The 288,358-nt window shown below is 36.9% G+C and overlaps 5 protein-coding genes across 25 annotated transcripts; all 5 read left to right on the plus strand.

Annotated features, from left to right (window-relative positions):
* The first annotated feature begins 4,238 nt into the window (after nt 1–4,238).
* On the plus strand, nt 4,239–15,365 carry LOC6042617 (calpain-A). 3 transcript variants are annotated; one of them, XM_038252605.1, is made up of 6 exons: nt 4,239–4,572; nt 11,878–13,392; nt 13,548–13,592; nt 14,070–14,454; nt 14,559–14,885; nt 14,945–15,365. In XM_038252605.1, the coding sequence occupies exons 1-6, from the start codon at nt 4,441–4,443 to the stop codon at nt 15,028–15,030; spliced, it is 2,490 nt and encodes an 829-aa protein (XP_038108533.1). In that variant the 5' UTR covers nt 4,239–4,440; the 3' UTR covers nt 15,031–15,365. The 3 variants fall into 3 exon arrangements, with proteins under 3 accessions (XP_038108533.1, XP_038108534.1, XP_038108535.1); XM_038252606.1 differs by having other exon boundaries at nt 14,070–14,442; XM_038252607.1 differs by lacking the exon at nt 13,548–13,592.
* A 3,323-nt stretch (nt 15,366–18,688) lies between these two features.
* On the plus strand, nt 18,689–24,855 carry LOC6042616 (calpain-A). Of its 3 annotated transcripts, XM_038255697.1 has the most exons (6): nt 18,693–18,842; nt 21,808–21,940; nt 22,011–22,186; nt 22,451–23,134; nt 23,189–24,581; nt 24,646–24,855. In XM_038255697.1, the coding sequence occupies exons 3-6, from the start codon at nt 22,082–22,084 to the stop codon at nt 24,705–24,707; spliced, it is 2,244 nt and encodes a 747-aa protein (XP_038111625.1). In that variant the 5' UTR covers nt 18,693–18,842; nt 21,808–21,940; nt 22,011–22,081; the 3' UTR covers nt 24,708–24,855. The 3 variants fall into 3 exon arrangements, with proteins under 3 accessions (XP_038111626.1, XP_038111625.1, XP_038111624.1); XM_038255698.1 differs by lacking the exon at nt 21,808–21,940 and having other exon boundaries at nt 18,689–18,842; XM_038255696.1 differs by having other exon boundaries at nt 21,808–22,186.
* A 5,640-nt stretch (nt 24,856–30,495) lies between these two features.
* LOC119766818 lies at nt 30,496–165,819 on the plus strand. The gene is made up of 3 exons (XM_038252781.1): nt 30,496–31,494; nt 100,477–101,276; nt 165,697–165,819. Exons 2-3 carry the CDS (start codon nt 101,088–101,090, stop codon nt 165,721–165,723), a joined length of 216 nt encoding a protein of 71 aa, XP_038108709.1. The 5' UTR covers nt 30,496–31,494; nt 100,477–101,087; the 3' UTR covers nt 165,724–165,819.
* On the plus strand, nt 126,816–238,616 carry LOC6042640 (MAP/microtubule affinity-regulating kinase 3). Of its 16 annotated transcripts, none has more exons than XM_038252763.1 (18): nt 126,816–127,667; nt 157,153–158,351; nt 172,537–172,749; nt 178,529–178,749; nt 178,822–179,103; nt 179,200–179,393; nt 189,062–189,174; nt 191,999–192,179; nt 201,762–202,059; nt 202,669–202,796; nt 203,400–203,574; nt 204,589–204,741; nt 211,264–211,343; nt 211,744–211,858; nt 225,268–225,303; nt 226,360–226,518; nt 226,585–226,703; nt 237,402–238,616. In XM_038252763.1, exons 2-18 carry the CDS (start codon nt 157,248–157,250, stop codon nt 237,458–237,460), a joined length of 3,630 nt encoding a protein of 1,209 aa, XP_038108691.1. In that variant the 5' UTR covers nt 126,816–127,667; nt 157,153–157,247; the 3' UTR covers nt 237,461–238,616. The 16 variants fall into 16 exon arrangements, with proteins under 16 accessions (XP_038108691.1, XP_038108693.1, XP_038108696.1 ...); XM_038252765.1 differs by having other exon boundaries at nt 226,363–226,518; XM_038252768.1 differs by having other exon boundaries at nt 211,291–211,343.
* Nucleotides 238,617–254,481: 15,865 nt separating this feature from the next.
* Nucleotides 254,482–272,974, plus strand: LOC6050180 (neurotrimin). Of its 2 annotated transcripts, XM_038254194.1 has the most exons (7): nt 254,482–254,564; nt 254,942–255,292; nt 267,202–267,370; nt 267,912–268,121; nt 271,653–271,916; nt 271,983–272,624; nt 272,689–272,974. In XM_038254194.1, exons 2-7 carry the CDS (start codon nt 255,281–255,283, stop codon nt 272,955–272,957), a joined length of 1,566 nt encoding a protein of 521 aa, XP_038110122.1. In that variant the 5' UTR covers nt 254,482–254,564; nt 254,942–255,280; the 3' UTR covers nt 272,958–272,974. The 2 variants fall into 2 exon arrangements, with proteins under 2 accessions (XP_038110122.1, XP_038110120.1); XM_038254192.1 differs by having other exon boundaries at nt 254,484–255,292.
* Nucleotides 272,975–288,358: the final 15,384 nt, after the last annotated feature.

Consider the following 288,358-nt stretch of genomic DNA (forward strand, 5'->3'; position numbering starts at 1 on the left):
CCATTTTGTATGATCAGCCGCCAAAATTGTATGTAGTATGTAAAAACTAATTGCTTCTTTTGAGTAAGGAAATGCTAACTAAAATTTGTGAAAAAATTGCGAAATTGGATTATATTTTTTTTACCTATTTTGAAATTTTGAACCAACGATTGATTAAGACGTTACTGAGCAATTCTCTACAATTTCGGCTATCCGATTCTCGTTTTGCATTTTAAAATCTGGCTGCAACTTTTTGAGTGCCTTCCGTATGCCCAAAAAAGTTTGTCCATATCATTTTCCATACCAATTTGGCAGTTGTCCACAGAAAAATAGTACCTATGTAAAAATTCGGAAATCTTTATCATTTGAAGACATTTTTTTGATTGATTTGTTGTCTTCAGTCAAGTTGTAGGTATGGGTGGGGACTACACTGAAACAAATTATACACGAAAACGAATGGCTTATTTTCTCAAATCCTTTTTTTATTTTTTCGATATGCTTTAGGGGACTTAAAATGACATCATTCCAGAAAATTCCTGAATGAACTTTGATCTATTGTTAAAAAAAAGGTCAAAGGATCTAGAAATGTTTTTTAATACATTTTTTTCACGATAGCGATGAGTAGCCAGATGCCTCGAAATGAGCACTTGACCGATTCTTCGGCTCCCTTAAAAAAAACCAGTTTAGCTGTGCCAGTTGATGTGCCTATATTAAATGAAGAAACCCCTACATGTTATTTATAAGAATTGATTTTCCTACAAAGAAATGTCATGTATAGGACTAGTGAATTTCACGGCAATTTCACGGTACTCTGAAATTTGCTTTAAAACAACGAAAGTACCGTAAACTGGGGTCAATCGGGACACATGGGGCGAATTGGTACAACAGTTTTAACCATGTTGGAGCACAATATTTTGATTTTTCTGATTGGTTTCGGTCAGAACAGACTTAGGCCAACAAAATGTGTAGGGGAACTATACCCTTTCTCAGCCTATTTCTATTATCGGCCTACAGCTTAAATAAAGTGTTTTTGACTGTTCCAAAGTAATAAATAGCTCAACTCAAAGTGAGCAAGCAACTCTTCATTGTTGATACATCTGAAAATGTTGATTTAATACCGGAAAACGGCAAAAGTGATGAGAATTGGTCGAACGGCTTAGTGTGATTAAAATGGGTATATTTCCCCTACATCCACTTCCAAATTTAAAAACTTAAAGTGCTCTTAAAACTGCTGTCCCTATTCAGACTGTAGTCCCGATTCATCCCAGATTACGGTATGTGTTACTTTAAAATAGTTGTGTGCAGGAAAGTTTCTGAAAAAACTAGCACTAGCTCAAGATACAAAAAAAAACCCTGGCACAACATCTTAATTGAAAAGAAATGTTTGAGCAGAATTTTGCGATTTTTTAAGAATTATTATTAGCTGAATTTATAGATCAACTACCGTAAACCGGGGTGCATTGATAGAATTCAAATTTATTTTTGAAATATTTTCCAACTGGTAAGGTTTGTTTTAAGATTACTATTTTCGAAACATGTTCAAGGTGCATGCACTATTTTTGACATAAAGTTTTTCAATGGTGTTTAAAAAAACTGGGACCCGTGGTGTAGGGGTAAGCGTGGTTGCCTCTCACCCAGTCGGCCTGGGTTTGATCCCAGAAGGTCCCGGTGGCATTTTTCGAGACGAGATTTGTCTGATCACGCCTTCCGTCGGACGGGAAGTAAATGTTGGCCCCGGACTAACCTAAAAAGATTAGGTCGTTAGCTCAGTCCAGGTGTACGAGTCGTATCCCTGGGTCCTGCCTCGTTGGTAGACAGTTGGACTCACAATCCAAAGGACGTCAGTTCGAATCCCGGGGTGGATGAAAGCTAAGGTGTAAAAAGAGGTTTGCAATTGCCTCAACAATCAAGCCTTCCAACACTTAGTTTCGAGTAGGAATCTCGCAATCGAGAACGCCAGGGCAATGCTGTAGAGCGAATAATTTGATTTTGATTTTTGATTATTTTTTTTAGATAGTTGCATTGAAAATTCCTCTTTTGAATTCCGGAGTGACTTTGATAGTAATAGTTATTCTTGTAAAAATCAGATTTAATGTGTTCAAATTTTGTGTTTACGTCAAATGTAGCGTCACTAAGGTTTTTGATACACCTTTTAAAATCAATGTTTATAAATAGTTAACAAAGTACATACAAATTTTAGGAAAAATTGTTAAAAAGTCAACATTTTGCCTAAAATTTGTTAAAACTAGTTTTGTTTATAAAATTATCGAATCATATTACACTCTCAACTGAAATCGAAGCAAGAATCAAAAGTATTAACATTTTGTATGACATTTGTTCTACTTAAAATGCCTATAAATTGGGAGATTTTTTTCGAATTATGTTTCAAAATGCATAATACAAATTATTTACAAACTTATTTTACCTAGTGGAAAATTGTCTAAAGAATCCGAAAATGCATTCCATTTTCCGATTCGAAATCATGTTCATTGAGAAAATCATGACACTTTCAGGATATTAAAATAATGCTATTTATCAACATTTTCTTAATTATAGCTAACTCACTTTTTGAACATTTCAAAATTTTATGAAAACTTCTTCTAAGAGTACTTTGAACACTTCTCTACCACGGTCAGAATGATTCCATACCATTTTGTACGTGTGAGTACAATCATTTTACGGAAAAATCTCAAACCTATTAAAATTTTACGGTATACAAATTTCACTGCGATTTAAAAAAATAATCTGCTAAAATATTCACCCAAATTAGAATCAGTAAATTAGGAGATATAACAATAAGTTTTTCGTTCTGGTTTTCAGCTAAGGTGAAATTTCGGTATCATTAAATAGTTTAGGCAAAATTATATTATAGCCCATTTATTCCATTTGTAAGGCTTTCTAGTTAGAAATTTACCAACACGCTCAAAGTATGTTTATGGGGATTTGTCTGCATAATTTTTTTTGTCAAGCCACTTCTAGCCAACATATTTCGCAGGGCTGTGACAGCTCGAGCTCGATCATAGAATTATCTACGTGCGCATGTTTTGCGTATACGTACACGAAAAAGATTGAGGTTAAATTTTTAGATAACTCTATTGTTTGCATCAGGACACTGTGACGAGAAGTTCGTCATTTTTAGGTTAAATTATATTTATTTCACTGGGCCTAGATTTGGCCTAGATAGCAAGATAACATTTGTTATTGATAATTCCAGAAAATTTGGATACGTTGCGAAATGCTTAAACAAATTCAACGTTTATTACCACAAAATTAATTTTTTTTGCTTGTTTTTTTCTCACGTTACTTGCAATTTGTATGTATGATCAGTGTCATGTTAAAATCAAAGCTTATTTTGCTATAAATTTACAATGAATTATCTGCATTTTGTAAAACAATACGATGAATAATAACCTAAAAAAAAGGTTTTCAATTTGCCATTCGGCATGCCACATTTTATTACTCCTCACGGTATGGTGGAAGCAAAGTATAATAAATCGAGAACCCCCATGGGAAAATTATATGTAAACAGTTGTGTTCCACCTTCCTTATTAAGAATATGTTCGATTCAAAATTTTCCAATAGTGAAAATTGCGTTTTAAAAAAAATATGTTTTTTCATACTTATGGAGACGCCTGGCTCAATATACAAAAAAAAATTTCGAAAGTTTATGCTAATCAAAGGTAAAAGAAATGTAAACATTTTGAAAACGACATAAGGCTTGACACTCAATTTTCAAATCATTTTCACTTTAGGCTGTAAATTATTGAAAAACACGACTTTTTTCGAATATACAAAAATGGAAGGGGTCATACCGCCCCCCAGTCACGAGATATCAAAAATGGAGCTCGGATTCGTGATCAGGGACAAAAATTACCCCTTAGGACAAAGTTTCACGCAAATCAAAAATGTTATCTGTATGACCAGCCCGAAAAATCGTTATTCAAAGAGAAAGATAATTATTAAAAGATTAGGTAGAATTGTGTTTCAAATGAGACTATTTTATGTTTTTGCATAACATTAGTGAAGAAGCTGTACTGAGCTAATACATGAAGTACGTACCAGCGACATTGTAGTTTTAATAATAATGATACAATCAGCCAACTTTCATAAAAATGCAGTCTATATCGGTTAATTACATTAAACAAAAAACCTCAAAAATCCATCGGACATTCAAGTGGTCTCTCTCTCGCACGCTACCCGAACGGATTTGAAGCATATCTCGCGTGCTCGAGTTTTCCACTCTCAGGTTCCGCCGTCCGCCGAATCAGTCGTTCGTTGGTAGCCGTTGGAGCTGTTCGGTACAGGCTCGCTAGACGCTACGCCGTCGAGGATTCTACGCGTTCAAGATTTGGTATCAAGTTAATCGTTTGTTCCGAGTTAGATTCTTTGTTTGAGTAAGTGTAACTTGAAAAAACAAAAGCCCGCCAAACCGTTCAAGCGTGGTTCGAGAAGGCCGGAACCATGCCGGAACAAGCCGCGCGTACCGCGATCGAATCGCTGGTCCGGGAGTTCAACGACAATAGCCGCAATGGACCGAAGAAGCTGCACCAATCCAGGACGCGGTTTATGCCCATTGAGTTTGGCCGGGACGGGGTGAGAGGATTAATGAAAGCTGATGGGACGTCGCAAATACTTAAAAGAAAGAGTGGGATTTAGTGCCGAGATTTTAATTTTAGAAAATTAACCGCCAAAGTGTGACTTATGAATTGTGTGTGTGCGACGGTTTATGAGGGATAATCATCAGTTCAAGTCTTAGAAGATGAATTGTTGCTCAACGAAAAAAGTGAAACTGTGAAAGACGGACCAAGAAAAAAAATCAATTTTAACTTCAAGTGCCAACTCGTTGAATCCCGAAAAGAACAGAAGAGAAGCCAAAACAGATTTTCTCACTGCCAAGGTCTCAAAAAAAGAGACGCCGGAAAACAAAAACCTGTTGAATGTGATTCACTCTGTCAAGTCGAGCGGAACATAAGGAAGAGTGAGAGAATGAATGTGAAAGGGCGAGTTTTGATCGCAACTGAGTTTTTTTTTCATTTCAAATTCAACGCTGAGAAAAGACGCGATAACGAGAGTGAGTTTCTTATCGGCGTCGACCAATATGGTTTTCGGTTAGGGCAAACCACCGCCAACATTCAAAATATTGTGATTGGCGAATCTGAAAAGCAGCTCACTCAATCGTTCTAAACGAAATAAATTAAGTTTTTGTGTGCTGCTAATTCGACCGGCGATAGAGCGTGGTGTTGTGAAGTGGATATGCTTCGTGACGAATTTCGTAATTTTCTTGGAAATTTAGAGCAGAAAATCGACATTGACTGACGGAAAGCTGCAGGTTGTCGCCAAAAGTTTGGCGCATGGCCAAGGATTTTTGAAAGGAGAAAACGAGTCGAGTAGTGAATGTGTTTTTGCGTGATGAATGAATGCAATCTTTCTCTTTTTGCACTTTCTGTCTGAAATCGACGCCAGTTCAGCTTGTGGATATCGATTTGTTCGTATATGATTAAAGATATTATTGGGGTATCTACCCTTATCAGTCACAAAATTATCAATTGTTGAATGCTGTTTACTTAAGGCGTTCCGACAATTGATATTTGGCATTTCATTGATGACGAATTTGTCGTTGACTTTTGACTTTTTTTCGATGCCGAATATGAACTATCGAATAATCGGTGACATTATTTTTCAATCAAACAAAATTTGTATAAACATCGATTAGGCTGGTACAAATATTTTTAAAAGTTTTTGTCACCCCCCCCTCCCCCCTTCAAAATTGGCCCGAAAAATCAGGGGGCAAAAAAATTTTTACAATAAACTTCAAAATTTCAATGAAAATTCAAGTGCAACCAGCTGAAATCAAATTAAAATACATTCTTCTGCGTTTAAAATCATTTTAAGCATGTTTGGGTTTATTAAAAAATCTCAAGATTTTTTGAAAATTTTCGATGCAAAATCTTTTTTTTTCGATACAATTTTTGTTTTTGTCAGATCTTAGATTTTTTGAAAACTAATGATTGCAATACAACTGAGCTAGTGTAAAATGCATTTTAAAACACTTTTTTCATTTAAATGTGAAGACTATGGCTTGTTATTTAATTTTTTATATTTTTTTATTTTTTTGTCCCCCCCCTTGACCTCGGCCAGGGCCGAGGGACAAAAACTTTTTTAAATATTTGCATCGGCCTTATATGAACTTAAAAAATCTGTGAAAAACGGGTATTCTTATTTGAAAATGATGAAGGAAGTTATTATTTTATTTCATTTGTTTATTTTAAAATTAAAATGTACTGAGTGGTTAAGAGAACTCGAATTTAATGTTAAAAACAAAAAAAAAATAAAAATACAAAACATATATTTCCTGTTTCCCGTGAAGTTTTAAAACTCCCAAAAATTCTTAAAATTTAAGTGGAAACATATATTTCTTCACTTTTTGGCTCGAATTTGATTTAAGGGTGCACAGAAACCGAGGAAGTAGTTATCTTCTTATTCCAAAATTGGCAATGGGAAAAAATGAAACTAAACATGAGCAGTTATTTTAAAACTAGGTCGACCTGAGTTTATTTTTACTCAGCAACCTTTTCATGACTGTCGTAATGAGTTTGTGAGTTTTTTCATTCTTTCAAATATGCACAGTTCTTCAAAAAAAAGTTCAACTTAAAATATTTTTAAGTAGAAACATGAAAAAGTATTGCTTATTAAATATTTTTATATTGTTCCTTCATGGTCTAATCAGATCCTTAGGAAAAACTGATTTCAAAAATAAAGCTGTATACACAAAAAAAATCGATCGTATTTATTTATATTTAAAAAAGATAACCCCTTTCGTCCTCAATTTACAAAAAGTTTCCAACAATTCGTGGGCAAGTTTTATTCAGAAGTCCTCTGAATTTTCAATGTGTACACATTTTTTACGTTTTTTATATTTCGACCATTTGTTCTTTCGACCTTTTGTCCATTCCTCGGGTGTGTTTTCAAAAAGCCGTAAGAGCCACCGTGACCTCCGACACTAATATTCGTATTTCTCCAAATTGCAACAAAATTTCATTTATTTCTAGTTTGGGGCACTTGATAGACGTGTAGATGAACAATCTTAAGCTTTTTTGATATGGTTTTCCGTAAGTAGGTCGAATACCGAGGCAAAAAAGGCTTTGTTTACCATTGGCTCTTACGGCTTTTTGAAAACTAATCCGAGATTCAACCTTTTGTCCACTTTCAAACTTTTGTTCATTCGACCATTTGTCCATTCGACCTTTCGGCATTCGACCTTTTGTCCATTCGACCTTTTGTCCATTCATTCAGCACACGTAACTTGTCAAAAATATGATTTTGTTGAACAATCGTTAGACAAATGTATTTTATACAACAGAGATATGAAAAGTTCATCGCAATTGAGAGATTCGACAGAAACGTGCACGCATCCTGGTGGCGAGTAGAAGCACTTCGCAACGATGTTCGGAATGACAGCGTGCTTGGAAATATTTTTTTTTTTTTGCAGTTTTTGATTTTTATTTCCTTCAAATATTTTTTAACGTCAATGAAAGTTATTGTAAAGTGTGGCAATCGCATATACGAATCGAATGATGTATAAATCATAGGGGCTGAGTTAATTTTTCATGTTTTTTCCTCAAATTTACCAAAAAGATCTTTTGAAAAATTGATTTAAATAAGATTTATTTGATTGAGAATTCTCCTTATGTGTGTATTATTGATAGAACAAACTATTAGAGTCATATTACAGCATAATTACAATATTTTTTTCAAAACATTGCCAGTTATTCGAATTTTTCCAAAAATTTCCAAAAAATCACCAAAATGCATTTTTAAGGTCAATATTTTGGTCAAACGGAAAGAAAAGTAAAGTTTAAACACTTTTACATAATATTTCATCATTACTTTTAACTTTTGCAACATTTAACTCAAGTTATCCAAAATATCGATCATCTTTTTAGAAAAATCGTTTAAATAAAATACCAGTCACAATTAATCACTACAAATCACCACGCATTATGATCGTTAGCGAAATTGCCACACTTTGCAATACCCCACTTTTCTGAAAATGCTTGATTTTTCATTATAAACGCATTTTTTCCCAAAAAACTTCTCAAACTGTATGGGGGCTGTCATTCCGAACACCGCTGGAACAACAGCGAACCTAGCGGAAAAAACGTCGTCGAATTCTTCAATATTTAAACCTACTTCTAAACTGCTGTACAACTTGAGCAAAAAACTTGAGTGGTAAAATCGAGCCAAACATTTCATTAGGGCACAAAACCAAAACGTAAACATTCGGGATTATTCCACTATTCCATTCATTAGTACACTCCCTACATGCCCTCCAAGAATCAGATTGATAACAAACAATTTCCTATTGAAAAAATCAAAAACTCAAAAGGGCCCATAACAATGTTCACTCCGAATCAGAAAAAAAGTTCAATTGTGCCCTTTTCTTTTTCGTTAGTTTTTCGTAGTTGAGGAACTTTCTATGTTATAAAGTGAACTTTTCATACATTCTTAACACTAATTCACTTCAAAACAACGTTTGGTTTACGTTTCACCAAAGATTTCTGCAGAAAAAAACTTCGCCGAAACTCAATATTTAATACGGTCCCGCGGATGCTGTTCAGTACACATTTGAAGAATTTTTATGTTTCACATGCCTTATTCTCACCATTCGATCACAAAACTTCACCAATTGACATAATGTTCGCTGAATTCCTCTTTATTTCTAACTGAACAAAAGGTCCCATAAACATCATTCAACACAACAATCGGATGACAGCGCTTTAGTGCCCTTTCAATTCTCTTTGAAATTGCATCTAGAAAGGGCCCATTATAAACAACAGTTGGAAAGTTAAAAGGGCCTAATAACGAGATTTTTTTAAATAATGAGTTTTATTGCGAAAATCAACATAAATTAAAAAGCATTCAAGCAGAGTTGAGGATAATGATGTGTTTTATCGTATCATAAGTAAAAATACCATCAGTCAAGCTTCTCTTTTTTAAATAGGAATTGAAACAAGTTGTGCACTTTTTGCAAGCGATTTTCTCGAATCGCGGTTTTTGGTTTTGTGCCCTAATGAAATGTTTGGCTCGAAATGATCACTGTTTTGAAATATCTGTAACAATAATCTTGGTGTAAAAATCTCTGGTTTATATGCACCATCATTTTGAAAAAGACGACAAAATGGCAGAACTTAGTTTGATTAAATTCAATTTAATCCAGCATTTCTGAAAATTTCATCTTACTCAAATTTTTGAAAAACTTACTCAAATATATTTAAAGTTTTTGCTGAATTCGTAAATTTACTGTGACTAAAAGTAATAGGGACCACATTTAGTTTTAGTTTAATCTGTAGCTGACCAATGACCTAAAAAAATATTGTTTATTAAAATAAATAAAATATTCAACCAGTTAAAAATAAATAAAATAAAAATAAAACAATCAATGTGTCTGATAACTCAACAAAACAATAAACTAAGTTAGGCACTTGAGAGCAAGTCTAGAAGCAGCGCATAACGATCTCGCATCGACCTTATCTGGGTCAAATATAAGCACCCAAGATCAATGAAAAATGGGGCAAATTGGGACACAAAGTTTAAACTCAATTCGTCTGGATCTTTTGGGGGATATCTGAGACTACCATCTGAGACTGAGAACGATTTGGGTAAGGCAGACATATAAAATAGAGACTTTTTCTTAAGGCAGATTTTACCAAATTTGATCAAATTCCTGAGCCATTTTCTCAATTGAATCATGAATAAAAATATTTATTTTCTTCCAATTATTCCAATACCCGATTCACATTTTTTTTTAAATCAGGTTCGTTTCCAAGAAAACTAGGTCACCCGAGAAAAAAAGATTCTTATTTTTGCCTTCCTCACCTTACTGAGGAAAGGCTATAAAATCACTTGGAAAATGAACTTTTAGACCTACCTTCATTTGTACATATCGACTCAGAATCACCAGCTGAGCAAGTTGCTATTTAAATTCATGCAGTTTTATCCTGTATTTTAAAAGTTATGTTAAAAAACTGTTTCACATTAAATTAAAACTATGGTAAAAAGGGTGTTTTTTTCATGAAACCCTCACATGTTATATATTTTTAGAAAGCATATGAGAAGACCTTTTAGGTGGAGTAAGAATTTTCAAGATCTGACTTACCTATCTTAAATTACAAGCAGTTTAAAAAATGGTCTGAATTCACATAACCTCAACTGGTCGGGTCTGATCGCCACGAAAAAGCCGTGTAGAGGGATGCCATTTTCCTCAAAGACCGTGTCTGTATAATCTTGACAAAAAGTCTGTAGGTAGTATGTTTTTTTACTCATCACTTATGGTGAAGCCGTTGATCATTTTGGATTAAAAATAATTATCACTTTAAAATGCTCTGTATGTCATTAAATTTAACGAATTTCTGCACCAAAATGAATCAGCATGTGCCGGTTGTTGCCTTCTTGAAGCCATTGAAGGAATTTTTGATCTAAATCAATTGTGCTTCAAAATTTATATAATTTTGTGGTACCGTCATTGACGTCCTAGTTGGCAATCATTGATTAATGACGATTTCCATAACTTCCCAAGGAATGGGATTATCGTTACCAAAATGAATCAGCATGTGTAGGGCACTATTCTAAACAACTTGTAGAAGAAATTTTGTCAAAATATTGATAGGGGCGCAAAATTTATATCTTTGAACGAAAAATCATGGCAATGATGGAAGTCTTCACGTTATTTTTATTAGGACTTCGAACGTTAGGGGAGATCCATAAACATGTGGACACTTTAGGGGGATTGAAATCACTATAAATGAGAGGAAGGCACCAACCACCTAAAGGTGGATTATGTAACGTTTTTTTTAAATTTCATTTGGTATAGAATATAAATGGATGAAGTTTCCTTAAACATGTTTGTATTATGGAATTGGCCCAGAAACTCAAATTTGATAAAATTATCTTAAGAAAATTGAACTCAGAGGTCTCCAGAGCAAAAAATTACACCTTAAAAATTCACATTATCAAAAAGCTGCCTTAAACTAACCGTTCTCAGTCTTAGATGGTAGTCATAGATGTTCCCTACAAGTTTCAGCTAGAATTGAATTGATATCTGGATGGAACCCTTTTCTATTTGAGTTTAAAAAATTTCCCTTTTTCAGTAAGGTGTCCTTTTAGTTTCAACCAATTGGGATGTTTCACACTTCATTTTGTTACATTTTTGTAGCCCTTTCAGAAGATTTTTGAATTTGGAAATTCAATTGAAATTTGCCTTAGTTACAGACATTTTAAGATTTTCAAGGTTATTAGGCGTTCAAAATTTGTGTCCAAAATTACCCCACTTATCATTAAGCTAGATGCTAGTTACATATGTCCAAACAACTCCTGAATATTTGTGGCAGATTGATGATGGACTGGTGAACGACCTCCCTATAGGGTATACCCTGTTCGTGGACAAGCTTTTAAAGATACTCAAATCATACTTTAAAGACTAATATCTCAACACTTGGTTAAATACTTTCTAATGAATTTGAACAATAATTATTTGAAGCTCCCAATCACATAATCACATGTATTTTTCAACTATTGCTCTAAAATGCACCCAAAGTCAAGCTTATCTCGTACAAAATACTCTGAACAAGCATTTTTGGCCATTACTTCCTCATTGCAGTACTCCATAGTAATTAACTCACTTTCGCTTATGTACTCCGCCTGCAAGACCACCCACAACGAAACGTATTTACTCGCGTAGCACTGTCGTAAAAACAATTGATTAACGATTGAGTGCGTTCCCGATATCGAACTCGATGTCTCATAATGGGGACGTGTCTAGAAACCTTAAAAAGAATTTGCGATGATCTCGTCAAGCAATTGTTCAAGTTCTATGCTAATGCGAATGATTTTTGCTTTCAGAAACCTCAACCCAAAAAGGGTCCCTCCAGCGCAGAGGCTCAAGACTTTTACGAACTCCGCTCGCGCTGCCTTCGCAGCGGAACCCTCTTCGAAGATCCGGAATTCCCGGCAAACAGTTCCTCGCTAACGTACGCCGGGGAGTCCAAATCGTACATCAAATGGCTACGACCGTCGGAGATCGCCGCCGATCCGGTGTTCTTCGAGAACAGCTACTCGCGGTTCGACGTGAACCAGGGCGAGCTGGGGGACTGTTGGCTGCTGGCCGCCGCTGCGAATCTCACCGAGGATCCGGATTTGTTCACGAGGGTTGTGCCGGTGGATAATGGGTTCAAGGAGAACTACGCGGGGATCTTTCACTTTCGGTTTTGGCGGTTTGGCCAGTGGTACGACGTGGTCATTGACGACAGGTTGCCAACGTCGCAGGGCAAGCTGGTGTACATGAGGTCGTCCGAGAAGAACGAATTCTGGAGTGCGCTGCTGGAGAAGGCTTACGCGAAGCTGTTTGGATCGTACGAGACGTTGCGTGGGGGTTCGGCTAGTGAAGCCATGGTGGACTTTACCGGAGGGGTAGCGGAAACGTATGAGATGAAGGATGCGCCGAAGGATCTGTTTCAGATCATCGAGAAGGGCTTCCGGAATCACGCGATGTTCGCGTGCAGCTTGGAGCCCGATCCGTACAAACCGGAGGCAGAAACGCCGCAGGGGTTGATCCGCGGGCATGCGTACTCGCTGACGATGGCAAAGATGGTGGACATTCAGACGCCGAACGTGAAGGGAAAGATACCGTTGTTGAGGTTGCGGAACCCGTGGGGGAATGCCAACGAGTGGAACGGAGCTTGGAGTGACAAGAGTGCGGAGTGGCAGTACATTCCGGAAGCTACCAAGCGGGAGATTGGGCTGATCTTCGAAGTTGATGGGGAGTTTTGGATGTCGATGCAAGATTTCACCAAGTACTTTGATCGTATCGAGATCTGTAACCTCAGTCCGGACTGTCCGATCGTTCGGCAGAAGGGAGAATATCCGTGGAAGCAGTCGGCTTTCGAAGGAGAGTGGGTCATCGGTAACACAGCCGGAGGCTGTCGGAACCACATTGAAACCTTCTGGCACAATCCACAGTACGTTGTAACCCTGGATGATCCGGACAAGGACGACGATGAAGCCAAAGCTACCGCCATAATTGCTCTAATGCAAAAGAACCGACGCTCGAAGCGCAACAAAGGCATGGACTGCCTCACCGTAGGCTTCATCGTGTACCGTGTTAGCGAACGTGATCTCGTCCAGAAACCACTACCCAAAGAGTTCTTTATGCGAAACGCCTCCGTAGCCCGGTCTACCTTCATCAACCTGCGCGAAGTTACGTGCCGCTTCCGGCTCGATCCCGGAACGTACGTCGTCGTCCCGTCGACCTTCGATCCGCACCTCGAGGGCGAGTTCATGATCCGGGTGTTCTCCGAGTGTCCGGACTGCATGTGCGAGAACGAAAAGTGCGTCGGAGTATGCGAACCGGATCCACGGGTAAGGTTTAGTTAGATGGAATGGTTGTATTGTGGTCCCTTAAACGCTTAATACCCTGCAAACGATCCCTTGTTGTGATGTAATCTAGATAGAGCATGTGTGCAAGTCGCTAATCTCTCTGTATATATCGCTGTTATGCCTGAATATTTTTTAAGGTTACACCTGATAGCAACAACAACAGCAAACCAGTAGCACCAGTAGTAAGTGTTGCCCCTATTTAATGTTGTACGTAAATTGGAATATACAGGACCCTTTGACCATTGACCATTGACCATTGACCATTGACCATTGACCATTGACCATTGACCATTGACCATTGACCATTGACCATTGACCATTGACCATTGACCATTGACCATTGACCATTGACCATTGACCATTGACCATTGACCATTGACCATTGACCATTGACCATTGACCATTGACCATTGACCATTGACCATTGACCATTGACCATTGACCATTGACCATTGACCATTGACCATTGACCATTGACCATTGACCATTGACCATTGACCATTGACGGATCATAGCCTGAAGAACCTAGATTGAAGATCACATACTGAAAATCAAAATACAGACCAAAACCACCATCCAATTACATTCTGAATATCTGTTGCATGTTTAATGTACTCCCAATCGTTTTTGCCACAATTAATTCCTCAATTTCCCTCCAGATCGCCGAGGACCTCCCCGATCCAACAAAACCCAACCCGCAACGAGCAGCCATGGAGCGCCTCTTCCTGGACGTCGCCGGCGTTGACGGTGAAGTGGACTGGATGGAGCTCAAGCTGGTGCTGGATCACTGCTTCCGCGATGACATTGCCGTCGCAGCCAAAGGAATCTCCAGATCGTACGCGGTCCCTTTGGCCGCCGAATCACCTTCCGATAGTAAGAAACTGCCCATAGCTGAGGGGGAACCGGTTTGCTGCGGCCTGTTGGCCATCCTGCAGGACTGGTACGTCAACATGGCAGGCGGGGACAATCGACCTGCGCAGAACACCTCGAATGATCTGATCATGTCCAAGGAGCGGGCTCCGCTGATGTCGGGTGAGATGCGTTGTATGTAGCTTTTTACTAACTTCTTAAAACTCATCCGGTGGCGGCCATCAAGGGTAAACATAACCTTAAAAAAACAAGCGCTCACTAATCCCGTTTTTCCGCAGCTGACGGCACCGGCATCGGGTTCTCCAAGGATGCCTGCCGATCGATGGTGGCCATGCTGGACGAGGATCACTCTGGCAAGCTTGGCTTTCTGGAGTTCCAGAAGCTGCTCACGGAGATTGCCCGCTGGAAGGCGGTCTTTAAGCTGTACGACCGCGATCAAAGCGGGCATCTGAACCCGTTCGAGCTGAGGGCGGCGCTGCAGTCCGCCGGGTACAACCTCAACAACAAGATCCTCAACAGTTTGATGCACCGGTACGGGTCGCGGGAGGGTGAAATCTGGTTCGATGACTTTATCACGTGTGCGGTGAAGATCAAGACCATGATTGGTAAGATAAAGAATGTTTCAATATCTTCTTACGAAAATTATAACGTTTTACATTTTTAGATATTTTCAAGGCCAAGGATATCAACGGAACAAACGTTGCGTCGTTCAACATGGACGAATGGATTCACAAAACTATCTATTCTTAAATGTATTAAGTTTAAAATAGTTTACAAAAAATCAAGTCGTCCTTTTCCTCTATTTGCTATTCAAATAGCAAAATCAATGCGTTAACAATTCGTTATGAGTGTTTGAAAAGGATTTTTGTTTTCTATTGTCAGAAAATGTACTAACAATGAAGTGAGTCGAAAAAGTACTATTATAGTTAGACTTAAACAATTTCCTCATTCAGTTAAAAAAAAAAACAATCATTTTTATCAAATAAAAAGCCAATTCACGTTTTACCAATGTTCTGCGTGTCATATTTTTGTCACATTAAATTATATTATACAAAAAATCGATTCAATAAATGTTACAAACTGTTCATATTTTTTTTAATCAACATCATCTAAACATTTTATTAACATCAAGGGTTGTCGATCCTTACAATGTTCCTTTTAAAGCTTCTAAGACCCCTTTTCGATTTCCGTGAAACTTTGCCCTAAAAGGTAATTTAGGCCCTTGATCCTGAATCCAAGGTCCATTTTTGAATATCTTCTATTCTATTATTTTTTAGAGTGTACCAATCTTCTACAAAGTATTAGAGGAGACAAAAACTAAAATGTTGATATAAAAACATAAAAAGTTTGCATGAATGATCAGAGTTTTATGAAAAAGTTTTTTGAAAACGTAATGATTTTGTCCATTTTTGATCAGTTTTTTTTTAAGTTTTTACACCTTGAAACATAAAAGTGTGCTTTGAAAAATATTTTATTTTAGAAAGTTCAGCAAAATTATGCATAAGAATGACCGTTTGCACGATTTTGTGCCTTTAACAAAAACATAAATTTTTGGCCCTTCTGAAATGTTAGGAGTGATTTATTTACACTCAAACCCCAATGGTTTGACAACAACTGTTGTCACTTTTTAGTTTGCCACCCCTTTTACACGGAGTTCACACACACACTACCAAACGTTTGTTTTGATAGTGTGCGTGAGCGCCGTGTAAAAAGTGACAGTTCGTCACTTTTTAGTTTGACTTTGACCAAAGATACTAAAAAACTGGGATGGGATAAACAAAGAGAAAAAAAAACCTATTGTCAAACTAAACCACTTTCAACATGGCCGCTTCTGTCAACCTAAACCAGTCCTTTCTTATGAGGAGGAAATGAGTAGTATTGTAATTTGAGTTGAAAAAAATAAAACAATAATTGAAAAAAAAAACAATACATTTCATGAACTGACGATTCTTTTGCCCATTTAAAACTATTGTTATTTTTTTGCGCGTTACATAAAAATGTCATCTAGATTGAACAATATTAAACCCGTTCTTCCTGTGAAATTAAAATGTGGCGTGACGGAACAACATCGTAGAACTGGATTTAAAAAGCAAACAAAAAAATGGCCACAGTTTAGCCTATTTGATTTTTTCGCACCTTTTCATTTCAACACGTTTCCACAAATTGAAAAACAAACTTTTGCTCTTTGAAGTGAACGAATTGGTACAAATTTGAATTTTTGCTAGCCATTTCTTTCGATTCTGACACCTTATGTCGTGCGACCTATGGAATGTTAACTTTCGCTCTAACAACATTAGTTGAGTAAAAATTGCCGCTGAATTCGCTTTGTAAATGCCGGCCCCGATGCTCTTCAAGTGTGCTCCTCTTTGGGGACCTGGGAAAGATTTATTTACTTTCTTTGCGTAACGGGACAACGACAGGAGCAGATCTAAGAAAAAAAATCTCCCCTCCCATTTAATGACATACAGGCTTTTTAGGATTTTCTTTAAATTAAAGTAAGAAAACGAACATTTTTTGACTAGTCGTGATCGTATCGTATCATTTACCTCGAGTCATCTTTGATTTGCCAACCATTTCTAGTGATTTGTATCCGGCAGCTCCTTAAGAACGGATCCACCGTAAAATGATGGAACATAAACTCAGGATTCTCCACCCACGTCTAACCATAATTTTTAACAACCAAATTCAAAAAAATCTGCGAGGAAAAACTAAACAACATTTCAACCAAAGAAAAAGTCATCCGCGTGCTTGAGCACTGAGTTGAAAAACATCATCAAGAAAATTTGAATTGTCAAGCTACCTGAATCACCGATTGCTTGATATTTGTATTCGAACATGAATTTTCTTGCAAAAAAACAGAAGAAGAATACAAACGTAAACACTCAAAAAGAAAACTCTATCCAGCCGTCCCGTCCCAGCTAAAAAAGTGTCAAACAGCTCGGGAGCATGTTGACAGCTCCCATACAAATTGAGCGTACCTCTTTCTGTGGGCCCAGTGGGCCTAAGATGGCGGCCTTTGATATTATCTAGCCAAACTTTTGAAAATGGTGAGTAGTTTGAATAAATATAGTGTTTGCCTTGTTTTGGTTTAAAATGACAAAGTAAGCAGCCTGGATTCATATTCTTGAAAAACTTTTTTAGAGATACGCCACGTTCAAATATTAGTCTAGAACAGTTGAAATGAGCGTGCCGCGAATGCCGTCACGAAAAAAAAACCCCAGGCAAATTTTGAGTTGCGTATTTAATGAGCGGACTTCGACGAGGCTCACTAGCCATCTGTCGCTGAATACGCACAACTCACGAAAACTGTCATCTTAGGGTCCGGCTGGTATCGAACTAAAAAAGTGACCAACCACCAAAGACCAAAGAAATATTTCCTAAGTCTAAAACGGAAATTGCAGATTTTTTCAGATTCGCTGAAATTTCGTTTATCCAAGATTAGATTGTCAGATTATCCGAAGGTTTGTGTAACTGAACAACGAGCATCTAAATCAAATTGGTTTAATTTGCGTTAAAAAGTTTGCCCAATTGCATTGATTTTTGATTAAAGATTGAATGAGAAAAAAGATACACTGAGAGAAAATATTGTTAAATACCATGAAAAAATCACACAAATTTTCGTTGATTTTGGCAACAAAATTGTTTTGTAGATTAATCGAAACATATTTCGTTAAATTTTGAATTAATGTTATCTTTAATAGAACCAATATGAAAGCGCTTTTAAACAAAGAATAGTGAACGAAAATTTAAAAACTTTTATTTTTTTTAATTTTATCAAAAATAATGGGTAAACAAAAACATAATTGTTTGGACAAATTTCAAATTCAAGTACAATAATGGAGCACCTGCCGTCGAGCAGTTTTTGCTTTTTTCTACAATGTATTTCTTATGGAGCGAACTGTCAAAAACTGCTCGACGGCGGGTACTTCATTATAGAAAAAAAAACAAATCGTTTTATATCATTAAAGTTTGTAGATAGTCTTAACTACACTCAAACCCCGATGGTTTGACACCAACTGTTGTCAAACGAACGGGGTCACTTTTTAGTTTGACACCTCTTTTACACGGAGTTCACACACACTTCTGAACGTTTGTTTTGATAGTGTGCGTGAGCGCCCTGTAAAAAGTGACAGTTCGTCACTTTTTAGTTTGGCTCTGACCAACCAACGAGGTACAAACTAAAAATGTGTCAAACGAAAAAGTGACCAACCACCGGGGGTTGAGTGTATTCATTGAATATTCGTTCCTACCGGTACGTTCAAAGTTTCTCCATCTCACAGTTCAACTAGTCTGCAATTCATTCATGACTACTCTGCATCGTGAACCAGCTTCATTCGCAAAATAGTAAACAACAAAACATGCATACGCCGATCTCACACAATCCTATTCACCTATCTGAACTCGCTTACTCATTCAGTCTGCAATCGCCAATCGGTTGACACTGCTACTGGAAGACAGTGTCGGTCGTTCTTCCAACTAGTGGACACTTGTTCGTATCGTTTAGTCACGATTGTCACGTCGGTCGGTCGGTCGCACGCTTCCAAAATTTGAATTGATAAACGGTAATTTTCGCGTAAAAAGTTCACAGTTCTACCGGAAGGCTTCTCGTCAAAGGATATCACAATCGGTGTCACGAGCTGTGCAAACAAGGAAAATCCTTCACAGGCGTCGCGACGCTTTGCTTCCATATGGTGTGCCTTGTCGTCGTCAGCAAAGTTATTGGTTCTCGTTTTTGCAAGCCTTTGAACAGCTGCCTCGATATGACGGGATGACCTCCTGGGAGTTAGTCGAGTGTTACAGAACAATTTTACTGCGAAGCATACGACTTTGTTCAAATGTTCTTTGTTTGCATAAAGTTTAATGACGTGGATGAGTAATTTGCGATGATTTTTATGCAATCAATTTGCTGTGTAGGCAATCTGACACAATTTATTGCAATAAAGATAAGACGTCGATAACGGGTCCAAAAAATATTTCTGCAAAATTTGTAGGTTAAGTGATATCGAAACCTTGAGCGTGTGTTATCAACTTTCACCTTAGACGCGGGAGGCATCGTTATCAGTGCGTTGAGACTATACGGTGGTATTCGGTTTGTGTTTTCAAACTTAAAAATACCAATACCGAAGCCGCATAAACCACTGTCGCGAAATGTCGAGCTGATAATGTGAGCACGACGTATTTGTGGCCCGGGCTTGGTGAAGCTTGCGAAGTTTGTAAACAAAACGCAACACAAGCACGTGGGAGAACTCTTAAAAGAGCAATGTTTTTTTTCCAGTACATACTATTCGCAGTGAATAACAGCATCAAAATTGGGAAACTTCAGTGAAGATTTAATTTACCATTATCTTGGGGAGCGTTCTTTTATTACGTAACGCGAAAAATCGGAGTTTTAGACCCCCTCCCCCCCCCTCGTAACAAAATTTCCATACAAATTTTAAAAATTTTGTATGGAGCGTAACACGGCCTCCGACCCCCCCTCCCCCCGTACTGCGTTACGTAATAAAAGAACGCTCCCTTGTCTCGGTCAGCCTATTTCTAATTTTGTTTATTTTTCCTTTTTTTGCCGTTTTATAAAGATTGAGACCGGACCAAAACTTTTATCTAATTGATGGGTTCTGATGGTTCTGTCACAACACTTCAGGAGTTAATAAATCGTTTTTATTCACAAATTCTACGTTTTCGCAACTTGCGCTTTTTATTATTTTTTTATCATTATTAAAAACAAAAAATAATAATCTTTTTATTTGCTTTTTTATTTATATAATATATATTTATTGAAAATTGAAAGTTACTCAATCAAATCATAGTTTCATTGAAGTGCTTTTTTCCCAAGTTTGTATGGAGAAACCAATGAGGAGCAATTCTCTACCAAAACCGGAAACGGATTTTATTTGTATTTTTTTATTTGGCTCAAACTTTGTGGGGACCTTCCCTATGACCAAATAAGCTATTTTGTGTCATTGGTTCACCCATACAAGTCTCCATACAATTTTGGCTGCTGTCCATACAAAAATGGTACGTAAATATTCAAACAGCTGTAACTTTTGAGTGAATTTTCTGATCAATTTGGTGTCTTCGGCAAAGTTGTAGGTATTGACTATTGACTATTGAGAAAAAAATAGGTACACGGAAAAAAATGCAGATTTTTTAATCAACTTTTTTTCACAAAAACTCGTTTTCCCAAAATACGCATTTTTTGATTTTCGAGATTTTTTGATATGTTTTAGCGGACAAAAACCCGCAACTTTTGAGCCATGGAGAAACATGGTCAAAAAATCTGCCGCCGAGTTATGATTTTTTGAAAAAAAATGTGATTTTTGGAAAAAAATTGAAATTTTATGCAAAAACAAAATTTGCCGTAATTTTTCAATGCAAAATTGAATTTCCAATCGAAAAGTACTCTACAGATTTTTGATGAAGGGCTCTGTTTTCAAGATATAGAAAGAAACAGGAAGATTGCAGTTTTCTAAGCCTCACCCAAACAACCCACAATTTTCTAATGTCTAAATCTCAGCAACTAATGGTCCGATTTTGAAACGTTCGTGAAATTTTCCGATCTTTTCGAAAAAAAATATTCTGAAATTTTTTAAATCAAGACTAGCATTTAAAATCGGCGTTATATTTTATGTTTGGCCCTTTTAAAATGTTAGTGCTGATTTAAAAAATTTCTAAATATTTTTTCGGAAAAATCGGAAAATTTCACGAATGTTTCATGTTTTAACATTCAAAATCGGACCATCAGTTGCGAAGATATCGACAATAGAAAATGGTGGGTTGTTTGGGTGAGACTTAGAAAACTGCAACCTTCCTGTTTCTTTTTCCGTGTACCTATTTTTTTCTCAATAGTCCTCATCAATACCTACAACTTTGCCCAAAACACCAAATTGATCAGAAGATTCACTCAAAAGTTAGAAAAAAATCCGTCAATACCTCGTTATTTTCAAAACTAATGATTGGAAAGCAACTGTACGCCTGTAAAATGCATTTTAAAACACTTTTTTCATCCAAATGTTAAAACCTAGGCTTGTAATTTCAATTTTGTTTTTTTTTTATTTTCTTTTAATTTAACGATGTCTTTAAAGCTATTTTTAAATTAGGTCCTGAAAACAAATTTAAATTTAGAGTGTACCCCTTTTATACCTTATGTTAATGTTATTGGGATACAATCAATGTTTAAATTTGTTTATATGACCTAATAAAAAAAGACATTGCATTATATTTTGGCCGCCATTTTTTTAATTATCAAATTTGTTTAGATCAGTTCGGAAAATCGAAACGAGACTGTTTATCTGATTTTCAATGTCAAAAAATAAAAATAAATAGCTTCTATTTTTTTTAAATCAATCTTGGGGATTTTATTTTGACTTATTTCATACTAATCATATCAAATTTACAAGCACAAAAATTAACCTTAAAACAAACCCTAACTTTCCGCTCTTCGAACATGCAAGAGTCAATCCCACAGACCTGTTCACCTTGGTCGTTCATCGTAGCTTTATGGCTAGATGTCTTGTTGTGTATTCCTAGTATTCGCCGTTATATTGGCGCGTGAACCTCAATAGCTTCCACTTGCCGATGCTAGTTATCACGCGGTAGTATCAGTTTAGTGAACACTTGGCTGTCAACGAGTCCAGACCGGGGACACCGATTGGGAATACTAGTTAGTATAATTGCTCAGGGGCGTTAAATTTGATGACCTGAAGATTACACATTCCCTCTCATTAAACCAGAGAAATATGGCGCCATAAACAGGAGAAGTTGCTTACAAGTCTACCCAGGACTTTGAATAAGGACCAGTGCAATGAAACGAGTTATCCGAGCGAGTGTGGCCGATTCCGAGGATGGTTCACCGACGCTCAGCCGAAGATCCTCCCGGTTTATGGTGGTCGACTTTACGAACGATGAGGTAAGACTTTAATTGTTATCATTTTTGGTGGTGCGCGGTCATTAGGTGCGATAGAGATTGATTTGCATCATTGTTACGATCTTAATTGGTATTCTAAAATTGTGTCGAAAAAATCAGTGATTTAAGATCCCATCCGATCAAAAGCAACCAATATGACCAGATTGATGATTGAATGTCATTTTGCCATAATGGCGGTCACTATAAAAACGTAAACTATATTGTCAAAATGAATAAAGTTGGAAACTGTATCATGCAACTTTACAGATCGCCCACAAGACCTTCAACAACCACCAGAACCCACCTCCCCAGGATTTCTACCAACTGAAGCAACGCTGTCTGTCCGAGAACTCCCTCTTCGAGGACCGTGACTTCCCCCCAACCCACGAATCGCTCACCAAGGACGGGTCCAATCCCGACCCATCGGTACAGTGGCTACGCCCGGGTCAAATCTGCCGCAAGCCCAAGTTCTTCGTGGAAGGAGTCTCGCGGTTCGACGTTCGCCAGGGTAGTCTGAACGATTGCTGGTTGCTTACGGCGACGGCGAATCTCACCGCAAATCAGCGAATTTTCCGCAAAACCGTACCGCTGGACAATTCCTTCGAGGAGGAAGAGTACGCAGGGATTTTTCACTTCCGGTTTTGGCAGTTTGGCCAGTGGGTCGATGTGGTGATCGATGACCGGCTGCCGACGAAGGATCGACGGTTGATCTTCATGAGTTCTAGTCAGAAGAACGAGTTCTGGAGTGCGCTGCTGGAGAAGGCGTACGCCAAGCTGTACGGCTCGTATGGGGCGCTGAATGGGGGGACCGCTAGGGAGGCGATGCAGGACTTTACCGGGGGTATTACGGAATCGTATCGGTTGAGGGCAAAGGAACCGCCACCGGAGAATCTGTTCGAGATCATCCAGAGTGGGTTCCAACGGGGGTCGATGTTTGCGTGTAACATTTTGGTGAGTTCGATTGATACCATCAGTAATCGTTTTCTAAATGACTTTCCATTGTAGCCTGATCCGAAGATTCCAGAGGCTCGTACACCCCAAGGTCTTCTAAAGGGTCATTCGTATTCGATAACTAAAACACACTTGTTCGACAAAATTCAGTTGATTCGGCTTCGAAATCCCTGGGGAGACGGAGTCGAGTGGAACGGAGCATGGTCCGATCACTCTAAAGAGTGGGATGCCATTCCGAAGAATCAACGGAAGCAGCTGGGTCTGACCATTGACGAGGATGGGGAGTTCTGGATGAGCTTCCAGGACTTTCTGCGGTATTTTGATCGCATTGAGATCTGTAACTTGTCCCCGGATCCGCTGGATGATCCCGAGGGTAGCAAACGTGGCTGGCAGGTATCTACGGTTGATGGAGAATGGGTGCGAGGATCTACCGCGGGTGGATGCATAGATTTTCTGGATACCTTCTGGACTAATCCCCAATACGTAATACGGTTGGATCAACCGGATCGAGATGACAAGAGTGGAATGTGCACCGTGGTAATTGCCTTGCTGCAAAAGTATCGCAGAGTAGAAGAACTCGCAAGTTTGACGATTGGCTTTGTGATCTATCGAATAACTGAAGAAGATCTCCGCAACAAACCTATCCCTATAAAGTTCTTCAAGAAGAATGAATACCGCATTGTAGCCAGGTCAATCTTCATCAATTCTCGTGAAGTAAGCTGCCGGCTGAAGCTCAACCCAGGACTGTACCTCATCTTGCCGTCAACTCTTCAACAGAACGAAGAAGGTGAGTTCCTGGTACGAATCTTCTCCGAACTTCGAAACTGCCTCGAGGAAAATGATTGTACCGTTTGCTTCGGCACCATGGACGACAGAGTATCCGGACCATTACTCGAGAACAAGGACTGGGAACAAATGGTTCGTACGTTCTACGAAATGGCCGACAAGAGAGGTGAAATCGACCACGTGGCTCTCAGTTCCATCCTGAACCAGTTCTTCTTCGCGCCCAAAACCAAATCAACCAAATCCTCTCGATCTTTCTGGAAGTCCATCTGCCTAAGTCTCCAGATCTTCCTGCTCTGCCGCTGGATGCCCTATCCAGCACCCAGCAAACCCAACCGTTCCGTCAACCGATCGCTTGTCCAGCAGATCTCCAAACATCTCATAGCCCGCGTCAACCCAAACAAATCGACCCAGCTCAACTACGACCAGTTTAAAACCATCGTTCGGGACATCCAACAGTGGCAGGCGGTCTTCAATCTGTACGATCTGGACGCCAGTGGACACCTGGATCGGAAGGAGCTCAAGCAGGCGCTCAACTCGTCCGGGTTTAACGTGAACAACCGCGTGACTAACAACTTGCTGAAGCGATCGCATGAACGTGGCATAGACCGCATGGAGCTGGTGGATTTTGTGCTATGTGCGGTGGAGAGCAGGAATGCTATTGGTAGGGATTTGTCTCTTGATATAAGTTTGTAAGTTTAAAAAAAAATGGTCTTGTTAAATTTCAGAACTTCATCAAAACATTGAGGAAACCGCTAATCGAATATTTGCCGATAAAAAGACGGACTGAACGTTCATGAAAGAAAAACTACGCCATATTTTACGTAAATAACAGTATAAAACCTAGCTTTTATAGCCAAATGTTATTAAATCAGCTATGATTTAGTGTGCTTTACATGTGGACAATCATCAAATAAAGAATGTTGCAAAAAATAAAACACGATTCTGATTTCACTGAAGAATATAAGCTAATCTTTTTTTTATAACTTCAGAATTTCATATCCCAAAAACCATTTTTCAATTTGTTTATGAGCCCGAACAAAATTTAAATATGTTAGGTATTTTTAATGAAAATTTATGTTTTGCTTTTTACTTTTGCAAAAACAAAACTACCGAAGATTCAAGCAAAAAAATGTAAAAGGACCAATGCGGTATGTAAAAAAGCAGTCTATCCTGCTTAAAACATTCATTGACGTTGATTTTTTAGGATGAGCAGGACACACCGTTATTACATTTCGTCTTTGACCCATTTAAATTGTTTTGCTTGAAATTGCAAACCACTGATTCAAAAAATCTGTATTATTTTACAAAGCTCTGCGTTCATCATACTCTGCAGATCTACTCCCGATTCAGACATCACTGCCTGGTATGCACAGACATTTCGCTCACGTTATTCCAACCTTTTAAAAAATCGATCTGCCTTCACTGGTAGTCGTTCTTGCAGTTTGTCTCTTTTGCTCCCTTCTCCTGCCACCCATTTTCCTGCACTTTTCTTCAGCACGCGCTCGTGTGTTTGTGAGATGGCTCAAAACAAAATGTCTACTCTCAGTACAAGGTACATAGTAAATTAAGGGTGTGACAAAAAAATACAAAATTTGCCTCAAACAAACGAACAAACGAAAAATTGGCGAAAAAATATTTTTGTCGATTTGTTAGAAGAAATCAAACAAACTAAAGAAGAGAACAAACTGTTTTTAAACTAATAGTCTTTAAATTTCATCATCCATTCCTTGCTTTTTACTCAGATGACTGTTTATTTTGTTTTTTTTTTCGCTTGATCTTCTCAATCAATCCATCAAAAAATCTTGATTTCATTATTTTTGTATATTTTTCTTTCATAAAATAATTTTTATTAGGTCCTTTTTGGGTGCTGGGACCTGGTTAGGATCGATTCGGCTTTTGTAATTACATTTCCAGAGTTTTTTTTTAAAAAGGACCTATAATCTATTGTCTTTTATAAGTTTATAGGACATATAAAACTCTAGATTTTACTTAAAGCTAATAGTAATTACAGAGGTTCTTGTGTGTAAATGTTAGTGGGAGGGGAGCCGATTTATTTTTGTATAAAAGAGTTCATGAAAATCTCTTACCAGTCATAAGTTAAAACGGTGAAAAAGCCTAAGACATTAGGGTATTACACCCCGGTTATATGGAACAAAAAAGTTGTCCAAATTTAGCGAGCACAGCAATTTTTCAGTTCATTTTGGGGTCCTAAAAAAATCCCTTAAGTTTGAGAACGATTCGTTTATTCCTCACGTTGCGCAAAGCGATTTAATTTTCCATATAAATTTGTATGGGAAAAACATTTTATTTGGGTTTTGATATTTATAAAATCCATGTTTAACGCTGTGCTAAAACCAGATTCATATTCGGATGCTCTGGAAGGTGCTCTACAACTTTTCCCAAGAGTGTATGTTGGTAACTTGCTCCTAAAAAAGAAACAGCGTGTTTTTTGCTCGAAAATCACTTTTAGACGACTTTTGAGGACGCTGTGTCTTCTTTCAGGAACAAGTTAGCACCATAGTCTCTTCGGAAAAGTTGTAGAGCACCTTTCAGAATCCGGTTTTAGTACAGCATTTTTGCTTACCAATCCAAAGGACGGGGGATCGAACCCACGCTCAAGCAACTTTGATTTTTCGTTCATATGTTCAATTACACCGACCAACAAAATTTCTGTGCAGGCTTAACTCGAGGGGAAGCATGAAATTTGGGGTCCCCAGAAACACCTGCGCTTCAAATAGGGTCCTAAAATTAGTCTTAAATTTGTGATATAAATTTTCGCAACGATGAAGCTTATTTTTCTGAGTACAATGATCCTTTGTACGGCCGCAAAGGATAAATGATAAATTTTTAATTAAAAAAAATAACATCGTGCCATTGTACATTCAAATTGACATAGGGGTTCAGGACCCTATTTTTCAAAAATATTTAGTCTGGGCCGAATGTGTTTTCTCCAAAGTTTGTGTGGAGAAATAGTGCTGTTCGCTACTCCCACATATTGAATCCAATTTTTTGCCTTTATGCAACAGTGACGAACCGCCCTAATTTTCCATACAAACTTTAGAGTAAAACTATTCGGCCCAGACAAAATATTTTTGAAATAATCAAAGTGCGGGTGTTTCTGGGGACCCAACAGTTCATGCTTCCCCTCGAGTTGAGCCTGCGCAGTAGTTTTGTCTATTTTTGTAGGTCAGTGTTACACCCATGATTCCGAGTTGAGAGAATCGTTTCTTCAAAATTAATTGAGGGCTCAGCGCCGAAATCGAGAGCATAATGCTACCAACTCACACCACCATGAAAAAATGAGTTCATTCGATAATTGATACAATAAATCTCCAACAAGTGTCAAATATCGACATCTGACCACTCCTTTTTCACCTAGCTGTGGTGGCCGAGGCAGTTAGGTCGTAGGGTTAGTGTGTCAAAGGTCTCTGGTTCAATTCCCGTAGTCGACATTTTGGTTTTTTGAACGGATGAACATATTTTGCAAATGAACCTCGAGAGAATAATTCTTTCGCCCATTTCGAGCTGTATTCTCTGTGACCGTAAATGGTACCACTATTCTCTCGTCTCGAGGCCATTATTCTCTCTGACTAATGCTGCCCAGTTTTGGGTGTATTAATTTCCTGTGAAAAAGTCGGAAATAACATTTTGAAATGGCTGTAACTCAGAATCTATACCAGCAAACCTTCTGAAACTTGGCTCAGATTTACTCAACAGTCATCAGAAGCAAATGGTATAGTTATCTCGAATTGCATATTCTTTATGAGGTCGATATTGAGAGGCAATTGTAGATTTTCTTAGACAAAATCGGATTGCCTTGGCGTTCTCGATTGCGAGATTCTTACTCGAAACTAAGTGTCCGAAGGCTTGATTGTTGAGGCAATTGCAAACCTCTTTTTACACCTTAGCTTCCCTCCACCCCGGGATTCGAACTGACGACCTTTGGATTGTTAGTCCAACTGCCTACCAGCGACTCCACCGAGGCAGGACCCGGGGAGACGACTTCTAAACCTGGATTGAACTAACGACCTAACCCTTTTAGGTTAGACCGGGGCCAACATTTACTTCCCGTCCGACGGAAGGCGTGGTCGGACAAATCTCGTCTCGAAAAATGCCACCGGAACCGTCTGGGATCGAACCCAAGCCAACTAGGTGAGAGGCAACCACGCTTACCCCTACACCACGGTTCTCGGCAAATCGGATATAACATCGTATATGGGCTGTATCTCTAAAACTACATCAGCGAATAGATCTTTATGACTTTTCGCGTACACACACTAGCGCACCATTTAATTTTGCTGGCCGGACAAAATTTAACCTCAATCTTTTTCGTATAACGTCATGATTAGAATTCCCGGACGCTTCGAAACCCGGACACTTCATCTTGATTTATCAATTATTTGGATATAAGTTCACATTATGAATGCCAAAACTGTATTATTTGATGAATATTCCAACATCAACTTTTGAGCGAGTTGTGGCGCTATAACCACGGTAAATAGTGTCCAGGGCATTCGTGGAAATACAATGTCCCATCCCAGAGGAGGGTCCCGAAGTACCAAACCTTCTTAGCATGGTGCTCCCAACGAATACAACCAAAAAGTCTCGGAGCGTATGGTGGTGTGTCCCCACGCTTCTTCCTCCCCTGTCGATTCAGAATTTTGTTGTTGTTCGAACACTCAGTGCTCAAACTCAACCCAATTACGAGTCATCTCTGCGATACGGCTTTACGCAGTAGGCCTGGCCGCATTAACGCTTGTGATGTTTCAATGCATTCTAATGCAACGGCGCACTACAAATGTTCATAAATGACAAGAAGAGTGCTAGGCGTCATCTAACCTAAGGAACTCTCCAGGATCCCTTCGGAAGATTGGCTGCGCTTGGGTCTGATTAGATTAGATTAGATTAGAATATTCCAACATCAACTTTCATTTAAAGTTGGTTTGAATGCTGTAGTTAATGCCAAAACAATTAAATACAATGAAATTATATGTTTACCAAGAATGCGAAACATTTCACTTGAAACATTTCATATGCGTTCGAAGCACCGGGAAGGCAAAGCAGAAATTTATGGTTTCGATTTCCTTAAATTCTAGCAAATTTTTATATAAACTATCGATTGTTTTGATGTTAACAGTTTACTTGAGACCTAAAGAATGCCATTCACTAACATTTCAGTCCAAAATTGTGCGATTCATAAGTAAAATCGAGTGTCCGGAATTCGAAGCAAAAGTGTCCGGATTTCAAATCAGCTTTTATCAGTGTCCGGAATTCGAAGAACAACAAGTCATTTTAATTTTAAAATTCTGATGAAAAATTGTTAGAAAAGACATATTTTGCATGAATTTTCTTGAAACTGACATTTCTACATTTTCAACTTATAACATGATTTCTTGCCAGCTATAACAAAATGATATGCTACTAAGTGTCCGGATTTCGAATCATGACGTTACTTAACCACCGACACCGACGTAACACTCAAGTAAAAAAGATGACCCTTCTTTGCATCACCCCTCCGGTAAGTCCGGTGAGCTGTCAAACGGTTTTTCGAAAAATGTATTAGCAAGGCAACACTGATTCTATTTTGTTTGTAAACACAAATCAGCTGATTCATTCATAAACTACGTTTTGTTTGCAAACAATGGGTCGAGCAGTGTTGCGAAATATATTTTTATCGGCAAGGGGTGATTCCAAGGAAGTAATTGGGGTGAGTCGTGCTGGGACACATTTCAGCAGATTTTTTACATGGAGTGTTACGTCGGTGTCGGTGACTTAACACTCAATATAAGGGAGCGTTCTTTTATTACGTAACGCGGTAGGGGGGGAGGGGGGTCGGAGGCCGTGTTACACTCCATACAAAATTTTTAAAAATTTGTATGAAAATTTTGTTACGAGGGGGAGGGGTCTAAAAGTCCGATTTTTCGCGTTACGTAATAAAAGAACGCTCCCTAAGCACACGTAGATAAATCAAATCTGGAGTTTTTTTGAAAAGGTCCAATATATCATATTTCCAGTTTTTGCATTTCGGGTGTTTTTGAAACCGCCTTGAGTCAGGGGTATTAAAAAACACCAAAAAAGCAAAAACTGAAAATTTGGTTTATTGGTCCTTTTCAAAAAAAAACTCCAGAAATTAACAAAAGCCCTTAGGTTTTACGCCGACTCGGTTTTGAGGTTAGAAATTTGACAGCTTGACTGCACTGTTTACATTTTTTGCACGTGTGTCTCTGTAAAAATGTGTGTGCGTGTGCGCTCGTGACGTCACGCTGTAAAACCTAACTGGTGGTGTAGTTGGTGTAAGAAATTGATAGATCCCAAAATCTCGGATTGCATATGTTTTCATAATAACGTTATTTTGAGCACCGTGATTGTGTTTCATATGTTTAAAGTTCCTTTAAAAAAACTCTAGATATCTTTCAGAAAAAATATTTAAAAAAAGAATGTTTAAGAAAACCTACCTCGCACCTTTAAATCACCTTGCCTCGCCTCCCAGAACTTCGTCTGTGTTCGTGCCCTCGCAAAACTGCAAGAAAAACTTCACATTCCTTCATTCCACTGTGTCCGCTCCGCCCCAGCCTGGTGGTGGCTTGTCGTCGTCGTTCGTGTCTGCTGCGCTGCTGAATTTGGCTCCGCCGCACACAGGCAGGTCAGTCGATTTTTCACCCAGAGAGAGTGCGGCGGTTTTGGTGCGGGCCAGCGTAGAAGCAAAGCAAAGTGGAGTGAAGTAAAGAAAAGCAGCAGCAAAAAGAGTTTCAACGTGTGTGTGTGTGTGCGTTCGCTACTCTCCCCGTGGAGGAAAAAAAAAGTTCCGTTTTTCCGCACACCACCGAAGAAGGGACCAGCGGCGTGTCGTGCGAAAATCCGGATTTTCCACCGGTGGAAACCCTTCGGAGTGTCGTCGGGCTGTGGCCATTTTGAGAGGTGTTTGCTAAAAACGGGGCATTTTCGAGCCAAAGTTGGCCATCACGAGCTCTCTGTGTCGGTGCGTGTTTGTGTGTGTGTGTGCGCGCAAGAAGGCTAGCAGAAGAAGAAAGAGAAGGCCCCTGGCCACACAAGGGAGAAGAAGAAGAGGAGCAGCAGCAGCTTGGAAGTTCCCTCGAAAGGGGAATGTTCCGGATTGTGTGGCGGAAAGGTGGTCCCCGTTGAGGAATCGGTGAAAAAGGTGGCCGTCGTAACCCGTGAGAGGGAGAGGAAATTGTCCGCGGAGGAAGAAGAAAAAAGTGGTTCCCTCTTGAAGGCGACGAAAAAGAGGCACAAAAAAGGGAAAAATTGTGTTGAATCGGCAATTTCGGTCAGCTTCAGTGTGTGAGCGTGAACACCGGAACCGTCGGAACGGAACCCAGCGGGGCGAAAATTTCGGAGTTGGCCAGATTGGTGACGCAAAGCGACGAAAAACGCTGAGCGAACGAAAAAAGCAAAAGATTCTCCGGAACACAGAGCGAGCGAGAGAGAGAGTGGAGAGCGCCGAGCGGAAGTGTTTTGGAGCAGGTTCCGGAGCGGAACTGTGTGTGTGTGTTGTGCAAACGGATTACCTTCGGAGTTCGGACCAGCTGCCAACTTGGAGGACGCGAAAAGAGGTAAATAACGAAGCACGTCGATTTGGGACGAAGAATCGGTGCGGATGATTCAGAGAAAAGGGGCCACGTTTGGGTTTGAGGGACTGACTGTTGCACGGTTGTTGTTGTTGTTCCGAGGTTGCACAACATGGCAGCAGTTTAAGGTTTTAGTCACACGAGTTTGGGTTGTTGCTATAAATGGGTTTTCGTACGTTATGTGAAGAATTTAGAGTGGAACGGAATTTACGCTGACGGAATGTAAATCAAACACGCCTACGGCGTTTGTGATAAGAAGATTGAACGGGCGAAAATAGAGTTAGAGAGGCGAGTTGTAATGTTGAAATTACATATATTATAAACAAAGAATAAACTAGATAATTTAAAATCTCTTATCATAATTTCAGTGACTTAAATGAAAATGATGCAAAACCGCGTTCCTTGATATGTCGCAAGCTATTCTAGTCAGTTTTGTAGCAATGGTCCAACGGAAACGGATTTCGACTACCCATGGTTCGTGCCCCAGTGACCACATTGGGTCTTTCCATTTTTTTCATTCACCATTTTTAAATTTCTTGAAGAGTTTTTGTGTTTTTCCCACAACAACAAATTTAGATGTGCCATTGCCAAAGCGAGGTAAGGTCATATCCAAAATTTGTTCTCAAACACCATAGAATGGTCAACCATTGTCCCAGATCTATCTATTCTACAAAGTTCCGTATTAAATCCAGAGCAAATTGACCGATCTAATATATTTACCCTAAATTAAAAATAAGAGTGCTCTGTCGTCTTCTTTGATTACCAGATGCCAGATATGGCCCATTGGAAAAAATTCGTTACATTTACAAAATTACCTAAATATGATGGAAACTCACAACATACACATGATAGATTTTGGAAATTCCCTTTGGCCCTTTTTCGCCCACTTTAGTGATCAAAAAGGAATTAAATAGAAACGAGAAATGGGTTGACAACCTGTAGATGTGACACCCTGTCTTCCAACAATGTTACAATGGAATAAGTTGCTTAACCACTTTTCCTAAGACACCATTTTGCTAGCTTGCTTCCTTATTACGTTAAAAAATTCGCGATCAAAAGCTCAAAAATTCCGACAGATGGCGCAAAGCATCGAAGAATGACGATTCAGATTTTCGCTGTTCGGTTACATAGGAATGCAAACTTAAAATTGAATTTACAGCTCATAGAACAACTTTTGAGAAAAAATTCAAGTAGTACGATTGTTAACTCTTTGCCCTCTATAAATTAACGCAATAAAAAAAATATTTGAAATAAAATAATTTTGAAAAAATTATATTGTTTAAAATGATAGAGCATCAAAAGTTAACAAAGTATCAGCTCGAATTTTTGTTCAAAAGTTGTTTTGAACGCTGGAATTTAACAAAACAGAATTCGCATACATAACCTCAAAGGGCGGAAATTTCAATCGACATTCTTCGTTCTGTTCTGCTACTCAACACTAGGTGTCGCATGTCGTTTGGCTCTTGAACGGCAATAGGATTTCGAAATATCTACCGAAGTACTGGCAGTGTTGGCAAGAAATATAATTTTCAGCACCTGTTTTTAAATGCCTTTTTTAAAAACTCTGTATCTTTTTTCAGAAGCAAGATAGAACCATACTTTCTTCGGCAAAGTTTTAGAGGACATTCAGGGCTATACTTCTACGGTGTTAGTTTTTAAATTGAGTAAAAAATGAAAATGATAAAAATTAAAATGTAAAAAAGAGGGTTTTCCCATACAAATTTCCATACAAATTTGAATCGCTTTGCGGAAAGCCAGGTCAAACCCAATCGCTCCCAAATTTTGGGAAATTGTTTGGGGGCCTGATTGGGACCGGAAAATGCCATAAACTTTGAAAAATATTTGCAACGGCCTAACTCTTCTAAAGTACTTTTCGATTGCTAATTCGATTTTACATTTAAAACTGAAATCAAAAGATTTCTCTTTTGATTTTGATTTTGATCAATCATATAACAATCATAACTTGCAACTACAATATAGTATAATTTATCGGAGAATTTTCAAAATTTACCAGTTGTATTTTGTTGCGAAATGTTGTTAAAACATTTTATCATGGTTTTGGACCACCTGGGATGTTCTAGTCCATCCGGAACTTCCGGAAATGTTGTGACCAAAGAAACAAGTCGAAACTTCAAGATTTTGACAACGGATCCTACCCTGTCTGCTTCAGTGAGTGTGGTAGGCTACGGATCATTATTGTAACAACTTATTGGGGGTCATCCAAGAACTCCCTGGAGTTAAGATCTGTGGGTCTACCGCCGTAAAAAGCCAGAGGTCGACCGTTTTTGACCCTGGAACATATCCGCATAGCTTCAGTGAGTATGGTAGACTAGTTTGCTGATATGTTTGGATGTTCTGGGACATTCAAGGACTTCCTAGAGTTAAGATCTGTAGGTCAGCCAACGTAAAACGCAAGAAGTCGACGTTTTTGACCTTGGGAAATATCCGCAGAGCTTCAGTGAGTACGATAGACTTCTTTGCTGTTATGTGAACATCCCGTTCCAGAAAGTCCTTGTTACAGCCGTAAACCCTCGTGTTATAACTCAATAGAGTTTTTGGATGAACCAAGACAGTCCAATACATTAGCGAAGTAGTCAACCATACTCACTAAAGCTATGCGGGTTTGTCCCAAGGTCAAACACCGTTGACCTCTTGCTTGCTACGGCGGTAGACTCATAGATCTTTACTCCAGGGTGTCCTTGGATGTCCCAGAACATCCCAACACATCATCAAAATACATGGTGTCGATTTCTGGAAAAGTCAGGGAAAACCTGGAATTGTCAGGGAATTTTATTTGACCTGGAAAAGTCAGGGAAAGTCAGGGAATTTTAAGCTGGGTCAGGGAATTTCGATGATCCTAAAAATATTACTACAAAATTTCATTTCTTTTTGAAAATTCTGAAATTCTGATATTTTGGAATTGTTGATTTCTTAATTTTTTTAAATTTTTATTCTAAAATTCTAAAAAAAATGTAAGGTCAGAAAGATTTCCAAAATTTCACTTTAGTAGACGTTATCTAAATTTTGATTTTTCTCAAAGTTATTGAACTATGATTTAAAAATGACCCAAAGTAATCTAATTTTGTGTAATCTAAAATGTAAGCAAAATAGTGATGGTGAATTAAAAATTAAAGAATTAAATTCAAGAATAAAAGAAATAAAACTTTTTTTTTAAAATAAACAGGGTAGTTACGGACGGTGCGGATTTCGCGCGGTAGCAATTTTAAATAAAAAAATATTGAGAGAGATAAAATTACTTTTAACTTATAAAGAAAAATATAATCAAAAATCAGGACAATTTTATTTTTCGTTGAGTTTAAAAACTTCGATTTTTTATTGATTGAATTTTCTTCCGAAAATTTTTGTTTGTATTTTCTCAATAAGAAAAATGATAATGAAGGATATAAGTCGGTTACTAACCAATCCAATCCGTCTCAGTTGAAATATACTATGGTCATGGCCAAGTCCTGCCAAGACGGAGATACTAATAGATACATACATACATACATGCAAGAAAAATGATAATGAAGGATTTCCTAATTAAATGTATTACTACACTCAACTCATTTTTAAACACACTGACTCAGAATATTTAATTTCTTTTAAGTTTTGAGTAATGGTTTTTACGCTTATTTATTGTTCTTTTGTTACTGGATACATTCAATTTAAATCTTATGAATCTTAATCATATTTTAAACTCTTCCTGAAGATACAGACGTTAGGATGTAACAAAAATTATTATGGGGCATGTTCCAGTGAGTGTGCTGTGCTTATATCCCAAATATGGGCTTGATTGGACGTAACAGAAGCTGACCTGATTGAATTTTAGATGGGATTTAACCAGTAGAAATATTTTTTTAAATTTAAACATTCTTGAAGAAAACTAAAAAAAATCAAAATATTAAAACAATACAGCTTCAAAATTGAATTATTCAGAAATTAGTAAATTAAATTAGGAAACATAGTTTTTAAAAAAAACCCATAAAAAATAAATAATTTATATTAAAAATATTAAAAGAGCAAAGAAAAATTAAAAAAAAAACAATCAAGAGAAAAAAACAGATACTTTCTTAAATTTTTAAATTCTTAAATTCTTCAATTCTCCAATTCTTCAATTCTTCAATTCTTCATTTCTTCAATTCTTCAATTCTTCAATTCCTAAATTCCTAATTTTCTAGGTTCTTGAATGCTGCCATTTTTGTAACCATCTTAGATTACAGAAAATCTGATAAAATTTGAAGTATATTTGGAGTTATTTTTTTTCGGTTAGAGAAATTTTGAGAAGAAGATGTAGGAAAATTTGCTTCGATTGTTTAAGTGACGCTTTCGTAAGATCATCGATTATGAACTGTATCTTAAGTTTAAAATCTCAAATCGAGGATTTATTACAATTTTTAAATTTTATTATTTTTCTTTATTTTGATTTGATTAGGTTTTTAGATCTACATTTCTAAAAGATGAATTTTTTGATTTTTTTTTGTCAAAATGTTTATTTTGGCTTTTATCTCTAGTTTACCTAATTTTAGCAAAAATATATTTTCAGCGTTGCAAGATTCTGAGATTACAAAATTGTATTTATTATGATACTCTTTTGATACTCTTTTGTATGGATTTTGCGCTGATTGGGTTTTGGGATGGCGCGGATTTTTTTTATTTCTCCGTAACACCCCTGAATAAAGGAATTTGAGAATTCAAAAATTTATAAAATATGGTCTCTTCGGAAAAGTTGTTTCAACTTTTATTAGGGATTGTACAACTACATTTTACATATTTTTCCCAATCTATTTTAACCCCGTAAACATGTACTTGAAAAATTCACACTTTATTGTATATTTTTCCTAGTTTTCCAGTTTTTTTAATCTTTCTTAAGGTCAATTAGTTTTGTCTCCAAAACCTTTAGTTTTTTTTTATAAAAACACAATCAAAAATTGCATCTGCCTTATTCGTTTAAAAAATCCGGCAAAAGGCATCAATTTTAAAATTAAACTTGACTTTTTTTAATTAAAATCAAATTTTCAATTGATTTTTTTTGGAAAACTTTTAACTTTAAATTTTCTTAAGGGAATGAAGTGAAATTAACTAATCGCAATTTGAAATTTGGGCAACAATTTTAATTATTCTTTATTTCTAGATATTTTTTTTGAAAAGGTCCTATAAACTATTGTGTTTCATATGTTTATAGGCCCTTTAAAAAAAACTCTAGATTTTTTGGTAAAGGGCAACATTTAAAATGTCATCAAAAGATTTAAAAACATAGGACATTTGTTTGGTTGCTCATTTTGGATGTTCGATAAGAAAAAAATATTGACAAAATAAAAAAATGTTTTTTAGTTTTTGCAGAATCCATCGTTGAAAAAATAAAATAAAAAAGTCATTGAAGTTTTTCAATATCTTAAATTTCCAATATTCAAAAAGAAAAATGCATGAAACCATAAAAACGCTCTAAACAATATGTTAGTTAAAATAGAAAATAAAAAAAAATGGTGGTCTGGAGAGGTCAGGGAAAAGTCAGGGAATTTTATTTTGGGATTTGGATCGACACCATGAAATAGTCAACCATACTCATTGAAGCTATGCGGATATGTTCCGGGGCCAAAAACCGTCGTCCTCTTGCTTGTTACGGCGGTAGTTTCATAGATCTTAACTCTAGGGAGTCCTTGGATGACCCAGAACATCCCAATAAGTTCTTACAACAATGCACTGTAGCCTACCACACTCACTAAAGTAGTCTGGGTAGGATCCGTAGTCAATATCTTCAAGTTTCGACTTTTTTCTTTGGTAAACCTCTTGCTCAAAATTTCCGGATGTTTCGGATGGACTAGAACATCCCAGATAAGCAATTCTCTACGAAATCGGTCTTTTTTCTTCAATTTTAATATTTGTATTTTTTAATCCGACTGAAACTTTTTTGGTGCCTTCGGTATGCCCAAAGAAGCCATTTTGCATCATTAGTTTGTCCAAATAATTTTCCATACAAATTTGGCAGCTGTCCATACAAAAATGATGTATGAAAATTCAAAAATCTGTATCTTTTGAAGGAATTTTTTGATCGATTTGGTGTCTTCGGCAAAGTTGTAGGTATGGATACGGACTACACTGGAAAAAAAATAATACACGGTAAAAAAATTTGGTGATTTTTTTATTTAACTTTTTTAACACTAAAACTTGATTTGCAAAAAAACACTATTTTTTTATTTTTTGATATGTTTTAGAGGACATAAAATGCCAACTTTTCAGAAATTTCCAGGTTGTGCAAAAAATCATTGACCGAGTTATGAATTTTTTAATCAATACTGATTTTTTCAAAAAATCGAAATTTCGGTCGCAAAAATTTTTTAACTTCATTTTTAGATGTAAAATTGAATTTGCAATCAAAAAGTACTGTAGTGAAATTTTGATATAGCCATTTTTATGTAACTTTTTTCGAAATAGTAGCAGTTTTTCATTTTTTAAAATTAGTGCACATATTTGTCCACTTTTGAAAAAAATATTTTTGAAAAGCTGAGAAAATTCTCTTTATTTTGCTTCATCGGACTTTGTTGATACGACCTTTAGTTGCTGAGATATTGCAATGCAAAGGTTTAAAAACAGGAAAATTGATGTTTTCTAAGTCTCACCCAAACAACCCACCATTTTTTAATGTCGATATCTCAGCAACTAATGGTCCGATTTTCAATGTTAAAATATGAAACATTTGTAAAATTTTCCGATCTTTTAAAAAAAAATATTTTCGAAATTTTCAAATCAAGACTAACATTTTAAAAGGGCGTAATATTCAATGTTTGGCCTTTTTGAAATGTTAGTCTTGATTTGAAAATTTTGAAAATATTGTTTTCGAAAAGATCGGAAAATTTCACAAATGTTTCATATTTTAACATTGAAAATCGGACCATTAGTTGCTGAGATATCGACATTGAAAAATGGTGGGCTGTTTGGGTGAGACTTAGAAAACATAAATTTTCCTGTTTTTAAACCTTTGCATGGCAATATCTCAGCAACTAAAGGTCGTATCAACAAAGTCCGATGAAGCAAAATATAGAGAATTTTCTCAGCTTTTCAAAAATATTTTTTTCAAAAGTGGGCAAACATGTGCACTAATTTAAAAAAAATGAAAAACTGCGACTATTTTGAAAAAAGATACATAAAAATGGCTATAACTTGAAAACGGTGCACTTTATCAAAATTTCACTTAAGTACTTTTTGATTGCAAATTCAATTTTACATCTAAAACTGAAGTTGAAAAATTTTTGCGACCAAAATTTCGATTTTTTGAAAAAATCAGTATTGATTAAAAAAATAATAACTCGGTCAATGATTTTTTGCACAACCTGGAAATTTCTGAAAAGTTGGCATTTTATGTCCTCTAAAACATATCAAAAAATAAAAAAAATAAAAAATAGTGTTTTTTTGCAAATCAAGTTTTAGTGTTAAAAAGTTAAATAAAAAAATCACCAAATTTTTTTTACCGTGTATTATTTTTTTCCAGTGTAGTCCGTATCCATACCTACAACTTTGCCGAAGACACCAAATCGATCAAAAAATTCCTTCAAAAGATACAGATTTTTGAATTTTCAAACATCATTTTTGTATGGACAGCTGAAAAATTTGTATGGAAAATTATATGGACAAACTAATGATGCAAAATGGCTTCTTTGGGCATACCGAAGGCACCAAAAAAGTTTCAGTCGGATTAAAAAAAAAAAATCGAATGACCGAAATCCTAGAGAACTGCTCAGATGTTCTTAAATTATGCTTACATGTTTCAATATCAATACTTAATAACATACAATTGATACATTTTGAAAACTCTCCGAAAAATTACGAATTCCCAAAGTTTCTTAATTTAAGTCATATTCTCGATTTAAGTCATGGGCATTCTTTTTTTAAGTCATGACATAAAAAAAGTTGCGTAAATCGAGGATCGTTTAAAAAAAGGTTACTTAAAAAAAGAATATGGTGTACATTACACCAAAAAAGTGGTAAAATTACACATTTTCGGAGGCAAAATAACACATTTTGAATGTTTACAAACCATTTTTGTATAGACAGTTGCCAAAATTGTATGGAGACTTGTACGGGTGAACCAATAACACAAAATGGCTGCTTTGGTCATAGGGAAGGCCCCAAATAATGGGTTCAAATTATAAACAAAATAAAATTTATTTCTTGAAATGCTCTGCTAAAACTTCCTTGGTGCGCAAAATCATTAAAGAAAACTGTTCAGATGTGTAAAAAACCCCAAGAAAAACGGTGAGATTTTTTTTCATTTTTATTTATGTTACCATTGTTTTTAGAAAAATTGTTAAAAAAAAATGTGCATGAACATTTTGACGTAAACCTCGCAGTTTCGTAAGGAAAATTCAATCAAAATCGCTCCGCTTGCCATTATTTGGAACACTTTGTCACGTGCAAACGATAGGGGAAATTCTCGTATGTTTGGTCGTATGTTAAGGTTAAGCACTCGCTCCTAATTCCATCCAATTTGCTGATTTTCACTTTTTAAACAACTAATTTTGCAAAACTTTTGATAGAAACTTGCTTGCTCGCTTCTCATTGAGCTATTTATCACTCGATTTCAGTTGAAAACGCTTTTAATTAGCTTTAGTTGATTGTCAAAGTTTTGACCTGCCAACATTACAGGTACGCTGGAATTAGATGCCGTTCCCCTAATATTTGTTTTCAAATTTGAGTTTTCGCGGAAAAAACCAACCAAAACCTTTTCGCGGAAGAAGTGGCCAGCGTAGCATTACGTCAACCAATTCCAAACTGTTTGCTAAAAATACTCACAACTTAAAAAAAAGAACGCGGAATCGACAAGGAGGAAAAATAGTTGACTAAAATTGAGAAACGTTCTCGCTCTTGTTACAAACCACTAGCGTGCCCAGGTCCTCAAGGAAGGTGGGGCAAAAATATTAGAGTTTTGAAAATTTCGTCGTTTATGGACACCCCCTGCCCAATTTTAGAACAAATTTCCGAGGATGGTGGGGCAACTGCCCCATGTTGCCCCACCCTGGGCACGCTAGTGTTACAAACCCAATACAACTACCGGTTGCCGGCTCTTTGTCGCACGACAAAAATTACTCTTGAATCAGTTTTTTTTGGGAGAAGCCAAAAAATACAAATTTAGAAAGAGTGCATCATTTTTGGCTCCCTCTCCCCCCGGTTTTGTGAATGTGTGTCGGGCGGGCTATTTTTTCCTTTCGGTCGAAGAAGCGGCAAAAAAACATAGTTCTAAAATTATGATCTTTTCAGACGAAAATTTTGCAAGACGTTTTAGTGTGTGTGTGTGTGTGTCGGAATGAGCTTGCAAAAACAAAATAAGTTCACGATGGAACGCATGCCAACTAAACCGGTGTGGATGTTTGTGTTTCTTGGGATTAGGGGTTGACAAATCTTTTCGAGAGTGTGAATAACCGTAAGGCAAAAAAAGTGGCACAAAAAATCTCACGCTTTGTGGCCATTATCGGGAAGTATTGATACTTGCTGTGTACTTATTTTAGGTGATGAGGAGTAAGTGCAAAAGCATGTTCGTGCACACTGATTCTTTATTGACCATTTTTTGAAAAATTGCGGTCAACTTTGGATCTACCTATAATCCAGGGTAAATTTGCTCGAACTTAAACATTTGAAGACCGACTAGGGGATCTTTGCCAATTCCCATCACTCTAAGCAGTGGTGTCTGAATTATGCTCGATAATCTGAAGTGTTATCTGAAATTTACTAAAACCAAGTATACCAACCAGTAGAGCAGCTTTTTGTGAACACTTCTGTTTTATTTGACTATAACCAATAGCTATTGCTATTTCTTTTACAGGCATTTTCCAAAAATATTTTCAAAGCCTATTCTAGTCGAGACGAGAGTGCTCTAGAGCCAAAGCAGTTTCTACTATCGGTTGAGTTCTTTTTGTTTCAGCGAGGTTTTTGATTTTATTTTTTAAGGGAATGTTTTCGTGTCAATGCAAATATTTTTCAAAGTTTTTGTCCCTTGGCTCTGAACGGAGTCGAGGGTGGGGCAATAAAATAAAAATGTAAATATTTTATTCAATTCAATGCACAGTGGTCCGAGAACGAAATCTAGCGTGACTTGTTTCTAATCTTTGTTAAAACTTTTTTCCTCTTTTACAGCCACTAGATCATTTTGTACATTTTTTGGCCCTTCTAGACAATTGTAGCACTTGTCAAAATGAACATTTTTATTCTTGAAAAACGAATTTTGGTCAATTCTATCAAAAGTTATGGGCAAAAAACGATTCAAAATGCTCATTTTCAAATTGAGATTAAATGAGATAAACAAAAAAGACCTCCGAGATATTTCCAGCAAAAGTACTCTAGAATGTGTACTTTTAGATGTTTCTAATAGCGAAGTCAAACTTCACATCCTTTTCAAGTTATGCACATTTCAAAATGGCGTCTTTTTCGTCGCATTTTGGCTATAACTTTCGTTTAAAAGGTTCGATTTTCGCCCTCTTGGAAGAATAATGTGTTTTGCCTTCCTCACCTCACTGAGGAAAGGCTATAAAATCACTCGAAAACTGAACTTCTTAAATAGGCCTCGTAGACGTGAAGGTGCTTCACGTATACCTATCGACTCAGAATCAAATTCTGAGCAAATGTCTGTGTGTGTGGATGGACGTAGATTTTTTTTTCTCACTCACTTTTCTCGAAACTGGCTTGACCGATTTTGTCCGAATCTGTGTTTTTAGATCCGTATACAGGTCCCATTATGTTTAGTAAAGTACTTCAAAAGTTATGCTAAAAAAGTGATTTTGACTAAAGTTCGCAAGATTGTAAAATGAGTGGTTTTTGTAAGAAAGGCCGAAATGCTATACATTTTTAGAAAGGTATTTGAAAGACCTTTCTAACGAGTCGAAAATACTAAAGATCTGATAAACCTATAAAAAGTTATTAGCACTTAAGTGTTATTTATGCACTTTTTAGAGGTGGGATCTCACATATTTTGATGAAAACGTTGTCCGCATCTTTCATGCGACCTATCGTTGAATAGGTAACCAAAAGACCTTTCCAACGCGTCCAAGACATTGAAGATCTGACAACCCTATCAAAAGTTATAAGCACTTAAGTGTTATTTATGCACTCTTTGGAGGCCGGATCTCAGATATTTTGATAAAAACGATGTGTGGATGTATCATGCGACCTGTCGTTGGATAGGTAATCAAAAGACTTAAGTGTTATTTATACACTTTTTGGAGGCCAGAGCTCAGATATTTTGATGATACGTTGTCCAAATATATCATGCGACCTATCTTTGGATAGGTAATTAAAAGACCTTTCCAACGAGCACGAATTGGATTGGAGATCTGACTACCCTATCATAAATTGTAAGGAATTTGAGGAAGGCACCTAAGGGTGGATTAAGTAACGTTTTTGATAAGGCCGATGCAAATATTTTTAAAAGTTTTTGTCCCTCGGCTCTGGCCGGAGTCGAGGGGGGGGGGCAAAAAAATAAAAAAATATAAATATTAAAATAACATGCCATAGTTTCAACATTTGCATGGAAAAAGTGTTTTAAAATGTATTTTACACTTTCAGTTTTCAAAAAATGTAAAATTTGACGAAAACAAAAAATTTGAGCATGAGCATGGTTGACTGCCAATGAGCTGCTACTCCGTTATTGACAGATCAGCTGAAGTTAAACAATGAATCAAAAATGATCAGTGGGAGCCAACCATCCGTTCACTGTTTAACCCCTGAAGACCCCGACTTTATTAGTCAATACCGGCGCCCTCCCAAGAAGCAGTTCAACAAAAGGGAGGAATGTTAGTCCGATAGTTGAAGTTGCAGACTCATCAAGCACATAGTTTTTCGCTATATACTTGTTGATACCGCTTGAGACCGTTGAATCCACAGCATCTCCTTCAAGCATCACGTGATTATTTTTTTTTTTTTGGTTAGTAGGATAAGGTATTGGCTTTTCGATGCCTCCCGAGCTACGATGCTATGGGGAGGATTTTCATAACAAAACCTCTCGATCAACGATGATGGAGGAAGGACTTGAGCAAGCCAATCAGGATGAAACACGAAATAAAATTCTTTTCTTTTCACACACAATGCCACATAATTGACCGCGCGTCACCACCCAACAAATTGAACTGATTTTCTTCTGCTTGTGGGCAAGCCAACCAGGATGAAACACGAAATAAAATTCTTTTCTTTTCACACACAATGCCACTGTTGGGTCGCGGACCCTATTATCGGTAATTATTTATCACCCCCCGTCGCACGGGGGGGTGAGTACGAAAGAGACGTCAGTGGTGACAACTGACGTCTGCTTGACTTGTTATTGTTTTGAATGTTGATTGTAATTTGTGTGAAATAAATTCGTTCTGTTGCGTTTTGACACCCGTTGAGACTGGTCGTCTCATCGGGACCAAGAAAGTCGTCGTGTTTTATTTTGTAGTACCGTTCTCCCAGTGGTGTCTTCGTCCGCCGTCGTAGTATTCGTTTCGTTTCTTGTTCCGGACGTCCCCGCAGTAATGCACAACGTAGGGGACTGGACGATCGGGCCGAACATTGGTGCCGTGACCAGGATGCGGGGGCTGCGCCGGAACATTTGCTGTTTTGTTTGCTGTCGATGGTAACGCAAGATGGTTTCAGCGCCCTGCAGCAGCTGTGATGTAAGGAGTGGAACTTGGTCGCGGAAGTTAGGTAGGACCTGACGGGGACTGGAGTGTTGATGGCGAAAGGTCACTGGCTGCTGGTTCCCGGTGTCGGACCTGAGGTAATCCGGCGTTCAAGGCTTGTGCTCGCGAGTCAAGTCTGGGGCCACAGAGCCTTTCCCGCGTACGGTCAAATCGGACCCAGGGATGAATTGACCGGAGACAAGGCCGGCAGCTTCCGGACACAAAATGGCTGCCCATTCATCGCTGCTGAAGGTGGAAACCATCGAAGGATGCCTGTCGCGCAAGAGGAAGATGGCGGTAGCGAAGCAGAGGACATCATGAGGACCGGAGCAGCAACAGCAAGAAGTCGTGCGAAGAAGTTCGTGGTAAAATGTGCCATTTTAGGGGACCGGTATGTTGGGTCGCGGACCCTATTATCGGTAATTATTTATCACCCCCCGTCGCACGGGGGGGTGAGTACGAAAGAGACGTCAGTGGTGGCAACTGACGTCTGCTTGACTTGTTATTGTTTTGAATGTTGATTGTAATTTGTGTGAAATAAATTCGTTCTGTTGCGTTTTGACACCCGTTGAGACTGGTCGTCTCATCGGGACCAAGAAAGTCGTCGTGTTTTATTTTGTAGTACCGTTCTCCCAGTGGTGTCTTCGTCCGCCGTCGTAGTATTCGTTTCGTTTCTTGTTCCGGACGTCCCCGCAGTAATGCACAACGTAGGGGACTGGACGATCGGGCCGAACAGCCACATAATTGACCGCGCGTCACCACCCAACTAATTCAACTCAAAATTTGACGAAAACAAAAAATTTAGCGAAAAAAAAAACTTTAGCGATAGTAGACATCGAAAATTTTCAAAAAATCAAAATATTTTTAAATTAACCCAAACATGCTAAAAATGATTCTAAACGCAGGGGAATTCATTTTTAATTGATTTTAACTAATTGCACTTAAATTTTCATAAAAATATTGAAGTTTTCTGAAAAAATATTTTTACCCCTGATTTTTCGGGCCAACATTGAAGGGGGAGGCAAAAATTTTAAATGATATTTGTACCAGCCTTATCAGTTCCTGTGAAAATTCCACGATAAGATTTATTTCAAATAATAATCATTGCTGAAGCATTCACAACTGGAAATAGATTTTGTTTATTTGTTGGGCAACAAAAATTGCGATATTATGGAATGCAAATAAAAAAACTATTATAATTTTGGTAAGATTTTAAACAAAAAAAAAAAATAAGGTACCACTTTCCCACCAAGATCAAAATGAGTTTTTTTTAACGTTTCTATTTACCCTGACCAAATTGGATGAAAATCTAATTGGCTCATTAAATGTATCAAAGAGGGTTGTGCATGAAAAATGTGGCTAATTTATTTAAATGTGTTCGCGAAAATAAAGTTCAAAGTTTAAAATTGGTAGGGCACTAAAGATACCAAGGCCGTAAGTGGTTTAAATATATAAAAAAAAACTTAACTGTCTATCTTGCTATGAAAAATTCACTTCGAAGGTTATTTTTAGGGTTAGTGAAATTTGACGATTTCGCGGTCAGCGTGAAATCCGCGAAATTTTTCTTTTTCTGCGAAAAGCTGTAACGATTTATCTCAAAATATTTTATCAAATTTAAATAGGAATAATAAAAATCTGAAGAATTACTGTAGATTTAAGCGTGTGAATACCCTTGTTCAATTACTAATATAGGATAAGTATATTTTGGCGATTTCGTGAAATTCTTGAAATTTATCAATTTTCTCTTATATATATTAATATATTTTTTCGAATAAGATTATAATACAAATTTCAACCATAAAGACTTGTTAAGTAAATTTCATTAGTGTTCAATTGAAAATCTTGGTATGCACCATTTGAAGAATCAGATTTTTCAGTTTTTTTTAGAAAATAACTAGTTATATTTTTATTAGCTGTGGTAAAACATGTAGTACTTTTTTATATGAAAGGTATAATTTCAAAAGAAATTAAAAGAATCAAGCTAAGTTTTATTGAAAATAAAATGAAGTATATTTTTATCTTTCAAATCACCTTTTAAAACATTTTTTTCTGAGTCCTGTTTGATTTTAACGACATTTGATTATTTGGGTTGATGATTCCAGTAAAAGTTAAAAAATACCACCAGAGAGCTGAAAGCAATGTCGCAGAAAATTCAAACTATTTTACTCATTTTGGCTGGACAAGCTTTTTATCTTTATTAGTTGAATATTAAAAAAGCAGTTCAATAAATGAGAATACGCTTGCCCTACATGTTGCTTCAAAATATATGAAGCATAAAAAGTAGTTTCTGTGATTTTAGCATAAGATTTTCATTATTATTTTAACATTTTTCACATTCTGCCAAATTTGCGTGAAATTTTGTGTTTTGAAACTGAGGTCCTCGTGAAATTTCGAGCGTGAAAAATCACTAAGCCTAGTTATTTTGTATTTTTTCCCTCTGTTCCCAACATTGAATTAATCACCTGTTGAAAGGTAGTCCACATCTCAGGATCAGGCTTAGGATAGTAACTCCACACAAAAATCTAATTCAAATCAAATTATTCGCTCTACAGCATTGCCTTGGCGTTCTCGATTGCGAGATTCCTACTCGAAACTAGGTGTCCGAAGGCTTGATTGTTGAGGCAATTGCACCTTAGCTTCCATCCACCCCGGGATTGCCTACCAGCGACTCCACCGAGGCAGGACCCAGGGAGACAACTCCTATACCTGGACTGAGCTAACGACCTAACCTTTAGGTTAGTCCGGGGCCAACATTTACTTCCCCGTCCGATAGAAGGCGTGGTCAGACAAATTTCGTCTCGAAAAATGCCACCGGGACCGTCTGGGATCGAACCCAAGCCGGCTGGGTGAGAGGCAACCACGCTTACCCCTACACCACGGTCCCGAAATCCACATAAGTAATGCTTAAACAACGAAATAAATGAAATAAAATGAAAATTCACTGAAGTCATTTATCATGCTGAATCATTAAAAAACTACTTATATGACCTATTTACGTTTTATTGGGTTTTAACGAGCATTTCCTAAGCTTGTTACACTTGCCCCACCTTCCCCAACTTAGACGTTCGATTACAACTTCTGAAAAGCGTTTTCAGCTGAAATAAGTTTTAAATAGCCCAATAGAAAGTGAGTGAGTAAATAGATAAAGGTATAAATCATGAACCTGCAAAAGATTTGGATCGCAGCAACCGTGCGCGAAGTCGGAAGTGAAAATTTTTAGCTGTCGTTTTTTCACCCATTTTTTTTTTTTTTTTTTTGAAAAAAGTATTTTAACATTATGAAGATCAACGCAAAATTTCTGATGATGACCAGTGGAAGTTTTGGAAGCGGAGCTTTCGCGATTATCTGGACCAGCTCTCTTCAATTCCTCAAGTGTCGTCGTCGGATGAAATGGCAGTTTTGGCCAGATGAGGTCTGCGGTCCGGGCCCCCTAGCTGCAGCCGTTGTTGGAGTGGAAATATTCGGAGCTAAGGAACACTTCCACCTCATCCGATCGGTCTGTTTTTTTTTTCACCAAGAATTTGGGATCTTTTGAAGATTTGCTGTTCCTTGGTGAGAGCTTTCCATCATTATTTGCTATTAGACTATATTCCCTTTTATTATAATATAATATTATAAATTCAATAACCCTCCTACCCCTTTCTCACTTTCCCATTCCCCAACCCCAATTTTCCCATTTCCACTTCCCCCCTAAAAATATAAATAATTGCCAATTTACACTAACACACCACACCCAACTTATTCGGAGCGTTTGGTACGGTATGTCCACGCATCCTTCCTCCCCTGTTGATTCTGTGAAATGTGGTCCGTTCACAGAATCTGTCTCTGCGGTTAATGCAACGCAGTAGGCCTGGCCGCTTTAATTTTTGCAATACATTTTCGGGGTAACTCGGATGTACTGCAATTATTACTATTGACAAGAAAGAACTTGGGGCGTAATCTAACCACAAGTTCTTCCAGGATGCTTTCTTCGGACTGGCTGCGCTTGTGTTCGATTAGATTAGATTAGATTAGAAATCATGAACCTGCAAAAGATACGATTTTTTCCTATAAAAGTAACAATTAGAGATTCTTAGAGACTAAATCTTACCGAAACAATAAAATATTCACCTTCACTTTGTTTCCAATCAAAATGAACAGCTCTCTCGGCTATTCAACAGAAGTAGAATGGTTAATCACCATGATTCTCGGGATTGCTCGATTTGATTCCAACTGTAAATATTTAATTCACCACTTCCACTTTCAATGCCCCCTAAAACCTTCAGTGTCATGGAAATTCTCGACGTCATTGCGAACCGGTTTTAAACATCGCGTTCATTTTGGGGATGCGAAAGTAATAACATAAATTCCAGGTAAACCAAGAGCGGCCAATTTCGTTTGCCAAAAACAGTATCGGAAAGATCACGGTGGAGGAGGGGCGCGCGGGGTGAGGTTGAAGATGCTCACCAGATGGGTTTGCCACCCCTGGAAGCTGCTGCTGCTGCTCCCTGATGACGTAAATGGGTTGATTTTATTTTGCTCTCGGTTGCAACCATCACCACCACCACTAACACTGTGAAATTGAGGGTTTTTTTTGTGTCTGCTGAACTTTGTTGTTATTACAGCGCCAGAGTTCGTCATCCCTCTTTGCTCTTTCTCTGGATGTATGTGTTTGAACTTTGCGGTTCTAAACTCATACAGTTAGAGGTAGAGTCGAGCGAGACTTAGAAAGGGAAAGAGAGAGGAAAAGGGTTGATACGAGCTGCTGGAGCAAAAACAACAACAGCAGCAACCCATGGCCGGGCAGGTTCGAGGACGCGCAGATTGTAGCTGGTGGACTCGAGGGAGATGAAAACTTTGTTGGAATTTATTGGTTTTCATTTTGGCTTTTAGGCCGATTTGTGTACACCTTCAACAAATTTTTTTATAAGATAACTTTAAAAAAATTGCCATCAAATTTATATTTATATCTGACGAATCTTTATATCTTCGAAAACGTAACTAATTGTATTCCTTTTCTCTCTCTTTTACAGGTATGTCCGACCAATTTTAGAAATGCCAATATAAGTCAAAAAAGTTAAGAACGGCGAGTCGCGAGCGAACAGGAACAGCAGAAAGCTGTGTTGCATTTTGCGTCTGAAGATGAGCGAAAAAAAGTAGGTCGAAACGTCGCAAAAAAATAGTGTTTTCATTGACACCGAACAAAACCATGTCAATTTCATCAATTAAAAATTGCACGGTGATTTTAACCAAATCAATATTTTCTATGTCTATCCTTTTCCTTAACAAATCTCGTAGTTTTTTATTGTTTTTTTTCCTTATCTTGCCAAGTCCTTTGTTAGAATATCTTATTTCATCAAAATGAAGCTTATAAAAAAACACGGAATTATGAATGTATTATTTACTAATAAAATTAATTGAATTGATTAGATCCATGACTTTTTTTAAATGTTATTTATAAAAAAATATGATTTTTTGAAAATATTGTCAAATTATTTCATAGATCGTTTTTCTAAGCAAGTTAAAGCCATTTAATGGTTAAATTTCTAACAAATGTTCCTTTTTTTTGCAGTTTTAAAATACCTCATCAAATTTCGCGTAATTTTCGGTTTTGAATTTGTTGATCAGAATGCTGGTTTGCTGAGATACAGCGCACAGAAGAAAATCAATTCTCGTAATCGTGAATTAAGTTCACGAATGTCAGAACCACGAAGGAATTTATTCATGAGTATGGTGCATTTGCACCGTGATCGTGAATATATTCCTTCGTGGTTCTCGCATTCGTGAATTTAATTCACGATTTCGAGAATTGGTTTTTTTCAGTGCGTCCTAAAGTTATCTCATAATAGGGCTTATTACACTGAGAAAAAAAATCCAATGTTTCACAAAATTTAAACTTTAAAAGACTGTACCTCAGCATCCAGCTGTCTGATAAACAAAGTCGAAAAAAAAAGAATAAGAAGAAATTTTTAGCTATAACGCTTTTTTTATAACGTATTTCATGGTGTCGATTTCTGGAAAAGTCAGGGAAAACCTGGAATTGTCAGGGAATTTTATTTGACCTGGAAAAGTCAGGGAAAGTCAGGGAATTTTATGCTGGGTCAGGGAATTTCGATAATCTTAAAAATATTACTACAAAATTTCATTTCTTTTTAAAAATTCGCCCTTGATGATGTATTTGAATGTCTTCCAGGCCAAGTTTTGCAACATTGATAATATTTAATTTTTAAATTGGTCAGTCCGGAAGGAACGCAGAACTCCATATAAAAAATGCTTAAGAAAAGGGTCACGATGAAAAGCGCGTAGCTTGTTTGCAATATGTTAAGGTTTAAAAATCAAATAATTTGGATTTCCATTCAACTGAAAATTACAAATTACTAGCGCACACAGGGTGGGACAATATGAGGCAGTTGTCCCACCATCCTCAGAGATTTGTTCTAAAATTGGTTTTTTGCTTAGCATATAGGGACCATAGAGAAAATCATACATTTTGTCAGAAAAATTGAATGATTTAAAAAGTCCAGTGTTAAAAAAATTCGAACATTTGAAAATTTAAAAAAAACCTAAAATTCTAAAGCATAAAGATTCTAAATTTATAAAATTTTGAAATTCTGATATTTTGGAATTGTTGATTTCTTAATTTTTTAAATTCTTATTCTAAAATTCTAACAAAATTTGTATGGTTAGAAAATTTTCCAAAATTTCACTTCAGTAATCGTTATCTAAATTTTTATTTTTCTCAAAATTAAACTGAACTACGATTTAAAAAATCATCCAAAGTGGTCTAATTTTGTGTAATCTAAAATGTAAGCAAAATTGTGATGGTGAAATGGAATTAAAATTAAAGAATTAAATTCAAGAATTAAAGAAATAAAACAAAAATTTATGGAAAACCAGGGTTTTTACGGACTGACTCTGAATATTTAATCTCTTTAAAGTTTTGAGTAATGTTTTTTATCCTTATTTATTGTTCTTTTATACTGGATACATTAAATTTTAATCTTGTGAATCTTAATCATATTTCAAACTTTTCTTGAAGATACAGACATTTGGATGTAACAAAAAATATTATTGGGCATGTTCCAGTGGGTGTACTGTGCTTCTTTCCCAAATATGAGCTTGATAGGATGTAACAGAAGCTTCTCCGCCTTTGAATTTTAGATGGGATTCAACAAGAAGATTTTTTTTTAATTTGAACATTCTTGACGAAAAATAAAAAAATCAAAACATTCAAAAATTACAGCTCTAACTTTGAAAATGGGGGGGGGGGGAAATAAAAAAAAAAACAAAAATCAAAAATATCAATTTAAAAAAAATATAATAAGAACAATCAAGAGAACAAAAAAAAATTATTTATAAATCCTGAAATTCTCAAATTATTAAATTTTTAAATTCTTAAATTCTTAAATTCTTAAATTCTTAAATTCTTAAATTCTTAAATTCTTAAATTCTTAAATTCTTAAATTCTTAAATTCTTAAATTCTTAAATTCTTAAATTCTTAAATTCTTAAATTCTTAAATTCTTAAATTCTTAAATTCTTAAATTCTTAAATTCTTAAATTCTTAAATTCTTAAATTCTTAAATTCTTAAATTCTTAAATTCTTAAATTCTTAAATTCTCAAATTCTTCTAAGATTTTGAGAAGAAGATGTAGGAAAATTTGCTTCGATTTTTCTAAGCTACGCTTTGGTAAGATCATCGAGTATGAACTGTATCTTAAATTGAAAACCTCAAGATCGAGAGTTTATTGCAATTTTTAAATTTTATTATTTTTTTATGAAGACTTCATTGAGTTTTAGATCTAAATTTCAAAATGTTGATTTTTTTGAAATTTTTTTGCCTAAATGTTGTTTTGGCTATTACCTCTAGTTTACCTAATCCTAGCAAAAATACATTTTCAGCGTTTCAAGATTCTGCGTTCTGAGATTGAATTTATTATGAAAATCTTTTGTCTGTCGCAAAATTATTTTTGTTAAAATGACGCGGATTTTGCGAGGATTGGGTTTTGGGATGGCGTGGATTTTCTGCAACAATTCTGAAAAAAGGAATTTGAGAGTTCAAGAATTTATAAAATATGGTCTCTTCGGAAGAGTTGTTTCCAGCATCCGAGATTTCATAGGGATTGTACAATACATATTTTCCCCAAACAACATTCAAGGGGTTACAAGGAGGAGTTCCCGTGGTCAGATCGAGCTTAAATTTGGGAGCTATTTCAAAACACCCAAATATCTAAGTTTAATAAACAATGACTTTTTGAAAAGCTCGAGCAGGTTGTATTTTGTTTTAATTGTTATAAATTGTATTGATCGTGTGAATGATCGTCTGTAGGCTCTGGTCAAGGTAGAAACTATAAAAAAAAAATATGGCAAAAATATTTTTTTTTTGTAAAATTATTTCAGAAGATGTTTTCTTCAAATATCCAGAAATCCGTTTACTTTAAATACAATCATTGTTGAAAAAGACCTAGATCTTTTTTAAAACCGTAAACATGTACTTGAAAAAATTTCATTTAATTGTATATTTTTCTTAGTTTTTCAGTTTTGTTTTAATCTTTCTTAAGGTTCTACAAAATTACATATTTTTTTTTAAGTTTTTGTATCCAAAACCTTTAATTTTTTTATAAAAACACAATCAAAAATGGCATCGGCCTAATTCGTTTGAAAATTCCGCAAAAGGCAACAATTTTAAAATTAAACATGACTTCTTACTTAAATTCAAATTTTCAATTGTTTTTTTAACTTTTAACTTTAAATTTTCTTTAGGAAATGTAGTAAAACTAACTAACCGCAATTTGAAATTTGCAACAATTGTAATTATCAATTATTTCTAGAGTTTTTTAAAGGTCCTGTAAGCTATTGTGTTTCATATGTTTATAGGATAGGACCCATTCAAAAAAAAAAAACTCAAGATTTTTTGGCATCATCAGATAAAAATAACACAGGGCAATTTTATGGTTGCTCATTTTGTATGTTCTATTAGAAAAAAATGATTGACAAAATAAAAAAAAAGTTTTTAAGTTTTTGCAGAATCCTTCGTTAAAAAAATAAAAAAAAAGTCGTTGATTTTTTTCAATATCTTAAATTTGCAATATTCAAAAAGGAAAATGCATGAAACCATAAAAACGCTCCAAACAATATGTTAGTAAAAAATTGAAAATAAAAAAAATGGTGGTCTGGAGAAGTCAGGGAAAAGTCAGGGAATTTTATTTTGGGATTTGGATCGACACCATGTATTTTTAAACTGTAAAAAACTAAACAAAACACGAAAAAAATCATCTTCAAATGAATTCAACTTGAAAACGATGCCCCATAAAAATAATTGTTCCCAGTTTGCATCTAAAAATGATTTTAAAAATTTTGTTTGACAAAGCCTGTGACTTGTTTCCCAAAAGTCACTTCTATTTTAAACCGTAACTCCGGTAGCAGATTTTGCACCGTCCTTAAATCTAGCGCAAACCTACAACTTTGCCGAAGACACCAAATCGATCAGAAAATCCCTTCTAAAAATACAGATTGTCGAACATTCACATGCCCGCAAAATTGTATAGAGCCTCTTATGACTTCTTATGACTTAGGAAATTCATGGACAAAATTTCACACATATAAAAAAAATCAAAATTCAAAATATCAAAAGAAAACACATATATTTATCAAAATTTATTTTTTCTTCATTAATAAAAGGTTCTTGGGTGATAAAAACAACGCTTTCATTGAAAGTTTATAAAAGTTTGTAACATTTATTAATTTTTATTTTTGAAATTATGGAATTTAGATTGCTGACGACTCTTCAATATGCAAAAAATTCAGTGATATTGACTGATCGTTTCACTAAAAATATTGCAAAATAATCAAATTCAAATTTAACATTTGAAAACTCATTGCAAATATTGATGTTTAACATTTTTTAAATAAGAGCCTTATTTTCATATCTTGAACATTGCTTGATGGAAAAGATCAGAAAGATGATCACATGTATGGTTTGTTAACATTGAAAATCAGAGTAATACCTGCCATGAACATCAGTGTGGCTAATTTAATGATTATGAAAAGTAAATTATCTTCAAAATGTGTGTCATTCTTAGCCCTCATTGAAGTCGAGGGTAGACATGTTTGTTCTCAACTTCAACCTTTCTTTAAAAAAAAGTATCACAAAACGCTGAAAGAATGATAATAACTGTGCTAATATACGTAAAAAGTTCGGAAAATGTCAAAGAATTCTTTTATTTTTTTTCCGGAAGTTTCAGTTTTCCTCCGATTAAAAATATAAGTTACCAATTCAATTTAAAAATGGAAAAAATAGTTTACATGTATTCTAAAAAAGTTTACAATCAATTGCACGTAGATCGTTAAAAAAATGTGTGAAATGGAGGTTGAATGTTACCTCTTTTATGATGTAATTTTACCTCAATTAAGCCTAACAAAGTGACATTACACCACAAAAGTGGTAAAATTACACATTTTCAGTGGTAAAATTACACTTTTTTTTACTGTTTAAGTTTAAATAATAATGTAGAGTTTTGGAAATATTTTTTTGCCTTGATTTTTAAAAGAAAAAAATGGGTTGGGGAGACAAAAGCTTTGTATAACAGAATTGTCGATTACTTGAAAAAAAAAAAAATTAAAAAATAGAAAGTTATTCATAAACATAGGTATTTTTGTGTAATTTTTTAGTGGATACTACTAAAACAAGAGATCTTAAAATGTAGAAGAATTAAAATTAACAAATCTTCTCTTCATTGTTACATTTATTGCCCACACAGAAAAAAATAATGTAAATTTGGAAGCTGTAATTTTGGAAGGTTGAATATTACCTCTTTTAAGATGTAATTTTACTTCAACTTAGACTGAAAAAGTGACATTACACCAGAAAAGTGGTAAAATTACACATTTCCAGAGGTAAAATTACACCTTTTTTCTGACATAAAAGATGTACCCCTTCCCAGATGAAATATTACCATGATTTTTTTTCTGTGCAGGTTAGGCCTACAAAACATCTGTTCAAAGGAATAGATCATTAAAATCTGAAATATGTCAAGCCTCAAAAATTGTGACTGTTTAGTCCAAAAATCGTTTTTTAGTAAACACATATTTTGAAAATATCATAAAACCTTTACACGGTAAAAAAATCATTGTTATATTACATCTTGGAAGGGATACATCTAATTTGTCAGAAAAAAAATGTAATTTTACATCTGAAAATGTGTAATTTCAGCAATTTTCTGGTGTAATGTCCCTTTTTCAGTCTAAATTGAGGTAGAATTACATCATAACAGAGGTAATATTCAACCTTCCAAAGTTACACCTTCCAAGTTTACACTTTTTTTTGCTGTTTTAAACCAACACCAAACAATATTTTCTTTTGTTTAAACATGCTTTTGTTTCTCTGCCACCAAACACTCTCTAAATCCTCACTCTTTTGTCAGCCGATGCTGTTGACTCACGTTTCCCATGGATCCAGTCCAATCTCACAGTCGAGCTTACTCACACAAACATATGCAGCAGCAGCGCCCCTTTTGGTCTGATAAGAACAGGGGCCATTTAAATGTTTGTACAGCCAGACTCGCAGCGTCGACTGGCGTTCCGGTACAATCAGCACAAATCCGGACCATCACAAATGCTGCCGGTTCGAACTTGTTGGAATTTAGGTTTTTTTGTTTTATTTAGAGAATAAATCTAAAAACAATATAAATTGACATTAAATTTTGAAGATTCTTGTACAAATGATAAACTTTAAGTTCAGTCCCCATTACTACACATGAACCACTACAACCCCAGCTGAAATGGGCACAAATTTGATTATTTGTGTTTCATTCGTTTTTCCGTAGTGGCTTAATTTTCACTGCCGCAACTGCTGTTACATCAAGTGTAGTGGTGTGATGCAGTTCACCAACAAACACAAACAAACACGACGACGGCATGAGTGGAAGTGCCCCCGAAAAAAAAAAAAAAACAAAACAACAAAAACATTAGGGCAAAGTAACCCTCGTCAAGAAGCTATGTGTGTGTGTGTGTGTGTTTACATCACGTGGAGAACCCCTGGAGAGCGGAGAGAGCCTTGCCAAGTTGCCTCCAGCTGGTGGCGTTAGTTGATTTGTTTTCAATAGTAGGTGCTGTTTATGTTGATAAGGTTTTCGAGGGGGACACGCTGCCCGATCGTGTGTACTATGTTAGTGGCCTTACTAAACAGTTGTGTGTTTGTGTCGTTTTAGTGTGACATAACCTGGAAAATTATATTTTGTTGCCACTTTTGGGATTCCCCGAACTCGTTACAATAGGGAATTACAACAACTAAAGTTACACTGTTGACGATGTAAATTGAAGTTGCGGATGAGAGACGCCACATGTGCATATCGCTATTAGAGTCGGTTGTTTGAGGGCTTCAAAGGTACGTTCGATCGGAAGGTTGGGGTTTACACTGCTGCCAGTGATGTCAGCTGTAAAAATTTGTCTTTTTCAAAGCGACGTTAAAACTTTGGCTAAACTTCCTTGAAAATTACGTTTCTTTTAAACCTAAGTGAAATTGAAAGATTTTTTTTTAATAAGTTGTAGCAATCAATGTTTTTTTTAGGGTTGTTACGGACGGTGCGGATAGCGCGGATTTGCTGGCTAAATTTAGTCATTTCGCGCAAAAACTTCGATTTTTTAAAAAGTTATCACTGAAACCACATTGAATTTTCTTCCGTAAATGTTAGTTATTTCTAAATAAGCAGCGTCGAAATAATCTTCAAGAAAAGATTATTTTTGTTAATGATTTCTTAAATAAATTTATTTTTACACTCAAGTCATTATTAACATCTGCTACAGGCTCCGAATATTTAATTTATTTTGAGTTTTAGGTGATGTTTTATTAACCTTATTGATTGTTTATTTTATACTGCATACATTTCATTTTGATTCTTTTGAGCCATATTTCAAGCTTTTCTTGAAGATATAGACATTCGGGTTACAAAAAATATTATTGGGGCGTGTTCTGACTGTGGTCAAATCTCAAATATGAGTTTGATTGGACGTGGACGTATTGGACGTAACAAGTTGGCCACTCAAGTCGGGAAATCGGGAAAGTCTGGAAAAAGTCGGGAATTCGCCAAAATCCGCAAAAATCGGGAAAAAGTCGGGAATTTATGATTTTTTGTCAAAAAGTCGGGAATTATAAGCATGCTTGATTGAAAATTATTTTTTAACTCTTGAATAATTTTGTAATATTTTGTACAATTCTCAAATTGAATTCACTCAATTCTGCTTTAATAACTTACTTTAAATTTAAGGTTCTTTTCACTATTTCAATATATTTAAGTATGGAAAAGCTGTTTAAGACATTCAAAATCCGAATTAATATTGGAGTCTTTGACACAGATCTTCATAATATTTTTCATGAATCATATGATCTCTATAAATTTTTGTTTATCATACAAGAGGTAAAGTTAATGAAAAACTAATATAAAAATAGAGCCCAATGGCCAGCTTAGAATTATGATTCTATTTCATTTTGTCACATAGATTGAATATTTGAAAACAGATTCCAACTTGAGTTTGGCAATGGTTTTTTGGTAAATATTTTTAATTGTTTAACTAAATTCATTTAGTAATTAAAATATGTTTTTTTTTAAATGTTGCCGTTATACTTTTTTTGTGAGTATGGTTAAATTACTACTATATATGAAGCTTGATTTTCAGTTTTCGGAAAACTTAAATATCGAATAAAATCAAAAATATAAATTTTTTTTTACGTTTTGAAAACATAAAGAAAATTTTGAAATTGCAAAAAATAATCCAAGAAATTTAGAGTTATTGCAAAAGTGTTTAAAAAAATGTCTTTTCAAACATTTTGCTTAAAAAAAGTGGTAAAACATAAAATCATATCTAACTGAATGTTCATTGAAAAAAAATACAGTTAAATACTGACCACTAGATAAACATTGATTTAAAAAAACAATATCAAAAATTACAAAATTAAAAAGGGACCAGGCAAATTTTTTTTAAGAATTTCTTGACATTTTTCTAAATTCTTTGAATGAATAATTTCAGCAATTATGTTTTAATCATTCTTTGATTTAAAATGATGATGAAGTTTAAAAAAAATAGGAACGAAATTTTAAGTTCAGTTATCTTTAACTTTTGGTCATTTCCAGTTGAAACGAAGTATCAAAACTATATTTTTGCCAATTTAAAAAATAACATGAATGTTATAAGTATTGTTGAACTTTCGATAATTTTTTCAAAGACTAATTGTTTGTGTTTCTACTCTGAATCATAATATTGAAGTTCCATTTGTGAAGTTTTTTTCAATTGTTGTTTAGTTTCTGTATTTACAAAAAATGCCTATATTTGGATTATTTTTAAATTCATTTAATTTTTTTTCGGTAATAAATATTGACTTTTCTTATAGACAGTTTTTTGTTTGAAATCATTCTTTAGATAAGAAATGCGTATTATTTGAGCATTCTGGAAAAGTCTGGAAAAAGTCGGGAATTTGAAAATGGGATTTGAGTGGTCCCCTGAGTTTGGTTTAAGATGGGATCTAACCCGTTATTCAAAAATGAAAGCACCATAATTCAAAATTCAAAGTTTAAAAAATTCAATAATTCTTAACCTTTTTGATTTTTATAGTTGTTTAATCCAAAAAAAAAAAAGATTTTTAAATATTCAAAAATAAATGATAGTAAAAGTTTCTAAATAGAAGAAAAATTAAAAATCTCAAAATTCAGGAATAAAACAAAATTAACGTAAAAACAATCCATTGAACAAAAACATATACATTCTTAACTTCCTATACCCTTAAACTCTTAAATTCTTAAACTCTTAAATTCTTAAATTCTTAAATTCTTAAATTTTTAAATTCTTAAACTCTTAAATTCATAAATTCTTAAATTCTTTAATTCTTAAATTCTTAAATTCTTAAATCGTTAAATTCTTAAATTCTTAAATTCTTAAATTCTTAAATTCTTAAATTCTTAAATTCTTAAATTCTTAAATTCTTAAATTCTTAAATTCTTAAATTCTTAAATTCATAAATTCTTAAATTCTTAAATTCTTAAATTCTTAAATTCTTAAATTCTTAAATTCTTAAATTCTTAAATTCTTAAATTCTTAAATTCTTAAATTCTTAAATTCTTAAATTCTTAAATTATTAAATTCTTAAATTCTTAAATTCTTAAATTCTTAAATTCTTAAATTCTTAAATTCTAAAATTCTTAAATTCTTAAATTCTGAAATTCTGAAATTCTTAAATTCTTAAATTCTTAAATTCTTAAATTCTTAAATTCTTAAATTCTTAAATTCTTAAATTCTTAAATTCTTAAATTCTTAAATTCTTAAATTCTTAAATTCTTAAATTCTTAAATTCTTAAATTCTTAAATTCTTAAATTCTTAAATTCTTAAATTCTTAAATTCTTAAATTCTTAAATTCTTAAATTCTTAAATTCTTAAATTTTAAATTCTTAAATTCTTAAATTCTTAAATTCTTAAATTCTTAAATTCTTAAATTCTTAAATTCTTAAATTCTTAAATTCTTAAATTCTTAAATTCTTAAATTCTTAAATTCTTAAATTCTTAAATTCTTAAATTCTTAAATTCTTAAATTCTTAAATTCTTAAATTCTTAAATTCTTAAATTCTAATATTCTGAAATTCTGAAATTCTTAAATTCTTAAGGTCTTTTATTATTAAATTTTCAAACTGTGAGCTTTTAAAAAAACTGTAGAACTTTTCAGTTCTTAAATGCTAAAATTTTGGTCCCCATCACAGATTACAGAAAATTTGATAAATTTGGAGCATTTTTGAAGTCATATTTAAGGTTAGAGATATTTTGAGAATAAAATAATACAAATTTCGTGTTTCTGATTTTTCTACATGACTTTTTAGCGAAGATTTATGCAACCCTGCAGGAGCCACCCAAAAAGGTTAGGTTAGGTGAAATCGCCTAAAACTCACCAACACCTTTCCTCGTAATTAAATTAAACTCATTCCTTCACCGCTGATTGAATATGACCGCTTTTCGGCCGCCACGACCTGGAAGCTATTCCTAGGTCCTCGTTATTCCTAACCCAACTGTTGGGCTGCCTCGCTGACGTAACCTTTGCTGTAGTCTCATGTTGTCGCCTTCAGAGCCCCCGGGAGCGAACTCACATTTAATCCCACTTTGATTAGGAACGACGCGCCAATACGAGCCCAGGACCAGCCACGCCGAGTTGCGCTACGTAGGATGACCGCCGGTTGATTTCTCATTCATGCAACTCGGCGAAATCCACCGCTGACCGCGGCACCACACGGTCAGAACTTGAACAGCTGCGTGAAGGTAGAGTTGCGTTGGAGCAGTAGCTCTGTTGCCATCTCCAGAAGCTACTAGGTAGATTTCGCAAGCGTAGCAATCAATCGCTGCTTTGAGTTCTACACGCTTGAACGCGATTTTTCGCGAAGACTAGGTAGCCAAAAATTTAATTAGTTTGGATGGTTCTGTTTGCACTTTTGCCGCCGGCACCACCCGGCTAAAACCTTTCCAATGAACAGCACACAAAAAAACTTGCAAATTCATTTCCAATTAGCTTGTATTTGGTTGAGTTGTCCGCTGGACGAGTCCAAATTTGTGTGAGTACAATCACCTCGAGCTTTTTGACCACAACCAGCCCCGATTGGACCAGTAATGACCGCGCTGCTGGTGAGTAGGAGGCGATACGCTTGTCTGGCACAGGTATTCACCGAGGCAAGGTCGTCCAAAATTGGGCAGTGTGGTACGATTGTGCGTTTCCGCGTGAATGTGACCAAGTGTGTCGCCAATGATACTATTTTTGTCTAGCTTATAATGACGTACCCAGAAGTTAGGAAAGCAGCACACTGCTAAACCTAGTGACCTTTTTTAACCAGCAGACCGTTTGTGTCCTCCAATCAAATTACTCAACCGTAAAATCCGCTCAATACCTTCGGTAACTGTACTTCCTTCACTCACAGCCCCACCAACCGATGAGAAAATCCTACCAACTCTTCCCATTATGGAGCCGATCGACGACTTCGTCCAATTGGCGCGGACCAGAAGGAAATCCAACACCTCCTACGCTGCCGCCGTCGACGATTGCGGTATAATGACATGTTTCAGCTGCTGTCGGGCGGGCTACCTTGCCACCAGAATCAGAGACCTTGTCCTAGGTATCCATTTCCAAACCGGCCCCCCAACCTGAGCCAGACAGGCGACTGCGGCTCCGCGCACGTTGAGATGTCGTCTTCAATGGAAACTTGCTCGACGTCTAGCGGTAGCTTGTTGTCGTTAAGGGATTCCTACGAGAATCCCTGCAGTCACGTTGTTGAACCGATTGCTGGCTGGGGTTAACCGCAGCGAAGGAATCAATCGAGCGATATCAAGTCCTGTTACATGGGTTGATGATATCTAAAACAGTGCCATTGTTGTTCAGCGATTCGAACGCCGTATAGGTGAACGGTCGGTCCTTCATGAACTCGGAGGTCGACCCGAAAAATATCTCATACTCAAATGCGACAGCTTACATATGGAGGTGACCTCGACGTGCCGTTTCTTCAAAATATGAATGTGGAGATTTGTTTCTGTGTTGACGCTACACGACTAGATTTAGGACCGTCAACGAGGACGGCGAACTTCCTCCTCTCGCGGCGGCGCCAACAACTGCTACCATTTGGTACACCATTCCGGACAGTCTCCTCGACATGGCAAACGCGTTTCTGTCATTCGTCTTGTTGTGCCAGTTTGACTAATTGGGAACAATCGAACTCTGTTTCGATTTTCGACAACAACAGACGGGGTTGTAGATGGCTGTGTGTGTCCGGATTGTACAGGTGTTACGGCATGGACAAAGAGATAACCGTTATTTTCGCAGGACCAAACAAGTCCAAGGTGGTTCAGCCGTAGGTCACTTCCAAGTTAAATGCTGTGTGCTGGGTATCATTTTGTACACAGTAAAAAAAATCATTGGATTATTACATCTGGAAGGAGTACATCTTTTATTTCAGAAAAAAAGGTGAAATTTTACATCTGAAAATGTGTAATTTTTCAATTTTTCTGGTGTAATGTCACTTTTTCAGTTTAAATTGAGGTAAAATTACATCATGAAAGAGGTAATATTCACCATTCCAAAATTACAGCTTCCAAATTTATAAAAAAATTACTGTGTAGAATACTTTTAGTACTTCCAAGCTATTCCAATGTATTCGACCTTGCATTCTATTTTGATCGCCCAAGTGACCCCAATATTTACTATTTAATTATTTTCCATTAATACCATTCTTTAGTCACAGATAGCAAACCATTTCCCTGCTTGGAATAACTGTATACCTGCTCAAATTGCATTTTCCACCAATTCTTTCCGTACCTAGCAGCGAAATAAGCACGAGTGCTAACATATCTTTATGTCTGCGCCAGTTTCCATTGCAGCAATGACCGGGGGCTCCATTTATGTTTCGTGACCAATTCTACCGCCCTATCGGGAGCCCCGAGAGAAAGCAATACCATTCTCAAACTTCTTTTCTTCTGTTCTATGTTCTCCTCCACCTTGAATGCCTCAAAGTCAGTAGCACAAGAAAAAAAGAAACAGACACAAACACGCACGTGAGAATCGTTTTTCCCAGAACTTTGTCTGTTTCGCGTTATTGTTATTGTTTTATTCATTACCGGCCAACTTCTCTCGTCTACTTCTCTTTCACTTCCTCTTGCTATCTTTCGTCTTCCTACTCTTCTTGGTAGGTGGTTAGAAAAAAGAAGCCAAAGTCCATCGGCCATTTCGCCACTTGTTTTATTGGTTGGCCTCTCTACTCTTTGTGGATATGTGTGCTGGTATCTGAGAGTCCAGGTTACCTTTTCCACGCGGCACGAATCGGATGTGTACATCAACGCGTGTCTTACCACCGAACCGAAGTCTGTTTCTTTTTAGCGTGATGCACGGGTACCGTTAGGAGGGGTGAAATAATCTTTTTCTACGTACTTTTGCGTTACTTTTTAAAGAAAATTATCTGTTACAAAAAAATATATAAAAAAAGATAACTCGTGATGTTTATAAGCAAACCCCTTATGTTTATATATATATATATTTTTGTAATTGTCTGCTTTACTACTTTGTAGAACATTGTTACACTCTAAAAAATATCCCTGCAAAGTTAGAAAAAACACGAAATTTTAAAATGAAATTTTAAAATTCTTAATGAAAAAATTACCCTTCTATAGATTCGAAAAGTACATTAAATTTCCCTCAAAATGACATGTTCCAAAAATGTTTACAGTCAAGTAACGGAAAATTGGAGAATTTTTAAAACTTTTTTAGAGTTTTTTTGATGAAAAATACGTTTTTTTGGAATTCTGAGTACGTTATCAAATCGGGCGTATAATTTTACATCAAAGTCCCTTTAAAACCAAATTTCTATCTCATCACCGTTTCAGGCTGCAAATTAAAACACATCTTTTTTCGCATGTTCAAAAATTGAAGAGGTCGTACCGCCCCTCCGTCACGAGATATCAAAAAACGGACCTCGGATTCGTGATCAGGGACAAAAGTTACCCCTTAGGACAAAGTTTCACGCAAATCGAAGAGGGATCGGGGCAAATTTTCCCGATTTCGTGTGAGTTGGTAGAGAATTACCCATTACAAACTGCATGTACATTTTTTGTAAACTCAAAAAAAAAAGTTGCAACCGATAGGATTCAAACCCAGCACCATCAGTAAGGACTGGCGCTTTAGCCCGCTCGGCCATCAGACCGATGATGAACGGAAAGGATAAACGCATATATGAACTTGAAATTTAGGTCAGGTAGGTTTCCCGTACTGATGAGCCTCATATTTTAGTGTGTAATATTACATAGAATTTCATAAAATAATGCAAAATTTATTTTACGCGCAGCTGGATTACAACTTTTTTTTGCTGTGTACACATAAAGAGGCCATGTGATTAATCACATGTAAACTCAATAAACGTTAACTTGAAATTCGACTTAATCTGCTGAATCACACGTAAAATCTCGTATGATTTGTTGCAATTTTACATCGAATTGCATTAAAATTTTATGGCGATGGCGTGCAAAAGTGTTACATCATTAATGATGTAACATTCGATTTTTTTACTATACAGACAAATCCTTTGATATCTTTTACAGAAACGCAAACATCAAACGTGATCTTACTTTTGACAGTAAAAGTTGTTGTAAATGAAGCTGCATGTGGTAGTAAAATTATTTTTGGATTTCTGTTATGAAATTGTATGTAAAATTACATGATGAATAATAGATTCTTCCACAGTATGGATTGGTATGCCGTCTAAGACCTCTCTGTGAGGACTGGATATGAATCCAGAAGGTATATTGTTGAATGGAGCGAAATTTTTTATTCAATGTGTAACATCTTCATCAAATGAAGGTGACATGCATGATTTTACATGCGATTTGAACATCTAAATTTGCTGTGTAGTGAGATGAAGCATATAAATTTATTTCATAGGTTCAAAATCATATGACGATAATCAGTATTATTCGATTTTTTTTTAATTTTTTTTCCAAATTTGAAGGCATTTTCACTGATTTTTTTTCAGTAGAACAAATTTTATACAAAATGTGAAAATTTATGATTCGTGCTTCGATTCTGACTTTTTAACAATTTTATCTATAATTTATACACAGCAAACAATCCGATGGTAAAATCGCATGCACATCACCTTTGTGAGCAAAAGCATGTAATATTGTATGCGAAAACGTGTACATAATAAGCATGTACAAAAGAAAAATAAATTAATGTTGCACACCCCAAAAATAACATCAATCTGTTGAGAGTCATATCCCGATTACCAAGTCCGCGCCCCAACCGTCTCGGCTATCTCACCGTCTTGTAAATGATGTGTCCAATGCCGATGTACCAGTAGGTTTTCCGTACGTCGTATACTGAATTAGCTGCATACGATCACAGCAAAAAATCCGATGGTAAAATCGCATGCAAAAGCATGCACATAACCTTCGTCAAAATAAACACTTAATATTACACACTGCATGTACAATTTTTGCAAACACAAAAAAAAGTTGTAACTGACGGGATTCAAACCCAGCACCAACAGTAAGGACTGGCGCCTTAGCCCACTCGGCCATCAGACCGATGGAAAGCTGTAAGGATAAACGCATATATGAGCTTGACATTTCGGTTAAGTAGGTTTCCCATACTGATGGGCTACATATTTCAGGGTGTAATATTACACAGAATTTCATAAAATAATGCAAAGTTTATTTTACACCCAGGCCTTTTACACGCAGCTGGATTACTACTTTTTTAGCTGTGATGTATGGGGAACATACAGCTACATCGGTGTTGATCCAGCTAACTTCACAGCGGTGAGATAGCCGAGATGGTTGGGGCGCGGACTTGGTAATCTGGATATAACTCTTAACAGATTGATGTTATTTTTGGGGTGTACAAAATTTATTTATTTTTCTTTTGTACATGCTTTTTATGTACACTTTTTCGCATACAATATTACATGCTTTTGCTCACAAAGGTGATGTGCATGCTTTTGCATGCGATTTTACACAGATTTTTTTACTGTGTAAGTATTTTGTCAAAAAGCTTATAAACTTAGTTAATTAAATAAAAACATTGATTTTTCATTGTTGAAAACTATATCAGCAACCTTAGGGATGGTACATTCAACGCAAAAATAAAATTTGAGCACCTTTAACCTGATTTTAACAACAAAAACTATGACTTATTAAAAGGGTTGAATTTTAGATTAAAGATTTTTTATAGTTTAAACTTACCTCTTTTTCGGTGTAATTTATCCTCACATTTAGTGTAAAAAGTATAATTACATTTTTAAAGATTTTTTACGGTACCCCTCCTTGTCCTCTACCTTTCTCAGGTCGGTGACTCTCTTCTCGCTGGGGCAAGAAAAGATCCGAAACTCGTGCCCCAACCGACGCTCAGACGGACAGGTAGACCGGAATCGGAAGATTAGCTCTATAACTGTAACTTTCCGCACACGGAGGCGCTCTCAAGTCTTCAAGCTTTTGCCTGGCTTTGGCCAGCAGTCCAACTCTGTTCGAACTTTCCTCTGTGTCTTATTTTTTTCGCAAGTTGCGGATCAGGTTGGCCATTTCGAATTGGCTCGTTGCGTCGGATTTCGCACATTGCGGAAGGTAGCACGTGTGAAACACGGTGAAAAAAAGTAAAATTACATGACAAATAAATCGTGTAACTTTACATGCAATTCTCTTACAGTGGAAATCATCACGAAGAGAGCTGCAAAACCATGGCTGTGATCAATTTAATAGGTAGAGCAGAGCAAGTTGTGTCAAGCCGATATGTGTGACAGTAGCAACAGACACAACTCACACACAGGTTGCGGTTTGTACCAAGACTCTGGAAACGCTGACTGTGCGTACCATCGCTCAAACAGGTTTCCTCAAAGCAACACTCCGTCGTCGTAAATTATGCCTTCGCGTCCCGGCTGTAAACAACAAAAACAACCCGCCGCCGCCTTCTTCGAGGTTGGGGCTCTGTGTTTGTTGTTTGAGGGCGGAAATGATCTGGTTATGAACCGATCGAAGCTAGATTTGTTGGTGGAAGGGTTGCTGTTGATCACGTTAACGTTGACTTAGATCATATCCCCCTGAAGAAAAGTAATAAAACGCATTCACTGCACTTGTTGGTGGGTTGGTGAGGGGAGACAGGATGTGTGATGGTGTAATTTGCTTCATGGTAAGCAGTAATAGTAGTGTTGTCATTATTTACTCTAAGAGGTTATTGAAATTAATACTCCTTGGGTGGTGTTTATGCAAGAGATCGAACGGATTCATCAAAAGCATAGAATAATTTGTTACGGTCATATTGTCGGTCATACTGTGAAGCAGTTTTGTAAAAAGTTTCGTAATTTTGTAACTTTCATGACACAAAAAGATCAATTCTCGCGCATTTTTTAGAGAAAAATCCATACAAACTTGAACCACGTAGACCCATCTTCACGTATCATTTCTGTACAAATATAAAATTTAAAGATTTGTTAATGAGTTAATATAATCAAAATAAATTATAATTAAAATTCATGGTTTCAACATTTGAATGGAAAAAATTAAAACACATTTCTGAGGATGGTGAGGCAGTTGCCCCATCTTGCCATACCCTGTGCACGCTAGAGACAACGAGTTTCTCCGAGTTGGATAAATACGACAAGTGCTGATAAAATTAAGTTTTGCAGAAAGTTGCATGAAACTTTTGTTCAATTCCGAAAAACGCCCCTTTTATGGAATTTTTAAGTCAAATGTCCATGTTTTCAATCAATCCACTGCAATGGCCTAACTCAATTTATAAAATCTGATCAAAATGTTTAGTTGAGAATTTTTGCACTGATATGAGTGCTACACAGTAAAAAATTGTGTAAATTTGGAAGGATGAATATTTCCTCTTTTATGATGTAATTTTACCTCAATTTAGACTGAAAAGTTGAGTTACAGCAGAAAAGTGGTAAAATTACATATTTTCAGCGGTAAAATTTAACTTTTTTTTATTACATTTAAGTTGTACCCCTTCCTAGAGAGGAACTCTCTACGAAATCGGTATTTTTTAAAAACTTTTTTGCTGCTTTTGAAATGCTCAAAGAAGCCATTTTACATCATGAGTTTGTCCATATAATTGTCCATACAAATTTGGCAGCTCTCCATACAAAATTTATAAATGAAAATTCAAAAATATGTATCTTTTGAAGGAATGTTTGATCGATTTTGGTGTCTTGGACAAAATTGTATCATGACATTTTTTATATGTTTGAGGGGACATCAAACTTTTCAGAAATTTCCAGGTTGTTCAAAAAATCTTTGACCTAGTTATTTTGAATTTTTGAATCAATACATTTTTTTCAAAAAATCGAAATATTTGTCGCAAAAAATTTTCAACTTCATTTTTCGATGTAAAATCAATTTTGAAATTAAAAAGTACTTTAGTGAAATTTGTATAAAGTTCACCGTTTTCATGTTGAAGCCATTTTTGAGTAACACAGCTAAAAAAGTAGTAATCCAGCTGCGTGTAAAAGACCTGGGTGTAAAATAAACTTTGCATTATTTTATGAAATTCTGTGTAATATTACACCCTGAAATATGTAGCCTATCAGTATGGGAAACCTACTTAACCGAAATGTCAAGCTCATATATGCGTTTATCCTTACAGATTTACATCGGTCTGATGGCCGAGTGGGCTAAGGCGCCAGTCCTTACTGTTGGTGCTGGGTTTGAATCCCGTCGGTTGCAACTTTTTTTTTGTGTTTGCAAAAATTGTACATGCAGTGTGTAATATTAAGTGTTTATTTTGACGAAGGTGATGTGCATGCTTTTGCATGCGATTTTACCATCGGATTTTTTGCTGTGAACTTTTTTGAAAATAGTTGAAGTTTTTATTTTTTTTTTAAATTAGTGCACATGTTCGCCCACCCTCGAAAAAAAATTTTTTTTGAAAGCTGAGAACCACCATTTTCTATTGTCGATATCTCAGCTCTTTTAAAATTTTTAGATCAAGACTAACATTTCGAAAGGGCCAACCAGATCGGAATATTTCACGAATGTTTCATATTTTAACATTGTAAATATTTTTTTCAAAGGTGGGCAAACATGGGCACTAATTTAAAAAAAAATTGAAAACTGCGACTATTTTAAAAAAAAAAGTTACCTAAAAACGGTTATAACTTGAAAACGGTGCACTTTATCAACAATTCACTAAAGTACTTTTTGATTGCAAATTCGATTTTAAATCGAAAAACTAACTTAATCCACCTATGTGGTTGTTGCCTTCCTCACTTTTTACCAACATTTGGTGATATGATGGGTTTGGACACAAATTCTTTCTATCTTTTATATATATACAAAATTTCGACGGTTTTGTTCGAACGCGAATCAATTCAACACGGAACGTCCGATCGAGGTCTTTCTTGCGTTGGGTTCGTATGGTAAGTTCGTGAGTGCCAAAAAGTTACAACCGATTCCGGAAAATTTGCAGATTGTATGGGAAAGGTTAAAATTAAGTTTTGATCACAGGAGGCTGAATAAGCAAAAAAGTCAAAAACGTCAACAAACGAAAAAAAGGCAGAACGAACTTTGTCAGGTAAGGCTTTTTTCTCAATAAAAAAAAATACACAAATGTCACTTAAGCGGTCATAACTTGAGACTGAGCGTTGTCTGATATTCAATGTTTTGGACTCATTAGAAAGGCCTTTTGATTACCTAACCAACGATCGGACGGAAGATGGATCCGGACATAGTTTACGTACATTTAAGTGAGATCCGGCTTCAAAAAAGTACATTAATATCACTTAAGTGGTCATAACTTGAGACAGGGCTGCCAGATCTTCAATGTTTGGACTCATTAGAAAGGCCTTTTGATTACCTAACCAACGATCGGACGGAAGATGGATCCGGACATAGTTTACGTACATTTAAGTGAGATCCGGCTTCAAAAAAGTACATAAATATCACTTAAGTGGTAATAACTTGAGACAGGGTTGCCAGATCTTCAATGTTTTGAACTCATTGGAAAGATCTTTCGATTACCTATCAAACGATGGGTTGAATGATGGATCCGGACATAGTTTACATGCATTTAAGTGAGATCCGGCATCAAAAAAGTACATAAATATCACTTAAGTGGTCATAACTTGAGACAGGGTTGCCAGATCTTCAATGTATTGGACTCATTGGAAAGGTTTTTCGATTACCTATCCAAAGATGGGCTGAATGATGGATCCGGACATAGTTTACATACATTTAAGTGAGATCCGGAATCAAAAAAGTACATTAATATCACTTAAGTGGTAATAACTTGAGACAGGGCTGCCAAATCTTCAATATTTTGGACTCATTGGAAAGATCTTTTGATGACCTATCCATGATGACCTATCCATCCGATGGGTTGGATAGTGGATCCGGACAAAGGTTACATACATTTAAGTGAGATCCGGCATCAAAAAAGTACATAAATATCACTTAAGTGGTCATAACTTGAGACAGGGTTGCCAGATCTTCAATGTATTGGAGTCATTAGAAAGTTTTTTCGATTACCTATCCAGAGATGGGCTGAATGATGGATCCGGACATAGTTTAAATACATTTAAGTGAGATCCGGCATCAAAAAAGTACATAAATATCACTTAAGTGGTAATAACTTGAGACAGGGCTGCCAGATCTTCAATGTTTTGGACTCATTGGAAAGGTTTTTCGATTACCTATCCAACGATGGGTCGGGTGATGGGTCTGAATGTAGTTTACATGCATTTATGTGAGATCCGATTCGCAACTGTGACATTTTTTTATACGTAACTTTTGAACTACTTATCGGATCTTCAAACAATTCAATAGTGCAGTATGGGGCACCAAACCGGATCGAATGCAACTTATTTGACTCAAATCGCATCAGCCAGTGTCGAGAAAACTTGGCAAGAATTTTGAGCACCAAGGGGAATACGCACACACATACACACACACACACAGACATTTGTTCAGTTTTCGATTCTGAGTCGATAGGTATACATGAATATAGGTCTACGAGCTGTTTTTCAAAAGTTCATTTTTCGAGCAGGATTATAGCCTTACCTCAGTGAGGAAGGCAAAATGAAGTTGAAAATTTTTTGCGACCAATATTCGATTTTTTGAAAAAATCTGTATTGATTCCAAAATTCATAACTCGGTCAATGATTTTTTGTACAACCTGGAAATTTCTGAAAAGTTGTCATTTTATGTCCATATAAAAAAAAACATATAAAAAAAAAAAGATAAAAATAGTGTTTTTTTGCAAATCAAGTTTTAGTGACAAAAAGTTAAATTAAAAATCACCAATTTTTTTTTACCGTGGACCATTTTGTTTTCAGTGTAGTCCTCATTCATACCTACAACTTTCCCGAAGACACCAAATCGATCAAAAAATTCCTTCAAAAGATACAGATTTTTGGATTTCCATACATCATTTTTGTATGGACAGCTTTCCAAATTTGTATGGAAAATTATATGGACAAACTAATGATTTTTTTTTTTTTTTTTTTTTTTTTTTTAATTTATATTTATTCAAATTTTTTTTCCATGTACATTCATTCAGTTAAAATATTATTGAGTGTCCAATCACAATCGATGACTTTTCACCTCAATTTTAAATACTAGCAACTTTCATTTATTCATGAAATATTGTAGCTTTCGCTATTCAGTGATTTCAAATGTAGGAGGTCCTACATGTACAAAAGGGAAAAGGGATACCTTAAAACTAACTTATAAACTATATAAAGAGCGGATCAATGCAGCTGAAGACTGCAATGATTTTTGTCGAAATGCATCAATTATCTTATTGGACATAACATCCAAAGTGTCAACTTCGGCTAATTGATGAAGTTCACTGGTGCTGAACCAGGGAGGAAGTTTCAGAATCATTTTCAGAATTTTGTTCTGAATCCTCTGAAGTTTTTCTTCCTGGTTAAGCAACAGCTTGTCCAGATCGGCACAGCATAAAGCATGGCAGGTCTGAAAATTTGTTTATAAATTAACAGTTTATTCTTGAGACAAAGTCTAGAATTCCTGTTTATAAGTGGATACAAACATTTAATATATTTGTTACATTTAACCTGGATACTTTCAATGTGATCCTTGTAAGTAAGGTTTTGTCAAAACCAAGTCCAAGATATTTCACTTGATCCTCCCACTTTAAATTTACCTCATTCATCTTTATAATGTGATGACTTTTTGGTTTAAGAAAATCAGCCCTTGGTTTGTGAGGGAAAATAATAAGTTGAGTTTTGCAGCATTTGGAGTAATTTTCCATTCTTTCAAATAAGAATTGAAAATATCCAAGCTTTTTTGTAATCTTCTTGTGATGACACGAAGGCTTCTGCCTTTGGCGGAGATGCTTGTGTCATCAGCAAAAAGTGATTTCTGACATCCTGGGGGCAAATCAGGCAAGTCAGAAGTAAAAATATTGTATAAAATTGGACCCAAAATGCTTCCTTGAGGGACGCCAGCACGTACAGGTAGTTGATCAGATTTGCTATTCTGATAACATACCTGCAGAGTACGATCCGTCAAATAATTTTGAATAATTTTCACGATATAAATCGGAAAATTAAACCTTTTCAATTTCGCAATCAAACCTTTATGCCAAACACTGTCAAATGCTTTTTCTATGTCTAGAAGAGCAGCGCCAGTAGAATAGCCCTCAGATTTGTTGCTTCGAATTAAATTTGAAACTCTCAACAACTGATGAGTAGTTGAATGCCCAAGGCGAAATCCAAACTGCTCATCAGCGAAAATTGAATTTTCATTAATGTGCGTCATCATTCTATTAAGAATTATTCTTTCGAATAATTTACTAATAGATGAAAGCAAACTAATGGGCCGATAGCTTGAGGCTTCAGCAGGATTTTTATCCGGTTTCAAAATCGGAATTACTTTGGCATTTTTCCAACTACTGGGAAAATATGCCAAATCAAAACATTTGTTGAAAATTTTGACCAAGCAACTTAAAGTTGCTTCTGGTAATTTTTAATTAAAATGTAAAAATGCCATCCTCACCAGGGGCTTTCATATTTTTAAATTTTTGATAATAGATTTTATTTCATTCAGATCCGTATTAAAAACTTCATCTGATGAAAATTCTTGTTCAACAATATTCTGAAATTCTATTGAAATTTGATTTTCAATAGGACTCAAAACATTCAAGTTGAAATTATGAGCACTCTCAAACTGCTGAGCAAGTTTTGAGCTTTTCCCCATTAGTTAATAGAATATTATCACCATCTTTTAAAGAAGGGATGGGTTTTGAGGTTTCTTAAGAACCTTTGAAAGTTTCCAAAAGGTTTGGAATAAGGTTTAATTTGTTCGACATCTCTTGCGAACTTTTCATTTCGCAGGAGAGTGAATCTGTGGTCAATAACCTTTTGCAAATCTTTTGAATTCGCTTCAGTGCAGGATCACGAGAACGTTGATACTGTCTTCGGCGAACATTTTCAGACGAATCAGAAGCTGAAGATCGTCATCAATAATGGGAGAATCAAATTTGACTTGGACTTTAGGAATAGCAATATTCCTAGCATCCAAAATTGCATTAGTTAAAGATTCCAAGGCTGAATCAATATCAGCTTTGGTTTCTAAAACAAAATCATGATTTAAATTATTCTCAATATGATGCTGATACCTGTCCCAATTAGCTTTGTGGTAATTAAACACAGAACTATTGGGTCTGGTAACTGCTTCATGAGAAAGTGAAAAAGTTACTGGAAGATGATCAGAATCAAAATCAGCATGAGTCACTAAAGGACCACAATACTGACTTTGATTTGTCAAAACCAAATCAATTGTTGATGGATTTCTAACAGAAGAAAAGCAAGTTGGCCCATTCGGGTATAAAACCGAATAAAGACCAGAAGTGCAATCTCTGAACAGAATTTTACCATTGGAATTTACTTTTGAATTATTCCAAGATTGGTGTTTGGCATTAAAATCACCGATGATCAAAAATCGAGATCTATGCCGAGTAAGTTTATTCAAATCCCCTTTGAAATAATTTTTATTTTCCCCAGTGCATTGGAATGGCAAATATGCAGCTGCAATCATAATTTTCCCAAAAGAAGTTTCAAGTTCAATGCCCAAACTTTCAATAACTTTTAACTTAAAGTCACGTAACGTGCTATAAGTCATACTACGGTGGATAACTATTGCAACTCCACCGCCATTTCGATTCATTCGGTTATTAGTTATAACTTTATAATCTGGATCACTTTTCAAATAAGTGCCAGTTTTTAAAATGTTTCGGTTATAACAGCAACATGCACGTTATGAACTCGTAAAAGTTGAAAAATTCATTTTCTTTCGCTTTTAAAGAGCGAGCATTAAAATTCATAATATTGATGGAATTACTTAGATCCATGATTAAACTTCAGGGTAAGAACAACATCATTCGCAAATTTTAATCCAATCTGGATTGCTTCCATCATGGATGTAGCATTACTCATTGTTTGAATCAAACCAAACAGTGAGTTTTGCAAAAAGTCATTTTTCAAACGTAACATCGCCGAGATCAGAAGATCCCAAAGCGTTGCCAGCAGAAAAATTTTCAAATGAGATTTGAGGTACCTGCCCAATTTCAGAAAGATTGGTAGAGGATTTAAAATTCGTGGATGAACCCGAACCCGAAACGACGTTAGCATAAGAAATGCCATTGTTGTTACCTAACTTTTCCACGGTAGGGGTATTTCTAGAATTGTTCGAGTGAGACAGCACGAACGTTTGATTTAAAGATGCAGGTACAACCTGACTTTGAGAAAATTTCGGTTTGGATTTCGGCTGATGCTTAGCACGAGAATCCAAAACCTTTTTCTGATGGGGCAATCCCAGAAATTTGATTTGTGATTTCCACCACAATTTGCACATTTAAATTGGGTGACTTCTTTCACGGGACAATTGTCCTTGTCGTGAGAAGAATCCCCGCAAACCATGCATTTTGGAACCATGGCGCAATGATCAGTACCGTGACCGAATGCCTGGCAACGCCGGCACTGGGTCAGATTCTGGCCATTACCGCCATGTTTCTTAAAATGCTCCCACTTTACCCGTACATGGAACAAAAACTGAACTTTGTCCAAAAGTTTCAAATTGTTGATTTCATTTCTGTTGAAATGAATCAGATAAAATTGTGAAGTCAAACCAAAGCGAGAAATATTCCCGTTTGATTTTTTCTTCATTGGTATTACTTGGGATGGGGCAAAGCCAAGCAACACCTTAAGTTCGTTTTTGATCTCATCCACCGACAAGTCGTTGGAGAGACCTTTCAAGACCGCCTTGAATGGACGAGCATTCTTGGTCTCATACGTGTAGAAATTGTGTTTGTGGTTTTTCAAATAACCAACAAAAGTTTGGTGATCTTGTAAAGATTCCGTCAACAAGCGACATTCTCCTCTTCGACCAAGCTGGAACGAAACCTTCAAATTGCAAGTTTCCTTGCAATTCTTCAGTTGCGTTCGAAAGCTGGCCAAATCGGAGACGGAAGTCACTACAATTGGCGGAGCCTTTACTCGTTTCTCGACGGCAGAAGGCTCAGTACGAGGAGAAGGTTCCTTGTCATCAGTTTCGGATAAAACACCGAAACTGTTTGTCAATGGAATTGGAGGATTGACCTCACATTCAGAATCAGAATCAGACCTCAGAAGAGGCTGTTTTCTTTTTCTGTTTCCGTTAGCCGGTTTAGCGTTCAAACGCTTCACCGACGTAACGACCAAATCTTCAGAAGATTTGCGTTTACCTTTGTTTTGACGCATTTTGCAAGCAAAGTTCTCTTTAAAAGATGGCTTCGTTTGTAAAATACAACAAAATTTCAGGCGGGGTTAGTCTTGAAAAGACTGTTAAGAATTTTGGAAAATAACTCAGGTAGTCTTTAAAAAGACTGTGAATTTTGTTTTGAAATAACTCTGAGCTTAGGTAGTAAAAAATACCGCAGCTCTAGTGTCCGTTCACCACGAAGGTTCGCAAGACACTGGACAAACTAATGATGCCGAATGGCTTCTTTGGGCATACCGAAGGCACCAAAAATGTTTCAGCCGAATTAAAAAATATAAAAATTTAAATTAAAAAAAAGACCGATTTCGTAGAGAATTGCTCAGATGCAATATTAACATGATTTTCGTTGGATAAATGTTATGTGTGATGACAAAATCATCATTTTGCTACTTGTTTTACAGGGAATAAGGGATTGACGCTAAAAAAAAAAATGGTTGCAACAGTTGAAATTTCAAAAAAAGTGTTCGAATTGGCCCCAAAAACAAAGAGCAAACCTCCTCCCAGGTCACTTGACCTGCTCCGTCCAAGTGGCAGTATTGAGCTTTCATCTTTGAGAATAATGGCAGACAAAGTCGTATCGGCACTAATGGCTGTATTAGTTCACAAAAACGAGGGAAAAGGTAGAATTGCAATTTGCAGTTTTGTCAAAGGAAGCAGGAAATTTAAAAAAAGCGCTCAAACTTCGTTCGTGAACCAATTCCGGGAAACGAGGAAGTCGTCATCGCTTTGGCCGTAGCGAAAGAGAGCGGGAGTTTTTTTTTCTGGCTGCCACTGCTGAACCGTGACGAAGGAAGTGTAGCGCGATAGAGACATTAAACGAAGAAGATACCGAATGAAGATGGAGAGAGAGAGGGACGGGGACGGTGTGGACTGGGTTGGTTTGGGTTGTTTCCTTCAAAAAGTGTTTTTTTTTTTTGGTAGATGTGACGGTGCGATAGACCTTGAACGTCCAACTTGTTTTAATGGCACTTTTGCTGTGATTCATTAGAGTGCCATTAAGTTTTCGCACGTATGCAACTTGGAGTTTGACGAAAAGTTAAGATTCAGTTGAGTTTGTACCATTTCGATTAAAATGAATTGGTGAGGTTGGACACTCAAGTGTTGCTGAACCACTTTAGCGCGGTGTTTTCCCTTCTCTGATGAGTAATCAGGTCGTGGCCGTCTGTGCAGGTTGGTTGGTTGGAAGAAGTCTCCGCAAGGTACCTCCCACTCCAGACAGCCCAGCCCAAATATGCAAATGAGTTGCAGGGAAAAAATATGGAAATATGCTGGCGTTTGCAAATTTGTTTAAATTCTGCAGAGTCGTTTCATTTGCGGGGGTGTAAAATAAATATGGTTAAGATCGTTTCTCTCTTTTGGGCTGAACTGATTTCCTCTGGGAATCTTGAATAAAGGTGGTGAGGTGAACATTTTTGGTGATTATTATGCCAACTAATTAGTCCGTGGCAAATTAAGGGCCACGGCCCTCTCACTTTGTTGTAGGTGTCGTGTTGCAAAATAGTTGTTTATACTTTGTTGAAGACAAAACATCAAGCGAGGTTAATCCCGGCAGCTTTGGTGCAAATAATGAATATTCATCGTCATGTTTATAGCTTTCTTCGCTGCCTTTTAAACATCAATTGATTTCAAGAAGCATTCAAACTAACTATTTTTTCTCTTTTTTCCATTTCCAGGTACGGTTGGTTACGTTCAGAAGCAACACATGGAACTTGACTCCCCTTTCCCAGCGCAAAGTAAGGACATCAAATGCATTGAGTTTTATTAATATTAAATCCCCTCATAAATCAATCATCTGTCGTTCGCCAAAAATAACTTCCGTTCGGTTTGATGGCGGCGAGATGACAACTATGCCGCTGACAATTTCACCTTTTTGGTGTGGGCCAGAGCTCTGCCAGACAGCTTGACGTGACTAAAAAACGATCACCTGAATGGTGACGAGCTACCAAAAATCGAAAAGGTAACCCTTGACGAATCAGAGTTGGTTTGATGGCAGAAAATTATTAAAAATTTATAGTTTACTGAAAATTTTCTTTACTTTGAAATAATCACACACTTTTAAATTTCTAATTTGAATTACATAATTCAACAACAGTTAAATACAACAGTTTGTATTTTACAATAATTTCTTAAAACTGAAAAAAATCTAGGGAAGATTTTTCAAAGTTTTATGCTTATAATTAATTTTCAAATTTCTTGTGAAATATTTGAATTTCTTTGCCATTTTTTCGGTTTTATTTTTGAAAATGTCTTAAATATAAGGGCCAAAAACTTGAAAATTATAAATGTTTTGCGAAGAAGTCTATTTTTCTTAATTTTTATATTGTTTGAAACATGAAGCGTTCTTGAATATTTTTGTTCTGGTTTTCAAAAATTACCCTTTTTAAATGTCTGATACAGAATTCATTGACATTCTTTCAAACATGAGCAGCGCTTTATTTTTTTTATAATTTCCTCGAGTTCTGGGTGATTGCGGTTAATGTTTTTTGTAAGAAATTTAAGAGGCCAACAAGGCTGTTTACATTTTTCTTTAGACATTTGCATTCCATTGACTTACAGCAGGTTATGTGTTGAAACAAATCGCTGAGAATTTGTTCCTTTATTGCAGGAGAAAAAAGTATTTTGTAATGAAATTTTTTATCATTTTACAGAAATTAAGGCCAAAATTATGATTTTTGTAAATTGATACTAATTGATATTGATACCAAGGTGTTGAAAATAATCCAAGAGGGGAATTGGTCGAAAAAGGTTGAGAACCGCTGCTCTAAAAATAACTTCGATAGTATTTTTTAAAGTATTTCCTATACAGTTTTCATCAAATAACTAATTTTAAACATTGTGACAATTGTAGAACATGTCAGTCACGTAAAAAAACATTGTCAAAATTTTTCTGAATTGGTTCGCAAAATTCTGTTTTTTTTTTTTAATATTTTTTGAAATTTTTTGATGTATGTTTTGAAAGCCCTTTTTTAGTTTTGTTGGTAAAATGGATTTTATAATCAAAAAAAGTTTACTTCAGTTTCCAATGAAAAACCAATTTGTAAAAGAAAAGTACTTAACAATTTTTGATAAAGTGCACCGTTTTCAAAATATGGCCTAATAAAGTTTAATATTAACCTAAGAAAAAAAAGGTTTTTTAATTTTTTTTTTTCAAATAGTGTTCATGAAAATATGCTGGAATACAGCGAAGAAAAAAAACAGAAATTTCTTTTTTTAAGTGCTATCCAAACAGCCTCTTATTTTTTAGTATGTACTTTGATAGGTTTGCGATTTTTCCACAAAATGAAGAGTATAATTAAAATACGTAAGGAATGGTTTAGAAACATACTGACCGTGGTAGAGAAGTGTTCAAACTACCTTAAGCAGAACTTTTCATAAAATTTTGACAAGTTTTAAAAGTTAGTTAACTATAGTTACGAAAATGTTGATGAAAGTCATTATTTTAAACTTCTCAAAGTGTCATGATTTTCTCAATGAACATGATTATTAATCGGAAAACGGAATGCATTTTCGGATTCTTTTGACAATTTTCCACTAGGAGAAGGTTAAAAAAGTTTGTAAATAATAAATAATATGTGTTTTTAAAACACAATATAAAAAAATCTCCAAATTTATAGGCAATTTTAGTTGAAAAAATTTCATGTAAAATGTGAAAACTTGTGATTCGTGCTTTGAATTCAGTATAGAATGCAATATAAATCGATAATTTTATAAACAAAACTAGTTTTAACAAATTTTAGGCAAAATTCCGACTTTTTAACAATTTTACCTTAAATTTATATGTATTTTGCTAAAAAGATTATACACTTAGTTAACTTAATATAAACATTGATTTTTCTTGAAAACTATATCAGCTACTTTAGTGATGGTATTTAACGTACAAATAAAGTTTGAACATCTTAAATATGATTTTATCAAGAAAAAACTATGACTATCAAAGTCACCCCGGAATTAAAACTAAGAATTTTTAACGTAACTATTTTTCTAAACATTATTGAAAAAACTATTTTCCGAAATAGTGCATGGACTTTGTGTAGTCTACCCCAGTACATGTTTTAAAAATAATAATCTTGAGAAAACTCGTACCTGTTGGAAAATATTCTAAAAACAAATTGAAATCATATCAAAGTCACCCCGGTTTACGGTACCAATATCTCAGAAACTAATGGTCCCATTTTCAATGTTAAAACATGAAACATTTGTGATTTTTTTTGAACTCTTCACAAAAAAATATTTTAGAATTTTTGGAATCCACTCCAACATTTCAAAAGGCGTTGTATTGAATATTTGACCTTTTTGAAATGCTGGGGTTGATTCTAAAATTTAAAAACTTGCCGGCAATTGTTTGGCCATGCTTTCTATTGCTCAAAAGTTGCGGGTTTTGTCCCTTAAAACATATATAAAAAAAGTAAAGGGGGATTTTGGGATATTGATTTCATGTAAAAATGCCTGTTAAAAAAATTGGCGATTTTTTTCCATGTACAGTTTTTTTATAATAGTCTTACTCAATACTTACAACTTTGCCCAAAACAGTAAACCAATTAAATTCCTTAAAAAATACAGATTTTCAAATATTTAGGTACGTACCATTTTGTATGGACAGAGCTGCGTCCCGGTCTGAAGTGTCAAGCGCATTATCTTTATGATTTAATTAAAGTTTTTGTCATAAACCTCAATTTTTGTTCCTCGCTAGATATTTTATGTGAAAATTATGGATCTATTTATCCTTTTTCTCTCACTTTTCTTGTAAATATCAAAAACTTCAATGCATCTAAGTACACCAAAAAATGCAGTGCAAAATTAAAGCGGCCAGCCCTACCGCGTTGTGTTAACCACAGAGAGAATTTATCGAACGGATTACATTTCACAGAATCTACCGGGGAGAAAGGATGCGTAAACGTACCGTTCCAAGCGTTTGTTTTGAAACCGAAGCCTACAAAAAAAAATCAACCAAGGGTTAAATCACGTAACTCGCTATATCGCGCGTCTTTGCGGTGTGTGTGTATTCACCGAATAATTCATCCTTTCAGTTTCGATTTCTTCCATTACTGGCTGCGGTTTGCTTTTGAAATGACACACACTTGAAAACCGTGAAGCGTTCGGTTCGATGATTCACCGAGGAGTCACGTCCAACTTGACGAAAGCAGAACCGAGTGGGATTGTATTATTTACGGAGGAAGACAGGTGAACATGGGTCGCCTGGTAATCACGACACACACAACGTAAACAACAGCGACAACCTCGACGACGACGGAAGCCGAATCCTTTTGACGGGATGATCCGAAGTGAAGGGGTTTTGGGTTCGCTCCGATTTCATATTCATAAACCGCTTCGTTAGAACCGGTTACGTAAGATAAAGGGGGTAGCAAGAAAAAGGATCCGGTGCTAAATTGGACGAGGATGATACTGTTACACTCAGTAGCGATAAAAAATATTTTTTGTATACAAATAAATTTGATATTATTTTCAAAATCATGTTGATTTAAAATTTGTTCAAATTGAAGTTATATTTAATTCAGTAAATTTCTTAAAATTAACCGAGTGTACTGCAGTGAATGAATGGACTTGGACACAATCAATATTGGAACGTGGAAAAATCGTTTGCTTTTTGACCTTTCTCAAAGGAAGGGGATTTAAGCGACGATCGAAGAAGGATTATTGGGTCTGATTTGTTGTGTTTGTGCAAGGTTACCCCATCAATCAGTGGGTAGCGGTCACAGTGATTGGGTAACGTAATATATGATTTGGAAAATTATTAGGTTTGAAGTAACTTCTCCAACTTCATTAATAATCATACCCAATTGATTTGAAAAATCTAAATGCATTATTTTATGTAATTCTATGTAATATTACACCCTGATGTATGTAGGTAGCTCATCAGTATGGGAAATCTACATGACCGAAATGTCAAGCTGATATATGCATTTATCCTTTCTATTTTTCATCGGTCTGATGTCCTAGCGGACTAAGGCGCCAGTTTTTACTGTTGGTGCTGGGTTTGAATCCCGTCGGTTGCAACTTTTTTTGTGTGTTTACAAAAATTGTACATGAAGTGTGCATGCTTTTGCATGCGATTTTACCATCGATTTTTTTCTGTGTACAAGAATTGATTTGCAGATCCAAAAATAATTATATCGACCACCTTCTGGAAAACCATAAAGCTCTCCAAATCCACCTGGTCGTAAAATGATGGCCCCCGTTCTTTCCTCCCTCGATCCAAACGGATACGTTCCTTGTTCAATTTAATTAAAAAACAACCCCAGTCAGTGGAAACCCAATAAAATACGCTCCAGCAGCAGCTGGTCGCGTGGCCAACTTTTGTTTTCTTCTTTTATTATTATTTTTTTCAATTTTTTGTAACATGTCAAGCCCACCTGTGATCGGATTGGTCCAGTGGGGCATATTTTTCTTCATTACATGATACCACCCTTGTTGGAGGCTCGGTTCAATTGTAGCTCACTGTTGTTATTTTTTCTTGAGCTCTTGGGGTTTGCTCAACATCCCTCGGCTAGAGAAATAATGTTAGCAGTTAGGTCATTTTATCTACACTTTGCGATACCTTGAATGACGTCGCGGGTTCAAATGTGGATAGGCTATCCTTACATAACCGTGATCAGCTTTCTTTGACAATCGATTTCAAGGACGTAGTTTCTCCTAAGCTTTTTTGGGAATTTTGACATCATTTGTAAGCTTGTTTTTTCGTTCGGAAATAGAGATTTTGGTTCATTTAATGAATCGTTTGGTACGGTATGTCCACGCATCCTTTCTTCCCTGCAAATTCTGTGAAAAGTGATCCGTTTTCAGAATCCTCTCTGCGTTAAACACATCGCAGTAGGGCTGGCCGCTTTTATTTTTGTAATACATTTTCTGAAGCTACTGCAATGTACTTTAAGCGATTTCTCGATGAAATGAATTTTGTTTTTTATCAGCATCAGCATCACATCGAATGAAGTATGCTAATACGTCACTTCGTCAACATAGCCTCATCAAGATCTTCCCATGGTTTAATACCGACCCCACTTATGTCAAGTCCTACCTCAATAACAAATACGTTTCGAATTGCCCCGTGACTGTGTCCCACCACACACACACACACTCAATCGAAATCCAATTCAATCTCTCACCAAGTCACATTCAGCAACCCGTTCAAACCGTAAAATCCGAGTCCCTCTTCCACTCGAAATGGCTCCAACAAACCCTTAAACGGCTTCCAGAATATCAGCACCAGCCCTGATATTGTGTCCACATGAGTAGACACACACACTCGATTCGACTCGAGAGAGGCTGTAACGCGCAATACCTCGTCGGTACAGATCGCACAATCAGTACCTCAACAGTTTGGTTATGAACCTGCAAACGGCAGCTTTTGGGCGCCAGCAACACAACAATCCAACAGTCGTCATCGAGCGCTCCACCTCCGATTCGGTCCAATTTCCTTCTTCATTTGCATACAACAACAGCAACAGCCGAGAGTCCGCACAACCTGCTGCTGCAGCATCAACCGGCACCACGTTGACGCGCGCACACACAGTTCCAGCTCCAAATCGGAGCATTTGACGTTTCACGAAACAACATCACAGGCAGAAGCTCCAGTTTTTCCGCATGGCAAGTGGGTGGTTGGGTCGTTTCGCCGAATTGGCGGTTCGTCGAATGGGATCCAAATTAGTTCTAACTCCTAAAAAAAATTCATTTGTTTTACTTCTATTGGACCTGGAATGACTCAATAATAGATTAAAGCAAAGTTTCGGTAAAATGACCATTTCGGTGAAATGACAAATTTACCAAAAAGATTATTTTACAAAATGATACACTTGGAAGACGAATTGTACTTGAAATGGCCTAACTAATAAAATGTCCTTATACTTGATGCAATAAATCATTCGGTGAAATGACCCACTAAAGATATTTCATGAAATGACCCAACGCAATTGGCGCATATGATGGAGTTAAAACAAAAATTGTTGTTTTTTTTATATTTCTGTTTCATTAAACTTGTTTGTTGAAAATCTTTTTTCGATAAATGGTCATTTTCGGTGAAATTGCCCACCTTCCACCAAAAGCACACTCCCCTTTCTCAACCCTTCGCCAATGTCCCACCACCCACCACGTTCGCCCGATAAACCACGCACATTGCCACGTGCTTAGTCGATAAGGACGACCCCCTCCCTGCCCAATTACCACCCTCTTCAACGCATCCCCTAGCAACGCAAAAGCGGGCTCAGCTGAAGTAGGACGTCGAGCCTAAAGTGGTTATTTCTCTCAGTGTAGGTTGTAGAAAACTGAGTTTTGTCCCTTGGTCGTGGGCGTTCTGAAAAAAAAAGGTCCAATATTTTCTAGCTTCGGAACAAGTTCCTCAGAATTTGTTGAACACTGTGCGTGTGGAATGTTTCATATTCGCTGTAGGTTAACTCTTATTTATCACTTTTGGGGCTCTTTTGAAGTTGTAAAATATGAGTGGGTTGTGAATACCGTTCAGTTCGGTGAAGTTCTTGGAATGGTTGGACAAGCTTAAAAGCTCTAATTTTAGCATTTCCTAGCTTGTATTTCTCGATCTATTTGTCGATGAATTCTATCGACACTTTGTCAGAAGTTAACTTATTTAATTTTGTCTCTTATCTAGAATTATTCCAATTCTGAAAAATACACTGAAATAATAATAAAATAGCGTTTATGACATTTTTTATTTGAAGCTGTAAAAGTCAAATTTTAAAGGTGGAAAAAGCCTAAGATGTTTCAAAAAGCCTCATAAAAATACACGAAGGTAAATTCATTGGTAATTGGACGAGCTTGCCGGTAAAAATATGTTTGAGACTGAATAAAAATCACGGCATTCATATAGTGATGTAAGAAATCCACAAAAATGGCCATAAATCTTGTTTTTTCACACAAAAAATAAACCGCTGAGCAGTTCTCTAGGATTTCGGTCATTCGATTTTTTTTGTATTTTTTAATCCGACTGAAACTTTTTTGGTGCCTTCGGTATGCCCAAAGAAGCCATTTTGCATCATTAGTTTGTCCATATAATTTTCCATACAAATTCGGCAGCTGTCCATACAAAAATGATGTATGAAAATTCAAAAATCTGTATCTTTTGAAGGAATTTTTGATCGATTTGGCGGCAAAGTTGTAGGTATGGATACGGACTACACTGGCAAAAATAATACACGGTAAAAAAATTTGGTGATTTTATTATTTAACTTTTATCACTAAAACTTGATTTACAAAAAACACTATTTTTATTTTTTATTTTTGATATGTTTTAGAAGGCATAAAATGCCAACTTTTCAGAAATTTCAGGTTGTGCAAAATCACTGACCGAGTTATGAATTTTTAATCAATACTGATTTTTCAAAAATCGAAATTTTGTCGTAAAATTTTTCAACTTCATTTTCGATGTAAAATCAAATTTGCAATCAAAAGTACTTACTGAAATTTTGATAAAGTGCACCGTTTTCAAGTTATAGCCATATTTAAGTGACTTTTTGAAAATAGTCGCAGTTTTCATTTTTAAATTAGTGCATATGTTTGCCCAGTTTTGAAAAAATATTTTGAAAAGCTGAGAAAATTCTCTATATTTTGCTTATTTGGACTTTGTTGATACGACCTTTAGTTGCTGAGATATTGCAATGCAAAGGTTTAAAAACAGGAAAATTGATGTTTTCTAAGTTTCACCAAACAACCCACCATTTTCTATCGTCAATATCTCAGCAACTAATGGTCCGATTTTCAATGTTAATATATGAAACATTTGTGAAATTTTCCGATCTCTTCGAAAAAATATTTTTGGAATTTTCAAATCAAGACTAACATTTCACAAAGGCCAAACATTGAATATTACGCCCTTTTAAAATGTTTGTCTTGATTTGAAAATTCCAAAATATTTTTTCGAAAAGATCGGAAAATTTCACAATTGTTTCATATATTAACATTGAAAATCGGACCATTAGTTGCTATGATATTGACGATAGAAAATGGTGGGTTGTTTGGGTGAAACTTAGAAAACATCAATTTTCCTGTTTTTAAACCTTTGCATTGCAATATCTCAGCAACTAAAGGTCGTATCAACATAGTCCGAATAAGCAAAATATAGAGAATTTTCTCAGCTTTTCAAAATATTTTTTCAAAACTGGGCAAACATGTGCACTAATTTAAAAATGAAAACTGCGACTATTTTCAAAAAGTCACTTAAATATGGCTATAACTTGAAAACGGTGCACTTTATCAAAATTTCAGTAAAGTACTTTTGATTGCAAATTTGATTTTACATCGAAAAATGAAGTTGAAAATTTTTACGACCAAAATTTCGATTTTTGAAAAAATCAGTATTGATTAAAAATTCATAACTCGGTCAGTGATTTTTTGCACAACCTGGAAATTTCTGAAAAGTTGGCATTTTATGTCTTCTAAAACATATCAAAAAATAAAAAAAATTAAAAATAGTGTTTTTTTGTAAATCAAGTTTTAGTGATAAAAAGTTAAATAAAAAAATCACCAAATTTTTTTTACCGTGTATTATTTTTTTCCAGTGTAGTCCGTATCCATACCTACAACTTTGCCGAAGACACCAAATCGATCAAAAAATTCCTTCAAAAGATACAGATTTTTGAATTTTCATACATCATTTTTGTATGGACAGCTGCCGAATTTGTATGGAAAATTATATGGACAAACTAATGATGCAAAATGGCTTCTTTGGGCATACCGAAGGCACCAAAAAAGTTTCAGCCGGATTAAAAAATACAAAAATTAAAATTGAAGAAAAAAGACCGATTTCGTAGAGAATTGCTCCGCTGTATCTTCACCAGGATGGGACTTTAGACAATAGTCAATATAGAAACTTTTATGTAAAATTGTCAGGAGAATTGCTCATCGTCCCATGATCGGTTTAAAAAAACCTAAACAGTTTGTGATAAATGATTTTTTTAGGACGGACATATCATTTGCATTTTCATCAGTTTTCAGTTTTTCTTAAGCTTTCCATAAGCAGAAATTGTGGTTTGAAATGCTTTTAATGTGATCCAAAAAATGTAAACCTGCAAAACATCGATAAAGTTCCATAAAAGACAACTTTTGAGCTCTGACTTAGCAATAGTAACATTTTTTGGGAGTGCAACTTTTATCAAACCATATTTTTTGGAAAACTTTAAAAAACAGTCTTGAAAAATTTCACCTTATTTTCAGATGCAAAACTGGATTTTGATTCAAAAAGTAATTAACATGTACACCCAGAAATGAGCATCGGCATACGAGAGAATAAAGAGCACGATTCGGTAGTAAAATGGAACTGTGTGCGGACTGAGAGGATAAATCCCGAAATTACCGAGAGTACTTTACTCATGGGTTCATCTTCAAAAAAAGTTCATCTATAAAAAAAAAAGTACCGGTACCGAGACTCGAACCAAAGACCTTCGGCATATTGAACCGTGCCTTTGCTGCATGGGCCACCATGGTTCGGTGACTAAAAGGTGGTCATTTGTCCATATAAGCCACTCAATAGGATGAACTGTTCCAATAAACGAATGAACACGTGAGAGGACTATACTCTCGCAAAATAGCACTTTCCTCACGTTTCTTTTCGTGATGACTATCCTCTCGTTCTTTATCTTTGGGTGTAGAAATCTCAAAACTTCATGTCACAGAAAATGTTTCAAATCCACTGAAAAGATGATTTTCAGTCACTCCTAAATTTTTTGTGAAAATCAAAGAAAAAAATCTTTTAATTTTGTCTTAGATACTTTGTAAATTGGCTTTTTAGTTGCTGAAATATACACAAAAAAAATGCAACAAGACTAATTAGGTTTAGATATCAACAAAAAAGAACTAAATTTTGAAATGCGGACACTCAGTAACAAAAAAAATGTGAAATTTTATTAACATTAGACATTTGAAAAGGTCCTAAGATATAAATTTAGGCTCTTTTCAAGTGTTAGTCTTAAATTGAAAATTCAAAAAATAAAAAATAAATCTTTTGAAACTTGATTTGTGTGAGAATTCTCCTTTTTCATTATTTTGCTTTTGCATATAAATTTTTTTAATAAGTACCTGAAAAAGAAATGTTAAATAAATCGATTATTTTGTTTGTTTTATAAATGTTTTATAAATAGAAATAGTGCCTGTCGGGACGCGCAGTTCTGTTTTTTCTTCTTCTTCTTTTTTTCATTGTTTTTTTTTCGCGCGTTCGTGGCCGACGAGTTTTTTTGTGTTGTTCTCTTTTTATAGTTTTCGATAGAAACGTACCGATTTTTTTTGGGACCAGCTAGTCGTATTGCTGGATTAAGTCCTTTCTATATCATCGATGATCGGGAGGCACGCCGTCGAATATGTTTTATGGCTTATGATATAAAATTATTTTAATGAATGGAGCCCTTCCTACATCAACGTTGATCGGAAGGCACGCCGACGAAGAATTTCTGGAGAATCGCGGTCGAATTAATACTATATTTAAATCCCCTAAGATTTTTAAAATTTCAACCGATAAACAAATTGCTTATGGTCGCATCACCTACAGTGAATCCTGACCACATACCTAACTGACCCCTCAAAACTCATGTGATACTTTGTCGGAGATGCAGTCGATTGGGCGGTCTCTATCACTCAAGTATCTGCTCACATTCCCATCCACTTCCCCGTGTCTTACCACTGGTCGTGGCCGGCGTCGGTATTGATCAGCATGATAGGGACCTTTGAAAATTGCGAAGGGGTGATGATTGGTTCCTACTTCTCATCTGTGGTCCACGGAGCAATGTTTGGAGGTCCTGGTCAATAACGAAGTAGCATCTACGGGTAGACACCAATGCTATGCTATGCAATTTTGTTTGTTTTATAAATAGAAGATCTTCCGAAATTTTTTGATCAAATTCATCAACCCTCTACCGAACTGAAAATTCTGCCAAAAAAACAAGTTTACCCGATCATCGAACTGACGCTCCTCTAAACTTACAAAGATGTTCAAATCATTCAAAATTAATGATTTTTACAACTTTAAAATTTTAATGTTTCGATTACTGAGGGATATCTTGCTTGTTTCCTTCCCCTCCCACCTTTTCCTCCCACTCCCAGCTTCTCATCAAAGCACAAAAGCTTAGCCAAAGCTAACTGGGGCTGCCGGCTGCCGGTGGTGGCAACTAAAAGAGCAAAGCACACACAATTTCAGCCAACTGCGCTCGCTCTATTCGCTTCTATTTTTAGTGGCTCCTACTAGAGAGGGTCGACCGACGACACTCAGCCAGCCCGAGCCCAAGAGAGCCCCACACACTCTGAAACGAACTTATCCACATTTCCTTGCCGACGACCGCACTGGAAAATATTGATTTTCCACTTTTTCCACCCCCTTTGGGGGGCTACTCCGGGCGGGCTCATTGAGTGTGCTCCTTCAAGTGTGTGGATCCGAAGAGGGGGTCCAGGCAGCCTGTCGTCGACCGCAGTTTGGCAAAGTTTTCGGGGGATCGATTCTCGGCGTGGTAATTGAGGGAGAGGGATCCTGTTTTTTGATATTTTTAAAAGTCAGTAATCGTTTTTTTTCTAATTCTGTTCAAAAAGTAAAAAACAAATCTGATAAATTATTTTCAAACCTGCAAATCAAACTATAGGGTCATTTACCCCTCAAAATTTCGGATAAAACTGTCCTAAAAATACACGGATCTTGGTTGGAGATGGAATGTGATCCGAGCGAGCGGTGATTAATAATTCAGGAAGCGAAAGTTGACGAGCAAAAGCTGATGTAGATGCTTTGAATTTGCGTCGTAATTTTGAAGGATTTTCCGGGAAAATAGCTGAAAGCAACCTGATGCTGAGGATGTCAATTTGGTGTGTGAATTATAAATTATGCAATTTAATGTAAATTTGAATAGCTAGGTACTATTTTGTTAAACATAATATGTTGATAAATTAATCGTGCTACTATCTTAAAAGTTCACAGAAAATCATTTTTTGTAAGGACATTGAAATTAGAACGCTGGTTACAATGAATGTTGATAAATTACAAACTTGTAAGTGTAGTTTTACAAATTCTACAGATATTGAAGTAAAACTACATCGAAAAAAGGTAATATTCAACTATCAAAACTTCAACCTTCCTACATATTTTTGTTAACGCCCTCGTTGGAAACGTTAAATTTTTGTGTATTTTTGATACAAATAATATTGGAAAATTAATTTCACAACTAGTACACAGAAAAAAAAAGTTGAATTTTGGAAGGTTGAAAATTTGGTAGGATGAATATTGCTATTTTTTAACCCTTTTCAACCCATCCCCGCCTTAAGACCAATTTTTGATCTTTTAAAAAGCATTGGAAAGAAGAACTCTTGAAATTTTAGAAAATTTATGGGTTGGAAATTTTACTTGTTTTATGTGACTTTGCCAATGTTTTTTAAAAATGTCATTTTTTTAGGGGTAAACTTTGGCTGTGTTTTTTATTAAAATTTTCTATTTTTCAAGTAAAAAAAAGTATGCAGCAATTTTTCTAGTGTCCCGGACTATGCCTCTACGCATTTATTTACAATTTAAATAATAATGGTGCCATTTTATAGCCGAAAATGTGAAAACATGCAAAAAATTGAAAAAGTGGCTGTAAAAAATGAAAAAAATAGATAGGCAAAATGTAAGGATAGGAGGTCGTAGAATAGGCCAAATACTACCAAAAACAAACATAAACTAAACAAGATAAATGCAAATTAAAATACTAAAAATGAAGCAAGAAAAACATAAAACAAGAGAAGTAAAGTTTTTCGTAGAACAAAAGTTGCTCAAAATGAAAATTTTCGAAAAAAATTGGACAGCAGAGGGTTAAGTAATATTACATAGAAAATGTGTAAAAATGTGAACCTCATGAACCTCACCAGTTCCTGATGCAATTTACACATTTTTTTGACACAAAATCTATCATCATTTCCTGATGAATATTACAATTTTTTTTTCTATGTAGCTTATTGATTGATATTTTCGTATCATTGTTATTTATTTTTTTACACGTTTAAAAAATATGTAAGCACTGCGGAACAAGTCTGATTGGCACAGTAAAAAAACATGATAATATTACATCTGTTAATGTGGACAGATTTTGTGTCAGAAAAAAATGTGTCATGTTGCCTAGAAAAATATGTAAATTTACATACTACCTTGATGCAAAACTACGTCATTGATATAAAACTACACAGAAAAAAAAATCATGGTAATATTACATCTGGGAAGGGGTACATCTTTTATGTCAGAAAAAAGGTGTAATTTTACCTCTGGAAATGTGTAATTTTACCACTTTTCTGGTGTAATGTCAATTTTTCGGTCTAAATTGAGGTAAAATTACATCATTAAAGAGGTAATATTCAACCTTCCAAAATTACAGCTTCCAAATTTACATTATTTTTTTCTGTGTACGTAAAAAAGAGGTTTCACGAAAAAAAAAATCAGTTTATGTTAATCTGCATAGATATGGTAATATTACATATCGGAATGAGTAAACCTTTGTGTGTCAGATAGAAATATGTAATTTACCTCTAAAAATGTGTAAATTTACACAGAAAAAAAATCATGGTAATATTACATCTGGGAAGGGGTCTTTTATGTCAGAAAAAAGGTGTAATTTTATCTCTGGAAATGTGTAATTTTACCACTTTTCTAGTGTAATGTCACTTTTTCAGTCTAAATTGAGGTAAAATTACATAAAAAAATGGTAATATTCAACCATCCAAAATTACAGCTTCCAAATTTACATTATTTTTTTCTGTGTACCTCTACTGCGGATTATTGCCACATTTTTATCCCTAATCGAAGTCAACATCAAAAAAGAGGTCATATTAAATCTACCAATTTTAGACCTTCCTAAATACGCTTTTGAGGTACACTGTGAGGTGACTCTGGTTTGAGTAGGTCTGGCGTAAAAATTTAGTTAAAAAAAAGTTTCAATTTGATTGGTTGAAAATGTTATGTTTGAATATTATCTGATTTTACCTTAGTTTATGTGGAAAAAGTGCAATTGCTCTGTGATATAAAACAATATAAACAAAGTAAAATACTGAGAATGTGTCGAAATTAGATGTTAAATTATAAAAAATATATAAATATCTTGGTAAAATAAAAAACTTTAAAAATTTTAACGAAATAAACTTATTCAACTGGTCAATGTTCATATTTTCACACAAGCTGTTTTAAAAATAGAATAAATCGATAAACATTAATAAAAACTAAACAAAAAGTGAAAGGTATAAGATCTTAAAATAGTGAAGTAGTTGGCACACAATTGTTCATAAATAATTTATTTCCCCTGTCAAAATGAGCAAAGACACACACGTACACACTGCGCACGTCACGGTTCACCACTTCAACGCCCCCGCGCGCAAATTGGATTAACACGTTCGGTTGCGACTGCTTCTCACTTTTCCAAAAAAAAAAAAACGCCGCGGTTCAATGAGCATCACCGGCAGGTAATAATTACCCCCGGAGTAGTTGGCTGCATTGCCAATTCTTCTGGGTTCCATTACGGAAAGTGGTGGCACTCCAAGGATCTTTTAACGTCGAGGTTTCGGAGTGACTCTGGCTTTTGAGGGGTCTGGAGGTCGAAGACCTTTTTCGGATTTCAAAATTATGGACTTCGTTCTAAGGTGGTTTCATGCGTTCTAATACCCCCTTCAAGAAACATGACTGATTTTACCAACGCAACTTGTAATGTACCTTGGCCATAACTTGAAGTGCCTTAGTCGTGACCTACACGTGGCTGTGCATTATTGCAAACATTTTAGTACACGCACAACTGCGTGCCTAAACCGCGAAAAACATTGCGACTTTTAAGGGGTATTCAAAAACTACGTATCAATTTTATAATTAACTGATTCTACGTTCCTTTATATCTTCTCTTCGTTTTTTTCAGATTATTACGAAGAGTTACATGAAAACGTTACGTCATTTTTGTACTGCCCCGCTTGCGTGTGTTTACGGAGTATAAGCAAGGTCTTGGGCAAACATTAGCGTGAGTGTTCCTCCAAAAGGATGAGTTGAACACGAATGAGTCCTTCAGTTTCGAAAATCGCAATCCAATATTCGAAATTCTGCTCCAGGTCAAACGCAACGACGACGTGGTTAACTTCTATGAAATGTAGATCGCCAGGTCTCATAACCACACAGCAGTAACAATGGTTCGACGTAATCTCGGCCGAAAATTTATTGGCGCTAATCCTTCAAGTTGAACTACGAGTGCACCGCTTCGCGGTGAGCGGTTTAGAGCTGTTGCATTTCTCTCCTTTTTCTTTTTTTGGATTAAATTTAAAATTCAGCGTCTTGATACGCTCTCTGACACTCCACAAAAGAAAGGGACAGTAAGGGTAAAATTGAACTTATTTTAAGAAAAACAATATAAAAGTCTACAAATTATCAATTTTATTTTTACCAATTAAACAATTAAGGCCGTTGCAATTTAAAATGCAAATCCATCGAAAATATATTCAATTTTTGTGGACTTCCAATGCACATCACCGCAAAAAGTTTTTTTTTCGGCGAAAAAAAATCTCTTCAATACTTGGATTTTTTTGGAAACTACTGATTGCATAACAACTGGGCAGGTGTAAAATGTATTTTAAACACTTTTTGGCATGTAATTCAAAATTTTGTATTTTTTTAGTTTTCGATCTAAAAGTTTGTCAAAAATCAATTTTTCAAATAATTTTTTATCTTCAAAAAGCATTGGAAAGAAGAACTCTTACAATTTTAGAAAATTTTAGGGTTAAAAGTTTGACTTGTGTTATGTGACTTTTTGTCCTTTTTTGTCTCTTAAGGAATTTTTTTGATTTTTTTTTCAACTTTTTGACTAACTGATTACCAAAAAAGTGTCCACGTGGTTTATGGATGGTCCCAAAGTACGATTGCAAATTTAATTTTGTAGCCAAACAGAAATTTCGATTAAAGGTTCAATTTTGTATAAACATATTTTTTTTTTCAAAAGACCATAACCCTGCGGGAAAATTTTTGGCCATGTATTTCTGTGTCTCAAAAGTTGCGTGTCCCCTTAAATAGATACAAAAAATTAAAAAAATAATGTTTGATTTTGAATTCTTGTGAGAAAAAAAAGTTTATAAAAAATCGTTTTTTTTTTCGTGTACCATTTAAAACAAAAGTCGTCATCAATACATGTTTGCCGAAGACACCAAACCGATCCGAAAATTCCTTTAAAAGATACAGATTTCCAGCAAAAAAATTAAAAAAAAATAAAAATTTAGATTACAAGCCATAGTTTTAACATTTGCGTGGAAAAAGTGTTTCAAAATGCATTTTACACTAGTTCAGTTGTTTTGCAATCATTAGTTTTCAAAAATGTAAGATTTTACGAATACAAAATTTTTTGCAAAAAGAACATTTTGCGAAACATTGAAAATTTTGAAAAATTCAAGAGATTTTTAAATCAACTCAAAATTGCTTAAAAATGGTTCTAAACAGAGGAATGCATTTTAAATTGATTTCAGCATATTGCACTAAAATTTCCATTCAAATTTTGAAGTATTTTGAAAAAAAAAAAATTCGCTCAATTTTGAAGGGGGAGACAAAACTTGAAATAAAATTTGTACCAGCCTTAGCCTTAGCCGTGGATGCCTTTAGTTCAAATTTGCAATTTTTGCATCATTGCGTTTTCCATACAAGTCTCCATACAAATTTGGGAGCTATTCATACAAAACTCGAGAAAGGATTACCTGAACGATTTGGTGTCTTCGGCAAAGTTGTAGGTTATGATCATGACTATTCAGAAACAATTGGTACATACTACACAAAACCAAATTTGTCCGATTTTTATTTCACTTTTTATCACAAAAACTTGATTTTGGAAAGCTTGAAACTCATTATTTTGCAGTTTTGAAATTGAAGTAAACGTCGGCACAACAACAATAATAAAGGGAATTTTAGATAATTTGCTTAGCTATTGGAAGGTGTTTTGTTTCAAAGGGGTGAGGATGTACAATATTTTTAAAATATAAAAAAGACATTTTTTCGAAAAAATAGAGCAAAACATTTAATTCGAAAATCTTAATTATTTATCTATTCATAATTTCTCCAAAATAATTTTCGAGGGTTTTCCAACTTTTTTCAATAAACAAAAATGTGTAGCCTGGTGAAAAAGATCGTTCCCAAATACTTTAAATTAAAAACATGAAAAATATCGAAGCAGATAAAGTTTTTGAAAATCGAGTTTTTGTCATAAAAAGTTAATTTAAAAAATCGGGAATTTTGCTTTCTGTGGACTCTTTTTTTCAATATTGACCTGATCATAATCAACTTCTTTGCCGAAGACACCAAATCGATCTGAATATCTCCTTTCGAGGTATTGAACTTTTAGTATTTGTTTCAGTCATTTTATCTTAACTTTTTTTTATTTTTAAAGCGTTTTCCAACAATATAATTTTGTTTGGTTCTTGTTTATGAACTTCGTTATTTTAAATTTCTCGATTTTGAGAAATATAATAACCTTAAATTATCGCCAAACGTCCATTTGACCCCATTAGTCCCTTTTTGCTGCAACCGCAAGCCCAGAAGTTACAGTTTCAAATTCTGCTGACGTTGGGGCTTCATCAGCAACAACAACAACAATGATATTACTATCCAACAACGCCGACTCGGCGACTAGGCCCCGGTGCCTTAATACCAAAGTCGGCCAATTTGCTCGCATTTAGAGCGTTAATCGATGCGCGAGGCACTCGTTTTCGCCGCACAAAGGTTGATGATAATAATAACAATAATAATAATAAATGCAAGAAAAAAACAGAACTGTTATGGTAGCTTACCTTGGGGTAAAGTTGTCATTTATTGACATAGGTTTTATTCGATGTATTTTTTTCCTCAAATTCATATCCTGATTTCTGAAACGTTTAAACTTAGAAATAAGTTAAATTAGGTTAAAAATTATCACGTTTACCCTAAATTTAAGGCCGCACGATATGGTTTATATTTGCGGCCGGCGTTCAGGTGATTGTGCGCAGCCATAAAATGTTAATAATTTTATTCGTTTTTTTAACTTATAAATAAAATGAGTACACCAGTGTGCCGGTTCACCACAAACGCCGGTGGCGGTGCTGCTATCTAGTGGACCGATGGTAAGAGAGTCATATTTTGCTGGCAGACACACTCGTTGGGCGCATAAAATCATCGTGCCGAATTTATGAATCGCTAAAGCGAAAATAAAAGAAGTTTTTGGCAAAGTTTCGCGGCCCATAAAAATGCAAGATAAAACTCGACTATGACGGCAGTGCACTGGTTGCAGTTTTTTTTTCTGGTTCTGGTTTTGAGGTTATGGTTTGTTGAAAAATGATGAAAAAAATGTCTGCTGGAAGATTGTTTCGATTGCAGACTTAGAGTTGAAGAACCTCTCTCTAGAAGATTATTTGCAGACGTAGTCTATAATTTTGTCACAATTTTAAAATTTTAGCAAAATATTTTTTTTATTTTAAAAGCTTGTTAAAAAATATTTGTATGAGCCATTTCAAGAACATTTTGAAAATGGAATCCAACTTAACCAAACTTAACACGGTAATGAAAAACGCTCCCATTTCATCTTGAAAATCGCCAGACATTCCCGGTTGTTGGCATGTCAGATAAAAAGGCACTGAAACGTTGTGCGAAGAGAAGGATACACACACACTGTTGTCAGCTAAGTCCTCTTAAATTTGACAGTGAATAGACTAGCCGCAGCCGCAGTGAAAAGGCTCAGACATGGGAAGTGACGTGTGTCCGTTAGCAGCGATGGTTGGTGGCTTCTGCCGAGGGTTTGGGTTCGGTTTTTGTTTTTTGGCTTGTTTGATGGTATGAAATGAATGAAAAAAAATGTCAAAACTGTGCTTGAGACGGGATTTAAAGGGTACTCTCTGGGATGGGATGTCACACGACTTTTTATTTGATTCATTATGGGATTTAGAGTAACAAAGTTGATGCAAAGATGGACTGAGATTGGGAATAGAAAATGATTTTTTTTTTAAAGAAATCCAAATAAAAAAACTAAACAAATTATTCGCTCTACAGCATTGCCTTGGCGTTCTCGTTTGCGAGATTCCTACTCGAAACTTGGTGTCCGAAGGCTTGATTGTTGAGGCAATTGCAAACCTTTTTTTTTACCTGAGCTTACATCCACCCCGGGATTCAAACTGACGACCTTTGGATTGTTAGTCCAACTGCCTACCAGCGACTCTAGGTTAGACCGGGGCCAACATTTACTTCCCCGTACGACGGAAGGCGTGGTCAGACAAATCTCGTCTCGAAAAATGCCACCGGGACCGTCTGGGATCGAACCCAAGCCGACTGGGTGAGAGACAATCACGCTTACCCCTACACCACGGTTCCCGGATAAAGAAATTCATAGAATTTAATTGACGTCAATATGTCTTAATTATCTTGGGGTTTCTGCACCACGCGAAATGTATTCATTTTCCAAACAATAAAGAATCAGAACACGATGCACGGTTATTCTGCAATACTATTCAGAACAACATTACGATAGATGCAATGTTTATAAATAAAATTATAAAAAATTCAATATTTCAGATACAAAATCCTGCTTGTTTTTTTTTTAATTGTTTCAAACCCAGGACCATTGCTTGAAAAATTAAAAAAAAATATATGCAGTTAGCCAAACCAGATTCAATGTTTTTTTTTCAAGAGTTATTGTTTGAAAACAAAAAAAAACATTGAGTTTTATTTTAAAAAAATAATTACAAAATACTTTTGACGCAGTTACCTCTAAAAAATAAAAAAAAAAAAAAATGGTTTACTTTGGTAGATTGATAAATTTGATTATTGAACATTTCTCCTTTAACTATATTAAGTGAAATAATTAAATTACACATAAAAATATTTAAATTTTGCACTTTTTATAAGAAAATGTTGTCATTTTCTGAGACAAAATCTTCAACATTTCCTGTCTGAGAATTAACTAAAAACTGCCGAATAATTTCGAGTTAAATCAATCTTGGTTGGTAAAGTTGAACAACACATAATAACAAGTAATATTAACCATATTTTGAGGTTAAATCACACATTTTTACCACGGTTTTAACGGTGTTGGTAAAAATGTGATAAACAAATATATGTAGGAAGTGGAAAAATAATTGGGTTGTGAATTACTCTAATTGTAGACTGTGAAAAATACTCATTTATCGATGTAAATTTACACATTTTTAGAAGCTATATAAATTTTTTTTCGAGCTACATTTGTTAATATACCCAGATGTAAATTTACCATGATTTTTTATGTGTACATCAATTGCTGCAAAATAAAATAAATATTTTTTGCTTTACTTACATGTGTATTAACCTGTGATTATTTGTATTTTTTATTATTGTTTAGAATAATTTTTATTTACGTCATGAAAATATTATTTTTATGACATCATCACAGTAAAAAAAAATCTGTGTAAAATCGCATGCAAAAGCATGCACATCACCTTTGTGAGAAAAAGCATGTAATATTGTATGCGAAAACGTGTACACAAAAAGCATGTACAAAAGAAAAATAAATAAATTTTGCACACCCCAAAAATAACATCAATCTGTTGAGAGTCATATCCAGATTACCAAGTCCGCGCTCCAACCATCCCGGCTATCTCGCCGCTGTGAATTTGGCTGGATCAACACCGATTTAGCTGTACGTTCCCCATACATCGTATACAGTTAATTCAGTATACGACGTACGGGAAACCATCGGATTTTTTGCTGTGATGGTAAAAAAAGTTTTACCAAAATAAATGTGTAATGTTCCTCTAAAAATGCTTTTTTTTTTTTGTTAAATTTCAATCTTTTTATGTGTTATTCTCCACAGATTCTGATATTTTTCTAAATGAGGTCAAATCATCATCTTCTTAAAACTAAACTTTTTTAAGTTTATGTCGTCTCCAATTGCTTTCAAAAACAAAACAAAAAACTTCAAACATTTAAATTACAGGTTTTTAATATTTCAATGAAAAAAAGTGTCTGTCCAGTTTCCATAATTTCTAAGTATTGACGAAATTTTACGTACATGAAAAAACAAGTTTTTGCCGTGATGTACATTGAAATTACATAAAACCTCAAAATATTTATAAACGAGCCCAAACATGCTAAATATTATTATCAATGCAGAATTTCAATGAAAATAGAAGTCTACTCAACTGAAAACAATCTTAAATGCCCTTTAAGATTGTTTTCAGTTGATTAGACTTCTAGTTCCAGTGAAATTTTCGCGTTTTTTTTTTTTTTGAAAATATATATATATATTTTTCTGCCCTCTGATTTTTTGACCAATTTTGAACCAGCTCTGAAAAATATTTGCAACGGCCCAATTTAAAAAAAAATACTCCAACCTCACAGCAAAAAATTCGATGGTAAAATCGCATGCAAAAGCATGCACATAACCTTTGTGAGCTAAAGCATGTAATATTGTATGAGAAAACGTGTCCACAAAAAGCATGTACCGAAGAAAAAAAAATCAGGTCTACATCAATCCGGCGACAGTCAAATTCAGCTTACCAAGTCCACGCCTCAACCCTCTCGGCTATCTCGCCGCTATATATTTAGTTTGATCTTCACTGATGCAGCTGTAAGTTCCCCATACATCGTATGGAGTTAACACAGTATACGACGTGCGGAAAACTTTCTGTTACATTGGCATTGATCCGACCAATTTCATAGCGGCGAGATAGCCATGCGGGTTGGGGCGTGGACTTGGTAATCTGAGTATGACTCTCGCTAGATTGATATTATTTTTGGGGTGAGCAGACCTGATTTTTTTTTCGTTGGTACATGCTTTTTGTGTACACGTTTTCTCATACAATATTACATGCTTTTGCTCACAAAGGTGATGTGCATGCTTTTACATGCGATTTTACACAGATTTTTTTACTGTGTAATCTTACTAAGTATTTAATACAGATTCTATATTTTCGTTTAGCGTTATTTCGCAATAAACAATTTTGGTCTTTTTTATGTAAACTTCAACTGACATGAGCACACAGTAAAACACATAAATTATGACTTATTCAATGTCATAAAAACTGTGTGATTTCACCTCCAAAATGTGTTTATTAACCTATTTTTGATGTAATTTCACTTATTCAGTTTTATTCTAGGTATGATTACATCATTAAAAGGTAATATTAGACATTCTTATTTTGAACCTTTCTGATTCACACCACATTTTAACGTGCAGAATAGAAAGTTTGTTTGTTGGAAAAAAAAATATTGCCGCAGAATTTTAAGAGCATTCTTATGAAGCCTAGGATGAAAAGTTAGAGTTATTTTAAGATTTTTACAGATTTTTTGCAAAAAAAAATTACAAGGAAGCAAATTATAGGCTATTTTCTACTAATTTTTGTACAGATGATTTTTAATTGGTAAACAAAGTCCTTTTTGCATCAGTATTCGACCTACTTACGAAAAACCAATAACAAAAAATGCTCTAGATTGTTTATCTACACGCCATTCAAGTGCCCCTAACTAAAAATAAATGAAATTTTGTTTCATTTTCGAGAAAAACGAAAATAAATGTCAGAGGTCATGGTGGCTCTTACGGCTTTTTGAAAACTCACCCGAGATTTGACTCTTTCAGTCAAAAGAATTCCTGTTCACACAATGTACAGAACACGTAAAAAAACATTTAAAATATATTTTGAATAAATAATTGAAAATGCAGTGGAAGATTATAATCAGCCTAGATGTCTAAAGATAATTTGAAATCCAAGGTTTATTGTTAATTAATATTTCAAGAAAATTATTTTCGTCATTGCTTTGGAGAAAAGTTTTATTGATCAACACAGACCCACATCGGAGGGCCAAAGTCTCCCAACGGTATTTGGAATATCTCCGGTAGAATTAGACCATATCTTCCCTTTTTCTGGCAGTTAAGTGATCTGACAATAAGTGTCTATTATGGTCAATTCTACCAAAAAGCTAGAATATTTTTAAGAAACAAAATTGGATGAAAATTACTACCCGTTTGAGTGTTAATCTTGACAGCGATCTGCAGTGCTAAAATTTTAATTATAAATTAAAAATAAATTTCAAAAGTGAATCAATTGAACAGTTGCGCCTGGTGTCAACCTCGCTAACAAAATCCTTTTCTTTTTGTCTATTTCACAGGCTCAATTCTGACGGACAGTAAACTCCCTGGTAAGCAAATGACTCGCTAAAACACCCAGTCGCTCCTCCCACGTACCGCGGACCACACGACGAACGACTCCTCAACACCGGAACACCTCCCAGCTGTGCGGTGAAGTGTCTGCGGAAAACCAAAAATGCACCGCCGGCAAGTGCTGCAACCGGTTGTAGTTGTTGTTGTTGAACACGACCAGCACCATCGCCACCCAACAACCACCACGTGTGAAAAGTGATCTGCGCACACGTGTGGGTGTGTGTGTGCTTGTGTGCCGGAAGAAGAAAGTGTGCGAAGAAGTGGAGTGACCCCAAAATCGTTGGTGGAGGAGAAGAAGGTGGAGGTCTGTAACTGCCCCGCGTGCGATTAAAATCAATTTCAGCGTTCCAATTTGGGTGAGCCTCTAGTGTGAGCTGTTTGGTGTGAATTACTATTGTGGGTTTGTGTGCAAACAACTTGGCCGGAAGAGTTTTTTTTTTTGCCCGGGTGGTGGTATTAGTGCGCGAGAGGGGTCAAACTGACGGACGTCAAGTTGGCAGCAGTAGCAGCACCGGCAGTTGGTACGACGACCAGCAATAGCAGCAGCGCCACCATCACCATGTCGGCCACGATGCGAACCACGCTGCAGACCGTGCCGGAGTCGTTGCCGGCCGATCACGTCACAAATGCCGGCGCCGGCGCCGGAACCGGGGGCCCCGTCCAGGGTTCGGGCACGCAGACCGAGGTCAAGTCGCACTCGCACACCACGGCCTCGGCCGGCGTCAAGACGCGACAGTCGTCGAGCAAGGTGAGTCGAGCTGGGCAAAACTATTATCACTACATTTTATTTTTGTTTACTGTTGTTGTCATCATCTACCTGTGTGGTAAGGTGTGGGCGTGCGCCTTTATCATAACTTTGTTTACGTAAAATGCTTCGGAGAAGGTACCCGTGGCGTAACGGTTTTCCGTAATGTTGATGTCTTTAGTTGCAGAAAATGTCCAAAAGAAAGGTAGTCATATATCACAGTGTTAAGATTGTATTTTTGAGATTTTTTTTTTTTTAGCTTTACAAAACTTAAGAGTTATAGAGAATGTAACTATTTTTTATTCTCAGTTCATATTGATAAGAACATTCAACAATTTGTAAGGATTTTTTGAAATCGCAATTAAACTATATTTTGTTACAATTCAAAGATTGTTGAACCTTTGCTAGAGGTTGAAAAAATCACAAAAAATACAACAATATTTTCCCGAAAAGTCTCGACATGGAAAACCTGACCTAATCACCTATACTTGATATTGAGAAACAAAAAAGTGGTAATACAGCTGTTTTTAAAAATTTGAGTACATACTAATTTTGTCATTATTTCATGAAATTTTATGTAATATTACACGCCGATCACGGGTCAATATGGAAAACCTACATTCAGGTGTTCAGTTTTTATTTGTATTCAGAAAAACTATACATTCATATAATATTAAATGACCTTTCTGAAATAGGTGATGTGCATGCTTTTACATGCGATTTTACCAATCCATTTTTTTGGCTCTTATAGATTATTAGATTCATATCATTCTTAAACGTTAGACTAAAATTATACCTTTCTTGCCAGAAGACATGAGGGCTTTTGTTAATTTGATTTGGTTAACCGCGGTGGATTTTCTTGAAATAATTCGAACTGTCAAAAATCCACCAAAGTATCTACCACATTGATCGCACAAAAATCTGTGGTAGAAAAGTACACAGCTAAAAAAGTAGTAATCCAGCTGCGTGTAAAAGGCCTGGGTGTAAAATAAATATTGCATTATTTTATACAATTTTATGTAATTTTACATCCTGAAATATGTAGCCCGTCAGTATGGGAAACCTACTTGACCGAAATGTCAAGCTCATATATGTGTTTATCCTTACAGCTTTTCATCGGTCTGATGGCCGAGTGAGCTAAGGCGCCAGTCCTTACTGTTGGTGCTGGGTTTGAATCCCGTCGGTTGCAACTTTTTTCTGTGTTTGCAAAAATTGTGCATGCAGTGTGTAATTTTATGTGTTTATTTTGACGAAGGTGATGGGCATACTTTTGCATGCGATTTTACCATCGGATTTTTTTGCTGTGTATCCACCGGTAGATGCTTTGGTGGATTTTTGACAGTTCGAATTATTTCAGAAAATCCCCCGCGGTTATCCAAATCAAATTAACAAAAGCCCTATGATTTCGATTTTCGGAAATGAAAAGGAAAACTGGAGTTTCCAGGGAATTCAATTTTTCATAGAAAAGTCGGGAAATTTTGCAACGAAAAGACGAATTAGACACTTGATTTGGCAACAAAAAATATGTAAATTTTAGAGATGGTAGTGTAATACTACCTTTTCCATAATGTAATATTACCTCAATTTAAGATGATACAGTAGAGCTACTTAGTAAAAGAAGTATTATTACACATTTTCTGCGGTGAAAAAACTTTTTTTACATCAGGGATGTTCCAATTCCCAGATTTAGCAAATATTCCCATGTATTTTTATACTATGTGCATTAAAACTCAAGAAATATTGACCGTAAAAACATGTTCAGAAAAGAAAAAAATCAAAAAGGGCTAAGTTAGTCAAAATTATTTTTTTTGTGATGAAGAGTAAAAATATTATTTTACAAGGACTGTTACAATTTTTACTGATTTATCCTTGTGATATCTACAACCTGTAGCATTTGTTTATTCTTAGTGCATTGCAAATCCCCAACAAAAAAAATATGATAGACAGATTTTCTTATAAATTTGATATTTTCTACAAAATTAAAGTTTAAAAAAATAGCTGATTTAGCTGAGTATTTTTTAGTTTCCATTTTGTCGAATTAGTTATACTCAGAAAAAAAAGAAATACAGAAAATAACTTTTTGAAGAAAAAAACAGTTTTGGATAAGTGACATAAAAGCCATACACATTAAAAAAGCGATTTTTAAAATGTTGAAAATTTAGATGTTGAATCTTTTTGAGAAATTTTACCTTAGTAATGTGTAATAAAGCGATATTCACCAGGAACTGTAGAAAATTTCATCAGCCCTTGATGAAAATAAATCTTTTTTTTTTTACACTGATTCTGTCACCATTTCCACATGTAACATTACCATCATTTTTTTTTTGCTATGCAATTTTTAATCATGACTATTGTCAAAAATAATTTGGTCGTGAAAGTTTGACAAAAGAATGGATGGCAGTTATTTAAAATGATTTAGAAATTGAAAATACTTCTAGTCATACACAGTAAAAAAAAATCTGTGTAAAATCGCATGCAAAAGCATGCAGATCACCTTTGTGAGCAAAAGCATGTAATATTGTATGAGAAAACGTGTACACAAAATGCATGTACGGAAGAAAAACAAAATTTTGCACACCCCAAAAATAACAATAATCTGGTAACCATCTCGGCTATCTCGCCGCTGTGAAATTGGCTGGATCAACACCGATGTAGATGTAAGTTCCCCATACATAGTATACAGGTAATTCAGTGTACGATGTACGGGAAACCTTCTGGTACATCCGCGTTGAACACAACAATTTCAAGGCGATGAAATAGCCAAGATGGTTGGGGCGCGTACTTGGTAATCTGGATATGACTCTCACCAGATTGGTATTATTGTTGGGGTATGCAAACTCTATTTTTATTCTATTGTACATGCCTTTTGTGTGCACGTTTTCTCATACAATATTACATGCGTTTTCTCACAAAAGGTGATGTGCATGCTTTTGCATGCGATTTTACCATCGGATTTTTTGCTGTGTACACATTATTCAAAATAAAAAAAATTATAAAGGTCATATTTCTGTGCGGTTAACGCTCATATATGTTTGGATGAAAGCTATCAATTTCAATCGAATTCTCGTGGGAAAAGCCTACAGACATTGGCCAATTTCCATACAAATTCAATTATACAACATTCCTCGCCAATCAATCATCTTGGAAATTCTTCTGGTCCAGATGCTTCCGGGAGAACATAAATAAGCTTTAATGATGTCAATCAAGTCCGAAGTCACCATGCGGAAAGGACAAGAAGATCCTGCAGTCCATTGATGTATAAATATCTCCTCATCACCAGAGCAAGGAATGTTTCTTTGGGATTCGATGCATCATTGATTGAACTTGGCCGATTGGGTGTATTTTGTTACGATATCTATGTTCTAGGAATGTCCTGAAATAGCTCTTTCTCTTTATTGAAAGCATTTCTTAGAATGCTGAGAGGTAGGTGGAGGTAATTGAGTAATTATTGGGGAAGTAGTTTTTGCGTATAAATAGTTTGATTAGATTTAGTTTCTCAAAGAACAAGTTGTATAATCAAGCTCACGCAACGCGGTATTTGTTGAGCCTCTTAAATTAAGTTTTTCATTTTTAAACTTTTTCCTTCGAAATCTTCATCTGTTTTTATCCCCTCGAGCAAAACTCAGCACCAGTCCTTGATAACGATTCTTTTTCACCACCCCTCGATCGGTCGTATCTCATCGGATTTTCACGCCCCAGAAAGCAATTTGATTGGAAACCTTCCCGGTACCGGCTTCGCTCTCTGTTTTGCAATGCTGGTTGGTGGTGCTTGACTTAGTTTTCCACCGACCGCCGCGCAGCAGATATCTCCACAAATGTGATGGGACACGCCCAGAAGCAGTGGAAGCCCCAAAGATAGAACCGAGGCGAGAGCTCTATGTTATTGGATTACTGCTGCTGGTGGCCTTCTCACGAGGGCGAATCTGTGAGCTGCATCCTTCGGAGAGGGCGACACAGTGCCAATTCCACGTGGTTGAAGGTTTTTTTTTTTTGCTTCGTTTTTCTTTAAATAATTTATCTGATGAGGGTCCAATCATGCTGAATTTTATTTCCATGAAGCTTCTTAAATTTCTGCTATAAAAAAATAAGAAGAGCTTTTATTCTAAAAAAATAATAATAAAATAACCGTTAAGCGCCCTTCCAAACTGTCCGAAGCAGCCAAATTTGGGTCTTCCGGTCAAATTACGGCATCGAAAAGAATTCCCAACGGAGCGAAATGCTGTCACTTGCAAATCCCTCCGAGACACATGCGAGTCATTCCAAAGAACTGACTTGGCCGAAAAAAAGGAAGCCTTCCTTCCAAGAAATTTCACCAAGGTTGAGCTGACGAAGCTTGAATTGGTGAGTAGGTGGAGGATTTTGAAGCTTTTTTGTCTGTTTTACTCTCCTTACCGAAAAAATGCTGCAAAATCACTCAAAGTTACAAAAAAGGGGCAACTTCAAATTTGTTTCAAAAAAATTATTGATGATTTTGCATCACTTTATAAAGTTATGAGCTCATAAATCAAAATTGCGCTTTCAAACCCAGTTTTTGAAATTTAAGTGACTTCCGGAACATGAGTTTTGTACATCTTCCCGATAAGTCAATAATTTTGAATGTCTGGCAACACTGCATAAATTTATGAGCACAAAAATCAAATTTGTGCTTTCAAACCCAGTTGTTGAAATATTAATGACTTCCGAAACATATTTTTTGTCATTAATTTTTAATATCTGACAACACTGAATACAGTTATGAGCATTTAAACCAAATTAGCGTAAGCTTGCAACTAAATTTTAGTGACTTCCGGAGCATATTTTTTTACATCTTCCCCGATTAGTCAATAATTTAGAAAATTTGGCAAAACTTCATAAAGTTTTTAGCACTTAAATCGAATTTTCATAATCTTCGTAACGTAACTAGTTGAAAAAATTTGAGCATCATCTGAAACATAATCATGGTACATCTTCCTGATTAGTCAATATTTTTATATGTCTGCATAAATTTATGAGCACAAAAATCAAATTTGCGCTATCAAACCCAGTTGTTGAAATATCAATGACTTCCGAAACATATTTTTTGTCATTAATTTTTAATATCTGACAACACTGAATACAGTTATGAGCATTTAAACCAAATTAGCGTAAGATTGCAACTAAATTTTAGTGACTTCCGGAACATATTTTTTTACATCTTCCCAGATTAGTCAATAACTTTGAAAATTTGGCAGAACTTTATAAAGTTATGAGCACTTAAATCGAATTTTCGTTATCTTCGTAACGTAACCAGTTGTCAAAATTTGAGCGACATCTGAAAAATAATTATGGTACATCTTCCTGATTAGTTAATATTTTTTAATGTCTGGCAACACTGCATAACGTTGTGAGCACGTTAGATTTACGCCTTCAACCCCAGTTGTTTAAATTTTAGTGACATTCGAAAAGAGATTATTGCACATTTTCGCGATTAGTTAATGATTTTGAATATCTGGCAACGCTTCAGTAAAGGTTGGTCGATATTTTTTTTTTCATTGTACAAAATTTTTTTTAAGTCTTCTTTTTTGTGAGGGAGGCCTCAACTACCTACAGATAAAGAAATAAGTTCTCTTAAGTCTCTCAAATTAAAACTCATTATTAAAATTTACTTTCTTATGTCTAACTAGTTTATTTATAAAAACCCTAAGGAATGATCTTATTTTATGATCAGAGTGGTAATAAAACACCAAAGACTATCCATTCAAATTCGAATGGAATTCCCAATGAAATTGTGCAATTCTTATGAAAGCGATTTCTCGATATCAGCCATCCCAAGTACCATAATTATCATTAATTTTCTGATATACTTTCCTGGGCCGCCCGAGACCACCCGGGGACTCTGTAATTTTTGTCGGATAAACACGCAAAACGGGCCACAACTCGCGTCACAAAACACAACCCCCTTTGAGTAGACTCTCGGTTGCCTCTGTACTAAACGACTGTTTACACAACTTTTCCTCCCTGCGGCGAATAATACAAAACTGTCAACTTTGTCCATAACCGGCCAACCGTTCGTCCGAGCATCAAAAGTCAACCTTTAGTGACCCTCCCCCCCTTCCCTTAAGGTCCCCCACATCCTTTCGTCTTCATGAAATAGCAAAAAGTTTAAGACAATACTCTTAAAAGAGAGAGAGACCTCCGGTCTTTATGATTTCATTGAAGTCCGTAATTGAAGCCCCGGCGGCGGCGACAACGGGCTTGCTCGTAAAAGTCAGCCATGTTAAAATGAAAAATCTCTTTCCAGTGTTGCGTCATCAAGTGCCCCAAAGTGTTGTCGTCTTTGCGGGGTTGTTACGCTCCGGGTTGATATCAGCAAGAGAGCGATTGTGTTGTAAAAAAGGAAAATTGTAACTAAAAGTCAGCTGCAAAAAGAATCGAGTAAATTATATTGGAAAAAGTTACATCGAATTCATGTACCTAAACGTACCATGATAAATAATGTAAACTTAAATGCAGGTTGCATGTAATTTTACATGAGATTATATGGAAGATTACAAATTTGTATGAGATTTGACAGATCACATTGAAATTCATCAAATACATCTCCATTTAATTTTACTTTTCCATGGAAAAATACATGTTTTCCTCTGCAATGAATAACAGTTTTTCCTGCAATACTGGATTACACTGTAAAATCAATTATGCTCTTAACTGGAGATAAAAATTCAATAAGTCGCTTCTAAACCCGCAAACGATTGCAAAAGTTCGAGGCAAGGCGGTATTTCAAGAACGCAAGAGCAGCCTCCAATGGCAACGAGAACACTTCATTTCTCGGGGGCTTGTGGTAAGAACCTCGACTTCCCGGGAAGCTGTTTCATCTTCCTAATTATTACTCACATAATTAAGATGCATAGTTCAGCAGCAGCTGCGCTAGCTGGTGGCGAAGAGGCTTTTCCGAGCGAGCTTTTTTCTCCGTGTAAACTTGAGTGATTTAATGCCGCTTTTTGCACACTCTCATTTATTCATGACTGACTAAGTGGAAAACTATGGCACCTGGGACCAGAAAAGCTTCTGCTCGCGTTTTTAAGTTTATCGACGCGAAAAACATCTCCCAAGTAACACAACAGCCTGACATCGTTGAGGGCTTAAAACTTTGCGTTGAAAAGTACGTGACGGGGGGGTGACCCGACGTGAAAATCGCTACGCAGAACTTTTGTCGCGCCGAAATGTTGGGCGTTCTGCGCCCTCCTTGTTTTGTTTCGCCAACTCAAGAAAAGGATTCCGACCGACCTCAAAATAAAAGTTGTGGAAAACTGTGGAAAACATTTTCCACTTTTATTTATTCTCATGTGCATTTTGCTCGTCGCGTCGAAATCGTGCGCCAAGAGGCAAACTGTTTCTCGGAGCTCGGTGGAGTTGTGTCGTAACACACGGGGTGGGGTTGGCACACGTACATACTCGGTCACACTGAATTGTTGAACAACTGACAAGAAATTGAACGAATGTGCTACTTCTTAGTTTTTCGGGGGGTTAGTGCACCTCAAAACCCAAATTTTTGAGACGCTTATTCAGAACACGTGCTTAAATTATTGTTTTTATTAACAGAAAATTGAAAATAACAATGTTTTGAAAAAAAACTTTGCATTCTGACACTCTTGAAAGTTTCAGAATTTCAGTGTACATTCCAATGACCTTTTGACTAGTTCCAGAAGGCGTGGCTCGTGATTTCATGAAGATCAATATGTCGCATGATGGATCCATACTAAAATGGCCCGTTGGCGACCTCTAGGGCTCCGGGAACCGGTTCCGGATTGACCAGGTATGGTCCGATTGCACTCTAACCTGCTACGATGAGTTGGGCTTTCAATTTCATGAAGATCGACACGTCACATGATAGTTTTGTAACAAAATTGCCATTTGGCCTCCTTGGAGGCACCTGGAACCGATTCCGGAATGGTCAAATAAGGTCCAATGGCCTTTTGACCAGTTCCAGAAGGTGTGACTCGCGATTTCACGAAGATTGATATGTCGCATGATAGATTTATACTAAAATGGCCATTTGGCCACCCTCAGGGCTCCTGGAACCGGTTCCGGATTGGATAGATATGGTCCAAGGCATTCTAACCTGTTCCGATGAGTTTGGCTTTCAATTTCATGAAGATCGACTCGTCACATGATAGTTTTGTACCAAAATTGCCATTTGGCCACTTTGAAGGCACCTGGAACCGATTCCGGAATGGTCAAATAAGGTCTAATGGCCTTTTGACCAGTTCCAGATGGTGTGGCTCGCGATTTCACGAAGATTGATATGTCGCATGATAGATTTATACTGAAATGGCCATTTGGCCACCTTAAGGGCTCCTGGAACCGGTTCCGGATTGGACAGATATGGTCCAAAGGCACTCTTACCTGCTCCGATTAGTTTGGTTTTCAATTTCATGAAGATTGACATGTCACATGATAGTTTTGTACCAAAATTGCCATTTGGACTCTTTGAAGGCACCTGGAACCGATTCCGGAATGGTCAAATAAGGTCTAATGGCCTTTTGACCAGTTCCAGAAGGTGTGGCTCGCGATTTCACGAAGATTGATATGTCGCATGATAGATTTATACTAAATTGGCCACGTGGTGACCTCCAGGACTCCTGGAACCGGTTCCGGAATGGCCTGGTTTGATCCGATCGCATTCTAACCTGCTCCGATAAGTTTAGCTTTCAATTTCAGGAAGATTGACACGTCACATGATAGTTGTGTACCAAAATTGCCTTTTGGCCTCTTTGAAGGCATTTGGAACCGATTCCGGAATGGTCAAATAGGGTCCAATGGCCTTTTGACTAGTTCCAGAAGATGCATGATAGATCTATACTGAAATGGCCATGTGGTCTCCTCAGAGCTCCTGGAATCGGTTCCCGAATGGCCAGGTATTTCATGATGATTGATATTTCACACGATGGCTTTACTCCAAAGAAACCATTTGGCCTCTTAAATAACACCTGGAACCGGCTCCGGTTCCGGAATGGTCGGATATGGTCAAGTTTGACTCGAGAACATCTAAAGGCATACCTCGGATTTGGAATTGAGTTTTGTTATCAATTTCAAACTAAGAAATGTCTAATTTAACCAAAACTAACAAATGCTGTCAGTTTTCCCAATTTTTTAAGCAAATGATGCCTTCAACTAGTTACTTCCTGATGTTTACCCAACACGTTCCATCCTTTGCGGTAAACAACCCTCGCCCAGTCTGCTGTCAAATCTCACCCGACGACGTTGTCAACCTGGGCTCGCTTGATTGACAGCCGGTCATCTTTTCGGTGTGTGTGTGTGTGTGTGCCTGGCTATTTCTACCTCGCGGCACGCCACCACCGCGCCAAACATCTATATTTCTGTAAATACAGCAGAAAAAAGCTGCACAAAAAACACAACAACAACAAACGAACGAACCAACCAACGATGATGACACGAAATGGTGTTCGTTTCACTTTCTACAAGCCGGGGGGGTTGAGGCACGAATCTGACAGGCTGTGAGGGAGGGGAAGACACAACCAAATGGCCTTGCGCCTATCGGCGGTCCTCGTCAACCTGTTTGGTGGAAAATTTGCGTACAGGTCGCACAGTCAGTCAGAACGCGGTAGAGGTGCTAAAATTAAACTGACAGCATTTGGTGCGCAGCACGGAAAAAGCACGTGCACGGCGTGTCCAAACGCGAGTGACGTCAGCGAGTGGTGGTGTCGTGTTTACGTCCCGGTTGGGAAAGCAAGCAACGCACACACACATGCTGGCAATAAATTTAGAAGAGAAGAAAAAAATGCTGCAAGTCGATGGGGAACCCGTTAAGTGATGCGTGCTGTCAACGGACGCTGCTGGATATTGATATTTTCGTGTGTAATTAGCAGCTTTGAGTGCCGCTATATGCATGCTGGCAGTTGTGCAAGCCGACGACGATGGTTGGAAACTAATTCTCGGCCTCTCGGTAATTGCCATGCCGCGCCGAAATTGGATTTTGAAGTGGAAACTTGTTGCCCGGCGAGGCCAGTCGAGAAACCAATTTCCTTTCTCATGGCCCAAAATTGTGACGCACGTGCAGGCACTCTAATAACCTCGAAATGGACAAGAAAAACTCATATGCAGTGACTGACAGGACAGCATTTTGACAGCATCGCCCTAGTGCGTCATACCACTTGTTTACGGGTTCGCAAAAATGCTGCCAGTTTTCTTCTCATGTTCACACGGAGAAAAAAAAATGAACCAAACTGACAGCACCGTGTGCAACCACTCTCTCGCTTGGTTTGGTTCACTTTCTTTCGACCATGTCCAATAGCCGGCGCCGGAGCCTTTCTACGGTGCTGACCTGGATCAGTTTGGAAATTTTTACACCGAGCTTTTGGTTGCGTAATCTCGGTAGTGATACCCGAATTTGGGTTTTGCGTACAAACTCTCGCGCGTGCGGAAGCTGGCAAAAAGTGTTGCGGCTGGAGAGAGTGAATTTTCCGCGTAATTGCGCTGCAAGTGTGATTTGACGCTGTTTATATCAATAACTGTGATAAAGTGAAATGCTGTCAGCTACTTTTCTTGAAAATGTTTACTATCTTATTTAACTTTTTGTTCCAAAAGCTCGATACCGTTGATATTCATGTTCTACGAACTGTAGAGTCATCATGTTCCATTTTAATGTCAAATGCTTGACAGTTAAATATCATGTTTGAGATTCAATAAAAAGCTGTCAAAATGTTGTATTTTATTTATTCTTAATTTATTAAATTGAAGCTTTACTGTTGTCAGTTTCTCTTTTACTGAATTGGTAATAAGTTTTCCATTAGCACAATTTTATTCAACTTCATTTTCTGCAAAATCGAGAAACATGTTTTATTTGGCTGTCGATTCCAAAATCAGCTTCAGTTCCATGTACGAACAACCCCACTCACACGCTGCCACAGTAAATTGCCAATCGAAACCGGCTTCGGTACAGTTTTCCACCGCCTTTCGAAGCATTTATATCCAAAATTCATAAAATTGCAACAAACCCCCCAATGGCCGCTACTCCTCACCCTCTCTCGTTCCACCCATCAACTGACAGCATCACCCACCGCAGTGGAGCGCATGCTCCAGTTATCCGCGTAATTGCGCCAACAGTAGCCCCTCATACCTTTACATATGTGCAGTGTGCCACCGTTCGCACCAGCTGAAACTGACAACATTGATTGCTGTCAAGTGGGGGAGGCGCCATCATGTCCAATTTGCTGTCTAAAAATCATTTTATCGGAAAGCAAAGTGCGGTCATCCATTTGATGACAATGTATAGCGCCATAAAATGCGTGCTCATAAACAGATTTCATTGGTGCTGTCACTTTGTTTTGCCTCCGTCATGCGTCGACTAGACGCTGCTTGGCAACATCAATATTTACGAGACGGTTTCATCGTTTAATGGCATCGTTTTTATGCATCGCTTATTGCTTCATTTGGTTCGCGAGGCAAACGGAGTGAAAGAGCGAAACTGACAGCACTCCCCGTCTACCTTCCCGGTGCATTACTCATGCCTCGAGTCATCTTCACGTGTTTTCACCTTTTTTGTGGCCATCCAACGATTAACCTCGTAAACTGCGAAGAACGGGGCTAGCAAGGCGCAAACTGACAGCATCGGCTCTCCTGATGCTTCTCACACGAAAAGCTGTCAGTTTTTACCATTCGTTCCTCGTGCGCTCGTTTTATGTCTTTTCTCGCAACAAAAAACCGGCGAAAGTTGTCACCGGAGCCTAGCATGCTGTATGTTATTATTGTTTTTGCTGTGAGCTTCCTTTTTTTTGCGCTACCTTCGCACACACTCAACTTTTTGCCGACTCTTGCATAAACCCTCCGCGCTGCACCTCGCTGACGGTCGCTTTCTAATGTGTGTGGTGTATTGTAAGGTGGAGGAGATATTTCGAATGCCGCACCGGAGAAACTGCCAGCGTTCATCTTGTGCGCGCGCGAGAAATCGCTGTCATTGGCGGTCGATTGATAGATCATGTAGAATCGACCAGCATTTTCGCGCGAAACCACTTTCGATGGCCACCGACGACTTTCAGTAATGCGTGAAAATTGCGGCAATCGGACAGCGTTAAGGAAAGTGACAGCAAACTGGTCGTTATGATGTAACGGTTGCTGATGCCGGCCTTAATGGATGGTGGTGACGTTTTGGAAAGCTGCGCCTGCGAGAGTTGTCGTGACGAATGTGTGGACAGTTGAGACGGTTCAAAACGTCTGGAAATGGTGAATTTTCGTCATGCCTAGCTGATACAACACTTCATCTTATTTTGACAGCATGATGAATGCATCTTTTATTTTAGGGATCGCTAGTTTAACAAGTGGTTTAAAGTTATTGATGGCATGAGTCGCTAGGTTAACATTAAAATAAATATACAAAATGCTGTCAGTTTAGAATACCTTTTCTATGGCTTCTACCTGTTCTAATGTACCAACCCATGCATGGTCTTCTAGCCAAACCATTACCCAATCACGTTCTGCAAGACCAGTTCCCCACCGTGTGTCATTCAGGCATCGCGCAGACACCGCGCAACGATCAACAAACCCGTCGTCACTCCCCCCCTTCTTGCCGTCCTTCTTCAGCGATTCAGCACCTCCTCGTCGTCGCCAATCCTTCGTAGGTGCGCGCACAACCTCGCATGAGTCATATCCTCGAAGCCACAAAACCAGATTTCAAGCACACACACAGCAATCTCGGCTCAAGTGCTTGTGCGCCTACTCAACCGTTACGGAGGGGGCTCCAAGCACTGACCAGCAACACACACACACACGCGAACGTGCAAACTTGAACCGAAAACTCGTTTTCTCCACCTTACCTTTTGAAAGAAGGAAGCTGACAGTCTCGCGCAAGCGAGAGAGCGAATGCTGTCAGCTTGCGCTGAGATTGCTCTCCGTAAAATTTTCGCTCGCTCTCTTTCAGAGAGCGGGCACTCACTCTCTCGAGTTCTCTCTCGCATGCTGTGAGTTGTGCTGTCAGTCTGGTGAGTTACGCTGCGGGGTAGCATACCGATAGGCGTTTTCCCGGAGGGCATGCTGTCAGCGGGTGGTGGGTCAAATCGGGTTTTTGTTTTGGTGTGGACTGCGACGAATTGATTACTTTTGAAGTGGTCGTCGTCGCAGCAGATGTCGTTCGATTATGGTTATGACTTTTTGATGGAGATAGCAGACGATGGCGGCGTCGTTTTTCTGGGGTTGTCAATTTAAAATCGGTCAGATTCTAGCTGTTTGTGGGATTCAGATTGAATTGCGGAAACTTTTCCAGAAAATGCTGTCAGTTTGATTGAATCTTTGAAGCACCTTCGCGCTGCAATTCAAGATGCTGTCACCTCAATTGAACCTAATTAAGTGACAATTGCCCAGCAGCCCGTCTGGTTGTCCAACTATTCTTGTCGCCAATTGTCGATTGAGGTTCACAATGCAATCAACAATGTTACAGCCTGGTACACAAACAGAGTGACAGCGAAATAACGGGTGTGAGGACTTCCCTTTTCGGGGTGGTGTTTTGCATACATTTCTAGCAGCAGCGTTGACGTCGATTTGCATGCACACGGCGGTTACCTCGCATGAATCTCAATTAGAATACAAACAGCTCACAGCAACGGCGGGTAGACACGAAGAGTTGACTTCCCTTTCGAATGGAGAGGAAAAAAGCTGCACTTTCTGTTTATTGTGTCACGGTTTAGTTTGTTTTGTTTCGGGAATAACTGTTGACACCGTTTTTGTTGGGTTAAACTGACAGCATGGAAACGCTACTAGAGTTTAGATGTTCCCATTGATGTTTGTTTTGTGTGGAATAGTGTTTTTCGTCTATTTAACTCAATTTTACATTTTCCAGCGTTTCGGCGTCCATTAGTGCCTTCCTTAAGGTGAACTTTAAATAATTTATTTTGACAGCATCACATTTTTTTTTAATTAATCGAATGAAACCTCATACGCTCACTCTACAATGTAACAACGGTCGTACATGATGAATTGATCAACCTGCCCGACTGACAGCACCCGCTCTATGTCCCTCGAGTACAATCCGAAGTCATTTAGTCACACAACGATAAGCAGTAATCGCCCGAAGCACGTTGCCATATTAACAACCCCGCGTGCGTCCTACGACCTGTTCCGCCCTCCATCTTCCGGAGACAATCCAAACAGACACACGACAGATAAGCGCACAGCTTTGTGGATTGTACAAAGAACGTCGTCGTCGTAGGGAGGCTGTAAATCACGTCGTCACAGTCCCGCACATTTTCAGCACTGTTATCAACACGCCTGTAAAGTCTATCCCTCTCGGGATACCGGCACCCCTCTCGGCTGTCAGTTCCAATATTGTCGGAACTGACAGCAGGCAACTCCAAAAAACCCCTGCCCTGCGCTATAAATAGACTTTCTACGAAGTATTCAATCCCCGCGCAGCAATTCTCGGAATCTTGTCGTGTTCTGGAAATGAAGAGGCACACGTGTGCGAGGCCAATTTGCCAAGTTGACGCATTTTGCAAAACTTCTTCCGCTGGAGACGACGCCGTCCTTGAACGTGTCCGGAATACCGGCGCCTTCGGGGAGGGGGGAAATTCCGGGCCGATATGGGGTGGCGAAACAGCCGGCGCCAGAGCTGATGATCAGGTATTGATTCACTGTCACAGTTCGTGACGAAGTGGGTGCGGTTGGAGTGAAAGGAATTTTGATTCACTTAGATGCTGTCAAATTGATTGCTGGGTCATTCAAAGTGTCCCGGAATACGTACCTGTAAGTCTTCCACCTCTTGGTCAAACTTGAACTATGTGGCTCAGTTTTGGGACGGTATCCAAAGCGTCCTGAAATTCAGAACTTCAAATCTGCCGCTGTAATTTACCAATTTTACTAAGTTTAGAAGAGTTCTTCATTTCCAGAGCAGTCTCCACGACCTTTTGGAAACAATTAGCCTCTGTGGCTCACATTTGGAGTCTTCTGGGTCTTCCAAAGTGTTCAAAAATTTTGTAGAATTGGAAACCCAAATCATCTAAAAAATGATCATCAGGGTTCATCGCGTTATCGAAATGAACTTGCTAAGAAGCATGTTGTAAACAGTCCTTCTGGGTTTCAAAATTTGTTCCAAAACTTTGCTGTCAGTTTTAAAACAAGCCAAAATTTCAGCACATGTCCAGGCCAAGCCTTCCCTCAATCTTATCTCGTGACAAACAACATCTTTCGAGATCTCTCACACGTCCGGAACGTGTGCGTTGTTTTGAAGATGCGTTATCAATTTATTTGAACAGCTTAAAATAGCGCCACCTAATCAGCGTTCTCCAAACAGTGTCCACCACAAGAACCGCAAATTTGTCGGAAAAAACATCCCAATAAATGTCCAATTAAAGCGTGTTTTCCAGTCCATTTCCCTCCACCGCAAATAATCGAATTACATCCCGATTCTGGTTTCCTCCCCCTCAGGCCAGTTGACCTTCGCGGAGAGCCCTGCTGAACTTTTTTAAAAATTCCATTTAACTCGAGCGCAACGCGCGCTCGCTCCAGCGTGTGTCATTCGATGTTATGAATTTTAATTAATTTATAAAAATACAGAAACGACATCCTACCTCCCGGGCGTCAGTTTCGCGTGGATGGCGTTATTTTTGCACGCAGCATTTCTGTCCGGTCCGGGTTGTCCTCTGCAAATGGTGATTCAACCCGCGGAATTGCCCGTTTTGGGTATAAAACGAACGGAACGCCTCCACACACCGGCGCGGAACCGTGATCACAAGAAGAGCTGTCATTTATGGTGAGCATTTGCCACGGAGGGAAAAAAGGTTACGTTTGTTGTGAATTTTGCACGGCGAAAAATGGAAACTGACAGCCCTCAAGAAAATAAATTCGTGAATATTGACAATTAGCTTTGAACAGATTTCAAAAATATTGTGTAGTTTATGGGAAATTGACGAAAAAAGAAGCGTAACGCCTCCGTGTACTCACTTTATTCATGAATACTGTTCATGTTAACATGAACACAAGACACTTTGATTAATTAACACTGCCTCAATAGCAACGTTCTTAAAACTCTGTCCAGTGTTTTTATTCATGATTTCATGTGTTCATGTTTACATGAATAGTATTCATGAATAAAATGAATACACGGAGGCGTTACGCTTCATTTTTGGTCAATTTTCCTTAAACTCACATTTTTTTTAAATCTGTTTAAAGCTAATTGTAGATTGAAACAAGACTAACTAATTACAATTTTTCTTCGTGCGTTCCGAGTTCAGCACGGACGTTTTCGCGGAATCTTCGCGAGCGGGCTGCAGCCAAGTTGAACGCCTCACGCTTAAGTAACGCCTCGATCACCTTTCCGAGGCATGACTAAGCTCGTCAACTACTGGACAAGCAAGATTCACCACTTGTCACAACGGCAAACAACCGAACGGAACGTGTCCGGTGCAAGTCACGGTTCAGATTTCGATTGCGTGCTGTCCGGACTACGGGCGTTGTTCAACCGAGCGGCAACGTCTCGGTCCCCCCCGAGAGGTGACCTTCTTCAAGTTGACCGCACGGTATATCCGAACAAGTTTTAGGTCATTTCGACGAGTCACTTTTTCAAATTCGATGAAATGACCCACCGTGCAGGTTCGCGTGTGCACACCGTACCGGCTTGCGATTCATCTTGACGCGGAATAGCACAGGTCATCGCGACACGCCAACGACTTCCGACCAGCCCGAGTCGCCGTCACCAAGTTTGAGATTTATTGATTTAGGTGAAGGACTCGCGATAAGTCCGTACCGACGATGATGATGCAGAAAGGCAGCAATTTCAGTTATTCCTCGAGGTCGACCCGGAGGAAGGTCAACCTTCTCGGAAACTGGGGCACCAACCAAGAAGAAATACGTACAAGTTGGCATTAGGCGCGCACCGTTTCTCCAAGGTGATTCTGTTTCCGTTTTCTGCATGCTTATCGTCGCGGCGCGTAATCATCATCTGGTTTTATTATGATGAAGCAGCGGAAGCAGACACCATATCCGACCGAACCGCAAAGCAGGCATAAGAGCAGCGAATTTCTGCACGATGAGTGTTGTGCCGCGTGCGCGCTTTGTACCTACATCACAATTATGCTTGATTTATTTTATTGAAGCTTTCTTCTTGGCTTGTTGTTACTGATTCCCCCGGCCCTCCCATATTGCTCTCAGAATGCTGACTGAGGAAAGGCGAAAATCCTTGACGCAGTTTCGTACAGAATGCGTGGCCTTGAAGTGCGAGTTCGAAGTCGTTTGGTTTGAGTTAGATGTTGGTACACCCAAATGAAAATTGTCTACAATTAATGGCATACAGAATTCCAATATCCAATAACTGTGACCGGCTACGAAATTATGGAAAACTTTAGGGACCATCCATAAACCACGTGGACACTTTAGGGAGGGTACGGCGATTGTCCACGATCCTTACAAAAAGGTTAATTTTGTATGGACAATTGTCCACGAAGGGGGGAGGGGGGTTACAGAATCCTAAAAAAGTGTCCACGTGGTTTATGGATGGTACCTTATGAGATTTCGTCTTGTGTATACATAATTTATTAGTACAGTCCCAATATCAATTCAAATTTGACTAAAATGAGGTCGCAGAAATCGTATTCAATGTTTAAAATAAGAAAAGAAAAAAACGAAAAAAGTTTTTTTTGGGCGTTATTCGAATATCCGGAATTCCATATAAACCTTCGGATAATCGAAACTTCGAATAATCGAGGCTTCGGATAATCGAGTTTGGGCTGTAACAAGAAATCTACGGGTTCAAGGTTCAACTAACAGTAGAGCGATTCTCTACGAAATCGGTCTTTTAATCCGACTGAAACTTTTTTGTGCCTTCGATATGCCCAAAGAAGCCATTTTGCATCATTAGTTTGTCCATATAATTGTCCATACAAATTTGGCAGCTGTCCATACAAAAATGATGTGTGAAAATTCAAAAATCTGTATCTTTCGAAGGATTTTTTTGATCGATTTAGTGTCTTCGGCAAAGTTGTAGGTTCGGACAACAATGGGAAAAAATGTTACACGGTAAAAAAATGGTGATTTTTCATTTAATTTTATGTCACTAAAACTTGGTTTACCCAAAAAAAGACTATTTTAATTTTTTTTCATTTTTCGATATGTTTAGAGGACATCAAATGCCAACTTTTCACAAATTTCCAGGTTGTGCAAAAAATCTTTGATCAATTTATGATTTTTTTAATCAATACTGATATTAAAAAAAAAATCGAAATATTGGTCGCAAAAATTTTTCAACTTTATTTTTCGATGTAAAATTAAATTTGCAATCAAAAAGTACTTCAGTGAAATTTTGATAAACTGCACCGTTTTCAAATTAAGGCCATTTTTAGGTGACTTTTTTGAAAAAAGTCGCATTTTTTCATTTTTTTAAATTACTGCACATGTTTGCCCACCTTTGAAAAAAAATGTTTTTGAAAAGCTGAGAAAATTCTCTATATTTTGCTTTTTTGAACTTTGTTGATACGACCCTTAGTTGCTGAGATATTGCCATGCAAAGGTTTAAAAACAGGAAAATTGATGTTTTCTAAGTCCAACCCACCATTTTCTAATGTTCTAAATTAAAAAAAAATAAAAACTGCGACTATTTTCAAAAAAGTCATCTGAAAATGGATTTAACTGAAAACGGTGCACTTTATCAAAATTTCACTACAGTATTTTTTGATTGCAAATTTGATTTTACATCGAAAAATGAAGTTGAAAAATTTTTGCGACCAATATTTGGATTATTTGAAAAAATCAGTATTGATTAAAAAATTCATAACTCGGTCAAAGATTTTTTGCACAACCTGGAAATTTCTGAAAAGTTGGCATTTGATGTCCTCTAAAACATATCAAAAAATGAAAAAAATAAAAATAGTTTTTTTGTAAATCAAGTTTTAGTGACAAAAAGTTAAATAAAAATCAACAATTTTTTTACCGTGGTACATTTTTTTTCCAGTGTAGTCCGTATCCATACCTACAACTTTGCCGAAGACACTAAATTGATCAAAAAAAATGGAAAATAATTATGTTTCAAGCACCTTAAAGCTCAAGCATTTTTGCTTTAAACTGTTGGTTAAATCAATATTTCCAGTACAAATTTTAAGTTCGAATGCTGGAATTGTGATAAACTGGAGAAAAATTAATTTTTAGGGAAGACCTTGACAAAAAAAAATCTTAGAAATATTCTCAATTGTCCCAAATATTTGTTTTAAAATTGGAAAGTGCAATTTTCCTCTTTTTTGAAATCTTAATCTACATTGAAATAAGACACATTTTTCAAGTAAAATGACATACTTTTCTGACATAAAATCTGTGCACTATACACAGAAAAAAAAATTATTTTGAATGGTTGAAAATTTGATAGGTTCAATATCACCTCTTTTTGCGTAATAAACAACGCGTAAAAATTTGACCCTGATGAAAATTCACCAGTTCTTGATGCAATATTACACTTTTTTTTTGACACAAAATCTGTCATCATTCCCTGATTTCAGATGTAATATTGCATTGCTTTTTTGTGATGGGTAATAGTATTTTTGAATTGAAGAAAAAATTGATTTCCCAGGATTAGAGAATGATGCATATTTAGACGAGAACTAATAGAAATATATTTAAAATCAACGTTCTATATTTTCAACAGTCTCATCAAATGATAGAAGTAAAAAACTTGCAAAAACCAAGAATACGTGGATGTTTACTTTCCAGAAAATTCATCAAAAGTGAGCAGACCTTGGAATCCAGATCAATCCCAAATCATACTCCAGTTTCTTGGAGCAGGTGCAAGCCAAAACCGGTTCTCCAGGGGCAGTTCTTCGCAGCTTCAGCTGACATTCACCAAAAAGTGCAAGTTCTTGCCAGCTGCTGTGTTTCGAAAGCGGTATCAGCCCAGTATGTTTGCTGTTGATAAAAGTCAAAAAAGGGGGCGTTCGGATTCTGCGGTTATCTGTTGTGACGCAAGAGTGCTGTAAACACATGTAATTAGTTTGTTGCATTCAACCAGAAAACTGTTGCGTTAAAATCGGGAGAAAAATGCTCTCGACTGACAATTTGAGAGCATTTTACTCTCAGATGTTTTGAGTTGTCTAGACGTTTCCAGAACTGGCAGCAATCACCTAAATCAACATGTACTCAACCTCTCGGACTAATCAACCATCACCGGACAAACCCGTAAAATCTTCCATTATTCGAGAGTGCTTCGAATCCCCCGAATTTCCAAATCTTCCATATTTGCGGTTCGCAAACATCGTTTTCCGCTGGTGTCTGTCTGCAGCAGCAATACGTCAATGCGGATTAGCCCGCGCCAAATCGTTGAACTCGCGTTTGGACTCGGAGTCGCTTATCACCGGACGCCTCTCATCAATATTGACATATTTTCGTTCAAGTCTCGGGCGGCTAAGAGGGAAAGAGAGACTTCCTGAAACTTTCCCTCTCCACAATCAGAGTGCGTGCGGTTGCAAAAAAAGATTTCCGTTCGAACCAATCATGTCACGCGGAGAAGTGCTGACAGATTTGTTCAATTTCAATTCTGTTGTTGCCAACTTTTGCAGAAAAACAACCTCCAGTGTGTTTACCGTAACGTTTCGTGCGCTTGGTAACTGTGCCGCTGTGTTTGTTTACCGTGTGCGCGAAGAATTCTGTAGACTTTAAATCTGATGGTATCGCACTCTCTCATTTCCTCCTCTTTGGACTTCATGAAGAGGTGCAGATTGATTGTTTAAATAGCATGCGAGGAAGAATTCGAAGCGAAGAGGAAGAAGCAGTGCTGCCAGTGTTTAAATTCCGTATGCATAAACAGTTTTGCAACTCTCTCGGTTCCTCGCTCCCCTTGTTCGGAATTTCAGTCCGACAAGTTCGTCATAAAGCTGAACCTCACCAAATTGTGTGAGTTTGGGTGACAGTTTTTTATTTCGAGAGAATGACCACCAACCCAACATCAGTCAGCACTATCTCTCCATTCTAGGCCAATTTAGTTACCGTCGTTGACGCGGTCGCTGTTTTTGTGAGTCAATTCTGATCAATTTGCTGTGTTGCACTGCGCCGCTCCTATACCTCTACCTACTCTAACGATGAGGAAGCGGTTATAGAACGCGCGAGACTTGCTGCAAACAAGCTTAAATTAGCATAGTTTATTAGTTTGATACGCGATATGAGTCCGTGAAGGCGTGTGTGAGAGTGTGGTTGTTTGACGTCTGATCTTTGCGCTCTCGCGAGAGCGAGCGCGAGAGTCAAAACAAACTTTTGTCCAACAAAAAAAAAAAACAAAACGAGCGGAAAAGTTTCACATGTTTGTCACCACAGCGCTTGAACCTGCAGTGATCCGTTGTAAAGTTTGGGGTTGGGTACACCTTGCTCGTTCGCTCTCACTCTCAACGTTTGACCTCTCGCCTCTCTCAACTCTCACCTGATTCACGAGACAAGTCGTGAACGTGATCTGGCTGAGGCTTGCAATGTACGGTAAACATACGAACTCTCTTTGACTCTCTTGATTCGCTCTCCCCTTCTTTGTGCTGTGCATAGTGGAATAACTACTAGCTTGTCGATTAGATCAGATCGCCAACAACTGACCGTGCCGTGGTGTTTACATGTGTTGTTTTTGTACCTCCCTCGCGCACCGACTAGGTGTGTGAGTTGTTCAACCGAAACCGTGGTTGATGGGATGTGGAGACGGTGGTGTATTTTGCGGTATTTTATTCCTAAAAAATTATTGTTTTACTTATCACCTACAATTTCTCTGGCGGTTGGATTCGCAATCTAAACGTCATCCAAGGTTCCTTGGAGTAGAAGGAGTTTGGGTGCTCTCCCCATTCGAGCCTTTGGACAAAAGACCGGAGGGTCGTTAATGTGTATGGTTTGACTTTTTGTTATAAAATTCAAAATTAGTTTTAATAAATACTTTATACGGATAAAAAAATCAGTTCAAAAGAGCATTTTTTGATTAATTTTATTACAAAAACTGAAATTACCAACAACCGTATATATTAGGGTGGGTACGTTTTTGAAAAAAAGTTCTTGGATCAAGTTTTAGTATGGTTCCCCTTGTAGGGCAAGCCCATAGGGACTTTCATGCCAAATATCAGCTCATTTGGTTGTAAACTGGCTGCGCGCATCAGGGTTAAATTTTACTTGGGAATTACTATGGGAAATTGGAACTTTTTCTTCAAACGCTCCTACAGGTCTGGGAAAATCACGCGCCAACTTCTGGTATGGTCAGGCCTATGGGGAATGGTCTGGAGAACACTTTTCCCCAAGAGAGCATATGGATTCGTTGTCCCTAGACCTGGCGCATCGACAAAACATCCGATGTCTCCGGAATCAACGGTTTTCCCTCAAAAAGCATCAAATTTTCCTTAGCACGCTATGCAAGCTTGATGAACATCGCGACGCCATACGTCAGGCAGCTACCACGTGGTTGAAATATTTGCAAAAAAATACTAATTGCTATGCAAAGATTTTAAATTCGACTAAATAATATCAGGATTACTCGAAATGATCATTTTCTACTTAAAAAAAGGTTTGCAATTAAATATTCCAGCCGTTTCTCACCCACGTGGTAGCTGTCTGACATATGGCGTGGCGGTGTTCATCAAGCTTTCATAGCATGCTAAGCAAAATTTGATGCTTTTTTAGGGAAAACCGTTGATTTCGGAGACATCGGATTGTTTGCCGATGCGCCAGGTCTAGGGACAACGAATCCATATGCTCTCTTCGGGAAAAGTGTTCTCCAGACCATTCCCCATAGGCCTGACCATACCAGAAGTTGGCGCGTGATTTTCCCAGACCTGTAGGAGCGTTTGAAGAAAAAGTTCCAATTTCCCATAGTCATTCCCATGTAAAATTGAACCCTGATGCGCGCAGCCAGTTTACAACCAAATGAGCTGAAATTTGGCATGAAAGTCCCTATGGACATGTCCTACAAGGGGAACCATACACAGCTAAAAAAGTAGTAATCCAGCTGCGTGTAAAAGGCCTCGGTGTAAAATAAATATTGCATTATTTTATGCAATTTTATGTAATTTTACACCCTGAAATATGTAGCCCGTCACTATGGGAAACCTACTTGACCGAAATGTCAAATCCATATATGTGTTTATCCTTAAAGCTTTTCATCGGTATGATAGCCGAGTGGGCTAAGGCGCCAGTCCTTACTGTTGGTGCTGGGTTTGAATCCCGTCGGTTGCAACTTTTTTTTGTGTTTGCAAAAATTGTACATGCAGTGTTTAATATTAAGTGTTTATTTTGACGGAGGTGATGTGCATGCTTTTGCATGCGATTTTACCATCGGATTTTTTGCTGTGTACTAAAACTTGATCCGAGAACTTTTTGTAAAACGTACCCACCCTAGTATATATTTTGTATGTTTTAGAAGACCAAATAGGCATCCTCTGAGCACTCTAGGAGTATGAAAAAAAATCAAAAGATATATTATTCTGGAAAACAAATGATTTTTTAAATATTGAAAACAACTCAAAAAATCATAGTATAAATAAAAAAGAGATTGAAAAAAAGCCCTTCAAAACAAGTATTTTGGATGTTTTCAAACAGTGCCCATGTTAGTCGATGCATTTTTTATATTTAAAAAAATTCGTGAAGAATTTCTTTAAATACTACAAAAATTGGACAAATCTCTGCTAACATTTCAAATAGCCTCATAGAGCTTCGAACAGACTTTAGGAAATGATTGGTTTCATTTTCATTGTTTAAAATTGTTGTTATTTTAAAGAAATATCAAAAATCATATCAGTAAAATAAAGTAATTTTGTGTCCAATAGATTTTGTAAATAGAAAAATAAAATAGAAAAAAAACGTTTAGAAAATTTGAAAGAAATCAAATTATAAAAATGACAAAATTAATTTCCAATAATTTGTATTTAGCCTATTTCAAATATGTATAGGCCAATGCCAATGCAATTGTTCCGAAAAATAGGGGGCAAATATGTTAGTTTCTTAAAATGTAGATTTGTTATTGAATAAGATCGATCGATTAGGAACTATTTGAAATAAAGTGTTTTACGTTTATTGTTATGTTTTTAATTAAATAATGTACATGCACATTTGCATAAATTTCTTGGTATTTTTTTTTCTATTAATCGAGCAACAAAAACTTAATGTTAGGAAAATTTCGAAAATTAGCCTCAAAATGTTTGTTTTGAAAAGCTTTTAATTGTTTTTTTTTAAAGACTGATTGTTTATGATAACTCTATAAATCACAGTAAACGATGGTAAAATCGCATGTAAAAGCATGCACATCACCTTTGTGCAAAAGACACTTAATATTACACAGTGCATGTATTTTTTTTTGTAAACACAAAAAAAGTTGCAACCGACGGCATTCAAACCCAGCACCAATAGTAAGGACTGGCGCCTAAGCTCGCTCGGCCATTAGACCGATAAAGAATGGGAAGGTTAAAAGTATTGCCAAATTTCACAAAATTATTCAAAAAAAATTAAATGCAGTCCTTTTATGCGCAGCTAGATTAGTACTTTTTTACTTTGTAAATTAAAATGGGCCGAGAAAGGGGAATATTTCCCCTAATTAGTAATTTTTATTTAAAAATTTTGTTTGATGGTTTTTTTTAATGTTTTTTATGAACAATTTTTGTTTTGAAATCGTTTTTTGTGTAAGGAATACCTATTATCTGTAACAGTCGGGAATACTATTCTAGATTCTGGAAAAGTTGGGCAAATTTCTAGAATTCGAATATGGGATTTGAGTGGCCAAACTGTTTTTGGCAATGACAGGTAAAATTCATTGGCAATAGAAATCCTTTTTGCAAAATGTTATACAGATATTATCCAAAATTTTATTCAGAGATAATCAAAATTTTTCTCACAAAAATATGGGGCAGTATATTTTTTTGTAAAGAACATGAATATTCTGGAAAAAACTTGTACAATCAATAAAAAAAAACTATAAAGAATTTGTGATAATAATGTCAATCCAATGAGGCAATTTCAGACTTTTCACAAATTGCAGATTTTGTGACCACAAATACTAAAAAAAAAGTCGTACGAATTTATCATGAATTCAATTTGCAATTTGTTCAATAATTATCAAAACATTTTAGGATAGTTTTGCTCCAAAAACTAGTAAGTTATGGTTGAAAATATGTTTGATTTTCATTAAAAAAAGTACCAATTTTTTTCTAAACATAAAAAAATCCTTTATCATTGAGTTCATTGAACTCTTCTCATTCCCCCAAAAACATCTCAAAATTACACCTTCCTTCGAACCCACCGTGCCTCTCGTTCGTTGTTTCAACCGATTAACTACAACAACTGTTATAAGGGGAGACAGAGAGAGAGACTCTCTCTCTCCACATCCGCAGCAGAGAGCCCCTCAACCTGGCGGGGGAAGAGGGCACGCGAGGGGGGTCAGCCCAGTCCAGCTATTGAATTGAAAGAGAAACCGTCCACACACTAGCCCAAGCAACTATTCAAGCCGACCGAGAGGGCGGAATCAACCTCGACCATGCGAGTCTCGTCGCGGTGTGAACGCGCCCCAACCAACCGAAGCACGGAGAGCGAGAGTGAGTCGTGCTCGTGTGGGAACGACGCTGTGTGAACGCTGCTCTCGCCAACCCAAAACAACGGAATCCGCGGCATTCTGCCCTCGGTAGGCCTTCGGAGTGGGCGAACCAAACGTACGCGCGCGAGACGGTCCGTAACGAAACGAAACTATACTCTACAAGGAGGAGGAACCTGGCCTGGCTGTGTAACACGCGACGGTCAACGGAATTTTTGTGGGAGCAGGTCGAGCGAGCGAACGAGCAGTGCTTCCCGTAGAGGCGTCCAGAAGTGCGTCCGCTAGGTCCGTGATCCTCCGTGGAAATAGTGCGTGGAGTGCGAGCGAGGTTATGTAACAAACCCTACGACGGTAGCAGCAACGCGAATCTCCGCCAAACGGTGTCAATTTACAAGTTTTACCAAATTTTTGAGTAGTTCGAGTAGTGTGGGTAGTGAGAGTTTTATATACCTGTGAGCGATATCTGTGATCCCCGAACTTCCCGCAGGGAAGCGAGTTTTTTTTTTTTAATTGAAACGAAGAAGAGCCAGCTTTAATAACGAGCGAAGATCAAACGAATCAAGAAATTCAGCTAGAGAAGCGGGCGAGCTGTTTATTATTCCAGTGTGGGCGCGGATCACCTTGATACGAAGATCCAGCAGTGGAACCTAGAAGTGTGTGTAGTGGGGCACGAAAAAGCTTGATAGCTCTGTGTTTGTTGGCAGATCGTGTGCACGATCGCGCGCGGGATTAAGCTAATTTACAATCATTCCCAACCCGGCGCGAGAGATATACTCGTCGCGAAGAAGTCGTCGAGTGCAATTGTACGCGCAGAGGAAGCTCAGGTGTCGAAGTCGCTGTCGGAGTTGGCGTGATTAAGTCAGCAAATATTTGCGTTTTCAGAGAGCTCGAGCTACACGGGGCAACACCAGCATCAAGTGAATATCTCCTCAAGTTGCGGATCACACTCGATTCCCATCGTCCGAATGGAGCACAACAAAGGCAATCTTTCCACGCGTTCATACCTGTTTTTGACCCGTAGACCGCATTCCACAGGGATCCGTCTCCAGCTGCTGCTGATAATTATAACGAGAGGGCCGAGAACCGGTTTTTGAAACGCCCCAAAATTGCACACCCCTCTGACTCTGTGCGACACGACTCGGACCCACAACCCTCGGTTGAAACTTAAGACTATCATTATCCAATCGACCGTTTTATGGGGCTATCATGCGACATCAATCCAGCGAAGAGAGACCAAAAAAATCGTCATTTTTGTGGGGAGGCTGCTGCAGCAAAATAAAACTCCTGTGACGACGACGAGTTCTCCGTGTAACCTTGACCGGGGAACATCTGAGAGCAGCTACCTCCTACAAGAAAAAAAAAACAAACGAACCTCCAACTTTGCAGCAAATTTATTCAAATCGGTTCCTCCCCCGGGTAGAATTGGACGTGGGCCATCTTCGGCCCGAACAAAAAATGGGCCATCATTTGATTTTATGAGAATGTGACCTCAATCACTCTGAGGTGGTGGAGTTTCGGATGGTCGGACGGCTCCCCTCCCCGCCAAAACTTGCGCGAAAACTAACTTTTTGCCGGTGGGGTTGATTGTTTCATAATGTATTATTTATGAGCCGATGCGACGTTCCGGCGATAAATGACTTACGCGGGTCATTTGAGGCAACATAACCTCCTTGCAAAAGTTTGCGGGTTCTCTTTGCGGAGCAAAGATACTTCTTGGGAAGTTTTTCCCGGTCGTTTGGGAATCGATCGATGGAGAAGACGTACGGACGAGGCACGTGTTTGAAATATTGCAGTGTTTTGAGGGTAGCAAGGATTCAGAGAAGGTTTTGGCAGAAGAAACAGAAAATAAAATAAATGTAACTTGTTAAACCCTACTAATCCAAAAAAATGGGATTAAATTAAAACCCTTTTTTAGCTTACCGCGTTGTAAAAGAATGGTTTGATAGGATTTTGTTGGGCTTTTAATAAATTTGAAAAAAAAAAAGCAAATGAAAATTTTCTTTGCCGATTTGAAGAACTTCGGATCGAAGAACACACACAGTAAATATTGTGTAATTTTGGAACATGGAAAATTTGTCGGTGTAATATTATCTTTTATGATGTAATATTACCGTAAACCGGGGTGAATTTGATAGGATTTCAATATGTTTTTGGAATATTTTCCAACCGGTAAGGCCACACAAAGTCCATGCACTTTTTTGGAAAAAAAAAGTTTTTTCAATAGTGTTTAGAAAAATAGTTACGTTAAAAATTCATAGTTTAAATTCCGGGGTTACTTTGATAGTCATACTTTTTCTTGTTAAAATCATATTTAAGATGTTCAAAATTTATGTGTACGTTTAATGTACCATCACTAAAGTAACTGATATAGTTTTCATGAAAAAAAATCAATTTTAACAATTTTAAGATTTTAACAAAATACACATAAATTTTAGGTAAAATTGTTGAAATGTCAGAATTTTACCTGAAATTTGTTAAAACTATTTTTGTTTATAAAATTATCGATTGATATTGCATTCTATATTGAATTCGAAGCACGAATTACAAGTTTTCACATTTTACATGAAATTTGTGCAACTGAAATTGCCTATAAATTCGGAGATTTTTTTAATTGTGTTTCAAAAACACATACTATTTATTATTTACAGACTAATTTAACTTTCTCCTAGTGGAAAATTGTCAAAGGAATCTGAAAAGGCTTTCCATTTTCCGATTCAAAATCATGTTCATTGAGAAAATCATGACACTTTGAGAAGTTTAAAATAATGACTTTCATGAACATTTTCTTAACTATAGTTAACCTACCTTTAAAAATTTTATGAAAATTCCTTCTTGAGATACTTTGAACACTTCTCTACCAAAGCAGTATGATTCTAAACCATTTCGTAAAAATTTAATTGTACTCTTCAAATTGCAGAAAAAAATCGCAAACCTATCAAAGTCCCCCGGCTATCAAAGTCACCCCGTTTTACGATTCCTCAATTTAGATTTAAAAAGTGGCAAAACGCTGGAATAGTAATGATTTTACACATTTTGAGTGGTTTTAGTGGTTTTGTGACATAAAATATGTACCCATATTACATATTAAAATGATTTTTTACTGTATAGCTGAAAATATTTTATCTATAATTTTTCTTGATGTTTCACGTCAAAATCGTAAACATCAATTAACAGGATTCTCTGGAATATTTTTTTTAAATGTGTGTTTTTTATGCAAAAAACACACAATTTTGAGATTACGCTTATTTTGCTACACAGCAAAAAATGTTGAATTTTGGAATGTTGAAAATTTGGATGGGAATATTACCTATTTTTTGAGTAATATTACTCAAAAAATGTGTTAAAATGTGAACCTGAAGAATATTCTTCAGAAACTGATGAAAATTCACCTATTTTTGATGTAATGTTACACATTTTTTTTGACACGCAATCGATCACCATTTCCTGATGAATATTACCATTTATTATTATATTACCCTAAGCGCAAAATAAACAAAATCAAAAAAATCTAATTATTTGCTCTACAGCATTGCCTTGGTGTTCTCGATTGAAAGATATCGACGTCGTCGTGCTATCTTGTCGTACCCGGCATTTTGACGTTCCGAGAAAAACGGGTTTTAATGTTTGACCTTGAATATACAAAAACGAGAGCACGCAATGTAAACAATAACAAACACGTTTTGTTTGGCTGACCATTCTGTGCATTGTCCCGAAGTTTGGTTGAAGTTGGTTGCTGGAGTCCCGAGTTATAATTAAAAATGTTTACGATAGTCTAGCTTGCACGTGCGACAAACGCATCCTGACTTTCCTGGCCTGAAATCCCTTTGGCCTTTTGTCGCACTTACATCAATTTTCATGGAGTGACAACATAGCACGACAAGATTGAAACTACTTTCATATGTAAAGTGACAAAAATGCATCTCAGGATTGAAATCGAATTTTGGGGATCTGTGAAGGTCAAAAGGTGAGGCATTGTGAGCTGCACAAAATGGCGTTCTTAACTCAATTTGGCCAAAAATGCACGTACGACAAGTTAGCACGATGGCGACGATATAATATTTTTGAAAGTTTTTGTCAACAAAAAAATGAAATAGCAAGCCATAGTTTCAACATTTGCATGGAAAAAGTGTTTTTAAATGCATTTTACACTAGTTCAGGTGTTTTGCAATCATTAGTTTTCAAAAAATGTAAAATTTGTCGAAAACAAAAATTTTAGCGAAAAAAAATGTTTTGCGATAATAAACATCGAAAATTTTCTAAAAATTATTTTTTTTTTAAAGCAACCCAAACATGCTAAATATTAATTCTAAACGAAGGGGAATGCATTTTAAATTGATTTCAACTGATATAACTTTAATTTTCATTGAAATATTGAAGTTTTTAAAAAAAAAATTGCCCCCTGATTTTTTAGGCCAACTTTGAAGGGGGGAGGGGGGTAGACTTAAAAAAAATGTACCTGCCTTAACATAAAATTAATATTTATAAAGTGAGTAACGTCAAAAAATGTTTAAAAAAGGCCTTTGATTTCTTAAATCGCTACTAGTTATTGAAAATCGATAAAATTCATCTGTCAAAATTACACGGAAAAAATCAATACTCGAAATCGTTAATAAAATTCACGACTGCGAGAACCACGAAGGAATATATTCACGTTTATAGTTCAAATGCACCATACTCATGAATAAATTCCTTCGTGGTTCTCACATTTGTGAACTTAATTCACGATTACGAGAATTGATTTTTTTCTGTGTAGAAGTATTGCAAGTCAGACTTAAATCGATAGTTTTAACTTAATTGGTTTGCTAGAAATTTAAAAACAATTGTGAAATATTGGTAAAAATCATTGATGGTATACACAGCAAAAAATGTTGAATTTTGGTACGTTGAAAATTTGGTAGGTAGAAAAATAACCTCTTTACCTCTTTTTTTGTGTAATATTACCTAAAATATGTCTAAAAATGTGAATCTGATGAATATTCACCTGAAACTCGTAAAAATTCATCATTTTCTGATGTAATATTACACATTTTTTCGACACAAAATCACGATTTCCTGATGAATATTATCATCATTTTTTCAATGTACATCAAACAATATTCTACATGAAGTACCTAAAAGCTCAAAACTAAATGTAACATGATTTAAAATATTTCGAATCGAATTAAGATAATAGTATGCTTTAAAAAAAGCTAAACAAAAAGATTTTATTATCTTCCACCATTTTGTTTGGAGAGACAAAAACTGAGAGCAGAAGAAAAATAAACTAATAAATTCAAAGATGTTTTATTTTTGTAAATTAAATTTGATATAACAAAGTTTAAATACATAAAAAACTGAACACCTGAATTTTGCATTAAATTGTTAAATACTTCACAATTATTGTACTCTAACGATAACGATTCAGAGTATATTCAAAACTGACATTAATAATATGTTCATGTTTTAAATACATGTACAATTAACTACCGGGACCGTGGTGTAGGGGTAAGCGTGGTTGCCTCTCACCCAGTCGGCCTGGGTTTGATCCCAGAAGGTCCCGGTGGCAAATTTTGAGACGAGATTTGTCTGATCACGCCTTCCGTCGGACAGGGAAGTAAATGTTGGTCCCGGTTTAACCAAGAGGTTAGGTCGTTAGCTCAGTCCAGGTGTAGGAGTCGTCTCCCTGGGTCCTGCCTCGGTGGAGTCGCTGGTAGGCAGTTGGACTCACAATCCAAAGGTCGTCAGTTCGAATCCCGGGGTGGATGGGAGCTTAGGTGTAAAAAGAGGTTTGCAATTGCCTCAACAATCAAGCCGTCGAACACCTAGTTTCGAGTAGGAATCTCGTAATCGAGAACGCCAAGGCAATGCTGTAGAGCGAATATTTTGATTTTTGACAATTAAATAGAGATTGCTTTTTCTGCTTCTATTTTTATTATTTCCTCAATAAAGTTGAGTTGTTGTTTCAAGATGAAACTACTTATTCATGGAAAATTTTAAAATCAATCAAAACTAAAATAAAAACAAATTATTCAAATAACATGCAAATTTCATCTTCGTGACATTTGTCTCTTAATGATCTAAGATTTCAAAAGTTTTTAAAAAATGTTTTCTCAATTTTAATTTAGGTCTCCAAATTATTATAGTTTCATGGAAATTTTGAAAGCTCTAAAATTAATTATAATTAATTCTTACTTCGAAACTGTTGAAACTGTAAAAAATGCCAGTCAGACATATGCAAGCTTTTTTGGAATACCAAAAATGAAATCATCATTTCTTTCTTGCTTCTGTCTCTGAAACAAATCAAGATCAGTTTTGATAGTTTCTTTGCGTTCCAAATATCCAGTTTGATAATGTTTGCAGTGAATCTAAAATATTTGATTGAAAAGCCAAGCCCCTCGTGACTGTTGGTTCTGGCAGCACACTTGACATCGTGGACGCAACCATTAGCAAGCTTTCAGCATAAATCAAATCATCCACTCGAACAGCACAAACAAACACACATACACTTTTACATTACGTTCATCATCATTACACTAATTCGCCCTAATGCCGGCGCCCAGATTCATTGGGCCGAGCGCAATAAATCAGTTGAATCTTGCAGAGTGCAGGTGTGCTTTAGCAAGCAGTCAGTCGTCCCCCAGCTGACCCGATGGTAAAATTTTCAGACCCCGAGCCCTGCACTCGTCAGCTGTGAGGGCCGGTGTGCTAGCCCCAGCACTCATTAGAGTTGCTGTTTATTTTTAACGACCGACGTCATTTTCGTTCTCGGGCGAACGAGTCGCGTTCGCCGCCACCAACCCGGAAATGACCTAGAGAAAAACGGGGAGGCATGTTTTATCGCGCCGGATCGAGGGGTTTGGCGACTTGCAGACTGGGTCGTTCCGCGTGTAAATGCAATGTGTAGTGCAGGCAGCACACTCACTTTACAATAATAGAACCAGCCCAACCTGTTGGGAGACCGACCTGAACCCGACGCTGGGAATGCAGCCGTAAATCATGGTGTGGGTTCGTTCTGTCTGCGTACCGGTTTTTTGAAGTCCCGGACTACCGGGTCGACGGCGGGAATGGCCCTCGACGGGTCTATTAAAATTGACTTAGGTGGGCGTTGACCCTTTGAACCGTTTTCGGTTATGATGATCTTGCAAGTTCTGACAAAATTGAAACAAAAAATAGTCAAGTTTTAAACCTTTTTGAAATGTTATCGTCGACATTCAAACAACCGGATTGAATAAGTTAAATTGAGCCAGAAACACTCCCCTACGCCTCGCGGCATTCAATTTTTTATACTTTCTAGTAATGTGTGCACTAAGGTTGGTTAGAATGCCAGAGCAGTTCCGCATTCGATAGAATAACTACTTCTCATGCATTTAATCTGACTGTTTGGACTGCGTAAGGTCGCTGCTAGCCTGAAATCAACTCATTCTCAGTTGTTTTGTTTGAATTGTATTTAAAACTTCAAAAATCATTGAATTATGCCGAAAAATCTAAATTCGAGCAGCTGCTCGAAACTGCTCGAATTTAGTTTTTCTTCTAATTTTGATCGCGCTTTCAACAAATCACGATTTTAAAACTATTTTACAGACTTTCTTAGCATACAGGATATGAAAAATCACAGCTTCAATGATTAAATGATGATCGAAACAGTTAAATCAAACATAAATTGATATTGATACTTCTAACATACTGTCGCTCTCGCTTAGATGGCACCAGCCAAACATCTGCTCGTGCCAAAAGCAGGCCTAATCAAATGCATAACGATCCCTCATAAAAGTTTAGCTCACATCTCACTGACCCACATTTTAAGCAGTGCCTCGCTACGTCGCATTGCGTACATCATCCTCGTCACATAATTCGGGGCGTCCTTCCGCCAGCATCCCAAAATCGGGACAAATTTATGCCCGACCGCGTTGCCAAATCACTCGTCATCAAGCAGTGATATTCCCCGCTATGGGAGCAATCAATAGAGAGCGGGCGTCCAATCAAAAATTGCCCCGCTGAATAATTCGCCCAAAGTCGACCCAAAAACACACATTTCACCCTCACTCCAGTGTGACAGCCTATCGAAGAAGCTCCCGGCAAGGACGCGCTCAATTATGAACCGCCACTTGGGGGTTTCCGAACTAATTTGCTCGACGAACTTTGTCGGAGTTGGTCCGGAAGTTCGAAACCAACGTCCAGCGGATGTGTCGAAGACAAAATTTGCGCCAACAGTGCTGCCAGACGCGACAATTGGCTAAAACGACGTCGTTTAAACGTAACAAACACTCGGCAAGTTGGCGTACTTTTTGCGCACGGGAGCTTCTTGCTCGGCGAAGAATTGTGGGGCCGTAATCAATATAAATAGGCACTAATTGAATAATGAAAAACAGGGACAAATGTATGGCTTTTAAATTGATGGAATTTGCCCCGGCCCGGCTCCGGTGTCGGTGTCAACTCCGACACCTTCTCCACGCTAATCCGGTTGCACGAATCTCCGCTATGTCGGAGTTGGTGGTGGCGGTGGTGGTAATTGGACGCAAATTTATGGCAATAAGCGCTGCTGCAGCAGCGGACAAGGTCGGTAAGATCCATCAACCGGGCAATGATTCAATTGACGCGAGTGTCGTACATTCTTGCGAGAAGCAACCTCCCCTCGCAGCACGCTGACTTTGTTCAAGATGCACGGAAAAAATGTCCCATATTAACGAAATTTCGACAAGATGTAAGCTTAAAAAAACGTGGAACATGATCAGTGAGTTCATATTTCTCGATTTCCAGCCAAATATAAAAATTCGAGCAGCTGCTCGAAACTGCTCGAATTTATATTTTCTTGCATTTTAATGACTTTTTCAGCGCAACAATACAATTTCATGCCTTCTCGTGCATTCTACGCACGCAAAAGAGTGTGCAAACGGTTGCGTGGCTTCGCCAATTACACCTCAGCTAGACACACACTTCTCAGCGGCTTATGTAATTCTGCTCTCTTCAACCTGTTTGAATCTCCAGCTGTACGCGGCCTAGAACCTAGCAGACCTTAGTACCGTAATTAGATTACGCGCAACGTTCTAGAATTTCACCGGGCACGCGGCTTCCGTTGCAAAAAAATGGCAAGTCGGTTGCGAAATCAAGGACGGATATTGATGTCCCGAAAAAAAAACTGCTGCCTATTGATGAGGTAATAGTTGTTTGTTACTCGCGAAAAGTGGATGACTAAGCGTCTTGCGTGTGGCAACCTGTCGGAGTGATGATTTTGCGGCTTGCTGCGGGATTTCCACGTTGATTTTCGTTAGTCAGATCGATTTCGCGGGATGACGGGATAATTTTTAGCGTGACATTTTGGCGTTGTCGTTTTCAGATGAAATAAAAATTTAGAATAGCTTCTTTAAACTGTGGGATGATATTAATCAAGCTTGAAACATTAGTACCTTTCAACCAATGTTAAATTTCAAGGTTATCAGTATTCTGCTCCGTTGAACATAGGCTTTCGTAAGCAGTCCAACCCTCGATTTGATATCCTTCAAATTCGCACACGGTTCAGTGAAGGTCAAATTTTCGCAAAATTAAAGAAAAGACCCACCCAAAAAATAAAACTAAACGTTTCGCACGCCTGCCAGCAGCACGGTCAGTCAGCTGGAAACACCCGCAAAAAAAAAAAACATCATTCAAACCGGTCTAACTGACAGGACTCTCGTCTACGGCGCAGTCAGTCAGTTTCGGTGAAAGGAACTCCACCGAAAAGGAAGTTATGGCAAAACCCAGCCAAAGTGCGCAGACTAACCGAGGGTAAATAACGTCAAAACATGATTTTGAGCAGGTCACGATACACACGGCGGTGGTGTAGTCATCAGCTGCTCGATTGAATTTTCGCAATCAGCCAACCCCTCAACGAAACGAAAAAAATATAAAAATCCGCTGGATTTGCCAACCAAAACCAACCGGCAATGCGACGGCAGCAAGGTAGAGTGCCTTGAGGGCATCGCCACAGAGCCCTCGCTAGAGCGGATGTGTTAATCAAATTCTTTCGATTGAACTCTCGGAAGAAACCGAGCAGTCACGAAAGCTGCTGTGGGGTGGGTAATAAAACACTGTGCCACCTCCATCACGAGCAGGAGAAAATGAAATAGAACACAGAAAAGCTAGAAGATCTATGACAGGTTTCGTAGCAGCGCACAACAGCGCAGTGCTCACATCGCACAAAGTGTGATATAACGCTAATAAATTGGATAAGAAAGACCTCGGCTGCGGCACCCCGAGTCCGTATCTTTTTTTTACGTTTTCGGACGCTAAGTGCCATAAATTTGTACCCTCCTTTGCGCAGAACAACTGTGCGGACGGTAGCACCGTTGAAAGTGACCGTTTTGTTTCATTTTGCAGCAGACTCGAAGAGGGGCGACCCAACGAGAATTTTACTGACTCTTGCTGGTTGATTGAACTCGGCAATTGGCTTTTCGGGTATGCCTAGCGGACAAGGTCAACCAGCAAACGCGTCAAAATATGTGAAATGTGTTCAGCACTTTAATATAAAACGAATTTCGACAAAAAATCAAAATTCGAGCAGCTGCTCGAAACTGCTCGAATGCCGTTTTTCTCACAATTTTCCGTTCTCACAAGCACATTATTGACGTTTCTTGAATTTAAAACCAATTTGCATGCCACCTGGGCACGCCAGCCGATGGTTTAGTCAATAAATCTTTCGCAACCGCGCGCCGTTCGACTTTCACCCACCAAGCAAAAACAATCGCTACCGCATAATTCATCCTCACAAACCTCGACACCTTTTTTTCGTTTCTTGCTGATCGTTGGGCGATGCACTAAATCATAACAACAAACACCGCGCTCGCGAACATCAACATCATCGCCGCCGTGCATGTGTGTGCAGCCGGGCAGGCAGTAAGGCATGCCAAGCAAAACATTATTATTTTTCCAACAAACAAAACTGCGCGCCGCGCGTTACGGCGTGCCGTTCACGGTGCCTTGAGCTTCCAAACAAACGGGTTGCCCCCCGACTTTCCGTTTGACGGCGCGTAACATCTGACGGTTGCTCGGTAGAACGGGTTTTCGACAACTTTTTCGATGATTTTTGCGCAAATCTGACAGTAACGAGTTGAGCATTTTGCACTGATGATGGTGAAACACATCGAAATTCGAACTGCTTTGAAGAAATAACCATATTTGTTGAAATCAGACGGTTTTCGATGAAAAACTGTAATTCGAAACAGCTCGAATTTAAATTTTCTAGGGTAGTTTGATATGTTTCTTGTTCGAATTGACCTACCAATTCCTCAATTTTGGGTGTACTTTCGTTGAAGAGCGTGTCCAGGACAAGAACCATCTGTCAGACCTTGACCACGCGTTTGAGTGAAAGGTGAACGAAACCGTTCGCCGTCCGCCAGAAAATTCCCAAATGGCTTATTTGTTTTGGAATCAGCTCCCCAGCTGTTGCGCTCTCCTCGGAATTCCAAACTGTTAATTATAAACACGCGAGCGCGTGAAAAACGCCAAGACTCGTGCGAACTAATTTCCTTTTCCAGCGCCACTATTTTTTGCCCATTACGAGCCGCCGACGATGAGTGTGTGGTCCTTAGCTCTTCCGGCATAGTTATCAGCACGCGCGCACGGGCCCGATCTTTGATTACAGGCCGCTTCAACTCCTTCAACATATATGGCCATGTTGCGCAACACGCGGCGTTCGTCCCTCGTCGAGCAAAGTTTTGTGCTAATTTTTATGCGGAAAACATCGTGGAGCCCGTCCAAGCGCGACTGAAACTTTGTTTTTCTGCTCCAAATTACAGTCATTAAGAAGTGACGCTGTCATTCCCGAGGCCTGTGCAGTTGGAAAAGTTGAACCCCGTAACCTGTTCAGCCGATGTCCCCCCCGAAAATTGAACGATAAAAAATTGTTACCCCCCAAGGGCATCCAGATTGGCGGCGTTCATTCAGTAGATTGCATCACGAAGCGGTTCGTTTTTTTTTGGGAGCTCTGCCCAACTGGTTCCGCGAATGTCAACTTTCTGATGCAATCCGTCACCCAGTTGATGACCTCAGGCTTGTGTGGGACGGCGCTGGTTGATGCACTCAGAAATGTTCATTTATGAATAGAAAGTGTTCACGTCAATATTGAACAAGCAATAATACAGTTCCAGATTCAACAAAACATGTTCATGACTCAGATTAAACAAAAAATGTTCAGAGTTCATATTTAACAAGAAATGTTCATGTTACAGATTTAACAAGAAATGTTCATGTTTAAGTATAACAATAATTGTTCATGTTTTCGATTGTTTCGGATCTAACAAGAAATATACATTGCTCAGATTTTACAAAATGTGCAAGGTAATCGATTTCACCTGAACATTTATAGTTAAACAAATTTGTTTAGGGTGTACATTTAGCCGTTAGTCATGCACGTGCAGTGATGTCGAAATTAAGGCTCCCAAATGTCACAGTAGAATGATTTAAGAGCAGTGAACTTTGCACAGGCATTCCAAGAATCTGTCCAATCTCCAAATTCTTCATCCAACGCAGTTCCCAACCATCCGAAACAGGTGCTCCACCACGCAAAACCCGCTCACAGGACAAATTTCATCACTCAGTGTGCTTCGCGATTTGTCAACTGTAAACCTAATCAAATTACTTTTCCTCCAACGACATCGAAATTCCTCTTGTTAGCGCGCGGCCGTCTAGCATTTTTCACAGTCCCGCTTACGACCTACTGCCACCTACTGCTAGGTTCATGCTCAAACTGAGAAACAGCCAGCTGATGCTGCTGCTATGTGTGTTTACATAACCGTTGGTGTGCCCCGAGATGGCAAAAAAAAAAACACACACACACACTGCACTGGTGGCACATATCTTCACAACCATGACGCTGGAGAATCATAAAAGCACTATCTTTTAAAGCGAGCTTGCAGCTCGTCGCATTCCTGTGCGGACTTGGCCCGACATCGCTGCGGACAAAAGACTGCAACGGAGTGCGAGATATGTAGTGGAGAGTGGGGTTTTGTGGTATTTCATAAATTAAAGTTGTGAAAACTCATTTTCCATGCCAAATTAGTCGATTTCCCATGAAAAATTTAAATTCGAGCAGCTGCTCGAAACTGCTCGAATTTACTGCTTCTTGTTTATTTTGGTGAATTGAGATGTTTGATATATGTTTCAAGAGTTTCAAATCAATTCGAAGACTAATAGTGAGATTTTTCCGTTATTTGTTCAGAACAAGCTTTAAAACTAAGTGGAAAAGTCACACCTTAACGATTTTCAACATTGTCGCTCCAACATGTTTCTTCTCTTTCGCAAGATGATTTGCTTGATTTCTTGACAAGTCATACACTTCGCATTCTCGCGCGCTGCAGCCTGTTAATGTGTAGGTGTCGATGTATATATGTGTGAGCAAGAAACAAAAAAAAATCCACTCTTATTAATGGGCGCTATTATTGTTATGACGGCATCCATGTTTCAAAGAGGGCTGAATGGGTATCTCCCCGAGTTAAGCTGAGAGTACCGCATGAGTCAGAAACTACAGTACGCTATTTCATGATGCATTGGGCACGAAATGTTAATGTAAATGCAAACCCTAGACGGGGGGCAAGAAGTGGCTGCCAGTCACTGGTTTCACTGCAATTTTAATAAATGATTCCTAGGAAAAAAGACTTTGCAATCCGTCGCTCGAAGGTGGATAATTAGCCCTGCTACCGCGGCTGCTGTTTTGCAGGTTCTGTGTTGCAACAGTTTCGCAGCGCCGTGTTTGACTAGCATTTTTGCGTACACCTCTTTCCAAGATGCTGCTGATGGGAGTAGATGGCGGCCAAGTGCCAAGTGAGCCACACGCCCCCCGGAGGGTGTGTTGTTTTGCAGAGAGTGCATTCAAAAGTAGGTCAGCGCAGGTACTGGTGCCTCGTTTTGTCTCTTGGTTATTATCTTCTGAAGTGAGAAAGACGGTGGAAAATGACGGGGTGGTTTCTCGGTGGAAAGTGAAGATTATGAGTAGCTTTTAGTTTAATAAGATGTTTTGTTGTTCTGCGTAGCGTTTTCGCTGATTTTTAGCCAATTCGAGCAGTTTCGAGCAGCTGCTCGAATTTGCTAGTTTTGCTGAAAATGGGTGGTAGCATATCTCAAACTTCCAAAAAGCAGTAAATTTTACAATTCAGTCACATCTGCTTTTACTGAGCATGAGCATGAGCATGAGCATGGTTGACTGCCAATGAGCTGCTACTCCGTTATTGACAGATCAGCTGAAGTTAAACAATGAATCATAAATGATCAGTGGGAGCCAACCATCCGTTCACTGTTTAACCCCTGAAGACCCCGACTTTATTAGTCAATACCGACGCCCTCCCAAGAAGCCTGCAGTTCAACAAAAGGGAGGAATGTTAGTCCGATAGTTGAACTTGCAGACTCATCAAGCACATAGTTTTTCGCTATATACTTGTTGATACCGCTTGAGACCGTTGAATCCACAGCATCTCCTTCAAGCATCACGTGATTTTTTTTTTTTTTGGTTAGTAGGATAAGGTATTGGCTTTTCGATGCCTCCCGAGCTACGATGCTATGGGGAGGACTTTCATAACAAACCCGTCGGCGAGCCTTCCGAGCAACGATGCTATGGGAAGGTCTTTCTAATTAGCACACCAAAACACTCGCGCACAGGTATTTAAATACTGAATAAATGTAATTTTTCATCACGATTACCCAGACGAAATTGATGATATAGGAAGGACTTTTTTACAGTCATTTACAGTAATACTTAAACTTATTTTAATGCAACAATTCACACGACGTCGTGCCTCCCGATCAACGATGATGTAGGAAGGACTTGAGCAAGCCAATCAGGATGAAACACGAAATAAAATTCTTTTCTTTTCACACACAATGCCACATAATTGACCGCGCGTCACCACCCAACAAATTGTACTGATTTTCTTCTGCTTGTGGGCAAGCCAACCAGGATGAAACACGAAATAAAATTCTTTTCTTTTCACACACAATGCCACATAATTGACCGCGCGTCACCACCCAACAAATTGAACTGATTTTCTTCTGCTTGTGGGCAAGCCAACCAGGATGAAACACGAAATAAAATTCTCTTCTTTTCACACACAATGCCACATAATTGACCGCGCGTCACCACCCAACTAATTGAATTCAGTCACATCTGCTTTTACTGAGGCGAATAACTAACTGCCGTAACTTAATATCATAAACCACGCAAATCGTCATAAAAGTGAAACACATTCCCCAAAACATAACTCCCGTCTCGGAAATCCACAGAATTATATAATCGTAAAGCCATCATCGCAACCAATTAGCAAAGTTTTTTTTGTTGCTCTGCCTATAGAGTGCTAACTGGAAGAGAGGCAAAAAATTTCCTTTAAATCGTACATGATGGCATAACCGAGCGTTCGCGCCCGTCCCAAAACCCCCTACCATAAAACCATAAATCCCACCCGGGGCCGCAAGAACTACTCTCTTTCTACGAAACGACACATTAATAATAATGAGAGTATAAATTTAGTGTTCGATGGCGGACCTGCGATAACCAAACTCCAGCGGAGGACTCACACGAAACTCAATTTTCTCTGCACGTTTTCTTTGTTACCTTGCCGCAGGGGGAGGATTTTCCCTCCTTCCCAGGATTGGGGCCAACTTTTAACTGCCCTCGCTCCCCTTAACCTGGAGAAAAAACGATTCCAGAAAGGTGCACAAGTTTAATCCCCACTTCGTGTGTCATGTTCACCTATATCTGGGGAGGTCATCCGCGAAGAAATTTGTACCAACTTGCGCGCGACACAAGGACTTGCACTTTGGCCTTATCGAAGCAATTAGCACGCCTTCGTGCCGAACGAAACGGTCACGGCACGAACAGAAGGGGCTTTTTTTGCTTCTTAAAGACTATAAATGACGGATTATAGGCCTCCGGGGTCGGGAAAATCTTGAACGGTGGCTTCTGAAAGAAAAACTCAATGGTTTTTTTTAATAGAAAAGCCTAAAGAAAGAATATTCGAGCAGCTGCTCGAATTAATTTACAATCCGTAATTGCTCTATGATTTATTACAGTTTCAACCCTAACCTAGCTAGCGTGTTCAAGATTATCGCTCATTACAAGGTTAGCGGTGTAGAAAATCAATGGAAATTATTTTTAACCTCGTCGACGGCGACCTTAGCGTTCCGTACAACGCGGCTTGTACCTGTAACGAGATTAGGGAAAAGCCATTTTTCATCGGCGTCGTCCTCGTCAACGATAGCGCGCAAACTTCACGGAAGGACCCGTGTGCAGCAACACAGGCATAATGTTCTCGTGTTCTAAACTGTGCCCGGACATGAAATTTCGTCACTCGTGTTACGAACCCAACGAATGGCGACGACCCCGCAGCAATTACTATTTAACTAATACTACTGGAGCACGTTTTTAGCACTGCATCTCCACATCAAACTTTGTGTAAAATTACATAACTAAGAAAACAATGTTTACCAGTGAACATTTTTTTTTTTTCGAAAAACATTCCAGTTGATCTTTCCACCCCTTTGTTGATACCTCAAAAATATGCCTGGAACCGCCGCTATGACGTGTTAGCTATCCTACCACCCAAACGGGCGGCGGCCATAAATTGTGCAAATGAGTATGGTAACTATTTGCTCGTTTGTGTTACCAGAGCATGGAGAACGCGGTTATCGCCGCGCGATATTCCGTAAATAGCCGGCTCCAGAGACGTTCAAAAGCCGTGATCACATGGACGAGATTTATTTTATCTTTCACACATACATTAACGTGAAAGCGCGCACACACACACACAGGCTCAGCTCTGTTTGCTCTAATTATTTGCATCTTCTACACGGAGTTATCTTGCTCCAAGTCATCTGCTGAAGCTACAACTAAAGCTCAGAATTGTCACTGTTGTTGTTGTTCGACGCGTTTCAGAACTCGTCGTCAAACGGCGAACGATTTTGATCTGTCACAGCGTAGTACAATTGCATAAATTACATCGAGGTTGAACAGTGCTGCAATAGTATTGGAGTAGTTAGGCAGAACAAATTTTCCCGCAAATTATGCAGATTATGGGTGCGATAACTCAATGGAATCGTAACTACGGCTGCGCACACGTGCGATATTTTTTTATATCAATTAATTTGCACTAAAAATAAGCTTAAGTTTTTTTTAAACATCGTTAAAAATGTTTGAATAGTAGTTTATGCAACAAGTTGCAAAAAGTGGATTTTTTCAGCACGAGTCGTACATTTATCCAACGAGGTTCACCGAGTTGGATAAATACGAAGAGTGCTGAAAAAATTAAGTTTTGCAACGAGTTTCACCCTCCCCTTGACCTCGGCCAGGGCCGAGGGACAAAAACTTTTTTTAATATTTGCATCGGCCTAAATCGTTTAAATAAAAAAAAAGTAGAAAAGTGTTGCTTTTCGAAACAAGTGTTGAAAAGTTCAACTTTTCAGCACCCATTTGAGTGCTGAAAAGTAGAACTTTTCAGCATTTATTTTGAAAAGTGTTGCTATTCGATTCTGTTATTTTTGGTACAGAAAAGTAGGCTATTTCGTCGTTCAAGAATGACAGGAAAAGTAAGTAGTTTTACGACGGAATTGCAAAAATGATTTTTTAAGATTAAAGTTTAAGTTTTTACACAAAACAAGAAGTCTTATAGTGTATTCGCTTGTACTATATTATAATGTTGATTATAAACTACTTTAAAATGGTCACTAAGTATTTTCGAACAATTTCGAGCAGTTTTTAAAATTCGAGCAGCTGCTCGAATTTTTCCGAATCGTCGTAAAGTGACCAGATTTTCTCAGAAATTATTCTTTCAACATCAAACTCACATATAACCTCCACAAAACCACTACAATTCCTCCATTTCACACACTGGCAATTCTTTCCAATCCAATTTGATCCCCTGAGAAGAACCAACACTCGCCGCGCGCTAATCGTTTTCGTCCATTTTTTCTCCATTGCTTTCCGCTAAAACACACGTTTCTTCGTCGTTACAACTGCTCTCTATACTTTTTGCTAGCCGGGCTTACTCTTTTAAGTCTACAGTAATGGACCGGCAGCTAATGATAGTACTCTCGCCGTAGTTCTGAACTACTTCTTTTCGCGCGCACACACACACACTCAAATCCAATCTTTTGCCTCAATGCAGCCGCCAGAGTTGTTCTGCAAAGGCCACCTCACTCCGGCAATCGCAGTGTGTATTAATGTATTTTTTATTAGATAAATTGTTCGGAAAAGTGGTAGAATCATTAATCACCTTGTGCTCGAACCTTGCCGCGCAAACTTCTGAGGCAATTCACAGTGCAAATAATGCATTATGTCAGCAGCAGTAGCACCGTCCGTAATGTAGTTTTCGCGAGCAACACGACACAAATGGGAAAAAGTTTGCGATTTTCCCACCCGATTTTCCTCGTACTCGTTCGCGCGATTAAAATGTGGGCTAATTGATGGGAGTGGGACCGTTTCGAGCACTTTCGATTAATGAAACCATGTGCTCGAATGGGTGTGCGCAAAGTTAATTTGGTTTTCATGAGAAGCATTGTTTTGCGAGATGCGTATATTGTACAAGGCTGGGTGGCCCACTTGGGGTTGTATTACACGGGTTTTGTCTCTTTTATGAACTCTAGAGGTGTAACCAGCTGTGGAGTAAGACTAGCGCTAGAGATTGTTTGATCTCGCGATATGTGGTATTTAATGGGATGATCGTACACGGCGATTTGCGTGGGAAGTCGATCGAATGGAGTTTGAGAAATGAAGCTTGTCCCACATTTTCAAGTGAAAATGATGTAGGTTTCTCTTAATATTTTTATGAGAAAATATGATTGAATGTGTTACAGTGCGTTAAAACAATGGAAAATGCATTGATCTATGTAATATATATTCAACATGGAGAGGACTCGATTTTTTGTTGCATTGTTATGGAGAGGAATCTCAAATGTGAAAGAAACCTCATTCTGAAAATGAACTCTCACGCAATAAAAAACAAGACTTGAAACTGCTCGAATTTAATATAAAACAATACTGGCACAATCTACGACTCTCATTTCTACCACTCGAATCCGGTTTGTCGATGAAAACCGCTCGATTGTTTTGCCTTGTTGTCTAACGCAGAAAGTAGAATCAAAACTTCAAAATTAAATCTTTAATCTTGCTTAAAAATAAATGTCCACAGTAGTGAGTCAATCTCAAAGATATTTTAAGGTATATCTAATTGATATCAGGTTTAAAGAAGTTTCAGCTGTTCCTTCTAAATGGAGCGCGTGATTTTTGAAGTGTTAATTAACTTCACTTTGTTTTGATCGATACATCAAACTAGTCCTTGTGACATTGTAGCGATCACTCTACCGATCATCGTCTAATCCCGGAACAAAGGTTCAGTTCACTTTTAAGCGACATTCATCAAACTGGCAAAGGTTGCCATTTTAGTTAATCACTGACTAGCCAATCGAAATCCATTACGCGGGACTGTCGCGCATCGCGCGATGATCACCGAGCTTGAACTCTCAGTGAGTGGGCAAGTCAACTCCACTAGTATAGCTGCTGCTGGCTAACTGGTCGGGGGAATGTAATTACTGTTCACCGAAGGTCGTGAATGCGATTAACTTGTTTCATCTATGGATTTTAGTTACAGCTGCACGTTAAATGCAGTTAAACAGTCCGACGACTTTGTCTATGTCGAGTTGGAAATTGCTGGAATATTTTTGAATTTCATTATCCGCGTTGCTTCCCAAGCTGCTTTGTACTGGGACAGAAGCTGTTTTATGGACGCAGCATAAGGCTCGACCGCCACACATGGTCAGCAGCGTCAGCTGTGTTCAGTGTCTTGCGAACCTTCGTGGTGAACGGACACTAGAGCTGCGGTATTTTTTACTACCTAAGCTCAGAGTTATTTCAAAACAAAATTCACAGTCTTTTTAAAGACTACCTGAGTTATTTTCCAAAATTCTAAACAGTCTTTTCAAGACTAACCCCGCCTGAAATTTTGTTGTATTTTACAAACGAAGCCATCTTTTTAAGAGAACTTTGCTTGCAAAATGCGTCAAAACAAAGGTAAACGCAAATCTTCTGAAGATTTGGTCGTTACGTCGGTGAAGCGTTTGAACGCTAAACCGGCTAACGGAAACAGAAAAAGAAAACAGCCTCTTCTGAGGTCTGATTCTGATTCTGAATGTGAGGTCAATCCTCCAATTCCATTGACAAACAGTTTCGGTGTTTTATCCGAAACTGATGACAAGGAACCTTCTCCTCGTACTGAGCCTTCTGCCGTCGAGAAACGAGTAAAGGCTCCGCCAATTGTTGTGACTTCCGTCTCCGATTTGGCCAGCTTTCGAACGCAACTGAAGAATTGCAAGGAAACTTGCAATTTGAAAGTTTCGTTCCAGCTTGGTCGAAGAGGAGAATGTCGCTTGTTGACGGAATCTTTACAAGATCACCAAACTTTTGTTGGTTATTTGAAAACCACAAACACAATTTCTACACGTATGAGACCAAGAATGCTCGGCCATTCAAGGCGGTCTTGAAAGGTCTCTCCAACGACTTGTCGGTGGATGAGATCAAAAACGAACTTAAGGTGTTGCTTGGCTTTGCCCCATCCCAAGTAATACCAATGAAGAAAAATCAAACGGGAATATTTCTCGCTTTGGTTTGACTTCACAATTTTATCTGATTCATTTCAACAGAAATGAAATCAACAATTTGAAACTTTTGGACAAAGTTCAGTTTTTGTTCCATGTACGGGTAAAGTGGGAGCATTTTAAGAAACATGGCGGTAATGGCCAGAATCTGACCCAGTGCCGGCGTTGCCAGGCATTCGGTCACGGTACTGATCATTGCGCCATGGTTCCAAAATGCATGGTTTGCGGGGATTCTTCTCACGACAAGGACAATTGTCCCGTGAAAGAAGTCACCCAATTTAAATGTGCAAATTGTGGTGGAAATCACAAATCAAATTTCTGGGATTGCCCCATCAGAAAAAGGTTTTGGATTCTCGTGCTAAGCATCAGCCGAAATCCAAACCGAAATTTTCTCAAAGTCAGGTTGTACCTGCATCTTTAAATCAAACGTTCGTGCTGTCTCACTCGAACAATTCTAGAAATACCCCTACCGTGGAAAAGTTAGGTAACAACAATGGCATTTCTTATGCTAACGTCGTTTCGGGTTCATCCACGAATTTTAAATCCTCTACCAATCTTTCTGAAATTGGGCAGGTACCTCAAATCTCATTTGAAAATTTTTCTGCTGGCAACGCTTTGGGATCTTCTGATCTCGGCGATGTTACGTTTGAAAAATGACTTTTTGCAAAACTCACTGTTTGGTTTGATTCAAACAATGAGTAATGCTACATCCATGATGGAAGCAATCCAGATTGGATTAAAATTTGCGAATGATGTTGTTCTTACCCTGAAGTTTAATCATGGATCTAAGTAATTCCATCAATATTATGAATTTTAATGCTCGCTCTTTAAAAGCGAAAGAAAATGAATTTTTCAACTTTTACGAGTTCATAACGTGCATGTTGCTGTTATAACCGAAACATTTTTAAAAACTGGCACTTATTTGAAAAGTGATCCAGATTATAAAGTTATAACTAATAACCGAATGAATCGAAATGGCGGTGGAGTTGCAATAGTTATCCACCGTAGTATGACTTATAGCACGTTACGTGACTTTAAGTTAAAAGTTATTGAAAGTTTGGGCATTGAACTTGAAACTTCTTTTGGGAAAATTATGATTGCAGCTGCATATTTGCCATTCCAATGCACTGGGGAAAATAAAAATTATTTCAAAGGGGATTTGAATAAACTTACTCGGCATAGATCTCGATTTTTGATCATCGGTGATTTTAATGCCAAACACCAATCTTGGAATAATTCAAAAGTAAATTCCAATGGTAAAATTCTGTTCAGAGATTGCACTTCTGGTCTTTATTCGGTTTTATACCCGAATGGGCCAACTTGCTTTTCTTCTGTTAGAAATCCATCAACAATTGATTTGGTGTTGACAAATCAAAGTCAGTATTGTGGTCCTTTAGTGACTCATGCTGATTTTGATTCTGATCATCTTCCAGTAACTTTTTCACTTTCTCATGAAGCAGTTACCAGACCCAATAGTTCTGTGTTTAATTACCACAAAGCTAATTGGGACAGGTATCAGCATCATATTGAGAATAATTTAAATCATGATTTTGTTTTAGAAACCAAAGCTGATATTGATTCAGCCTTGGAATCTTTAACTAATGCAATTTTGGATGCTAGGAATATTGCTATTCCTAAAGTCCAAGTCAAATTTGATTCTCCCATTATTGATGACGATCTTCAGCTTCTGATTCGTCTGAAAATGTTCGCCGAAGACAGTATCAACGTTCTCGTGATCCTGCACTGAAGCGAATTCAAAAGATTTGCAAAAGGTTATTGACCACAGATTCACTCTCCTGCGAAATGAAAAGTTCGCAAGAGATGTCGAACAAATTAAACCTTATTCCAAACCTTTTGGAAACTTTCAAAGGTTCTTAAGAAACCTCAAAACCCATCCCTTCTTTAAAAGATGGTGATAATATTCTATTAACTAATGGGGAAAAGCTCAAAACTTGCTCAGCAGTTTGAGAGTGCTCATAATTTCAACTTGAATGTTTTGAGTCCTATTGAAAATCAAATTTCAATAGAATTTCAGAATATTGTTGAACAAGAATTTTCATCAGATGAAGTTTTTAATACGGATCTGAATGAAATAAAATCTATTATCAAAAATTTAAAAATATGAAAGCCCCTGGTGAGGATGGCATTTTTACATTTTAATTAAAAATTACCAGAAGCAACTTTAAGTTGCTTGGTCAAAATTTTCAACAAATGTTTTGATTTGGCATATTTTCCCAGTAGTTGGAAAAATGCCAAAGTAATTCCGATTTTGAAACCGGATAAAAATCCTGCTGAAGCCTCAAGCTATCGGCCCATTAGTTTGCTTTCATCTATTAGTAAATTATTCGAAAGAATAATTCTTAATAGAATGATGACGCACATTAATGAAAATTCAATTTTCGCTGATGAGCAGTTTGGATTTCGCCTTGGGCATTCAACTACTCATCAGTTGTTGAGAGTTTCAAATTTAATTCGAAGCAACAAATCTGAGGGCTATTCTACTGGCGCTGCTCTTCTAGACATAGAAAAAGCATTTGACAGTGTTTGGCATAAAGGTTTGATTGCGAAATTGAAAAGGTTTAATTTTCCGATTTATATCGTGAAAATTATTCAAAATTATTTGACGGATCGTACTCTGCAGGTATGTTATCAGAATAGCAAATCTGATCAACTACCTGTACGTGCTGGCGTCCTCAAGGAAGCATTTTGGGTCCAATTTTATACAATATTTTTACTTCTGACTTGCCTGATTTGCCCCCAGGATGTCAGAAATCACTTTTTGCTGATGACACAAGCATCTCCGCCAAAGGCAGAAGCCTTCGTGTCATCACAAGAAGATTACAAAAAAGCTTGGATATTTTCAATTCTTATTTGAAAGAATGGAAAATTACTCCAAATGCTGCAAAAACTCAACTTATTATTTTCCCTCACAAACCAAGGGCTGATTTCAAGCTTCCCATGCGCCAGTGCCAACGCACACCGCGGGTTTGGTTTTCTAGCTTCGGTACGTGCCTGAACCCATTTTTGTATTGGTATCTTGGTACATCGTACCAGCGCACCACGACACTCTCGGCTCGCCCCATCGGTTTTGTGTCTGGCACTCACCCATGGCATGAACCCAGCGTGCCGTGGTACGTGTCGTGGTATTGAACCCGTTTTGTACCGCCAGCGCGTACCACGGCACGTCCCTCGGCTCGTGACGAGTGAAGCACCTTGGCTCATATACCGGGTTCATGCCAAGGGTGAGTGCCAGACACAAAACCGACGCGGCAAACCGAGAGTGTCGTGGTGCGCTGGTACGATGAACCAAAATACCCTCGGTTCGTGTGAGTCGGGTACGGGTGTAAACCGAACAAAGCAGGCGCAAAGCAAACCCGAGGTACAGTTGAACCGCGTGTACCGCACGGTGCAGGGAAGCTTGGCTGATTTTCTTAAACCAAAAAGTCATCACATTATAAAGATGAATGAGGTAAATTTAAAGTGGGAGGATCAAGTGAAATATCTTGGACTTGGTTTTGACAAAAACCTTACTTACAAGGATCACATTGAAAGTATCCAGGTTAAATGTAACAAATATATTAAATGTTTGTATCCACTTATAAACAGGAATTCTAGACTTTGTCTCAAGAATAAACTGTTAATTTATAAACAAATTTTCAGACCTGCCATGCTTTATGCTGTGCCGATCTGGACAAGCTGTTGCTTAACCAGGAAGAAAAACTTCAGAGGATTCAGAACAAAATTCTGAAAATGATTCTGAAACTTCCTCCCTGGTTCAGCACCAGTGAACTTCATCAATTAGCCGAAGTTGACACTTTGGATGTTATGTCCAATAAGATAATTGATGCATTTCGACAAAAATCATTGCAGTCTTCAGCTGCATTGATCCGCTCTTTATATAGTTTATAAGTTAGTTTTAAGGTATCCCTTTTCCCTTTTGTACATGTAGGACCTCCTACATTTGAAATCACTGAATAGCGAAAGCTACAATATTTCATGAATAAATGAAAGTTGCTAGTATTTAAAATTGAGGTGAAAAGTCATCGTTTGTGATTGGACACTCAATAATATTTTAACTGAATGAATGTACATGGAAAAGAAATTTGAATAAATATAAATTAAAAAAAAAAAAAAAGCGTCAGCTGTGAGTTTACGGTAGAGGGATCTATTGTCGATCTATTCGATAGAAGTTGCTCGAAAATATCCGGTTTGGAGTTCTTTTTTAAGTGAGGAGTCGATTGATTTTTTCCGACGTTTTGGTCCACTTCAGAACTTCTTCAGGATTACAATTAGAATATTAAAATCGCTTCACGACAATGCTCAACCAGTTTCGCACTTCAAAATCGATTTTTCATCCAATCCAAAACTACTCGAATTCCAACATTGCGCCACCCTACCCTACATTAACCATAATGCAATTTGCACTCCGAACCGGAAATCGGGCCGCGATCGTTCACGTGTGGTGGACACTTGCCATAATGCACTTTGGCGGCAACGGCAAAGGTGATAATAACAATAATAACCCTTTGCCGTGCGCGCTGTAATTACCTCAGCCCCTTTTAACGAGAGAGCGCAGACCGGGAAGTCCGTCTCTATCTTCATCGGAAGTGTGAGAGTGTTGGGTGCGGTGCGGGTTAAGTGAAATCAAAAGTCGAGTTCAAAGGCGTGAAAGGATGCGGGTGAGGAGAGGGATTGTTATTTGAGGTTATGTAAAATATGGACGCTCTTTTGTGATTTCTATCGTGCCCATGAATCAGCGCCTTTTGCGATATAGTTGGGTAGCAGCACTTGTGTACCTCCACCTACAACTATTAGCTACCTGCAATGCACACACAAAGCCTGATGGGCAGGAAATCGATAACAATTCCAAGATGGAGAGATTGGTTTAGGCATTTACGCGATTGAATTCTTTGGTGGGGAGTACGAAACACAGAACTCATAACAATAAACCTGAGAAGGTACGTGCCCGGAAGCCTTGCTCGAGCCGTGTAATGACCCCCACATGAGTTGATTATTTCATTGTTTCTGAGGAAAACCAGAACTGGAATATCTTCACGCTCTCTACACTTTTCAAAATCGCCTCCATGACCTCTACATCAAACGAGCTCAACAAACCCGCAAGGATGATGTCATTTGGGGATGCTAAATCGCTCTCCAGAGAGAGTGTCATTGTCATGACTTCAATCCTGAACAAAAGCTGCTCCACCACTCTGGTTCGGCACAATTTAGCCAAACTTTTATCTTCATCGCCATATACATTCCGCCAGCGCACACAATTTGTCCGAGCGACGAGAGGAGAGTTCATTAACATGCCGGCACTGAAGTCGTCTAGTTTCACCCCTGAAGCGGTTGCTGGTGTCATAACACACCACACGCCGCCGGTGACATCGTTTCGAAGCTCTCTGTGCAGATGAGGGTTTGGTTGTTTCGCCGAAAATAACTTGGACGTGAAACGAACCCCTTTTTAGTCATAACAGGAAACAATTGTCTCTTGTTGCATTTTTCTGACCTCTAAAATTATTTATTCAATCCCAAAAGCTTCAAGCGAACTTGATATGCTGATTTCCGGCCAAAAAGTAAAATTCGAGCAGTTTCGAGCAGCTGCTCGAATTTTGATTTCATCCTCGAAAATTGTTGTTATAAATTTTTAGAATGTTGTCCATCAATTAGAAATGTTAAAACAAATGTAGCGTTACAATTTTTAGTCTCTTTACTTATTTTTATAAGGGCGATTAATAGAAAGTTAACCTTTCGACGAATCAAATTTCAGTCAAATGACCCAATCCCAACTCAAGCGCTCAAGTCTGACGTACCCATCTCGGAATGTCTGATCTTCGGCACTCGAAGCAAAGAAATAGAACCTGCGCCTTGCAGTATTTGCATCACTTGCCCGACGACAATCGTACGTCAGCGCTCTGCTAGTCGTAATTAATTGTAAACAAAGGGGTGGCTACGTCTCTATTTTCATTCTAACCCCCTCCCAGTCGATTGATTAAAAATAAACTTTCACCCTGTGCTGTGCCGTCATGTTGTGGCACCCAAATTTGAGGCAGCGTGTGATGTACGAGCCCAAATCGAGCGTGAGATATATCGCGGTGTCAAATTAGTGTCAAACGGGTCTTGCTTCCACGAGTCGATCCTCGGCAAACAACTTTCCAAAGTCGGCACCATGCAAAGCTCCAAAGCTCCATGTTGGGGAAGGCCGGCATCGCAGATATCCAATTACATCGACCACTCTTCAGCGAACTCGACTCGCTGCAACTCTCTTCAAACCATGCATAAATTAAGCAAAATTAAAACTTCTTTGTCACGACTGCGCGGTAGCTTTTCCCCGTGCATCAGGGAATGAGGGTTACTGGCACAGGAGAGAGTGTGTGCTGGTGGGCGATGCAATTAAATTTACGTGTTAATTTCACCGACTACAGCGTGTTGCTGGGTGGTTTATGGTGATGCGGGTACGCAACTTGCGTTTGGTGAATTTAAATTATCGATTTCTAGCTTTAAACGTGAATTCGAGCAGTTTCGAGAAGCTGCTCGAATGTCAATTAAATCATCGTAAGTTAGTCTTTTTGATTCATACAATAATACTCCTCAGTGCAGTGCCAAATTATCGCTGGCTAAAGCCAGAAAAACTGCTCGAATGGAACAAAAACCACTGTTTACTGTTCTAAATGTCAGCCCACTTCCGCTCGGACGCGCGTTGGTCGCGTAATTTATGTCGTCGCCATCGTGCTAACTTGTCGTACGTGCATTTTGGGCCAAATTGAGTTAAGAACGCCATTTTGTGCAGCTCACAATGCCTCACCTTTTGACCTTCACAGATCCCCAAAATTCGATTTCAATCCTGAGATATTCAACAAAAACCGAAAAAACTCCGTGCATTTTTGTCACTCTACATATGAAAGTAGTTTCAATCTTGTCGTGCTATCTTGTCGCTCCATGAAAATTGATGTAAGTGCGACAAAAGGCCAAAGGGATTTCAGGCCAGGAAAGTCAGAATGCGTTTGTCGCACGTACAAGCTAGACTACCGTAAACATTTGTAATTATAACTCGGGACTCCAGCAACCAACTTCAACCAAACTTTGGGACAATGCACGGAATGGTGAGCCAAACAAAACGTGTTTGTTATTGTTTACATTGCGTGCTCTCGTTTTTGAATATTCAAAGTCAAACATTAAAACGCGTTTTTCTCGGAACGTCAAAATGGCGGGTGCGACATGATAGCACGACGACGTCGATGTGTCATGCAACCAGTGCGAACTGTTCCACTTGTCGCGCGACAAAGAAGCCGTTCCAAACCTTGGCGTGCAAACGTATCACAGTGAAATTAAATTCTTTCGACTTTCGCGCGAAGAGTTGACATTTGATTGAGCTATAAAAACAAACCGAAGAGGGTTCCTCCAGGCCTACATCAGCACTTCGCATCAATTCCTACCATGACGTGTATCGCTCCACGGAGTTTAAAAGCACCGTTAAGTGTCACCTCAATAGCGCGTTCGCGCGCTACACCGAAATGACATCATCACCATTCACCGTTCGGGTATCGATGTTGTTGGCGTTTTATTTCGTTTATTGTGCCATTTGGCGGCTTCGTTTTTTTTTCTCGCTCTCCTTCGCATTGCATCTTATTGCGGTCGTCGAAGGCAAGTGCATGGGCAAAGAAAAAAACGTGTTGTAGTTTTCGCTGACCATGTTTTTTTTCGCGTGCTTGCTTTTACTGCAAACTATTTTCCAACGTGTTTGACCACTTGAAAGCCACTCTCAGGCGCTGCCCAAAAAGATTCGATTTAATGGCCGCCCGGGAGGTTTGTGTGTGTGTGTGTGTTTGCAAAGTGCATCAACTCCGGCAAGTGCGGTCGACTGAAGCGCAGATGTAAAATGATTTGCGCTGGAAGATGATCGAGGTTATGCGCGAAACAAGGTCGAACCGCATCGAGGTCATGGCAGTGAATAGTTTTTTGTAGTTGAAGCAGCTAGCAAGCCATCTACTTCCAATTGTTTTGAACTATCGATTTCTGGCACTAAAACGAAATTCGAGCAGTTTCGAGCAGCTGCTCGAATTTCGATTTAATCAATTTTAATGATCCTGCTTAATGTTAGCAACGACCTTCTATAATTAGGAATGCCATATTTGAAGTCTACTACTAGAAACGCTGCTCGAATTAAAAACTAACTCTGTTTAAAGATGGTTTGGCCTTCCTCTTTAGCTAATACCACCTTAACCACAGCTACCATCATCTTAATTGCAAATTGAAGTCATAATACGTGTGTGTGCCTGTGGTTTATTATTTCCATGATCTGACCCCGACCATCCGGCCGTGCACTTTCAAAAGCTGGTTCCTTTCAAATCCGCGCGCGCGTCAACATTGCGCGAAAACCTTATGATCGCGGCGGCGGATCGAATCACAATTAGCGTTGCGAATCAAGAAACGCCAACCAAAGACAAAACAAACCCGCTGCAGCAACTTGCAGCTGCTGCAAGTTGTAGATCGCCGAGGAGTTGTTGCAGCGCGGGTCGTTGCAAGGTCGCCGTTTCTTCACAGCGTTTCTTAGCGGGTTCCTCCATGTATTCTTCAAATTACTGCGCACACACATACGCGCGCGAACTGTTGTGGAACTCAACCATGTTGGAGAGGAATTCAGCCCCACACGCGCGCGCTCTCGGGGCAGCTGGAACAAAACCTGTTTTGCAGGTTTTTGAGCAGCAATCCGGCCGCGGTGGAGGAGGTGGAATTGTGCTGGGTTTTGTTGTTGATGTTTTCCTTCTTTATTTCTCGATTTCTATCATTGGCATTCTGTATAGAGAACGTGGCGAGCGTTTTTTTACGACTTGTGTGTAGAGTTCTGCTGGTAAGAATTCATTCATAATGGAAATGAGCAGACGGACCACTTTCCATGTCGTTTCGGGAAGTTTGGAGAGTTTATTATCACGTCTGGATTGAGTTTCAAATTTTGTTTGTTTCAGTTGTAAGTAAAAAGTTACTCACTTCGTCAATACGTCCAATACAATGATTTGTGATGATTCATTCTCTTAAAACCGCAATAAACACAAATTTGATGAGTCATTTCGCTTACAAATTGCATTTAAAACAAATACAGCGTTTTCCTCGCGTAAAACGCCCATCCTAAGCCGATTCGAGCAGTTTCGAGCAGCTGCTCGAATCACTCGGAAAAAGCTACTAATGTTCACAAGCTCAATTTACGTTCTTATCTGATGAGTAGAACCTAATTAGACGCTACGATTAGTTGCGCACCGGTCAAACCTGTTGCTGTTCCCGTACGATACAGCACGTGTCACCGCGATGAATCATCGCGGTGCTCGTTCTGACTAGCAGTTAAGCGATATCAAGATCAACCGAGACAAAGGCACTTTGTAATGGGGAGGGTTCTCATTCGATGTGATGGGTAGGGAGTACGTTTACCGAAAACTGTTTATCTACTATCAAACTATCTCCGGTCATGTTTCGGAATGTACCGTACGGAATCGACACTCGACTTCAGACTAGCGAAAACCTACTTTTCCCCATAGCTATAGGACGCCAGCAAGTGTTTCCCGTCATTTATATAAATGGCACAAGACAACCAACGACTACACGCGAGAATGAAATGCATGTTGATTCCGTGACCGACATTCGTACGACTTCCCTGAAGCGACCTGTAACTGCTACTACCGTATGCAGGCTTGACCTTTATTTTTTGCAAAACAAAAAAAAAACTGCACGTGGAAAGATTGCCCCCGCGGAGAATCGAGTGTGTGTCCATCAGTGTGAAGTTGTTGTTCCGTGTATCACAATCGACACAAACTGTGTTCGCAGGTCAAGGTCGCGGCATGTGCCGAAGCAGCTAGTACGTCCCACGTGACCTCGCTTCCCCCCCTTCCCGGTGCCACGGGAAGCGGCGGAACTGTAGCATGTACGAGGTGGCAACCCTCGCGGGCAACAAACTAGACGCGGCGTACGCCATCAAGAGCTTGTCCAGTATCATGGGGCAGATTTCGAGCACCCCGACGGGGACCAACAATAACCACCACCACGCGGCGGTCGGGCGAAACGGGAAGAAGATCTACCACCGGCACTCGTCGGTGCAGCCGGCGCTGGCAAACATCAAACTGCTCAAGAAGGAGAACTCGTTCAGCGGGAAGGAGCACCACATCAAGGATCCGCTGCACAAGGCTCGGACGGAGAGTAAAAACATCGATCAGCTGTTGCTGAGCAACGGGGCGGCGGCCCCGCCCGTCAGTACCGCGACCACGCTGAGTAACGACCTGAACCTCAGCCGGGACGGAACCAAAGACTCCTGTGCCGTGTTCAGCTCGACGAGCAGCAAAGAGTTCTTCAAATCGGGCGAAGCCTACCACAAGACTGACGGTTGTTACTACAAAACGTTGGACAACGGTTACCACAAGTTACCTTCCGATTCGTACCACAAGATGACCGAGGGGTGCTACGTCAAGCTGCCCGACGGCAGCTTCCGAAGGTTAGACGACAAGGTACACTCCCTAGATGCCAACACCGTGCTCGGCGCTTCCACCGGCGAGAAACGGTCCACCGGATCCGCAGCGGATCACTCCACCACCGGCCGGAACGACGACTCCGGCGTCCAGTACCGGGTCAAGAACCCGATGATGAAGTTTCTCAAGCGCTCCAAGTCCCACACCCCCGCCACGATAGCCCAGCTCCAGAAGGAGAAGGAAAAGAACCGACTCAGTACAATCCAATCGCCGGCCGTGGACGCTGGTCGTCCGCCCGTATCCCACCAGCAACAGCAGCAGGTTCTGCCGTCGCACCAGCATCACCACTCGCACCATCACCAGCAGGACGGCGCCGCACCAGCGACGAAATCATCCCAGCATTCCAGCAGCAGTAGTCATAGTCAGCAGCCGGCGCCGAACCAGAACCGTCGCGTCATGGTCACCATGATCGACGGCGGGCTGCCGGTGGTCGCCAAAAGCAAACCCATCCACGATAAACCAAAAAGTGCCAAAGCCCGCGCCCAGGATGCCAGTAGAGATAAGGTAATGGGGGAGTGTGATGACTGGGGAGGGTTTTTACAAATTTACTATGACAATTTCAGGATTTTAACAGTGTTTAAAATGTTATCGAAATATTTTTGTTTCAAAATTGCATCTTTAAAATCGCTGTAACTTTTGACCCTTCATTTTTCAAAAACAAAAAGTTTGTTTTTTAGAGCTCTTAAAAGCTCACAACATCATTTTTCTCTAAAATTTAACCATGAATTGATACGTTAAAAAAATGATTTTTGAGGGTTTGCTCTGATGCTATTGACAAATTAGTCGTAGAAGGTGTAGATTGCGAAATAAAATGTTGGTGTCTTCGACAAAGATGCTTGGATTGGCATGCCCAACATAATTGTCGAAGAAATAAAAAATCCCATTGATCGCACAAAAATCTGTGGTAGAAAAATATCCACCGGTAGATGCTTTGGTGGATTTTTGACAGTTCGAATTATTTCAAGAAAATCCACCGCGGTTAACCAAATCAAATTAACAAAAGCCCTCATAACTTTGCAACTATTTGAGCAAAAGACTTTCTACAGGTTGCATTTTATAGAAAATTGTCCAAAGAATTCGATAAAAATAAAATTTTAACCCTTAAATGCCCACTAATATTATATTTTAACGTTTTAAGTATTAAAATTCAGCTTTGTCCAAATCCTTATATTTTTATTTGTTTTATTTAATCACCGTCGTGTTCCCAGGACAATTTTGCATAATAATCAATGTAGACCTCAAACTAAAATGAACTATTGGCGAGATATAGCGATTTTACTGGAAAAAAGCTTGATTTTGCGCTGCACTCTGTCCTTTGAATTCAAATCCGAAATAAGTTTCTCACACATAAAATCCGAACTATGCGGGATTCATCCCTTTTTGTTGAAAAGTACGCCATGTACACCGAGTACTGCGCAAAATCAAACTTTTTTCAGTAAAAACGGTGTATTTCGCCGATAGTTCATTTTAGTTTGAGGTCTACATTGATTATTCTGTAAAACTGTCCGGGGAACACGATGGCAATAAAATAAAACAAATAAAAATATAAGGAATTGGTCAAAACTGAATTTAATTTACTTAAAACACTAAAATATAATATTAGTTAGAACTTATGGGAAATCGGACGATCTTTCCGGTAAAAATATTTACGAGACTGAAAAACCAAGTCTGTCATATAGAAATTGTCAAAAAACATAAAAACCCGATTTTTCAACATTTTTATTATTAAAACCGCTGTATCTTCCCAAGGATTGGACTTAGAACAATGGTCAATATGGAGACTTTTATGTAAAATTGTCTGGGGAATCGAATGCCACTACCGGTTTTTAAAAATTTTGACGTTTAGACCACTTTTCAAAAAAAACTGTTTTAGTAAATGATTTTTGTATTTTTTTAGGAGAGACATACCATCCTGCATTTTTCGTCAGTCTTTTGGTAACATTTTAGGCTATTCTCTCAAAAATTTTGAGCGAAAAAAAATCGTGACATCACCTTTAAATTTAAGTTTTATACTTAAAAATCAAAAAATCTCATAAATGTGGCGTGTATTTTTGTTTCAGTGTATTTTTTTCAGAAAGCCCGTCCAATTTCCTACAAGTTTGTCTTTGACCACTTTTTGATACGACGCAACGGCTTCGAGATAAAGTAATTTTTAAATTACAAAATACAAAAATATTTAAATACCTTACGTCCTTCTCAAATGTTGTTTTCGAGTACTATTGGCTCCATATACACAAAAATGGCTTATATAGGCCTAGGATAACATGTCTACAAAGTTTCATTGAAATCGGAGAGGGTCGGGTACAAAAGTACCAGAAAAATTCCTGATTTAAGCTGGAATTGCTCAAATAAGATTCATTTATTTGGATAATAAGATATTTTTTTAAATGTGTTTTTTATTTATTTGATTAACAATGAAAAATATATTTTAAAAAATCAATCAGGCATCATTATAATTTATTTAAACGAAATTTGGATTCAAATCTTCTTTACAAAAATAACAATTCTTACGTTATTGTGCACTTTTATGCAAATATCTTCTTCGAATTTCTTCAAACGATTGATGCTTATTTTAAAAAATATTTTTTTGGCTGAATTTCTTGACTCGTTTTGAGACATTTTTCAATAATTCAAAAATATTTGCTGCGAACTTTGTTATGTGTACAATTAATTTGCTTTCTAAGCTTTTTCCTAAATTTTTTCTAGTTTTCTGAAAACTACATTATTTTTTGCTTACTCATTTATTTAAAAAATCAATTTGAATAAAATACCTCAAAACAGAAAAAACTAAAATTTTTTAGTAAACACATTCAAAATAGTATGAAATCAATAGTAGAATTATTCTGTACAACAATCCAGATTTTTTTTATCGTGTGTTTTAATTTTACGAAATTGATAATTATATTTGCTTCTTCCAGGTTTCAGTTTAATCCTAAAAACATCAATATAGAAATGATAAAAATTTAATTCAAACATAAGGCGTCATCCATAAAGTATGTCACGCTCTAGGGGGGAAGGGGCGGTCTGAGCAAGTGTGACATTGCATGTTATAAGTATAGGAAAAGCGTGACAAAGGGGGGGAGGGTGGGGTAAATTTTGGCCGATTTTAGCGTGACGTACTTTATGGATGAAGCCCAAAGATTTTTTTAATTTTAAACAAAAACATTGCTAAAGCAAAAAAAAATCTTAATTCTTTCATTTAATTTTTAGTTAAAATATGTAAAAATTTGATCTAAAGCTTATTTTGTAAAATAAAGATTCTAAATTTATTTTTCGAATGTTTCATTAACAGCCTTAAAGGCCAGTCATAGAATTATTTTGAAATGCCGTCGCGGGCCGGACGTTGGGCAGGCCTGTTCTATAAAATGCAGCCTGTAGAAAGTCTTTCGCAAAAAAGTTGAAAAGTTATGATAAAAAGAAAAAAATGTTTTTAGAAAATCGTCAAAAAAGAGGGCAGTGCCAAAAATAGAAGGATGGTCCAATCAGCACCAAACTTGGGATTCCTGTTAACTATCGATATATGAACGTTCCCTCCAAGTTAGGTCCAAATCGGTGAAGGTCGAGTCCAAAAGTGTACTCAGTTGGCCTGGAATGACCCATATAGATATCAAATGATTCGAAAATGCATTTTCACTGTTTTTAAATTTTTTGAATGAAATTCTTAAATTTTTACAAAATGCTGTATTTTTTCGAAAGCATTAAAATTTTTATAATTTAAATTAATTTGAGTTTTTTTCGGAACATTACAGTATTATTACAGTAATTTTAATAAATATTTCCAAAATATTAAAACACTGAAAAAGCATTCAAAATTCCGCTTCTTTTGATATCCATGTAGCAAATTATGAAAATTTGAGTATTCAAAAAATACGGTGTTTAGTGAAAATTTAAGTTTTTTTACAAAAAAATCTAACAAAATTGAAAAAAAGCATACAACATTTCGCTTTGTTTGATGCCCATATTGTTAATTATGAAAATATTTTTTTTTTGGTATTTATGCTTTGAAACTGAAATATTATATGTTCTTAGTGAAAGCATTGAAACTTTAACATGATATTGATTCATTAGGTCAATTTTAGAAAGAACTTAAAAATGAGCTATTGTCCGTTATCTTCGATAAGATTATCGCCGAAGAAGAATTATCGAAATAACGATAACGATAGATTATCATTATCGTCCCGACGCTAACGATTACCATTATCGCTATCGTTAGACGGTAATATTATCGACGATAATTCTATCGATTTGCAACCTTGGTTTCAAAATTTCAGTTAAAAACGAGTTGTAATATGCAATTAACACCTGGACAGTTGTGTTATAAATATTACAACCAATAGTTTTAAAAAAGTTTCAACGAAAACATATTTAAAACTGACAATACTGTCATCCTAAATGTTGGCACGCCTCAAGTTCGTCGTAACTTTCACTAGAAGGAAAAAAAAGAGTATCCAAACAACCTCTCTAAATTTCCCTGATGCCTCGTTGAGCTCTTGGCCAGAGTACCTGCCCAGCGTAGCCCATTCCTGGGAACCACCACTCCGCGCTGACTCCGCGCGTCAAAAGTAAGCCAAATAAACATTTTATAAATGAGTTTTTAAAACGGCCGCCGCGCTGTCATCATCAACCGCGCACGCGGGGTGAAATTTGCCCTGCGGCCAAAAAGTGGTGGTCGCCCCGAGTGTTGCCTTTTGCGAAAACCGCCAAAATTTGCACCTCCCTAAAAGGTCGTTAGCGGAAAGTCTCCGAAATCGATTCCAAGCAAGCTGTGTGGACACGACACGTGCTTCCTGGAAGTAACCCGGGCTTGATTAGTCCCGGTGGGACCGTGCCCAGAAATTGCCATTTAAATTCTCGATGAAGGTCTGCTCTGACAGGCTGCCTGCCGGCGAAAGTCCAAGTCCACATTGTTGGAAGCTTCGTGTGTCGGCACCAGAAGGATGAAGATGAACGGCCGTCTGGAGACCCTGTGAGATCCTTGTGTTTCAGCGCCGGAGAGCGGCTCGGTCATGAAATAGAAATTTCAATTTTCTTCGGACTAAGTGATGAAAAATCTGTTTAAATTTCGTAGAAATTGTAAATCGAACGATTTTCAAAACGAGTAATTTTTCTAAAAAAAATCGATTCAGAGTTTGTTACAATATTGTCAATTTTACTGTGTAGCACTAAACCATGACGGAGCCACACCCCGTGGTAGAAAGCATCATCCAGCATGATTCACGGCACAACCGGGCAGGTCCAGACACTTGCCAAGAAGGATGGAGAGGGCACACGTGAGCGTATTCTTGCTCGTGTGAGCGACGGCTGGGGCCCGCGCGTGGTTGATGCAGAATGTAAAAATGATGGTGGTCGTCCCGGGTTCTGGCTAATCATTGAGTATATATTTTTTGTGCAATTTAATACATCAATACATCATGTTACTGGCGGAGAAAGTAGAGAGCAAAAAAAAATATTTAAAAAAAAACGTGGCAAGCATTAAGCATTCTTATTTTTTAAAAACAAAAATAAAAAGATTAGGCAGGTAGCAAAATTTTCATATCGCGCGAATTAATTTTTGAAAAATATGTTCAATTTATTGTAAACATTATGATACCTTGGAAACACAAATTTGTATGACTGAACTATTGATGAAAAATTGTTTTTTTGTCAAAAAGAAATTACAAACAAAATTTCAGCCAATCAAGCTGGTACAAATATTTTTAAAAGTTTTTGTCAGACCCCCTTCAAAATTGGCCCCAAAAATCAGGGGGCAAAAAAAATATTTTTACAATAAACTTCAACATTTCAATGAAAATTCAAGTGCAACCAGCTGAAATCAAATTAAAATACATTCTCCTGCGTTTAAAATCATTTTTAGCATGTTTGGGTTTATTAAAAAATCATAAGATTTTTTGAAAATTTTCGATGCAAAATCTTTTTTTTCGATACAATTTTTGTTTTTGTGAGATCTTAGATTTTTTGAAAACTAATGATTGCAAAACAACTCAATTAGTGTAAAATGCATTTTAAAACACTTTTTTCATTTAAATGTGAAGATTATGGCTTGTTATTTAAATTTTTATATTTTTTTTATTTTTTTGCCCCCTCGACCTCGGCCAGGGCCGAGGACAAAACTTTTTTAATATTTGCATCGGCCTTAATAACAACCAAAAACTTCAAAGAATTGACAAATCTTTGCAAGAATCGCTCTCTTCAATGTTTTTCGAAAAAAAAAACCTTCATTTGAAGTTATGAACACCTCCGTCGGATTATGAGTTGATCCTAACGACGAAACCCGTGTGCTATCGTGCCAGTCTCGGTTAGTCTCTCAAGTTTGCTGCACAGCAGCGTCACATGTCAGTAAACAGAGCCTGCACACTTGGCTTTAACTGGTGCGACCAAAACACAAACAACTCATTCATCACGACGGTTGGAGACGACCTTGTCTTCTTCACGTTTTGAAAGCATAACTATACCGGTTTGATCTTAGTTTAGGTTCGTCTTAGACGGATTGCAACTAGATGGTATCAACTCGAAAGACCTCGTATGGACAGTATGCGTTAGCGTCAATAAATGACAAGTTTCCCTACGAGTTCCCCCGGAGTTCGAGGGGGTAGACACGCGAAAAAATAAAATCGACTGGATGATAATTTTCGAGTGCTCTTTTATCAGTTAACGACTGCGGGGTGGTCTTGGTGAGCGCGCGCGTAATCGATAGCGCAATTTCATATTGATAAGCAGCGCCGCACACAGCGGAGCGGAGGAGGTGCTCGCGGTTACGGCACGGCACTTGGATATGATCAGTTCGAGGTGCGCCCCTGGCGAACGCGAAAGTGCCCCCTCGTCGTCGCGAAGCGTTTACGGAGTTTGACGCGGGAATCGGGTAGTCGTCGCAAGTCGTAGATTTGTGGTGCCGCCTTTGTTTACCTTTTTGAGTGTGGCCGCGTTGACGTCAGAGATCATGGAAGGTAGCCGAAACCGTCCATTCATTACACGGGGTGTTGTCTTACCTTAAAGATCTTGGCGCAACTGGCTGCGTGCGTACGTGTCTGTGGGGCTTTCTGTGTGTTCGTTACCAATACTAGGTCGTGACTAGCCGTAGAGAAGAGCGCTACTTAGAAGATAACAACCTGTGTATGTCTGCGTTTTCCCCGTGAATCGCGTTCGCACAGGTGGATGAGATCACACTCGGTGTGTACTGTAGACACCTTTCGTCGATTCGATACGGTTGGTCGATGGAGCGCTGAGTTGCGTACGCGTACGTGTGTGTCTGTGTGTATGTGTGTGTGTGCTAATAATTTTAATTTGAATGGAAAACATTTAATTGTTCGAGCTGTTGAGCGCGGAATCACATGACGTTTGTCCCTGTGCTCCGATTTGGAGGTTGCCCGGCTCTCTGAACACGCGACGGTGTCGAGGGTACTTTGGGATGAGTCCGCGCAGTGCAATTAAGTAGTCCAGCAAGTCCGGATCTGCCGAAAGGGTTCGGCCGGAAAGTGCATTCTAGCTTTGAACTACGCGAGCAACCTGCTGCCGGGCGTTCGTACAGCAGTGTAACACGCGATGTAATCTTATCTTTGGTGAAGGACTGTGTTGCAGCAGCAACGAGTAGATAAGATATCGTCGACAGGTCGTGCCTAGCATTTGTTGATGCAAGTACCGACGAGGTCCGCCAGGATCTCCGCTTAACGCTCCTATGTGTTCGTCCAACTATGTGTGTTTGTGCCTGTGTCCTTTGTACTCATCGTCCACAACGCTTGGAAGCATCCGGTGAAGGACATCAAAGTGTCACGACGCGTCCAGAACCCCAGCAGAACGTCACAACGTCGCGTGACAGCGTTTATCTAATCAAGCCGTTTTGTTGATCTTCCAGCTGCCGATCGTCGTTGCCATGTGTTGAAGTGAAAGTGAAGACTGTATAGGTTTGACTCGGTGACAGTGTGTTTGTGAACTCTGTTTTGAACTCAAAAAGTGACCAAGTGACCATGGCTTCGAAGGAGTTTGAGCGCGGTGAGCCGAATCGGCGCAGCATCCGGCTTAAGCCGAACAAGCTGGAAGTGGTGACCTTGGGCGAGCTTCCGCCGCTGAGCTCACCCCAACCGACGCGCGTAATCGTGCGGAACCTTCGCAACGAACAGCAGCACAGCAACAACCATCCCCAGGTCGACATCCGCGACGGGTACAGCCTTAAGCTTAGTGACATTACCGGATCGTCGGCTTCCTCCTCGTCCGGTTCAGCGACAGTCGTCCCCGAGGACCAATCCCTGTCCGTGCTCCAAACGCTCGAACGCCAAATCAACACCATGGAGTTCGATACCCGCATGAAGCAGGAACGCTCCGCCGAACCGCTGGAACCCAAAAAGGAACGTCCCGTCCACTACGGCGAACTCCCCAGCCTCCTCAACACCGGCCTCAGCGACGTCGCCGGCAACGGCTTCGGCTACATGGACAAAGCGGGCAGCGACAGCGACGAAAACCTCAACCCATCTTCCTTCAAACGCGGCGAAGACTCCCGCAGCTCCACCGGCGGAGCCATCGGCTCCTCCTCCACGTACGCCCGCAAGCTCAAAACGACCCGCACGGTCAACCGCACCGTGTCCGATTCCAAAACGCCGAAAACACCGCCAAACTCCTCCGCCAGAAGAAACCCCCGGCTCCGCGACCGCCGATGATCATCCCGACCACGTCGCCACCCCAAATCACCAAACTAATCCCCAAGGACGCCCAGCAGCGTCCCATACCATCAACCAACTCATCGGCAAGCTCGATGGCTTCCTCGACGGGAAGCTCGTCGATAGCTGCCGCAGCGACCTCCTCCGCGAAGCCACCGGTTCCGAGTAGCGGCGTCAAGAACGCCACCGAACGGAAGATCAGTTCCGAGATACTGAAGCACGTTGTTGGGCCGCAGAAAGCGCAGGTAACCGCAGCGAAAATTGGCAGACGGAGTTCACGATAAGGTTTCAGCCGATAAGGTTTGATTGACTTGGGAATGCTTTTCTTGTTTTGGTATAGGGGTAGTTGGATTATGACCTGGACGTGTGAACTGAGTGATTGATGGGCGGGTTCAGGGTTTTCTTGGGCGGTGTCTGGTTGAGTGACTTTAAAGATGTTGGTATTGCAAAGGGTCATCAACTTTTTGGGCAATATCTTTTGGACTGATCAGATTTAGTCCTTTTTAAAAAAGATTACAAAAACGTGAATTTTGTAACTCGATCTTGACATTGAAAGTTGTTTTGTTTATGTTCCGTTCACTTCAAAAGTTTCTCCATTCTAAATCACCCGACACAGCTATCCGAACTACGTTCCAACTATTAGAGTGTTGAAAGCAGTTTTAGTGCTGCAGCAGCAGTAATAGCACCAACCTAGTACGTAACTATATAGTCCCAATCTGTCCATGACGTCTTCTTAGATGCTAACAAAATAAGCGCGGGGTGGTTATTGGGTTTGGGGGATAGAGCGGGGCCAGCACTTAAACGATGATGCTCCGTTTACGACTTTACTAAGGATAGCCGTTTGGCGCCAGTCAGTAGAAGAGCATTTTGCCGATTCCGAATTTGTTTACGTTCTGGTATGTCTGTGGAGGGTGCAAATTTCGGCTCGAAATCTGAATCATCTGTGTAAACACAGCGAACTTGGATCTGCACAGAGTGGTGGTTACGGCTTGTTTGCTCTAATAATAACTGGGGCCCTTTTACTCTTCTCCAAAGACCGTCGGCGTCCTCAAGTACATACTTCAGTGATTAACCGCACATGTCCCGCGCTCGTTCAAAGACTACAAGGTATCTGTGTTTACTATTTGTCCGACCCCTTTCTCTCTGCTACGCAGTGAATCACGATGGAAAACTACTACTCGGCAGTGTAGCTGTTGTTGTTGTTGTTGACATTCCCTTGAAGTTGATCTAGTTGAACAGTTACAGAGTGTCCCTTTCGGGTGATAAAATATGCATTATCAAACAAACAAGCTAGACCAATCATCCATCTGTCCACACCCTAGGACTGTATCATTACCAGCCAAAGTTGGGGCGGGAGCTGGCGACCTCTGTTATCAGCTGGAAACAATCAACAGGCGATATCTAATCCGGACTGACCGAAAATAAAAAGGAAGAAGCACTCAACTTGATTTGCTACGAATACTTTTACGACCCACGCGGGGATTCCGTTATTAATAGTCCGACCCAATAAATATCATCTTTTCGATGTCATTATGGTTCCATTATCGTTGATTCATGCTGCGTCGTCGCAGTCTTTATCGATTCCGTGAAATTAAACGCTGTTACTAGTGGTGGGTGCTGGATCCTAAGTAACGAACCATGGATTTACTCGTGTAATCCGGGGCCACTCTCAATTTGATACCTGATGCTCCGTAGCAACCGTAAACGGGGAGTAGTGTTGGGTACATTGTGTGAAATTTGTGATAAAGTAATTAAGATCAACTTTATCTGCCGGTATAAAGGGGGCAGGTTGCTACTGCCACTCTGCGGGATACACAAAGTTGGTGAAAATCTGCCAGCTTACAGACACGCATACAGGACTGGTATCTAGATAACGGAGCCATGTGTTTGCTCACGAGGCATCGTATCGTAACCCTTTGCTGTTTTCGAGTTGACTTTTTCATTTTCAGGGATTTTTTTTGGCTAACTTGAATGCATGCTAAATCCCATATGAAAGGTGGTCCGGAGGAACAACAAAGGACTCTTACGATGTTAATATCGAATATTTAAATAGGTAGAAATTAGAGAGATGGTACGTAAATATTCTCAAATCTCTATCGCTTGAAACAATTGCCTGATCGATTTGTTATCTTGGGCTAAATTGTAGGTATTGAGGAGGACTATTCAGGAAATAATAGGCACACGGAAAAAATCTCGATTTCAAGAATAACTTTTATTTTTTAATACGTCCAAATATTTTGCTGCCGAGTTATTAGTTTGTTTTCATTTAAAAAAAAAATATATATGACCTTTAAAAAAAATCTATTTTTTTCCAAAGAATGAGATTTTTTTTTAATTTTGTCTAAGGGACCATACTTAAACCACGTGAAATATAAAGAAATCTATATAACAATAATCTATCGTTATCGATATCGTTATTTCGATAATTCTATTTTAAAATCTTTTTAAAATCAATTCATTCAACCATACCATAATAGATTTTCAATGGTTTCCCTAAGAATATATTTTTTGAAAATGTAGTAAGTTTCAAAAAATAAATAAGTACTCAAATTTGTTCACAAAATACCGTATTTTTTTCGAAAATACTCAAATTTACATAATGTGTAATATGGATGTCAAACGAATTGAAATTTTGTATGTTTTTTATTCAATTTATAAGAGATTTTTTCAATGCTTAAATTTTCACAGATTACATGATTATTTTACATGATTTGCAATATGGGTATCAAATGAAGCGAAATTTTGCATGCTTCATGCATACATTTCAATTTGTATATGCTTCATACACTTTTTTTTTTCGTTTGATACCCATATTGCAAACTTTGAAAATTTGAGTATTTTCGAAAAATTATGGTAATTTGTAAAAATTTAAGTATTTCCGAAAAAACTCTAATAAAGTGAAACATCATAATGAATTTCAACTCTTTTGTGAAAATTTTAGTATTTAAAAAAAATCCAATAAAGTGAAAATCTTACTAAATTTCACTTCGTTTATTGCATATTTTGAATATTTGAGTATTTTCGAAAAAATATGGTAATTTGTGGAATTTTTTGGATTTTCAAAAAAAATACTTTAATAAAGTAAAAAAGTATACAAAATTTCGCTTCGTTTGATATCCATATTGCATATTTTAAAAATAGAGTATTTAAAAAAATACGGTAATTTGTGAAAAATTAGTATTTGAAAACAACTCTAATAAAGTGAAAGCAATGTTTGAAAAAAAAACTTTGGGTAATTCTCTACCAACTCACACAAAATCGGGAAAAGTTGCCCCGACCCCCCCCTTCGATTTGCGTGAAACTTTGTTCTAAGGAGTAACTTTTGTCCCTGATCACGAATCCGAGGTCCGTTTTTTGATATCTCGTGACGGAGGGTCGGTACGACTCTTTCAATTTTTTGATCATGCGAAAAAAGAGGTGTTTTCAATTATTTGCAGCCTCAAACGGTGATGAGATAGAAATTTGGTGTCAAAGGGACTTTAATGTGAAATAAGACGCCCGATATGATGGCGTACTCAGAATTCCAAAAAAAAAAAACGTATTTTTCATCGAGAAAAACACTAACAATGTTTTAAAAACTCTGCCATTTTCCGTTACTTGACTGTAAATTTTTTTTGGAACATGTCATTTTATGGGAAATTTAATGTACTTTTCGAATCTACATTGACGTTATTTTTTAGAGTGTAACAATGTTCTACAAAGTTGTGCAACAGACAATAACAAAAATTTTAATATATAGACAAAAAAAAACTTTTTTTTCGTAAAATCGCGATAACTCGTGATGTTTATATGCAAACCCTTATAAACATCACGAGTTATCGCGATTCTACGAAAAAAAAGTTTTGAAAAAGTTACTTTTTGCGTTTCTCTTTGTTTCGTCGTCCGTGTCTGTCGCGGGTGACTATGAACGGCCATGATCAACGACGATCAACATTTTCAAAACTTTTTTTGCGTAATATCGCAATAACTCGTGATGTTTATAAGCAAATCCCTTATGTCTATATATTATTTTTTTTTGTAATTGTCTGTTCTACAACTTTGTAGAACATTGTTACACTCTAAAAAATAACCCAGCAAAGTTAGAAAAAAACGAAGTTTTAAAATGAAAAATTTTGTTCTAAATGAAAAATTACCGTTTCGAGTCAATGTCGATTCGAAAAGTACATTAAATTAACCTTAAAATGACATGTTCCAAATTTTTTTACAGTCGAGTAACGGAAAATGGCAGAGTTTTTAAAACTTTTTTTGTGTTTTTCTCGATGAAAAATACGTTTTTTTGGAATTCTGAGTACGCCATCAAATCGGGTGTCTAATTTTACATAAGTCCGTTTGACACCAAATTTCTATGTCATCACCGTTTCAGGCTGCAAATTATTGAAAACACCTCTTTTTTCGCATAATCAAAAAATGAAGGGGTCGTACCGACCCTCCGTCACGAGATATCAAAAACGGACCTCGGATTCGTGATCAGGAACAAAAGTTATTTCACGCAAATCGAAGAGGGGTTTTCCCGATTTCGTGTGAGTTGGTAGAGAATTACCCCTATATAATTTTACATTCCCTTAAGTACTGTCTACTAAGCTATTTACAACAAAATTTGTCTATTTTTCCAATCAAATTGTTGCCGAATTTGGTCCGTAAGTTTGTTAATTTTGGAATAAGAAGACAACAACTTGTTTGACAAGAAAATATACTTAGGTTGATCAGCTTATTACGAGTGCGTGTGTGTTTTCCAATCCAATACCCGCTGACCGGCTGCAAAATTATGGGAAAGTATAATCTGTACCAGACTTTATTTATGCTGATTCCAAAGTTTTATTTAAGAATTGCATAGAACATTGTTTGCCAAATTTCGAGGTTATTGGGCATAGTCCTGCCATGCCTTACAAGGATCAGGAACCAGACAGGCCCTTTATATATCTTTAAACTTCCAGTTGATACTTATTGCGAGAATAATTTATAAAACGAAGATTTATTGGTAGCGCAAATTTACAGAGATTTTGTTTATTACAGATGTTTACTTAATCTAAATCTGTTCTCCTAAATCTAAATAATTCATTGAGAATCTTTATGGACAAAGAATTCAAAAATGGCATTCCGGAAAATGCTTTTCCAGGAAAAAGGTCCAACAACCATCAATCGCTTTTCGCAAGGATGTTGTTGTGTGTTTTCGGTTCTGCTCACGGCCAGAGCTGTTTCGTACACACTTTTCGTTCTAAATATTTACGACCCAGAGTGCATGACGGCACGATGACCAGCAGTGTCCGCCGGAGTTCACGGCTTATTTTACGCTCGCCCGCTATAGTATCGGGCGATTTGCAACGCGCTGAGAAGTGAAAGAATCGACGTCGTCGTGCCGAAATTCATCAACACACATCCCGCGATACTGAAGGCGGGTGTTTAATTATAGCCGGCGGCCAATTACTGGCGGCGCTAAAAATAGTGTACGGTAATCTACGGGTTTTAAATACTGGCCGGCGGCGGCCATTCCATGAGGTGAGGTGTGAAATATGAGGAACGCGTCTGGACGTGCCCGAAGAAGACGCGAGTTGGACACAGGAAGAGACGATACTTGAGAATTTGAGAAAGAAGAGTTTGTGTCGAAATAAGAGAACGAAGGAATGGTTACTCTGTTGCGTCTGAGCGATGTGTACGGAAATACTGCGATTAGTCATAGCTGATGCATGCTTTGGGGAGATATGACGAGAGTTACGAGTTTCAAACATAATTTGAATTGAAAATAATAGATTTTTACTAATATATCAAATATTTTTGGAAAGTTTGTTAAAGTTCATCGTCGATGACCATCGTTGGAAGGTTGAAATGACAGGTAAAGACAGATTTATGAACTCAAGTAACGTTTAGGCTGAAAATAGATCTTTTCCTGAATCGTAAATCGTTGACGGTTGACGTCATTTCAGGAGGCATCTCTTACCTTACCACACAGAATGACACTTACTTTGGGGGCATATTTCTTCAAACCGTTCCACCTACACGCTAAACAACAACGACTAATATTTCTCTTTTTGTCATCCCTCCAGGGTTCACCAAATATGCAGATGCGCGGTACGGGCGCCCGGTGGCGGCCGGCCGAGGAGCACATCGGCAAGTACAAACTGCTGAAGACGATCGGCAAGGGCAACTTCGCGAAGGTGAAGCTGGCGAAGCACGTGCCCACCTCGAAGGAGGTCGCGATCAAGATCATCGACAAGACGCAGCTGAACGCGTCCTCGCTGCAGAAGCTGTACCGGGAGGTGAGTGTTGCGTGTTGCATTGATTTAGAAGAGATATTTGGATTTGATGGACATTCATTAAATGGGCATGTTACTTAATTTATTCGCTGATGTAGTTTTCGAGATACAGCCCTTTTAAGATGTTACATCCGATTTTCAATAAGAAAACCAAAACAATCAATACAATTTTAACATTTCAAAGAATATGCATTTCGAGATAATGATAATGATACTTGAAAGTTATATGAAGCAAAAAACATTATTATCTCGAAATGCATATTCTTTGAAATGCAAAAATTGTATTGATTGTTTTGGTTTTCTTATTGAAAATCGGATGTAACATCTTAAAAGGGCTGTATCTCGAAAACTACATCAGCGAATGTTTTTTTTTTTTTGCACAGAGATGCGCTATGGTGTAAGGAAGCGATAGACCCCAAAATCTCGGATTGCATATTTTTTTCATAATAACGGTATTTTGAGCACCGTGGGCTCTGCATTCCACCAGGATTCTCGTCTTCCAAATTTCCTTTCCTTGACTCCTAGTGTGCAGTGGAGATTGAAGTTGAATTTCTAATATTTCTATAGGGGTAATTCTCCGCCAACACAGCAGTTGCCTCGACACCTCTTCGATTTGCGTGAAACTTTGTCCTAAGGGGTAACTTTTGTCCCTGATCACGAATCCGAGGTCCGTTTTTTGATATCTCGTGACGGAGGGGCGGTACGACCCCTTCCATTTTTGAACATGCGAAAAAAGAGGTGTTTTTCAATAATTTGCAGCCCGTAACGATGATGAGATAGAAATTTGGTGTCAAAGGGACTTTTATGTAAAATTAGACGCCCGATTTGATGGCGTACTCAGAGTTCCGAAAAAACGTATTTTTCATCGAAAAAAACACTATTTTTTTAATTTCTCTGATTTTCCGTTACTCGACTGTAAAAATTTTTGGAACATGTCATTTTATGGGAAATTTAATGTACTTTTCAAATCTACATTGACCCAGAAGGGTCATTTTTTCATTTAGAACAAAAATTTTCATTTTAAAATTTCGTGTTTTTTCTAACTTCTAAGAGTGTAACAATGTTCTACAAAGTTGTAGAGCACACAATTCCAAAAATTTTGATATATAGACATAAGGGGTTTGCTTATAAACATCACGAGTTATCGCGATTTTACGAAAAAAAAGTTTTGAAAAAGTTGGTCGTCATCGATCCTGGCCGTTCATGGTCACCCGCGACAGACACGGACGAAGAAAAAAAGAGAAACGCAAAAAGTAACTTTTTCAAAACGTAAAATCGTGATAACTCGTGATGTTTATAAGCAAACCCCTTATGTCTATATATCAAAATTTTTGTATCAAATTTTTTGTGCTCTACAACTTTGTAGAACATTGTTACACTCTAAAAAATAACCCTGCAAAGTTAGAAAAAACACGAAATTTTAAAATGAAAATTTTTGTTCTAAATGAAAAAATGACCCTTCTGGGTCAATGTAGTTTCGAAAAGTACATTGAATTTCCCATAAAATGACATGTTCCAAAAAATTTTACAGTCAAGTAACGGAAAATGGGAGAATTTTTAAAACTTTTTTTTGTGTTTTTTTCGATGAAAATACGTTTTTTCGGAACTCTGAGTACGCTATCAAATGAGCGTCTAATTTACATAAAAGTCCTTTTGACACCAAATTTCTATCTCATCACCGTTTCAGGCTGCAAATTATTGAAACACCACTTTTTTCGCATGTTCAAAAATGGAAGGGGTCGTACCGCCCCTCCGTCGCGAGATATCAAAAAACGGATTTCGGATTCGTGATCAGGGACAAAAGTTACCCCTTAGGACAAAGTTTCACCCAAATCGAAGAGGGTTCGGGGCAACTTTTCCCGATTTCGTGTGAGTTGGTAGAGAATTACCCATAAACTATACTTTCCCATAATTTCACTGGCGGCCAGCGGGTATTGGAACAACATTGCAAACAGTCGTTTTACTATTCGACTTGGGTGGCTCCTTAGAACCAGACATGCATCGGCACTATGAGCTCTTTCTAACGGCACTCAGCTTGTTCTAGATGGCATTTTCGTTTAAAGCAATGTTATGCTTGTTGCTAGGTAAAAATCTCTTGGTTTTGGCTTGAATAATGTGTAGAAAACATTGGTTCATTGGAAACCCGATTTTAGCTATATTTTCATGCAAATGTTCTCTTAGCTCTCAAGAAGAACTTCTTAAAAGCTCTTTGAGTGCAATTAAGAGTTCTTAACCTATATCTCAGTTGGGTTTCAAAATAATCGCTCAGGGTCTTCGGGAGCCTTGAAGACAAGCGTAATTAGCGTATTCTAATCACTGGCACAACATGCTGGGTATCTTCTACGTGAAATGCCAAGCAAGTTCTTCTAAAAGAGGAGTTAGAGCGGATGCATGTCTGCTTAGAACACTCATCTTTCCAAAAACCAGCCATTTCCAAGCGAAACTTACTTTGGTAAATCGGGGAGAATTTCCTTTGTCCCCTTAAAAAGTAGAGTTGACGAATCACGTCGATGTCTTCGGCAAAGTTGTTCTTTGGAACACGAACTATCTCTAAACCGGTTTAATACCAAAAAAATGACAAAGGCCCAAAATGCATCGATTTTACGGCTTAAGAGCGAGTTTTTCACCGATGTGAAACAGGTCGTATCGAGGTGCTCCGATTTGGATGAAACTTTCAGCGTTTGTTTGTCTATGCATGAGATGAACTCATGCCAAATATGAGCCCTCTACGACAAAGGGAAGTGGGGTAAAACGGGCATTGAAGTTTGAGGTCCAAAACACATGAAAAATCTTAAAATTGCTCGCATTTCCGTAAAACATCATCAATTCCAACTCTCTTAGATGCATTCGAAAGGTCTTTTAAAGCCCTTCAAAATGTGCTATAGACATCCAGGATTGGTTTGACTTTTTTCTCATAGCTTTTGCAAATTACTGTTAAAAATTGATTTTTTGAAACCTTAATAACTTTTGGCAACAGCCTCCAACACCCATACTCCCATAGGTCAAAAGTTAGGGAATTTCATGGACTATAAGCCTACGGTATTAACTTTTTGGCCAATCGCAGTTTTTCTCATAGTTTTTCGATTTTTCTAGAACAAACATTTTACAACGTTAGTTTTTGCCCTGTAGGCCAAGAAGACGGCACTTTTGGCTCAATTTTGACATATTCGAATCCTCGGTCAATTTCACGTAAGTTAGAAGTATTGAGTTGTAATTTTGATTTAAAAATAATTAAATAAAACATTTTTGAAAAAAGAAATAGATCTTATTTACCCTATGATCAATACGTCAAATGCTGTATCAAGTAGGCGAAAACTTGTTTACCCCTAATCTGACAAAATTCTAAATAATATTTTAATTAATTCTAAATGGCATTTTTTCCAATCAAATTCAAAATTCCAACACCTCAATCTAATGTAAAATTTTTTTCAACCTTCATTTATTTATTTAAAAGAGGTTTTGCAATTCGAACCAGTTCCTACAAATCTAGCGAAATATTAGTTGATTTTACTAATTTACCAGCTGACATAATTTTGTCAGTTTTTAACACTCTTTTAGACAGGCTTCGTTCTAAAAATTCGCCCAAGAATCATTTTTCAACCAATTTTTGTTCTTCAAAAAGCATTTGAAAGAAGAACTCTTAAAATTTATGAAATTTATAGGGTTGGAAGTTGCTCTATGTGACTTTGCCAATGTTTGACTTCCTGGGAACACGGGAAAAACAAAACAAATATAAAAAAATAATAGTGGAGGTTTAAAGCCGCTTGTTTTCCCTAAGTCTGTTTTTATTGCAAAGATTTGAAGTGAGTACTTTTTTCGACTGTTTCAACTTTAATTTCATAACTCTTTTAAAACAAAAAGATTAGAAAAATATAGAATATAGTGTGAGAATGCAAAAATAAATAAACATCCAAAATACAAAAGTACCAAAAAAATTGAATTAGGCCGTTGCAAATATTTTTCAAAGTTTATGTCGCCTCCCTTCAAATTTGGTCTGAATAATCAGGAGGGCAACAAAAATATTTTCCAAAAAACTTCTAAATTTCCATTGAAATAGTAGTCTAATCAACTGAAAATAATCTTAAATGCATTTTTCTGCATTGATAATCATATTTAGCATGTTTGGGCTTGTTAAAAAATGTTTAGAATTTTTATGAAATCCCAATGTAAAACACCGCAAAAATTTTATTTTTCGAAAAAAAATAAAAATTTTGTAAATACTTAGATATTTCGGAAATTAATGATGGCAAAACGATTGGACAGGTGTATGATGCATTTTACACCACTTTTTTCATAAAAATGTTGAAACTTTGGCTCGTAATTTAAATTTTTATACTTTTTTTTTAATACATTAAAAAATTAAAATAGCAAAATAGCAGAATACGAAAAAAATACCAAAAATTACAGTAAAAATATTTAAAATATCTAAAATACTTAATTTACTATTTTTTTAATATCAAAATAATTTACAAAATAAAATACTCAAACTATTACTTCAGCCTTTCCTGCTCCTTATTAATGTTTACAATAACAAATCTGAAGTTAAAAAAAATGATTTTTGCAATTCCGTCGTCAAACTACTCACTTTTCCTGTCGTTCTTGAACGACGAAATAGCCTACTTTTCTGTACCAAAAATAACAGAATCGAATAGCAACACTTTTCAAAATAGTTCAAAATAGTCAAATGGGTACTGAAAAGTTGAACTTTTCAGCACTTGTTTCGAAAAGTAACACTTTTCAACATTTTTTTTTATTTTTAAACGATTTATTGACAAAATACATGAAAATTTTACATAAAATTTCACTCAGTGTGTGTTTTTTGGAATTGCAAAAAAAAATTGTATGGAACTCGTTGCAAAACTTGATTTTTCAACACTCTTCGTATTTATCCAACTCGGTGAACCTTGTTGGATAAATGTACGACTCGTGCTGAAAAAATCCTCTTTTTGCAACTTGTTTTCACGTAACAAGGTTGGACATATCAACGACACTGGAATTAATAGGTGACATCCTTACCTTGGTTTCTAGGGTTGATACAAAAAAGATGCAGTGAAAAGTATTATAGATCGTCTTTCCAAGAAAAGAAGAAAGAACTAATCTTATTTTATAAATTCCATACACCAAGCACCAGAAAGTTTTTCTAGTTGCCTCTGACCTTTCTACGAGATGTAATTAAGCCTTGCTAGACGATAATTAGTGATGATTCGCGCACTCTCTCATCACCACCTTCACGTGAGCAAACGCCACGCGACTTAACGTTGGTGAGAACTTGCATCAAATTGTCAAGACGCCACCACCCACTCACGCTAACTTGGCGAGGAAATAAAGTGGATTGTCACGAAAGGATCCTCTCGCTTCCTTATAATTTTTTTATGCATCCTTCGTCCTTAGAGCAGGGCGCTACACGCAAAGGCAGACGACAGTGTGCTGCGACCTTGGAACGTAATAAATCACTCTCGTATGGGGGGAGACAAGAGGGGGTGAATCTTAAGACTTTGAGTGAGCAACACGTTGCGTTGAAGGAGGCGGAGGGTGGTCGTAATTGAGCGGCATCTTGGAGCAGATTTGTTCTAATAAAGTTAGATGACGACGGCGTGGGGGACAATTGGACACGTTTCTTGGAATAGAAGCACGAGCTGTAGAGATGTGACAGCGGGTCCTAAGTGCAGAAATGCAACATCAAAGCGAAATAACTTTGATTAATGCTTTTCTGGGAGAGCTGAAATTAGAATCCATTTGTATAGGAATCTAATGCTGGTTCTATTTGATTCTTTCTTTCCAGGTTCGGATAATGAAGCTGCTGGACCACCCGAACATCGTCAAGCTGTTCCAGGTGATCGAGACGGAGAAGACGCTGTATCTGGTGATGGAGTACGCGTCCGGCGGCGAGGTGTTCGACTACCTGGTGCTGCATGGCCGGATGAAGGAAAAGGAGGCTCGGGCCAAGTTCCGCCAGATCGTATCCGCCGTCCAGTACTGCCACCAGAAGCGAATCATCCACAGGTGAGATTGTTTAGGGTGGTTCGTCAGAATTCATTGATCTAACAACCCGTCCTTCTCCACCTCATTTTGCAGAGATTTAAAAGCGGAGAACCTGCTGCTCGACAGCGAGATGAACATCAAGATTGCCGACTTTGGCTTCTCGAACCAGTTCACGCCCGGCTCGAAGCTGGACACGTTCTGCGGGTCGCCGCCGTACGCCGCCCCCGAGCTGTTCCAGGGCCGCAAGTACGACGGGCCCGAGGTGGACGTGTGGTCCCTCGGCGTCATCCTGTACACGCTCGTCAGCGGGTCGCTCCCGTTCGACGGGGCCACGCTGCGGGAGCTGAGGGAGCGCGTGCTGCGGGGAAAGTACAGGTGAGTTACGTGTAAAATTACATCCTGCTAAATTACATGAAATATTTTCCATGTTGGAGTACTTGTTCTTACTGTTGACCTTTCTCTTCCCTTCAGAATTCCCTTCTACATGTCGACAGACTGCGAGAACCTGCTGAAGAAGTTCCTCGTCCTCAACCCGGCCAAGCGGGCCAGCCTCGAGTCCATCATGAAGGACAAGTGGATGAACATGGGCTACGAGGAAGACGAGCTGACGCCCTTCACCGAACCTAAGCCCGATCTGAAGGATCAGAAGCGGATAGGTAAGACGGGTACTGTATTCCAGACTAATATCTTTCACTTGCTGGCGTAAATCCGTTGTGTTTTTGTGTTCTGTCTTTATTCTTCATAATTTTTAAACATTTACGATGAGAAGTCCGAATAATATTCTCGTCAATTCTACTCCACTCTACTACTACTAGCCAGTAATACTACTGCAGCCCCCGCCCCCTCTCTCCCCCTTCTGATACACACACACATATAAATAGTCTCGTTCAAGTCTAAACACATTTGTTTGTAACCGAAACCCCCCCTCCAAAACCTCAACCTCTCTTAAATGAAGAAAAAACAGCCCAGGTCGGATTGCGTCACGTGGTTACGAAGTGCTGTTCGTCCCCTTAATTCCACCCAAGTCCGTTGAAGCTTTTGTTTTTGTTTTTACCTTAACTCTCTACCCCCTCAACCTCCTCCCCCCCCCCTTCTGCAAGCAACCATTTGCAAATTGAGCAACGCGCGCGCGTATCAAATGTCCATCCCATTTTATCTGTTGTTTTAGTTCTGCGTTTTTTGCTGTCTCCTTAAGTTGTTCTATTTGTGGAACGGTTTTATCTTTAGCCTCTCCGGTCAATTTTTTTCGTTTCGTTGATTCGTCTTATTTGGTTACTGTTCGTTCATTTTTGCAGCGAAATTAGTTTCCTTCCATTCATTCAAGTCACTCCGAAAATACACACACACCCTCACATACACATATATAAATAGGAAACATTTGCGCGCGTCACCCACGGGGTTGTCCGGAATTTCGCGAACGTGACGTGTTTCCACTTCTTATTGCGTACCCGAAAAAAAATAGACGATTTCTCTGTGGTATTTGCGGACAATGGCATTTACCGGAAAATATGTTTTGTTTTGACGAAAGCAACACCCAAAAAGCTTCGCCCACCCCCTATTTAACCCCGCAAACCACAACCACCTACTACTAACTCCCCATAGAGAAACGTGCCGGAACGGGAAGGACCACCTCGGCCAGTGTTGTCAACAACAATTCCGGCAGTAATTGTCTTCAGCCGACCAGGAGCAAAACTGTAACACTCACAACTAAAACATCGTTTGTCTCTTCCACGGTTCTAACATTTACTTTATAACATTTATAAAATTTTTAAACTCCTTTCCACAACCCCCGTAAAATTATCTGTTGCTCACCTCCTTAAAAACAACATCCTTCTTTTGTCCAATTCCCATTTTACCCCACATCCCCTTCCAAGGAATGACTCCCAAAAAAAAACAGTATTTTGTCTTATTTCATTATTTGTATCTTTCTAAGGAATGCCCAACTTGAGAATGTTGTTCGTTATTTGTGTTTTGGTTTGTCGGAATGCCTGTTTCTGTTGTTCGGTGTCGTTTACATGTTGTTACCCTGTTCCGGGTCTGCCAGTTCATGCAGTTCCCAAAAACGAGTTTCATTTCCATAGAATAGAGAGAATGTTGGAGCGAAGAGTCCCTGGAAGAATCTAAGAGGTGGCTAGTGGATGGATTTGTTGGTCACTGGAATTGTGATGCTTGAACAGCTGCGTGAAATTCTTGACGATTTTTTATACATTCAAATTTTCTACATTTGTTCAGTCAAAGTATAATTTGTTAACCAAGCAAATAAAATGCATGCCTTGCCTTTTAAAAAAATTGCTTTTGATTTGCTTTAACAAAAACCTTTTTGCAACTCCATTGTGAAACTACTTTCTTTTCCTGTCATTCTCGAATGACGAAACGGTCTAGAATCGACAAATAATACTTTTTGGTGAATTGACTAAAAAAAAATTAAATAATTAACTAGGGGAACTATACCCTTTCTCAGCCTATTTCTATTATCGGTCTATCAGCACTTTGATCATGAATTACAGCTTATATAAAGTGTTTTTGACTGTTCCAAAGTAATAAATAGCTCAAAAAAAAAGTGAGCAAGCAACTCTCCATTGTTGAAACATCTGAAAATGTTGATTTAATAGCAGAAACGGCAAAAGTGATGAGAAATGGTCGAACGGCTTAGTGTGATTAAAATAGGTATATTTCCCCTACCTACAACCTGCACCTTGAGATATTTAAAATTCTGCATCAAAAGATCGCACAACAAAAGATCGAAAGCAAAGGAAAACAAATTGAATTCAAGTCATCTTTTCAGAAAATTATTTATTGGAATTTCTAAATTATGCATCATAAATATCTTTGAATCATAACATACACAGTTAAAAACATACATGATAATATTACATCTGAAAATGTGTAAATTTGTCACCTTACCAGTGTAATTTCACTTTTCAATCAAAAGTGAGTAATATTACATCATAAAAGAGGTAAAATGAAACAATCTGGGCCAGTAATTTGAAGATGCTCCCTTCAAGTCTGAGCCACTTTAATTCTACACAGAAAAAATATGCGAATTTACTCGACACGTAAAAAATGAATTACATGTAAACTCAAATGATGTAAACGTGAGATTCGACGTAAACGGTTGAATCACATGTAAAATCATGTTTTTACGTATAATTTGTTGCAAATTTACATCAAATTGCATTTAAATTTAAATGTTTAATGACGTGCAAAAGTGTTACATCATAAATGATGTAACATTCGGAAATATTTTTTTGTGTGTAGGTCATCCATGCCACATGGCCTGGTTATCACATCAAATCAAATAATAAAAAAAAAAACCTTAAATTTTACACCTTCAAAAATTACATTCAACTTCGGAAAGGAAATTATTATGCATCTAGTTTTTTAAGAAGCTGAGAAAAAATGTTTAAAATTTCATTTCGGGCCTCTTGAATTTTCACTGTCCTTACACTCATTCGACTTTTTTTTTCTCGAACATTTCATCAATATGTTATTTATTTTTTTTTTTTGAAGATTGCAAAAATGATCATTGAATATTTCTTCTTTTCGTTTAAAATTACACAAACAAAACCTTTTTTAAGAAGTATATATTGAACTTTTTTGTGACAAAAAAAAACTTTTTAATCTCTGGTGCAATATTACCGAGTAAATTTACATGTTTTCGTGTGTAATTGCAATTTTTTCACATAATTTGTTTTAAGAGAGTTATTATTTTTTGGTAAGTTTTACAGTTTTTGTATTTTTTTCTGTGATATTTTGCATTCTTCTAAGAATGAGTTTTTTTAAATATTTAACTGATTAACTTTGGAAAGGGAGTTCTGTATTCTTTAAAAAAGATCCATCTGATAATGTATGAAGCTGAAAAGAAGAAAAAAATTTATTTTTAAATTTTGAACAGTTATTGTTTGAAATCTTATTTTTTACTACTTGAATGATATTTGTATTTACTTTTTTCTTGCACATTAAAAATGTTTAATTTTTGGAGATTGAAACATTTGATCGTTGAATATTACCTCTTTTCGTTTTAATTTTGCCTCAATCTATGTTAAAATATTAAAAAATTCACAAAAATATGCAAATATACACATTTTAGAAGTATCACCACATTATAATCTGACACAAAATCTTGCATTAACCCTGATGCAATATTACCATAACTTTTTTTTACTGCGTTTTATTTCCACTTCATAACTTTAAAATGTTCAAATAGATAAAATTGAAGGCAGTTTTGTCTTACGAGTAAATTTACATCTTTTTCTGTGTACTCTGTTCACTTCTTTCACATAAATTGGAGTCAAATTACATGAAAAGAAGGTAATATCACGCCATCAAATTAACAGCTTCCAAAGTCACGCATTTTTACTGTTTTAACAAAAAATTGACAAATGAGCCAATTTGTCTGAGATTTTTAGATGCTTTATAAGCAGAGCAGTTCTCTCAGATTTCGGTCATTCGATTTTTTTTTTTTGTATTTTTTAATCCAACTGAAACATTTTTGGTGCCTTCGGTATGCCCAAAGAAGCCATTTTGCATCATTAGTTTGTCCATATAATTTTCCATACAAATTTGGCAGCTGGCCATACAAAAATGATGTATGAAAATTCAAAAATCTGTATCTTTTGAAGGAATTTTTTGATCGATTTGGTGTCTTCGGCAAAGTTGTAGGTAAGGATATGGACTACACTGAAAAAATGATATACGGTAAAACAAATTTTGGTGATTTTTTATTTAAATTTTTGTCACTAAAACTTGATTTGCAAATAACATTATTTTTATTTTTTTTTATTTTTTAATATGTTTTAGAGGACATTAAATGCCAACTTTTCAGAAATTTCCAGATTGTGCAAAAAATCTTTGAGCGAGTTATGAATTTTTGAATCAATACTGATTTTTTCAAAAAATCGAAAAATTGGTCGCAAAAATTTTTCAACTTCATTTATTGATGTAAAATTAAATTTGCAATCGAAAAGTACTTTAGTGAAATTTTGATAAAGTGCACCGTTTTCAAGTTAAATCCATTTTTAGGTGATTTTTTTGAAAATAGTCGCAATTTTTCATTTTTTTAAAAGTTTGTGCGCATGTTTGCCCACCTTTGGAAAAAAATATTTTTGAAAAGCTGAGAAAATTCTGTATATTTTGCACTTTTGAACTTTGTTGATACGACTAATTTTTCGATTTTTTGAAAAAATCAGTATTGATTCAAAAATTCATAACTCGCTCAAAGATTTTTTGCACAATCTGGAAATTTTTGAAAAGTTGGCATTTGATGTCCTCTAAAACATATCGAAAAAAAAAAATTGTGTTTTTCTGCAAATCAAGTTTTAGTAACAAAAAGTTAAATAAAAAATCACCAAATTTTTTTTACCGTGTATCATTTTTTCAGTGTAGTCCATATCCATACCTACAACTTTGCCGAAGACACCAAATCGATCAAAAAATTCCTTCAAAAGATACAGATTTTTGAATTTTCATGCATCATTTTTGTATGGACAGCTGAAAAATTTGTATAGAAAATTATATGGACAAACTAATGATGCAAAATGGCTTCTTTGGGCATACCGAAGGCACCAAAAAAGTTTCAGTGGGATTAAAAAATACAAAAATTAAAATTTATGAAAAAAGACCGATTTCGTAGAGAATTGCTCAGCATTGAATAAGTTTGGTCCAAAAAACTCGAACTCGATAAAGTTTAAATTTGCGTTTAAATTAAATTAATATATCAGTTTGTTGCATACTTGTTCCACGTGAAATTTTGACAGATATTCGCTAGTTATTTACAATTATTTTAGAAAATCCTAAATTTAAAAAAATAAGAAAATTTCAACACCGTTATAACAATGATTTAAATAAATATAGAGCAAAATATTCAAGACATGATCATGAACAGAACCTATTGATTGTGACATAATTGATTGACTCTTAGTATTTCAAATACTTAAAAATTTCATAAAGGCGATAAGAAAAAAAATCTTCTGGTTTTAAATATTTTTATGAACTCTATACATTTTTGTTGATATTTGATTGCCATTTTTCAATATAATGATTTTAAATTAAAATGTTATGTTCTTTTTCTCAAGCGGTTTTTTGGAACCTGATTAAAACGAATTTTGTATCACTAGATAACAAGTATTTTTTGGAAATCGTATTTGAAAAAAAAAACCAGTCACGTTTCACAGCAAAACAATCAACTTTTTGTGGTTGTGTTTTTGCACAATACCTCAACCCTTAAACCGGACATTGTCTGGAATCTAGACTAGTCAAATATACAAAGAAATCAAAACACAAAACCTCGTGCATATCCTTAGTACCCACCCACGCTACCGTAAACAACGTGGCACGTTTCCAGTGCAAAAACAAATCCACCAATTAGTCTAAACCTCGAATCAACAAACCATACAAAACTGCTGCTGTGCAAACAGACGGACAGAGCGCTTTCCTCTGTTATCTGTTACTATCAACCTTCCCGCCCGAACCCCAAGTCGCCAGTGTTTTCCTTTGTCACCGTCACCGTTTCCCGCCCTCGTGACGTCTTTGTCTTCATCGCAGAAACAATTCATCCTCCTCCAGCAGCTGCCGCAGCTCCGATATCTTGTCGAGAGCTGGTTAACCCCCTTATTTTGCACAAACTAAATTGCCATTTCTCCGCACGCAAAACGTGCCACCACGTGCGCGAGCTTTCCCTTAAGAATCCGGGGCTACTTAGTAGCCAGCAACTGAGCAAACGTGAGCAATCTTTCTTCGCTTTTCGCTGTAATTTGCTAATGTGTCCCCCTCTCGATTTAATTTGCGAAAATTTCTCTCTCGAAAATGACCCCCCCTGCTTTAAAATTGGAGCGACTTCTGGAAATTAATTTGCCCGCAAATGAAATGGAAACCTTGTGCGTGGGCGGCGATGTAATTGTTTCTGCTTTGTTTCTCTCTCGGCAAGTGAGTTTCAAATTTGATGAATGAAAACGGTTCAACGTCCTCCGCCTCCTGCTTCCCTCTTCCAAATCCAGATCGTCGACAGTTTCGTGTGTTTGTTGTTTGTGAATCGAACCCCCGGAGGATCGCCAGCAAATCCATCTTTCTCTCTGTTACTAACCCAATATTTGGTATAAGTCCCCCCCCCCCTCCAATACACGAAATATATCGCTGATAATACACATTCATGTGAAATTGGGCAATTCTCTGCAAAATCGGATTTATTATCGTTTTTGATGGGTGACATTTTATTTAAACATTTGTCGAAAATCAAATTGCAAAATTATAAACTCAAATACCTGTACCATAATTTTTTTACATTTGTTTGAATTTCTAAAACTTAGAAATTTTTTTGCATTTTTTTTAATTTTATTTTTAATGAAAAAAAAAAGAAAAAAGAAACCAATTTGGTTCATCAGTATGTTTTATATAAGTATCTGTATTTTTTTGGAAAAACATCTGTATCTTGAGAAGGAACTTTCTCATCAATTTGTTCTCAGTTTCGGCAAAGTTGTAATTTTAAAAATATTATGACTTTTCGGAACACAATATTCACGCAGAAAAAAACATATTTTTACCGTTTATTTAATTTTAATTTTTATCACTCAATTTGGCCTATATTTCAATATCGATATCTTGGAAACTGTTGGATCGATTTAAAAAAAAAATATTGAGAGAGCACAATATTTTAGAAAAAATGTTTATTTAGGCTGATGCAAAAAATATATAAAAATTGAAATAACACGGCACAGTCTCAACATTTGAATAAAAAAAGTGTTTTAAAATGCATTTTACAGTAGTTCCGTTGGTTTTTGCAATCATAAGCTTTCAAAAAATGTAAGATTTGACAAAAATAAAATTTTTAGCGAAAAAAAACTTTTGCATCGACATTTTTTAATAATTCAAATGATTTTTGAATAAACCAAAATTAGCTTTAAAAAATGTCTCCACAGTTTCAACATTTGCATGGAAAAAGTGTTTTAAAATGCATTTCGTACTAGTTCAGTTGTTTTGAAATCATTAGTTTTAAAAAAATGTAAGATGTAACGAAAACACAAATTTCAGCGAAAAAAAAACTTTTTGCGATAATAAACATCGAAAATTTTCAAAAATTTTAAACTTTTTTAAATCAACCCAAACATTTAAAAAAAATTACTCTAAACGTAGGGGAATGCATTTCAAATTGATTTCAGCTGATTGCACTTAAATTTCCATTAAAATTTTGAAGTATTTTGATAAAAAAAAAAATCTGTTGCTTGATTTTTTGGGCCACCCTTGAAGAGGAGGAGACAAAAACTTTTAATAAAATTTGTAACAGCCTAAATGCCGAGAAAAGCATTTTAAATTAATTTTAGTTGATTGCGCATACGATTCTATTGAAATTTTTGAAGTTTCTAGAAAGTTTTTTCGGATAGGGTGACAAAAACTTTCTAGTAAAAATATTTGTACCAGCCTTATTAACTTTAAAAAATCGATCAGCAGTCAAAAGTAGTAGCCAAAATAAATTCAGTTGAAAAATGGGAACATATTTTGTGACCAGGGATGGAATAATCGCGAAAAAATCAATTTCGCTTGCGAACTGCGAACAATTCTCCTAGAAAATAAATCTGCTGATGATTTTTTTGTGAATTTCCTTTTCAGCACCAATAATATTTATTTCACTTTTTTTACACGCATTGCCCATCTACAAAATGTGACAGGTTATTTTTCGACGTGTGACGTTACACTTGCAAGATGAATAATCAAGATGATGATTTTTTTAGATTCTTTTTACCGTTCTTTCGTGCGCGAGAGAGGAGAGTCATGCTCCCTTCGGATTTTTTCTCTTGGTGAACATCCAAAAATTTTCTTTTGATGATGATTATTCCATCGCTGTTGGTGACCCAGAAAAAAACTGATTTTTTATTTAAAAAAAACTTGAAGAGGCTTTGTCGTACCAACCAGCAATCCAAGCCACTAAGTCTGAAAAGGAAAATTGTAGGAAATTTTCTCACCCTTTCGCATTTTGCCTTTTCCTTCCTAAATTTATAAATTGCAAAAAAAAATATCTTTAAACATTAATGTGGCATGAATCCACACCATTAACACCAATATTGTGAAAACTTTAAAATTTTGCGAAAATTATTAACCTTATCCACAATCATGTCAAGTTTGATTTACAATTTTAGAGTTTTTTTTAATAGATCCTATAAACATACGAAAAACAATAGTTTATAGGACCTTTTCAAAAATAAACCTCTAGAATTCTAAAAGTTATTTTTTCGTTTCAATTAAAAAACATGCTTTTAAAACCTCAGGTTACACATTTTTGAAAACGTATAATTTAAAACATTTGTTTTGGTTTTACTTTTGAAATTATTTGTCTAGAAAAATCTGTAAAATTTTAATTCTAGCGGATCGACCTTTTATAGTAAATAACTTCACGTGAAACCCTTTTTTTTTAGAAAATTTCAAATACTTTGTGTAATACCATAACAATTTTATTTTTTTTTGTCAATTTTCTGAAAGTTGACAATTTTACTTGTTAAGCTCACAAGTCAGAATGAAAGCATTTGATAGCATCTGAGGAAGACAGTGAGCAAAAGAGCAACTCTCTTGCTTCCATAATCTGTTCGTTTCTCTTGCTTTAATCTCTCAGCTGGTAACCGGTGTCCATGACATAGCCCGATAACTTTCTTGAAAATTAACTTATGTTGACATTAAGTATACACTTTTTCAAAATAAAGTTGAGCTTTTTAAAAAAAAAATTTATGAGAGTAGTAATTTGAGATAGCTTTTTGAATTATGGTTAAGTCAGGAATAATTTATAACAAGTTGGTTTTATCATAACATAATTTTTATTTTTTTATCATTCCTTTGACAATTGGGGAAACAATTATTCCGATTTCGTAGAGAATTGCTCATCTGCATTCGATTCCTTTTTCCCCATCCAACAACATGAATTCATTTTTCGTTTCTGCATTCTGGAATGGAAGAATCGTTGTTCGTTGTTGCCCGTGTATTACTCGTTATCGTGTTACAATTATCCGTACTGTATTCGTACCGTACCGTCGTCGTCTCTATGCTGAGCCGAAGAAGAAAAAAAAACCGTTCTAAAATATTTACTTTTGTTCTCTCTTTTTTGTCTTTTCTTATTTTTCGCCACCACCACCAACCACCACGAAACCACAATCATCATCATCGACCTGATTCAAAAAACAAAACCAATATCCAATATCAATCAATCATCAAAATCGTCGTCGTCGTCGTCTGGTCGCCATCACCAACCGAACCAAAAAAACCTGCAACATCGTCGTTGTCTTGGCTTCTGGAAACACACACAAAAAATAATCGAATTTTCCATAATCGAATAAAACAAACAAAAAATCTGCAGAAGCGCTAGTCGCGATGGGCTACAATAGGCAAGACATAGAAGAATCATTGACATTCACCCGATACGATGATGTATTCGCCACTTATCTACTTCTCGGAAGAAAGAGCACGGACGTAAGTTTTTCCCGCCAAAAAGTTTTTCTTTCCACTCTACCACTCTATCTATCTCTCTGTCTTTTGTGTAATTTGAGAAAAAAAAAATCGAGCGTGTTATTTTCCCCTTTTCGGCAGTGTTGATTTACCGTGCACTGACTTGCCCCGCTCCCCATCCTCCCACTCCTTCTTCTAGTATTTAAGTCAAAAAAGTTTGATTCCCACCTTGCTCTTAAGTTGTATCCATTAGTTCTAATTTCAAACGAAACCCGCGCGCCAACGCGAGTTGTTTTGTAGTCACCTTTTTTTCCACCAAGTTTTGCACCCACCGCGCGTTGGAAGTAATCAGTTGAGAAAAGTTGGCCTTCTTCCTTAAATTTGTACTACTAGCAAAACAAAAATCGAAAACCCAAAAAAAAGATACCCACCCGGAAAAAAGTTGTGTTTCATTCCTCTCATAGTTCGGATCACTTCTCTCTCTCTTTCATCTGTCAGTAGCGAACTCATGTTCTAAATGGTTATTATTTTTGTGTTCCTTTCTTAACTTTGGTTGATTAATCATTTAATCAGTTGGAAGTATATCTCTGTGGTATTAACTTCTTTATTTCCGGTTTTAGTTTGCCTGGTCACTTCCATCACACATACACACACGGTATCATGCTTTGAACTGCTAATTTGCACCGATTCCGTAGTGTTTGAGAAAAGAAAAAAAAAACAACTAGTGTTGAAATTAGAACTAAGGATCTCCAAACGAAAAGCAGCTGGCGCCACACACTGCGTTGAACGATTACAGGGTACAAAGGAACAAAAAAAAGTAATATTACATCTATATTTGAGTACATTTTTTCCACCTCAAAAAGTGTGTAAATATAACTTTTTAAAAGTTATTCAAATGTTATAGTTCGAATTTATTTGAAAATATAGTGTAATTTTACCTCAACAAGTCTGTAAATGTTACTTTTTTTATTATTATAATTATTATTCTTTTTTTACATTTGAATTTATTTAATTTTTGCAGTTAAAAAACCTAAATTTTAATGGTGTAAATTTTCAATGCCTGTTGAAAAGGATGAACTACACTAAAGTGATGGTGAATTTACACACTTTTTTAGGTAAAATTATAGTTTTACAGAAAAATGTGTATTGATATCTAGTTGTAATATTACATACCATGTTTTTTTCTGAACTATGTACAAACAATAGCCTCCAACACATGCCTAAGTTTTCAGACAATTATATGGTTATATAAAGCCATAAGAGAAATTTAAGTAGAATAAAAATTCAGTATTTTGAGAACAAATTGATTTGATATTATCGGAAAAGAATGCTTAACTTTTATGTGTAACAAGTATGATTCCTAGAAAATTATTTTTAGCAGGACGCATCAAAATATCATGGTTATATTACATTTGGAATTAAATTCACCTTCGAAAATGTGTAATTTTACCTGTTAACAGTTAACAGTGTAATTTTACTTTTTCAACTTAAACCTAAGTACTAAAAGAGGTAATATTACAATAATAATATTTTAACATAATTTTAGTGTGTAATTCTAATAAATACCTACTCTTTTTTCGAAGACTTCAAATCAATCAAAAGAGTTTAGTTTCTTATTTAAAATGACCAAAGTTTAATTACACACAATTTATAAGATTTTGTTTATCAGAAAATTTGTAATTTTACGTAAGAAACGGGTAAAATTTTCATCTTTTGTAATTTAAGTGAAATTACTGTGTACACAGTAAATATTGTGTAGATTTGTGAAGTGTAAAATTTGATAGTTAATATGACCTCTTTAATGTAATAAAATTACCTCAATTGCCTCATTAAAATAACACATTTCTTCTGGCATTATTTGTGTATTGTGTAAGATGAAAATGTATAAATTACATCAAATACAAAAAAACTTATAGGGAAATTCTCATCCAGTTCTAAACTTTTAACTGAACACACATTTTTTTTTTTCAAATTAATTTAGAGCAACTTATAAAACCCTGCCAAATACAGCATTCACGCCCACGAAGGATGTTTACTTCCACACAATAGCAGCCAGAGCCAGCCAGCCAGTAAATTTATCAAATCAAACAGTAATTGTCAACAGTGCGGCTTGTGGACGAGGCAGACTTTGAGCCGTCGCTCTGTCTCTTTCTCTCTGAGTTTAAGTAAATTGCCCTAATGAAGTGTCCTGAACACATCTTGCCGCTAGGGCATCTGCCTTGTGGCCGCATTCTAATAAATTTAAATCAACTCAACTCGGCGACTCACGTGTCCATAACACGCGACCTTGCAAAGTAGCTTGAAGCTCATGTAATCGTTCAACGCGGAACGCCGAATTAGGCAACCTTCAAAAGTTATTATTTGTAACCTTGCTCCTATAGAGATCTCCACGGTTTCTCTCACGCACACCATGATTCTGTGTTAGTATTTGTATTTGAAGCATTGTTTTGGTTTTGAACGATTGTGATTGGCTGAATTCCAAGCAGCTGATTTTGTTTACACTTTTTTTACGCAGACATAGGCAAATCGAGTAGATCAATCGTCTGTAAAAAACAGCTGTTTACCACGTGCTCGTGGTAGAACAAAGGACACAGCTGATTTTGACAGACGAATCATTCTACTCGATTTGCTTATGTCTGCGTGTAAATATTATTACAAACTAACACACTCTCGCGCGTGGATATCTCTATTTAGGGTTTCCCATCCCCCTCTCATCTATCCCTCCAAATCTTAATCCGGAAAGACCGATGTAACCACACTTGGAGTAGAGAAATACCTAAAAATATGTTCTTTAAATTGACACTAATCTCGATTACTCTTTCCCCCCCAAACAAAACAAAAAAACCAGCCGGAGTCCGACGGGTCCCGGTCCGGGTCGTCACTGTCGCTACGTAATATCGCCGGCAACGAGGGCGCCACGGCCGGCAACTCGCAGGTGCAGAGCCCGACGCACCGCGGAGTCCACCGGAGTATATCGGCGTCCAGTACAAAACCGAGCCGGCGGGCATCGAGTGGGGGTGAAACCTTACGTAAGTAGCAAGAGCAGGTCCCGCTCGCGCCGTGCGCCTAGTAGAGTCACTAATCTTGAACCCCCAAGTTACTAACTGTGTGGCAAACCAGCCGTGTTGGCAAGAAAGCGGCAACGCCCAGATCGGATGAGCGGATCCGATGTAACGCTTTTTTTGCAGCCTTCCCACTTGTCCCAAGCTAACAATTTCCCCCAAGAAAATGCACAGTGGTACAGATTGAGCAATTGATCAAGATATTTTATCCTAAATTAAGATATCGTCGGGTAATTCTCCGTCAACTCACACAGCAGTTGCCCCGACCCCTCTTCGATTTTCGTGAAACTTTGCTCTAAGGAGTATTTTTGGATCACGAATCCAAGGTCCACTTTCGATATCTCGTTACGGTGGGGCATTTGTGTAAAATTGGTTGCCCGATTTGATTTGATGGCTTACTCAAATTTCGGAGAAAACAGATTTTTTTCTTTTAAAAAAAATGGGTTTCAAATTGCTGCCATTTCCCGTTACTTAACTGTCAAAAATCGAGAGACCTTTGATTATACGGGAAATTTTATGTTATTTCGGAATCTGAAATAATTCAAAGAGTTATTATTTTCATAAAGATTTTTTTTTATTTCGAAATTATGTGTTTTTTGTAGAGGTGGGCAAACCCGCTCTTTTTTAGGAGCCGCTCATTTTTGCTGGCCATTAAACAGAGCGGCTCTTTCGCTCTTTTAAAAAAAATGGTAAAAAGGCTATTTTCAAGATTGGTGTGAATTTTGTAGTTTTGTAGTTTTTTTTATTTAACTTGTATAAACTCAACGTTTGCGAATTCATTTCTACATTCTGATTAAATCGATTAAGTCGATAACAGTTTAATCGAGCTAGAGAATTTGTTTTTTCCTAAAATCTCGTAGGCTATTTATCAAATTTTGGTAAAATTTTTCAAGTTTACGAGTTTGAAATACTCAAATTTATATTGAGGTAATGATAAAATTTACGGTTGTACAATGAAAAGATTTTTTTATTCGGTTCAGAAAATCATTCATTTTTTGAATTTCAAAGTAATCTGGAAAACTGAAAAATATGAGTTTGATAACCTTTAAGTAATTTGTGTGTTATCTTATGACACGTCTGCTGTAAAAACGTGTCACAAGATAGCACACAAGCGATGAAATGGCTGCTCTTTAACCTGCCGTTTTTTATCCAAAAATACTGAAAGAAATCACCGTGTGACATTTTTGAATTAGTTTTTTATAAGCATTGAAATTTATGAAATTGAATTTTCAATCACCAAATCAAATTTTTGGCTACAATTTGTTGGAAATTCTATGAACTGTTTTTTATAAACACAAAAATGACAAGTTTTCAAATCACACAATCATGGAACGGTTCTTTCAAAAGATCGAAGTTTCAAAAAGGATCGCGGCCCTTTTTTGTCAGCCATGATTCGTTCGCTCTTTTTAGTGAACCGGCTCTTTGAGCGGCTCGCTCTGCTTTTGCCCACCTCTAGTTTTTTGTAATTTTGCTGGGTTACTTTTTAGAGTGTGCTAGTGTTCTACAAACTTGTAGAGAAGACAATTTCAAAAGTTTTGGCTTATAAACATAAATGATTTGCATGTATTCTTCACGAGCTAGCCGAACCAAAAAAATTTTTTTTGAAAAAGAAATGATTTCGACGAGTTTATTTTAACCCTCTACAACCTAACCCCGCCTTTAGACGGGCTTTGATCTGAAAAATCGACAAAAATCCATTTTTCAACAAATTTTTGATCTTTAAAATGCATTGGAAAGAAGAACTATTGAAATTTTAGAAAATTTTAGGGTTGGAAGTTTTACTTGAGCAGTTCTCTACCAAAACCGGAAATCAAGACTAGCATTTTAAATGGGCGTAATATTCCATATTTGGCCCTTTTAAAGTGTTAGTCTTGATTTAAAAAAATTCAAAATATTTTTTTCGAAAAGATCGGAAAATTTCACGAATGTTTCATATATTAACATTGAAAATCGGACCATTAGTTGCTGAGATAGCGTCATTAGAAAAAAGGTGGGTTGTTTTGGTGAGATTTAGAAAACTTCAATTTTCGTGTGTCTTTTTCTTTAAGCCGCTGTATTTCAGCAACCAGAGGTCCAATCTTCAATGTCTCTTAGACAATTTTATAGCAAATTTTCTGAACTTTAAAAAAAAATATTTTTAGAAATGGTCACTCATGGTCACTATTTTTAAAAATTAAAAAACTACAAATATTTCGCTAAAATCAAACTTTCGGTGGCTATATCTTAAAAACGGAGCCCTTTATAAAAAAATCTGTAAAGTACTTTTCGATTGCAAATTCAATTTTGCATTAAAAAGTAATGTCAAACTTGTTTTTGCATAAAACATCGATTTTTTCCAAAAATCAATATTTAAGCATAAGCATAAGCATAGGTGCCCACCCGCAGTTGCTACTCCGTTATTGACCAGGACCTCCAGAAGTTACATCCACGAGCCGTGGAAGATAAGTGGGTGCTATCTTTCCTCGCTTCGCAACTTCTCAAAGGCCCCTATCATGCTGATCAATACCGGCGCCGGCCACGACCAGTGGTAGGGTCACGGGGAAGTGGATGGGAATGTTAGTCCGATACTTGAGTGATAGAGACCGCCCAATCGACTGCTTCTCCGACAAAGTATCACATGAGTTTTGAGGGGTTAGTAGATGGGTATGAGGTCAGGATTCACGAGTGACAGTGATGTGACCATGAGCATTTTGTTTATCGGTTGAAAATGTTAAATCTTAGGCAGCCGGCTGCGGAAAGATAAATAATTGATTATTTAAAAGTTTTTTAATCGAACGCGTGCCAACCGAGCAGTAGTGCTATGGGCTGGACTTATCAGTATATTTTTACTGTTTGTACAATTTAGATAACGCGAGCAAATTTCAAAATAGTAGATGAATTAATACTAAAGCTGCCAGTTGGAATAAATTATTACGATCAACGAATATAAACGAAAAGAAAACAGGACACCACGTAACCGATTGTAATGAAATTAAAACAATAACTTAAACGAACTTAACCGGCGACGTGCCTTCCTATCAACGATGATAAAAGAAGGACTTCTAAATTTAAAATATAAAAAGACTCCAAAAAATACGTTGCATAGTAACCGCGAAGTCCCGCTACTCACAATCGAATCCGAAAGATAGCTATCTAGAATTTTAAATATAGTATTAATTCGACCGCGATCCTCCAGAAATTCTTCGTCGGCGTGCCTTCCGATCAACGGTGATGTAAGAAGGGCTTTATTCATTAAAATGATTCTATACCATAAGCCTTAAAACATATTCGTCGGCGTGCCTTCCGATCATCGATGATATAGAAAGGACTTAATCCAGCAATACGACTTGCTTGTCTCGAAAAAAAAAAGAATTCGGATCGTTTCTATCGAAAACTAACAAAACAAAAATAAACTCATTGGCCAACGAACGCGCGAACTAAAAATAAAGAAAAAAGAAGAAGAAGAAGACCAATCACCCCATGCACACAAACAGCGACACAAAAGAGATGAAAACAACACGAATCAGAAGAAATCCAATCACCTCATGTACACAAATAGCGACACAAAAGAGACGGAAAATAACACGAAAAAATAACAGGACTGCGCGTCCACACAGGCACCGCACAACTGATGCCATTATTTAATTATACTGACCAATCACCCCATGCACTCGAACAGCGACACAAAAGAGACGGAAAATAGCACGAAAAAACAGGACTGAGCGTCCACACAGGCACCGCACTACTGATGCCATTATTTAATTATACTGACCAATCACCCCATGCACTCGAACAGCGACACAAAAGAGACGAAAAATAGCACGAAAAATCAGGACTGAGCGTCCACACATTCACCGCACTACTGATGCCATTATTTAATTATAATGACCAATCACCCCATGCACTCGAACAGCGACACAAAAGAGACGGAAAATAGCACGAAAAAACAGGACTGAGCGTCCACACAGGCACCGCACTACTGATGCCATTATTTAATTATAATGACCAATCACCCCATGCACTCGAACAGCGACACAAAAGAGACGGAAAATAACACGAAAAAACAGGACTGAGCGTCCACACAGGCACCGCACTACTGATGCCATTATTTAATTATAATGACCAATCACCCCATGCACTCGAACAGCGACACAAAAGAGACGGAAAATAACACGAAAAACAGGACTGAGCGTCCACACAGGCACCGCACTACTGATGCCATTATTTAATTATAATGACCAATCACCCCATGCACTCGAACAGCGACACAAAAGAGACGGAAAATAACACGAAAAACAGGACTGAGCGTCCACACAGGCACCGCACTACTGATGCCATTATTTAATTATAATGACCAATCACCCCATGCACTCGAACAGCGACACAAAAGAGACGAAAATAACACGAAAAATCAGGACTGAGCGTCCACACAGGCACCGCACTACTGATGCCATTATTTAATTATAATGACCAATCACCCCATGCACTCGAACAGCGACACAAAAGAGACGGAAAATAACACGAAAAACAGGACTGAGCGTCCACACAGGCACCGCACTACTGATGCCATTATTTAATTATAATGACCAATCACCCCATGCACTCGAACAGCGACACAAAAGAGACGGAAAATAACACGAAAAACAGGACTGAGCGTCCACACAGGCACCGCACTACTGATGCCATTATTTAATTATAATGACCAATCACCCCATGCACTCGAACAGCGACACAAAAGAGACGGAAAATAACACGAAAAACAGGACTGAGCGTCCACACAGGCACCGCACTACTGATGCCATTATTTAATTATAATGACCAATCACCCCATGCACTCGAACAGCGACACAAAAGAGACGGAAAATAACACGAAAAAACAGGACTGAGCGTCCACACAGGCACCGCACTACTGATGCCATTATTTAATTATAATGACCAATCACCCCATGCACTCGAACAGCGACACAAAAGAGACGGAAAATAACACGAAAAACAGGACTGAGCGTCCACACAGGCACCGCACTACTGATGCCATTATTTAATTATAATGACCAATCACCCCATGCACTCGAACAGCGACACAAAAGAGACGGAAAATAACACGAAAAAACAGGACTGAGCGTCCACACAGGCACCGCACTACTGATGCCATTATTTAATTATAATGACCAATCACCCCATGCACTCGAACAGCGACACAAAAGAGACGGAAAATAACACGAAAAACAGGACTGAGCGTCCACACAGGCACCGCACTACTGATGCCATTATTTAATTATAATGACCAATCACCCCATGCACTCGAACAGCGACACAAAAGAGACGGAAAATAACACGAAAAACAGGACTGAGCGTCCACACAGGCACCGCACTACTGATGCCATTATTTAATTATACTGACCAATCACCCCATGCACTCGAACAGCGACACAAAAGAGACGGAAAATAACACGAAAAAACAGGACTGAGCGTCCACACAGGCACCGCACTACTGATGCCATTATTTAATTATAATGACCAATCACCCCATGCACTCGAACAGCGACACAAAAGAGACGGAAAATAACACGAAAAACAGGACTGAGCGTCCACACAGGCACCGCACTACTGATGCCATTATTTAATTATAATGACCAATCACCCCATGCACTCGAACAGCGACACAAAAGAGACGGAAAATAACACGAAAAACAGGACTGAGCGTCCACACAGGCACCGCACTACTGATGCCATTATTTAATTATAATGACCAATCACCCCATGCACTCGAACAGCGACACAAAAGAGACGGAAAATAACACGAAAAATCAGGACTGAGCGTCCACACAGGCACCGCACTACTGATGCCATTATTTAATTATAATGACCAATCACCCCATGCACTCGAACAGCGACACAAAAGAGACGGAAAATAACACGAAAAACAGGACTGAGCGTCCACACAGGCACCGCACTACTGATGCCATTATTTAATTATAATGACCAATCACCCCATGCACTCGAACAGCGACACAAAAGAGACGGAAAATAACACGAAAAACAGGACTGAGCGTCCACACAGGCACCGCACTACTGATGCCATTATTTAATTATAATGACCAATCACCCCATGCACTCGAACAGCGACACAAAAGAGACGGAAAATAACACGAAAAACAGGACTGAGCGTCCACACAGGCACCGCACTACTGATGCCATTATTTAATTATAATGACCAATCACCCCATGCACTCGAACAGCGACACAAAAGAGACGGAAAATAACACGAAAAACAGGACTGAGCGTCCACACAGGCACTGCACTACTGATGCCATTATTTAATTATAATGACCAATCACCCCATGCACTCGAACAGCGACACAAAAGAGACGGAAAATAACACGAAAAACAGGACTGAGCGTCCACACAGGCACCGCACTACTGATGCCATTATTTAATTATAATGACCAATCACCCCATGCACTCGAACAGCGACACAAAAGAGACGGAAAATAACACGAAAAACAGGACTGAGCGTCCACACAGGCACCGCACTACTGATGCCATTATTTAATTATAATGACCAATCACCCCATGCACTCGAACAGCGACACAAAAGAGACGGAAAATAACACGAAAAACAGGACTGAGCGTCCACACAGGCACCGCACTACTGATGCCATTATTTAATTATAATGACCAATCACCCCATGCACTCGAACAGCGACACAAAAGAGACGGAAAATAGCACGAAAAACAGGACTGAGCGTCCACACAGGCACCGCACTACTGATGCCATTATTTAATTATACTGACCAATCACCCCATGCACTCGAACAGCGACACAAAAGAGACGGAAAATAACACGAAAAAACAGGACTGAGCGTCCACACAGGCACCGCACTACTGATGCCATTATTTAATTATAATGACCAATCACCCCATGCACTCGAACAGCGACACAAAAGAGACGGAAAATAACACGAAAAAACAGGACTGAGCGTCCACACAGGCACCGCACTACTGATGCCATTATTTAATTATAATGACCAATCACCCCATGCACTCGAACAGCGACACAAAAGAGACGGAAAATAACACGAAAAACAGGACTGAGCGTCCACACAGGCACCGCACTACTGATGCCATTATTTAATTATAATGACCAATCACCCCATGCACTCGAACAGCGACACAAAAGAGACGGAAAATAACACGAAAAACAGGACTGAGCGTCCACACAGGCACCGCACTACTGATGCCATTATTTAATTATAATGACCAATCACCCCATGCACTCGAACAGCGACACAAAAGAGACGGAAAATAACACGAAAAACAGGACTGAGCGTCCACACAGGCACCGCACTACTGATGCCATTATTTAATTATAATGACCAATCACCCCATGCACTCGAACAGCGACACAAAAGAGACGGAAAATAACACGAAAAAACAGGACTGAGCGTCCACACAGGCACCGCACTACTGATGCCATTATTTAATTATAATGACCAATCACCCCATGCACTCGAACAGCGACACAAAAGAGACGAAAAATAGCACGAAAAAACAGGACTGAGCGTCCACACAGGCACCGCACTACTGATGCCATTATTTAATTATACTGACCAATCACCCCATGCACTCGAACAGCGACACAAAAGAGACGAAAAATAGCACGAAAAAAACAGGACTGAGCGTCCACACAGGCACCGCACTCATTTCCAAAAATCAATATTTTTTCAAAAATTCATAACTCGGTGGCAGATTTTTGACCATGTTTCTCTATGGCTCAAAAGTTGCGGATTTTTGTCCCCTAAAACATATCAAAAAATCTCGAAAATCAAAAAATACGTATTTTGGGAAATTAAGTTTTAGTGAAAAAAAAGTTGATAAAAAATCTGCAATTTTTTTCCGTGTACCTATTTTTTCTCAAAAGTCCTCAACAATACCTACAACTTTGCCGAAGACACCAAATTGATCAGAAAATTCACTCAAAAGTTACAGCTGTTTGAATATTTGCATACCATTTTTGTATGGACAGCAGTCAAAATTGTATGGAGACTTGTTCACCAATGACGCAAAATAGCTTATTTGGTCATAGGGAAGGCAAAGTTTGAGTCAAATAAAAAAATACAAAAAATAAAAATGGTCGAAATCGGCCGATTTCGTAGAGAGTTGCTCACTTGTTTTATGTGACTCTGCCAATGTTTTTAAAAATGTAATTTTTTTAGGGGTCAACTTTGGCTGTGTTTTTTACTAACTGTATTTTAAGTAAAAATAAGTATGCAGTAATTTTTGTAGTGTCCCAGACTATGCCTCTACGCATTTGTTTACAATTTAAATGATAATGGTGCCATTCTATAGCAGAAAATGTGAAAAACAAGTAGAAAATTGAAAAAGTACTGTAAAAACATGAAAAAATTAGATAGGCAAAATGTAATGATAGGAGGTGTTAGAGTAGGCCAAATACTACCAAAAACAAACATAAACTAAACAAGATAAATGAAAATTAAAATACTTAAAAATAAAACAATAAAAACATAAAACAAGATAAGTGAAGTTTTTCGTAGAACAAAAGTTGCTCAAAATGACCTCCTGAACACGGGAAAAATAAAAATTTTCGAAGAAAAAATTTAGGCAGTAGAGGGTTAAGTTTTAGTCCTTAAAAATCAATCGTGTGTATTTGAATCTACAGGTTCAAGCCTCTAAAATCATTTTTTCAATCAATTTCAGATTTATAAAAAAGCTTTAGAAAGAAGAACTTTTGAAATTTTCAAAATTGTTTTGGTGATATATTTCTGGAGTCAACTTTAGCTATGTTTTTTACTAACATTTCTTATATTTTTTGTTAAATATGCAAAAAAAATGAAACAAAAAAACATAAAAAATTAAAAAATAAAGTTTATCGTATAACAAAAGAAGCACAAAATAACCTCCTGAACAAAGAAAAATATTTATAAAATTTTCGAAAACAATACTTAAGCGTTGTAGGTTTTTTCAAACGATCGCACAATTTTGAACTTTTGAGTAGGATACCCTAATTCTATTATATATTTCCAGAGTGAAATAAAGTTCCTTTTTTACTAGCGAAAAAATTCCGCTCTGTTTAATGGCCAGCAAAAATGAGCGGCTCCTAAAAAAAAGAGTGGTTTTGCCCACCTCTATCCTACTGCGTTGTGTTTACCGAAGAGAGGATTCTGTGAACGGATCACATTTCACCGAATCTACAGGGGAGGAAGGATGTGTGGACATACCGTATCAAACACTCCGATTCAGTTTTTGATGTGATTTGCGTTGTGTGTGCAATTATTGTAAGTACTGTGAGTTTTTGCAATTTGACAATACCAACAAAAAAAACTTGAGATATAAATCACGCGATACGAAATTGGTGAAATATTTCGTATTATGAATTAATTATTTAGTTCAAATCTGTTACTTACCACTGTGCATTTCCCCTCAAAAAATCCTTTTATCCCAAAAAAAAAGAAAGAAACACATGTGACCCAGTAGTGGCCTTCCCCTTTTTACTAACCCCATCTCCCGCCAGCTGCCCAGGGCTCGATGGTATAATCGGGAAAAATTTAGAGATCTTCCAACGCTTCATTGCAGGCGTCGGACCGGCGGCAGCGGTTGCGGCCGCGGCGGCAGCAGCAGCCGGCGGTGGGGCCGGCGTCGTCGGGGGAACCGGCGGAACCGCCGGCACCGGGTCCGCCTCGAGCGGTGGTGCCGGTGGGGCGGCCGGCAACGGAACCACCGGAACGGCTGGAGCGGGCAGCGGTGGTGGAGGCGGCGGCGGCGGAGGCACTTCCAACAGCACGACCGCCAGCAGCAACAACCACAGCAGCTCGGGCACCAGCAGCGGCACGTCGGAGCGGGCGTCAGTGTTAGTAGAACCGAATTTGTACAGCTTGGTTAAGAATGTTTCGTTGCTTTTAGTTAAGGAGCTTGTTAACTTGTTTCAGTGAACTTTGGTTATTATTTACAAACACTATAAAATGTTGAAATATCGTGGAAAAAAATAATTTGTAACATAAAAATTGCATTCTTTGAAATATCATGTTGCAAAAATAGATGAAACATTACTTTTTTTAGGCTAGCTCATCTATTCTTCTCGCCAAGATCTCAAAAAAGCTATACTAATGCAATTTTACCTTCAACAATGTGTAAAAATTACATAACACAGATTACAATTTTACCAGTTTCTGATGTAAAATTACACATATTTTCACTGCCACTATTTTTGAAAAATGTGTGAATTTACATCACAAGCTGAGTAAAATTACATCAGTGAGATCAATTTTCTCCTTTTTTCTATATGTAAAAGATTCATTTTTCGTTACATTCTATGTAAGCTGCATTTTTTTTTTACATTGCTTAATAAAACTTGAAACTGTTAGAAAGAGAATCGCTTTTCAAACTTATTTGTTCCGCAAAAAATAATCGATAACATCTCTCTTTTCTGCATTTATTTGCATTCTTTCCCAAACCACAGTAGCAGTAATTTCAAGCGACAGAACACTATAGACTCAGCCACCATCAAGGAGAACACGGCCAGACTAGCCGCACAAAACCAGAGGCCGGCGTCGAGCATAACCAAACCGATCACCTCGGCGGATAACTGTAAGTTTACTCTCAAAATTCAGTTTTTTTTTTTTGTTAAAAAGTTAAACTTATGTTTTATAAAAGTTGCAAACTTTTATGAAACAATTGTGCAACTTTTTGGAACAAGTTTGCAACTGTTTTGGAACAGGATAAATTACTACAGTAGTTGTTCGGTTAACTGGGTTGCTTTTTAACTGGGCGCTCGCCCAGTTAAAAAGCAGACAAACGTCAAAAAACCAAAACAAACCAAAATGACCGAGGGGTTAACGGATGCAAAAATCATATTCAATAAATAAAAAAAAAATCAAACTTTGGTTTAATTTCAAGCTACAATTAAAGAAATATGAAAAGTAAGCATTGAGTAACTTTTATTTTTATATTTCATCTGGAAAATATTATGCATCGGTGGTCCCCTCTTTATTTTTTGTTCAGCCCAGTTAACGAGCAGCATTCGGTGACTGGGCTACGTTTTCAGCCCAGTTACAGAACAACTACTGTATTATGTTCTATGGAAGTTGAACAAGTGTTTCTACTTTATAAAACAATCGAAAAAATAGGTTACACAATAGTTTCACAGAAGTTTTCTGAGTAACAATTTTAACAAATTACTCCGATCCCCAGCATCGATCTCCAGCCCGGCGAAGCCCCGTACCACCAGTACGACCAGCGGCAAGTTCGACCCGAGCAACGGCTCGCGGACGGTGGGCCCGAGCGCCGGCCTGATGCCGCGCCGGTCCACCACGCTGTACGAGAAGACCTCGTCCACGGAAAAGACAAACTCCACCACGGACTCGACGTAAGTACTTCTGGGGCCACCTTCTTTGTTTCTAGCAATCCAAACCAATTCTAGTCATTTAGTAACTATTAGCTAATTTTAGTGCCACATCTCAAACAAAAAAAAAACCGACAGAAACAAACAAATCGCGCGCCATCCACTGTGTGCTAGGGTCAGCCATTTTGTTTCCGCCATTTTGTTTTTTTTTTGGGTTTCGTTACAAAAAGTTCTTTTTCCGTTAGAGCGACATTCATCACGATATCGTTTCCATTCCACCGAGTCAGTTGTCCTGTCCCGTTTGTTACCAACTTTTTGCATTTTGCCACCACCAGTCCAACTATCGACGTTTCGGTCAGAATATTGCGTCCTTCTCCAGGAATGTTTTTTGAATTCTTTTTGGATTTTGAAATAGTTCTGTAGGTTGAGTTTTTTTTTCGAAATAGAATAGAATTTTTAATGAGGCTCCGCGAAATGCCTTGATTTTTTTTACATACAGTTTATGTTTATTAATAATTTTAAGTAGTTTTCCAGGAATGAGTGTCGTTTATTAGTTTGAGTCCATTTTACAATCGTTGAGCTGTACAAAGAGTTTTTTTTAAATTCCTTTTAGTCAATCAATGTTAGTCATTTACCATCGGCGACGTTCGATCTATTGTTCTATTAATCAAACCCATATAATTATTTTTTGTTTTTTAACACAAAAAAAAACGAATAATACCAACACAGCCTGCACACTAACGAAAGCAACCGTCTCCAATCGATTTTCTGTTTTTTTCTCTCCCTTTTTATTCTCTTTCTCTCTATTCCGAACCGTGTACCCCGATCGTAACTAAACCGTTGAAAACGAAAACAATCGCGTGCCCCCACCTTCGTCACACTCCTGTGTTTGTGTCTCTGTGTATTTGTGTAACACGACGCGACGCCGAATGATGACGTCACGCGCTCACGAACCTTGCCACGTGCCGGAATGGATCGAAATTCAAAACACACCCGCACACTACCAAACACAACTCGACACACACCAACACCAAACAGCTTCATTGGTCCGATACCGGAATTTACCCGCGGCAGCTCGGCCGGCGCCGGCAGTGGCAAAGGTCACGTGAAGAGTGCGTCCGTCTCGAGCCCGGGACCGTCGGCCGACAGTAGTGCCAACAGCGCCGCCACAACCGATCCCCTCCGTCAAAGGTATTGCTTGACCACCCAGAACCGCCATTACTCCTCCTTTCTCTTCCCTCTCTCAAAACCGTCGTCGTCGTGAGAGTGCCCACGTCACACACCATCACACATACGCATCAAGCTCCGTTTTTTGGTTTCTCTCTCTCTCATTGTCTCTCGCTCACCAATCTCTTTCTCTTGTATCACTCTTTTTTCTCTTCAATTTGATGGGGCTCTCTCGTAGTTGCCGAATCTGTCAGAGAATTCTCTCCCGATTTACTGGTTGCGCTCTCAGTTTACTCTCCTAAGTAACGAATGTTGCACAAAGGAAAAATTGAAAATACGCTCAAAAAATATAAAGTATTAAAAAACAACTACAAGATAGCTCCTAAAAATCACTTGTTGTATATTTTACAATGTTTTATTTTTGTTTGGTGGTTTGACACGACCTAGTGCCGTGTGAATTTTATTTTTCCATTATTTTTTGTAGACGTTTTTTGTTCTTTGTAAAATTATATTTTCGGCTAAAAGGTTTTCTTTTTCTGTACATATCATTACATAATTCTACTAAATGTCCTCATCCTATCAAAGCAGTACTAGATCTGTGGCAGAACTTCTATTTAGCTAAATATTAAAAATATGGCATATGAAAATTGTTTAATCAAAATAAATTGATGTGCTTTAAAAAAATCTTACAGTTGCTTTAAACGTGTCATAACTGATCATAGTTTTTTTTTACCATGATTTTTTCAATTCAATAAATAAACCTGCTTAAAAAATGACAAATAAAAAATCTCAAAACTGCCTGCTCAAAAATCGTTCCAGCGTAGTTTAAAAAAACTGATAAACATTTCACATTTGAGCAATTCTGTGAGACTTTGGTTACGAACTTTTTTTGTTATTCTTAAGTGAATCAAACTTTGTGTTTACTTTCTTTTCATCAAAAAAGCTATTCGGCATTATTAGTTCGTCCATAAAAATCCACAGGCGATGTCCAAACAAAATTCAATCAAAACCCTAGTACCTACTAGAAAATCTCTAACTTGATAACAGATTTTTTTTGATCGATTTGGAATCACATAGAATTCTTTACGATTGTAGATTTGTTAAACAAATATGACTTTTTTTCGAAATTAAGTTTTGGCAACTTTTTTTACTTTTCACTATAAAAAATCAAGTTAAAAACAATTTGAGATATTTTCTTATCCATATATTTCTTGCTGAAAATAGCTTAATTTCGATTAGAGTTTTTTTTTATTATTATTTGATAAGATTTATTACCAAAAATGGAAAAGTGACTTGTATTGACGAACTTTTACGAAAAATAAAATAAAATTAAAAGAAAATACTCACAAAGTTTCATCTAAATAACAAAATACAAAATTAATTGTTCATTTATATGTCTCATTAGCGAGAGAATCGCTCACTTGTCTTTCATCAAACTTTCGCTCTCTTTCTCTCATACTCGCGCGTGCACCGCCCACCACCACCACAACCAAACCAAACTCAAAAAATCCGCTCAGCTAATCTGCTGCGTGTGCTCTCTCTTTTTTCTCTCCCAAAATGATTTTTTTCTCTCTCTCTCAACACTCTCTTTCCTGTGAACCGGTTCAACTGCCGCAAATGAAAAAAAAACGGGTTTTTTCGGTCGCGATTTTCGAAACTAAAATTCCCCAACCAAAAAAACTGTCGCAAATCAAAACTAAATCCTCACACGCACAAAACTAACGCAAATCGGTGAGTCCAAAATGCTACCAAAGTGGAGTCAAAGTTTTTCTCGTTTAGGTTTTTCGTTATGACTCTTTGTTTTTTTTTTTATTCTCTCCACAAAGTTTCGTTCTTTCGCATCATAAACAAAAGGAAGAGTCGTTTTGTACTTTGCTTTCCCTCAACTTATTGTGTCTCTCTTTGCATTTTGAGTTGTTTCGTTTCTAGAGACTTGCTACCACAAAACGAAGTTAAAAATATTTTTTAAAGTTGTTCAGCTTTTAGTGAATGTTTTAGACGTTTTCTTCCCCTCTCAACTTCAATCATCACTTGATCGGTGTGGCATGATAATCGATGTTAGTCTGTTTTTCCCTTAAAACCTTTTTCAATACAAAGTATTCGGTGTTTAGATCAACCTTTTCTTCACGTTACTTCACCTCAAAAATCAAAAAAATCGATTCGTGATTCGAGAACAAATCGTGCGGATAGCGTTACCAGTTCACCTGTACCATATCAAGAACCCCAAAACTACTGCTGACTGGTCACCCTAATCTGTTTCACCCTAAAATCAAGCTAAATTCTCGATTCTGTTCATAATATCTAATCATCTTTTGCATGAGCCGCATAAGTTCATCTTTCATCTTTGGTTTTCCCATGTTCCTTCCATCATACGAAAAGAAACATCAAAAACTTATTCAATTTCGGTGTTGGTTATTAGTTTTTCTGTGGTGTTACTTCTTGAAGAGCAAGAAGCACTAATCGAATGATGACCAGTATACACGCAGAGCCCACCCCATCAACTCAAGTTGGGTCGTGTTATCGGATATGGAAATAAGTTGGTCCAGTGTAATTAAATCGCTGCCCCCTTTTTCTCGCTACTGAGCGATGAGTATAATCGAATCCATAATACAAGGCTAACTGAGGGTTATTTTTACGCTAGCTTAGACGTCATCATTTGGTTTTGAAATGATAATGACCCTACAACAAAGTCGATTGTTACCTTAAATCGTGACATGATTTATTTCTGGAAATTTTCCAGAACAAAAAAACAATTTTTAGAAGTACAAATAATTAAAGACGAACTTTTTTCTCAAAGTCAGCATTGTTTAGCCTAATTTATGATAATCACTCAACTCCAAAGTACATTTCTGGTACACCTGGGATGCCGCGACCAGACGAGCAAGGATGCATAATTAATTAAATCGATTCCTTGGTCGAACTTGGGCGCAACGATTTTCCCTTTTGGACAGAAATAAATCGACAATTTGTCGAGAACGACATTGACTTTCTTGGAAAGTATCGCCAGTGTCATCGTTTCGCTGATTGATTGATGTGTTTTGACATGATATTTTGTTTTTTTTTTACTTTGAATATTAAAATTGCAGGAAGAGAACAACCTTTGAAAAAAAAAACACAAAATAATAGTTTTATTTCTAATATTTCAAAAATGAACAATTTTTTACGTTGCGAACCAATAAAGTTATCGCTGATAGTTTTATTGTCTGGCAAAAACGATAAGGTTATCGTTATCGACAAGACGTTAGTTTCACAGAAAATGAAGTTTCCACATAAAAAAATTCGTTTGTTATAATTTTCGAATCTTTACACATCTAGATTTTTTTACCGAAAATACCTTTGTTGAAAAATCGGTGAAGTTTAGATCGGTAAACCATCTGTCAAAATGAACAAAATTTTACCAAATTTCGGTTGTATGATAAACAATAAACCAAATTTTGGTAAGTTTCTACCGAATTCGGTAATATTCAGTTTACCGATCTGTCCATAAGTTGAAAATTCGGTAAACTTTACCGAATTCGATACAAATATCTAAGTGTGTATGCCTTGCAACGTGGGTATCAATGAATGCAATTCCATTACAAATCTTTCCAAAGTTTACTTTTTTTTGATATTTCAAATGATTATTAAAGTATTTTCAAATTAATAATTTTACTGTAAAATCTAATTTAGTGAAAATTTTACTTTGTTTGTACCCTCACCTCAATTTTAAAAATTTGAGTATTAAAAAAAGGGTTTAGCGATAGTTTTAGTATTTTTTTCTGTAAAAACTTTAATCAATTGAAAATCTTAGGCGTCGTTTGAAACCCATATATCAAGTTATAAATTTATAAAAATCGTAATTACTTAAAATTTGATAACTTAGCGCTAAAAACTTTTGATCTAGTGTAAAATTAAACAAAATTTTACGGCATTTGATGAAACAGATTTTTTTTGTATTTATTAAGGACCTTTTATAAAACAGATTCATTATCTGCCAGTCACACAGCAGTTTCTCCACCCCCTTCGATTTGTTTGAAATTTTGTCTCGTGACGCTGGGGTGGTACGACCCCTTTCATTGTTGAACATTCGAAAAAAAAGAAATCCGAAATTTAGAGTCAAAGGGACTTTTGTGTAAATTTGGAATTTCATCGAATAAAACCAGAAAAAACTTAACACCGCAAAATATCGCAAATTATAATAATTTTATTACGTATTCATAAAAATACGATATTCTGTAAAAATTTGATCATTTTATAGTTCAAACTCAACTCGTGCAAATTATGGCAACATTTTTTGTCTTTTTTAGTATTTTCAAAAAACACGGTTTGTATTATGTTCATGTTTTGAGTAACAAAATTAAGTCTAATTTCTCTAAAACAAACAAGCAAAAACTATCAAAAAGCTATCCCATATAGCTATAAATGTCTAAGAATCCATGAATTTATGTTTTACTATACTCTACGTATTAACCGATCTGTGGCACTAAAATTCAAAATTTTCATAAATCTTCAATGTTTCTCATTTGATTAAAATTTTTAGAATGAACTATTAAAAATGTGTTTATTTTCATTTCAAAATTCATCAAAAAATAAATTTTCCAAGGTTCTCTCGATAACAATAACACGAGGATAGACACTGTTTCAAATTGAAAAATACGCATTCAATTACCTGAATTTTGTCTTTTGAATACAGTTTTGAAGTTACTGTAATGCTATATTTCATTACTTAATTCATGAAGAAACATTTATTTCAAAAAATGTGTTCAATAAAAAATAATATTTTTTCAGCAGCAATTAGCCATCAAATTTATCCTGCTTAAACCGATCAAAAATTATAATTAAATTTTATAGAAGTGTATTTTAAAGGCTCAATAAATAACATTAAACTCAGATGCAAAACTATATTTTCTATATTTATTTTGATAGCCAACAATGATAGAAAAAAAAATTAATATTGACACTTGAAAAAATGGAAAACTTATTGATATTACTTTAATTTAAGGATAAACTCCAACATTTCTAATATAATTTCCCATTTTCCCTAGCAAAATTGAAAAAAAAACATTCAAAAAACTTTTTCTTTTACTTCTACCTGATTTTTTTTTAAATTGAATTGCATTTAATCAAAATCTTCAACATTTATAAAATCATTACAAACAGAAACTACTTCTTCTAAATAAAATTAACGTGTAATATAAATAATATTTCATTTTTTTAAATGTTTCCAAATCCAAACGTTAAATTTAACAAAAAAGCCTCTTCCTGTAAATTTTAAAGATTTTGCTACATTTTTCTTGATGTGTCATTAAAATGAAAAATGAAAATTTGCTTACCTAATTTTCAGCAAACATGCACACTACACTTTGAAAAGTTGTTGCTGCATTAGGTTAAAAATAAGTGTAATCAAAATGCCTATTTCAGAGTTAAAAATTGCTTGCATTACCGAGAATTGCTTGCATGCAAATTCTCGAAAACTGCTGACAGAACTGAGTGATGCAATTGGTATTTTATAGCTTATTGGATAAAAATACACAAAATTTTAGTGATCAAAATATGAATATAAGATAAATTATTTTGTTCTGGCATCAATTCTTTATGAAAACCTTTTCACATGCATCAAACGTTAACTCCTTTCATACATTTCTCTCTTTTTCCACCTTAGCTCATTTTCTTCTTAGACTAGTCAGTAACAGTAGTACCCCTCAACAATATTTCCCCTTACTAACACCACTTTCCCCACCACAATCCCCTCCAAAAACCCCTTCAATTTGCGAACAATACGAGTACACGACTCCCGCAAATTTAAGCCCATCCCACCAGCAGAAATGTTGACTGTAAAGTTTGGCCCCTCCCCCCAAATATCTCTCTCTCTCTCACTCTCACTCTCTATTGGTATCTCCTCCGTTTGTTGTGTTAGTGTAACCCGGTTGTTAGCTCCGCCTCCACCGCCCCTCCAATCGATCATTTGCAAGTGTACATTGTAAACCCAGACATCAACTCTGGAGTTTTGCAATTGGTTGCAAAAAACCTTTTGTTGTATAAATCATCCAGCATCATCAGCCAGTCGTTGAAACCCTACCACCACAGGAGAGCAACTGGGTTTTTTTCTTCTCATTTTTATCGTTGGTTTTGTTTTCGTTTTTTGTTTTTTTTTTTTTTAAACTCTTTCTTCTGAATTATTCGGTTGTTTTGGCTTTTTGAGTTGAGTTTTTGGTTTTGTTTAGTGAGCGAAGGGTATCTTTTAAGTGAACAAAGTGAACATAGTTGTAAGCTAGCTTTAAGTTTGTTTTTGATAACCTATTATATCGCCAGTGAATTTGTTTTTATATACTATTTCTCTTGTTTCTTTTTTCTTCTTTCTTTTCCGTTTTCTCCGTACTCGTTGAACAAAATAAATCAAAAATACCTGAACCTCCTCCTGAACCACATCACCACATCGACCCCGAACCAACAAAAAAAAAAACTGTGAAAATGTGAAAAAAACCAACCTTGTTATATACAACCCAACCCAACTTCATCACCACCACCACAAACACTCTGCCCTCACAGCATGGTGAATCGCAATAGTCTTACACCAGCCGTTAATTCTTCCAGACAACCGGTTGCATTTCCCAGGAATGTTCCATCGCGATCGACTTTCCACTCGGGTAAGTGTCCTATCTCCCCTCCTCTCGACATCACGCCTACTGTGATGATGCTGCCTACCCCCCCACTACTACGAATGCAACACTGTTGTCACTGATACAAACACACGTTTGAGAATGCATCTCTCTTACACACATGCAAAAAAAACGAAAAAAAAAAGTTTGAAGAGTGTAGTGTAAATCTGTCGTTTTGTGAAGAAATGCTCTCTATCTCTCTATTGTTCTCTCCCTCCCTTAAACACTGTTTGTTGTTTTGTAAAGTGCAACTGTATGCGACAGTAACAAATGAGAAAAACTTGTATCATTTCCTTTTTTGAACCTTTTTATTTACCAGAAACAAAATTCTTACTTTACTTGCTTATACTAATCGTTTATTGTTCTCGTCCGCGCAAAATAAAAACAGGCCAAACCAGATCCAGAAACAGTACGGCATACTCCGGAGCGGGAGGCAACGTCGGCGACTCGCCACACACTGGCAAGACTTTCCTACAAAGACTTACTACCAGATTCAGCAAACGGTAAGTGCCACAGTGCTGCCAAATTTTCCAGTTTTTCTTTTTGACTTTCGTTATCTTAAAAAAAACAGCCATACATACCTCTCTACAACCCATCCTTCATCTTTCCCGCGAAAAATAATACGCATTTTTTTGACATAAACCTTAAAGTTTTCCCTTTTTAAAAATAAACCTTATTGTATCATCAAAACTCCCATTTTCGGCATCTCTTCCCCCTTTAAACTGGTTGTGACTTTCACCTAACTTTTAACCTTTACTCCTAACTTTTACCTAGTTTTGTTTTTGGCTTCCCTTTTTTCAAACCTACTAAACCTACCACCACTACGACACTCTTTTTAAATCTCTCTTCATATTTTCGCGCACACACACACACTTTTACTACTCCCTCTCTCCATCTTTCAAACTAACCCTAAACTAAAAGTAACCACAACACACTTCAAACATATATGCCCTCTACCCAACCCCGCCGAACACAGTGTGTTGTTGTCACACTACCACCCACTTTCGATCGTCTTTTGTCGTGTCGTGTTGTTTCACTTTTGTTTTGTTTGTTTGACTGTTTGTTTGTTCGAATGTGTTTGTTACAGTATACAGTTACGAATGGGGGGGTAAAAAAGGAGACACAATAGTAAAAGATATCACTGTGATGCGTCGTTGTTGTTGGAATAATGGGTAGAATTTGGTTTTAAGGGCATTTCACGGGGGGGTTGTTAAACGAAAATAGTATTTGATGCGCTATTGGTAACGAGCGGTGGAGATGCTCTATGCTTAAAATTCTTTTTCTAAGGGAGTTGGTTTCGTTTTGTTTTTGGGTTTCATTCAATGTTCGTGATTCGTTTTAAGCTTTTTGATTTGGATTTCACTGATATGAAAAATTTCGATTTCGATCAGTTTGTTGGAGTTTTGCAGCAAATTTTAACGTTTATCACGTCCAATAAAAAAATTAACTCACTTTTGCATAAAATATACTTTCGAATACACTATAGGGGAAATATACCCATTTTAATCACTCTAAGTCGTTCGACCAATTCTCATCCTGTTCCGCTATCAAATCAACATTTTCAGATGTATCAACAATGAAGAGTTGCTTGCTCACTTTTATTTGAGCTGTTTATTACTTTGGAACAGTCAAAAACACTTTATGAAAGCTGTGGTTCATGATCAATGTTCTGATAGGCCGATAATAGAAAAAGGCTGGAAAAGGGTATAGTTCCCCTAAATATGATATTAAATATCATTCTTGCGTCACAAGTGAACAAGTACACTTTCTATTATTTAAAAAAATAGTGAATCTGTAACAAGCGTCATACCTTGAATTCTAACTACATTTGAGTCACTGTGGTGGCCGAGGCAGTTAAGTCATTGAGTTAGTTTGCCAAAGGTTCCTGGTTAGATACCCGAAGGTGACACTAGTTTTTTGTTCTGACGGATGAACTTTATTGAGGCAATTAACTCGAGGGAACAGTGCTCTCGGCAATCTCAAGCTGTGTTCTCTGTGTCCGTAAATGGTGCCACTATTCCCTTGGCTTGAGGTCACCATTCTCTCGAAGAGTGCTGCCGAGTTTTGGGTGCAGCTCACAGAACGTACACCCTAAGTTGAAAATCAAGCGGATAGTCTTTCCGAAAAGAAACGAGAGGAAATTTATATTTGGCGTGTGTTCATTCGTTCATTGAAACAGTTCATCCGGTTGAGTGGCTTATATGGACAAATAACCACCACATAGTCACCGCATCATGGTGGCCGATACGGCAAAGGCGCGGCTTGGGTTCGAGTCTCGGTAAGAATCTATCGTTAACGTTATACCGATAATTCTATCCTCCATAATTTTATCAACGATAACGGACGATAACTTATTTTTAATATATTTTTTAAAATTATCTTTATCCAATCAAATAATGTTGAATTTTCAAAGCATACTCTTAAAATATTTTTTATGATATGGTAAGTTTCAAAGTATAATAACTAAATTAAATCACAAAATACCGTAATTTTTAAGTACTTAAATTTACATAATTTGCAATATGCTTTTTCAGTGTTCTAGTATTTTTGGAGTTCAATACTCAAGTTTCCCAAATACCGTATTTTTCAAAAACTATTTTCGCGAAATACCGTATTTTTTTCAAAAATACTTAAATTGTCAAAAAATACTATTTTTTTAAAGTGCTTAAATTTTCATAATTTGCAAAATGGGTAGCAAACGATTTGAAATCTTACCTGCATATTTAAGTTTCAGAGTTTTTTAAATTAAATGCTAAAGTTTTCACAAAAACCCGTATTTTTTATAAGTACTCAAATTTGAGTATTTAACGTTACAATTTAAAAAAACTCTAATAAGGGTGAAAAAGCCAGCCGGACCCTAAGATGACAGTTTTCGTGAGTTGCGCGTATTCACCGGCAGATGGCTAGTGGGCCTCGTCGAAGTCTGCCCATTAAATACGCTACTCAAAAATTGCATGGGAATTATTTTTTTCGTGACGGCATTCGCGGTACGCTCATTTCAACTGTTCTAGACTATTATTTGAACGTGGCGTATCTCTAAACAAGTTTTTCAAGAAAATGATTCCAGACTGCTTATTTTGTCATTTTAAACCGAAACAAGGCAAAAACTATATTTTTTCAAACTACTCGCCATTTTCAAAAGTTTGGCTAGATAAAATCAATGGCCACCTTCTTAGGCCCACTGGGCCCACAAAAAGAGGTACGCTCAGTTTGTATGGGAGCTGTCAACATGCTCCCGGGCTGGAAAAAGCATATCAAATTTTGCTTCGTTTGATACCCATGTTGCAAATAATGAAAATTTGAGTATTTTCGAAAAAATACGGTATTTTGAGAAAATTGGAGTACAGTCTAGACACGATTATCCGGAGCCTCGTTTATCCGAAGTTCGATTATCCGAAGGTTTGTATGCGACTTCGGATAATCAAATCACAAACAAACAAAATTTGTTTTCGTGTTTTTTTTATTTTTTTACTTTTAACATCAATTTCGAGTTCTGTAAACCCATTTTAGACAAATTTGAATTGTTGAATGCCTTTTTCATTAGAAAATGTTTTTCAATACTTTATCACCGCCATTTTGGCCGCCATCTTGTATTTAAACATTTTAAATCACTTTGGAGTAGTTTAGGGCTCATACTTCATAGCTCAACTTTTTTTTTTTCGTTATTCGATTATCCGAAGTCTCGATTATCCGAAGTGAAATTTTGCCAATGCCTTCGGATATCGAGTCTGGACTGTGTTTATGCTTGAAAATTTACTGCATTTTCAACAAGTTACAAGTTATTATATGCGATAGACGATAATATTATCGAGAATAATTGTATCGACTAACAACCTTGGACCGTTTTTTTTGCTTGGTCCTTCGGGTGACCTACCATGATCAAAAATATGATAATTTTCGTTGATTCTGCAAAAATCACATTTTCGAAAAATCGGACATTTTTTGTCAAATCATGAAGTTTTCGTAGGAATTGCTGTATTTTTTATAATTCAACATTGTTCGAAGACTTCTTCATGAGCTCAGGCTCAGCATAATTCCAAGCAATCCCGTTCTTATTATTTTTTAACTTCCATTATGCAAATAATAGAACCTATCAATGTTACTCCGGCTATGGTCATTTGTATTGACAAATTTTAATGTAGACTGGTTCAAATTCACAAATTAAAGACCAAAATGTGTTTAAATAAGTTCCACGAATATGCAATAATTTTACTCGAAATTTCTGCGGTAATTTTTTAATGAGATTCTGTAAACAAACCCTTTTGGTTTAATAAAACCCTTCTTTTTGTTCGCATTCATCCGGATGCGTGAATGCTCTCATCATGGTGGTGTGCAAAATAATTTGAATACCAGCGCATTCACACGTGGGGCGCACTGAATGTAAATATTTTTCTGCCCACGTGCACACGGTTTAAATGGCTTTATTTTTCAAAAAGAGATGTTTACAGAAATACCCTTGTGCGGGGAAATAAACGTTCATAATTTGGTAACAGCTATTTGTAAATATTATATTTCCGTTTTCAAGATTTTTTTTTTGTGTAAATGTTGCATGATGAAAATTATTTGCTTTAAACAAACTTGAAGAAATTATTATCAAATAAGGTGCCGGTACTTTCTCCTCCTAAGGCTCCCTTACTTTGTACACGTACTTAATGTTGCCTTGTTTTCTGACAACTCTTTTCCTCTGAATTTACACCGCTCTGTAAATATGAGCTATCTCCTTTTATTTTCACGCTGAAAAAAAAATCCAATCCACACCGCCCTCTTTCCTCCCTTTTTTTTCTTTATTTGCACTGGCTGATTTTACATTATTTTTTTATTTTTATTCTTTTTGCGTTTATTTTCTTTTTCTCCCCACTCCGTCTCCGCAGGTTTAGGGTGTTTAATTCTAAGGACACAGAAAAAGAGTAAAGTAAACAATAAAACACACCGTATTAAGGCAACAAAAACAAACAAAAAACACACGCACACATACATTTCCTCACGCACTCGTACCGCGTAGCACTAATAAGTCACCTTATTGGTGTGAGTGAGATGAGCGCGTTTGCAAGCAAATAAACCGACCGAAAGTGACCGCACAGAAAGAGGGGGACGCCCAGCGAAGATCAAAGAGGTGGACATTGAAATTTTTCGGCAATCTAAAAGTAGGATAAAAACCATTTTGTCGAAATCTGATTTTTGATTTGTTTTCCCTTTTGTTGGAGAAAGAGAGGAAAAAATCGTAAATATTTTAGCAACCTGTTTTTAAACCTAATCGAACATCTTTCAATCGAATCAAAATTGCCCCGCTATTGGAAGAAGCAAGAGACTACAGCGTTTAAGGAAAAATAATAATGTAATCAGCTCGAACTATTTATTTAATCTTAGCCAGCATGATTCAATACTGAAGTACGATATGTAATTTTGAACATTACATGGTTTCATGTTCAGCAAACCCTGTGTAAATGCTAGTAGTTAGGAAAAGGAAGAAATTAGACAATAAAAATCTAGTTAACTACTCAAAATGAGAAACAAATTTCTCTTTCTTTTTCGTTAAAGTTCCGACAGCGGAGAATATCGCACATAATCGCTTAAACCCTTTGTGTTGTATCTAAACCAAATCGACGATTCTTCCTGTGTTTTGTGCATGTGTCCTCACCAACTTTCTTGTCCTAACTCACCACAACCCACCATCACGTGTCCTGTAATAATCCTTCTCTTTTTTTTACGTGTGCTGATATTGAAATTCCCTTTTCCCATTTTTGTTACCTGAATCTTTCTCTCTCTACCCACAAACAAACACATTCAAGCCCATCATTCAGCAGCAAACAAATAACATATCAACATCCGCAACGCAACGCATTTCAGTCAGTAGTTCAAGAGATTGGAAAAGGTTGCACAATGATAGTTTCCTTTTTCGTTTGACTTCCCCCTCTACCACCCACAAACCATTTTTAACTTCATTTTGTTCACGGTAGTAATTGTGTTATTTCATATTTTTAAGTTGTCGTTTTTTATGATTGTTAGTTTTACTGTTAATTTATCTTTAAATTTTTCTCTGTTTTTTGATTGTTTACATTTTTCTAATTTTTCGTTTTAAACGCGCTCACTAACTTTTTCCGCAAAATTTATTCTATTTTTGACAAAAAAAATGTATCCATATCTGATTGCAAACAATTTAAATAACACGAATTTCAAATGTTCACAGCAAAACAAATGATTTATGAATACAACTTATTTTTTCAAACACACCGTAACCGCTTGCGACGCGACACAAATAAAGATGTATTGGTAAAAAACTGGAAGCTCTCGCATGCGCGTCGCTCTCTCTGCTCCACAGTTTGGTAATGTGGTGGAGCGTGCACTGCTTGCTCTTGCATCTCATTTGAACCAAAACTTTAATAATAAAAAATCATCTGATGACGATAACCGTCAAACACTTTGTTAAATTTCTTGCCCCTGCGATAGACATATTTTTTCGGTCAATAAACTTCTTGACAAGTATGAAAAAAAAAGTGCTATTTGTAAAAAATTTAGTATTTTGTACAAAAGATTTGTAAAAATCATTGCAAAATTTGAGCTCGGTTGAAACGCGTTCTAAAAATGTTTGTTTTTTTTTTTAATAAAGATAGATTTATGAAAATTGTAATATTGTGTTACAAAATACTTTATTCGTAAACTCAATGCAAAACTTTACTTCTATTCAAATATTTTTATTAAAAAGTACATTTTTTTGTGAAAATGTTAGTACAGTCCAGATCCGATCATCAGAAGGTTTGGAACTTTGGATAATCGAATCAATAAGAAAAAACAAAGTTTTTTTTATTTTCTGACAAATTTGAGCTCTGCGACCCCATTTTAGTCATACGTATTCTAATAACTGATTACCAATTAAATTACAAAATGCATGACCATTTTAGTACTTTTACTTTTTTTTCACCAAATAATTGAAAACTATTCATAAACGGGAATTAAATTTAAAATAATTATATTTGAAAGCACCAGACGTGATACAAATCAAAGGTGGTTGATTTAGATTTACATCGAGAATAACACAAAAATCTAAAAATAACATTAAACTGGGTAATGCACAGTGAAAAAATTAACTACGGCGAGTTTATAACTCAACCATAATAATTACCTTATTTTTGATAATTATAAGGTTCATGTATAAATTTAATATTTTTACAACAAAAAAGAATAACTTTTCACCTCGCTGATGTACACAGCAAAATAAAAATAGTAATCCAGCTGCGTGTAAAAGGCCTGAGTGTAAAATATTTTTTGCATTATAAAATTCCATGTAATCTTACGCCCTGAAATATGTACGCAGTAAAAAAAACATGATAATATTACATATGGGAAGGGGTACATCCTTTACGTCAGAAAAATGTGTAAGTTTACCTCGGAATATCTTTTTTGACATAAAAAATGCGATTATAAAATCGCATGAAAAAGCATGCACTTTTTCATGCGATTTTACAATCGCATTTTTAATTGTACCCTTCTGGGTGAAATTTCACATTTTTCTGTGTAATTTTTGCGCAGAAACTGAATGTTGTTTAAACAGTAGAAAAGTGTGTAAATTCGATATCATTTTGGAAGGTTTAATATTGATATTACACCAGAAAAGTAGTAAAATTACACATTTTCAGAAGTAGCATTACATATTTTTTCTGACATAAAAGATGTACTCCTTCCCAGGTGTAATTCCTATAAGCATGATTGTTTTACATTGTATTCAAGAAAAAGTTCATTAAAATAAATCTAGGATTTTTTCTCAAAATTTATTTTCCCTAAAAGAGCAGGCAGCTAGCAAAATCTAAACTTAGAAACATGTACCCTCCCTGTGAAGGCTTATGAATTGATCTCAGTTGAAAGGCTCTCCAAATCTCTGAATTGCAAATGTAACATCCTGGCGCAGAACTGTTAAATTCTAAAAAACACCAATTGAAATTGAAATTGAAAGTTCATTAGAAAGAAAACCATCAGATTTTCAAATAGTGGGATATACTTTTTTGCAGTGTGAAATTGATGCAAATCTGCATCTTATATTGCCTTTTTGACTAAAAATTAGTCCCATTCTTTTTTCACGACCCAGCGGTAAAAATAATACACGAGAATCAATCTAGCAACCACACAGTGAAAAATTGTTTAAAATTGGAAGGTGTAAAATTTTGAGGTTAAATATTAACTCTTTTATTATGTAATATTATTTCAATTTAGACTGAATAATAGGAGAAAAAAACACTGGAAAAGAGGTAAATTTGCTCATATTTGGATGTAATATTACACTTTTTTTTCTCACATAAAAGATGTACTCATAATTTTATTGTGAACATGGTTGAAAATCTAACACGATACCACCGCTTATTGCTTGGTATATGCACAGCTAAAAAGTAGTAATCCAGCTGCGTGTAAAAGTGCTGGGTGTAAAATAAATATTGCATAATTTTATGCAATTTTATGTAATTTTACGCCCTGAAATATGTAGGCATTCAGTATGGGAAACCTACTTGACCGAAATGTCAAGCTCATATATGCGTTTATCCTTAAAGCTTTTCATCGGTTTGATGGTCAAGTGGGCTAAGGCGCCAGTCCTTACTGTTGGTACTGGGTTTGAATCCCGTCGGTTTCAACTTTTTTTGTGTTTGAGAAAATTGTACATGCAGTGTGTAATATTAAGTGTTTATTTTGACGAAGGTGATGTGCATGCTTTTGCATGCGATTTTACCATCGGATTTTTTGCTGTGTAAGGAGAGGCAGATCACAAAGTTTTTTTTTTTTTTCATTGATGCCATCTACACAGCTAAAAATTGTGTAAATTTGGAAAGTGTAATTTTGGAAGGTTGAATATTACCTCTTTTATGATGTAATTTTATCTCAGTTTAGACTGAAAAAGTGACATTACAACAGAATAGTGGTAAAATTACACATTTTCAGAGGTAAAATTACACATTTTTCTGACATAAAAGATGTACCGCTTCCCAGATGTAATATTACCATGATTTGTTTTACTGTGTATCAGGCCGCTGCAAAGTGGGAAAGATTATAGCCAACATCATCTGATGAGCTACTATTTTCTGCGTGTAATATTACAACAAATTTCAAAAAATATTGAAATTTTGTTTACACACAGCCTTCTTAACGCAGCTTATTTACTCCTTATTTTTTTGTTGTGCACTAAACGCGGCAGCAAACCCAAATTGGATATTATTACATTAAATCCAACATCAAATTAACAAAGAGCTGCAGTCCAATCCAGTGGGTATCAACACTTTTGGTTTTTTTTTTTTAAAAAAGATATAGATTCTCAGAATACCGAACCTGAAACTTGTTTTTTTATTTGTCATATTAAATCAGGGGTGCTCAATGTTTTTGGAGGCCGGGCCAAATTTGAAACTCAAATGAGCTTGCGGGCCAAATCTACAAAATAAGATTTTTATTAAACATTTTTAATTGATTTCAGCTGATTGCACATCAATTTCTATTGATATTTAGAAATTTTATGATTAAAATTTTTGACCATGATTTTTTTAAGAATGGGAGGAGGGGAGGATTGTCGAGAAAGCTTTGTAAAATACTTGCAACAGCCTTATTCCTCCGTTTTAAATATTTTGTGTGCCATAATCCTGAAAGCCAAAATTTCCAAAAATGTTTGATGAAATTTTTGACGATTATTACTAGTTTTACTCTCATTGAAACTCGTGAAACTGTGTCCTAATATGGGGATCAAAACATTAATAAATCATTAGTTTTTTATCAACAAAAAAAAAAGATTATCATAAAATAGTTAAAAATAAACCATTATTTTGAAAGAGTCTAAAATCACTTCACAAGTGATCAACGGGCCATTTTACATGATTGTTTAAAACGGGTCCGCGGGCCACTAAAAATCACCTCGCGGGCCATACTTTGGTCACCCCTGTATTAAATGAACGGAATACAATTTTCTATAGAATTTCCTATAGGACTGCAATAAAAATCTCCACCGAATCGTGTCTATTTTAATTTTTTCTCGGAAACAAAAATTAAAAAAAAAAACAAGTAAAGAGTATGAAAATGAAATGTATAAAATTTAGTATCCAAAAAAAACAATACCTTTGTTTAATTTTAAATGAAAATTTAATTCAATAACAAACAAGTTAGACATCTCAATTTTTCATTTTCGTACTGTTTACGGTGTAAATAGATTTGTGAAATATGTATTTCAAAAAAAATAATGTTTTACTACAAACTGCATTAATGTCGTGCAATGAACCAACAAAACAGTCGAGTGTATATCGTAGGTTAGAAACCATGTTAGAATAGGGACAGTCATTGTGCATCCTCTTCAACTCTTGCCTATTGTTCAAGCTACAAACACACCTCATCAATCAAAAGTTTCGGCCAGCTATTACAGTAAAATTACAAACAAATCAATGTAGACAGCAAATCTCAAAATTCTTCACACAAAAAAAAAACCATCAACGCCTACTCTTACATATCAGACAGCAAACGAAAAAAACAAAAGCCAAAGCCTACTAAATGTTGAGTCTAAACAAAATCCGTAGAAGCAAAACTGCGCTAAATGTAATTCTTTTTCTTGTTTCACGCGTCGGCACCCTTCAAATTAATTCACAGTTAAAAAAATATCAAAAATGCTCTCTTCTATCTCTTTTTTCTTCCTCATTATTATCGTTGTCACCCATACACACACCTATACACATTCCGTCACCACCACTACAATACACAAAACATTATACACACATACACTCAAGCCCCTATCTAAAAACCCAATTACTACTACCACAATGATACCAAGATTTTCTCCCCCCAAAAACGAACCAAAATTGCCTCAACATCAACATACAAACAAAAACATTTTTTTATTCTGATTGCAACATTTCTTCTTTTTCTTCTCCATTCTTCTAGGCTGAATCATGAGACTAAATAAGATTATTAAAGTTAAAACAAAAACAATTGCAAACAAAAGTATCAACATTTACACATTGTATAAAAACAATTGTTAAAACAGGACAAGAGAGATGCAAAGTATGTAGAGTGAAGAAAGTAATTTAAAACGGTTAGATTTGCTGTTTAGAGAGATGCGAGTTTGGCGCAGAAAAGACACTCAAAACCACATTCGTTGTTTAGCTATTAGCAAGCGTGCGTGTGCGTAACTTGTTTGGACTGTGTTGCGTGGAAAAAAGCAGCAACACTAGAAAAATATAAACAAAACAAACAAACATATTCGGTGTTGTTTTTCTCCCTTCTTTGTTCTCTCGGAAATTAGGTAGAATAAAGAAATTTTTGTCATAAGTCAATTCTTGCAGTAAGCACAACGCGCAACACTCAAACGCATACTTTGGGCTGCGACGCGTTCAATGTTTGTATGTATTAGTGAGAGATTTGGACCATGTGCAACTAATCCACACGGCTAGAGGAAGCGAACTGAGTGCGTACTTAAACTTTTGTTAGGTTAAGAGGAATGAGAATGACTGAAGATACGATAAAAAAAAACGTTGGTGATCAGCTGTCAAAAAACGACAACGATATGCACTCGAATTGTTTTGTGTGTTATGATTTGAGGTTAGAAACGGACGTTTCGGTCGACCTTGGCGAGGAGGGGGGTTCGCGTTTAGCTTGCAATAAATTTCTACCCATTTTTGATCGCTTTCTAGTCTAATCGAGAGGTGAGTAACTCAATTTTGTGCTGCCCTCCGTAGCCTCTCGAAAATTATTTTGCTGCAAGAAAGCAAAATGGCCGCTGCCGCGTCGCCATCTTTGTTTCTTTTGTTTTGTCTCACTTTTTGTTTTGTGTTTTCGCTCACCCCGAGCACCTCCCAACTCTAGCAAAAACATGTTGCACAAATGTTTATAAAACCGGTTGTGCAACTTAAAAGATGTTGCACAACAGGTTATCGCAACTGCAGTGCAACAAGTTTGTTTTTTTGCAGAGAAAAATTTGCGCTTCTTCTTTTCTTTCCTTCCTCCTTTAAAGCCAGAAAAAATCACTTTCCCCCGTCATTTCCCTTAGTTTTTGTTACTTTAAAAAGCGTTTTTCTCTCTTCATTTTCTTTCTTTTTTCTCTTTTAGTTTCAAAATTAAAAACAATCGTGAGACAGGCGGCGAGTTAGACGCGCGAGTGTAACCGACTCGCGCTGCGCAAATATGCTGCAAATTAGAAACTTTTAGCATCGTTTTATTCTCTATTTAACCCCTCCCATCATCAGCAAAACAAAAAAAAAACAAGTTAGATTGACATGTTACAAGTAGGCTGCAAAAGTTGTGCGAGAAACGATATCAATTATCAATCATGGTATTTTTTAGTTATTTTTCCTAGTTTAATGTTAATCAAGTTTGGTCAAGTTTTAGCGAAAATTTAGTATTCTACGTTATAAATTATTAAAATATAATATATTTTTAATCAATTACGAATGTGCGGTACGATGTATACAATATAAAAAAGGCGATAAAGCTATCACCACCTTGAAACGAAACACACGCCCTCACACAAACACAATATTGAAAATAGAACCAGGCAATCTATTCTACTGATTTTCACCAATCACTAGCTTTTTATGTTTGCTTCAATCCCGCATTACAGAAAAAATACAAACTAGAATCAGACCTGTTCAAAAAGTGAGAAAATCTCACAAAAAAAGTCGATTTCACGGAATTACCAGCATTGAATGGTGTATTCCGATGATCAAGTTGCACAAAAGGTTATTAAAAAACAAAAAAACTACATTTAGGTGTATGTGATGTGCCTCCAAGTGTTTTTCGCTTCTGGTTAGAAAATTGTAGGATAAAAACAAAAAAAAACAATTGTTACTATTTTGGCGCAGAAAAAAAACATAGGCAAAACTGGCAACTGCTGTAACACAACCCGCAACACTAGCGCCTAGTTTCAACCCCTTTATATATTACTCTGTGTAACATTTAAGGCAATAAATCTATACGAAGCTGTATTTCACTAAAAAAAAATCAGTACAAACGCAAAACCCGTAGCGCATTTAATTACCCAAAAAATGACGACGGTCCCAAAATGCTGCGTCTCTTGCGTGCGCGCAGCGCCGCCACGTGTCCGGTGTCCAAACCTCAACCATCATCATCACCACCACCACCAAGCAACCGTTGAAATGGCGGATCGCTGGGCTTGCTCTCTGTGTCTCTGGGAGTGGTTCCTCTTTCTCTCTCTTTTTTCTCTTTAGTTTGTTTGATTTCGCTCTTCTCTCTGGCTTTTTGCACTGAGTTTGGTTATATCTCTTTTGTTTTTGCACTTGAAACAATACACATACAAAGACAAACACCTTTAAATTATTCCGCCATTTGCGTTTATTTTTGTGTGTGTGCGAGTAGAACGCGTTTGCGCGAATGGTTCATGTAAATAACTTTGCTTTCTAGTATCATGTACTAAACTCGCTCTCTGACTTTCTCTTTCCCTAACTATGTTTGGAATGTGTGCTAGAACTGTTTTTTGGTTGAGGGAAGTTAGTCGAAACAGCAGAACCGCGTGTCCGCGGTTTGAGTCCATGCTAAATTTTCGAACAGGTTGCAGGGAACATGTTCAACTTGTAAGCAAGTTTCAAGAACCTTTTGTATTTCTTACCTCAAAAGATAGATGGCGACAATGAAAAAACATTTCATTCGTTCGCAACGCTCAAATCCAACTCCCAAGCTTTAATTTGTTTTGTTTGTCGAAAACCCATCTAATTTCACGTTTCCCCACAATCAACTAACACCTCTAATTTATCTAACCTTTATTTTTCGTTTCGTGTCATGTTCGTCTCCATTCTTTTCGCGAGAAAAAAAACGATCACCTCCACCCGAAATCACACCAAATCTCTCTATCTCTGTCTGTCTGTTCCTAACCTCACTTTGTTTTCGTTTTCGTTTCGTTGTTAACCGATATTTGCGTTTTTTCTCTTTTATTTTTCGTTCATTTTAGGCCCAACGAAGGCCAACCAAATACTTCATCAAATAGGTAAATATGATTGAATTGAAGAGAAACCGTTACACTCCCAATTTCGTTCGTTTTTTGTTGAGTTTTTAAACGATTAGCGTTTGATTTTACGTTAAACCTTTTTAGTACACGAACACACTTACACGTTGCCACTCTGTTTGACCAATAGAGAGAGCACACACTAGTTGAAACAAACACAAAAACACTGCTAGAGGGAGTTATCTTCAGCTGGGACGCAGTCGTGCACTGTGCTGCTATCTAGTTTTTCATCTTAGAAGCAATCAATAATTAGCAAAAAAAAAAGTGGAAGTTATTTACATGAACTTCATGTTGCGTCTTCTTGGACGCAAAAAACGCGCCTTTCACCTTTCCATTTCCTTGCCGTTGTGTTCATGTTCGTTTTCGTCTGTGTTATTTTGATGTCGTTACTCAGTGTTAGCCGTTACACGAACCTCTCCTGTCAATGATATCGGACATCGCGTTAACTTTTTCTTTAACCCACTACATTTGCCCCGATGACGCATTGCCTGTTATTGTACCTTCGTTTGGTTGTGTTTATGTTGCATGTAGTTTGCGTACCCTCTAAGATTATACTAGCGACATCTATATCCGAGCATTCACACGCCTAGCCAGCATTCGAACCCCGTTTGAGTTTGTGCTTCCACGCGATTAGTTTGCCCCAACCACCACACCACCCAAAACCAACCCCCATTTCTCAGCAATAGGTAAGCTAACTCCCTCTATCTGGTTGAACCGATCCGGTTCAAGTTTTCGGTTAAGTTTTGTTTCCAAAGACACCACCACCACCACAGACACCAACCACAAAGTGAAGTCCCAATCCTTTGTTTTGCCCTGACGCGAAGCTGTCAACCAATAGCCAAGTTTATGGTTCGGGCCACACCTTTGGAATGCTAACCGCAACGATTCTCGTTTCTCTTCTCTTTCTTCCCGAATTCCGTCCGTAAACCTTCCTCGAAACTTCGAAACTTGTGTCCACTTGCATTATTGAAATAAATTTAAAAAAAAAAACAATTGTAACAAATAAATGAAAACAATCGCCTCGTCAACCCTCAAAAGCAGTGGCTCGACCGGCGTCGGCGAGGAACCGGTGAAGCCCCGGGTGCTCCGGTTCACCTGGTCCATGAAGACGACGTCGCCGCGGCTGCCGGACGAGATCATGGCCGAGATACGGTCCGTGCTGGACAAGAACAATTGTGATTACGAACAGCGGGAGAGGTGAGAATGAAACACTTTTTTTTCTCGTTGAATTTTAAATTATAACTATTTTCGTATGGTTTTTAGGTTCGTGCTGCTGTGCGTGCACGGTGACCCGAACACGGACTCGCTCGTCCAGTGGGAAATCGAGGTCTGCAAGCTGCCCCGCCTGTCGCTGAACGGAGTGCGGTTCAAGAGAATATCGGGTAAGTGAGGGGGGACACTACAGTAGGGTCCTAAAGCCAAATGTTGATTTTAACATAAACCGCCAAAGGTATGATCATTAATCGAACGATCTTCTGAACGATTTTAAAAGCTTGAGGATATGGCAGCCCTGTCTCAAGTTATGACCACCTTAGTGATATTTATGTTCTTTTGATGCCGGATCTTTTCTAATTACCAAGCATGAAATAGGGTGTTTTCATAAAAACAGAATTTAAATTCAAAAATTTTAAAACTCTAAAATTTGAAAATTCAAAAATTTTAAAATTGAGTGGTTTTGTATGATTTTGCAAATCGCCTTTTTGTATTTTTTTCCATTTTTATGAAACTTTGTCCAAAAAGGTCATTTTGCATCATTAGGCCAGCCTCGAAAATTGTATAGTGTCTTGCATGGAAAAACTAATGATACAAAAAATAATTCTTTAAATTCTTTAAATTCTTTAACTTTTTTAAATTCTTTAAATTCTTCAAATTCTTTAATTTTTTTAAATTCTTTAAATTCTTTAAATTCTTTTAATACTTAAAATTCTTTAAATTCTTTGAATTCTTTGAATTCTTTAAATTCTATAAATTCTTTAAGTTCTTTAAATTCTTTAAATTTTTTAAATTCTTTAAATTCTTTAAATTCTTTAAATTCTTTAAATTCTTTGAATTCTTTAAATTCTTTAAATTCTTTAAATTTTTTAAATTCTTTAAATTCTTTAAATTCTTTAAATTCTTTAAATTCTTTAAATTCTTTAAATTCTTTAAATTCTTTAAATTCTTTAAATTCTTTAAATTCTTTAAATTCTTTAAATTCTTTAAATTCTTTAAATTCTTTAAATTCTTTAAACTCTTTAAATTCTTTAAATTCTTTAAATTCTTTAAATTCTTTAAATTCTTTAAATTCTTTAAATTCTTTAAATTCTTTAAATTCTTTAAATTCTTTAAATTCTTTAAATTCTTTCAATTCTTTCAATTCTTTCAATTCTTTCAATTCTTTCAATTCTTTCAATTCTTTCAATTCTTTCAATTCTTTCAATTCTTTCAATTCTTTCAATTCTTTCAATTCTTTAAATTCTTTAGATTCTTTAAATTCTTTAAATTCTAAAGATTCTTTAAATTCTTTATATTTTTTAAATTTTTAAAATTATTTATTTTTTTTTAAATTCTTTAAATTCTTTGAATTCTTTAAATTTTTTAAATTCTTTAAATCCTTTAAATGCTTTAAATTATTAAAATTCTTTAATTTTTTAAATTCTTTACATTCATTAAATTCTTTAAATTCTTTAAATTCTTTAAATTCTTTACAATTCTTTACAATTCTTTACAATTCTTTACAATTCTGTACAATTCTTTACAATTCTTTACAATTATTTGCAATTCTTTACAATTCTTTACAATTCTTTGCAATTTTTTACAATTCTTTACAATTCTTACAATTTAACTCCGCCTTTAGACGGGCTTCGATTTGAAAAATCGCCAATAATTCATTTTTCAACCAATTTTTGATCTTTCAAAAGCATTGGAAAAAAGAACTCTTAAAATTTTAGAAAATTTTTTGGTTGGAAGTATCACTTGTTTTATGTAACTTTGCCAATGTTTTTAAAAATGTCATTTTTTAGGGGTTTACTTTGGCTGTGTTTTTTATTAACATTTTCTATATTTTATGTAAAAAGAAGTATGCAGTAATTTGTCTAGTGTCCCAGACTATGCCTCTACGCATTTTTTACAATTTAAATGATACTGATTCCATTTTATAGCAAATAATATGAAAAACAAGCAAAAAAAATAGAAAAAGTGACTTAAAAACATGAAAAAATTAGATAGGCAAAATGTAATGATAGGAGGTGGTAGAATAGGCCTAATAGGGTATATGACCCTATTTTGGACCTAGTACCTATTTTGGACCTATTTTTATTAATCGAGGTAGTTCAGGCTTTTAAAGTACGAATTCACTGAATCCAACCAACAGAAAGTGTAGGCAGGATCGTTTTGTGTCTTACCTCTTCCAAAAATGTTAACATTTTTGATTATTTCCGCTTTTTCAGTCACTTTTTCCAACGCCATTCGAACTTCCTTTCATTTTCCTAGCACATCGATTAGGTCCAAAAATTCCGGCCTCGTTGCTTATCAGATTTGGCTCGCGACACCTTGATGATATTTTCTGTTTTGCACTGACACCAAGCAATTTCGTCCGGTTTCCGAGCAATGTAAATGTTGTTTATTTAATTCTTTCTTGTTTTCCGTCACTAAACCATTGAAATAACTATTCTATTATCGAAAAAAACTCAATTCAAAATATTTTGTCAAATCAGCCGCGTTGGATCAGTTTTTGGAGCTACTTTGCCGTCGGTTCAAGGCTATCACCAACACATGTATAACAAGATGTTGCCAGTTTTGTTTATCAATTTATTTCGATATTTCATTGAAATTGATTTTTCATGATGACCTAGCTGGTGGCCTGTGGAAACGACTCGTAAACCTTTGACCAGCGAGGGTCAGAGTAGAGGCGGCTAAAAGAAAGGGGCGCGTCAATGTGGGAAAGGAAGTAATTTGTGATTGTAGACGGTATTGTTTTGATTCGCAGTATGTTGAGTCAACTGCTGTGGATGTACCTGAGCATCGCAGAACGGGGTTTCTCTTCTTTCCATTTCAGCTAACAGCTATCTTCTGTTTATTTTGTTTCACTGATTTTCTAAAACGGCTTCTGTTTACTATCCTCCATTTGATTTACTTATTTGATTCTCTTATTTCTCAAACCTTTTCCACTCTATTTTACCAATTGATGCTGCTGTAACAAACTGTCTGCTTTCCCTTAATTTGACAGCGATGTCAATTTTGTTCATCATGTGCCTTTTCTTTATTTATCTATTTGAATAATTTCTCATCTTCCCTGTAAATTGCTCTCAATACAATCTAAGCTTGTTTGTTACCTCTATTTATTAACTATTGTTAATTTCTTTATCTACTTCATAAATTACTATCTTTCTTTCTTTAACTATTGATTCTTTACAAAGTATATTTCCTTCACTGTCCATTGTTTTGAAACTTCACCTTTTTCTTAAGCAAGTGAGGTTTGAGTCCTTACTCAATATATTAACACAAATATTACTATTGTACTTTTGTTAAACTTTTGAATAACATGCTTAGGTCAAAAACATTGTAACAAAACACCGCGACAGAAGAAATAGCAACAGATTAACACGATTCAACATTAGGGAAGATTTCAGGAGAAAACAGTACACAGTAAATAACAATTAGTTTTTGAATTCAAACTAAAATATAGAACAGTACTTGCTTTAATGAAAATTGATAGGCACACTATAAATGGTTAGGCGCTTATACTTACATCAAACCCTACGTAATGTACCACCCCCGGCCGAGTTAAAATGCGTAACCGGAAAAGAAGGTGTGCATGCCTGGCACGAACACTCAAAGCGTGTTCTAGCGTGCTGCTCGTACTGACTCAGAGCAAGGGTGAGATGTAGGTGTAAGGGCAGTGCGTGTTCGTCGGGAACCTAGTGCATAAGATCGGTCAAGGCCCGTTCTTACACTGAAAATTGCGAATTGCGAATATTTCATTGAAATTGATTGAAATTTTGTAATTTAATATTTTGAATTGAATTTCTTTACTGTAATTATTTGAATGAAATCCAAGCTTTAAAAAGCAAATGATTAACAGAAACAATGAAAATGTGTTTTTTAAACGATAAAAATGCAAATTGATGCTAGAGATTTAGATGATTGTTAGGACCGATTGCAAAGTATCCCAAAATTTAAACTGATGTTGATTTATTTTTGTCTTAACATCATTATCACCAATTTAGCCGCATATATTTTTAATTTTTGCTTCAAAAAATGCAAACTGGCTACCCTGTTGGAAATGAAGGGGAAACGATTGAAAAACCTAAAGGGTCTAGTTCATTAAATCGTCAGCTGTCACCGTGACAGGAGCTGTCAACATCGCTTACGAGGGGTTTTTGAAAAAGTCGTATGAATTAAATTTAAAAAAAAATCTTGAGTTAGTTTTAAAAAGATCCTAAGCGCTAGTTGTAAACAAATCAATTTTTCGATTAGTTCTCGATCAATTTACGAATTATAAATAAAAAATGCTTTAATTCTCATCTGCACGTTTTTTAAATCCTCTTTACTGGAAAACAAACAAAATTTGGTTTGGTTCAGAAAAAAAAATCAAAACTGTGTCGGAGATCGTGATGGCTTTTAAGACGTATTGCAAACTAATCAGAGAAATATACACATGGATAATATATTTTTTGTAAGTTTTATCTGATTTTTGCATATTTATCTATATATTATTTTTGAAAATACAAGTATAACGATTTTTTTTTCACAATGGAGCAATCTACGTGCGTATGTATTGCGTGTACGTACAAGAAAAAGATTGAGGTTAAATTTTGTCCGGCCAGCAAAATCAAATGGTGCGCTAGTGTGTGTACGCAAAACGTCATAAAGCTCTATTGGCAGCGTTGGTTTATAATAAATTACACTTTTAAATTTTACCGTGTCAATCATGTTAGAAACACAATTAAACCAGCTAGAAAAATAAAAACTTCGAAAAAAAATAAGCATAAGAGGTTAATGCGATATTAACATTATGAATTTTATGATTTGAGACAGCCGGGGTGACTTTGATAGGTTTGATATTTTTCCGCAAAATGAAGAGTAAAAATTTAATAGTACGGAATGGTATGGAATCATACTGACCGTGGTAGATAAGTGCTCAAAGTACCTCATGAAGAACTTTTCATGAAATTTTGAAAAGTTTAAAAAGTATGTTAACTATAACTAAGAAAATGTTGATAAATAGCATTATTTTCATCTTCTCAACGTGTCATGATTTTTTCAATGAACATGATTTTGAATCGTTAAACGGAATGCATTTTCGGATTCTTCGGACAATCTTCTACTAGGAAAAGGGTACTAGGAAAAGGTAAAATAAGTAATATAAATATTATTAAATATTATTTGTTTTTGAAACAAAATTTAAAAAAATCTCATAATTTAAATGCATTTCCAGTAAAACAAATTTCATTTAAAATGTGAAAACGTTTGATTCATTCTTTAAATTCAGTTATACATGTAATACAAATCCATAATTTAATGAACAAAACTAGTTTCAACGAATTTCAGGCAAAAATCTGAAATTTTAACAATATTACCTAAAATTTATATGTATTATATTAAAAAGCTTATAAACATAATCAACTAAGTATTGACATAAATGATTTTCTTAAAAATTATATCAGCAACCTAACTGATGGTAAGTTCGAAGTAAAAATAATGTTTGAAAACCTCAAATCTGCTTTTAAGAAGACAAACTATGACTATCAAAGGCACCCTGGTAGTCAAACAAAGATTTTTTTTCAAATACATATTACATTGTTTTTAAAGTGCAACATGTAGTTAAACTTTTTGTCAAGCAACTGTAAAGTTTAACATAACGGATGAGAAAGTTTCACACCAAGTTACAAGCTATAATCTCCCTTTAAAATTTCTTGATTGTTTAATAATATTTGAACAACAGCTCTGCGTAAAATTTAGAACCTGTTTTCATTGTAACTTGTTATGTATCTGTGTCATTCATTTAATTTTAAGATAAGGTGCTTTTATTGCGAGTAATAACGGGTTGTCTTTTATGTTCTAATGCTTGAACAATTAGGTTGTAAGAATATGCAAATTGTAAATAGGACAGAGACCTGCTAAAGATGCGTGAATTTCCATTCAATATGATTAAAACACGTTTTCAAATTCAAATCCATTGTTTCATCATAATTGTTTAATTTCTGAAATAAATATTTTCCAAATTATAATCGTGGATAGGCCCTTTGGTTTATCAAACCGAGTTTTTGTAAGTGTGCGTGTTGCCGCCGCACGCCGCAATTCAAGTTGTCCAAATTTCAACCAATCAGAGTGTGGGTCCAAAATAGGTTCAGCGATGTCTCCAAAATACATACAATAAGTCCAAAAAGCATCCAAAAAATGTTTTACTTGAAATGCTTATTACAATGGAATGGTTAAATTATTTTAAATTTTCAATAGTACACTTTGTTCAGCATAAATTAAGGCACAAAACAATCCTGAAACGAGCCAAATTAGTTAGACCGTTCCTGAGAACTATGCGAAATATGTTGACGCTTTGCATAGTAGGTCCAAAATAGGGCCATATACCCTACTATCAAAAACAAACAAAAACTAAACAAGATAAATGCAAATTAAAATATTAAAAATGACACAAGAAAATCATAAAATAAGAGCAGTAAAATTTCTCGAAAAACAAAAGTTGCTCAAAATGATCCCCTGAACACGGGAAAAAAGAAAATTTTCGAAAAAAAATTGGGCAGTAGAGGGTTAAATTCTTTAAATTCTTTCAATTCTTAAATTCTTAAATTCTTAAAATTCGTGAAGTTTTTTGATATCCTTTGAATTATTATATTTCATTTTTTTATTAATAAAAGTAAAAAATATTTTCTTTAAATTGTATAAATGTAAAAAATATCCTAAAAAAATAAAATTCAACATTTATTTAAAAAAACATGAAAAATTAAAAAAAACCAAACATTTCTTGAAAAATTTCGCATAGGGTATATGGCCCTATTTTGGACCTACTATGCAAAGCGTCAACATATTTCGCATAGTTCTCAGGAACGGTCTAACTAATTTGGCTCGTTTCAGGATTGTTTTGTGCCTTAATTTATGCTTAACAAAGTGTACTATTGAAAATTTAAAATAATTTAACCATTCCATTGTAATAAGCATTTCAAGTAAAACATTTTTTGGATGCTTTTTGGACTTATTGAATGTATTTTGGAGACATCGCTGAACCTATTTTGGACCCACACTCTGATTGGTTGAAATTTGGACAACTCTAATTGCGGCGTGCGGCGGCAACACGCACACTTACAAAAACTCGGTTTGATAAACCAAAGGGCCTATCCACGATTAAAATTTGGAAAATATTTATTTCAGAAATTAAACAATTATGATGAAACAATGGATTTGAATTTGAAAACGTGTTTTAATCATATTGAAAGGAATCTCACGCATCTTTAGCAGGTCTCTGTCCTATTTACAATTTGCATATTCTTACGACCTAATAGTTCAAGCATTAGAACATAAAAGACAACCCGTTATTACTCGCAATAAAAACACCTTCCCCATCTTAAAATTAAATGAATGACCCAGAAACATAACAAGTTACAATGAAAAAAGGTTCTAAATTTTACGCAGAGCTTATGTTCCAATATTATTAAACAATCAAGAAATTTTAAACGGAGATTATAGCTTGTAACTTGGTGTGCAACTTTCTCATCTGTCATGTTAAACTTTACAGTTGCTTGACAAAAAGTTTAACTACATGTTGCACTTTAAAAACAGTGTAATATGTATTTGAAAAAAAATCTTTGTTTGACTTTGTTTGATAGTCATAGTTTGTCTTGTTAAAAGCAGATTTGAGGTTTTCAAACATTATTTTTACTTCGAACTTACCATCACTTAGGTTGCTGATATAATTTTTAAGAAAATCATTCATGTCAATACTTAGTTAATTATGTTTATAAGCTTTTTAATATAATACATATAAATTTTAGGTAATATTGTTAAAAATTCAGAACTTTGCCTGAAATTCGTTGAAACTAGTTTTGTTTATTAAATTATGGATTTGTATTACATGTATAATGTCGCGATCATCACGCAAGATTTTCGTTGCCGTTTCCGTCTTTGTTGTCCTCCCGGTTGCATTTGTTTTTTTTTTTTTTTCTATCCGGGCGGTTTCGGGGAGTTTGACAGTTGCGTTCGAGAAGTTGAACGGTGCACGTCGTGGTCATCACGCAAGATTTTCGTTGCCGTTTCCGTCTTTGTTGTCCCCCCGATTGTGTTTGTTTTTCTATCCAGGCGGTTTCGCATTTTCGCATTTTATTTGGTTTTATCTTTCCACAGCCGGCTGTCTAAGATTGAATCATTTATTCTAATTCAATACCAAATAACCGGGAATAGTCTCTCCGCATCATCCGACTGTTTGCCTTGAGAACTCATAATCCATCACACTATTAAACAAAATTTATTGATTATTGGGTCGCATCATCATCCTCTATGATGAATCCTGGCCATTACCTTTACCCACTAACAAAATCCCAAGTAGAAGTAGGTTTTCCGGCACACGTGGGGGTGTGGATATCGTATAGAACCCACCCTTGGTAGCAACCTGTGCTAACTAACATTCCCGTCCCAATCCCCCGAGATCTACAAACTGACATGGCGGGCACCGTTGGTGGCCAACGACTGTTACCTATTAGCTCCAGATCTAGTTTTGATGATCTTAATGTTTTATCTTTTAAGCGCATTAATACATGCTGTTGATAAGGGAAACATCATTAGATCGTTGAAGCGTATGACCGGTTGTATTGATAGAATATTACGGTCCTGTTCAGCAACGGAGAAGGACAACCATGGGTGGTCTCTCATGCTCATGCTCATGCTCAAATGCCTTTAAATTATGAGATTTTTTTAAATTATGTTTCAAAAACAAATAATATTTATATTTCTTATTTTACCTTTTCCTAGTACCCTTTTCCTAGTGGAAAATTGTCCGAAGAATCCGAAAATGCATTCCGTTTTACGATTCAAAATCATGTTCATTGAAAAAATCATGACACGTTGAGAAGATGAAAATAATGCTATTTATCAACATTTTCTTAGTTATAGTTAACTAACTTTTTAAACTTTTCAAAATTTCATGAAAAGTTCTTCATGAGGTACTTTGAGCACTTCTCTACCAAGGTCAGTATGATTCCATACCATTCCATACGTATTCAATTTTTACTCTTCATTTTGCGGAAAAATATGAATTTGTTTTACTACTAGCGCTTAGGATCTTTTTAAAACTAACTCAAGATTTTTTTAAATTTAATTCATACGACTTTTTCAAAAACCACTCGTAAGCGATGTTGACAGCACCTGTCACGGTGACAGCTGACGATTTAATGAACTAGACCCTTTAGGTTTTTCAATCGTTTCCCCTTCAATTCCAACAGGGTAGCCAGTTTGCATTTTTTGAAGCAAAAATTAAAAAATATATGCGGCTAAATTGGTGATAATGATGTTAAGACAAAAATAAATCAACATCAGTTTAAATTTTGGGATACTTTGCAATCGGTACTAACAATCATCTAAATCTCTAGCATCAATTTGCATTTTTATCGTTTAAAAAACATATTTTCATTGTTTCTGTTAATCATTTGCTTTTTAAAGCTAAGATTTCATTCAAATAATTACAGTAAAGAAATTCAATTCAAAATATTAAATTAAAAAAATTCAATTAATTTCAATGAAATATCGAAATAAATTGATAAACAAAACTGGCAACACCTTGTTATGCATGTGTTGGTGATAGCCTTGAACCGACGGCAAAGTAGCTCCAAAAACTGATCCAACGCGGCTGATTTGAAAAAATATTTTGAAATGAGTTTTTTTCGATAATAGAATAGTTATTTCAATGGTTTAGTGACGGAAAACAAGAAAGAATTAAATAAACAACAGTTACATTGCTCGGAAACCGGAAGAAATTGCTTGGTGTCAGTGCGAAACAGAAAAAATCATCAAGGTGTCGCGAGCCAAATCTGATAAGCAACGAGGCCGGAATTTTTGGACCTAATCGATGTGCTAGGAAAATGAAAGGAAGTTCGAATGGCGTTGGAAAAAGTGGCTGAAAAAGCGGAAATAATCAAAAGTGTTAACATTTTTGGAAGAGGTAAGATACAAAACGATCCTGCCTACACTTTCTGTTGGTTGGATTCAGTGAATTCGTACTTTAAAAGCCTGAACTACCTCGATTAATAAAAATAGGTCCAAAATAGGTACTAGGTCCAAAATAGGGTCATATACCCTATTTAAAAAATGTTAAAGCCTCTACAAATTCAAACAAAAATACAAGTACAAAAATATTCAAATTCTAAAAGTTCTGAAAAAACATGAAAAATTCTAAAAATTCTGAACACTCAAAAAAAAATTTCTTTCAATCTTAAATGTTGTACAGTTCTCATATTTTATAAGTCAAAAATTCTGTACATGATTCGAAAATCCCGAATTTTGAAATTTTATAATTCTATGAACTTGAAAATGTACTTAAAAAATATACTTAAAAAAATTAAATATTCGTTTAAACATCCGAAAACTTAATACCTGTAAATTCTAAAAATGAAACATAAAACCCAATAATTAACCAAACGATAAAAATAAAGCGTCTTTTTGGAAAGTACCGTGAAATCAATCAACCAAGTTCAAATTTCATATTGTACGTTCAAGGGCCCTTATTTAACGAAACATCTCGCTCTAATGTTTGACCTTGAATAATCAAAAACTGGAGAACTTAAACACGAACAAATACGTCTTGCTGGACTGTTTTGTGCTTTGTTCCGTAATTTGGTCTCGGAAAAAAACAGGTTTTAAAACGTCACTAATTTTGTGAAACTGGCAAGAAACAAGATTCACAAAAATCTTGATGTTTGCATATCTCCTTTATCGATCAAACATATTTGAATTTTGCAATTGTCCACGCTCCATTCAAAAAAGTTTTTTTTTGTATGGACAATCTAAAAGTATTCACGTGGTTTATGGTTGGACCCTTAGTTATCTTACTTGAAGCAAATAAATAAAAAAAAACCTTCCCCTCCCATTCTCCTTAGGCACCAGCATCGGCTTCAAGAACATTGCCTCGAAGATCGCGTACGATCTACGCCTGTGACTCGATACAAAATCGGAGGAGTACCACTCGGTCGGTAGCGATGGTGGCGGCGACGACGGCCCGGACGATAGCGACCGAGGGGGTGGTGGAGAAGGCGATGGCGGTAGCGGAAGTGGCAGCGGTGGCGACGAAAACGTAAGTTCCCCACGAGGTGACGGCGGTGGGGAAACGCAGCGGAAAAACAGTGGTGGCGACGACGGCGAGCGGAAAGGTTCCGCGGGCGATTCTAGTACTACAAAAACGATGATGATTGGCCACGCCCACCAGCAGCAGCAGCAGCAGTACTACTACTATCAACAGCCGGAAAAGTTTAAATTTGGCAATCGAGAGGGCGCGGGAGGCGGCGGCGGCGGCGGTGGCGAAAAGGTTGCATATAACAGTATATTCACCTCGCTGCTGAGAACCACCACGCTGTAAATAAGGTGAGCTATATGTCGTGATTGTGAAGGAGGGAAACATTTAGAACTAATCTAAAGATTAGAGCAGAAATATTGAAAAAGAATGTTCTTTTTTACAACAGTTAGAGTAACTTTAAAAACATCCAAACATCCAGTAAATGATAGTATTTCCATCGTCGTTGAAGACTAACCAAATAACACAGACTTAGAGAGAAAGAGCTAAAATATTAGTGGCGAAAACCATGGTCTTCAGTTTCCTCACGTCGTCGTCGTCGTTGGTGAATCCATTCGTTTTAGGCAGCCACACAGTTTTACTCGAATCCAGTAGGGCACTGTTTTGTAGCGCAATCCTCTATTGTTTGTAGCAAAACGAGCGAAAGAGATTTAAAATATTCGCGTCTAAACAAAACAAAATAGAACATGTTAATTGCACAGTACAGTTTTAAATGTCAGAACTAAAACACACTCAAACACACCTGAATAAAGTAATATAACACACACACACTCATGCGGCTCATCACACGAACAAAAAAAATGCCTTTCAACCGACCACCTCAGACCACGCCCACGTTTCATTTCACACAAATCTTTCTCTCACGTACACTTTGTGGAAAAAAAAGTAATAACAAACAAGACTAACAAATCCAACCACGTGCGCTCCCATATTTTCGTCAACAACCTAGGAAAATATTAAACAAACAAACGAAAACGACTGATTTTATTGGTGAGTTTACCACACTAACAACAAACAAACAAAATATAATCGTGCACCCAAGCCACACCCCTTTCCGCGTGTAGTACTAGAGCAACGTACTAGTAGAGCCACGCCCCCTTTTCCTGATTTCTCTCCCCTCCCTCTGACGCGTCGCGTCGTCATCGTGTATGTGTTTGGTAGGTAGGTCGAATCTATCAAAACTGATTTTTATCGAGCGTTTGCACTACTCGCCGCTAGGGGCGTTAGCAGTTGCGCCATCAGTGTATCTGTATAGCTGTATATGTATCTGTGTAGCGGCTCCAAATATGATGCAAACACTAGCTGTTGTATTTCTTTCAAGCCCCCCGTCGTTGTGTGTGTGCGATCGAATGTGTGTAGTACTAGAATGCCGCGTAAATTTAAACCTGTTTCTTACTGTACTGTAGTACTAGACCGGTAAGACGTCGTAACACAGTTAAAGTAGTTTTTCAGTGTACATTTCTTCACGCACTCTCATCGACGCTTCTTCGCTCACAAACATGGCCGACGTAAGTAAACCTCTTTTCTCACCGAGTAAAGAGTAGCGTTTCTTTTTGCAATTTACGCCCCCATTTTTATTGCGTGCTCATGCCGCAGCTTGCGTTTGCTACCAAATTTAGTGCAATTTAGTGAGATTTTGGTTGGGAAAAACGTCCCCGAAAACGGCAGTTGGTGGAGCCCGCCGCCATTTTGAATTTCACGTTGCGTCGCCATGTCGCGCTCCATCGCTCGCTCTCGCTTCGAGACGCTAAACTCATTTCAAAACCTATATATACAGCAATTCCATTTGAAAAGAGCCTAAACCAAAAAAAAAGTTCTCCGATCGGGCTCAAAATTTTTCTGGGGGTTCCTTGGCCAAAATAATTAGACCCGTATTTTTTTGTTTGGCCATTAGGGTGGCCTACATCGTGCTAGGGTGGTTCAAAAATGGCAATTTTCGTCATTTTCGCAAAAACCACTTTTTCTAAAATCATATCTCGCGCCATTTCATCCGATTTTAGCTGTCTTAGACGCAAAGAAAGGTGATGAGTTTGGCTATTTGGGAAAAATAGTAAAAGTTCCAAAATCTAGCTTAACTATTGAAAAGTCGTATGAAAACTTAAAATGGCGTTTTGACCGTGTCTGGACCAAAGAGCCTATGTCTGAAAATATTTTATCGGATTCCTCGGAAAATTTCACATAACATATCAAAAATTGGCGATGTCGAACCGTACGTTTCGAGATATGATTTTTGAAAAAAAACTGCGTTTTCGACGCGCCACGCGCAAAACGGAAAATGACGAAATCGGCAAAATCAACTTTTTCCACTAAAACTGCGATAACTTTAAAATTTCAGCGATGACCTAGATGTTATGGTACCAAAAGTTGCGTCTCTCAATTACGAAAATTTTGGTACCCAGACATGTATAGGTCATCGCTGGTTATCGCAGTTTTAGTGAAAAAGTTGATTTTTGCCGATTTCGTCATTTTCCCGTTTTTGCGCGTGCAACGCAGTTTATTTTCAAAAATCGTATCTCCAAAACGTACGGTTCGACATCGCCAATTTTGATATGTTATGTGAAATTTTCCGAGAATCCGATAAAATAGGCTCGAATCAAAACGCCATTTTAAGTTTTCATACGACTTTTCAATAGTTAAGCTAGATTTTGGAACTTTACTATTTTTCCCAAATAGCCAAACTCATCACCTTTCTTTGCGTCTAAGACAGCTAAAATCGGATGAATATGATTTTAGAAAAAGTGGTTTTTGCGAAAATGACGAAAATTGCCATTTTTGAACCACCTAGCACGATGTAGGCCATCCTAATGGCCAAACAAAAAAATACGGGTCTAATTATTTTGGCCAAGGAACCCCCAGAAAAATTTTGAGCCCGATCGGAGAACTTTTTTTTTGGTTTAGGCTCTTTTCAAATGGAATTGCTGTATATAAAGTTTCATCTACTCACTCACTCACAAACACACACGTAACCGCAACAGTAAGCATGTAAATCTCATTAATCGTTAGAGTGAATAGAATATAATAATGAGTAAAAAATATGAGAAAAAAGGTTAAATGAACGAGAAAATTTAAATTTATGAGAAAAATTGCAGAAAACAGAAACTAGAAAAAATTTAAACCATAATATATAATTGATGAAATTAAAAGTAAAAGCAACAAAAACTGACTATTTATTTTCTAAAGTAACAAAAAATTGGAACGATATGTTGAACAAAACAAAACAAAAAAAACGCGAAAAAGATTTGTACATTGAGCGCGGAACCTACTAAAAATTAGAATGCAAAATTCACTAAACGTTCTTCTACGAAAACAAAACAAAAAGTATAACCAGCAGCGCAGACAACAGAAAAGAATATCTTCTTCAGCGTTAAAGTAAACAAAAGAAAAATACACAAAGTGATAAGCTCCCCCGTACGATGAAAAAAAGAAAGCTGGAAAAACATGAAACTTATGCATAAAAAACAAGCGAATTAGAATATAAACATTATTATTATTGAAAAATACAACAAAAAAGCTATATAAAAACTAGTTATTGTTAGACTACAGAAAGTGCAAGAATTAAAAAAAAACAAGTTTTCACGTACGAATAAAATTGAAAAGCTAACAAATACAAACACATAGTCCTACTCTCACACACCCACACTGAAACAAAAACACGCAGCAGATTTAACCGAAAACGAACACGAAATCTTACGAAATCCTGCAAATGTTTGAAATTTTTCTTTTCAAGCAGCACCACCACAAGAAAAAAAAATATCGACAACTTTTTTGTTCCTTTTTCAAAATTAATTTAAAAAAAGTTACCTCCCATGCCGAAAAATCGCTGGAGATAAACGATTAAACAAACAAAAAAAAACAAGTATCGTGTTTTTGCATTTCAACCAAAAAAGTAAACAAAAGCGTAAACAACTCAAGCTTGATTTGTAAATATTAAAAAAGAGCAAAACTGCAAAACAAAATTGCTGGGGAGCGAAGCCGCCGGCAGCAAGAGCGTGGCTTCAAAATTAGTAAACAAAAAAAAAGAGAAAATCCTTAGATGTAAACATGTTTTAAGTGTAATAACCTCCCCCCACACAGAAATCCCACTTTTCCCCAACACAACTCTCTCGCTCCCTTTTATTATTATGCGGTTTTATTAAGTGATTGCGCCTAAAAGCCGCGACAAATGTGCATCCTCTGACTGCGCTGACGTTTTCAGCAGGGTCGAACCTAGTTTAGTAGACAAAGTTTACTTTATATTTTATTGCCCGTCTTTGTTTCTGTTGACTGTTGGACCTACTTTCCCTCACCCAAGCTAGAACTCCCTACGGATTTCCTTCCCTCCTCCTCTTCCTCCCGTTTTTCTTTCCTGCTCCGAGTTTGTGTAACGTTTTTGCGCAAGAAAGAAATAAAAAACCATACTATTGCGTGTAAAATTATGAAAGTATCATTTAGTAAGAGAAAAAAACAAAATGAGGATCAAGATGTAATCAAAAAAAGGAATGAAAAATTATGAAAAAAAAAAACAAAACACAAGCGACAGAGATAAACAAGAAGAAGAGAAAAAAACACTTTGTGGTGATGGCTAATCCTTTTTTATAATTATGATTATGATTTTTTCTCAGAAAATAAATAAAGTGAAAAAATGTTTCAAATAAAGAAAATAAAAGCGCGGGTTTGAATGGGTGGAACTGAAAAAGAAATTTCCTTAGAAACTAAATTTATCTAGTGTCTTACAACTAAACCTTTTTCAGTAACAGTAACGGTAGTAACATTTCGCATAATTGGTCCAATAACTCAGAGACGTTTGACATAATTATTACTACCTTTTTGTTTGTTTTGTTAAATAAGTATTTCTCATTTTTGAAGAATAATATCTTTTTTCCTTTTTTATATTACTTAAAAAGATTTATTAGATGTAAATTGTTCCCTTTTCTGAATATTTCACAATAAAGCTTTGAAGTGAAATAAAAAAAACATAGTTTGAAGAAGGTAAAATCACTTGATAGCTTTACTTTTTTTCCCTTTCAAAATATTTTGCAATAATGTTTTTTAATGAAATTTTCCCTTATTTTAGGCTGGTACAAATTTTAGAGCACTTAAAAGCTTGAAATTTGGAAACCAATGCACTATTTTTGTTGCTCTGTATCTGTTCTATCCGAAACTTTTCAAAAATATCCAAATCTTGTACAGTAACATGCCTAAAACAGCTATTCGCCCCATGTGTCCCGTGTCGCCCCACACGCCATGGCTGAAGACAATTATTATTGAAAATGAATGTACCTAAAATGTTTTTTCATGGTAAGGTAGCTTTTCGATATCTGTGACTTAGCAAATATTTCACCGAGAGATTTTCTATTTTTTTTCATTTTCAGTTTTTAACTATATAAATGGAGACGCGCGGTACTTTAGGTTACTTTGCGGTTGCACAACACCTCCCAAATGCTTTTTAATGCAATGGATACAGGTCGAAGAGGTCGTCCATGAAATATTCCACAAGCTTAAAGGCCCTAACCAACTTTACAAAATAAAAACAGTTTTAGTCAATGATTTTTGTATTTTTTTAGGAGAGACATACTATCCTGCATTTTTCGTGAGTCTTTTTGTCACATTTTAGACTATATTCACAAAAATTTTGAACAAAAAAAACGTGACATCACCCTTAAATTTAACATTTAAACTTAAAAATTGAAAATTCGCATAAAATTGGCGTGTATTTTTCTTTCAGTGTATTTTTTTTCAGAAAGCCCATCAAATTTCCTACAAGTTTGGCGTTGACCACTTTTTGATACGATGCAACGGCTTCGAGATACAGTAATTTTTAAATTACAAAATACAAAAATATTTAAATAACTTTTGCTCTTCTCAAATGTCGTTTTTGAGTACAATTGGCTCCATATACACAAAAATGGCTTATATATGCCTAGGTTAACATGTCTAAAAAGTTTCATTGAAATCGGAGAGGGTCGGGTACAAAAAAAATCCCGATTTGAGCTGGAATTGCTCAATATGGCTAATATGGCTTTGGAAATTCTCTATAACTTGAATTTCTCATAAATATGCATTGGATGTAAAATTTTCTTCAAAACGATTGCTTTGTTGTTTGCATATTTTACAAGAATTTAGATAAAGTGCACCGTTTTCATGGTAAATCTAAATAAAGTTTGATTTAAGCGATTTTTTAGTGGTTCAGAAAATTTCCTACAATTTTGTCTTGGACACTTTGAAGATTCAAGACTAACATTTGAAAAGAGCTTAGAGAACGTTTTTTTATTACGTAACACAAAAAATTTGACTGTTTAAGTGATAACAAATAAAAACAAAATTTTCATGTTTTTATTTTGCTCCTAATTATTAAGGAACTTATATTCAACATTTATTTTCGTGGCAAATGTTGGGATGCCATTGTTGTGGCTCGAGTAGAAATCTTTACATTGAGACCACCAAGACCTGTGGTTTTTAAGGGCATCTTCTCGTTTTCAGTTTTAATTTTTATCAAATCATTTGAGCAGTTCTCTCAGATTCGGTCAATCGTTTTTTTTGTATTTTTTAATCCGACTGAAACTTTTTTGGTGCCTTCGGTATGCCCAAAAAAGCCATTTTTCATCATTAATTTGTCCATATAATTTCCATACAAATTTAAGATCAGTAGTGCGGTGCCTGTGGGGACGCGCAGTCCTGTTTTTTCGTGTTATTTTCCGTCTCTTTTGTGTCGCTGTTCGAGTGCATGGGGTGATTGGTTTTCTTCTTCTTAATTTTTTCATTTTTTTTTAGTTCGCGCGTTCGTTGGCCGATGAGTTTTTTTTGTTCTCTTTATATAGTTTTAGATCCTATTTTTGTTTTTTTAGACAAGCAAGTCGTATTGCTGGATTAAGTCCTTTCCATATCATCGAGAATCGGAAGGCACGTTGACGAATATGTTTTAAGGCTTATGATATAAAATAATTTTAATGAATGAAGCCCTTCCTACATCACCGTTGATCGGAAGGCACGCCGACGGAGAATTTCTGGAGAATCGCGGTCGAACTAATACTATATTTAAATCCCAAGATAAGTATCTTTCCGCAGCCGGCTGCCTAAGATTTTTAAAATTTCAACCGATAAACAAATTGCTTATGGTCGCATCACCTACCACAGTGAATCCTGACCTCATACCCATCTTACTAACCCCTAAAAACTCATGACTCACGGAGACGCAGCCGATTTAGCGGTCCCATCACTCAAGTATCGGCTAACATTCCCATCTACTTCCCCGTGTCTTACTTCTGGTCGTGGCCGGCGTCGGTATTTATCAGCACGATAGGGACCTTTGATAATTGCGAAGGGGTGATGATTGGTTCCTACTATTCATCTGTGGTCCACGGAGCAATGTTTGGGGGTCCTAGTCAATAACGAAGTAGCAGCTACGGGTAGACACCAATGCTATGCTATGCTATAATTTCCATACAAATTTGGCGGCTGTCCATACAAAAATATTGCATGAAAATTCAAAAATCTGTATCTTTTGAAGGAATTTTTTGATCGATTTGGTGTCTTCGGCAAAGTTGTAGGTATGGATATAGACTACACTGAAAAAAATAATATACGGTAAAAAATGTTTGGTGATTTTTTATTTAACTTTCTGTCACTAAAACTTGATTTGCAAAAAAACATTATTTTTATTTTTTTATTTTTTGATATGTTTTAGGGGACATAAAATGCCAACTTTTCAGAAATTTCCAGGCTGTGCAAAATTTTTTTTACCGAGTTATGAATTTTTGAATCAATACTGATTCAAAAATTCAATATTGGTTGCAAAAATTTTTCAACTTCATTTTTCGATGTAAAATCACGGACGAACGGACATGACACCAGGAACAAATTTTCTTCAAATTTCTGAATCAAACTATCACTAGCACCATCTACATTCAAGTTGTCGAAGTAGCATCGAGTGATTACTCATGATTTCTCAAAATGTCTTATGAAATAATTAATTAAAATATTCAGCATTTATATGTTACTAGAAACAGTTTGTTGGCATAAAGTTTGTCTTTATGATTCTAGGTAATTCATCTTTTTTTTATTAAATTTTCTATTAAAATTGCCGAAACATTGATAAAAATTGTATTTTTATTATAGAGCAATTCCAGCTCAAATCAAGAATTTTTCTGGTACTTTTGTACCCGACCCTATCCGATTTCAATGAAACTTTGTGGACGTGTTATCCTAGGCCTATTTAAGCCATTTTTGTGTATATGGAGCCAATAGTACTCAAAAATAACATTTGAGAAGGGCGTAAGGTATTTATTTTTTTTTAATTTAAAAATTACTGTATCTCAAAGCCGTTGCGTCGTATCTAAAAGTGGTCAGAGACAAACTTGTGGGAAATTGGATGTGCTTTCTGAAAAAAATACACTGAAACAAAAATACACGCCACATCTATGAGATTTTTTGATTTTTAAGTCTAAAACTTAAATTTAAAGGTGATGTCACGATTTTTTTTCGTTCAAAATTTTTGAGGAAATAGCCTAAAATATAATCAAAAGACTGACGAAAAATGCAAGATGGTATGTCTTTCCTAAAAAAATACAAAAATCATTTACTAAAACTATTTTTTTTTGAAAGGTTGTCTAAACGTCAAAATTTGAAAACCGATAGTGGGAATCGATTCTCCAGACAATTTTAACATAAAAGTCTCCATACTGACCATGGACAATGGTCAATATGGAGACTTTTATGTTAAAATTGTCTGGAGAATCGATTCCCACTATCGGTTTTCAAATTTTGACGTTTAGACAACCTTTCAAAAAAAAAATAGTTTTAGTAAATGATTTTTGTATTTTTTTTTACCAATCCTTGGGAAGATACAGCGGTTTTAAAAATAAAAATGTTGAAACAAATGGGTTTTTTGATGGTTTTTGGCAATTTCTATATGACAGACTTGGTTTTTCAGTCTCGTAAATATTTTTACCGGAAAGCTCGTCCAATTTTCCATAAGTTTGCCTTTGACAGCTTTTTGATTTATGTCGTTTTTATATTTACGTAATCAAATTTACTATCCTGATTTCTACACCCAAAGGAAAAATATATCTCAAAATCTGCAACAGTGAATTTGCTGCAGAAAATGTTATATTTTGTTACATTTTTTGCAGCAAGCCCATAGATCATTTTTGCCCGCGTGTAAACACGTCAGCGATCTGCAGTTCTCACCAACACATAGAATGCTGGCGCGTCCCCGAGCAACAATCTAGAGAGAACATTATGTTCGCGCTCTGTCCTCACCATTCATCAAGCGTCCATGGCGCGGTGGTAGCGTGTCGGATCAGCAACCTAGAAGTTGATGGTTCAATTCTCGTTCTGTTAAGGTTTTTCTGCAATACAATCAATCTGCCGTCGGTAATGTCGATAATTGTCGGTAACGGGCAAAAATGTCATACCCCTATATCGCAAAAAATGCATGAGGACAGTTTTCATGCAGATTCTGATATACTTTCATGCTGCCATGCATCAAAATCATGCGACCGCCGGTTGGGTGTACCACACTGAAAAAAAAATATTCTTTTTAAGTTATAAGCAATGTAATTAAGCTTATATCTGTAAGCCCTTACATCCAATCAAAAAGCTGTCAAAGGCAAACTTATGGGAAATTGGATGAGCTTTCCGGTAAAAATATTTACGAGACTGAAAAAAACAAGTCTGTCATATAGAAATTGCCAAAAACCACAAAAAACCCGTTTTTTCAGCATTTTCATTTTTAAAACCGCTGTATCTTCCCAAGGATTGGACATAAGAAAATGATCAATATGGAGACTTTTATGTAAAATTGTCTGGAGAATCGATTCCCACTACCGGTTTTCAAAAATTTTGACGTTTAGACCACATAAAAAAAAACAGTTTTAGTAAATCATTTTTGTATTTTTTTTTAGGAGAGACATACCATCCTGCATTTTTCGTCAGTCTTTTGGTTATATTTTAGGCTATTTCCTCAAAAATTTTGAACGAAAAAAAATCGTGACATCACCTTTAAATTTATGTTTCAGACTTAAAAATCAAAAAATCTCATAGATGTGGCGTGTATTTTTGTTTCAATGTATTTTTTTTTTTTTCAGAAAGCTCGTCCAATTTCCTACAAGTTTGTCTTTGACCACTTTTGAAATGACGCAACGGCTTTATACAGTAATTTTATAAATTACAAAATACAAAAAAAAATTTAATACCTTACGCCCTTCTCAAATGTTATTTTTGAGTACTATTGGCTCCATATACATAAAAATGGCTTATATAGGCCTAGGATAACATGTTTACAAAGTTTCATTGAAATCGGAGAGGGTCGGGTACAAAAGTACCAGAAAAAAATCCTGATTTGAGCTGGAATTGCTCTATAAATTGTTCAAAAAATTCACCTCCAAATCGATGAAAAAATTCCTTCAAAAGATACAGATTTTTGAATTTTTATACATCGTTTTTGTATGGACAGCTGCCAAATTTGTATGGAAAATTATATGGACAAACTAATGATGCAAAATGGCTTCTTTGGGCATACCGAAGGCACCAAAAAAGTTTCAGTCGGATTAAAAAATACAAAAATTAAAAATCTAAAAAAAGACCGATTTCGTAGAGAATTGCACATTCATAAAAGTCTAATGTGAAATAACTTATAAAATCACACAATTCTTGAAAAAACCCTTTTCATCCAAAATTTCAAAAAGGCGAAAGAGCCGTTCAAAAGTGCGGCTCTTTTTAATGAGCGAACGAAAATGAGCGGCTCCTAAAAAAGAGCGGTTTTGCCCACCTCTACTGAAAAAATATTACATATTCCTTTACACTTTGAACTCTCGTCTTTCCCTATGAACGAAATCGGAATATCTTCTCGCGGGTATGAATAAACTTATCACAACACCACGACTCAGCAGTCGGTCACTTCGACGGGATTAAACGAGTCAATTGTAATTCAATTAAGCTCTCTTTGTCGGGGTTGTTTGGTGCGTTTACAAACGCATATTAAGCGGGGACCAAAGGCAACCTCAACGGATTTGAGCCAAAGTGACGCCTGATGATCTGATTGTGTGAGGCGTCGTCGAGAGAGGTGATCAATCAAGGCTGACTTGATTTGGATCAGATTCGTTTTTTTTTGTTTGAATTTGAGCTGCCATGCTAAAGTGGAGCTTCTGGTGTTTGTCACCATTAGGGTCGGTTTTAGATTGGATTAGAATGGGCTATTGGTTGTGTATTTGCATTTGACCCGTTTCGTCAGAAGCACGCGTCGGAAGTCGACGTTGCACGTGCGTCTTGCTGACGAAACCCTTTTAGGATGCATTCATTTGAACAAGAAAACTACATTTAAGGGCTGGTTTCTGTTTGCTCATCACTCAACAAAATCCTTTGCAGCTTGTATCAACTTTCAAGGTGTGGATCAAGTTACCTTCTTCGAAATGTCCGAAATTAAAAAAAGCAATTATTTTTTTCGTATTTTTGAATATTTCCTCATTACTGTTGATTTTTGGGAAACATCAAATAGTTTGAAAGCCATGCTATACACAAAAAGAGTCATTGTCCCTAGTCAGAAATTTGGTCAGACTTTTTTACTAATTAGCCCATAAATAACAATGACCAAACAAATGGGACCCGCGTATTTCGTCTGTCTGACCGTTGAAAAGCATAATGAACTGAACAGAACAGCCCAGAATCATGTGGGCTCATTTTTAGAGCGCGTTTTTTTTCGTTAGCCGCCAGCCAAATTTAAACCCATCGCAAAAGTTGTGACTTCCAGATCATTTTCCCATAGAAGGCGTTCGATATACGGTTGGATAACATTCGTAAATTAATTAATTGACCAATTAGACGCCGCCAGTCTGCGAAAAAATTCTTCACTACCATACACGATCAAATGAAATTATACATTTTTAATTACATTTAATAGAAAGCCCCCTCACTCGGGCGCGGAGCGTTGCAAAAAGTGCAGTTTCCCACACCGTACACGTCTCCGGCGCCGGCCGCCCCAGAAATGACCGGGATTGTAATAAAAATTTATGATCATTTTGTGAAGTCGCCGATGATCTTGTCCAGTTATGGGGATGACCCTTCACGTCAGTGATGTCGTCCATTCAACCAGAGAGGAAGCAATTTTTGCAACCGGCTCACACTCTTCTTGGAAGATTATCTGCACCAAGTTAGAATAGAAGAGAAGGGGGAAGGGGGAGAAATTTAGCGTGACTTGGTGCGACACGCGAGTGACAATTAAATCATTAAAGAATTCTTTTTTTCAAGCGTGTTCGGGTTGTTTCTCATCAGACGGGCGATGAGTAAATATTTGGTTAATTTGCTGGATTGAAGTTGTCAAAGCTCAAACGATTGTTGACATTCGTTTGAAGATTTCTTGTTTGAAAATTTAACTTTTAGTGAAAAGTATTCAAAGTAAATTCATTCATAAATTCTTTCCAATAACTTGAAAAAAATGTTTAACATGACTCACTTTTCGAAACATCCACAATATTCATGAGCTGAAATCAATATTCAGGGTGGTCACTCAAGTCGGGAAATCGGGAATGTCGGGAAAAAGCGGGAAATTCGCCAAAATCCGCCAAAAATCGGGAAAAAGTCGGAAACATGATTTTTTGTCAAAAAGTTGGGAAATGTCGGGAATTCCAAGCATTCTTATTTGAAAATTATTTTTTAACTCTTGAATAATTTTGTAATATTTTGTACAATTTTCGAATTAAATTCACTAACTTCTGCTTTAGTAACTTACTCTAAATTTAAGGTTTTCACTATTTCAATATATTTGATTTTGGAAAAGCGGTTTAAGACATTCAAAATTTTAATAAATATTAAGCCTTTTACACAGACATTCATAATATTTTTTATGAATCATATGATCGCTATTAATTTTTGTTTTTAAAACAAGACGCAAAGTTAATGAAAAACTATTATAAAAATAGTGTCTCGTGGCGCAGGGGTAGCGGCTTCGGCTGCCGATCCCGATGATGCTATGAGACGCGGGTTCGATTCCCGCCTTATCCACTGAGCTTCTATCGGATGGTGAAGTAAAACGTCGGTCCCGTTTTCTCCTGTCTCGTCAGAGGCGCTGGAGCAGAAATCCCACGTTAGAGGAAGGCCATGCCCCGGGGGGCGTAGTGCCAATAGTTTCGTTTCGGCCAGCTTAGGGTTATGATTCTATTTCATTTTGTCATATAGATTGAATCTTTGAAACTTTTTTGTGAGTATTTGTAAATTACCTACTATAGATATAGAAATTTCAAAAACATTAATCCCAAAATTTTTGAGTAATTGCAAAATTTTTAAAATAAAAATGGTCTCTACAAACATTTTGCTAAAAATAAGTGGGAAAACATCATATCAAACTACAATTTTATTGAAAAAAAAAACCAAAACAGTTAAGTGCTGACCACTAGATAACTCAACATTAATTTAAAAAAATCAATATCATTAATTATAAAATTAAAAGGGGACTGATATTTTTTTTATGAATTCCTTCATATTTTTTCGAAATTCTTTGAAAGAATATTATCAGCAATTATGTTTTAATTGTTCTTTGAAAAAAATAGCATTGAAATTTTAAATTCACTTATCTTTAACTTTCCATTTCCAGTTGAAACGAAGTATCAAAAACTATACGTTCGCCTACGTCCGTACGTCCTAAAATGAAGCTTAGATTGCTGATATTATTGTTTACAGTGATAAAGCTTATTTTTCTGAATACAATGACCCTTTGTACGACCACAAAGAGTTTAAAATGGATTTTTAAATCAATTTTGTAAAATTAACCTCGCGGTCCTTCTTGACAGAAAGGCTCCTACTTGACAGCTCGTTCCAAGGGGACCATAGTTGATTCATCGAAAAAATGTTGTCATGCCAAAAAAAAAATTTGCATTAAAATGAAAAAAAAAGTGATCTGAAATTGTTTTTAATCGTTGTACACTCAACCCCCGGTGGTTGGTCACTTTTTCGTTTGACACTTTTTTAGTTTGTACCCCGTTGGTTGGTCAAAGTCAAACTAAAAAGTGACGAACTGTCATTTTTTACACAGCGCTCACGCACACTATCACAACAATCGTTTGGTAGTGTGTGTGAACTCCGTGTAAAAGGGGTGTCAAACTAAAAAGTGACCCCGTTCGTTTGACAACAGTTGGTGTCAAACCATCGGGGTTTGAGTGTACATAAAAATTGACATAGGGCTTTAGTACCCAATTTAAAAAATAACATGAAGGTTATAAGTATTGTTGAACTTTCGCTTATTTTTCAAAGACTTATTGTTTGTGGTTCTATTCTGATTCATAATAATTAGAGAACCTGGAGCTTATCAGAGAACGGCCATCTCAAACCAAAAGTACCAATCGAAGCACATGAATTGTCAAACGGAGGTATCAATCGAGCAAAAGACAAAGGATTTTGCTCGATTGGTACCTCCGTTGACAATTCATGTTTATTTAGACCGTTCTCTAATAAGCTCCAGGTTCTCTAATAAAAATGAATTGCAATTTTTGAAGTATTTTTATTTGTTGTTTAGTATCTGTGTTTGCAAAAATTGTAAATTTTTATTATTTTTTTTATTCAATTAGGTTTTTTTTCGACGGTTGACATTGAATTTTTTATAGATTTTTTTTTGTTTGAAATCATTCTTTAGATAAGAAATGCCTGTTATTTGAACTTTCTGGAATAGTCTGGAAAAGGTCGAGAAAAAGTCGGAAATTTGAAAATGGGATTTGAGTGGTCACCCTGAATATTGAAGCATACCGTTTCAGGTCTTTATGTCGTCGGGGGGTCTAGAGATACCTTTTTTGTTGAAGTTTTTTTTATCAATTTTATAAGATATTTTTTATGTCGTGTTTTATAAAAAAAAATACGTGTTTCAAATTTGTGTTTTCATGATAAAGATATCAAATGATCGGGAATTTTGCCTACATTTTAATAGTCACAGCATTCATGTTTTCAAAAATACAGAGAATCCTCTTTTGACGCGGTGGCGTTACGTTTTTTATTTCGTCGATTTCTCTTCAACCATACAATATTTTTGCAAGCTTCAAAATGCGTTTTGTAGATCTGATCAAAACCTACAAATTGCTTTTAAAAGACTGCAAAAATGTTGCGTCGTTCCAGAGTAATCGGCAATTTAGAAACATATCGCGTAAAAAGAGGTTTCTCTGTACTCAAAATTTGCAGAAAATTACGTATTTTCGAAAAAAACTCAAATTTTATGATTTTGTAATATGGGTTACCAATTTATCAAGGTTACCAAGCTATCGATAATTTCTCATAGAAGAAAGAAATAGCATTTTTGAATTGCTCAAAATTTTCTTAAAAACCTCGTTTAAAAGCAACTATTGTTTTGTTTCTGCAATTTTGGTTGAAATGATAGGAAATTTCTCCCAAAAACACCGAATTTTAGTTAAAAGTTTTTTTCAGTTTTTGCCGTGGTTATAGCGCCTCAACTCGCTCTCTGTAACAGTATTCCTAATTTCAGTCCAAGCTCACCAAGTCGTCATGGCCTAGTGGTTAGTATTTTTGCTTGTCTCGAGCGACTTTGATTTTTCGTTCATATTCATCATTAAAATTTTTGATGTTCTCAATTTTCTCGATGAGAGCAGATGGGAATGGAACCCAGAACCATTCGCTTACAAAGCGAACACCGTAACCAGTCAGCCACGGCCGCTCCCATACATTCTGTTGCGTTTAGAATCATTTTTAACTTGTTTGGGTTTATTAAAAAATCTATTGCAATTATGAAAATTTTCGATGTTTAGAATCGCAAAAAAAAATTTCGCTAATATTTTTGTTTTCTTCAAATCTTACATTTTTTGAAAACTAATGATTGCATCAATATCAAATTTTGAGACTACAGCTTGTTATTTCAATTTCAATTTCAAAACAAACGTTTGGTAGTGTGTGTGAACTCCGTGTAAAGAGGGTGTCAAACTAAAAAGTGACCCCGTTCGTTTGAAAACAGGTGGTGTCATACCATCGGGGTTTGAGTGTAATTAAAAAAAAATTATAAAAAATGTTCTGAAAAAAGGAAGTTTTGATTATGATTACTGCTTAAAATCTGTACAATTCTATTTTGTTTATATTCAGAAATTCCAGTTAATCTCGAAATTTTAAAATCATCCGAAATTTTTCAGGATTTTTCTTGCCTTGTTCTATTTTTTTATTTGGAAATTAGTGTGGTAAAAATAATTGAAATCTTAAAATGGATTAAAAATCATAGCTGCTTGTCATTCAACTGATTTTAGTTCAGTACCAAATAAATGTTTTTTTAGCAAAGCTTCAAAGCAAACATATTTCGAGGATTGAATAATCTAGCCTAGATTTTGAAAAGGTCGTATGAAACTTAAAATGCCAGGACTCTGTCGAAGAAGATTAATTGGCTAATTTAACACCAAAAATCGGACTCATTGTTACCGAGCTATCTTAAATTTAAAAATGTAGGGTAATTGTAAACACTTAGAAATTGTCATATTTCTTCATTTTAATTTTAGAGCATTTCAAAGTATAACCATAAACAATGTGAGAAATTTCCCAGCTACTTAAAAAATATTTTCAGGTTTGACCAACATCGCTAAATAACACACCTTTGGACTCACAATTCAAAGGTCGTTAGTTCCAATCCCGGGATGGATGGGATCTACTACACAAAATTTTACACACCGCTCACTGGTTCTTATTCAATTCAAACCACCAAATAACTGTTTTTTCTGATTTCGACATACTAAAAAAAGCATTCTCAAATCAAACAAAAGCCCTTTCACGTCCATTTCCTTCTTCTGTATTCATTCGAGATGCACTAAAACTGCGTATTGTAACGCGTCGCTGTCGATGAGAGTTTCAAATGTCGAAAACGGAACACAACGTGGTCATTCTCACTGCGGAGTCGCCTCTCGAAAGTTATTGTGGAAAGAGTATACGCGCGCAGATGAATGAAAGCTTCCAGACCGGGACCACCGGCAGTCAGTATCCATCTGGCGATCGGCGCGACAACACCCGCCTCTTCTAATTCTTTATAGTAAGGGAGGGAGGGAGACTCGTTTTCTAAACTGATTAAGGACACACTTTGGCACAAGAAGGCAGATTTAGTGCCAACTAAGGGCAGCTTATAAGGGCTAATTCCCGTTCGGAACTGATTCCGACAAAAGAAAAAGGAAGAAGAAACGGTTTAAAACGTGTCAATTCTACCGTGACCCAGAACGCAATGTAAAAAAGTGTTGAAAAAGAAGGAAAAAAAAGTGACACAATTTAAGTAAAAGCCGCCGTTGACAAACATATTACAACAAAAAGAGGGATTAAACGGTTGCGTGATTTTGTGCTGGTTCTGGCTGTTGCATTTCTGCTGGTGAAGTGAACCCGTATATTTTCAGAGTTTTTTTTTTTCTCGTCAAAAAGTCAGAAAAGAGATCGACGGCCAAAGTGTTGATGGGTTGAAGTGTGGAGGGAAAAAAAGAACAGTCAACCAGAGTCCCCGTACCGAAATAATTGTGGAAGTGGAATTATTTGTTGGATGGTGATTAATTACGGCGATCGGTTTCCTGCGCCGGGTGACAGTAATGTGACGACAAAGAGTATCAGCAGGCAGAACAGTGATCATTTTAATTCTGGATTTTGGAAAGCAAACTGTTGACTCTACAATTGAAATTTGTTTGTCGAATGAAAAAAAAGTGCGATGTAATTCGTAAACTTATTAGAAGACATTTTTTAAACAGTAAAATTTAAATTACACTTAAAATGATAAAACAGGTAAGTCAATTTAGAAAAGAGAGAGCAAAATTGAATGTAACAACGATCTCACCTAAGCAGAACATTATTCCCTATTTAATTTTGAGATACGGAAAAAGCGAAACGAAAAGATGTAAGTCGATGTAGATTTTAACCCTCTACAACCCAACCCCGCATTTAGACGGGCTCCGCCAAAAATCCATTTTTCAACCAATTTTTGATCTTAAAAAAAGCATTGGAAAGAAAAACTCTTAAAATTTTAGAAAGTTTTAGGGTTGGAAGTTTATATTTTATGCAACAATAAGTATGCAGAGCAATTCTCTACGAAATCGATCATTTTTTTAGAATTTTAATTTTTGTAATTTTTAATCCGGCTGAAACTTTTTTGTGCCTTCGGTATGCCCAAAGAAACCATTTTGTATCATTAGTTTGTCCATATAATTTTCCATACAAAAATGATGTATGAAAATTCAAAAATCTGTTTCTTTTGAAGGAATTTTTTGATCGATTTGGTGTTGTTTGGAAACGGAGATTGTTCGTAATTTGCGCCCTTTACCCTAACATTTTAGATCACATTGAAGATGAACCGTGAGAGAAGAGATTGAGTGAGAGAGAGAAAGAGGGACCGTACGGGAGTGCCCGACGGGTCGGTTTGTTTATCTTTTGGAAATAAAGTTAAGTTGCTTGCCGATACTCGACCGGCTCAGTTCAGTAGAACTCCGCGTACTTTGTACCGTTCGTTTGTCGCGCAATAAAGTTGTTCCGCACAACAACTTGTGTTTTTATTCGGCCTACGGGTGAAGAAAGTTTGGTGCGAGGTCGTTGACCTCTTGAGAAGTGCGCTCTGGACGAGCAGAAGAACTCCCCCGCAATACAGTCCACAACTTGAAGGCCTCGATCCGGAACATTGGTCCTTCGAACCGGATCGAAGTGGCCGGCCCGAAGTGGAAGGACTTGAGTGTTGTGCGCGCGTGAAAAGTGGCCAGTTCGCGGAATAGTGGCCATCGCGATTTGGACAGTGCGAGTTCGCGGTAGTTGGCGCCATCGCGCAGTTTATTGCGGCTTTGTGCTGCACTTTTTTTGCTGCTCTGCGAGGTGGTGCTGACGGGAAGAAGCAGCTGAAGCGTTCCTGGTCTGCGGCGTTGCTGGGAGCTGATCTACGGCGGCTGGCGGACGGAAGCTGCGACTGCTGTGAAGGAGAGTGTTTGCGTGTGCTGGACGCTGTCACCGGAGGTTCCTGGAGGATCTGCAGCGTACCAGGAAGTGTTTGGGTTGCATGTGGTGCATGAGGTGTGTGTGTGTGTGCGTTTGTGAGGTGTGTGCCATTTTGGGTTGAGTGAGTGAGGGTATTTTTCGAGCGATTTTTAAATAAAGAAGTTGGATTATTTTTTTACGCAAGAGCGTTTATTTCTGGGGTTGTGGTTTGGGTTGTTTCCTGCGCAAGCCCTGAATTGGTCTGTTCTCTGTCGGTCTTTCCACTGCTGGTACTCCACCTTGGCTGTCTCTCCCACTGTCAATCGGGTCGCGTAGAACGTGGAGTCGATCGTTTCGGTGTTCGCGGTTGCAGTGTTCCAGATTTTGGCGGTCAACGGTGAGTGAAGGCGGTAAAAGATGGACGAGTTGAAGGACTTGCAGAAGCAGGAGCGGCAGTTAATCCTTTCGATCAACGGTGTAGGAGCATTTGTTGATGCGTACAAAAAGGCTGAGCACGAGAACCAGATCTCGATTCGGCTGGACACCTTGGAGGAGGCCATGCGGAAGTTCTACAAGGTGCGCCGCAAGATCGAAGCCATGATCGACGACGAGGATGAGGACGAAATTGTTGGGGAGTCAAAGGAGGCTCGGAAGAATCGGTTGGCTGATCTGGTGGTTCAGCGTGAGATGGAGTACAACAAGGCTCTTCGTGACGTCGAGGAGAGGTACTTCGTGGTAAAGGCGAAGCTGGTCGCGCTGCGCCCGGTCAAGGTTGAGCCCACTCCTGCCGCTGACCTCAACGAATCCTGCTTCGATCGTTCGACCTCTCGCATTAAGTTGCCGGACATCAAGCTACCCAACTTCAGCGGCGCGCTGAAGGACTGGATCCCGTTTCGCGACACCTACAAGAGCCTCATCCACTCCAACATGCAGCTGCCGGACATCGACAAGTACACCTACTTGAGGTCCGCTCTGCAAGGTGAGGCACAGCTGGAGATCCTGTCGGTTGATTTCTCCGCAGAAGGCTACGACGTTGCTTGGAAAGCACTGGAGAAGAAGTACGACAACCACAAGCTCATCGTGAAGGCGTACCTGGACGCGCTCTTCGACATCGAGCCGCTGCGGAAGGAGAGCTGTGACGGTCTGTCTCACTTGATCAGCGAGTTCGAGACGAACCTACAGATGCTGAAGAAGCTCGGTGAAGGAACGGAAGCCTGGTCAACAATCCTGGTCCACATGCTCTGCGCGCGTTTGGATCATGCCACGCTGCGACTGTGGGAATCGCACCACAACTCGAAAGCTGTGCCGAAGTACGATGTTCTGATCGAGTTTCTGCGTGGCCAGTGTACGGTGCTGCAATCGATCAAGGCCAACCGGCCCAGCGAAGGAGACGGACGACAAAACCGCTCGAGAGTCTCGACCACTCACACGTCCTCGCAGTCACTACGACGCTGCCTGTTTTGTGAAGAGGCATTTCACATGCCGTTCAATTGCAGCAAGCTGAGGAACATGTATGTGTCCCAACGAGTGGAAGAAGTTAATCGACGGCGACTGTGCCGAAACTGCTTGACTGCTGGTCACTACGCTGACGGATGTTCTCGTGGTTCCTGTTCCCGCTGCGGCGGAAGACATCACACGTTGCTGCACTACGACACGCCGGCCCCTGCTGGCGCTCGACAAGAAAGATCCTCCGTTCCTAATACGCAAGGAGTATCCCACGAAGCTGGACAACAACAACAACCCACGAGACAGCAAGACCAGACACAGAACATTTCCACCCAACCAACCACAAGTTTCTACTCCGTGATCCAATCCACTTCTCGAAACACTCACCCACCACCACCCACAGACTTTCGTAATACCACCACCCTCAATGCGGCATCCCTCCCCGCACAAAATGCACCCACACTTTCTCGCCGAGTCCTCATGTCCACGGCTGTTGTTCGCGTTGAAGATCAGTTCGGGAACTTCTCGTTCGCTCGGACACTGTTAGATTCGTGTTCCGAGTTCTGCTACATGTCTAGCAACTTTTCGAAGAAGCTGAAGTTCCGGACATCACCAGATGTACTGAGGGTACAGGGCATCGGAAACGGCTCAGCGTTGTCGCTGGAGGCCGTATGCGCGAAGATCCAGCCACGGCTGGCTACGATCTCGATGTTCTCGAAGGAAATGCAGTTTCACGTACTGGAAAAGATTGCCAAAAATCTGCCCGCCACACCGGTTGACGTCAGCCAGATGATGCTCCCCTGTGACATTATTCTCGCTGATCCGCACTTTGGGAAGCCTGGTTCCATTGACATGATCATCGGTGCTGAGTTCTTTTTCGAATTGCTGGCGACTGGTCGTCGTAAGATCGTCGAGGACGGTCCGACGCTGCAGGAGACTGTGCTTGGGTGGATAGTCTCGGGGAAAGTTCCAGTGTCGTCACCCAGCGTCCCATGCACGGCAACCTACTTCAGCTCAGCAGTTGATCTGAATGAATGCTGCCATATTGAGTCGAGTCACGTCAACAGCGCCCACTCTGTGGAGGAGTCCACCCGCGAGGAACTGTTCAAGAAGACGGAAGGAGCAGACACGCTGAACGTGCGGCACGCAAAGAAAGTTCGGCAGTTCACCGATTCAGCTGGTGTCAAGGTGAAGAAGTGGATCTCCCACTGCCCAGAGCTGCTCAAGCAGCTCTCGAAGCACCTGAAGGACGAGCGCAGCACGCTCAACACGCTGAACAGCGTCGTACACGCTTGTGCCTTTTGTCAACAGCTGTGGAGAGTCAAGAGCGATCGGGATCAACCGTCGGACGAATCGTTGCAGCAGCTGTGGAGAGTTAGGATGAGTTTGAAGGCGGTCGCGACGAGAAAGGTGCCGCGCTGGATTGGGTTCAGCAACGATTGCGTCGAGAACGGTGCGAGTCTCTACCTGCGCTGCACTGCGCTTGACGGTTCCGTCACGATTCGACAGCTCATGGTCGAGGCCAAGGTGGCTCCGCTCGAGAACCCAAAGCGCAAGAAGAAGAAGGTCAACATTCCACAGTTGAAGATGTCACCTGGCAGATGGTCAAGGCGTCGGAGAAGGTTACGCGCCCCAACACACAACTGGTGGACGGCGTCATGCGAGTTTGTGTTCGTCTGTCGAACATCTCGCACGGCAAACGGACTCTTCAATCGAGCAATCTCGATCGTCTGTTCGCTGCTCATTCGAAACAATCAAGATTAAGCTCAAACCTTATACTAAGCACTCGCTGAGTGCGCCCCGACGTTGCTGCGTCACCCATTTTCTTTAAGTTGAAGTTGGTGTTTGTACCCTGTATGTGTGCATGTTAAGTTGCCGTTGAAGGAATCGCGCTGGACGCTGTCCAGTTCCTCTACTCGGTAGACACCTGTCTGCCCGAGCTCAGCGCACAAGGCGCTCACCTGGTTAAGGGATTGCATGTTTGTCAAAAAGTCGTTAATCACCCCTATCATCGGTAGCACACCCACCCACATCTCACTGGAGGAAGCCTAGGTTCCTGCCAGTCGGTCTCGGCTGCTCGTTCGACAGTGGGCTTGGCCAGCTCACACGCCGATCGACATCCCGACCACGAAGTTTGAAGTCACCACGCAGTACGAAGTTTGAAGTCATCCCTAACCAGCGAAGAAGAACAACGCCCCCAGGAATTCACCCATGATCTGCGGATCGAGCGCCAGAATTCACCTGGTGGGGTAAGTTGTTCCAGTTTACGCACGCTACATACACCTACTACATCAAGTTTTGTTCGAGGCACACCACCAACTCAACCACCTACACCAACGTCCGAAGTCCACCTGCACGAAGATCATTTTCGTCCACAACAACAGCACAGCGGCGACTAGCACACCGGCGATCACCGCACCGGCAAACAGCACACCGGCGAACGACACACCCCCAGCGTAACATCTTTATGGCCTACGGGCCCAGCGTCAACGTTACCTGGCTGGGTAAGTTGTTCCGGTTTTACAAAAATTCTCCACTGTATACTACAACGCATCTCTCCCGAGGAAACCTGCAACGAACAACAACATCATCAAGATGACGTACACCAAGAAGAAGAAGAAAGCATCAACCGATGCAACTGCACCCCGTGTGCACTCTGTGGTCGACGTTTGTCCCACCCGAAGAAGAGCATGTTCCGCTGGAGCATCACCCCCCCCCCACCCACACCGAAGAAGCGCAGCGCGAGGCTGCCCCAGAAGTCCAGCACGGTTCGCGATCGTGGCACACGGCCACCGGTCTGGCGAACGCTGACGATCGAAGTCGAGGCTGCAACAGCAGCAACCACACCACCACGACCGCTACTCGGCGGCGACCAGCACGCGAAGGCTGCACCAAGGCAGTACCGAAGGCAGCAGATGAGTTCCTGGAGGGAGCAGAATGCAGTTCAGCCAGCCGAAAATGCGTCCACGATGAAACCCACAGCAACAGAAGTTTTGTTGCGTCGTCTACGATTTTCACCCCCACGATGGCAGCAGTTTTGTTTACAACAGAAGTTGAAGATCGATTGAATTATTGAAGTGTTGTGAAGTTAGCCCTAAGAATATTAGATATGTAATTAGTATTAGTGGAAGAAGAAGGTAGAAGGTTTTTTGAAACGGTTGAAACCACAGGTTTCAAGGCGGGCGGCATGTTTGGAAACGGAGATTGTTCGTAATTTGCGCCCTTTACCCTAACATTTTAGATCACATTGAAGATGAACCGTGAGAGAAGAGATTGAGTGAGAGAGAGAAAGAGGGACCGTACGGGAGTGCCCGACGGGTCGGTTTGTTTATCTTTTGGAAATAAAGTTAAGTTGCTTGCCGATACTCGACCGGCTCAGTTCAGTAGAACTCCGCGTACTTTGTACCGTTCGTTTGTCGCGCAATAAAGTTGTTCCGCACAACAACTTGTGTTTTTATTCGGCCTACGGGTGAAGAAAGTTTGGTGCGAGGTCGTTGACCTCTTGAGAAGTGCGCTCTGGACGAGCAGAAGAACTCCCCCGCAATACAGTCCACAACTTGAAGGCCTCGATCCGGAACAGGTGTCTTCGGCAAAGTAGTAGGTATGGATACGGACTACACTGGAAAAAAATGATACACTGCACAAAAAATTTGGTGATTTTTTATTTAACTTTTTGTCACTAAAACTTGATGTGCAAAAAACACTTTTTTTATTTTTTTTTATATGTTCTAGGGGACATAAAATGCCAACTATTCAGAAATTTTCAGGTTGTGCAAAAAATCATTGACCGAGTTATGATTTTTTCTAATCAATACTGACTTTTTCAAAAAAATCGAAATTTAATCGGTCGCAAAAAAATTTCAACTTTATTTTTCGATGTAAAATCAAATTTGCAATCAAAAAGTACTTCAGTGAAATTTTGATAAAGTGCACCGTTTTCAAGTTAAAGCAATTTTTAGGAAACTTTTTTGAAAATAGTCGCAGTTTTACATTTTTTTTATTTAGTGCACATGTTGGCCCACTTTTGGAAAACAATATTTCTGAAAAGCTGAGAAAATTCTCTATATTTTGCTTTTGAGAACTTTGTTGATACGACCCTATGTTGCTGAGATATTGCCATGCAAGTGATTAAAAACATGAACATTAATGTTTTCCAAGTCTCACCCAAACAACCCACCATTTTCTAACGTCGATATCTCAGCAACTAATGGTCCGATTTTCAATGTTAAAGTATGAAAAATTCGTGAAATTTTCCGATCTTTTCGATTTTTGAATTTTCATACATCATTTCTGTACGGACAGCTGCCAATTTTGTATGGAAAATTATATGGACAAACTAATGATGCAAAATGGCATACCGAAGGCACCAAAAAAGTTTCAGCAGGATTTAAAAATACAAACATAAAAATTTAAGAAAAAAGACCGATTTGTAGAGAATTGCTCAATAGTTTCAGAACTTTCAAATCAAGACTAACATTTCAAAAGGGCGTAATATTGAATGTATGACCCTTTTGAAATGTTAGTCGTGATTATTATTTTTTAAATATTGTTTTTGAAAAGATCGGAAAATTTCACGAATGTTTCATATTTTAACTTTGTAATTCGGTCCATTATTTGCTGAGATATCGGCATTAGAAATCATCAATTTTACTGTTTTTAAACCTTTACATGGCAATATCTAAGCAGCTAAGGGTCGTATCAACAAAGTTCAAAAAAGCAAAATATAGATAATTTTCTCAGCTATCCAAAAATATTTTTTCAAAAGTGGGCAAATATGGGCACTATATTAAAAAAATTAAAAACTGCGACTATTTTCAAAAAAGAAACATAAAAAACGGTGCACTTTATCAGAATTTCACTACAGCACTTTTTTATTTCAAATTTTATTTTACATCGAATAATTATGTTAAAAAATTATGGCGACCAATATTTTGATTTTTTGGAAAAATCAGTATTGATTCAAAAATTCATAACTCGATCGATGATTTTTCGCCCATTCTGGAAATTTCTGAAAAGTTGGCATTTGATGTCCCTTAAAACATATCAAAAATAAAAAAATAAAGATGATGTTTTTTTGCAAATCAAGTTTTAGTGACAAAATGTTAAAATAAAAAAAAACATTTTTTTTTGTACCGTGTATCATTTTTTTCAGTGTAGTCCTTATCCATACCTACAACGTTGCCAAAGACACCAAATCGATCAAAAAATTCCTTCAAAAGAAACAGATTTTTGAATTTTCATACATCGTTTTTGTATGGACAGCTGCCAAATTTGTATGGAAAATTATATGGACAAACTAATGATGCAAAATGGCTTCTTTGGGCATACCGAAGGCACCAAAAAAGTTTCAGCCGGATAAAAAAATACAAACATAAAAATTAATAAAAATATACCAATTTCGTAGAGCACTGCTCAACTACTAAAATTGATGTTCAGAACAGTGTGTGTGCTCTGAAAAATATTTTATTTCCAATGCACGAAGTTGCTTGTAAAAGGGGAAATCGTGCACAAAATATTTCAAAGGCCATTTTATTAAACTCGAGAATGTCAAAATTTTAAAAGGAAACTATATTTTTTAATGTTAAATTAAGGTGAAGCCGTTGACCATTTTCAAAGAAAATTAATCATCACTATAAAAAAATGTGTATTAAATTCAATTTTACGAATTTCAGCACCAAAAAGAATCAGCATGGGCCGGTTGTTGCCTTCTTGAAGCAACTGAAGGAATTTTTGATCTAAAACAAACATATTTATATACTTTTGTGGCACAGTCATTGATGTCCTAATTGGCAATCATTAATTAATGACGATTTCCATAACTTAACAAGGAATGGGATAATCGTTACCAAAAGAAATCAGCATGTGTAGGGCACTATTCCAGGGTGGCCACCTCGGGAAAAAACCGGGAAAAAACCGGGATTTTTATCAACCGGGAGAAAACCGGGAAAAACTCGGGAATTCGACTGAGAAACCGGGAAAATATTTTTAGTTTATATAAAAATTGACAAAAGCCTCTTTAATGTACTCAATATGTTCTTTTCTCAAATAGAATATTATTCCTGTTATTCTAAATGAAGACTTCGCGAAAACTATGTTTGAATTTGTGTAATAGATTGTGTATAGAATGCTTCTTGGTTATGGATGATTTTTCTTTTGTATCCTATAATATTTTTACATGTACATGTTACCCTGGGAGTACCACGAGCGGTTTCAGGTGGTCCGGAAGACAACCCCGTAATGGCGGACATATGTCCCAAACTAAATATTTAACAGACAAAAAATATCAAATTGATTCGAAGCAACAAACTAACAACCATATTTAGGGTGCAGTGAGTTACGGGTGAATTAAAAAATATTTAAATGATAAACCTATAATTTGCATTCGTTAAGCAATTTTAAGAATTTGAAGTAAAGTTTGTTGTTTTTTTTTCTACGAATATTTATTTCAAATTTACAAATTGTGCCAACTACCATATAGGTATTCAAAACATTCGAAATGTTTGTAAAAATATCTTATGTTTGAACGAAGTTGACTTTATAGCTGTCGGCAACCATTGCTGGTACCAACCACTAGCGTTTTCCTTTTATCTACAAGGAGCTTATGTTTTAAAATTTGGATATTCTCAATTCGACCTTTCTTTGCTAAAATATTAGTTTTGCATAAAATTCAAATCAGGATTTTTTTTAATTTAAAGATCAAGATTTTTCTTTCAAATAGTCACACAAAATACACTCTTTTAAATATTTTTCGTGGCCTGTATCTCAGCAACAAAAGCATGGATCAAAAATGTTCAAAATTAAAGCAGTTAAGAATTTTCTCAACCATTTTTTTGTTTAGAGATAAAATAGAATTATTCTTTATTGAAAACAGCTACAACTTCTGAAAAGTACTATTAAATAGAATGTTTAAATCTAAAAACAAAACAGTTCTTGAAAATCTTTTGAATGTATATTTTGAGCAGTTTAAAAAATCTCTGTTTCAAAAACAATTCGTCCGTCATCAGAAATTTACATTTAAAAAAAATAATATGGGATATGTATGTAGAAATGAAAAAGTCAATGAAAATTTGGTTTACAAAAGGAATATCTCTGAATTTATTGACATTTTAAGTAGATAGTTTAAAAGAAATAAATAAATACATTTTATTTTGAAGCTTTACTAAGAAAACTGATTTAAAGAAACGACGTTGTTTGGCCTATCCAGTACAAGTAAAAAAAAATTTTTTTTCAACAATATTTAATTTAGCATTGAAACACATTTTTAACGACATTTTAAATGCTTTAAAATTCAAGTCTTAATCAAGCATCAATTGAAAATTTTCACATCCGTGCAAAAAAATAAATAAAAAATATAAAAAAGAAATAGTCTCAACATTTGAATACAAAAAGTTTTTAAAATGCATTTTACACTAGTTCAGTTATATGGCAATCATTAATCTTCAAAAAATGTAAGATTTAAGGAAAACAAAAATGTCAAAGAAAAAAAAAACTTTTTAAGATACTAAAGATCGACCATTTTCCAAAATTCAAGAGACTATAGTCAACCCAAACATGCTTCAAAATGATTCTAAACGCAAAAGAATGCACTTTAAACAGATTTCAGCTGAATGCACTCAAATTTGATGTTTTTTGAAAAAAAATATTTTCAACTTCAACTTTCAAGGTGGGTACAAAAACTTCAAATAAAATTTGTATCAGCCTTATGTGTTGTTGAAAAAATCGCAGAAAGGTAATTTTTTTACGATTTTTAACATTTTGTGTTTTAGGTTTTATAGAACTTTTTTTTCAGTAAAAATTATTTTCGAAAAATTCCAAATTTTATTTTTTTCCCATCAATGTATAAATGAATTTACCAAAGATAATAAATCGATAAAAAAAAGTCTCAAGGTACTGATTTTTTTACATTTGTATAGCACTTTTCCTGCACTGCTGCCAAAGTGCATACATTTTTGTTTGGACTAATGAAGCGAAAAGACTTAAAAAAAAGTACTCACATAATATAAGCCAAAAAATAATAATTAATTAACAGGAATTGATAATTCTAGGAAGAATCTTTCTTCTTGAATTCACAAAAACTTTTTTCAAAGAAAATTTATGAGCATTTATATAAATGTTGATATCAATGTATTTTTGCAAATTTCTTGTAAATTCCCTTTTCTGCTTTCTAATAATAATTCATGTTATTCTAAAAAATAAAAACTTTTTTTTTATTTTGAGTTTGTAAAATCTATAGAGCATGATGATGAAAAATCCCAATCATTAAGGAAATTAGAGGTTTGGATTGGAAACAGATAAAAACGGCTTCGTTTACAACTTACTTTCTTTGTTCTCAAGATATTTGAAAGGAATTCTTTAGAAATTCAAACTTTGAAACAAATTTATGCATTAAAAAAGTATGTTAATAATAACGTTAGCCTGAAAAACATTGAAATTTGGTTTAAAAACATTCCGGAAAATTTCTTCTGGTATCGGGAGAAAACCGGGAAAAAAACCGGGAAATTGAAAATCGAAATCTAGTGGCCACCCTGCACTATTCTAAGCAACTTGTTGAAGGAATTTTGTCAAAATATAGAAAGCGACGCAAAATTTATATCTTTGAAGGAAAAATCATGACAATGATGGAAGACTTCACGTTATTTCATTTTTCAAAGAAGCTCAAAATATTACCATTTTTTTGCACAATTTGGCTGATTGCGATTCACAGCCAAATTAAAGTGAAATAACATATAGATGGACAACTATTTAGTCTGGAAGGTATGATTTAAACTTAATTTTTCAACGGTCCAAACTTTAGTGCTGTATTTATTTTTTAAAAGCTTTTCTAGAATTCTGTTTAAATTTAGAAAAACACTTGAGTAGAAATATTCATTGGCGGCCCTAAATAATTTTTTTTTTATATTTTTAACCAAATTATCTAGTATTTGTAGTGCTACTTTATATTTTGGCGTCCCTTTTTTAAATATCTAATGAGGATGTTATAACTGACATGAAAATTTTGTACAATCTTCGATTTCGGCGCCCTGCATGTTTTTCAAATTTTACATAATAAATCAATACTAAATATTATAAATAACGATAATGACTTCAAAGCACAATTTCAAATGAAATCTCCCCATCTCGTTAATTGACATTGAATGATGATGCGCTCGAACTAAAAATAATCCCAAGGCTAAAACCCTTCTCAGTTGACGGTCCGAGGACCTTGACACGTTAGATTAAATTACTCACATATGAGCAGCACATTTTAATCCATTTCTTCCGGCATTCATACATCTATCTATTTTGCACAGGGAATTCACCACTCAAACATGATGATCTCGATGGGCGGCGCACTAACGACGCTGACCCTTCTAGTGCACGTGGCTAAATTTGGAGTTTTTGGTCAACAGTTCAAAAGCGTGCCAACGACGGTGAAAACGTACGAAAATGAAACCGTTTTGCTACCGTGCTATCACAATGGTAAGTTGTACTTATTTCAATTAATTGCTTCTTCGAACATGACACTCCTACCAGCAGTAACCTTCGACAGTACATGAGCGGAATCACTTTTTATTATTTATTTGAACAATTCTGTGTCAACCAAGATTTCATTTGTGCGCGACATTCAAATAGTCAATTCATGCTTGCTTTCATAGTCGTTGCTTTTTATGACACTGAGTAGTGCCCCAAAGAATTTATCTCCAAAAGCCGAGCTCGCGCCCAGAGCGCGCAAATGAAAAGGCACTTTCCTCTTAACTCAATTATGTGCTCCTCAAGCTCAAATATTGGTGCGCGCTGAAGTCACCGTCTCCGTACAAAATCTACGAAAACAGTTATGCTGAATGGGACAGCAATTGAACGCCACACAATACAAACAATCATCGTAGAAAATTTTGGTTCTCGTTCCTCTGCTGCAGACGACAAACGATCTGACAAAAGACCGACACCCCTAATTCAGATTTATGAAGTTGAGAGCAAAATTCTCACAATCAACGTACTCTTTCCTCTCGCTTTCCGGCAGCTCCGTACCGATACGTGAGGTGGTCCCGGGACGATATGCTGCTAGTGGATACGCGCAATCCGGAACTGCCGGTGCCACCGCGAGTCCAGCTGTGGAAGAACGGCAGCCTCGAGGTTTCGACGGTGCAGATGGAGGACACCGGGGATTACACGTGCGAGATTACCACCGAAGGGGGCAGGGCGATTCAGCAGCACGCGATCGAGGTGCAGTGTAAGTGAAGGAGGAAAAGGATACTTTATTATTAATATAATTTTCAATTTTAATGGTAATTGAGATATTTTTAATTTAATCTTTTTGTTGTCAGTTTATGTACAACGATAAAACGGCACGCTCAAAAATTATTTATGACAATTTTTGTTTATGAGTTTTGTTTTGTGTTTTTCTCGTTTATATTACAGGGAAAAAATTTTTTTTTCATTTTCTGATATGTTTTAGGGGACATCAAATACCAACATTTCACAAATTTCCAGTACGGGCAAAAAATCTTTGACCGTGTTATGAATTTTTGAATCAATACAGATTTTTTTCAAAAAATCGAAATACTGGTCGCAAAACTTTTACAACTGCATTTTTCGAAGTAAAAATGAATTTGCAATCAAAAAGTACTTTAGTGAAATTTAGATAAAGTGCACCGTTTTCAAGATATAACCATTTTTAGGAAACTTTATTGAAAATAGTCGCAGTTATTCATTTGTCAAAATAAGTGTCCATTTTTGAAAAGCTGAGAAAGTTCTCCATATTTTGCTTTTTTGAACTTTGTTGATATGACCCTTAGTTGCTGAGATATTGCCAAGCAAAGATTTAAAAACGGAAAAATGATGTTTTTAAAGTCCCACCCAAACAACCCACCATTTTCTAATGTCTATATCTCAGCAACTAATGGCCTGATTCTCAATGTTGAAATATGAAACATTCGTGAAATTATCTGATCTTTTTGAACAAAATGTTTTCATATTTTTAGGATCAAGACTAACTATTCAAAAGGGCCAAACATTCAATATTACGCCCTTTTGAAATGTTGATCTTGATTCTAAAAAATTGAAAACATTTTTTTCAAAAAGATCAGATAATTTCACGAATGTTTCATATTTTAACATTGAGAATCGATTTTACATTGAAAAATGAAGTTGGAAATTTTTTACGACCAATATTTCGATTTTTTGAAACAAAAACTTTGTGGGTGGCTTCCCTATGACCAAATAAGCTATTTTGTGTCATTGGTTCACCCATACAAGTCTCCATACAATATTGGTAGCTGTCCATTCAAAAATGGTACGTACATATTTAAACAGCTGTAACTTTTGAGTGAATTTTCTGATCAATTTGGAGTCTTCGGCAAAGTAGTAGGTATTGTTGAGGACTATTTAGAAAAAATAGATATACGGAAAAAATCTGCGGATTTTTTTATAAACTTTTTTTTCACAAAAACTCAATTTCCTAAATTACGTATTTTTTTATTTTCGAGATTTTTTTATATGTTTTAGGGGACAAAAATCCGCAACTTTTTAGCCATAGAGAAACATGGTCAAAAAAAGTGAGTTATAAATTTTAAAAAAATAGTGATTTTTTGGAAAAATTGAAATTTCATGCAAAAACAAATTTGACGTATTTTTTTAATGTAAAATTGTATTTCCAATCGAAAAGTACTAAACAGAATTTTTGATAAAGGGCTCTGTTTTCAAGATATAGCCACCGAATGTTTGATTTTAGCTAAATATTTGCAGTTTTTTTTAGTGACCATTTCTGAAAATATTTTTTTTGAAAAGTTCAGAAAATTTGCTATAAAATTGTCTAAAAGGCATTGAAGATTGGACCTCCGGTTGCTGAGATACAGCCACTTTAAGTAAAAGAAACACGAAAATTGAAGTTTTCTAAGTTTCACCTAAACAACCCACCATTTTCTAATGTCGATATCTCAGCAACTAATGGTCCGATTTTCAATGTTAAAACATGAAACATTCGTAAAATTTTCCGATCTTTTCGAAAAAAATATTTTGAAAAAAATTAAATCAAGACTAGCATTTTAAATGGGTGTAATATCCAATGTTTGGCCCATTTAAAATGTTAGTCTTGATTTGAAAATTTACAAAATATTTTTTTCGAAAAGATCGGAAAATTTTACGAATGTCTCTTAGACAATTTTATAGCAAATTTTCTGAACTTTAAAAAATATTTTTAGATATGGTCACTTATGGTCACTATTTTTAAAAATAGCAAAACTGCAAATATTTAGCTAAAATCAAACATTCGGTGGCTATATCTTGAAAACAGAGCCATTTATCAAAAAATCTTTTTCATTGGAAATTCAATTTTACATTAAAAAATTACGTCAAATTTGTTTTTGCATGAAATTTCGGCGGCAGATTTTTTTACCATGTTTCTCCATGGCTCAAAAGTTACGAGTTTTTGTCCCCTAAAACATATCAAAAAATCTCGAAAATCTAAAATTACGTATTTTGGGAAATTGAGTTTTTGTGAAAAAAAAGTTAAAAAAAAATCAGCAAATTTTTTTTCCGTGTACCTATTCTTTTCTCAATAGTCCTCCTTTACTTTACCGAAGACACCAAATTGATCAGAAAATTCACTCAAAAGTTACAGCTATTTGAATATGTACATACCATTTTTGTATGGACAGCTGCCAAAATTGTATGGAGACTTGTATGGGTGAACCAATGACACAAAATAGTTTATTTGGTCATAGGGAAGGCCCCCACAATGTTTGAGCCAAATCAAAAAATACAAATAAAATCCATTTCCGGTTTTGGCAGAGAATTGCTCTACTCAGTAAAAAAAATCATGGTAATATTTCATCTTTTATGTCTTTTATGTTTTATGTCAGGTAATATATTTCATCTTTTATGTCAGCAAAGCAAAGGAATTTTACCTCTGAAAATGTGTAGTTTTACCACTTTTCTGGTGTAATGTCACTTTTTCAGTCTAAATTTGTGGTAAAATTACATCATTAAAGAGGTAATATTCAACCTTCTAAAATTACACCTTCCAATTTACACATTTTTTTTAACTGTATAGAATGTTCACAAATAGAGTTATCTTAGTGCGCATGTTATCGCGTGTACGTACATGAAAATATTAAGGTTAAATTTGGTACCGGACAGCAAAATAAATATCGTGCTAGTGTGCATACCAAAATGGTACGTAAATTTTGTATACTCTGTAACTTTTGAAAGAATTTTCTATTGATGTATTGATGAGGACTATTCAGATAAAAAAAGTTACACGGATTTTCTTTTTTGCTGATTTCTAATTACCTTTTTTTACAAAGACTCTTTATTTAAAAATATGTAATTTGTTTTGGAGTAATAACCCGCAACTTTTGAGCCATAGAAAAGCTATAATTTTTTGAAAAAATAACGATTTTTAAAAAATCCAAATACATTCAAATTTTTGACAATCACAGGTTTTTTGATAAAGTACCCCGTGACCCGAAATATTTGCACTTTTTCTATTTTTGAAAATAATAACCATTTCTGAAAATATCTTTTAAATTAAATAGTCTTAAAGACATTGAAGGTTGGACCTCTGTTTTGCTTTGATACAACGTCTTAAAACTAGATCAGTTGCGAATAGGTAACAGTCTTTGGCCACCAACGGCGCCCGTCATGTCAGTTTGTAGATCCTGACAGGGCGACAGGAATGTTAATAATCACGATTAAATGCTTCAGAAATTCGAGAAAAAAAAAACAGCAGGTCCTACTTACCAAAATAATTTCAACATTCCAGACCCCCCAACGATCGCCATGTACCCGGTCGGTCGCGTCGAGGTCAAGGTCGGCCAGATCGTCGAGGTCGTGTGTGACGCCACCGGTGTACCTCAACCGTACGTAACGTGGAACTACAAGAATGAAAACGCCAGCGCCAGCTTTGAAAACAACCGCAAGTTGAGCATCCTCGTGGAGAACAAGGACTTTGCCGGTCCCATCGAGTGCCAGGCCACGAACGGGGTTGGTGACCCGGCGGTGGAGACGCTTGATCTCGTGGTTGACTGTTAGTATTGTGGATTGGTTTGAGTGTTAGTAGGATAGTTAAACTGACGTATTTTCTTGCTTTTAGTCGCTCCGGAAGTGACCGTCCCCGTCTCCGTCGTGCACACCAAGGTTGGCCAAAGTGCCACCCTGGAGTGCTTCGTGACCTCCCGCCCAACGGCCACCATCCACTGGTTCCACAAGGGTCTACCACTGCCTTCGGAAAAGCGGCTCATCAAACACGACACCGTGGTCAGCAACTCCCAGTATCACTCCGTCCGCCGGCACGCCCTCTTCATCCGAAACATCAAGGACGCCGACCTCGGTCGGTACGAGTGCAAAGCGGAGAACCGGATCGGTCTCAAGGGCGCACACCTAGAACTCACCGGACGGCCCATGCCGGCCGCCTTCAAACCATCCGCCGGAATGTCCTCGTCCACGACGCATCACCTCATCTGGCAGGTCGAGAGCTTCTCGCCGATCATCGAGTACAAACTGCGCTTCCGGAAGATCCCATCCGGGGACATCACCCCAACCCGTCGCTACCCGGACCTAGCCTGGAGCGAACTGATCATCCCGTCGGACGGTTCCGCCGGCCCCCTCCACAGCATCGGTTACACCCTGCATGGTCTGCAGGCCGCCAGCGTGTACGAGGTGGTCGTGCTGGCCCGGAACCGGTACGGCACCGGTGACGCCAGCAACATCCTGCGGTTTGCCACCGGCGGCGAGGGTAGGTCGTGGCTTTTGTACCGTAATCTTTTGCTCACCGGAAACCTCCTTGTCCATTCTTCCAGTCGAGCTGCCGGAGATCACGGAGACGACCTCGCAGCTTGGGGCGGACGGCGACTATGCGGATGAGGACGGCGGCCAGGAAGATCCCAATATTACGGACAATGTTATACCGCGGGACTTTTACGACTACGAGCAGCAGTTTACGAGCGAGTCGCGGACGGACGGGGAGAGGGGAGGTTCTGGAGCTGGGAGTCCGACCGGAACCGTCTGTATGGGGGTTGTGTCGTGGGTTGTGGTGTTGATTTGTTCGAGAAGAGTTTTCAGAGAATAAAAAGAATTTTTGGTTAATATTTTTAGTTTCATCCAACTACCGAACAGACCCCCTGATGGAAAAAAGCGATTCACTTTTTGTAAGGTTTTATTATTTTATTTATTCGACTAAATGCATCTAACTCGTGATTCTGAATTACATTTTATATCTTTTTGATTTGGATGACACTTTGTCCAAGAATTCCCTTTGTCAAAAGAAGTCATTTTGCATCACTAGTGTTTCCATACAAGTCTCCGTACAAATTTGGGGGCTGGTCATCTTGAGAAGGGATTTTTTGGGATTTTCTGTTCGATTTGTTGTCTTTGTAATTTGTTGTTTTATTGGTTACGATAGCCTGTCAGTATAAACTGTGCCCCAGGTAGAGGATTTAACCGAAAAATTACAAAATAAAAAGAAGGAAGGGAAAAAATCAATTTTTTTATAACTGAAAGTTTAATTCTTTTAATGTTTTAGGGTATCGTAATCCGGGGTGACATTGATAGGATTACAATTTATTTTTGGAATATTTACCAACTGATAAGGCTTTTCTCAAGATTATTATTTTAAAACATGTACTGGGGTAGGCTACGCAAGGTCCATGCACCATTTTTGAAAAAATGTTTGTTCAATATTGTTTAAAAAATAGCTACGTTAAACATTTTTAGTTTAAATCCCGGGGTGACTTTAATAGTCATAACATTTCTTGTTAAAATCAGATTTATTTTGTTCAAACTTAATTTTATGTCAAATGTAGGTTGCTAATATAATTTTCATGGAAAATCAATGTTTATATTTCGAAGTTTATAAGCTTTTTAATAAAATACATATCTAGTGTTGATCTAGAAATAATTTTGCATGATATTCGTTAAAACTAGTTTTGTTTATGAAAATATCGATTAATATTGCATTTTAAACTGAGTTCGAAGCACTAATCAAAAGTTTTCACGTTTTAACTTCAACTAAAAGTTCAACTGAAAATGCCTATAAATCTGAAGTTTTTTAAAGTTATGTTTCAAAAACACATATGTTTTATTTGCAAACTTATTTCACCTTCTCCTAGTGGAAAATTGTCAAAAAAAAATCCGAAAATGCATTCCGTTTTCTGATTCTAAATCATGTTCGTTGAGAAAATCATGACACATTGAGAAGATCCAAATAACGCTATTCATCAACATTTTCTTAACTAAAGTTAACTAACTTTTTCAACTTTTCAAAATTTTATAAAAAGTTCTTCTTGAAGTACTTTGAACACTTCTCTACCACGGCCAGTATGATTCCATAGCATTCCGTACGAATTTAATTCGTACCTACTCATAATTTTGCTGAAAAAAATAAAAAAAAAAACTGAATTGTCGGGTGTGCTCTTCGTTCAAGAATATTTTTTTAATCCGAAAAACCTTAAAAAATCGAAAATGTATACCTAAAAGTAGCTTTAGCTTGAAAATGGTACATTTCATCAACAAAATTGTACAGTACCGAAATCAGGGGTGACATTGGTTCTGGAAGGTGAGACTGGGTCATACAAATTTCAGCATTTTTGTATGACCCAATCTCACCCCCCAGACCCAATGTCTCCCCTGCAAATTCAATTTTGCTTTAAAACGTTACTTAATCCACCGTTAGGTGATTGGTGCCTTCCTCGCATTCATAAAGGGAATACACTAAACAGCTTCAAAAAAGTGTATAATAACACTTATTTTTTATTAAAATATCTAAGATCCGGCCTAAAGAAAGTGTACTTAAACCACATTTAATCACTAAAGTACCCTTAAATTTTGATAGGATTGTCAAATCTTCAATCTTTTGGGCTTGTTGGAAAGGTCGTTTGATTACCTATCCAACGATGGGTCGCATGATAGATTCGGACAATTTTTTCATCAAAATATTTGAGATCCGGCCTAAAAAAAAGTGTATGAAAAGCACTTAAGTGCTCATAACATTTGATGGGGTTGTCAGATCTTCAATCTTTTGAACGCGTTGGAAAGGTCTTTCAAATACCTTTCTAACAATATATAGCATGACGGGTTTTCTTACAAAAACCACCCTTTTACAATCTTCCAAAGTTTAGCTAAATAGTTTTTTAAGCATAACTTTTGCAGTACTTTTCTAAACTTCATACTTTTAACTAGGGTCTTGTGGGACTCCAATACGAATCGAATTAGACCAAAACGGTACAAATTTTTTCAGCCAGTTCGGAGATAATCGTGTGCATATTTTTCGGTGCACGGACTTACAGACATACAAACGCACAGACATTTGTTCAGAATTTGATTCTGAGTCGATAGATATACATGAAGGTGGGTCCACGAGGTTGAATGAAGAGTGATTTTCGAGTGATTTTATAGCCTTTCCTTATTGAGGTGAGGAAGGCAAAAAATATTTTTGATTATTATTTCAGACTTCGATATTTTCAAAAAAAAATACTGTTTTTTTCAAAAAATCATATCTCTTAAACCAGATTATGCACCATCACACATTGTGACTCAGAAGATGTATTTTTAACCCACTTAAACATATCAGAAAATTTAGAAAATAAAAAAACACCTATTTTGGGAATTTAACTTTTGATGAAAAGCTCAATAGAAAAATCGGATCGGAACCAAGGTCTGGACCATAACTTACAACTTTGTTGAAAACACCAAATCGATCAGAAAATCCCTTCCAAGATACAGAATTTGTATGACCAGCCCCCAAAATTGTATGGAAAATTACTTTTTTTTTACTAAGGAAATTCATGGACAACGTTTCAACAAAATAAAAAACGTTACTTAATCCACCCTTAGGTGGTTGGTGCCAGGGCCGTGTACAAGGGGGGGGTTTTAGGGGTTTAACCCCCCCCCCCTGGCAAATTAAGTTAGTTACACCCCATGCGCCCCTCGGCCCGAAGGGCCGATTTTTTTTTAGCTATGTTGCTAAAATGCCAAAGAGATTTTTTTTTCAAATCGATATGAAAAATTTGACTGGAGGCGCCCCTATGACTAAAACATTTTTATGAAAATTATGATAATTTAACTGGAGGCGCCCCTAAGACTTATTTTTTTTTCAATACGAATATGCATTATAAAAATTTGACTGGAGGCGCCTCTACGTCTTAAAAAAATCATGCAAATTCTCGAAATGAAATATTGAATGGAGGCGCTCCTACGACTTAAAAAAAATCATATTAACTTTTTTATAAAAATTGACTGAAGGCGCCCTTATGACTTGAAAAAACATGAAAATTCTCGATATAAAAATATTGACTTGAGGCGCCCATATGACTACCACATTTTTATGAAAGTTTAACTGGACGCGTCCCTTAGACTTAATTATTTTCAATACGAATATGCAATATAAAAATATGTCTGGAGGCGCCCCTACGTCTTAAAAAAATCATGCAAATTCTCGAAATGAAATATTGAATGGAGGCGCCCCTACGACTTTAAAAAAATCATCAAAAAATCAAATTATTCGCTCTACAGCTTTGCCTTGGCGTTCTCGATTGCGAGATTTCTACTCGAAACTAGGTGTCCGAAGGCTTGATTGTTGAGGCAATTGCAAATCTCTTTTTACACCTTAGCTTCCATCCACCCCGGGATTCGAACTGATTACCTTTGGATTGTTAGTCCAACTGTCTACCAGCGAATCCACCGAGGCAGGACCCAGGGAGACGACTCCTACACCTGGACTGAGCTAACGACCTAACACCTCTAGGTTAGACCGGGGCCAACATTTACTTCCCCATCCGACGGAAGGCGTGATCAGACAAATCTCGTCTCAAAATTTGCCACCGAGACCTTCTGGGATCGAACCCAGGCCGACTGGGTGTGAGGCAACCACGCTTACCCCTACACCACGGTCCCGGCAAAAAAATCATATTAATTTTATTATAATTGACTGGAGGCGCCCTTATGACTTGAAAAAACCATGAAAAATCTCGATATAAAAAAATTGACTGGAGGCGCCCCTATGACTACCACATTTTTATGAAAATTTAACTGAACGCGCCCCTTAGACTTAATTTCTTTCAATACGAATATGCAATATAAAAATTTGACTGTAGGCGCCCCTAAGACTGTAAAAAAAATCATACAAATTTTGTTATGAAAATTTGACTGGAGGCGCCCTTATTACTTAAAAAATCATGCAAATTCTCGATATGTAAAAAATTTGACTGAAGGCGCCCCTATGACTAAAACATTTTTATGAAAATTATGAAAATTTAACTGGAGGCGACCCTAAGACTTATTTTTTTTCAATACGAATATGCAATATAAAAAAATGACTGGAAGCGCCCTTACGACTTAAAAAAATCATGCAAATTCTCGATATGAAAAATTAAATATAGGCGCCTTTACGACTTTAAAAAATCATACAAATTTTGTTATGAAAATTTGACTGGAGGCACCCTTATGACTTAAAAATATCTTGCAAATTATCGATATGAAAAATTTGACTGCAGGCGCCCCTATGACTAAAACCTTTTCATGAAAATTATGAAAATTTAATTGGAGGCGCCCCTAAGACTTAATTATTTTCAATACGAATATGCAATATAAAAATATGACTGGAGGCGCCCCTACGTCTTAAAAAAATCATGCAAATTCTCGAAATGAAATATTGAATGGAGGCGCCCTTATTACTTAAAAAAATCATGCAAATTCTCGAAATGTAAAAAAATTGACTGAAGGCGCCCCTATGACTAAAACATTTTTATGAAAATTATGAAAATTTAACTGGAGGCGCCCCTAAGACTTAATTTTTTTCAGTACGAATATGCAATAAAAATTTGACTGGAGGCGCCTCTACGTCTTAAAAAAATCATGCAAATTCTCGAAATGAAATATTGAATGGAGGCGCCCCTACGACTTAAAAAAAATCAAATTAACTTTTTTTATAAAAATTGACTGGAGGCGCCCTTATGACTTGAAAAAACATGAAAATTCTCGATATAAAAAATTTGACTGGAGGCGCCCCTATGACTACCACATTTTTATGAAAGTTTAACTGGACGCGTCCCTTAGACTTAATTATTTTCAATACGAATATGCAATATAAAAATATGACTGGAGGCGCCCCTACGTCTTAAAAAAATCATGCAAATTCTCGAAATGAAATATTGAATGGAGGCGCCCCTACGACTTTAAAAAAATCATATTAATTTTATTATAATTGACTGGAGGCGCCCTTATGACTTGAAAAACCATGAAAATTCTCGATATAAAAAAATTGACTGGAGGCGCCCCTATGACTACCACATTTTTATGAAAATTTAACTGAACGCGCCCCTTAGACTTAATTTCTTTTAATACGAATATGCAATATAAAAATTTGACTGTAGGCGCCCCTACGACTTTAAAAAAAATCATACAAATTTTGTTATGAAAATTTGACTGGAGGCGCCCTTATTACTTAAAAAAATCATGCAAATTCTCGATATGTAAAAAATTTGACTGAAGGCGCCCCTATGACTAAAACATTTTTATGAAAATTATGAAAATTTAACTGGAGGCGCCCCTAAGACTTAATTTTTTTCAGTACGAATATGCAATAAAAATTTGACTGGAGGCGCCTCTACGTCTTAAAAAAATCATGCAAATTCTCGAAATGAAATATTGAATGGAGGCGCCCCTACGACTTAAAAAAAATCATATTAATTTTATTATAATTGACTGGAGGCGCCCTTATGACTTGAAAAAACCATGAAAATTCTCGATATAAAAAATTTGACTGGAGGCGCCCCTATGACTACCACATTTTTATGAAAGTTTAACTGGACGCGTCCCTTAGACTTAATTATTTTCAATACGAATATGCAATATAAAAATATGACTGGAGGCGCCCCTACGTCTTAAAAAAATCATGCAAATTCTCGAAATGAAATATTGAATGGAGGCGCCCCTACGACTTTAAAAAAATCATATTAATTTTATTATAATTGACTGGAGGCGCCCTTATGACTTGAAAAAACCATGAAAAATCTCGATATAAAAAAATTGACTGGAGGCGCCCCTATGACTACCACATTTTTATGAAAATTTAACTGAACGCGCCCCTTAGACTTAATTTCTTTCAATACGAATATGCAATATAAAAATTTGACTGTAGGCGCCCCTACGACTTTAAAAAAAATCATACAAATTTTGTTATGAAAATTTGACTGGAGGCGCCCTTATTACTTAAAAAAATCATGCAAATTCTCGATATGTAAAAAATTTGACTGAAGGCGCCCCTTTGACTAAAACATTTTTATGAAAATTATGAAAATTTAACTGGAGGCGACCCTAAGACTTATTTTTTTTCAATACGAATATGCAATATAAAAAATTGACTGGAAGCGCCCTTACGACTTAAAAAAATCATGCAAATTCTCGATTTGAAAAATTAAATATAGGCGCCCATACGACTTTAAAAAATCATACAAATTTTGTTATGAAAATTTGACTGGAGGCACCCTTATGACTTAAAAAAATCTTGCAAATTATCGATATGAAAAATTTGACTGCAGGCGCCCCTATGACTAAAACCTTTTCATGAAAATTATGAAAATTTAATTGGAGGCGCCCCTAAGACTTATTTTTTTCAGTACGAATATGCCATATAAAAATTTGACTAGAGGCGCCCCTACGACTTAAAAAAACATACAAATTTTATAATGAAAATTTGACTAGAGGCGCTCTTATGACTTAAAAAAATCATACCAATTCTTATATTGAAAATTTGACCTATGACTATGAATGAAACATTTTTATGAAAATTCTCAATATGAAAATTTAACTGGAGGCGCCGCTACGACCTAATTTTTTAAACATATTCTCAACATTAAAGATTTGACTGGAGGCGCCCCTAGAATTAAAAAAACATGCGAATTCTTGATATGAAAAATTGACTGAAAGCGCCCCTATGAATTATTTTTTAAAATACAAATTCCCAATGTAAAAATATGACTGAAGACGCCCCTACGACTTTAAAGGCATATGCTCGATATGGCAACTTGGATTGAGGCGCCCTTATGACTTAAAAAATCATACAAATTCTTATTATGAAAATTTATTTGGTGCCGCCCCTACGACTTAATTTTTTAAACAAATTCTCAATATTGAAAATTTGACAGGAGGCGACTTAAAAATCATGAAAATTTTCGCTATGAAAAATTTAATGAATGCGTCCCTACGACTTTGAAAAAATCATACAATTTCTTATTATGAAAAAATGACTGGAGGCGCCCTATGACTTAAACATTTTTATGAAAATTCTCGATATGAAAATTGAATTGAAGGCGCCCCTACGACCTAACAAAATCATGCAAATTCTCGAAATGAAAAATTGATTGGAGGCTCCACTACGACTTTAAAAAAATCATACAAATTTTATTATGAAAATTTGACTGGAGGCGCCCTTATGACTTAAAAATCATGCAAATTCTCGATATGAAAAATTTGACTGGAGGCGTCCCTTTGACTTAAACATTTTTATGAAAATCATGAAAATTTAACTGGAGGCCTACGACTTAATTTTTTTTAAATAAAAGTTCACAATATAGAAACTTGACTGGAGGTCCCTTTTAACTTAAAAATATCATGCAAATTCTCCATATGAAATATTGAATGGAGGCGCCCCTACGACATTAAAAAAATATATTAATTATATTTTAAAAAATGACTGGAGGCGCCCTTATGACTTGAAAAAAACATGAAAATTCTCGATATTAAAATTTGGTTGTAGGCGCCTCTATGACAAAAACATTTTTATGAAAATTCTTGATATGAAAATTGAATTGGAGGCGCCCTACGACTTAAAAAATCATGCAAATTCACGATATAAAAAATTGAATGGAGGCTCCCTACGACTTCAAAAATTCATACATTCTCGATATGAAAAATTTTACTGGAGACGCCCCTATGACTAAAAATTTTTATGAAAATTATGAAAATTTTACTGGAGGCGCCCCTACGATTTAATTTTTTCAATTCAAATTCTCAATATAAAATTTTGACTGGAGACGCCCTAACGACTTAAAAAATCAGGCCAACTTTCGATATGAAAAAATGAATGGAGGCTCTCTTTTGACTCAAAAAAATCATACAAATTCTTTTTGAAAATGTGACCTATGATAATTATGAATGAAACATTTTTATGAAAATTCTCAATACGAAAATTTAACTGGAGGCGCCACTACGACCTAATTTTTTTTAAACATATTCTCAACATTAAAAATTTGACTGGAGGCGCCCCTACGACTTAAAAATATCATGCAAATTTTGGGTATGAAAAATTGACTGGAATTATTTTTTTTAAATATGTATTTAAAAAAAATAATGTTAATGTAAAAAATATGACTGAAGACGCCTCTACGACTTTAAAGGCATATGCTCGATATGGCAACTTGTACTGAGGCGCCCTTATGACTTAAAAAAAATCATACAAATTCTTATTATGAAAATTCAACTTGTGACTTAAATTTTTTAGAACAAATCTTCAATACCAAAAATTTGACAGAAGGCGCCCTACGACTTCATCATGAATCATGATGATTTTCGCTATGAAAAATTTAATGGATGCGTGACTACGACTTTAAAAAATCATACAATTTCTTATTATGAAAATTGACTGGAGGCGCCCCTATGACTAAAACTTTTTATGAAAATTTTGAAAATTTAATTGGAGGCGCCACTACGACTTTTAAAAATCATACAAATTTTTATGAAAATTTGACTGGAGGCGCCCTTATGACTAAAAAAAATCATGCAAATTCTCGATATGAACATTTTGATTTGAGGCGCCCCTACGACTTAAAAAATCATGCAAATTCTCGATATGGAAAATGGAATGGGGGCGCCCCTATGACGTAAACATTTTTATGTAAATTCTCAATATGTAAGTTTTACTGGAGGCGCCCTTATGAGTGGGGAAAAAAATAGGTAAAAATATTGAAAAAAAGTTGAATAATCAGTGCCCCAATCAGCTTAAAAATGATAAAAATATTTTAAACATAAGATTTTACTGGAACCGCTATTATGACAAAATTAAAACATTCAACAAAAAAAAGTTTGACTATCGACGCCCCTCTAGCAACATTAAGACTGTTTAATAAGAGCAAAACAAAGTTTGGCATACGGTAACATAAAAAATAAAAATTCTGTTTAGCGTTCTAGCTACAACAACTTTTGCGCCGGTTGGCAAACTTTGTTTGACTAATTTTGAATAGTCTTTATAGCTTGAGGAGCGCCGATAGTCAAATAATTTTATCAACAAAACGCCGCTGGTAAAATCCTATTTTTAAAATATTTATCTTTGATCTTTTTTATGTTGCTCTACTTTTTCATTTTTTTATTTTGTCATGAGGCCACCTCTAGTGAAATTTTATTTTCAAAAAGGTAGTCAAATTGTTTTATTTAAAAAAAATATTTCAACACAAGGCGCAACTTTTTATCATTTTTATGTTGCTTAAGCTAACTTTTTTTTGATTATTTTTTTACGTGTTATGAAAATTTCTTTGAAATCTAATTTTCAAAATATTTTCATCATTTCTATGGTGCTATTCAGGCGTTGATAGTATTTTTTTAACATGTTAATTATTTTATAATTTTTTAAATTTTGTTTATGAGAGAGGTGCCTTTTCGGAACATTTTCTGGGGTAAATCGAAATATATCTTTGTTTCCTGTAGCAACTTTGTTACTTTTTATCGATTTTCTAGGACGTTTCTTCAGAAAAGTCAAGGAATCGATAGAAATATATTCAAAATTATCTTTTTAATTTTTATACTCAAAAAATCTGTTACAAATGTTTGACCCAAAAATGAAGTTTCTTATCTAATTTTTCAGATTTTCAGAAAATTCCGTCCAAAGATAAAAAATTTCATACGTTTACATACCCATTCCAGCCCTCAAAATTGTATGGAGACTTGCATGAAAAAACAAATGATGCAAAATTGCTTCTTTTGACATAGGGAATGCAAAGAAAAGTCGATTGAAAACCAGTAGTTTCCGAGTTATGATCAGTTGAACACTTTCAGTTTATCCAGCTACAACCCAACCCCACCTCTAGGCGGGGTTCGATCTAATAATTCGCCAAAAATCTTTTTTTTTACCAATTTTCGACCTTTAAAAAGCATTGGAAAGGTGAACTCTTAAAATTTGATTTTTTTTAGGGTTGAACGTGTGACTTGTTTTATTTGACTTTACCAATGTAAATTTTTCTTGGCTGTGTTTTTCACTAATATTTTCTGTACTTTTTTTTCTATTGTTTCAGACTATACCTCTAAGCATTTTTTAACAATTTAAATGATAATGGTTTGTTCTAGAGTAAAAAAATTAAAAACATACAAAAAAATAATGAAAAATTGGCTGTAAAAACATGACAAATTAGGTGCTAGAATAGGCCAAATACTACCAAAAACAAATATCAACTAAACAAGATAAATGCAAATATTAAAACTATAAATGAAACAAAAACAACAAAAAACAAGAGACGTAAACTTTTTCGTAGAACAAAAGTTGCTCAAAATGTCAAGGGAAAAATTTAAAAAAAATCGAAAAAAAATTGGGCAGCAAAGGGTTAACTCTTAGAAAAAATCAAGTTCATCGATTTGATTTCTTTGAGATTGTGTATCTCAGAAACAAATTGCTCGATTTGAAAGTTTCAGAGAGAAAATTGTACAAAATTTTCTTGAAAAGAAACCAAAATAAATTGAAAATGCAGTCCTAAAATTAGCTTTAACCTGAAAACGGTACATTTTGTTAACAAAATTGCTTCAACAATTTTTGTCCACTTTTACGTTTTTTTTCTTCAAAAAAATCATATCTCCTAAACCAGATGAATAATATGACCGGCCCCAGAATCAGAGCTGAAAATGTCAGGGGTCCTGACGCGAAAATCGGCGACGCATACACGATTTTTTCAGATCCATTCACTGAACCGCAAAACCGTGACATAAACAAACCCGACTCAGTCGTGAGTGCCCTAGCTCACTGAGCAGCTGCAATGCGAGGCAGTATTCGACCAACGTTCATTCGACGTTGCACGCACACACATAAAGAAAAAAGTTTTTACACAAAAAGTTGGTATTTGTGCGTGGAAATGTAATTTTGAATATAAGTTATGGTTGTTTTAGGTGTTTTGCACAGTCTAGAACCATTCAATTGTTTAAAAATAGTCAAAATAGTGTTTAGAGAGGATTTTACGAATCAGTCATACGACACGAATTGAGTGAGTGTAGCTCATTTTTTCACGTCTCTCATTCTCCAGCAGCCGACCGGCACGAGTCAGGCGGCAGTGGTTGAACGGACACAGTAGGCTTACAGTCAGATGCTAGCAGTGAACTGACATTTTGGTTCGCTTCATGTGTACGCTGGGTTGGAAACATTTTGCAGGCCTGCCCAGAATTGTATGGACATTTGTATAGAAAGACGAATTATGCAATTGTGCTTCTTTTGACATATGGAATGCATGGTGCATGGCAAAGTTTCATCCAAATCAAAAAAATGAAAAGCTAAAAATCGTGAAAAAAATTTACGAAATCGTTGAGAACTACTCTTAATATTTAAAAAAAAAACTTATGAAAACTTGTTTTGAGCAATTACCGCTACACTTCTTCACTAAACCCCCGTTTTACGCTCCACAAGTGAACGGCCCATGCCACTTCCGATTTACGCCAAAACTCTCATTTACGCAAAAATCTCAAATTCGCTCAAACTCCGAATTAACGCCCCCCCTTCATGGTGCTATTCAACACGATTTGCAGCACCAATTCAAAAAGTGTAGTCTCCTGTTGCACCGATGTAAAATATATAAAAACGAAGTTGACTTTATATCTGTCGGCCGGTACTAGACCAACCACTGTCTTCCTTTTAACTAGGGGAAATCTACCCATTTTAATCCTAATAAGCGGTCGTGTATGAATGATGCTGGATAATCTAGAGTCTCCCTTGAATTTTACTAAAACCAAGTACACCAACGAGTAGAGCAAGTTTTTGTGAACATTTCTGTTTATTTTCACTTTCACTAAAAGTTATTCTATTTCTTTACCAAGCATTTAACAAAAAAAAATTCCTAAGGGTATTCTAATCGAGGCGAATGCATTGGGCCACGCCCATTTTTCTAATATCGGCTTAGTTCTTTTTTCTTCCAACACTCTGTCGAGTGTTGCCATTTGCGCTGACAGTTCAAACGAACACTCACGAAAAGTGGCATTTATAGGGAAAGTTTCCTGGCATCGCTGGCTGTGCTGCTGGTGGTGTTGACGGCCAGCCTTTGTTCTTTTGCCTTCGTCTCTCGCTCGGTTTTCTTCAGCCTTCGAGTGGAATGCAAAGTGAAAATTGAAACGTCAAACGACTTGGCGCGTTTGTTTTTGATGGCGCTTGCTAATTTATTACATTTTTCGGGATTATTCTTCAAGTGAGTGCCTTACTAATGATCAAAGAACATGTTGCCGGTAGTTGGAAGCAATTTCATATCTTAAGCGCCGTGAAAAAGTAAGCGAAAGTGAAAAGTTAATTTTGGCGATATTCATTAAGCGTTTGAGGGATTCTCGTGTGTGTCACTGTGTGTGCCAACAAAATGATGAGAAGTGGTCTCGCAAAATACAAATTATGATCAAAAGTGCATTAAATGTGATCTTTTTGGCCAGTAAGTGGCATACATTTGCGTGCTTACTCGAGGCGGTGCTGTTGCTGGTAAGTTTATAGCCCAAATAGTATTTTTGGAGCTTTAATCTAGCATCAAACTCTCCATATGACGAAGATAGGTGTTTGATTGGAAAGGGTAGATTTCCCCTACAAGGACTTCGCCGCCCTATTTGAATAAGGCACAGAGTGACGGCGCCGGATACCCATATTTACACTTAGAATTTTAGAGCGTCCGCCGCGGGATTCGAACCAGCAAAATATATGTAAAATATACCAATGTATTATTTATTGAGTTTAAAGATTGACTGTTAGCGCCCTTTCGCAATCTTAACAAGCACCCCATGCGCCCCTTTCGAGAAAACCCTCCCCTTTCGAAAATCCTGTGCACGGCCCTGGTTGGTGCCTTCCTCAAATTTAAATAGACACAAAAGGGCGGTGTTTTTCAGTGTTTTATCAATTTGACTCATTATTCATACCACTAGATTGGGTAGTCAGATCTTCATTTTGCAGGGCACTTATGTGCTTACAACTTATGATAGGGTAGTCAGATCTCCAATCCAATTCGTGCTCTTTGGAAAGGTCTTTTAATTACCTATCCAAAGATAGGTCACATGATATATTTGGACAACGTTTTCATCAAAATGTCTTATAACTTTTGAGGGGGTTGCCAGATCTTCGATGTTTTGAACGCGTTGGAAAATTCTTGTGATTACCTATCCAACGACAGGTCGCATGATAGAACCGCACATCATTTTTCGTTTCGTTTTCGTTTTCGTTTTACGGAGCAAGGTGGGGGACGCGGCCTCAAGTCAGTCCAAGTCCGGTTTCTTGTGGAAAAAAGGGTAGTGGCCGAACTAGTATTGCATACCAAATGAACACCACCGGAAGATATAGGGGATCGGGAGGGGGGAGGTGAAAGAAAATTAGTGTTGATGTGAGTAGTAAGAACTTGGATGATTTGAGCAGTTACGGTAATCTAAGTTTAACACTGAATAAAGAAAATCTGAAATTGTGATTCAAAGTAAGAAGGCCCGGAATAAATTAAATTATTAGTTAATTAAATACGAAAATGTAACTAATCGGAGATCTATACAAAAGAAACCTATGATGTATTCCAAATTTAAAGGAAATAAAAAATACTAGAGAAAAAAAGATGAAAACTAACAGCCGACCTGTCACGTCCGTCAATAGTCTTGTCGTACATTACAACTAGAAACAGATCTGCCAATGAAATGTTACACTTCGTTCAAATCAACTAATCATTTAAGTCCAATTATTCATCTACGGAAAACTATCTAACTTTAATCAACAACCTAAACTAAACTGTCTGAAAGTAAATTTAATCTCAAATCCCCGAATGTTTTATTATAACGCCAAATAAGGTAAAGGATCTTGTTTTCAAACCAGTCTTGCCGCTTCCAAAAACCAATAAACATAAATGAACAGTTCATAAGTTGAACACTAGTAATCAGTCTTCCCGAAACGCGCGCACGCCGTACACGCCGTACAAGTTTTCAGTGCAGATGAACCTCAAACACACCAGGCTGCCATGTTCGAGTTCTCCCCGCACGGCGCACTCAAGTTTACACGCGGTGTAAACACGGGGTGCACACCTCGGGTACAACGCCGTGCGAGCGAAGAGCGTGTAAAGAGACGAAAAAATGACTGCTTCTCACTCTCTCTGTGGCAAACACTGTAGTGTGACTGCAGCGGAGAATGAAACACCGCTTTACAGCAGAGGGAGCGTGAGGGAACTATTTTTGTCTCTTTTCTGCGTCGTCGGCTTGCACGGGGTTTGTACCCGGGGTGCAAGGTTCGGTTTTAAACTCGAGGTTCGTGTGCGCGTACAGACTGTACACGGCAGAGTTTAGGTTTACTTGTACGCGTGCACACGCGGTGCTGATGTTTGATCGAGTACAGAAAACAGAGAACGCGGTTGAACGCGGTACACGGGGATCACTGCTAGTAATTAAGACGACTATTTCATGCCATTCATTTCATTAGGGCATAGAGCTTTGCAAACAAGAGTGCATCTCTATTATACCTTATGTAAACTGTCATTTGAGTGAAGGAGACACACTCCTGTTCACAAAACCCATGCGCCCTTTTGAAATGTTAGGCTCCATTTGATCGTCAAGGCTCCAGTAGACCCTCGATTCGCAACAATGGTCGATACAACCATAATCCGAAAACCGTTAGTTCAACAGATTAACGAATTTTGTCCGATATCATCGCACTATTGATTGAGGGAGTCTGTTTGTCTGTGTAAGGAAGAAGTTCGTCGTTCGGCCGGTCCTCGATAATTTTCATTTTCGACGTGTTTTCAGTGGATTTATTAGTTTCCGTTGTGACGAAACTATTAAAACTGACTTACAGAAGAGAAATTCAATGAAATCTAGTGCAAATTGTAGAGGATTTTTAAGATTTTCATCAATTTAATGCATTTTTTTCTTCTTCCTGTTTGTTTTGTTATTGTGCTTCGTATAGCTTTCCTTGGCATATTTCGTTTAAACGTCAGTTTTGCTGCGTGGGCAAGTCTGGGCTCTCACGACACTCACCTCTCTCTCGGAAATATGAGTGCTTGTTTTGATTGTGGTACAGTAGAATTAGAGTTTTGTCAACGGTTTTCTGGGAACTAAGGCAGTTTTATCTAGATTTATTTGATTTTTCTCTTGTTTTGACAAGGTTTAAATTATCGTCCGCGTTGTATTCGGGAGTTTTCGGGAAATTTAATATTGCGCTTCCTAGCAAAAGTGAACATATTTCGGTCGTTTCGCGTCGTAGTTTAAGCTGTTTCGTTATATGATGGCATATTG

This window comes from Culex quinquefasciatus, chromosome 2, assembly GCF_015732765.1.
Source record: "Culex quinquefasciatus strain JHB chromosome 2, VPISU_Cqui_1.0_pri_paternal, whole genome shotgun sequence".
Classification (NCBI taxonomy): Eukaryota; Metazoa; Arthropoda; class Insecta; order Diptera; family Culicidae; genus Culex; species Culex quinquefasciatus.

Coding starts and splice junctions, on each gene's coding strand:
- LOC6042617 (XM_038252605.1), top strand. CDS start 4,441: ATGCCGGAACAAGCCGCGCGTACCGCGATCGAATCGCTGGTCCGGGAG. Junction 4,573..11,877: donor TTGAGTTTGGCCGGGACGGG/GTGAGAGGATTA, acceptor TTTTGCTTTCAG/AAACCTCAACCCAAAAAGGG. Junction 13,593..14,069: donor GCAAACCAGTAGCACCAGTA/GTAAGTGTTGCC, acceptor ATTTCCCTCCAG/ATCGCCGAGGACCTCCCCGA.
- LOC6042616 (XM_038255698.1), top strand. CDS start 22,082: ATGAAACGAGTTATCCGAGCGAGTGTGGCCGATTCCGAGGATGGTTCA. Junction 23,135..23,188: donor TGTTTGCGTGTAACATTTTG/GTGAGTTCGATT, acceptor TTTCCATTGTAG/CCTGATCCGAAGATTCCAGA. Junction 24,582..24,645: donor GGAGAGCAGGAATGCTATTG/GTAGGGATTTGT, acceptor GTTAAATTTCAG/AACTTCATCAAAACATTGAG.
- LOC119766818 (XM_038252781.1), top strand. CDS start 101,088: ATGTCGGCCACGATGCGAACCACGCTGCAGACCGTGCCGGAGTCGTTG. Junction 101,277..165,696: donor CGCGACAGTCGTCGAGCAAG/GTGAGTCGAGCT, acceptor TTGATCTTCCAG/CTGCCGATCGTCGTTGCCAT.
- LOC6042640 (XM_038252763.1), top strand. CDS start 157,248: ATGTACGAGGTGGCAACCCTCGCGGGCAACAAACTAGACGCGGCGTAC. Junction 179,394..189,061: donor GAAGCGGATAGGTAAGACGG/GTACTGTATTCC, acceptor AAAAATCTGCAG/AAGCGCTAGTCGCGATGGGC. Junction 204,742..211,263: donor ACCGATCCCCTCCGTCAAAG/GTATTGCTTGAC, acceptor GAATCGCAATAG/TCTTACACCAGCCGTTAATT.
- LOC6050180 (XM_038254194.1), top strand. Junction 268,122..271,652: donor GCACGCGATCGAGGTGCAGT/GTAAGTGAAGGA, acceptor TCAACATTCCAG/ACCCCCCAACGATCGCCATG. Junction 271,917..271,982: donor GCTTGATCTCGTGGTTGACT/GTTAGTATTGTG, acceptor TCTTGCTTTTAG/TCGCTCCGGAAGTGACCGTC.